This window comes from Dinoponera quadriceps, unplaced genomic scaffold (assembly GCF_001313825.1).
Source record: "Dinoponera quadriceps isolate SergipeBrazil2010 unplaced genomic scaffold, ASM131382v1 scaffold397, whole genome shotgun sequence".
Classification (NCBI taxonomy): Eukaryota; Metazoa; Arthropoda; class Insecta; order Hymenoptera; family Formicidae; genus Dinoponera; species Dinoponera quadriceps.
Genome location: NW_014554705.1, coordinates 518,592 through 737,317, shown reverse-complemented (window position 1 = coordinate 737,317; position 218,726 = coordinate 518,592). Strand labels below are relative to the sequence as shown.

The 218,726-nt window shown below is 44.1% G+C and overlaps 2 protein-coding genes and 1 long non-coding RNA gene across 5 annotated transcripts in view; 2 read left to right on the top strand and 1 right to left on the bottom strand.

Annotated features, from left to right (window-relative positions):
* The first annotated feature begins 70,524 nt into the window (after nucleotides 1-70,524).
* On the top strand, nucleotides 70,525-175,355 carry LOC106740942 (titin-like). Of its 3 annotated transcripts, none has more exons than XM_014612431.1 (7): nucleotides 70,525-70,604; nucleotides 131,379-131,492; nucleotides 145,355-145,491; nucleotides 170,070-170,216; nucleotides 171,507-171,840; nucleotides 172,756-172,937; nucleotides 173,143-175,355. In XM_014612431.1, the coding sequence occupies exons 2-6, from the start codon at nucleotides 131,429-131,431 to the stop codon at nucleotides 172,902-172,904; spliced, it is 831 nt and encodes a 276-aa protein (XP_014467917.1). In that variant the 5' UTR covers nucleotides 70,525-70,604; nucleotides 131,379-131,428; the 3' UTR covers nucleotides 172,905-172,937; nucleotides 173,143-175,355. The 3 variants fall into 3 exon arrangements, with proteins under 3 accessions (XP_014467917.1, XP_014467918.1, XP_014467916.1); XM_014612430.1 differs by lacking the exon at nucleotides 70,525-70,604 and adding an exon at nucleotides 88,356-88,639; XM_014612432.1 differs by lacking the exon at nucleotides 131,379-131,492 and having other exon boundaries at nucleotides 70,530-70,604.
* A 13,759-nt stretch (nucleotides 175,356-189,114) lies between these two features.
* Nucleotides 189,115-192,585, top strand: LOC106740945. Its single transcript, XR_001374143.1, has 3 exons — nucleotides 189,115-189,555; nucleotides 189,645-190,021; nucleotides 191,903-192,585. It is a non-coding gene; the product is annotated as an uncharacterized LOC106740945 (long non-coding RNA).
* A 17,202-nt stretch (nucleotides 192,586-209,787) lies between these two features.
* The window catches only part of LOC106740943, a 20,354-nt gene continuing 11,415 nt past the window's right edge, over nucleotides 209,788-218,726 (bottom strand). The window contains exons 5-6 of the transcript XR_001374141.1: nucleotides 210,501-210,805; nucleotides 209,788-210,383 (exon numbers count right to left, since the gene is read on the bottom strand). The gene's annotated coding sequence lies outside the window, so the exon portion shown is untranslated. The remainder of the gene's footprint in view (nucleotides 210,384-210,500; nucleotides 210,806-218,726) is intronic.

Sequence of the window (218,726 nt, the reverse complement as noted above, 5' to 3'; positions counted from 1 at the left end):
CCCCCCCTCTCTCTCTCTCTCTCTCTCCGCTACTTCATCTATCAAACTTTCTATTTTTTTATTTTTCACGTCTCTCTAAACCCTTTAATTCTCCAATTAAGTGCCCATTCTAGAGTGCACTTTTCCGCTCTTCAAATTCCACGATTTTTCCCTCTCACGCTGTCACTCTCTTCTAACAACGCAATCATTTTATGTCTACTAATATGATGACAAAAAGAGTTTCGAGTGCAAAGGGCTCGTCTGCGTCGTCAAAGAATCCCCGTGCCAGTTGAGAAGAGGAATTACGCCTGTACATTAGCTTTGACGAGTTGAACTCCGCGAGACCGTGGAAGGAACAGGGTCGGGTGTGGCCATCGGGTGCTCGAGGCAAGGAGAGAAGAGGCTGAAAAGAACCGGGGGTGGTGTGAGAATGCGGGGATCATGAAGGGGTGCGCGGCACCGGAGGGGAAACGCCAAGATAAAAGGCGTGCTTTATAACAAGCAGCACTTAGGGAACTCGACGCCTTTACGGCCGCGGGAGGAGCGCGACGGCCAGTACGTTTAATTAAGTGCAGAAATATTCCACATTAAAGAATTAAGAAGACGCCGCCGAGATTCTCCTTCTCACTCTCCCTCTTTCTTTCCTCTCTCTCTCTCTCACTCTTTCTCTCTCTCTCTCTCTCTCTTTCTCTCTTTCCCTCTCACCGTCATACTCGCCTAGATTCTCCCTTGCCGTCGTCAAGATTTTCTCCTGCTGCCGGCAATGAGACAAAGGGACGCTCACACCTTTCTCATTCGGCCGGGAATCCCGTTTCCTCCTGGAAACTGCGCGGAATCTTCCTTGAAAGGACTTAAGGATTTCCGCGAGAGCCCCAAATAATTTTATTTAAGCGCGTTAAATAGCCACGTACGCGAAGCAAGGAATGTAGTGGGCTAATGTTACGAGTTGATACAGCGTGAAAACAAAGTCGCGCAAAAGCCAAGTGCTTCTAATAACTGACTAATGAGGCGTTTCGCTGTACATTTGTCGCACGTGTGAATTAAAAACTAATTTCGTGCAAATTTATAAATAGCCATGTGTATGATGGGTAATTCTGCGTGTCTTAAAATTGTTTATAACAGAGAAGGAATCATCGAAAGAAGTTATCAATTTCTATCCGAATCTATTTGCGCCGCCGTGATCTGCGTGCAACGGCGGCGGTGACGGCGGTGGCGAACTTATGCAACGATAAATCCACGTCCGGACAATAGCCGACTCGGCATCTTTTTAATCACGCCGTCTTCACGGGGAAATCGTGCTTCTCCCTAAAAAGCGCAATTTGCCGACTTTCACTGTTCGTCGGGATGCAGAAGTTTATGGGTACATTTATGCCGTTCCTATCACAGCGATTAAGGCCATAATCCGATAAAATTCGTTGGCTAGGTCGATGAAGGCTAGGCAAGGATGCCCCAGTTTCTGAACCAACGAGCATTTGATAATGAGTTTAGCCTCGTCGTGGAGGCATCGCGGATAAAAAGGGGTTCAAAAGGTTCCAAGACTAGCGCTTCAGTCAGCAAAACACTGATCTATCGGCAGAATACGTTACAACGGTAGGATTACATCGCGAAGCTGGTTATTAGCAGCTTTCACCGGTTATTAGCAGCATTCTTCCTTCTTCCGTTCTTTTCAAGGAAGGAAGAAACAGCTAATATTAGCTCGATCATCATAATTTTAATAAAAGTTTAATTAAGCTTCAGAAAAGTCTTAATTGCTATGCCGCATTTAGTTATTAGGTATTTACTATGTCGAAACTCGTCAGTCTTTCGAACTGTTCCCATCGTGTGTGAATATGCATATATATTATGGTTAATTATGTGGCTAATCTGACATTTTGATAACTCAGTACAGTATATCATATATATATATATCATTATATCGTTTTAGATATGACGGAAACGACTAGGAAGATCAGCGAATTTAGCCTAACAAATGTTAAGGCTTTATCGAGAAGCTTAATGTACTTTGAATTAAAATTACAATGATTAAACTAATATCGTAAGATAATCTGATATTTTATTGTAAAGTAAGTTTAATTTGCAGCAAAGAATTCCTTAAACCTTCTCTTATTAATATTAAATTTATATATATTCGCTTTGAACTGAAGAAACTTCGTGAATTTTCGTTTAATACGATGATGCCGCGGATACGTTTGTATTGTTTGTTGTACACTTATCTCGCGCATCTCAAAAAATCCCCCGCAGCATAGGTGTCACTTTTGAAACGAAATCTTTAGACGCGTAAAAGTACGTTGGATAGCTCTTCCCCGCAAAACAAGAAAGTTCCATCTCTACCGTTTATCTCTCTCTTACCCTTTTGAAGGCGTCGGATTGTTTTTACATATGTAATCTTACACTACACTGGTGTTTTCATTCTCCCACACGGAAGTTCTCAATCTGTTGGCGGAAGAATAAGCAGAGACCTCCGAAACGCAAAAACGCGAATAGTGTTTGAATTGGAGTTATCGCGTGAAAGGCGTAAGCGAGGTGTAAAATTCCAAGTATACATATCTTGTTATTAATGATACGAAGATCTTGGTTTAATACAGAATGTAATCAACACCGTGACGAAAACTCACAATACATGAAGAAATCGAGGCGTCACGCGGAAAGAACCTAATTTGTTCGAACGTGTCTCACGCGCCTAATCAATACCGCTCGTCCTAGTGAGTCTCGCGGTTCGCAAGCTCACGAATTGTTACGGTCTAGCAACAGCTGTATGCGAGCTTTTTCCCTACCACTATTCGAAGTTCTTTTATTAAACGTGAAAAATTCACTTGCCTCCATACTCGAGATCCGTAGTAAACGAACTTCTTTATCCATGGATCCGACAGGATTGAAACAAAATTTTATACAAGCATAATTAATGACTCTACCCTTCTCTCTCCCTCCCTTCTCTCTCTCTCTCTCTCTCTCAAGCATACTTGTGTAGCTGCCATGAAAAACATGACGTCAGCGTGAAGTACATACGCCCAAGTTCCGACGAGTCACGCTTTATACAGGGAAATCTCATTGTGTTACAAGCGCACTCAAGCGTCTGTATAATTGGGGGGGGGGGGGGGTAATGTCATAATTTCCGGGATAGAAGACCTATTTTCCGAATTTCCTAACGTCGGGCTTCTGATATCTATTTTGGCAAATCGGCGATTGAATCGTTAATTTGCAGAGTGTTGCATCTTTCCATTGATGTATACACCTATCATTGTTTCTATATGTTTAACATAAACAACGTTGTCGGGACACAACGCCGGGCTACTTGAACGCATCTAGGATCGCCTTAGTGGGAAGGTTCGCCGTGAAGCTCGCGAACTTCCGCTCCCTAATTATCAATTATTAAGGCGATTATCTAATGAGTTCAAGCATATCTGGAGCTTCTATCGTAACGCACGAGCATTCTCCGGAACTTGAATACCGTCGGAATATCCGCAAAGCAAGCCGGGTCACGAGGTGTGCTCCTCGTTCAAATCGCTTGCGCTTCTCGTGTTTCGTTTGTGTTCTCGTACGAAGGCAAACGAGCAAACCGAAAAAAAGGTTCATCCGAACAGAATATAAAGCAAAAACTCTGTCCATGTAACGATGTATTGACTGCGTACGTTGTATTAATATAAATGGTTTTCTCTCTTTCTCTCTCTCTCTCTCTCTAACTTCCAAACGACGCTTTCTTTCCGCGCGTGGGGAAACGTTATTGGATAGTTTGTAAGAGAAAATTATCCAATGACAAGTCTCATGATAAATTACTATTGTGCAAAGGGATGCGTAACGAGAGCGCGAGGAACTTGATAGACACAAAGGCAGAGACGTAGAGTTGGCCCTCGACGCGGATATGTTTAAGTTTCCACGTCGCTGTGTCAAACTCAAATCATTAAGGAAATTCATATCAAAGTTTCACTACCATTAGTACCAACAGCCTCAAAGTGTACATAACTTTCTCTTCGAATTGTTAACCAAACTCGCAACCTCTCGTTATCATACGTATGAGCAGAAATCAGTCTTTGAAGGCTTTTTAGCGAATTATGAAAACGTTTCCGCCGCCTTGAGGAATTACCGTGTTCCCGCATAACGAGATAATTATTCGCCAAGAATACATAGATATTTAAATCGGTGTGTCAGACGTAGCCACGCGAAAGCTTCGTAAATTTTCTCCCGACGTCTATGTTATATTGTTGCACGTCAAATTGACTAATCTTTTCAGATGCAATTATTAATTTCTCCAAATGTTTCACTCATCGTTACAAAATCGATATCATCGACGAAATAGCACACACACGCGCGCGCGCGCGCGCATGCATTTTCGCGAATATAATCTCGTAGTGAGAATCTTTCTTATCTCAGTTATTTCGTGTATTTAGTCACGTTTATGCAGCGCAAGAGCATACTCGGCGTTTCCACGACTCCCCGACTGTAGAACTTAACTCGTCTCAAAATTCTCGTTGCTTTTATTATCCCGCGATTCGGTCGCCGCTGCGGCAAAACATGAGAAATGCGGCCCCGGCTCCCCGTTGAACTTCCGTCTTTTCGAGCGGATGTGCAGCAGCCCGCGGGGGTTAAGTACGAAGGTCGGTTCAAAAGAGCAGGAATCGTCGGCCGAGCGCTCGGTTACGGTAGCCAAGTTTCTCACTAAATTCACGAAGTTCAACGGTACGATTTACCCACGGCACGCCAGGTAAGTCGCCGCTGCGAACGCATTGCGGGGAGCCTGAGGCAGTTACTACGCACGTGGTAAACACCGGTGCATTCTGATGCGAGGGCTGCGTAATGGTTGGGATAACTTGTCTACTCGCTCTCGAACTTGCATCGCGGCGCTCTGTTGCGAAATATGATTGTGTAAAACGGAAGAAGCGTGAAAATATTTCGCCTGACTTTTCCGTCCGTGGAACCACATAAATTTATTACTCCAGTCAATTTTCATCGCGCGCACTCGTCAGAAATTCGCTGATATTTTTCTTCGAGGGACACTGGTATATTTCAAAGCGTTGCGTCTTATTTCTACTCGATGGATTGCAGAATAACAGGCGTTGACTTATTAAAGGATCTTTCCCCGAGAAGTTTCAGCTTCTCCGTGTCTAATGCTGGTATCCGCGGAACGCTATCAAGCAATGCATTCTGTCGGAAATACATAATAGAAGCGTCAAGAATCTAAAGCGGACGTAGCTTTTAAGAGATATTTATGGATATACTTCGGCGCACTGAAAGAACTTTGGAAGACAAAATATCATTCTTTGTGATCCGAACGATAATGAATTAGTTACTAAGCTCGGTATTTGAGCAATTCTCATCGGTTCGATGGAGAAGTTTTGAATTGACACCCCGATAAATTTATGATGTTTTACTTCCTAAGCTAGATATTTGCGTTCGCGATAAATTTGTTCTTCCCGTTGAAAGGTATTGATGGCTTTGAAGACTTTATCGTGTTTTATTTGCGGCATCGTTCTCTGCGTTGAAACAAAGTGTACTACTGTCAATTTTTATTTATTATCTATTACTTTATCTTGAACATCACCTTTTTCCCTTTCAAATGGAAATTCGTGCAATTAAAATATTCAGTATACGTTTTTTATCCCCTCTGTACACACTTTCATCTCATATGTCACGTTTCACGATCAGAAACGTTCATGCGACCCATATAATTCGCTTATGGTGATTTGTGATTTCAATATTTCCGAACGATAGGCCACATCCATTCGTCTATTCACGGACAATTGCATCTATCTGTCTCCCAGGCTCGCGAATGCATATCACCGTAAACGAGCATTCCTCTCGTGCGTCGATCTGTCCGCCGATTTCGATCGTGAACTTCAGCGACCGAGCGCGATTCTCCGCTTCGCACAATTTAATCAGCGGGCCTGGGTTTATCGAGCAGGACGTTGAACTTAACCCCGTGTTGACCAATTTCGACGGTTTACCCTCACTACCTCGTTACTGGAAGCCCCGGGGTACGTAGACCGGGGGCTTACGAAGGAGTTGGGGGAATAGGGTTGCACCTACCCTTAACTGTGCCACGAGGAGTTTGCCGTACCATCGTTACGCTCGGTGCTGGGCACGGCTAGAGGGGAGGTACGGAGGGTAGATAGCTAGGAAAGACTGTAGGTCACAGGAAAGAGGTGGTACCGATAGTTTCGAAGAAAAGTCGCCTTGCCGATTCTACTGGTTTGAAAAGAAAAAAATGTAATCTCTCGTTTCTCTCTATAATTCTAGACATTAAACAACAAGAGTGAATAATACGGGATTAACTTTGATGTCCGACTCGACATCTTTAAACAACATTTAACGGTAACGATAACGTAACATTAAGCACATCGAACTTGTGTACTAAAAACTTGCAATTAATTCAATAATTATTTTACGGAGAGCAGATCATCGATATTCAACGTTTAACGTTCAGCGTAGTTCGTAGTTTTAAGACGGATACCGAGTTTATTACGAAAGCATTTAGCGATCTCTCGAATTAATATTCATAGAACGTACGGGTTTGCGTGAATTTAATCTCGTTCCGCCCTCCCAATTGCTCGTCCCTTTAAGTCACACCCTTCTTTCACGTCATCGCCCTCGTGACTCTTTCTCATTAGAAGTGTCACTGGCGCGACCCGTTATTCCAATGTAAGGTGTCAAGCCCGTTTTAGTTTCGACCCCTGCTCCGCTGTCTTCTTCTCTGTCTGAAATTCCCCAGCCCATATTACCCATCAACGGCCGCTCGCGCCCCTTTTGCGTGTCGACCGGCCACAGATAACCGGCTTGGCCGACATCCAGAGTTGAACGGAAGCTGCATTCCAATAGGGCCTTTTCCCCTCTTGTAGCGGTTCGTGTAACGTAATGTATGCATACGCGAACGAATGCGGCGCGGGCGCTATATAGCGCGCGGAGTGCGTAAAAGTATGCGGATACAAAGGAGACTCCGGTAGATTTCGCGCGCGCCGCTGGAAAATTTATATTGCCGCGAATTGTCCCGCGGCGACAAGTCCAATTTCTGGAATCGATTTACGATCCATGCGGCAAAACATTGAATATCGTTTCGACGCGCCGCGAAAAACCGATCCGCGACCCCGTTTCTTAGCCGTCAGCGAGATGACGTCGTCGTACCTGCGACGTTTGAATTTAGTGTGTGAAAAAGCGGAATAGATAAGATCGATCTATCATCGTATGGGTCGTATATCTTCATAATGTTTATATTATTGACGAGGCTTCAATATTAAAAAGAAAACTGAAACGTTATAAGATAATATACAACGTTAATATTACGCAATGTAGAAAATGTTAGAGTAAGGAATAAGTTATATAACGGTATTCTTGCGATACAAAGTGTGTTGCTGGCTGAAGGCCGTGTGACTATAAAACTAACAACATACGTATGTACGAAACCGCCGAGCAATCATAAAAGTCCTTGACGCGTCGCTAAACAAGAAGGAAGACGTCGCGCGTGATTCCCGAATTTTCTAAATTGACCGTATCATTTGTAGTGCGTGTTACGTTATTTCGTACGTGTGATCATCGTGTTAAGAGTATTGTGAACAATGGCAGCATTTTGGAATCCTAAAGGTGACTACCATTTTTATCTTCATTTGCCTAAGAGAGAAATGTATAGTTTTAAGCGTTCCTAATTCCGATATGTTCATATCTTTTCATATAACGAATCGAAAAACTGTTTTTCGTTTCAGATCTGAGGGAGATTGCGCTCACATACTAGATGCGGTTTCCGGAAAGTGCAGTTTCAGTGGATAGCGCGCCGGAAGATCCGGTTCGGGCCGAACAGGATTGGCTCGAAGGTATATTTTATAGACTTCGCGTGCTCTGACATTTATTAACTCTTTGCGATCGAAAACCGAAACCTATACTGAGAAAAATTTCCATTGGATAAACCGATGTATCAGATTATTTTTATTGTCCGATCAAGTAGTGGATACGTTTATCCGATAAATTATCCGATGAAGTTATCGATGCAGTTATCGATGAAATTTAATTGGAAAATTAGTCGCCTTTGGTATATCCGTTGTAATTTTCATCGAATAAAAGATACGACTTGATCGGACATCGCACTTGATCGGATATATCCGTTTATTATTTTTTAATTGGATTATCCGATCAGACATTATGATCGGACTTTTTTTTCAGTGTATCGTATTTAGTGTAAGAAAAAATTGTAGAGTTATAACAATCACAAGAGCTTAACACGCTCATGTTCACGCGTACTTCTTTCATTAAGATAATATATCTTGTATCTAATCGGCAAAGGTTTTTTTTTTGTTATAGAAGTGTAGCAGAACGTGGCCGATCTTGAATTTTCGATAATCGGTGAGTCAAAAACAAAGATTTTAGATGGTAGGTGACTCTACTTGTTGCGTGACAAAAATCAATGCGATTTATTTAGCTTGTAGTATTTTTGCATGTGCACTGAGAGAAAAATGATTAGTCCCACTTTTTTAAATAACAATCTTCGGTGAGTAATCTCTCGTCGAACGATACGTCAATTATCGAATATATTTTTTCTAAAGATATTAATTTTTAAGATTTCTTTTCAATTTATTCATAAATGTTTCAAGCGGTGTAAGATATATCAGGATTGTGCCATCGCATATCGAATTCACAATTATTTACTTTGTTCGCGATTAATTTTGTATTCGTCGCGAACGTGTATTTCGTCAGATTTTTCACACGTGACAGATCAATATTGCCTCGGTCAAGACCAGATTTAAAATACAAAGTTGAAAGTAAAGTTTAAAACATTTATACAATGAAACTTCGTTTTTATAAAACGTAAACGTCCGCGAAACGAGCTAACTTTGTCGAAACGTGATCGCGTTTACAATGCAATAAAATAAAATGAAATCAAGTGAAATGATGTGAAATGCAACCAACATGGGACGACAATTGGATGCTACGAAGGGTGAATGCTGAGGACTTGAGTTTGAATGGCTGGACGATACGGGTTAACGCGCAATGGTATGTGAGTGTGCGTGCAAAACGAAAGCGTCGCATTATGTAATGCATGTAGTATTTAGATATAAATCGCATTGATCGCCAGTGAGAAAAATCATCGCACGAAGGATAACAGTGTATGCGAATTTTCGCTTACACTTCTTAAAAATGTAACGAAATTGTAGAATATATAGGAAACGACGATTTCAGGAAACGTAAAAATAACGTTATCCGCGGCTGACGTCGTAATTACATAATTACGTTAGTTTCAAGTAAGAGAACCTGATACTACCGATTCTTACTCTCGGCACATTCATCTAGTTCGAAGTTTATTCATTCGATTAGCACCGAGGAAGATCTTCTAGGGAGAACTGTACTCCGCTTTAAGTAAGGGATCGAACGTGCAATGCTTACGAAAGATGTGAATTTGACCAGCTAACGCCGATCGTGACTTTTTGCACGTAGGTAATCAATTTAAGTTTAGACGGCGATCTAAAAGTGCTACCAGAGAAATAAAAGAGGTGTGAATATACGAAATTTTGTAACGGCGTGGTTCGCAGAACGTACGCGCGAAATATTAAATATTAAATACCAGCGGATGTAATAACGGGAATGTATTATACAAATACAATATAATTATAGAAACTTATCGCGGAATTCAACCATCGATACGATTAGATCGTTACTTATTAAATCTAAAGGCACTCTAATAGTCCTTGCCGCCGACGTTCTTGACGACCCAAGAGCCTCATTAATCGATGCCTGGCGGCGCATCAAAGGTTCTTCTAAAGAGCTCATTACAAATAGAAGTCAATTTCGATTAATGGATTTCGATGGAAAAATATGTGTCTTGAACACGAGAGATCGTTAAAAATTTCACGGATGTTAGCCAAACCGAAGGCGTCTAATGCTCGGTTCTACTATCATTAAATCTAATCGACGATTAACCATGGAATTGTTCAACAATCATATTGGCCGATCAGCTGAGTCGATCAATGCGATTTATCAATTCCATTGAGTCAATCGTCGATTAGATTTAAATCATAATGGTAGAAAAGGGACAAGTGGTGAGAATCGAGCGCCGCCGGAGGCGGTACTCCGACGTTCTCGCGTAGAATATTTGCTCGTTGCCGAACGGCAACGGTTATCGCTAACGACTACGTACAAACCGAATCGAACGCGTCAATGTGTCAGCACTCTCGCCAAAACGAGGTCTTTACGTGGCTTGATAAGTTATCACGCCAGCCACCTCTCGGAGGGTTTTCTCAACGCGCTTTAATCACGGCCGCGCTATCCGTTTTCACGAGCCAATTATCGTAATTCAGCGGCGTAGGATCGCGAGGAAAACGCCGCGCGTCGGGAAATAACGGCGTGTCCGAACAGAAGCTCGTTGTCCGTTTACTGCCGTTCGGAAGCCCGGGTTGCGAGTCAATAATTAAATCCACTTTCTGGCGCGAGGTGGGACTTTGATCCTCATGAATTTTCAAGAAACACTAGGAGCGGGTGAATTATGCGCCGAAGCGGAAAGTGGAAAAAGGAGAGGGTGTGTTTGAGAGCAAACGCGCGGGAAACAGGTCGCTGGCGAAACTCGAGCCGGTAACTTCCGAGATAATGGAGGTCGCGTTCAACGGGCCTGCATTATTTCGCAGCGCGAGTTATTATTATGCGCAAAGCGAATTCGTCATACCTCGCTACTGTGCTAGTTCTGCGCATGGGATTCGGGTTCTATTCATTTTAGGGCGTTGAGCGCACTACTGCCGCTGCCGCTCGTTTCCTGGTTCGACCGGCAAAAGTTGCGCTGACATTTTATCAATGCTTTTCGCGCAATCATCGTGCGCAAGTTTGGGTGAAGTTCAAGCGTAACCGAGATAATCGAAATTCGTTATTTTGACATATAAATTAATGTTATCGGTAGAATTCGGGTGTTTCAATGCTGAGTAATACGTATATGAGTACTCGCATCTTTTGGGTTATTAACCCTGACAGTAACATCCGTAAGTTTGACGTTGAAATAATATCATAGGTCTCTCGGGCCTACATCGCGAAAAAATCATGGCTTTTAATTGGTAAATACCCTCCGAATACCTCCGAGCAGTCGAAATTAACAGCTATAATACAAATTATTCATCTCGGCATGTATGTATTGACAATAACAAATAATGTAATTTCAGTATTATTGTGCGTTAAAAAGTATGTTACGATTAAAATAATAATCGCACACGTACATTTATATATTATTACGTTCTGATCACTGAATTTCACTTTGGAATATTAACTCGGCCAATCACCACGAATTAATCCGTACAATTTCACCTGCGGGCGCGAGCTACGTTACGTGCTCATTGTCACATTACGCATTACAATAACCTCCGTGATACGATCGTCGAATAATTCGTGAGATCGGTAACGCGATCGTAAGCTGCTCCGGATTGTACCGGCGTCTCCGTCCCTTCAATTCTTCCAGCTACCGGCACTTTTCGCCGCGACACTGCGGCGAGAACAAGGGAGACGCGAGAGCGGAAAAAGCGCGAGAGCATCGGAGCGAGCGTAAGAAAAGCGCGCGCCTCCTCTCGTTCTCTCCTTCTCTCGAGCGGCGAAGAAAGCGGAGGAGAAGGAGCATGCACACGCCGGATACGGAAATGGCGCAGTGTCCCACGGGATACGCGCCGCGATTGTTTTGGCCGGGCTCCCATTTCTACGGCTTTATGGGCACCGGCCGGAATTTGTGGCGTCCCGTGTATAGCCGCGCGTAACGAACGCCGGCACTTTTGCCGCTCGTGGGTCGCGGCCGCGTCGCCATTAGTTACGGACCCGTCGGGTTTTCTCTCTTTCTCCCACCTTCCTCCCCCTCTCACGTCTCTTCATCTCTCTTCGATCATTCTTCTTATTTTCCGAAGTTCCAGCGGGGGCCGCTCCGAGCCCGCGACCAACCGCCGCCTGCGTTTCCACGCTCTCCTCCAGCTTTTTCCACCAGCCGCGCCTGGTACAATGGTTACACCATCCTTTGTATCGCGCCGGGATCGACGCGCTTGGTACCGCACCAGTTGCCCGAGTTCAAAGTTGAAGCCTAGTTTTTCTTCCGCTAACCCGCGAGGTCGTAGCCTTTGATGCGGGCCGCGCAAAGGTACGTCAGCAAAAAATATCATCCTCCGAGCGCGTCTCTCTCGTTCGGCACGGGAAGGAGTTATTAAAATAAATTACGAACGAAGGGCTCCGCGACGGAGTGGAAGAATAGCGAGGGGATCCGTCAAGGACCGTCTACAATAGACGTCAAGTATTCAATAAGACGTAAGCAGCGAGCTAATTGACCAATTGGATTCTTACAGTTCGAGAGTAATCGTCTATCGTTGGTCAATTACACGGAAAGGGAGAATTAGCTATTCATATAATACAACTGAAGTTTAATTAGATCTAGTTTTTAGCTGTGGGAGCTAAAAACCCAGCACAGGGACAAAATGAATTAGTTAAATTAATTAAATCTCAGTGTTAAATGGACAGCTAATTTTTACCTGTGAGAGCTAGTTTCCACCTGTGGCAGCTATTTCTTTTTTCCGTGTGGCTTACTGTTTACGTCTTACTGAATACTTTAAGATTATTGCAGACGGTCCTTTAACCGCACTTTGACCGCATTCTTCCGAGAAGTCGCCCGCAAATAGAGTCATATTGGTCCTACGCGATTTTTTAAATTCCACATCTAAGAAACTGTAAAAGGAAAAAGGTTGACAAAATTCTAGAATGAAATGTAATTTTTCTATTGTAATCATGTATTCGTAGAAAAGCAAGTTTTAAGTTACTGAAAAAAATCGAATTTAGCGATCTCGCACATTATAGGTCTGAATAACATTGCGTCAAATTCGGATGGTTCTGAAACACGCATTAATCAGCTTGTCAGATTCGCCCCACGTCTGATGAATCGGCCACCTCTCCGACCATTTTCCGGAAGTGGGCAGAAATTACAGACCACGCACTTCTCTATAGCTCTTCAAACTCGAGCCTGTCTGACTCATGAAACGGTTGAAAGGTTAATGAAATTTGTGCTCGGGATCTTGGCCGCAGGTTGGTTTAGCCGAAAGTTTCGGGACTTCTCTCGTAATAACAACAAAACGGTAGTTCTCCTCATCCCCGAGGATCAAAGGTTTCATCGCGTTATTCCGCTCGGTTCAATTACTACATCCAGCTAAATCGGGAGCCGTAGGAACGCGCCGACATGATCAAACAGGCTGTAAAACTTGAGGCGTAGAGCTCTCGCGGTTTTGTTCCGCGGAAAGGAGATGGCAATAACGATGTGTGCTCGTGGTAAACTGGTCTTAATTTGGTTAAACAATTTCCATCTCGCTCTCGCGCGAACCAGCGCCGCGTACCGCCGTGTTGACGCGAGTAAACATGTAATATGAGAAGCGCCTGTACACGATCTCCTCGCGCAACTCGCGAGGTCGACGAGAACGCCCTGTGCGAGATGCGCTCGGATTAAACCGAAACGTCGGATCTCTACCGCGACCGGCAATATCTCCGGTCATAATATATTATGCACGCGGTCCGACATTCCGCGGATTCCTGGCTGCGCCCCCCGCCGACTCGCGTCGCTCTCTCGAATATTACGCCGCTGTATTAAGGCGGCCGATACTTTGAGTCCGTCGAACATCTAAGGCGGTACCACCGAAATATCTCGATACACAGCAATAGCGAGTTAAACTACGACGGATGCGAGGGATACGAGAAGAGGCTACGGGCGGTTACGAGTTTCGACGCGAAACCGACGCGGAATTGCGCAATATCGCGCGGATGAACGTGCCTCAGATTAAAATTCCAGCTAAATTGAAACGGAGTCGCGTTAGCGCGACCGGCGACACAACGTGGGAATGAGTGCTCGCACGCGCTGAGGAGGGATTATTCCTTCCGCAGGCTTCGTGGAAATGCAAGCAATTTTTCAAATAACGTTCCAAAAAGACACGCTTCTTGTTTAAGTCTACAATTTTTTTCAAAGTCATTCTATCGTCAATTATTTTAATTTTTAATATTTTTCATAAATATGTGTTTTTATATTGTTCATATTTTTCATATTAAAATATTATGTTAATCTATGTAACAAAATTTCACTGTACGCGAGCAACACGGACACGAAGATTCTGGCGTAATAACCATGTGCATCATTGAGTAGAATAGAAGCATCTAAGCAGCCTCGGGAGAGACTTAAAGAGGCTAATAACGCGTGCCATTAATGCTGAGCTGCTTATATCCTAAATGGGCTAATCAATTTCCGATACTAACTCAATCGCCGATACTTCGTCGCTGCTTCCTCTAATTATGATCATTTTGTGGCACTTTCAAGGATATCACGTAATACGATCCTTTGTCTCGTGGCTACGCGCTATATATCGTTACCGCAAAGATATTAGAACGTCTTAGATTTGTATCAATGATTATTGATCTATGAAACTCAGGTGAAATAGTCATAGTTGAATTTAGAGCCAGATGCGAGTTTTTCAGCTGAATTGCGCTTACAAATGTAATGTCGCTTACAGATGTAATAGCTCTTACTAAAAAAAAAAAAAAACTATCATTCGAATGAAATTTTAGTAGGCAAGAAATAGCTTTGTTTGGTACTAAGAATCTTCTAGTATACTCCGCACATGCGGTTATTCCGGGACACTTTTTATTATATGAGATTTCAAGAAAAGCTCAGATCTGACTTTACGATCAGATATCTCACATAAGATAAGTTTCAAGTAATGACTATTAATACGGGCTTAAATATTGTTTGAATCTCCGATGTGACGACTGAACGATGCGTCGCGGTTTGTTACACCGCCGTCGGGATTCTTCACCTCGCAACAAATCGTAATAGTCGGCCGTGCGCGCGGTATTTCGCGAGATTGCTTCGCTGTCCTCCTTTTCTTTCATCTGAAATTCCTCGTTACGAGGCGGAGTGACAGCGAGAGGCCATTTCACGTCGAATTCAGCTTACCCTCGTCAAGACTTCGTCGTCTATATTCAACTGTCTGCCGAATTGGCTCGACTTCATGGTCCGTCGACTCGGCGTGTACTCGAGGTATTTTTCGCGACTCGAAGAAGCAGGAACAAGCGCGATTTCCATAATCGATACCGCGCGGAGAGAAAGCGTGTTACGGTCCCGGAGACTTCTCCTTCTTCTTCGCCGAAGGATCCTGCCTTGTTTCTCTTTCTCGTTTCGATGCCCTCCTCCTCACCCTCCTTCCCTCTCACTCCTCATCCCCTCCCCTGCGCGCTTTCCCGATTTTCTCCAGTTATTTCCCGGGAGAAGAGTCATCATCCCCGGTAGAAATTTCCAGGATCCGCGGCCGTGTGTCCTGTGCCGATTATTCGAGTTCCGAGCAAATTACGATATCCTGTATCGAGCACCGCAGGCGTAGCCGCCTCGCGAAAGCTGGATGATGTATAACAACGACGGCTTGTTAACTGGAAGTGCCGACGAGATAGTGACTATGTATAGTTATTGGTATTTGCGTTTATCGAGCTTCTAGGATTTCTCTTCCACTCGACACGTAACTTATGTATTGCCGGTAGACGTCGTTTTACACAGCGAAATGATACGGCAGGGATATAAAGGAAAATCATTTGAAGAATTGAGTAGGGATCAAAGAAGATACGACAAAAAATAACGTCGCGCTAAAGAACTAAATTAAATTCATTATAAGCATATTATTCTTTTCTTGTAGTATTAGCTTATTGAATATTGCGTGACGTAAATCAGAATTATGATATAAATTGGGGAAATTACGATGTAATATCGATAATTTTACAACATCTAATATAATTTCAAAAATTTATAGAAAATTGGAATTTCAGTTATTCACGTGGATACTAGCAAAATTAATATCTATTTGATATTATTTTATAATATATCTTGGATCAATTCAATTTCTGTTAAATCGTACTATTGGAACGAAATTTAATTAGGAGTGCATACAGAGAGAATGGTAATTATATTTGAACTGTTTTTGTTACCGTTCCTATACTGCAATTAAATAGCCTAATAAATTACAAATTAACAATAAATTAACTATATTAATTATAGCAATGCATCAAATAGCAATTAGTGCAACAATATGGAATATTAAATTAACACAGTAAATTTAGTTTCCATATCCCTAATTATTTACAACTTGCATTTTTTTCATTATACGCATATTTGTTGTTCGTACAACATTGCAATTTTGTGTCCCAGCGGAACAATCGTAATCATTAAATATAGTTATTATTCTTCAATATTATATTTAATTGCGAAAAGAGCATGAAAATTTAATGTTTTATGATCTACATTTAATGCACACAATATCATTGACATATCAGCACGATGATTGGAATTAAATTTTCATATTCAATTACTTGAATATTTAAATCGCTAATTAACGATTAAGTTGTTAGTAACAGTTATACAATAACTATCAAATGAAATGAATGTAAATGATTAATAGGTATCGATCTTCTTTCACGATGCAGCGAGTAAGTTCGAAAAAAAATATATTTTTAACTTAATACTTAATTTTAGAGATGTCGAGAATTGTAAAAAACGTATATATCGAAGAAGTTGCAAATTGCGGAGTAACTTTTTAAAGAAATATAACTTTTTGAAAAGTAACTCGGATTTTTGCACTTTCTTGAAAATTGGATTTATGTCAAAATGCATTATAAAATGTTCCAAAAGGACGATATTCTGGAAGCATTGTCACATGGCGAAAATAAATGAAACGTCGCCAACAGAAGAGAACTACAGTAGTCAGCGTCACGCGTTGTCAGACAACCACCGCGCGTCGTTCCGAAATTCTCTGACCAATTTTTCTCAATCCTTGTCTAAGACTTTTCTTCGGAGATCCACCTAAGCTTTCCAGTCGCGTTTCCAATAACCGAGGAACTGTTTTGTATTTTTTTCCTTTTTTTATCGGTTTCTGGATTTTCTCTGGTGTCTATGAATTTGTATCAGGTTGAAATTCAAGCGCGCAACGAGTTAAAAAAATCTAATTTTCATGCGGTATTCTGCATGCTTTTATGTGCCTAAGTGGCTAAAATAATCACATTATCTTATATTTGAAAGAATTAATAATAATTAATTGGTCGATTCTTTCGGAGAAATTTTGAACAACTGATGGTAAAATTCATTAATTATTTCTCGTTTAGAATAAAATGTCATCTTATGAATGAAAGAAATAGCAGTATTTAAATAAAAAAATTTGTTTCACGAATCACATCTTACATTATATAATTTTCACTTCCATTAGCGGAGTACTCACATACCTACGTTTTCATAAAAATTGTCGTGAAGTGATATTCCAGAGCAGCATTTTCCGCGTAGCTGAGCAGAGTTCGTCGCGGTGCATCAGAAAAAAAGACGAAGCGGAGGGAGGGAGCAAAAGAAACGAGTCGGTAGGTGAGTAAAAAGAAGAAGAGAGTGAGGAGAAAAATATAAGAGAACGTCAGTAACGACTAACGCAAGCCCCATGGAGGAGAGAAGGACGGCATCTTTTAGTAATTACCCGCCTCCGGAGGGCGCATTACTCTTTGTCGGCCGACGTACTTCGGATCTTATCGTCGCTGGTGAGAAAGAGGGAGGAAAAGAGAGAGGGGAATGGCGAAGTAGAGGGTAGAACTGCAGTACCGGGAACTACTTTTGTAGAATTGGGGACGTGGAATCAGTGATCGGTTGCAAACTCGACTGTATTGAACGAAATTGCGTTGAACAACATTTTCATCTTCGTCCTTGTCTGCGCCACGAGTGTTTTTTTTTTTCGTTTCGCAAAAGCATAATTCTGACACGGTCGGAATGTATTATTGTAACTCAAGTGTTCCGCTGAAATGTCGAAATCGCTATTAAATAAATCTCTTTGTCTCAATGTTATCGCTCGGTGATACAATCTTTTTCCAATCTCGATCGTGTAGATCAACGACGCTTATTTTCACTTCACGGACGTACCGATGAAGTCCAATAATCGGGCAGTTGCTTTTAAACAAAACAGCCTCAGTATTGCTCGAAGATAGAGCAACAAGTAGTGTGCCTGAGGAAAGCCGGAAATGACCCTTAAGCTTTAAGTACATCCCGAATACTCCGGAATGGAATCTACGCGCGTAGACTGTAAGATCATAGTCATTAACCGATCGTTACGCCGAGAAACGCGTTCAAAATTATCAGCTTCCAATTATTCTAGTCGGGTTTTCAGCGCCTTTTATGCAACGTTGGATAATGAGGCTGTAGCGGAGGCTCAGATGATTGATTGCATTATATACACGGTGTCATCGATTTTCAATAATGGATACAATAACGGTCTTAATCTTGCGAAGTTGTATGTAGCGCCTCCTATGTAGTAAGAATGCCTGTACACGGTGGATAAAAAAAGGATCTGCGTATTCTATCTTTCTCGGGATAATTTAATACGATGAATTGAGGATATCAAGATCACGGTTGGCGAAAATATCTTTTCTATCTTTAACCAACAGCGACACGTAATATCTCTTGTAGGAACGTTATTATTCGCCGCGCAATCTCTACGCGGGGGAATTATCGTGTTCACGGGGGTGCGAAAGCGGAAGAGCGGTATCCTCGAAGACGCATATCGCGCCTTTAAGATAACGGCCCGCGCCCGTGAAATAAAAGTAAAGTCGTGAGGGACTCTTGACTGCAGACGCAACAAGTAGTACAAGTCAGTATCGGGATAGAAACCGCAAATCTTCGCGCCGGTATACACTTCCAACGCACACTTCGTGTCACAGCGAAATCTCGGGATAAAAGTTCACGGGGGTTGAAGCATTTTTATCGCCGACGTATTCTGTGGCGGGTTCCTCCCTCAAACGGTGCTGTGTAAAAACGCGCGCATATCACACGCTTTCTCGCCCCCGATGACGGCCATTTTCGCGTAAAAACGCCTTTCCCACGTGTTTGTTTATCCGCGCGACAAATCCCGAATAACATGCTTTGACATCAGACGATTCGCCGTCAGACGAAACGGGGGAAGATTGCGTCAAAGGTTAAAAACGCGTGCATCAAAAGAGCACCGCGCCGCAAATTCCCTATCGTCATCCCGCTCTCGGGAGTTACCAACGCGTGTGTGGTTTAAACGCGTCGGAAACATTTTATCGAACGCCGAACACGATGCAGAAAAAAAATTCTATTGACGCAGTGAATTGCATTATAAAGAGATTCGCGTCGGAGCGAGGCGGCGCATCCCCGGGGAAAGGCTTGCACCGGGCACGCGGGATGCGCGTCATGACGCACGTGCGTCCCGTATGCCCCTGCCCGTGTCCGAGAAATTCGTTCAGTTACAGGCGGCTTTATCCCGGCCTCTCGATAATAGCCCACACAGACGAGACTGCTCGTTTAAGCGAACGCACGTGCGCGCTCGCTCGCTCGCTCGCGCGAGCCTGTCTCCTGCATTTCCGTTCGTACTTTCATCCTGTAAATGGAGGCGGCATTGTTTCCACGAAGCGAGGCGCACACTGTGCCACGGTTGAATGGATCTGAAGTCTGAAAGCCCCTGTTTGTCTCACACGTATCACGTGTGCGTATCACGTGGATGCACCGCATCGCAGACGGTGTTTGCGCAATTGCACGTCACCATAACGCGATATCGGAGCGCAGGAACTTCGGTCCAGACACTGTATTTTACGACTGGATATGCGCGCGTAGAACGACACGTGAGCAAGAACGGAACGCTTGTCAATTTCGACGGCGTTTGACGACAAACTCCACCGACAGCCTTGCGATTACTTATCGTCTGTTTTGTCGTGCGTTTGAGTGGGTATCGGGCACACAACAATATATATAATTACGTAGGAAAGATGTTTTTTTGAAAGTTTATAAATGCGAATGTTAGCTCAAGCCGTTACACGTTATAAATATTCCGCGGACGCGCGTGTGTGTTTGTTGTTGTTATAATGTTGGTCGATATGACTTGGATGTAACGTGTCACAGGTGGAAAGAGCATATTTACAATTCCCGTTCGGCGTGTGAAAATAATTTATAGTCGATACGTTGCAAATAAATCTGGGAGAGAGAGAGGGGGGGGGGGTTCGCGCGTGCTCGCACGTGAATGTAAACGTATGCAGTCTATCACAGCTTGTCCCATCAGTTGTTTTATACAGATATGCATATATGCATAAACAATTAACCAAAACATTTATGTTTGGCTACATATGCAAAAAAACGTGATATCTTCGTGCTTTTTTAAGCTTCCATGATCCTAGGCGAATTTGCGTCATTCGCCGCGTCGAATTCGCTCTCTTCGTCAATCGCACCCTGTATTTCCGGGGACGCTCTTCTCACTCGCGAAAATAATACATTTCTCCTTGCAAATAATCTAATCACCTGCCGGAGAGAGTCGGGTTTAATCATGTTTCTGTAGCTGCAAATAGAGGTGCGACAACGACGTGACTTTGCCTGGCCCCGCGTTCGCTTTGACGGTGAACTTTTAATTACGACTTTAGTTATTAACTACCCTACAAATTATAAAATCAGCTGCGCGCGCCCCACGAACCGAGTAGCGAGCTGCAATTTTCTCGCGTTTCTCTTTTCCCCGCCCCCTCGCTCCCTTATGATCGAGCCCCTTATAACCGTGCCATTTTTTCCCCTCTCGGAAGTGGTCTAATTGCGAAGCTACGTGCCTCCGCCGTGTAAGTACCGAAGAGGCGTTCGCGTTTCTCGTGCTTGACCAACGCCGGCGCACTTTATTGTTTCCGCTAATGCGCCTTTATATCGCGGCAATAATAAACCGACGCCGCTCCGGTAATCCTTACCGTAATGATATTACCCGGCGAAACGTGCGCAGCTGGTGGAGTTAACGCTAATTGGATGTGCATTGCTGTTGCTTTCCGCGCAATCAAACTAACTCACCTCTCTCGGTGACGCATCTCGCCTAGTCCAACTTCAGCGAAAAATATCACTGTTTGATAATTACAAGAAGCTGCATTGAAACATTTCTGCTATTGTCTCTCACGCAATAATTGCTACACACTTACATACATAATTATTGTATATTATTATATGTTAAATATTCTACCTGCATATTGCAGACGTCAGACACTCCACATATTAAGTATATCAGATAAATAGCGCGCTGAAGAGGGGAAGAAGAAGTACTTTTTGCGATGGTCATCCAAGCAGCGTTGCTCATTTTACATATTTCTAAACCCGTATGGTAGCGTTTGAAACATCTTTCTGCCCAGCTCGTTTTACGGCTAACGCAAGCAGCTTATTTTTAATTTATCCCGTGTCTCTATTCCGCGAATATCCCGTGCCCGCGGGTAAAGGTCGGAACGCGCGAAACGAGAATAGCAGGTAACGGAGAGATACGACGCGAAAGAGCGGAGAGCGGTATTATCTGCTTTTTCGTTCGTTCTCGCCAATCACGAAGCAAGCTGTCTGCCGTATTCTTAATTTACCTGCTATCTAAATCCTCCGTCTGGTTCAGCATCCGACACGCGCGGATAGCGTGTGTCTCGGCGAAGAACACCGTTAAATTCTCCTCCCCCTCGCAGCCTCATACCCTCTCGGACCGTCGCTCTATCTGCTACCACCACCCTTACATCCTCGTCGCGCTCGTCGCGCTTTCTTTTCCACTCCCTTCTTATTTCGTAACTAAAAGCACCGCATCCCTTATCTTAATTCTCGGCCCGAATCTGCTCGTGAGACGTGACGCTCCGAAAGCTCGTGCCCTTCGTTTCGATCGCAATTTCCGAAGGTGGGTGTTTCTCTTTCTCTCTCTCTCTCTCTCTCTCTGTGTCGGAAATCTGGCTTCACCCCTTCGATAATAGTAAACTCATTTAAGGCGTCGTCCCCGTCGTATTTTTACTACGCTGACACTCGACGAAATTCCAACTTCGTATCTGGCCAAACTTCACCGGCTTCCCTGCCAAAATATTGTAAGGAAAGAGCAAGGACAGAAGGAGCGAGGGAAAGTGACCCTGTAAATCGAATGACGAAAGACATAAAGTGAGAGCAACTCATCGATGCACGTTAACGAATTAAATTGATTCTCAGAGAACCGTTTGATCCTTTTATATTACAATTTTTAATTTGAACACATTTTTTTGTAACAAATGTAACGTTGCATTCGAAAGAATATGGTTTCGCTGAAAACAATCTATTCTTATGTGCATAAATAATAATTATTCCACGTTGCGTTTCCATTAATAACATTTCCATTACAGCGTACTTGTAAAAATATCATTTGTAGCCTAGCCGGTGTGCCAAGGCATATCGAACGCAGATACGATACCGGCACGAAGACTTTAAGAGGTCGGCGATGCCCATGAAAGCGCATTTACGAGTTGCTCTACGACGGTCGACAGTACTTTACGACGCGAGATTCAATCGCAAAGGAAATGACTAGCCTGTTTCTCAAGACGTATGCGATTTATTCAGGCAGTTTAGCAAACGTGTATACTGTTCCCTAAGAAGTAAAATATTTGGGAAAATACATCAATATTCTTCTCACTTTTATTCTTTACAACTTTTAATATGATGCAATACTGTATAACAATTCTTGTGAAATTATAATATTTTATATAGGAAGAGAGGAGCTAAGGCTTTTATATAAATTACTGTAAATAATAATTATTTCAACGTACTCGTGCTAGGAATTACAAAGAAAAAAAATCTTAAAGATAGAATAAAATATTCCAAATTTGTTCATAATATTTATGCCAAAATAATTGTAACTAAAGGTAAACTATCTGTTTACTAACTCTCTTGTCCATGATAATCTTTGATTAAAGCGCAACATGTAGTATACTTTCTGTCACGAGACAACTAATGGGAACACACCCTGTAGAAATTGGTTTCAACCAGCGTTCTATAATTTCGTAGAATAACATTCAAATATCCAAGCACAGCCTTAAGCATCGCTCAGGAGTGGTTACAGCTGTTACAAATAAGCCCACTCACTAATTAAACTTGTCAGCGCCTGACTAGATCTGGCTTTGATGCATTTGTATGTTGAATTATAAATCAGACCATACCCAACACTTGATAGGACACACGCCAAAACGTTGTTCCTGACATTTTCGTGCATTACATTAATTAAGTGTCAAAACTAAGCTTTCGTGTATTGAATTAGATCCCGCTTTAATTAATAACACATACAATATGGACTAATATAATTTATACGAGAAAAATGAATATTATCATGAAAAAGAAATAAAAATTCGAGCCCGTTTGCAGGAAAAATAGAAAAATATAATTTATATATGGAATACTCTGTAAAAAAATAATACATAGAACTTTAGAAAAATTAAAAAGAATAATTTTACTGGTACATTTCAAATACGGGATATAACGTTGTGATTTACAGCGCGGTCATCGTCATCCGATAATAGCAATACGCGCTTGGTTGCGACAACAAGGATAAACTGACAGATTCACATACATCTCTCAGCGACGATAAATCAGAAACTCGCTAAAAGGTTGGCGTCGATATAACTTCGGCCAAAGTGTTTATAAATCATTCGAGTTTTCTGAGACACTTCGCATCGCTACGAGATGTTGGCGGTCAATTTCGCAGGAAATCTGAAAGATTTATGTATTAAGGATGATTCCCTTGTCAATATCCAATGTACGTAAAAAAGGGAAAGCACTATAGTACTTATTCTTACGGTATTGTCACATTTATGTAAGTCCCTCCATATAACAAAAGTTAATCCATAGTTATCGGTTTTATAAATATCAATAAGGCGCGTCGCGGCAATACCGGGAGTTTTTGTACTGATATTCTCTTTCGATATTCGTACCCATATTAGTACTATTTTGTTTCAATATCATGCGATTTCTTGCTTCTGACATCATCAAACAAAAAAATCGTAGCGAGGAAAGTCACAGGAACCTTAATACATTTTTTTTTACTTTTTTTTTTTAGACCACAAACGTCTAAACAGTCTAGCGCAGAAAGTAAAAATATCGTAGTAAGATTATTATACGTAAATGTATGATATTTTTAAAAGTAGTTTGTAAGACAAATATTTCCTCGATTTTTATATTTCCTCTGATTTCAAGTTTTTTAAAGTTTCAATATCGGTATGGATATCGTAACATCCCTGTAGGTGTAAGATTTACCATCACATTTAAATACAAGCAATCAAAAGTAAATCTTATAGGAATGTATTCGAACGGATGTAAGCAAATGCATCTTAACAAAGTAAAATGGAGTTTATAGCTTCGGAAAAAGAAAATTGATCACAGTGCTTAAGAGCTTAGATTCAAGATCGCGCTGTCGGGGAACCGGATTCACAATTCCCGCGAGCGAACAATCGATTCTGGAATTCGAAATGTAAATGCCAAACGCAACTGCGGCTCCCCTCCTATCGCATTACTTGTTTAGATATTAAAGTGCCAATTAGTGATTCTGGCGTGTAATTGGATGCGCGTAATAGTTAAACGTACGATTTACCGCCAGCCATGCTTTACTACACCGATAATTGTACGAAGATACGTTACATCGATGATTATAGATTTGACGCGCTGTACGCTAGCGACGTTAGCGGAACGTAATTACGAAGCGCGCGCAGCAAGCTCGACCCGCTAGCAAATTAGCTTGAGCGGTTTTTGTCGGGATTGCCGCCGATTGCAAATTCCATCAATCCGATATTCGTTATAGGTCTCAAATACACGCAACGCGCGCTCAATCGCGGGCTTTGCTCCAACGTATACACACGGTCGCTCGATTACGATCTCTCATACCTTTCTCGCATTCCATCTCCTCACATTCTACTGCTGAACCGTGAAATTAAACTTAAGCTATAAAATGAATCAGCGTGTTTTTTTCCGGATAATCCGAAAAGATAACATTATCCGCGATTTCGCAGTGTCCCGTTGTGATGTAACGTCTGGTTATATATGAAATATGAAAGTCGGGCGTATGAAAATTAAGAAAATAACAATCTAAATAATGCGGAAAATAAACTTCAAATTGTAAGAGCTTTCAGCTTTAACGAGCAAAATGACAGCGGTGAGGAATTTTTACAGGCTCGCGCGAGTCCTTCTCTGCAGTCCTTCGAGCAGTAACCCCGTTCGGCTTTAAAATCCAGCGAATCTGGCGTAAAAATAGTTAACGTTGTCCCACATTCGAAAATATTGGCAGACGTTACGCTAAAAATAAAAAAAAAACCCCCGAGAGGGCCGAACTCAAATATAGAACGGTTACCGCGCGATGACTTTACGGAATTGTGAAGGCTCACGCTCGCTTCTGTTGGCATTTCGGCCGCCGGCTTTTGTAAATGGAACGGACTCGATGGCGATATTTACGAACAGTTTCAGTTCTGGTCAACAAACCGTGATCGGTAACGCTCTTCTGGTACGATGCGACGGGCGACGGGAGCTCGTTACACATGACGTCGCGTCGTCAACGTGCGCGCGTTTTCACCGTGCGCGATGGTCTCGATTACAGAATTAACCGGCGCGTCGATGCGTATTAATTCGGTTTAGAATTTTGCGCAGACGGCCATTATTATATTCCGCCGCGCGCGATCCGCGATGTCGGCGATCGTGCGCCCACTTGCCAACGGGTGCTAATCGCGACCGGCAACACAAATGGCTGCGTGTGGAGAGCAAGGGGAATATCGTAATCGAGCGGACTGGCCGACGGGTTACCGCATTGCGTAAAACGAACGCACCAATAATACGAACAGCTTCGGCGACGCGGAAAGAGATAGAAGTCTGCGCACAAACTCCTGGGCTACGTCGCGACCAGGGAGGTAATCGCGTAAACGCGCACAATTTCAAGCAATGCGGCAATCCGCAAGCCCACCAACGTTCTGAAACATATCGCGGCGGTATAAGCCTTATTCGATTATTAACGCGTTACCACACCGTTTGATCGCGTAGGCGATCTCTTCGTCGGTGAAAAAGAAAGATATTTTTCGGCCGTAACTTATTTTCTCAAGTTTCGGGAATTATTTTGTATTTGTCTAAAAATAAGCGAGATACATGTTGAATCACTTGCACATAGTTACTTTTCTCTTTTAAAGACGTATTTTCTACGTGTAAAAAAAATCATTTTTACCACGATTCAGAGTTTTGGCCAGAAAGTTTTATTTTTGGACCGTGCTCTGATGACTCGCGCAGGGCACACGGTGTGAAAATCTTGGTGCAAATTCGCTGAAATCTTGATCTCTCCGAGACCGATTAATCGACGGGTAATGACACAGGTTGTCCTTCCCCCCCTCCATGCCGACTAATTACGCATATGTCAACCTGTAAACTGTCAAGCGATTATATAATGTTCAAACTGTAACAATTAATTCCGGCTATCCCGCGTAATTACTTCGAGTAGTAATTGAGTTACCTTTCAATTATCAGCACGACTAAATACGACTTATTATCCATAAATATACGCGAACGATTTTCCGTGCATTTGTGAGGCATTGTATTAATATTAATCACGCATTTCATATCAATCTGGACGCTTGGGGTCCCTTTTAGGTGAAACGTCGCGCTTTTTTATGCTTGCAATTTTCAATCGTCAGAAGTATTTTTATATAACGCGTCGTTACTGAAAAGCGCTTTTAACGATTGCACTTTTCCTTTTCGGAGGGAGAGTCGGAGAGAATTCTAGAAAATACGTAAAAAGCATGCAGTATATTGCGTAATACATGTGCTAACAAATCGCAATTGTATCGATCGTATTCTGCAAATTTGAGCAAATTTTCCGCCTGTAACGCAACCTAATTTGAAATCGGCCAATTGCCAAATTACCGCTGTATGATGCAATTATCCACGCGAAAGACTGGCGCTGCAGTTTTATATTTGCTATGCGCGATTGCTATTATTAATTTTCTCCTCGATATTGTTCAAAATGTATCAACTATTTGCCTGTGTTTTTTACTGGTATTTATTTTGCTCATGTACCACAAAGCTTTTCGGTAGATTTCATTATCCGCCCCGATTGTTTTTGCTTGTTGTCCAATGTTGACCGCGGTCGGCCGCTACGGTCGCGACTTGTGAAAAATAGTTTATCGGCTTAATTATTTGTTAAAACGCATATTAATCCACATTTACGGTTCTTTCGCAACAAGCGACGTTATAATCGCATTATGTCGTTAGCGTCGCGTACACGTGTTCTATAAATGACACGCCTCAACCGCAGCATTCAAAAGCAAGGCGAAAAAGGCGAACGGGCGGAAACGTGAGGCAGTGCCTGAAATGGGATTGGATCATCAGATCTCTCGAAATCCCAATCACGGCGGACGCATCGGAGAATTTAGGGTAGGAAAGAACTTGAGGTAGCACGAGCGGTAGTTAGGTTTGACGTACGAGGAAGACGAAGACGACGCTGAAGACGGCTCCGCAAACGCGGAGATTCGAAGAGGGTGACACTGGTAGTGGTTGGTAGGTAGTGAGGATCGAGAGGCCCCTTCTTTTTGCCGGAGGAGACGCGGCACTCTATCGATCTCTACCATTCACACACGAGATCCCTCATTCCCGGCGGAATCAACGAGAAAGAGGGGGAGCAAGGAGATGAAGTAGAAGAAGGACGATCGCAGTACTGGCAAGTGCCACACGGTCGAACCCAGATCGGGACGCAGGAAAAGGGAAAGAGGGAAGGACGAAAGGGAGAGAGCGAGGATGCGGGGTCGTTCGAGAGGTATGGGGGAGATTCATCGCCGGCAGCCCTCGCTGTAGTCTCCTTCTTTTTTTCCTCTGCGGCGAGAACTTCCTTACTGTCCGGTATCTTTCCGGAGTTCGGCCCAAAAGGTTTTCCGGTATCGATTATGTACCTTAAGATATTGTTAAATTTCTACCCCCCCCCCCCCCCCCCNTTGTTAAATTTCTACCCCCCCCCCCCCTCCACCCCAACCCTTCTCTCTCCCCTTTTCTCTCTATCTGTCCGCTCGACGCTCAATCCCGTCGATGAGAAGGACGTCGTGAAAACTCTCGCAATTTTCCGACGATATCTTTCGACGGTTATATTTAGAACCCGTAAAAAAAAAAAGAAGGAAATACTTACGAGAACATGTTAAGGCGCAAATTTCACACTCTACACGCCGTGCACTTTGTCTCCTGTCGGAACCGTGAAACTTTCGGCTCGCTTCGACATGGAAACTATTTCATACCACCGAAACGATAGAAAGTTCCTGAAATATTTAAGGGACTTGAAAATAAATCGTGGCAAGTATTATTGCGCGGTGAAACTTTCGGCCGAGTTCGGAACTACAGTAACGCTCGTCGAAGTTCGCGGGAGGTCGTCGTTTAACGCAAAAAAAAAGGGACCAACTCTTAATGGCGCGGAAAAAAACGCCCAGCGAAATGAAATTCTACGTAATCTTAACATTCGAGATACCTTCCGTGCGCGTCTCCCGCGAAACGTTTCTGTTTCTTTACTGTCTTCTGAAATGGTATCAAAGTTACCCTTCCCCGATACTCCCGGCGTCGCGCAAAAGTTTATAAACGGTATTTGCGGAAAACTCGATGCGCTATATTTATATAGACGGAAAAGCCCCGTGTTATTTTAGCGTTGGTATTAAAATAAGCCGTCTTTGCAGCGTGCAGTAATTAAAGCAATAGTAACACTTACAGCCTTTCGCGTTAAAGGCCCTCGCGTTCCGTAGAGGCTTCGATCGGAAATTTTTTCGTACTAAAGACTGTTGTTGCTGACTTGGAAAAGCCGATATCGAAGTGAGCAAAGAGCCGTGAGCCGCTCTTTTTTCCACACAGAAAATATATTTATAGCGTACACAACCTGTCCCGGAGTTAAGCCTCATACATATCATCGGGTTACCACGTATCGGTACATCAATATTACAACAGCCAATACGGCGCTGTTGTGGACATCATTTTAGCGGACAGGAATAATTCCTCGAATAGACCGAAATTAATCGCCGCTTGCGGTATGTTTTCATTATAAATTGGAATAAAACTGCGGCGTGTCTCGACGGCTATCTGCGCGATTTCGCGAACGCTTTTAGCTTTTCAGCAGTTTCAGAGTCTTACTCATAACGCTCTAATAAAACTATACACGGCTGACTGGCCGATCAGCGTTGACACACGCTTGAAAATCGTGTCAGTGACATTCGATCGGCAGGCGCGTAAAACTTGTTAATCCGTTCTAATTACGAGTACCGTGCCTTCTAATCGGGCTGATATCGCCGGTGATTTATAAACGAAGCGTGAGGTTATTAATCAGTATTAAAGCAACGTCATCCGGTCAACCGCGACGCTTACATTAAGAACGGCGAGATAGCGAGCCGGCTTGCTGATCCGTAGGGATAGGTAGAGACAATTTCTTCGTCGTCTCTCGGAGTTACTTAGCAACTCCCGAAGATCCTCTGCGTTGAAGAGTCAATTTTAACTTTGTCCGAGATAAGTTTGCGCTTTCCCCGCCTATCCGACACGGAATCCTTCTTTTCATACATGCGAGCATAAAAGCAGCGAGGTGTTCACACGACCGAGATATTATATATTTGGGAGTTTCATAATATAAAACTCTCCCTTTCTATCTTCCTCTCTCTTGAAGGTGATCCGAGGGCGAAATTAACAGTTGACATGCGGTCCGGCAAACGTGAAGGATCATTTATCGGTGATGCTCCGATCGAATTCGCCGAGACGAGGAGAATTCGCGAGTTTAACGAGTAACTCGCATCACCTGCGCTTCAACGGGCAGGCGAGAATTTTTCGAAAACGATTTTACGCAACGGGTTTCACAGCCATTTTCGCGCGTGCAATTGCGTTCTGCAAAGCGACAACGACAGACAATACATGACGCGGTATCATTTGATTTCTCTTTTGTCGCGACTTGTTACCCACGTCTGTTTACTACGGAGACGCGACTCGACGTATCGACATGGCTAACGGTATTACTGAGAATCGCGTTTCGATGAACGCATCTCTCGTTCGTCTGCATTGAACGTCGATCTGCGCCGACTGCGCGCCGTTATATTTTTGCTCATCGGGGCCATCCCGCGGCCGACCATCGCGCGTGAGACAGACAGATGGACACGAATTGATTGATCGAATTCTATTTCACCTAGTTAGACCGAACACTCTGCGATTTTGCGAAGCGATTATGACATTTACAAAAACCCCGTCGAATAGATATAATCATCGAGCCTGATGAAGGAATAAAAGAAATAAAAGAAGAAATCTCTCTCAGTGTGCGAAACAACGCCGTGACATGAGGAATTATATCATAATTCGAAAGCGGACGAATAAAATATTTCTCGCGCATAATCGTGCTTTTTAACGTCGGAAATTGAATTCGTAAACCGTTGGCGAACCGCCGTCTTACAGTCGCACGTTCGCAAAACGACCGGGAGGATACAGATTAAAAGAAACGGATATTTGTGCCCGTATGCGATTTCACGTCGGAAATGGCAGGAGCGGTCGAATTTCGACCGTTCTGTCGTTCGGATGCGACGAAACGGAAACCGCGAGCACGTGAAGCGCGAACCTCCGGCGCTAAATGAAATTTCCGGTACGAAGGGGGAGACGAGAGGCTTTTGGTGAGATACGGGTACGTGGGGCGCGATTACTTTGTTGCGCGAAACCGTATTGCCAAACGAAATTGGCTCGCCGACCATTAATTTAATATAAAGACAGAGCGGCGCGCGCGCGCGCGCGTATACGCGGGCGTACGCACAGCAGGAGGAGGGAACGGTATCGCCGTGCGTATCTGAGCGGAAAGTGATTGATTGGAGAAAATTACTGACAGATTGATGGAAATTAATGGAAAGCGCGGTCGAAATTAATGGGCCGGCGCGTGCGAACGAGTGCATAGTTGATACGCCGGTTGACCGTCGTGCGTAAACGCGAGCTCGTCGGCGAGCTTGCACACGAGTGTCGGGGCTTTCCGCTTGAGAATTTTCTTTGTGGAGGATCGGCTTAATTAATCGGTTAGCATTCCCAACCGGGGACTGTTACCCGTGTATTCACAAAATCAGCGTAAATATTTTTGTATAATCAGTACGAGCGAAATTATAGGAGGAGGATGATTATATTCGGAGATCTTTATGAATTGTAGAATACGAGAGGAGACGGTGCTTATTAAAAGTTTCGCTTCTTCCTTTCGAGCCTCCGGAAAATATTAGTTTTAAATCCCCCAAGCCTTACACAACTCGTTCCTCGTTTACCATTTTTTTCAGTATCTCCATGATTTTTATTTGTAATCATGCAATTAAAGCATTAATTTTCTTTTCTCTGTTTATTACGAGAACAAGTAATGATAAAGTTTGCAAAATAATAACATGATATATGATACTGAGTGAAGTTTTTTGGACTACCATATCGAATTATTATTGAGCTTGTAATATAAACCTTGAATTTGCGCGCGTTATCAAATATTATTCTAAAAATCCCGCGTACTTATGCATCGTGTTTCGTGGCTTCGAATTAATAACCCGTTACGCAAATAAATAAACTATCGGATAACTCGGCTGTTTAGCACAGTATATTAAATGAATCCGCGTGAATATATCATTTAACCGTCTCATTTTCTATCTAAATCTAGATGATATAAAAATATCAATTTCTAAACGCTTTGAGATGCAGTAAATTTTTTACTAATACGAGGTGAACCATCAGTCGCGCTAAAACGTCGCATAAAACAAATTATAGAATAATTGGAACATTCTCGACAGACACGAGTCATTCGCAAGCGTCATTTTAATTCATCGCGAATGAGCTGTGCTTTATTTTAATGAATCAACGAATAATGTTAGCTCCGTTTTTTTATTTTTCTTCTGACCTTTTTTTTATTATACATGACATCAGTCACGTTTCCTTTGACTTTTGAGTTCCTCGCGGCCAATTTCGGATAATGCAATAAATTGGAAACAAGCTGTGCCTCGCTCGACACATCAGCCAATTGAATCGAAATGCACATCACTCGGGCACGGTCGATTCGGTGCTGTACATCCGCACTCCCGTGCGAGAATGCGACGGTGCAAACGGGTGCGGATTCGAGATGACCGAAAAATTTCACGCTTCACTAGCTGCATTAAGCATGAAACTTACACCGATCAGCATTGCGCCACGTCACGTGACAAATAACAGGGGGGAAAAAAAACGCAAAATTTGATACACCGCGAAATTAAACGGCCGCGGCCGCCGATTTTGTCGAGCGCAAAATTTTTGGAAGGCCCGCCGTCCTCGTCGGGCTTACCAACCTCTCTTTCCCTTCCTTCGCTACCCCCTTCGCACCAGCTGTTGCGCAATCGATCGTGTGCGCGCGTAAATTCACCGGTTAAATAACACGCCATTGGCTTGTTAACTCAACGCATCGTCGCCAAATACGTACAAAACTCCAAGAGCAAAAGGGAGAAAACGCCAATCGCATTGCGAATTTTTCGCGCAAACAGCGCTGCGAATTCGGCACGTTTTTTAACACACGACAAACACGGCTTTCCCCGCGCGGACGCTTCCAATGGAAGCCTTCCGCCGGTAATAAAGCTGAGAGGGGGGAGGAAGAGGAGTGGAAAATATATCACAGCTATGATTTCCCTNTTTTTTTTTTTTTTTTTTTTTTTTAACCGAACACGAGCCACGGTAATACGAACAAATCTCCGATATTCGCGGAATGCTGCAGAAAGGCGAAAAGGCCTCAATCGGCTTCCCTCGGGGCGCCGACCAATAATTAGGGTGCTCTATAAACATCGTGCTCCCTCTCCAACTCTGTCTGTAACAAAATTCACTGGCCTTTGTTGATACTCTCATCGTTCGACAAACACAAGCCTTTTCTATTTCTCGAGGGAGGAGTGGAAGAAAACAGAGATGAAGCAGCGTAATGCGCCCTTTCGTGTTCTTCATTATTTTCGTATATTTTTCCAACGGGCTGGTCTAACGGTTAGCCAACGGACCGAATAATAGAATCGATTATCGATTCTTCAGATTCTTCACAGCGTGACACCGAATGTTGAGACGATTAAAAGTGGCCGGAACCGTATCGATAATTGGTCTACAACCGAGAGTCTCAGCGCGGCCGCACAAGGCGGAATAATTCCAAGCGTACTCCGCCTCCATTCTCTTTTACTCTTCGTAAATTACTTCCTCGGATATGCGCAATAAATTAAGTTTTACGTTTAAATTCTACACAACGCGAGCGCGTGGAATAATCCTTGCCCCTCACTTCGCGTGACATTCCGTGAAAAATTTCAACGTCCATTATATCGCGCAGTTATATCGCGCAACAATTTTACAAGCGACCCGATCATCAAGCAGCTTAGCGTATAGATCCAGAGGAATTTGTGGAATTTTATGAAATAATTCAGGATATGCCGTCGATAGATTAAAGAACATACGATAGTTATTAATTCGGCTCATGTGTGCGTGTGTGTGTGCGCGTATATGCACATCAAACAGAGGGAAAACATTTCTTTCTTCCTCTTTTGAAAGCGTATCACTCGTGACAAACGGTCGTGCATAATCGGCGGAAATTCTGAATTCCGGTCGCGTCGCGGGGGTTGTTTGCGTGGCTTTTCGCGCACCCAAAGCAAAAGCCGAACCTTAAGAAGGACGAAGGAAGGAAGTTGCCTCTCTTTTCAACCCGATTCACCGTGTCTCCACGGACAAAGGGCGGCACGAATCTCCGGCTAAGTTACCCTCGTCGACCTTTTTGGATCACGATGAAAGTATGCCGACGTATCAAAAGATCCTCGCTATAACCGCACGGGGTGACGAAACGAGCTATTAGCGAGCGGACCGGCGGCGAGGAACTGTCTTTCTGAAAAGCGAATGTGGACGGACGAGATGTAACGCCGATATTCTTACGTTTAAAGTGCGGTGGTTATAGCAATATTGCGGTTGCAGCCGCTTCGCGCATACTCGCTTTCCGTAATTGCTTCCACGTTTTTAGAATTACGCTTATGAAAGAGAAAAATCAGTGCAAAAGGAGGAAGAAGAGGGGGAGAGAGAGAGAGAGAGAGAGAGCTGCGTGATATTCTGTGTACTCTGATAATTTTACATAACCGGTAGTTGTACATAAAAAAAAAACGGGCAATTATAATTCTAACAACGTAAATATTTCAGTGATTTACGCTTAATCCGTTTTCTCTCCTATGTATATTTTGTAAACTATATTGCAAACGCTGCTCGCATACTGTTCCCTTTGCTTCTGCTTGAATATTTATGGCGGTCGTGAAAAATTGTTTCGTAAATGCGTGAATATGATTTGCCGGAATATAAAAAATCGCTTTGAAAAATATTTGTGCGACACCTTCGTGAGAATCTCTCTCTCTCTCTGCGCGCGCGCGCGAGCGCGCATGCGTGCGTACATGCGTGCGTGCGTGTGTGTGTGTGTGTGTGTGTGTGTAAAATAAATCTGTCAATTGTATCGTACGTTACGCATATACTTGCTTTAAATGTGTCCAATGTTATGAATAATTTGGTTAAAACAATTGCAATACGACACCTCGCAACACCCGAGTTTACTAACCCTTTATGCGCTATCTGGTTAAACATAACGCTATACATTGTTGCGCGTTAATAAAGCTGCAACATGATGAAACCAATTAAAATCCAAAACGGTAACATTAATAGCTCTTTCCCTCTAGCACTTAGTTTTGATCAATGCACCGTTTAAATTGCATGGCTGACTATCTGAAATACTCGTCAGAAATTAACCACCATAAACGGTTAAACAATACTCCATGCGCGTTCAAATGAACCGCGTTTCTACGAAACTATATTCCCAGCGGCGCACAGTGATGCGTTCTACTTGGAGATGCGGAAAATACTTCGTAACTTCGGAATTTCTTAATATGATAATTATTTCTTAATTGATTTAATATTTTATATTAACATTTTGTATCATATAAAAATAACAATCACAACTAAAGTTGCAATTTACATATTTAATTAATTTCCTCTCGGTTTTATACTTAAAGTGCCCGATTACACACATATCCGGATGACACGTGTCTCGGTAATAATTGCCAGAGCATTTCATAATTATATCTCGTTTCGGGAGCAAAATATCAAACTGACCTGAACAGAATTGAGCCGAATCCGGCCTGAGGAAGAAGTCCAGTACGAAATATGCAAGAACGACGTCCTGAGCGCGCGCGCCGAGACGCCTCTCGCGAAAAATCCGTCGCTCGATTTCGTTAGCGAGTCCAACGATGGTCCCGCCGATTCGTCGACGAGCCGGCCGCGTGAAATACGAGCTTTTGAGAAGAACGTAGAACGAAATTAATCTCCGGTCGGTAACGGAAGCGCAGGCTGGTTATAGAATTGGCTGAGCCGGCACGCCGGCTGCGCTCGGCGAGCGCAGGCAGGAGCGCAGGGGGACTGAAAGGGCGGCTGCAACGGGAGAACGTCGAATGTCGCCCGGAATGAAAATTGGTATAGACGTCGCTCACCTGCACAGGCCCATATTGTATGACACCGCGAGATTCGGATGATTTATTACGTAATATCACGGCCCCGGAGCGAGAGCCCCCCGGCTCGCTTTTTCTTCCGCCGTCTCGCCCCCCCTCCCCCCAACCCCCGTCGCGCTGTGTGTGCCTTCCATCCGCTTGTGTTAACCTTTCTCCTCTACCCTATCGCTCGGTACACGTTCGTTGCGCGAGATGTCGATTGAAAGTGTGACGTTAAAGAATCCATTGACGAGATTGAGAGATCGCCGGTATAACTCTGTCACGGTTATTGTCGGCCGCCGGCGTCGATCGATGCACTCCCAGAGCGGCTGGATATCTCGCGTCTTTCGAGTGTCGCGTGTAAATATTGCACATGTTTCGCGTATCGCAGCTTGATATTCTCTTCCGTCGCGGTGCGGCTGCATTCGCCGATCTCGCGCGACGATTACGCGTCGGCTGCCAACGAGCTGCACGTCGCACACCCCGCGTTACTCCCGCGATGATCGCGCGATAATACGAAACGTGCGCAATCAAGCCGCGATAGCGTGCACGCTCGCGGAACACCGGTCCTTGCGAGACGTTGCGCGAGATGCACCGACGAAAATCAAGGGTATTTTCCAATTTTCCTCTGGATATGACGTGAAGCCGCGGCCGGCGGAATCAGGAATGCTGCCCGGTACGTGATGGCGGTACCGATCTCGCCGCGGCTACAGCCGGAATGATAACATCGGCCGGCCATCGCGCTTTGTATTTCTCCAAGTATCCGCCGGGCTCCGAAATTACACAGTGGTTGGGCGCTGTGAAACCGCTCATCGTCTCGTATGAGCCGGCGTCTCCCGTCGTCGCGCTCTCGAATCGATCAGTCCGTCATTTTGTTTCACATTCATCCGCCGAGATGAATTTTACATTTGTTAACGAGTCACGATGTCGGCTTGATTTAATCGTTTTTCGGCCATTCGAAAATCTGCGGTTTATCCCCCCCCCCCTCCCCCTACCCTGTGGAAGCGGATCGAGGTTGCTCGAATAAATGTAACCTCCTCCTCTTCCTCCCCCTTCTTCCCGTGCTCCGTAATTTCAACGAGTATAGAAAAGGGTGGATGTGTTACAATTGCAGAGCAACACGCGCGGAGTTCATCCAGATAAGACTGGATTATAGGGCGGCCTCGTCCGACCGCACCGCCTATCCCGCGAAGCCCGCGAAAGATACTACCAGCGCGAACGTACACTTAGGCCGTAAAAAAGAAAAATACGTCTGATCTCATAAAACGACCTATGAAAATTTTATTCGCCGGTGACGGCATGCAAATGCGCGCGCACGCTGCTGCACGCGTCGAAAGATCCGCTTTGCGCATTTGCACGTAGCAGCGCGACAGACGCGGAAACATCGGCTCGCGATGGGAGGAATCGCGGTATCAAAGATTTCTCCTTCAATTTCGCTGAGTGGTACGAGTAATTTCACCCCGAAAAGCGAGCGCCGCCACTGCGGCTGATACCGTATCCTACGCCGGCGCTCGGTGTCGGGCGAAGTGCTTTTTTTTTCGGGGGTGGCTTTCCCCCCTGAAAAGAGAGAGGGGGAGGTTAAACCGATTCCGCAACGTTTCGGGTGCGCGCAGCACCCTCGCAGCGTTGCGTAACGCGATTTCAGACGTCAACCGGTTCAAAGGACGGTCGGGAATAACGCTCAAAGCCAGTCAGAAATTGAGACCAATGTAATCCCCGCTTGGTGACGAGCGCGCGCACACGGCTGATCGACAGGTTACAGTATCGGCGAGACGAGCGGCGTTAGCATCGATCGGGATAACGTTGTCCCTACTTTGCGCTGATTCCGTATTTATTCCCGTGATATATTCCGTTTGCAAATCCTCTGTTTGACGGGCGCGCACCATCATACACGAATGGCAAGCTCCATTTCCGTTCTCTCGTCAAGAAAGATAAGAATAAAATTACTTGGAGCTGCCCTTTCCGATCGAATAATTATTTTCGGACAATTCTCATCGCGCTGTGCTTCATCGGGATGTGTGTGTGTGTGGGTGAAATCGATACACGAGAGTATGTTAGTCCGTATTTCTCAATAGCGTAAATACGTAGAATTCTGGAATATGGAAAAATGGACGCTTATTTTCAAAGGGAAACACAAGAAACGAGAGTAATTGAGCTTGACGTGGCGCACGTCATTTTCCAAACTTGCTCCTGAATCGTTTGACAACCTTGGCGTTATACATAGGGGAAATCAGGGCTAAAAGTCCGTGGATAACACGGGTTAATTGTCACTAAGCTTATATTTCACTTAATAAATAAAAAAAAAATATTCTTTTCTGTAATATAGGTTGGTATCGTATTAGTTGAGTGTACGAAATAGCTGACATATGTAATATTTACGAACACTTTTTAAAAATTGAATATAGTGAATAATTTTTTTTCTGTCTCTATTTTCATTCTTCCGTTAAGGTTCTAGAATGTGATATCATTAACTTTAATAAAAAAATGAAAAATGAAATAATAAAATTTTAAAATATTAACTTGTTTCTTGTGTATATGAAAGACATGTGACAACCGACCCTGAATATGGAATCACTTGTCCCATTTGCGCAATTTTGTTTAAAGCTAAGTAACTTTTTTGTGCATGAATATATATACAGCTAATTTTTTTTTCTAAAAGCTATGATGTAATTATGTAAAAATGTACATGATATCATGAAATATTGTCTTTTTTTAATTAGTATGTATAAAGATGCTCGATAAGACCCGGTCTCCCTTATACGATGACTGTCAGGTGAAGGTCGGACGCATGCAAGACTATAAGTTGCATTTTTGAAAATGTTCCCGCGACCGTGAAGGATCGTTCTTCTTACGTCAGTAGTTGCGAATTGTCGGTTTACATTTGATATTCCACGCAATATGCCAGAAGCGATCTCCCGGCACGAAATCGGGATAGAAAGGAAAAAAAGTAGAGAAGGAAGAGCGCGGGGCGCGCGGTTGGCGTATGCGAGAAAACCGGGTCGGATCCGTAACCGGATGTGGCCGCTTGTGAGGACAGACGGGAAAGAATTATCCACGTTGATACTGCGAAACGAGCGCCGATTGTTTTCTTTTGCCCGCGGCTTTTCACTGTGTAATTCTAATTCGCAAAGTTTCAGCGCGCGCCGCGGCGCGCCGTCGCACACAAAGCAGTGGACAATATTGTGCGCCTGACGGCTACGCGCGGAGTTACCGAGTTATCCAATACGTTTCATCTGTGACGAGAGTTGCGTGCGCGCGATTACTTTGAATTAATAACGATTTTGCAGCGCCGCAACAGCCACGGCGTCCGACGAAATCTTTCCGCGTCTACATATATATGTACACTAACAATTCACTTCCCGGAGGTTTCCGCCGACAAAGACAGACGCGGCTCATCGAACAAAAAATCGTTCGCCACCAATAGCTTTATCCTTAACGTTTCCATTGAATTTATAACGCCCTGTGACGCGCGCGATTATCGCTCAAAGGGCTCCGCACTTTTTTTTAACTTTCTCTCAACTGTTAAAAATACGAGACGCACTCGGCGAAAACACGATATTTCAATGAAACGCGGGGGGTATCTTTTAACTGACAGAATTAATTATTTCAACGGTATCAAAAGACAATCTATATGTATATGTGGCGCGTTATAATAACTCCGCTTTGATTAAAATGGTATTCCGTTGTAATAGAGCGATATTGCCAGCTCGATTAACCCTTTGCGGTTTTCAACGATTCGGATACTCCGGCGCCTGTCAGCTTCGTTCGGGTATAAATTAGAAATTGTTTTAATTAATCAGTATCGTGCGCAAGAAAATTATTACAGAGGAAAATTATAATCTCGTTTGAAATTTGTATTTACTCTTTGGCGAGAAAATTCAACGTTTTAATCTTTATATGAAGTTACGTGCTTTCAAGACCTTTTCTTTTTTGCGGAAAAATGCAACCATTGCCTGGAATTTATTATACGTATACATGTGGTGCATAAATATTTAACAACAACTTTTGATACCAATTTATGCGAAGGTAAATGTCATAGAAGACTCACTTACATCCGTACACACACACACACACATGTGGAACAAAGTGCTATTCAGCGAAATTCTTGTCACCGGCAAGAATAAGCGTCACCGATATCGAATTCATGTCGAACTCTGTTTTTGTTCGCGCCAAAACCGATCTCCGTCTATTCATTTTCCATAAGCGGATATTAGTTCGTCATTAGCTGACTCATTGATGCGAGAGACGGCGATGAATGGAGGTCGCTCTTTCGCGTCTGGCGGAGCGTCCGACGTATTCATAAGATTTATCGGACTTTAACAAGATTCATCTCGACTGCCCCTTCAATCGCGGTCTAGGTTTTCGCAAAGGACCCGTTTGTCGTGCTCCTAATTTCGCTCGCCTTAGCCGGGATTTCGACGTGCACGGTGACTTTAACCCGAGAATCCTCGAGATGCGCCGCGCCGGCCGCGCGTAGCTCGTGATTTTTCTCGTTTCTACGTCGAGAGCACTTCCCGGACGTTGCTCTGCTCCGCCACCGGAACTTTCCGAGCTTCTTCCGCCGCCTCTTTTTTTCCTCCTCGTGAGAAGGAGGAAAAGGGGGTAAACTTCGCGGCGTGGATTTTCGTCGGGGCAGAAAGCGAAAGCGGCCAAACAAACGCTACTCCGCAAAAGCGCCCGTGATTGATCGCGATAATGCACTCGATCCGACCTATCAAGGATTCGCCCGTCAGAAGTACGAAATTGTTGGGCAAACATTGCCGCGACCGGGAGCTGCATAACGAGCAATAATACCTCGGAACGAAGAATATCTCAATGGTAATAAACCTCCGATTAAAACTTCATCGAACTGAATTACGCTAAGTGTGCCGGTTCTCGCGCAAAGAGAGAAAGAATTCCTTACTTATTTTTGCTCTTGAAACTCTTAACTCGAAAATTCTCTACTTCCTTCAATTACTTACGGCTGCGGAGTTATCAGTAACCCGATATTTTCGTTGAAGAAAATCAACTTCGGCCAACGTAAATTTCCGAATCGAAGGAAGATAAGCGAGAGATAAAGGTAATTCGAAGCATTCCGCCGTGCGACTCGGCAAAATGTTCGAATATCACGTGTGAAATTGTTCCGTGAGCTCAACTTTCGCGCGAGCGAGTAAGACTTGAGTGAAACTTAAGAAGAACACCATTTTCGCCGATGCGTCCGACCGTAATCCGGAAACTTGCATGCATTAATAACAGTTAAAAATCACGTCGGACACGCTTATTCCGGCGGTGGCTGTCCTCATTAGCGGCAGGCACTTAAATCACCCGGCACGTTTCTGAAAGTAAGCGCGCCGCGCGTATAAACCGACTACCCGGTGAGGTGCGGTCTATCCGCAAGGTGAATTATATTTCATTTATGCGCGCGTTAGGATTAGCGACTATTAGTCAATGTTATATCTTAATTAGTACGCGCTTCCGTTATCCCGATTACGTCGAGCTTAATTCGACAGTTCTTGCATCCGGGAAGTGCGCGCGCATGAGAGGATCGTGATAAATAGTTCGCATGCTGCAACGGCGAATCTTCCGCCGCGATATTTTCACAATTTGCTTGTGCGAACGTTCTGTGTGTTTCATTCAGATAATCTTCATAAGTCCGACCACAGCGTGTTACCACCGCCGCTCGAAGTCTAATCCGTTCGATTCCGCTTCATCAAAAATGACACTTCTCGTCCAACTGAGAAAAAGCTCGCCGGCAAACTGACGCACGTATCGCATCAATTTTTATCCCGCTCTTTTTACCTCAATTCTTCTGTCGTTATCTTAAAGCGTCACCTGAATTTTATTTTTGCGTTACGTGTTACTCGCCCGGATCATTTTGTGTGCCTCGCCGTTTGCGCGCGCGATCGCACGGTATATATTCGTGAGGGATATTTCTCTTCGGCGAAAATATGGAGCGTTTCATTTTTTCCGAATTTGCATTTCTGAATATTTTCCAACGCCTCCTCGTATCTTTGTTAAACTTCTCCGTTAGGATAACTGTGTCAGTGTCGAAGTAAATTTCGTTGCCCAGGCAAGATCGCGACTCGTGTTTGTGTTTTTACGGTTCAATTTATCAGAAGCACTTCGTCTCTCCCGGCGCGAAAGAACTTCTATTTTTCCGGAAGAATAAGAATCGTGATAAAAGTCAACTTGGGAAATCTTCGAGTGGGAACACTTCTTCCGAAGTTTAAGTAAAATGACGAAAGGTTGCGAAATTACGAGCGTAATTATTTGAGGATTATGACGGGAGTAGCGCGCGCCATTAATTCTTCCAATTTTCCCTCGTTTTACTACAAGTTTCGAGTTACCTCCCTTTTTACGCGTCGCTTCTACTTCGCCACTGTCGCGGTTTTTATGTCATCCGTAGACCGTTAATTGGTAAGATTAACAGCCGACGATGTGCCGTGTAAAACAACGCCCAAGAAAACTGCTCTGGCACACTTTCGCCTCTCCGCGGATCGATACCCAGAAAATGATCGCCCGCAGAAAACAACTGCAGTTTTTCGCCCCGGCTTTTTCGCGCCCGGCCGGATGACGTCGTTAATTGTTTCACCGTTGCTAGGAGATATTGCTTTCGTGGCTGGAGTTTAACAAGGAACCTATCGGCCGTAACCAAATATATAAGAGATAACGAAATACGAAAGTATTAAAAACGAATTTATTCGAACGGATCGATTAACGAAGCGTGAATGGCAAGCGTCCGTTTCAGTCAGCAATTGCGCGAGAAAGCGACGAATGAAGAAATCAACTTGCGACTAAATCCCATCATTGGCTTTCGAGAGCTAAATTTCTTAGGAGATAATACAATTTTTCACTTTCCTCGGCTTCCTCTCGAGAAATTTGCAGGAAAGAAGTCCTGAGAAGAAATATTCTCGCGAAACATTCTCAAAATTTCAACGGAATCAACGCGAAACCTTCTTCCTGTAGGAGCAGACTTCATGCATTCACTACGACCCACTTGCATCGCTGAATCAAGACATTAATCCGCAAGCCCGTGTAAAGTATGATATTTAATTCGCCGAGATTTCCGGAAGTTTCTTCGCATTCGGCCGCGAGACCATTGTTGCCGTATCTCTTCCTCGGAGAAGAAAATTGAATTCAATTCGAAATCCTCTCCATCGACGAACGAAGGGAATTATCGTGCGAAAATCCTGTATTACGAATAAAATATCGAAAATGCCTCTCGTTGATTCTCGTCGCTGTTTGAGTTACAGAATTCATTTCAATGTTTCTTGAGCGATTTAATTGGACGATTTTGTTGATTTTAAAACAGCGAAAAAGGAAATTTAATACAACATCCGAGTGAAATTAGAAGTAAATTATATTGGAATTGAAATTGAACTTATCTCGCTGTCTTAACTTTTATTGTGTTTTAGAATTAAAGGTTTAACATAGGGCTGAAATTTCGACTTGGCTGTGTATTATTGCTTGACGCAATGGTGGTCATGATTTACTTCTGTGCTGTGTAACGGCACCCTGAAGTTTTCTAATTAAGTATACGTAATGAGTAACCGTGTCGTCTTGCCGGTGTGTCAATGGCGTAGTTCACTGTGAACATGCATTGCTGGCCGAGCGGACCCATCTGCATACAAACTGCTGCAGACGCGATACGAACACGCCTGATTACGTTCCGCTCGCGTATAACGGCGACTATTCTGACCCGAAAACACTAAGCTGGTATCGCGAAATCAGCTGTCGGCGGAACGACAATTGATCCGTCTGTCGCGCGAACAGTCGGGATTGCAATTTCCCATTGAAGCGAAATTCTGATTGGAAAAGCAGCTGACGATAGAAGAGGTATCGCGACTCAGCGTTGTGAAATTGAAGCGAAGAAATAACGATGCACCTTGAAGGAAGCGCAATTCGCGTAGTCGCGTGGTAACGCGTCGCAAATTGTGCAAATGCATTATGACTTGGACGTTTCAAGTCGATTGTCTCATCCGCGTTCCGATCACGTAAAAGGCGGACGGGCGCTGCGAAATTTCGCCTGATGGAGTCTGAAATGTCTTATAAAATATAATTACCGGGGGCTGCTAAGAGAGAGAGGGGTGATAAAATATAAATGCGCAAGCCGTGAAATGTTCGCCGTAAAATGTACTTATTCGCGTGCGAGTAACGGGCAACGGGGAGAGTAGGTCCGAATTGAATTTTGTAATTTGCGAACACGGAGGAGGACACATTTGACAGAAAAACCGGCGTATACCTGCAGCATGCATAATGCCGTTCGCGTGTCAAGACTACCTGTAAAATTTAAATTGCCTCGGCGAGGCTGTTGTCACAGTTTCGTATACGATGTGTCTTAAAGCCGAGCACTCGAGGCACGGTCTATTTCGGGACTCCGCTCGATCAATGCAGGATAATCGAAGGGGAGCTGCTTGGTGGAAACGTCTTTCCAATTATTCCAATGTACTCAAAAGCAAAGCTCATTTGAGAGAAAGCATAAGGTTTTTTTGTCAAAATCTTGCGTGCATATACTTTTATTTTTAAAAAGTGTTATATTTTTAAACATTTCGGAATGTTTTCGCAGTAAATGCGAGTAAATTCGAAGCGTCAAATTGTTTCGCAATATGTGGTTATTATTACAAATCGGTATTGTACGATAAAATCGCAAGTAAATCATAAAGGGGAAAATGCTGGCCTTGAGCTCGCCACTTAAAGAGTAAATCGTCTTGCATTTGCAAGTGGTCAAGACATTATAATGGCTCGACGACACGTGAGCATCGCATTTCGTTTCCTGTCACTGTAATTAGGTCGGAGAATCGTGGAGCCGCACTAGGAGTTAACGAAAGACTGGCATATTATCATTAAGCACGATCGTTACGTGGAAATGCGCAATCTAGAAGGTCGTATTTCTCTCATCGATGCGACACGCGAGCTTATATGAAGTACAGCATCGGGATCGAAAGTTTTCGACAATTCAATATTCAAAGGATGCTTCCAATTCGCGTGACTGCTTGATAAAGGCAGCTAATCTCACAGTAGCTTATAGAACAAAAATCTGCCTTAAAAAAAAAATAGTAGTACATATACTTTATTTCATTTATATAATAAAATAAATATGCATAGAATCGAGAATTTATAATAATAATTTTTGAATTACAATTGTCTTTGAGGTTCTTAATATTTCTTCACAAAACCTTTATGTATAAAAGATAACGCAGGTGCAATTGTTTACGTGCTGAGAAAGCGGAGAAATAGAACGTTCAGTTAAGATAGCTTGGCTTTCATGGCAACCCATAGTTAAGCGATGCCTAAAATGCGTGCCGGTTTATCGTTTATTTCGGTATTTTATCGGTAGTTAAGATAAGAAATTTGTGTACGACGTGCGTGCGCGTTACTCCTCTTATTATTTGGCACAGCACCCCATTCCGCTCTAATTATAGCAGGCAATCTACGACATTTATAGCGAACACCTGGCCATTATCGCATAACAATTACGGCGACGAACACCCCATGCGTCATTTCTCTTTATCTCGTTGTCTTTCTCTTNTTTCCCCCTTCCCCCCCCCCCCCCTCTTTCTCTCTCTTCGCCGCGTTATGATACATCGCGTGCGTGTCTCGCGTTGCCGTCGTTCCCGCTATGCGCGAGTTTAGCGTTAAAAATCGATTTGCTCGCGTGATCGCGAACAGCTAGAGGTAAAACAAATGTATTGTATCCATGTCTGCTATAAAGTTTCTCCACGAATCTTTGGTGTCTTTCAGGTATCATCATTATGGAAGATTAATCGCCGCATAAATTAACGAGGATTTATGCATTATGTAAGAAATGTATTACGTAAAGAAATTCTATGTTATCGGATTGTGGCTCAGGGTTTTTTCGTAATTAAAATTAAATCCATCTTCGGTGCAAACTCTCACCCCTTACTCTGAACGAAAATCTAGAAAATGCCTTTCGTTTACTATAGGAGTATCGTAGACAATTCTATCGGCATTAGCTCTTTGCGTATCAGTTGGAATCTGAAGGAAGGCGCTGTCTCTCGAGCCACTCTCACGGTCGTTGAATTTTATGTTATGGGGATCTATATACTTCTAGCTAAGAGGTTCGAAGTTTCCATTTTAAGTTAACCTTGCTTTGTGTTACGTAACTATACAGACATCTCTAGGGCTATAAAAGCTTCGGAATTATTGCCACGATGTAATATTTTTATCGTCCTCGTGAAGTTCCTTTTATTCTTCTATCGTGACGCATTGCAGACGCATCGTAAATTTCGCTGTGGGACATAAGCCGAGGGAGTTTCTTAAACGCTTATATATCAGCTTACAAATTTTGTCGATTCCTATTTTTGTTTCAGTTATTTGCACCGTGTCATATTTTTCTGGTGCTTCAACTATAATATGGTTTTATTTGTTGCGGGATAAACGCTGTTTCTGTTCGTGCATCACGTTTATACACACACATAATACATACACATTCCATTCCATCGCGTTTTCAATTACTATACATTATACATCACCGTATCCCGAAACGCATCGTACACGAGCACATTAATCGATCATACTTCCTGCCATATTAAACTTGGTTAGAACGATCAGTATTCAAGTGAATCGCGAAGTCGGCATTATAATTAAAGGCAACTCAAAGTTTTACGGGAGCTTCTTAGAATTTGACGAGCTTTAATACCAATTTAAAGGAAGTGCTGAAATAACGACGAAAAATTTCGAAATTGATTCGAGAGATTTTCCGCGAGCGCGCATTTATATACATGATGTATGCGCGCATGAAGAAGCTAGAATATAATTTTACAAAGTAGACGGGCACATGTCGCGCGTTGCGTTAGGAGTATAATGCAATACCCTATTCGATTAGCGTGAATAATAAATATCTAGGTGTTTATACTGCGTATGTTTCACAATAAATTTACACGTAGATAAATATCTATTATCTATATAAATTAATAATACATTAATAACATTAATAATACATACATTTCGCACGATGATTAACTCTTCTCGTCATTATTCAAAGGTAGACTTTAAAATATTATGATAATATTCTACAGTTTGTATTAACAACACATGGAAATTTGGGCGTTAACGCAAACGCGCGCCCGCGTTGCCCCTTGGATTTTGGGCCGTATAAATTATGCCTCGTAATTAAAGAGCCTGATTATAACCTACATGGAAAAGGGGGATAAAATTGAAGAAGAGCCGACGAATGTATAATTAAATTTCCGCGTATTAAGTACTACTTTAATGTGTGACGCAATTACAGCAATGCAGTAATCGTCGTGAATACATTCCTGCGTCGATAGCTCGTTAGTAATTAATACAAATGAGATTATGTGTTATTAAATATTTTAACGGCGCGTTTAATTAATGGCCCAGTACAATTAGTGATAACGCACTGGCATACGTGATGATATCGGTACAAAGCACGCGTAATTGACGAAACGGGAGATGATTCCGGCCGGCAAAATTCATCGTTAATTTGGTATGAACTCCGCGTTTAGAATTATTGCGACAGTAACTCGCAACAACTCGCAACGCTCGACGCTACGCAGAATCAGCCTCGCAAAATACACGGCCGCGAGTTTATAAACGTTCTCCTGCGATTTCGGGATGCAAACAATTAACGTGAACGCCTACCTCAAGCAGGGACCTGTTACTAGCAATTAAACCGCGTATTTTAACGAGGCATTATGCAAAAATTTATACTGAATGTATAATCGCGAAATGTGCGAGGACACACGGCACACCGAAATATCATGTATACTTTTGTAACCCGACGTTATAAATCTCACGTGATTTCTCTCTTAACAGTGAACAAGTTTTGTGTTACTTTATTATCCGGCACTAACGCAGCGGCGTCGTTAATTTTCCCGACCAGATGAGTTGCATGATAAACTGTCGAAGCGAAAATCTCTTATCAAGAGATGACCATCCTTCCGTTCGACGGGATTATTTTTTAGTCGAGACTGTTTTTGACGGGAAACGGGATAAACCCGATCGAAACGTCTTGATGTTGTTCATTTTCGCGCTTTAATAATTGCTTATTAATTTCACAGCCGGATTTGTACGCGCCTTCTTCGTATCCTGAGCGCAACATTCCTAGTAAAATAATTATAAAAAAACATTAAAAAATTCCATCACGATGGGAAGTTTACGTATGTAAAGCAAATGTCTGTTTGGGCGCGCAAAACGTTCCGTTGTAATTCTTCTTGAAAATTTCAAACCAGCATTACCTACGTCGCTACATCGTTCCAATTTAAAAGCCGCAACTCTCATTTACAGTTTTCAATTGCATGCAAAATTTATACGCGTGTACCGCTAATGTCCTCTACATATTTCAACGCTCTCCGCTTGGATTACCGTCGTATTCATCACGGAGCCATCGATCTTTCCGTAATCATTTCTTCGCCGCGAGATCGAGCATGTGCACGACGGGACGAACACGATCTTCCTCGCGGGAGCGCAAGGGTTAATCATAATTTAATATGGACGGTACATGGCGCGGGCGAATTGCTTACGAATTCTTGAAGGCGCCGCGTCATATCCGCGGAATACAAAGCCGGCGTTTGGTCTTCGTGGCAAACGCGATTATTGAGAGGCGGCTCTCGGAAAAACACAAACGTCCCCGACTGGCGACGCGCCCAATGAATACGCGATTGGTTGTCTCGTCTTATGAATTTAATTTTCGGCGAAATATCGCGTAAACGTGCCCGGGCGCTTCAATGCGCCCGCCAACCGTATCGATATGTGCTGTATCCGTGTACTTTTTATCACTGTCTTCTCTCTCCGCGACTTCATCCCCCGGCTTTTTCTCGCTCTCCTCTTCGTAACTCGCCCACGATATCTCTGAACTTCTTTACGTCGATTTTCTCACGTTGCCCGTCATCCCGGTCTCTCCGTTTCGGCACGACGATATCTCTCGTTTCATTTCGAGCCTCGATAACTGAGAATCGAAGAACGTGAATCCAAGAACAACGATAGCATCTATGTGATTGACGATACGGCGCCTGGCACGCGGTTTGCTTCTCCGAGCAGGTTCGTCGACCCGAAAAAAGCACGAACGGTAATTCCGAGTCCGACAGGCCGACAATGTCAGCGTTGTTCCCAGAATCCGGATGTATTAACACGATGTGTCCACCGGCGCAAATCACGGGAGCTTTGCCATTGGTCGCCGAGCGACTCCGCTTCTATTCACCGATCAGATTCATCCTCGCGATTGTTGTGTTGCATCCGCTTTCACTTCGCTGCGTATCATTTAAACGACATAGCGTGCCAGCCTCATTCCGGCTTATTGCTGCCTGCCTAGAACGCCTCAAAAGCGATCTCCGAGCTTAGCTCGCCGCTCGAGAGAGGGTACGTTAAGTGGCATCGATTATTCCTTCTCGTGAGATATGCAAATCGTCCTCGGGTCTGCCTATCTTTGTCTCGCGCACCCTTTACATCACACCCTGCCCGGCTTCGGTCTTTCTCTCTCTCTCTTTCCGCGCGATGCGCGCGCCTTACCCTCTCGTACAAACTGGAACGTCTGTCGCGTGATTTACGTCTCGAGAAAATAAGAGATTCTACCTTATCCTGTGGACAGAGGGAGAGGAGGACCGGGGAGGGGAAAGACGGGGGACCCCCTAAGGAGTCGACGGAGAAGGCGACCATCCTAAATCTCTCGACTCTCGAATGCTAGGCTCGCGGACTCGCCACTTATCAGAATGGAACAATTCTTCCTTGCCATCCGATCCTTTCCGACCGCCGCCATTGTCATCCCTCTCGCGGCCGCGAGTTTCGCGCGAATCTCGCGACGCTAAAGATTTAATAACGCGACGCACCCACCGAGATATCTCGCTCATCGATATCAACGAAACACAGCGGAATTTCGAAAGCGCGGCTAGACGTATTCTCTTTGCTGTTCGCCTTCGGAGAAGCGATTTTTATCGCGCGCGAGTAAAAGGCGTATAGTTCGACATTTTATTATCGGGTAAGAGTATGACGCGAGCGACGACGAGCGGTAACTTTCGATTAAATTTTTTCCGAGGTGAGATCGACTGCAATTACCGTAAATGACCGCACAGCTGAACGGGAAGAAGGTAATTCCGGCGCGCCCTCTCTGTAATCGCGCGATTTATAGTACGGGCGATATAAAAGCTCTCTTAAAATACATCAATGCTAGGATCGTTGTTAAATTATGTCGGGTAATTACGGAAGGAGCAAGGTCATTAGCCTGCCAAGAAAATCTCATCGGACGGTCCGTCTCTCGTCGCGATCTCTATGGTAATTTCATCATCTGCCTCTGGAGACCACCATCGACATTCTTGCCTAGCGTATTTACAACTTACCGTTGCTATTTCATGCGAAATCTCGACGGTGTAGTAAATAAACGCATACGTTGAGTCGGTGAGAGCGGAGTTTCGCGAACGTATTTTCATGCACGCATGTACTTTCACGTACACGTTTCTCGGGCACGTTCAGCGAGATCTCAGAATATTCTCGTAAACATATCTCGCATTGCTACAGTAATAATAACAAAGTTTGATAAATATAATTAAGCGAGTTAATGTGAATAGATGAACGTGAAGGAAAATGTACATTATCGTATGTCATCGTACGTACTGTTACGACCCGCGCTCTTTTTTTTTTTTTTTTTCGGTGAATAATGCAAAAAGTATTCCTGTAGCATTTTATTTTGCACCTAACATTCTGATGGAGTCGTTATTATTGAAAAATTCTTTTCGCAAAAGTCGATGGACTTCGTTAGTAAACATCTGCGTTAGAATCTCGGAAAAAAAAAACATCGGCCCTGATTGGACGATTTAAAAAAAAAGTCGTAAGCCACATGGGCCCGTAAAAGCTTACGTGAATCGACAGGAATTTTAGTACGTCACCCTTTTTGGAGGTAACGAAATTCACCTGGGACCCGTCAAAGCAACCAAAAGCATCGAGGGGTGACGATAAAAAATTGATCGATTTACGTAAACAGAAAATATCGAAATAAATTAAGCATTCAACGAATCCGCCAAATATACATCTATTCAAACGCATCGTTGCCGCTTTTAAGATTTCAACACGATCACATTATGTGTCGGAACAATACATTATCTCGAATTAACACAAACTGCACAGTCTAAAGTGGATTACGTCAGCATTATTGGATGTCATTCGGATTTCGATACTTAGTAATTTCCCTGGAATATTGCGAAAATATTAGATAGCAATCTACAAATCCACAATTTCATAGACTATATAAAAGTTGATTATATTGCAGCAGGCTGCAGGTCATCGATTTGGAAAAGCTTGAAAAATATAAAAATACACGGACAGAGAGAGAGAAAGATAGAGAGAGGGGGGGGGGGAGGAGAGAGAATAGCCAAGAGGAAAAAGGTGGTACGCACAACGGTAAAATAGATCATTGTTAGTTTCGCGGTAAAACCAACGCATTCCGCTTTTTTTCCATTCCATCTGTTCAATCAATTTGTATCAAGGTAGTAACAATTGCGCCGTGATTTCGCAAAAATGTCCCGGATTAAGCATTCTCGACTTTGACGGCTGGGAAACATGCGGCGCTTACTCTTGCACCGGCTGAGCATTCGGAATTGGTCGCACCGCGGCCCCCGCGAAAGAGCCGCGTTAAAAAGCGGACGCGCGTGCAAATTTCACCATGTCGCTCATCTGCGTTCAAAAGGAGACGCAATTCAGCTCACGCTCGACCCAATCTCCGGACCCCCAGCGCCATCGAGACACCCTCCACCCGTCGTCCTCCCCTTGTCCGCGGAGCATCGATAAAAATATCCGATATACGAATCCGCCTTATACCCCGAGTCGACGTTGCCCCGCTCGTAAATCCGCACGGGAACGGAAAAACGCGGCGGCCATAATCGTTATCCGTTAAATCCGCACGGCGCCTCGCGTCTTTCCGCAACCGAATGGATTGCGAATGTCACGACGACGGGGCATGCAACGTGGTAGATTCGTGTCCGTACTTGTGAAACATTCAGAGCTTTCGAGAGCACGGAGCTTTTTAGAATTCGTTACGAAAAGGGTCGACGAATCCGTCTTTACTCGCGACCGCCATTAACAGTCACAAATTAATAATCATTTCTTGACGCGCAGACGGCCATTAAAGCGGGGCTTCTCAATAATTGGACGCTTTCTTGTTAAACTTCGTACAGGTTGACAAAATTAAACGAATTCGAATCTTTGATACGTGTACGGAAACAAAAAGTGCTAGATTTAAGTAAATAATTACTCCAGTACTTCTTAGCAAATTTTATAGTAAATAGTATTAATTGATCCAAGTGAAATTATTTTCCAAGCAAATTATCCGAGCAAAATATTTTCCGAGTAAATTACCTAACCAAACTATTTATTTGATCCAAGTAAAAATTCGCTATACTTTAGAGTAACTATTTACTTGAATCTATCACTTTTTTTCTGTACGGATTGGCGTAGTGGTCATCGATGACAACTGCTACTATCATATTACGCATGAGGTATGATTAATTGCATTAAAAAATTTTTGGCTCGCCTAGTCAATAGTGATCCAATAAAAAGTACATGTATTTCAAAATTACATTTCTTTACCGTATCTTCAGTAATTGAATCGTGAATTATATAATGACGTATGCACAGAACCACATTCGGAAATAAGAGAGAAATGAGACATTTGTATTCGGTCCCTTTGCTACCCAACTCGACTGGCAATTCGCTCGCAATTCAACTTGACTCACTGCTAATTCTAAGTAAGTAGACGTTCAGCAAGTCACTAGACCACTCGGCTTGCCTGCTCGTGTAAACCTACCGTAGCTGCCGAATTGCGGTTCCAAGGATCGAGTGTTGTTTGCAAGAGTGCATCTTGGACTCCGTTCGGATTCGCGTCGGATCCGCGAACCGTGCCTTTGTTTGCCTTCTTATCTGAGAGTGCTCCTTGTCCTCTGGTGGCATCAGTAGTCGGAGCTATTTACTTGCTTTCGTTTCCCAACATAATTCCCGCGCATCAAAACGGCATGTTGAAAACGGATAGGGATGAAATTCACTTGTCTCACGAAGAAATAAGCACGAGCGATGTCCTCTGATCGAATCTGTCTCGGTTTAATTATCAGTCGCCTTCGTTAACTACGGTTCCGCAAACGCCGCTGTAATTCCAGCAAAATCTTGAAGATCCCGTCTGAGGTACTTTAATCATGCATGATAGTTTTGCCGGTTGTCCTCTCCGAGAGTTAACTCGTTCCCTCTGACAATCCGGCGCGAAGAGCGCCAGACATCCTTCCGATCTCGGTCGTGCCGAGAGGCAGCGGCACGAGAGAATTCTTTCAACTTTCAAAGACGCCTTTTGTTTTAGAGAAACTGGCACGGAGGAAGAGAGTGTTCCTTTGAGCGCACTCGACGAAAACGTCGACGAAAGTCGCCGTGGATTTCTCAATATTACCGACCTCGCGTCGTTAGATCCCCGAAGTCGAAGAAATAGAGGGACGGCGCCGTCCCCGGTGTTGGCGCAGCGGGTGGTGGGCGTGTGTCCGCGTATCGGCGATACATCGAGCCAATTTCGAGGTCGAAGCGATCAGTGCAGTTTCACGCGTGTTTCGCTCGGCTTTTCCGAGCAGCTGCAAACGATACCGGATCCGGTATTAACTATTCGCGGTCTGGTGCCGCCGTATGGCATTTCGCGGATTATTCTTTCAGGATGAATTCACTAAGTTAAGCCATTTACGTTGCTCCGATGGACGACCGGATTTCTTGCGTTTTCACCGCGATCCCGCTATTTGCGCGCGACTTTCATTTTTCCCCGCTGGAAATTCAACGTAACGTATATTGCTGGGATTTCTAAAATTACCACTTATCCGGAATAAATGTACGAAGAGATCGATGTTGCTCGGTAAATCGCTGCAGTTCTAATTTCGCCGCTTGTAATTTGTATTAAGTGCAAGTTACGTTAACAAACGGCTTCTCTGTATAAGTAACTAATGAGCGAAACTGAAACGTATATGTTTACTCGATTCACGTCTCTCCAAGCATCCTGTTTTGCCTCACCTCTCTTCGTCCGTTCGATACAAACTTGAAAAGCAAACGGTGAGCGCTTCTCCACACACAATAAGTCAATGAACGCTAACGAATGAAGTGGCGACGAAGCGTATCACGCTGATCAGGAAAGATGTGCAACGGGGACGAAGATTGAAGGAAATTCGAGTCCATGGCCACTATCATCCCGGATGTGTATCCGTGTAAGAGCACCCCCGACGTTCGCGTCGGGCGACTCGATGTTTATTGCGGGACATTGGCCGCATCAACGGAAACCACCGGCCGTTTGGCTCGCGAACCAATGCTCTCGAATCCCGTCTCGATGTGAAAAAAGAAAAAGAAGAAAAAACAACGATCGTAAATGCGGTATCACCAAGGGGCAATCGCATCGCGGAACACACAGCCATTAACGGGAATTCGTACGACACCGGGGGCGGCTGTACATTCGTATTTTTCTCCTTATTGTAATCTCAAGAGACTCAGTAGTATCTTTGTGGTAACACCAAGTTATTATTTTTAATGACACAAAAAATGGAACTCTCTCTCTCTCTCTCTTTATCTTGTTTTCTTTGTCAATACCTAGCAGTTTCATTGGTTGGTTTAACGTTGCAAAATTGTTTACGCTCGTACGTCCTCATCCGCGATTTTGCATAAGTTCATGCTGCGATCAAAGTCTCTCCCGTCTCCCGTTCCCCGGCCGGGAATCAAAATTAGAGATTATATTGCATACACTCATACTTGCACATGCATTATTAGTGCATTTTGCGTTAATGACATAACACTGTTGGAAATCGGTGCGGAATCGGCGCGGTGCGAGTCGCATGCTCGAATTAACTAATTCTCTCGTAGCGGCGGTAAATAATAGTTAATTCGTAGCAATAATTCATAGATACATGAGAGGAGATAAAGGGCATTCGGGACTGAACGCGTGATTGTTGTAGCGAAAGATGAGCAAACGTCGATTACCGAAGGGTTAACTTGTAGGTAGCCGAGCTCTCCGTAAACGAACGAAACCCCTTTTATTAAACAGCGCAGCCCATTAAGCGTACAACAATAGGACGAAATTACTATATGAATAATTAACTCGTGGTCAGCAACGATGAGCGGTACGCTAAACGTTGCGTGGCGCAGCGTTAGACCAACGTCAACACACCGACGTAAGCACATTGACGTCAAGGCCTTTACTTACTGCGCGTGGAAACTTCGTTCGTAAATTCTATGCTCGGAGCATGAAGATGTCGCGTTCGCGTGTCATTTATAATGATACGATCCTGTCTCGTGCGTAGCAACCTGGAATATATAATATGGGTCCGAAATAACGGGTAAATAACATCGCATAATACTACGAAAATGCAATCGTTGTACACGCAACTTTCCGAAACGAGCAAAATATCAAAATTTTTAAATAAAATATAATCTGGGCTCAAAATTATTCAAAACAAACGCTCGGTGTCCTTTTATCGGATTTCCGCTCGATGACTATTACTTCAAAACGTTGCTTTATGAATCAGATCATAAAAATCACACGGAGATTTTTCTACACCCTTTCCTAAATTATTTCTCGAATATATTTGCAAATAATCGCATAAATTTGAATATACATACGAGTGTATTTGCGAGTAATCGTATAATTCGCATCGGGAAATTGTATCACTTTCAGTCGACAACTTGTAAATTATGTCACTTAGTTTCCAGGTAAAAGATAGTACTGANGGGGGGGGGGGGGGAGCTATGAATTAAGAATCCTCGTGGAAGCTCATGAACGCAACAAAATGTGTGATTTATTCAAACAGGCAACTTTTTAAAACGATTCGGAGTTCATGAACCCTACTGTACGCGCTATTATTTCGCCTGCATGCGCAGTGTGCACACGGGAACTATTCGCTTATGTACACGGCGCGTGTAAACACCGAGCTGCAGAGGACAAAGACCCTTTGGGTAATCCGCTTTGACCTAGTGCACGACGGAAGGCTAGTGGGCCACTCGCCCTTCGTGATTTATAGCCGGCTGTTTATGTCTACCTCTAATTGCTCTCTTTCCCAACGGGGATAAGGGCTCGCTTATATCCATAAAACGTGCTAAGTCGCGCTATTTCGCAGTTTATCTCCCTAAACGCTGGATCGGCTTTTTATTTCTTGACAAATGGACTGTCTCCGCGTATATAAACGAGTTAACATAAACGCACAAACATTGCGGTCATATGCAGGATCTTTGCTAGATTTACGACGAGATGCTCGTGAAGCAACGAGCATGTTGTAGTTATCGCACGATCCTTCCTTCCTGTTACAATCATTAATAGATCATTGATAAACAAGACCTGAAACAATAGGAAATTTATGACGAGGTTAATTAATTTGTAGAAAACTCCCGTTAATTTTAAAGATTTAATAATATTGTTTCTTCTCTCAGGAATGATTTACGATATCGGCTTTTTCTTTTTTATTGCACATTTATTATATACGCTGTCAGAACTATATTCTCACAGAATTCTAAATAACTACACCGCGACAGCTTAAAATTGTGATTAGACGCTACTTGGATTTGCGCTTTATCGTTGAATCAAATTAACTACGGAAATGGACTTGAACCCACTCGCGAGAGTTATTCGGGATGTATGTTGCTCACATTTGCATCATAATGCATGTTCTGCTGTGATACGAATATGCGTAGCCGATATGACGTGCGCTACTTTTCAAATGAAATTGTCCGAGCAGAACAAATACGCTAGAACCGGCGAATTTTGATATGTATTGTTACGCTCTCGTGCCCGGTCATATAACATATCTTTAATAAAAAAATAAGACAGATATATTAATACAAAGAACATCTCAAAAGCGATCGGTGTTTGAATTCCATTCCCTTTTTTGCACATATTAGACCAACATAAACGTTCTCCACGCGCGCGCTATTTATTTCATCACTAGTTTCATTACTGTAAAAAAAAGCCTCAGTTCTTCTAACTATGCGCCAAACTAAAATTCACGTTGACCCGTATTCTGAATTCTCTTTTATCAATAAAAGTGTCTTTATATAAAAGTAGCTTAGAAACATGGTCGGCTGAGAAGTCATACTTAAGACACTTTTATCGATAAAAGAGAGTTCAGAATATGGGTCATTGACGAAAAAATAATATCTCTGTTAAAACATTTAATCTACGTGATAACGACCTTGAGTCAAAGCAAACAACAACTCACATCCCGATCGAGATTTCGAAACAACCAATCAGTATCGCAGAAAAGAAGCTCCAACGTTCCAATACATTCGAGATATTTTATAACATGCCTTTTTATTTAGAATTTAATATTTTATATTTTATAACATGCCTTTTTATTTAGAAAGGGATAGCTAACAATACGAATTACACAATAATAGGAATCTCCATACTTTTTTTAAATAAATCTCCTGTAATCTCGCTAGCGTATTACATTTGCATCTCACGATATCGCGACGTCGAATTCGCGAGTCGCGGGAGAAGGCTTTCCTGAAACCGTTAGAAAAGTGCCATCAGCATATATTTAAATTTGATTTTTAAGTCTATCTCCCTTCGCATATCTACGACGGTGGGGGTGGAGGAGGAAGAGAGCGGAACAGGAAAAGGAAGGAGTAAAAGTTAGGTGGCCGTCCGGCGGTCTTGTCGGCGGAGAATAGGGATCAAGACGCCGCGCGGCGTCACTTCCGTTCCGTGAAACCGCCCCGGAAATTGTTCTTATCCCTTGATCCCTTAAGAGTTTATCCCATCGTCGCTTCCCATAAAGCCAGAATGATCGTGCGACCTCGCCCGACCTCGTCCATCTCGCCGCAACCATCTGCCGATTATCCGCGAGGTGCGCACGCGCGTGTCCTCCAGAAATATTTACGACGTTTTTCCCGTGCGCGCGCGCGCGTGTACGGCTTTCCGTCGCGGGAAAATAGGGAAGTGCATGTGCGCTGAGTGAGAAACGTCGGCAGAAGAGAACCGAGAGAACGTAGCGGAAAAAACTTAACTCATAGTCAGCCGGGAGCGGGAAGTGATTTTCGCGGTCGGCCGAAAAACTAATCCGGTTATATTTCAGGCTGTGTTTTCTCTGAGGCTGCGCGCGGCAAAGCATTTCGTAAAAGCACGGTAAGTATCTTTCGATGTGAGGCAACGAACGACGTTCACACACGTGCGCGAAAAAGAAGCCCGAGAGATAAGCTTGCGATGCTCGGCAGACACGTGGACTTTTCAAAATTTGCGAGGCACTATCGCCATGAAGACTATTGATTTTTCTGCTCTCACCGTCAATCAGTTGTTACTATAATACGACAGCTGTCAACATTGTAATTATATAGTTTGCTAATTAACGTTACAGAGAGAGGGAAATACGTATCAAATTTTAGCAATTTAGTTTATCGGAATTTCAATCACTTCCTGCACAATTCGACGTAAAATTACGTAAAATTCGACGTATTAATTTATATAATTCAACATAAAAATATCAAACAGACGTACCACTTTTCGGTCGATTCCGACATCTCTTCGAGCAAACGCTCGAAAAATGCATTTTCCCCTGCCTCTCCTATGCCATGGTAAGTCGCGGGACGTGATTTTTCCGGAGGCGAATGGATAAAAATTCCTCCGGTTTGACATAATACTGATCTACATCACTCGGAGCGGTCGTAAAGTCCAGACTTCGCTCTTCGATATCCGTTTGTCTGCATGTGCATTGATCTCCGGTATGCCTGTTGACTGTGCGGATCAAACGGCGGGATGCGGAACAGCTTCTGTAGAGGGGAGCCGCGAGTTGGTTGGGCGGAGTGAAAGACTATAAAAACATGAAATAAAAATCCCACATCTAAGCCGGACATTTGGTTGGCTCTTGCAGGCGTGCGAAGCGATGTTTGGCCTGAGCATATTTTCGCCGTCGACTTTTATTCGCTTCACGTACGCCCGCGCCGTACCGATTACGGCTCCTCCACGCCGTGGAGGACTTTCGCATCCTCTTCTCGCTATCGCGACAATTTCTTGTTCCTGCCTTACCTTTCTTCCTCGCCTGTCCAGCTCTTTATATCTCTTCTCATTTCCTCCCGCATTGCCTCTTATGGACTACGTGTCTCTGTCCTTATCAATCTACCCTCTTCTCCCATCCTTGTCCGTTTCCCCGCATCGGCCCTCTGTAGCATACAGGGTGCCGCGGAATTAGCGAATACGCCTCTACGAAAGGCCTATAGAGGAAAAGTACCAAAACCGACGTATCGTTTTGTTTTCAGGCCCTAAAATCCTATTGAAAGCGTAGAATGAAAATTTTAGTGCATGAATATAAAATGGCAGTATTTCTCTACCAAAATGCATTATAGTTTTTTGAACACTGTTATACATTGTTCTGCAAATAATTCTTTTTTAAGAAGTTGGAGAAATGACGCTTCGAGAAAATAGACTGCAAAATCGACTTATCTAGTCTACCAGGAAATTGTCAAAAAATAAAATAAAACCACTGGAATTACGTTATTTTGTACATTTATTATTTATTCCGGCAATTTATATATATGCTGAAAACTAAAGGAATTTTACGGATTGTAAAAAAATTATGTTTTCGGATTCATTTAAACTCAGCTTTACCTCAACGTGCCTTACGAATGTTCAACTATCGCAATAGTCAATATTGTAAGATCCCAAGGAAACGTTGCCTCTCAATTTTTCCGTGCTCACGGAAAGGATAGCCGATAGTTTGGAGGGCACACGGTATATTCTCCATTCTTCTCAATCGTTCACTTCCTCCCCTTGTCCTCCTTTCCTTTTTCCAACAGGAGTTACTTGTCTCCATCCTTATCAATCCACCTTCCTTTTTGTCACCGTCAGATCCCAACCGATCTGTCCCTTCCGTTCCCTTTCCCCTTATCCCCGTCCATTTAGGACTCGTGCACCCTACGAGCGCTCATCCCGCCGTCTCTCCGGGCAGCTTTCGGCACTTGGTCGCCGGCATCCGGCCAGTCGAGTTCTACGCGAGCGAGTACATGTCGTAACAATCGTCGATTTCATAAAAGCAAACGACTTCGCGGAAGGCACCGTCGTAAAAGCGACGTCGATCGCTCGCTGCAGCCGAGGGCTCGCCGCACGATTTCGCCGCGTCAGGGAAATACGCTCGCGAGCGACCTCCTCCCTTCCCCCCCCCCCCCCCTGCATTCGTCGCCGTCGTCGGGGAACGCGAGATCACGGATGCGAGATCGACGTTCCCTGCCGATCTTCCGTCAAGCCCGGAATATTCCTGTCGCCTGCTCGCAACACGCGGCATCGCCAAGAGACTCTCGCTCGCGACGTCTACGTGAACGCGCGCAAATACACCTAATCCGCTTGCGAAATTCCGCCGACGACAGGATTGAAATTGCCGAAACGGTTCGCCGCACGAACTTGCTGTTCGGTTAAAGGATAATCGTCGCCTGGTGAGATGCATCGAGTCTGCAGCCTGTGAGCGCTTGCGGTCTGAGGCGCGGATCCATTTGGACTTATTGTAACCGGTAGCGCGCAGTCTACATACGGTCGGATGAGACAGTTAACCCTTCCCGCGCCACCGTGACCATGCGAGTTTTAGATATAACGCAATTATCCGCATTGCAACCGTAACGATAATGCGGCCGTAATTTTGCCCTCAGACCAGAAACGCACGTGCGCGCTTCTCACATCTGGCATCGAGAGACCGGCGTGACAATTATACGGCTATAAAAACGTCATGTGCCGGATACTCGAAACGTGAACCGACTCGGTCTGAAAATCCGAACTTTATCTAAATTTTTCATAATTATCACTTCGGGGATTATTCGGATTGGCAGCTGCTGCAGCAGCGGCGGCGGGGGCCATCGTTATCCGATTATTAATCACCCTCGAACTTCACTTTCCGGCTCCAATATAAAAGTCACGGAATTATAATTCTAACGTGAGTTTGATTGAATCGGAGATTTTAAAAGAGGTGTAAAGTTGCCGGAAAATTTCCAATTAGAGGAACAAAAGCGACTTTTTTTTTTATTTAACTGCAAGGATGAAAGCTTCCACTTTTCACGCAAAACTACTGTAATTTTCAATGCGTGCTTCATTTCTATCATGTTTATCGTCTATCTACATTAATTTCAGTCATACTGTCCAACTATATTAATTGTTCCCGGAAAAAAAATTACTACTGCGAGTACGCGTGATTGCCAACAAATGGCTATTCATTTTTCAACTCCGTCGAATTCTGAAATTAAAATGCAAACGTGAAGAAACCGTGAAACGAATATTCCGAATATTCACTTCACGAATATCGACTCGTCTCGATTTTCAATGAATTTCTATTCAAGGTGATCAGGCATTGTTTTATAGGCGAAACGCGACGCAACTTACAGCCACCAGAGTGGGTGAAATAGTGTCGTAGCGGCGATCTGTTTCGACGATGTTTTATGGTTCGACGGAATATAATTCCTGTTTGATGTAACCCCCGCGTGTTTCCGCGCGCGCCGGTTTCATTTGCGTATCCCCCAGGTACGGTCGTGATGCACCTGACCCTAAATCGTGTCCAAACACTGCTGAGGCCGCATGAGCGCAAGGACGCGTGTGCATTCTGCACGATGCAGTCATATTCGCGCGCGCGCGCTCCCGCTCGCTGGCGTTGCATCTATTAATATGAACGGAGAGTGTCAATACCATAAATTCTGCCGCGCAAAACGACTGGCATATACAAATGTACGATGCGAACGGATGTCGATGCCGAGCGAGAACGAAATAAAAAGAATCCCGCGAAATGCATAACGCAAAAAGAACGAGTTTTGAGCCGCGGGAGCGGTCGGTATAATTTGCGACGTATTGTTGTTGCGCGTATTTTTGGAAAATTTTCCTTTATTTTTACGAGTAACATAGGTGGACGAACACTTTGGCGACGGGCGAATTCGAAACAAGTAGTCCTATTCGTGGCGAATGAATTTGTTTCGGATGAATAAACGCTTGTTTTTATGTTCAGCTCATGGATGAAACGCTGGAAAATCTTTCGCGATATATTAGGAGCGTGTAGCGGTTAAATAAATACTATTTTTCACTTTACATACTCAGAATCTCGACAAATTAATGTATTTGTTTGCTGAGTTCAATATTGAAAATTATGACGCGGACAACTGGAACTGGAACGATAAATTCAGTTATTCGTCAATCTGACAAATTGCTCGAAAAATAATGCAAAAGTTCGACTATTATACATTTATCAATATATGCAGTGATACCTGTTTTCCATACAAACAGCATAAATTTTATATCGTTCGTAAAAACACCTGCCTCGTTGACATACAAAATTGTGTAAACATAATTTATTACAGTGCCGTCGCGAGATATAGGTATATTTCGGCGTCGAAATTAAAATACACGCCGCGATAAATCCTAATTTCTTGGCATCGCGAGTTATCATGAGAGTCGAGTATTTTCTGCTTTATCCGGCTAATGATATTTACATCGTGTCCCGTGTGCGCGAGATTTAAAATAATCAGCTCTCGAATTGGCCCGGGACTTTTTTTCGTGATTATCTCGCGCTGTACAGCGGCGGGGAAAGTCAACCGGCCGTAAAATTTGCAAACGCATCCGCCGGAGCATTCCAGAAGGTGCGCCTACACGCGCTGCTGGAAAAACAAACTGGCCATAACGATCGTGACACGATAATCGCCGGGGGATTGGTTTAATCGCGCCGGGCAGGATAAAATCCTATTCTCAAACCTTGTAGAACCGCGCGCAACAACAGCGTGAAATAACGCGCGGCGGAGACGGACGCGGGCTCGACGAGCGCTGCGAAGTTTTATTAACCTAATTGTCTACCGCTCCGATAAAAGCGTTCCCTTGTTCGGCATGCGATTAAAACGTTAGAGGGAATGCGCGAGCCGGATAAAGAAAGTGAGAAAGAGAGGGAGGGAAGGTGAGAAGAAAAGAGACAAAGTGAAAGTTTTGCGCGCTGGGATAAATTTGGACGAATTAAAAGGACTATCGAAAAATAAGGTGAGCGCAGTCGCGTTATTTCGCAAGGGAACAATAACGCACCGAATGCCGAGCATTTATCCCCAAAAGGACGTCGGACGCGCGCGATGAAGTTAAACCCACTCACCGACGATTAATAAGCCCGCGATCCAATAGGCTGCGCATACGTTATCGTAAATATTTACGCAAATTATCCGGGATGGGTTTAATTTCATTACCGCTCGTCTTGCTCCATTCTTTTATTATTTCGCGTTTCATTTTATTCCGGAAATTAGTTTCGGCTAATTTAGCAACGTACGTGAAATAAACTCTCCATATTGATCTGGCCGGTGTGCGCGATGGAGCTTTCTCCGATGCCGAGAATAAGTAGCTGTCGTGATTGTTGACTCATTGTCGCGCTCGTTATCGAGCGGTATGTGGACAGCCGTCGACGGGTATCTCTGACGAGCGAGAGGGAGATAAGTGCGCTCATCCTACGTCTGATTTGCAAACCACCGGCGCATAACGCGCGGGATCGAATCAGAATTTATGCAGCCAGGCCAGCCGGAAGTGGCCGATGCATATGCATCGGATATAACGCGTTTGCTTAGTTTCCGGAGCATCCGCGGCTCACCGTCGTTTACAGACTCACCGCGGGGTCTCAGGATCCTCGAGACCGAGACGGATCTCCTTCGCCTCCGTCTCTTCTCTCAGAAGATCATCTCGTCTCCTTCCCCTCCTGCTCGTCTTCCGGTCTCTCCGCCGTCATTCCTGCGGCAACCGTTAATTGATTCTCACACTGAGACATCGCTTTCCCGTTCACGGCAGCTCGTAAATTTCACCGGCGTTTCCGCGCCTGCAAGGAACGACAGTAACGACGGAGGAGTCGCTTCGGATTCGGCGGTAAAATCGCTGAACGAAATCGCGCTCCCCGTTACGACGATCGTAATATAAGAAAATAAAATCGTTCGCGCGGCGGGCGCGTCACGGATATCCAACGCGCGCACCGGCCCGATCTAATCTCCCGCGGCTGCGGTTTCGCCAACGTAATACTCGCTCTGAGGGAACAATAGTAAGATAAATAGAAAATGATAAGAATGACGTCTAACTTTGTCACTTTGTGAAATATCTCAAAACGATCGATAGCATTGGAGAGAGACGGCATTGTCTCTGTACTATGAAGAGTTCGGAACTGCAATACTTGAAAAATCTGTCAGAGAGTTTCGTCACTTTTTTGAGGTGTCTCCCCGTTGACGAATCAGTCTGATATTATCTCGCGATAAATTACGTCCATCATTTCACCTCGTTCGTCTTACCTGATTTGCCACAAATCGGTCGAGAACGATGGACTTAGTTAACTTATCGATACTGCGAGAGTCGTCTACCGAAATGGACATTTTCCGATTTACTCGTAATATTTTTTCTTTACAAGAAAGACGCCTTCATTTAGTTGGACTGGGAAAAGATTGCAGACTAATATGTATTATACAGTCACAGGTGAGACGACGAGGGCAAATCGATGCGCTGTTTGAAGCATCGCTCTGAACTTTTATGAGATGTCATAAGTTATTATTGCGGAAGTTTCTCGAGAGTCTTTAACATTCTAAAAGATGTTACAAGAAGGGAATAAAATTTTTAATTGATACAATTACCTAAGAATATCTCTCGTAATAATTTCAACGAATGTTTCATGGTAACAATAATTACTTCTTTAATACTACCGTTCCTGCGAAACGTACGAGGGTTGCTACTTATATTTCTGGTCTAATAATGAAAAAACAAATATTTATGATCGAAATTGGTTTCATTGTTTTTCAAAATATTCTCCATGATGATCAATACACTTTTGCGTGCGTTTGAACCAATTTTCGAAGCACTTTTTCCACTCCGATTGAGGTAACTGCAAAACATGCGTTTTGAATGCATCAACCGCTTCTTCGGGTGTCGAAAATCGTTGACCACGTAATTTATTTTTGATGTGCGGGAACAAAAAAAAGTCATTGGTAAATGACTATAAGTATGTAGTCACAGCTATGAGTAAAACTCCGGACTATCACGCTTACCTACCGTAAAGAAAATATTTTAACCCAAATTCGAATCTGTTCCTTTCAAGAACCTTTAACATTTCCAATCGCGATTACAGAAAAAAAAAACAATCGATAAGATGAAAAAATTTCGGTAATTCTGTATTTCACGAAATTAGAAATCACTAACAAAGTTAGATACCTTGATTTATTATCGACATCAATTTCAGCAAATATTCGTCCAGAAATGTTCGCATTATTTTGTCTGACAAATTTACTCTCACGAACCAGTCGAGCAAATTGAAAATTCGCTGAGATACGTAAACTCGAAATAAACACGCGCGCAATGGCGCATTGTGATATATATTTTCGACGTTATACGAATGCCGATCAATATATGTACTACTTGCTTAGATCACTCAAGCATTTCTCTGAAAATACTTCTATCCGTCTCACTATTATAGCCACGGTGAAAAGCAAAGTACGAAACTGCAAAATAAAGTAAAATGTTTTCAACTGCAATACGCATGAATATTGAGTGCACTCTTATCCCCGTTGTGATACTTTACGAGAGAGATATCTGGCAGAATTGCGGCGGGGCTCGCCTCAGTATTTATGCAATATCGTGAAACTCGAACAATAAACCGCAGTTTTATTTTGCACCTTGTTAGATGAGTTATGATAAATAAGTTATGTATTTTTCTTATGTAGTCTTCCAAATAGTGTCTATTGGATATTTCACATGACATGACGAGTAAGTTGTTGTCAAAACCCTTTGCTGAAAATATAAATTATATTAGTCAATTATATTTTTTTATATATATATATATATATATATAGAGAGAGAGACAGAGAGAGAGAGAGAGAGAGAGAGAGAGAGAGAGAGAGAGAGAGAGAGAGAGAGAGCACGTATCTGTATTTATTATAATAGAAGCATCGGAATAAAAAGGAAATTGTACAAGACATTTGAGAATCGTGTGCCAAAAACAAACTGAACCGTGCAGATTACCCATCGGATGGTGAAACGGACATAGTTTCCATTTGCGCGGAGATTTATCCATCAAGATTTACGTCGTATGTACCTTTGTTCGAAAAAGAACGGCGGGACTTTATGCAGTCGGATAGATACGAAGAAAGATCGATGTTATATGCACAACAGCACTTGCGAATAAGAAATCATAAAGCGAATACTCTCTCGAGAGATCAGTTATATTTTTCTCGAGACATCTCTGAGTGCCTACTCTATAAACGCGGTAAAGTAAGGAGGTCGCAAATGGATTTGCGCGTGTACGAAAGGACAATGTAACTGAAACGTGCAATACCGGAGGACTCGAAGGGCAATATATGAAAAAAGGTCTTGACTTTGGGATTTTCAGCGGAGTTCGCCGCTGGAATCTTATTCTCCGCTGTAAGTAGACTTGACGTAAGTAGATTGCTATAAGAAGTCCCGGGCTCTTTGCACCTGCTACGTAAAATCATATTTTCAAGGGTATTACCTTTTTATTTATCGGAAGCTCGCGGAAAAAATATTGCTGTTTTACAATGGAGGAATTACGATATTGTTTGTCCGCGTTTCTATCTTTATATACATTTTAAATTTGCGTTACAATAATATAGGCGATAACAAAAACCGTTCCCTTCTTTATTCCGCTGCATCTTGCATTCCGTATTCCGTCCTGAAGTCTGCTCTTGGTCGTCACCGTGGCCGGGCGGTCGATAGTCGCACACAAAAATACGACTCGACCAGAAATACATCAATTGACAATCGTGTATTGAACCGACGAAAGTCATTGAATACCACGAGCGATATTTTCGACACGTACCGCGTTTGTAACCGCTCTGATAAATTAATAATTTGATTACTTCGGAGATCCGGAATGTTTGGAAAGTATTGATTATCATGATCTCTCGGCCACCACGTATACTTGTCATTGATTAATGAGCGACGACGTTTCGCGATTGGCCGGAGGTGATTTGGCCCTCTTCGAAGTTACCGATTGTTTGGTAGTCTCGCGCGTCGCGCACTTACTTATTCGTGACCGAGTCATTTCGTCTTGAGCCGACGAGCGATGCACGTACCGCGACGTGCAGCACGTGTATCGATGCATTGTTTGCAATTCCCGTCGGGTAATCGAAATATCTCGTCGGCTACTGAAATATTTAATCAAGCTATCGTCGGCGTCACATTAGTTAACACACTTTTTCCAAATCAAATCGTATCTACGTTGAGAAAAAGTACTTCAAAATTTATTTGTAGAATATAAAGTTTATTTCTGTGAAACAAATTCTGTGAAACAGAAGTAAACCTTATATTTGTAAAATAAATCTTATATTTCGCCTTTACAAATAAATTTTAAAACACTTTTCTCAGTGTACGCGAATATGAATGCCTTGTTAAAGCGATATATGTCTCTAAGTGTAAAAATATTTATTACATTTATTATCTCCGACCTGAACGAAAGTTTGACAAATTTACCAAGGCTAAAGAAACATCCGAGTCGAAATTTAGAATCTAATCCGAGACCGGTGTTTTCGTCTCATCATTATAAATAAATGATAAATAATAATAGCTTCGTGAATCTCTGATTATTTGTTCGCTAGTATTTATTTCATATAGGAAGAGATATTGATCGAAACAAATGATTAATGGTTCATAAATACGAATCTGTAATGAATTGATTACGCTCTCAATCAAAGATCGTAAATAGTTTACAGCTTCGAACACCGGTCTAAGTCTTGCAAATGCTGAGATTTGTTTCTCTAATAATGCTCACCCAAAATTGTCAATATCAATAAAAAGAATAAAAATAGAAATTATGAATAATAAACGTTTATTTTATCTACGCATGTTAATTATTTGCTTATCACTTATAACCGTATTTGCAGTTGAGTAAGTTACATAATTAATGCTTTGCTCATTGAAATTAAGAAGAAAGATTAAATGCGGAAAGAATATTGATCGGATGTTAAATAATTACTTAACAAAAGCTTGCTCCGCAAAAGCCTCAACATGAAGCTGTAAGCGAACGTTAGTAGTATCAAAGTAGAACAATGGTCTGTACAGTATTGTATCCCTAGATCCCCCTTTGATCCTTCAAGTTCGATGGAATTTGCAGGATTAATGTAGAACCAGAATTTCGACTCGGGCTACCCTCGTGTCCCTTCGAATACTCGGCTTAAGGGCAACGGAGACGAAGAAAGCGGCTTCATCGGGCTGCTCGTTAGAATTGGTATCGACGATGGTCACGATGCAGCCTCATTGATCGGCCTGACAGTCACTGCGAATTTAACGCACGCCACCAACCGGCGGCAGGAGCTGTCCGGCAGGATCTATGTCGCCGCTGTCAGACAGGCATACTGACGCGCACAAAAGAGCCTGTGGGAGCAGAATGCACGGAGGCGTTTACGATATCGAAGCCACCTGGGAGCACTGTTCTGAAATGGAACAAAACTTCGATGCTTCCTACCTAGCTAGCCCGGGTACACGTATATCTGCGCACACACACATACGGTATAGATACGGCTTCTTCTTCCTCGCGTAGAGGCAGCTCGATTCTCGCGTGCATCTATGTCTCGCTTCTGCATACGCGTCGTTTCGATAAGGAGCTCGTTTTTCGAAGGAGGAACGCATGCCAGCGGCAAAAAGGGGATATCGAGTCGTACGTGGGCGTGACGCTCCCTAATCGAGGATCGCGACGCGAGTAAGGGAATAAAACAAGGCTATCTCGCTTAATGGAATCATCGATATACGGAGAAAAAAATAGCCCGACGGAGTTGGGAACGGAACGCGACGACGCGGCTCGATTTCTCGCTAAGTGTTCCTTCTCTTCCCTCCGTCCATCGTTTTTGTCTTGTTTCCGTTTCAATGCGCGAACGGGGGTGCGAACGAAGAAAGCCTCGCGCGGCACGTAAGCCGCCGAGGACCATAAATCGGTGAAGAACCAATCGCTCGAGACGCGAGCGAAAGGAGTTTCGACACTTAAAAAATAGAGCGCACCTCTCGCTATAAAGCGACGGAGGCACAGCAACCTCGTGCGAGGCGCATGTTGAATTTACGCGGAAATGTATCGATGCAAAGCACGTGCGCTGGCGAATGCATCGCGAGGAAGGAATCTGTTTTACGCGATGACGCGACAGAGCAGAATTGTGATCGCGCGCTCCGCCACCGCTGGCAGATCCATGCGCGAGTTGTGCGCTCCCTTTCAAAACATGTTAACAAAATCAAATCTGTACAATACAAACACTAACGTATGTTTTTTGTCGTTTGTCATCACTAGCTCTACTTACACGTGTAATTTTGCAGGGGGGTCTTAAGGTCACGTAATCAAGTGCGAAGTATCGATACGTTAACGACGCGAAAAGTAATTCATCATTGGACAAAAAGTGAATTTATCGTTCTTTGATTCGCATTTCTATACTGTAAAAGCATGTAAATTTACTGTTGCTTCCTTCGCGATGCTGATTGTCTATCTCAACATAATCCGTTGCCTACTTTTTGATACCAAGAGCTGTCATTGCAGAAATTGTGCATTTTGACTATTTGAGTGCGAAGGAGGAACTAAATAAGATAACGCAATACCAATATTACAATACGGAGGATGTCAAATTAATGAAAACGTAATGTAATTGTTTTCTAAATCGCGTCGTGCTGGCTGAAGGTCAACGAGAACGATTAACACGCTTCTTAGGTACGCAACTGCTGTGCGGTCATAACAGTCTTTGACGCGAAGGTGAACGTATCGGAAAACGTCGCGCGTGATTCCCGATTTTTTCCCCGATCGACCGCAACATTCGTGATGTTCGTTAAATTACTTCGCGCGCGCAACTATCGTGATATGATTGTCTTGAGCAATGACGGCATTCTGCAATTTTGAAAGTAACTACCACTTTTTAGTTTTGTTAGCTTAAAGAAAAAATACACAGTCTTGAGCCTCCATATTCTTGATTCGATGACGTCTATCGATATAACTAAACAGAAAACTTACTCTTTGTTTCAGATCTGTCGAAGCTTGTGGCTATACGGCGGGTTCCCGGGGGTGCAGTTTCGGCGAATGCGGCACCGGAGGATCCGGTTCAGACCGAGCGGTATCGGTCTCGAAGATAGACTTTCCATACTTTTTTTTATTAAATCCTTAGCGATCAAAAACCGTGATATGTTTGTCCAAGTAAAAATTATTGAATTATAACGATCGCAAAAGGTTAACATGCTTGTATCCACGCGTATATTTTTCTCATCGGGCAATTAAATCTAGTATCTAATCGGCGATGCTATTTTTTTTTGTTCTAGATCTGTGGCAGAACGTGGCCGATGTTTCGGTAAGTCTCACTGCTAGTGAATCTTGCGTTTATAAGCGTAAAAACGTGAAAACAAACAAGCTCACATTCAGATTGAATTCACATTCAGTTTTAGATTGAAAAAAAAAAACGAACCCGATAAGGTGATTTCAAGGTGGTGGGTATTGATATATAAAATCGTAGCTAAATCAATGCGATTTACATAGATTGTAGATTTTTGCATGCACGCTGAGAGAAAGAAATTATCAGTTTTGTCACAGATTACAATAATTTTTTTGACACCAGACACACGCTCTTGTTATTTCAAACAAAAGTAATAATAGCGATATGAGATTGTTAATAAAACTGTAATAATATTTATTACAAGAACGAGTTTCTCATTATAATTAACTCAGTACATATTTTCAGTCACGACGAATACCAAATACTTTTCTCTCAGTGTAGAGTTCTGCACGTGTATGTGTACGTGTCGTCCATTGATACACGCTGCCCGAAACAATCGGAGCGTTGCTTCATTAAATAACCGTCTTGTTTGCTAAATATCTGAGCTTACATTTCATTGAAAATACAGAATTATTTGATGGAATTATTCATTGAACGTGATCCTCCGGTTATTTCAAACAGTGTTAAAAGCGCATCAAAATCGCGCGTCAGAATGGCACATCAGAATTGCAGCTGAGGGTGGCGCATCAAAATTGCGCCGCCGCACGCGGGATTCGCGCCCAATGAATTTTACGATCGTTAGGCGAATCATAGGAATCGTTCCGTTTAAAATTACCAAGAATTTCAACATATATATTTATTGTTTCTTTTGAAAATTCTCACGATACAAGAATTTCGCGCTTTAAAATATAACCGTCCGCGAAACTAAAAATGTTTTTCTTGTCTTTCATCCTTATCGAGGGCGCAGCAATGTTTGCTCCCCCGCGAGTTTTCACACACGATTCGCGATTTGTTATATTTAAGCGAAGCGTTGAAATCACGCACTTTTCTTTAAATCGTTGCCTATGAAGGACCGTTAAAATGACCACGGAGCGCAGTGTAGAGAAGCGAAGTGAGTGAAGAACGATCGACATGGGACGACGAATGGACGTTGGACGGATGCGAGGCGACACAGTTTCGTCGACGGATCTGGAGGACTGGACGTCGTGGGATATCAATGCGCAATGGTGAGCGGTTAATTCAAACGCTCACAGAGCATCAATATTACGTAGTGCATGTAGTTTGTAGACGCAAATCGCATTGATATTTGACGGCGAAAATAACTTAAGAATTAATGACGTGCGGTAACGCGCGTTTGAAGTGCGCCAGTCAGAGAAAAACCTGTATAGAAAAACGTGAGAATAAGTGAATGTGCCTGAAAAAAAGAGGGGACTCGTTAAGAAAAGCTGCGGAAAGAAGGTGTCGGAGAAAATCTCCGCACTCAATGAAGGGAATTAGGAGCGGATATGGTAGGAAATATTACCGGTGACGAGTCATTAGTTCCAGGAAGGAAAGTTTTAAAGTTGACACTGCTTGTATAATTGATCGTTCATTGAACTTTTCGCTCGGACGAATCTTCCAGACCGCGGAGATCGAGCAGAAAATAGTTTCGAAAGAGGGGGATGGAAAGAGAGAAAGAAAGAAAGCGGTCAGAAAAGGGAAATCCAATTAAAAATGTTTCCCGTCCGGCAAATCCACGTCATTAAATCCGCGAGGCGTGATAAACATTCGTATGTGTACGCGGCGAAGTTGTTAAAAATATTAATTAAAAATTTTGTTTTTAATTATCGGATAGTGCACAATGTGTCGCATCATTCGCAGATATCCCGGTGTTCCGTGAGAAAATTTCAATTTTTTCCGCCTGTTCAGCGTTTCTAGTCTCTCTAACAAAATGTAAACGCGACGTGAAATGAAATTTTAATTCGCGAATTTTTTCATTTCCCCTCGGCTTTCTACCGTGCAATCCGCATCATAACAACAACCGTCTCTATCCACGCTGCATTTGCGCTGTAACAACGATATTAATTAATTAATTAATATCGAAAACACGACCATCTGGTTTACGATGTACGTGCGTATTTTTCGTTTTTTTTTCCGCTGAGAACGGGCGTTAAAATTTACTGCAGATGCCGTAAGAGTATCCCGCATTATCTCCGTTTTACTTGATCGCGAGCTTCATTTTACGATCTCTTCGCGTCCTTTTAAAACCGGGATTAACAACATGAGCTCCCGGGGATCAGCGGAGATTCGAGAAATAAGTAAGACGCTCTTGCAAAATTGAATTTCCTGAATCAAGAATTACGAACAATCACGTGTTACACGAATCTTGAAATATCGCGTCACGGTATCCCGANGGGAGGGGGGGGGGGGGGGAATCTGGCCTTTTGCTCGCCTCGCTTCGTGAGATTCACCAACGACGGAACGACAATTTGCGAAACGCATTTGTCGGCCTGTAAAGCCTAAACACGCCGTGAACACGCGGAACCGCGCTGACAGGGATTAAAAATGTCTCGGAATGGCACTCAGCTCGACAGCCCAGCCCGGGAGGTCATTATTCACGGACCATCCCCCTTTTCCGTCTACCTGCCAGCCGGGGCTCCCCGGCCACTCTTCGGCATTTATCGCTCGCGGTCGTTTGTCCTCGTAAAAAGAATCATTAACACGTACAACGCTTTTCTTACGAGCCGCCGTCGCGCTCTACACACCGCTATTTTCCCGCGTCACCCATCCGCCCGAGTTCCTTGCGGAGAGGAACTCGCGGCGGCTACCTTTTTTTTCTTCTCCGGCTCCGTTTCTCTTTGTCTCCCTTCCGCGCTTTACGCCCGCGCGCGTTCCGCGACCCTACCGAACGCATTCATACGAGCTTGCTTATCAGCATTCTCCGTGCGCACGCTTTTTCACCGTGGCCGACGATACGGGTGTTTCCAATCGTCAGCTGGTGTCGGCTAAATATGCGTCCGACGCGTGCGTTGCGCCGGGAGGAAAAAATGTGATGCCGGAAAAATAAGCAGCGTTGTGTAATATGCATAATTTATGCTAACCGGCCGGAGAAAGAACGTTGATTTTATTTTTCAGGACTTGTTTTCACGATAAACAGAAACAGAGGAGAAAACCTGCTTGCCGCCCGTAAAATTGCGAGACCGCGCGCGAGCCCCCCGTTGATCTGACGTTTTACAAGTTACCTTTGTCGTGCGAGGGCGGCATACTCTCGCTGATTTAATAAGACCCGCGATAAAGCGATCGACTTGTGGAAAATTCGCCGTTGTTCGTCCGGTCAATCGTTTCATCGCTGATGAATGTTCACGGGGCAGGCGAGAAACTGCGTTCGACGCTTTCTCAAACATTAACCAGATATTCCCAGCTTTGCGGAAAGTTTGATGAAATGGGCCATTAATCCGTAATAACACGTCGGAGGTTTGTTTGTACGTCGTGTCATGAATATGCGAGATAACGTCTTGCCGCTGTATTTCCGGCCAAGTTGAGCGAAGGTGAACCGCGGGGGTAAACCGCGCGCGCGGTCCCGTCTTCCATAAATTGCGCCGTGAAAAACGCCGTGGCGCTTAGCCGCGACGCAAACGACGGAGAAATATCGAGAGCCAGCTGCACTCCAGCCTCGGCCGCGGATGCGACGAGCTTTTGCCCGCTCTCTCCCCGTCGTTCCCCGTGTTGTTCGTAATATCCAGCGACCGGGCCCGCTCAGCCGCGGCGCGTTGAACTTCGCCCGGAAGTTCGCGGACTCTCTCGTTGTATCTCGTCGCTCCCGCGGTCGGGCACGGTCGTTAAGTTATTTACTGCTCCGCGATTTTATTGAGATCCGTCGCGGCGTTAAGTTCGCCTTACGCTATGTGATAGCTCGAGCGGCGCTAAATCGCTCTGCCCGCTTCCCGTGTTCGCGCTCGCTCGCTCGTCGCACGCTGGTCGATAGCACAGACGCTTTTGCGTGTTGCGACGGTAAAGATGTCGGGAACGGAACGTAGGATTCGCAAAAGCTCGATCCACGAGCGCGCAACAATCGCGTAATAATTTCGAGAAAGAGAGGGAGGAAGGGAGAGAGACGCGAAAATATAGAGGAAAATTGAATAATACAACGCGGTAAAACGAGTTTTTTCAATTAGACGATCACTGTATCTCGACCGCGTATCTCAATTCGGATAGCTCTGCTAATTTTCCCACCGCTCCACAGTTGCCTTGGAGATCGGTGGTCATAATTCGAAGTTTAGATTAGATTATTATTGAAAATAACATTTATCACATTTATACTGAATATTACGTTGATATTACAATTTGGGAAAATGGTGCGAGAGAAGCTGCATATTACAATGAATACTTCTCCACGATATTTTCCGAGTCGAATGTTAACCAGTGTTTTAAGTTCGCCTTTCTGCAGTGCGCTCACCCGATCAATGAAACTGCTGACTCTTTGTACTGAATACGCTGGAAAGAACGCGTAGCGATGAAAAAGATTAATATACGCTCAGTAACTTTGCAACTTTCGTAGCTAAGCATTAATCGGCCGGGCGATACGGGGCACTACCGCGGGCGGGAGAAAAAGAAGAAGCGTGATTACAATGGGTTTATGAAAGTAGCAGTGGTGGTACCGGCTTAACGGTAGGATGCAACCACGACGGGCATCCCTTGACCGTTCTAAACCGCTCCGAAGAAGCAGGGCTTAATAACCAGTTATAAACAGTAGGATACAACGCGACGGCATTTTGCGCGGAACGATGCAGGGCGAAAGAGGCAACGGGAGAGAATAGCGTAAGGATAAAGCCCGGATTTTTATTCATGCAGCCGTTGTGTCGCCATATTTTTATGCACCGACTAACAGCGCCCGAGAGATTAATGGGACTCGACCAGCGTTAAACGTCTCTCAAATCCGCGCGGCTGTTATTCTTAAAACTCAGCGCTGCTGCCGACAATTTTCATCTCGCCGTTCGCTCGGGATCGAGAATGTCGCGAACGATGTCCCGCGATCATCCCGCATCAACCGACCGACCAACCAATCGTCAAGTCTCTTCTGCAGTTCTTGACAAAAATTGCGTGTGAGAGACTGCATTTCGCAAAATTGCGAAAGCACGCGCGATGGAAATCTGAATGTCATTATAGTTACTGCATATCGATGTGGGATAGCATAAGAGAGGAGGGAGGATATTTGATTTTAAATAAAAGCCGAAGTTGTAATAGCGGTAGTTATTAATATTATTTTGTATTTGATTTTAATTTATGATATATTTGTGATAGTTATATGATTTATGATACATGATTTGCCGTAAGTTTGAAAGATACTCGCTTACTGGGGAGATTTACGGTAAATCGCATATCATAGATTAAATAACTCCGGATACGAAATATTTAACTTCCCGTCGCGGAGCGGTTTTTTTATAATATTCTAACAAAAATAAGGTCGGCAATAACGAAAAGTAACGGAAAATATTTTGTTTATTTTTCTTGTTCTAAACACAATTGCAACGATAATTGACGCTTCGAGTGTACGTTATTTCAATCGCATTCCGTATTTTGGAATATGCTTCTTGATTTATATTCCATATTTATGCTAATGGACACATCGCATTAATAATCGATTCGAATTGATATTAAACGTTTACTGTCATGTTATAAAATACGTGTTAAACAACGATTTTGGAACGCATACGGAACGGGTCGCGACCGCATTTTGCATCAAATGATGCTTGATATTGAGTGCAGCGTTCCGTTAAATTTTAATGAATGGCAATATATATGCCCATTTAACGTCGTGCGTAAGTAAATATAAAGTTTCATCGCGTACGCGCGTGCCAGTATTTACTGTCAATTACCGCGGCGCTACGTATATAATTACGTGTGTATCGTTATTATCATTGTATTTACGTAAATCACGCTAACCGCGCGTCGCACCGCAAAATATTTCAGTACTCGTTGTAACGTTATCGTTTTATTTGAACGATAAATGTGTAAGTATTTGGTCCATATTTTCGACGAGCACGTAAAGCATTGCTTGACAAAGTATAGTTCGGACGTTTTATTTCCAGCGGTTCAATGGCTCTTCGCGTATCGAGTTTTCAATTATCGCAGATTGCGAGCAAAGATGAAATTAGATAACGTTACGCCCGGCGATGAATCTAAGTGCAGGCTAATTTACTATACGTTCAATCGAGGAGAAACCTGCACGATGAAAGCGAGCAAGTGAAGATCGAGAGCCTCTTCGGGCCATCCCTCGATTACTCCGCCAAGGGCGATAAACGTCGACCGCGATAAATCAACTGGTCGCGTACGGAGGCATTAATACGGCCCGCGATTTCACGTCGTGACGTCGGGAACGTTATTATGCACGATCGTACGCGAAGAGCGAATTACGACTGTGCGTTTGCCGCGAGAAAGTACTTTCTATCATTCACGATTCTACAAATATGATCACTTCTCTTTTTATTCCATGATTCTTACGGAAAATTTCATTTTTTGCAAGATCTCCGTGAAAATGTGGAACTTCGCAAGTTTCTCGAAGAGTATACTTTAATCTTGTAATTTCTTAAATTACGAGAAATTAGAAAACGATTAAACTCGGGTTATCTTCCCGAGAATTAATCATTTTGGCCCAAGATAGCTCCACGGTGAAAGAGATCCGTTTTACTGTAAATTACACGGATAACGTCACGGGTTTCGTGGTCCGGCGTTAATGTTCATATCGGCCGCCATTTATTTGTTGTACGCACATTCATAAATTACAAGTTACCTATTTTCAGCCGATTCGGTATATTCGGGGCTCCATTTCAGAGATTCCATTTCAAATAAACTCGAAGTTTCATTGGCGTAACGTGCGATAAATTTCTAATCGCGACAGATCCCTAATCGCTACTCTGTAATAAGCTTCTGTTTCGTCACGATACCTCAGTAAATTAAATTAATACGATTATTTCCGGTAATTAATACACTTGTCGCATTCGATGTGAAAATATTATATTCCATCTCAATTATGCGTAATTCTTTTCATCATAATAGTGCGAATGAATGTAATGAATTCCCGATGGAATTAATATGAAATAATGAGGTAAATAATGAAAATTTAAACGCACGCAGGGAGATGCATATTCTACGCGGTAGATCGCGACAAAAGAAAAGAAATATCGATTGTCGACACGAAGGAACAATGTGGAATGTTTATCGCGCAGCATTCGTTATTAGCTACTTTAGCGTGCCGGTTCCCTCTCGCGCGCGCGGACGTATCGCGTATATACCCCAGTTCCAGAATAAATTACATATGCTTAGGACATATGTATCGTGGCGACGAAATCTAGGAGCGTGCTTTATATCGGCCGCTAATGAACCGCCCGGGATCGTAAATTACACACAACGGGAAATATTAAATTGTAAAACGCCTTTAATCACGTCGATAGGAATCATTCGCGAATATAAGCCCAACGATTGCAACGATCAACGCTGAAATGAACGTGCTCACCGGCGTTACGGTGATATTAACGTAACAAACGTGAGCTTGGGCACACACGTACACACGGCACGCATCCTGTGGAATATTTTCCGTCGAATATCACACAAAGGTAGCCCGATAATTGTGTATTACGCGGCGGCGCTGCTCGAAAGAAGGAAATAAAGCGATCGCCCAGCGGATCGCTCACCGTATAATCCCCCTTATAAGCGGACGAGCACACGCCGGTCGACGATAGCCGAAAAGCGGCGGCCCCGCGATGCTATCGCGCTTCCACGATACGCCGCACTCCCGCGAAACGAAATCTGGAGTAAGTTTCTTGTTCGCGGGTCACGCGGGCGCGAAAAGTTCGGGCCACCGAAACTTTATTTTCTCCGTGAGATTGCCGACAGATATTGCCGCTACGTGGGTGGCCGTTCTTCCGTGATTTCGCGGCAGTTGTGCAAACTGAGACTTGTTATTTATCGATCAAACCGAGCACGACAGCAAATCTATATAAAATGAGTGTAATATCCGCGCGAAACGAACCACCGTGGGCCTTTTTATACCGGGATCTCTTCAGTTCTAATTAAGCCCGGGAATATTTATATTGTCAGAATATCGTGCGGTGATATGCATATTCGAGACGTTTCGCAGCAGTGTTGTCGCTCGCAACACGGAGGGGAGTGTCGAGTGGCTATTTTTATTAAAGCGACATCTTAATCGGCGCGCCTTGATCGCGATAACAGCCCGGCGCGATCGCGTTTAGTGAAAATGACGTACTTGGGGATCTGAGAAATAAATCTCGGACAAGCGTGTAACTGTGAGCGAACGAGGAAATATTCTCCGGCCGCACGCTAAATTCTCATGAAGCTCGCGATACGTATCATATGTGAGATAGTTCATACGCGCGATGGGAGAGCTTTTATCAACGAAAGACAGCATCCGGCGGGAAACGGCACGGCAGACGCATTCAGATGACACAGTCTGTCTTCGGATGTACGTGGCCGATGGCCGGGGGGAGGGGGAGGGGGGAACGTCTGCGTGATACGGAAACCACCGAGTCAAGCGACTCAGGGTGAGAAGGCGCATTAGGGTTGGCGCGAGGGTATGAAAGTTCCTATAGCGCGCCGCAACTTATCTCAGTGAGCTGCGGCCCGATGGGGCACGGATAAGTCGCGTACACGGCGAGAATGGCGCGAATGAAATAAATAAGAGTCAACGAGAAGAAGAGAACGAGAGGGGTTGAGGAGGGATGAAGACGAGGGAGCCGGAGGAAAGCGAGAGAGAAGAAGAGCGCGAAATGGCGACGCCATGTCGGATAAGGACGGACGCGGGGCGCGACGAGAAACGCGACGCAAGATGAAATGGAATTTCTGTCGGTTGGGTTAGATAAACAGCCGCAATTTCGCTCGCACGACGGAAACCAACCCCCGAAAGACGAGAACGCGACGCGACGCACGTTTACCCCCCTGCTCCCTTGCGAACCCTCTTGCGAACCACCCGGTTCGTCGCGAGTCTCTTATTTTCGGAGCGTCCCTTGTTTCGCTTAGAGTGCAACTCCTCGTACAATCCTGCGCGTTTTACCTCCCGTTATATCGCCGCTTTTATTGCGATCGACTCGACTGCTTCTTTCTTCCTCTCTCTCTCTCTCTCTCTTTTCTCTTTCCACTTCCTTATTTCCTCCAGCGTTCTTATATCGTTGATCCTGTCGCCGCTGAGAAGTGGCGCAGCTACTCGCACGCAACGTCTCGCAACTGCAGCGCATACATTCACCCTTCGGCGAACGCCAACTCTCGCTCCGCTCTGCCCGTTTGACATTTTCCTCGCCCCATCTTCTTCAATCTCCCGTCCCGCCCCGTTCTCCCTCCACGTTTCTCCCGTAGATCCCCTTTCTTCGCAGTCGTTCATATTTTTCTCTACTATCTTTATTCAATAGGATGTACGTGCGATTGATTCTCAATTTGCTCTGCGCTTTCAACATTCCTTTGTCGTATCCACCGTGTGTTCTCCTCCTCTTGTCAAATTTGCAAGTTTCATCAACCCCACGGTATTCCCCATCTTTCTTTTTTATTCCTCGGAATCTCGGATGTTCTTATTTATAATTACACGATATACAGGATGTATATCGTGTAATTATAAATTTCATAATGTGCGGACATAATTTCAGAAGTGAATTCGCGATACGAAAATAACATACAAGGTTTATACAAACATTTGTCCTATCTGATCTTGTTTCCAAGTTACAGACATTTTCGTGTTTCACTAATTCTCGTTGCAAACTAAGCTAGCGTAGCGTCTCCACACATTTCTGTCTTTAAAGGAAGTGCTCAATATGATCATACTTGGGGTGGTTCTTTACGTGGGATGATGTTTCTAAATGTCTTATTATTGACTTTTTAATACGTTCGAATATTCCGGGTGTTGTATTATAAACCATAGATTTTCAGTATCGGCACATGTAAAAATTCGGTTGAGACTTAACAAAGTTAACAAACAAGAATCAACGAAATACAAAAATATTTGTAACTCGGAAACAAAGACGGATGCTCGGGAGCGCCGTGGGAGCTTTCATACCCTCGCGCCAACTCTAATGCGCCTTTTCAAAGAGGATAAGATAAATGTTTATATGAACTTTTTCTGTTATTTGTGTATCTTAAATTCATTTCTGAAACTTGGCACATATTACGAAACACTTCGTGTATATATTACTTTTATAATATTCGCTCTATCATAGAGGGCGGTTTCCCGCGCAATCTTAATGATTTACTCCCCACTTATCTTTTGACGCTTATCTTCTTTATGACTGATTATTCAGCTCCTTTAGCCTTTTTCACTCTTCTATCTCTGACGTTCTTGCAGCTCTACTATCCCCTTCTCTTTCTCTCCCTCTCTCTCTCTCTCTCTCATGCCTATCTCGCTGCCAATCGTACTTTGTCTTTCGTTTGTCTCTCGTTGTCCTCGTTATCCTTCCACCGCTTGATTTATACCCCCCCATTGATCTTTTTCACTCGCGAAATCTCGTCCTTCATTTCTCGCCGTTTTTACAACCCCTTCGCATCTACACGTTCCTTTGTTCCTCGCGTTTGCGTTCGCTGTTTTCTCTTCGCTGCACTCCCGGGTTATCCTCTATATTCGAGCGACGCGAGTAATTCGATGCGATCGCGTTTACAGTTCCTTTTACACCGATACCTAAACAACGATGCGCCGTCAGCCGGCCCGAGCGCGTTCATTTCCCCAATGTTTGTCCGCATCGCGATGTTCGCTGCGACGGCGTCGGACGTTTATTACAAAGCTCGTAAAACAATCGGTTTCACATTTGTTCCGCCGTCGCGTCGCGAATTCGCTGCAGTTTACGCGGCCCCTTAATATGCCCCACGGCGAGATATCGATATCTTTGGACGAGCATCTACGTGGTTTGTTTGAGAATGGCGATTAAACATCGGTCTCCGGTAGCTATCTCGCTGGCTGCAGCCCATGCACCCTCCGTAACCCCCATTCAAGGACGTTTGAAATATTTCTCTTTCTGCGTGCCGCTCTTGTGCTTTACGTGACACATAATACGCTCTCTCGTTGCCGCCGCCGCAGCCATCGCGTCCCACATACCTCTGTCTGTGCTCGCCTCCTGCCGGCGTCTCCTGCCCCACCCTTCGTCCTCGTACACGAAGAGATCGGAATTTCTTCGCGATTTACATCCCTCCACGAACCGCTCCTGGCGACACCAAGCGCTCCGTGAGCGCATAGCTTTACGTCTTAGCTATGCCGCGACACGTGTGCGCTTTTAGTTTTTGTTTCGGCTGCATGCCCGCAATAGCGATCTCCGCTCGCGCGCACGTGCCAGTATGCACGTTGCATGCGGGCGTATTTGTCGGGAATCGCGACTGACAGCCAACGGATTTCCACGTTTCGAGCGTTCCGTTAGCATCGACGGATGCAGAGCGCTCGTTCGGTCGTCTATCCGTGTTTTGTCCCGAACTGACTCGATCATTAGGGCCGCCGTCGCGTTTTCGTACCTGAACGGAGACCGCCGGACGGAGATTGTTCGATGATTCACGTCGGAGTCGAGACGGACGTTGCGGGTGAACGACCGACCGAAACGGTGTCATCGTCCAATTTTCTTGCCGTAACCATGCAGATCTCGTGCTGGGCATTTGCGCATCCGAACGCCGCGTCCGGTACGCGCTATTACTACGTGTGAGAGCGGGAAAGGCCAGCCGTATATCCGCGGGAAAAACTCGGCGGATAATGCTGGATCTCGGCATGACTTTCGAGCAAACGTCGCGGCCCGTTTACGGGACCGTATTGTTCTTTATGGCGCACTCGCGCACGCTCGTCAAATTTCTTTCGTCTCAAACCTTCCTAAAGAATGAGCCGTTTATCAGACACGTATTCGCCACGGTGGGTAAGCGCTTTACGAAATATTTCAAAGAGCTTTCCTACTCTCTCTCTCTTTCTCTCAGATCGCTGCATTCTCGAGTATTTATTTTGCACCAGTTTCCGTAAATATTAGCGAGATGAAAAATATCGTACGTAGGAGCGAACAGTATTCTCCGGCTACACTCTTTTCCTTCCGTATTTGCCTTCCGTGGAACTACCGACAGCTCTGCGCGAAGTAAAACTCTCCGGTCGTCGTATTATAAAGTTCACAACAGTTGACACTAGCGTAAGAATTGTTCCGCCATTGAAAGCGTCATGAATCCGTGCGCTTGTCGAGAATAATACGCTCACCAAATATTTGACGCGACTCCTGAGTCGAAATTTGGACCCTACGTTAAACTTTCAACTCTGACGCTGAAGTAACATCATAGATCTCTCAAGTCTACATTACGAAAAAAAAATGGTAAAAATCGTTATTTTTTTGTATTCGTATGAGTTACTTTACTTATTAAGTTTATCGCCAATTTTTACTTATCGTCTTGTAGACTTGCCGTCAGGAAATCAGCTATCTCAATCAAGCTGATAATAGCAGTGATCACATGGATCGAATTTTTTCTTATTTGGTTATAACTTATTCTAACGGGGTGGTTAAAACGGATTTCTGACGAACGCAACGTAAACGAATCGTGGATAGAACATTTTACGGGCGACCAGAACTTCGCTCACTGTTTTAAATTTGGAAAAAGTGAAGCCAACTTCGTAGAGGTCAACTCGGGCTACTTCCTGACGACAGTTTGAACATTTTTGACCGTGAATGTCGCGCTGGTCCGCGTCAATGCCCTTCGTCAACGCGTTTCGTTGTGTCTGGCGAAAAAGCACAGCGTTCAACTTCGGAGGGAGGTGATATACTTTCGCTCGGCCGGTTTCCACCTCGCCGCACAACGAAAACTTCGTAGCGTTCACTCGTGAGAACTTCCGAGGTCGTCGTAGCCCTCAGGAACTTCACGTCTAGCTAGTCCGCAGGAACTTTCACGGTCGGTCCACGTACTCGCGGTCGGATCGCCCGTCTATTCGTTAGCCAACTCCGCGCTCTCTCTCCCTCTCTCGCGTCCTATTGCCGCGGACTCCTCCGGTACACCCTTACCGAAAAAGCTTTCCGTATTCTGGGTAAACGTTTTTACGGCGGCCAGATGTGCCGACTGAGGTTGATTAAGTTGAGGTTAATGCACGACCGCGCACTGTAAATCGAAACCGCGAACATATCGCAGTTCCAGCGGGCCGAGTCTCGCTGCTAACAATGTGAGAACTCGGACGAATCGGATAAAAAATCAATCATATTTCAAAACGCTGTGCGAAGCAGATGTCGCGACTTCTACCGTTGTAGGCAAGACATTCCCTTCTCACCTGTACCATCTATTCGCTTTAAAAAAAAAAACAAACAGCGCGTTACGGTATTGTTTGATTTCAAACTCGTAAAAATGTTTAAATTAGTCTTAATTTCACGCCGAAAGCATACAATTACGCTTGTCGTGCTAGGAATGTCGTAAATTATAAATCATGAATAACAAAGAACGTCGTCGTCACCGATGTTTGTGAAACCCGAATTACCATGGTCCGGGCGCTTCTTTATCTAAACTTCTTTAGTCGTTGGTGAAATCTTCGGAATCAGCCGCGCCCGTCGGGTTTCCAATACGGGACGACCTCTCGAGACATCTCATTCCACGCGCAACTTCATTATTCACCCGCATTCCTCGCGTTATCTCTGAACAAATTCGCAGCGAGAGAAAACCCGGGTGGACCAAAGGAGTGCGCACTTAATAGATCGTTTATGGATCAGGGCGTCGTTTCGGCAATCTCTTCCAGACGGCGACGTTGCACTCTCCGACGAAGAAATCCTCTGAATACTTTATTGTCCAGCATTATACCACAATGAGGCGGTCTTTTATCCCGATTAAAAAGGGAACGAGAAACGTCAGTTGTCACGGAGCGGAGCGGATTCGAGAATTATTTATTCCCTCTTCGTCCGTACGCGCGCGCATCCTTCGCGATAAAGCATCGAAATTCATGCTCGTTGAAAAGGCAAATTGAGCCGTCTTTTTTATGAAAATCGACAGATGCGATGTAATGTATGGTTAGCGCGAAATGTCCCTTTTTATTCGTAATCACAAACTTCCTGTGACACGTGATATAGCGGGATAATGACATCATCGCGAATGGAACGAACGCGGGGGNGGGGGGGGGGGGGGGGAAGAGGAGAGCGAAGGAGAAAGCGAGGAAATTGCGGCAAATTCGGCGGACCCAATTCCATTCGTGAATGCAAATATCCGTCTCATTCGTACAGCAACAATGCAGATACAAATAAAATTTTTCCGCCTATCGTGCAACACCGTTCGTCGAACAGCCAACTGACGAAAACAGATGCGCGTTGCAACAGATGCACATATTCGATCCGCGCGCGCGTCGGGACGACAAAAAAAATATCGCGGAAGTTTTGAGGAAAAAGCAAACTACAGTGATCGATTCTCTCTCTCTCTCTCTCTTTCTCTCTGTCGCCAAACAAAATTCCTCATGCATCCGCGCAGCAGCAATGGAGAAGAGAATCGAATTTTTTCGTCAAATTTTCGGGCTGATTAGCGAAAACACGCGCGTTGCGTCGTGTGTGATCTGATTCACGCGATCACCGGATACAGATGCAAGGAACAAACTGATCGCCGGGAAAACCGCCGGTATTCTTAATTGAAGCCGTGAGAGGATGGGGAGGATCGCGAGCGAGACTCGCAAATCTGATGCCGGGCGGACCGCCGATATCCGTCTGGTGATGTTGGCAATTAGCGTAACGCAATTTCGCCGCGAGCGCGCGCGCTCTTCGATCGCGCGCCACTCGCGATCGCGGGTATACTCTCTCCGTGTAAGCTGTAATCGAATCGCGCGTTGCACCCCGTCCAGGGAATCAACGCTATAAACTAATGCCGGCCGCGCCGGAGACGACCAATGCGATTATCCCCGGCTCTGTAACCGGAAGGCGAGAGCCGTCGAGAATCCGATTAAAGTGCTCTAAGCGTGATCTGCCGGGAACAGGTGTCTTCGAGCGCGATGATTTATAAATGACGACGAAAACGGGAGGGCGAATGAGCCGGGGGGAGTGGGGGGGGGGCGTGTGCGGCTATTATTTGGCGATCGAAGCGGCTTACGCGATATCCGATCCCCCGGAGTAATTGATATGATCCCGAAGGAACCGGGTATCGCGAGAACGATTTAAACAGCTTGCGAACACTCCGAATCCGCTTATGGCGGCCGATACAGGCGTAAAACTTTAAACGCAAGAATGCGGTATAGAAAAGCAAGTAAATTTGCGCGCGAAAGCAAGCCCCGGGTAATCCAATTCGCGAACGCGTTCGCTTACCGCGCTTAAATTGAAAGTCCCCCGCTATGTATATACCGCCATAATCCACGCTGTAGCTTCTTACTTCGCTTACATTCAATCCCGTATAGAAATTTTCCAAGATTTCCCCCATATAATTCGGACCAGAACCACCATTGTCCTGGGTAGAGATTTCACAATTTAGAATTCACCGTTATTTCGGGAAATCTGCATCCCGGTTTGATTCCAAGAGATTTTCCGTGCGGAATATTGCGTGTAATGCACTTACGCACGCATAAAACCTATTAAATAGGCAAATCGAACGTTTTACATAACGCGTCGCGCATGTGATATCGGCAACGGACGTGATAAAATATGTCTTATCAGGATGGATATCTCATTTTACGCTACCGGCGAATTTCACGAAGGCGCGTCGCATAACCACATTGTCTCATCATCATCGCAATGATTTCCCGTGAGAGATAAAAATCAAAACAGCATGCAGGATCCGATATTACGTAGCGTGCATATCCGAGGGCACCGGTTCGCAGCTGCCGGAGTCGTTGTAAAGACGATTGCGCGACACGAATAATCTCAAGTGTAGAGAGAGAGAGAGAGAAAGAGAGAGAGAGAGAGAGAGAGAAGAAGAAGAGCAACGCTGAGAACGGACTGTCGTTCCGGCGCGGATATTCGGCTATGATACAAGATTACACGAGCTCCTGCAGGGAGCAGCGCGAGATATCGAAGTCGAATCGTCGACTTCGGCAATGCGCAATGACCCAGATTTTCGCACTTCCAATGCACGAGGAGGGGGAGGGAGGGAGTGTCGCTCAAAGTTGGGGAAAATCGCCAGAGCGACAGGAAGCGACAGAATTCGAGGCATTACGTCGCCGGCTTCGTTTGTGAGCTTCACGATCGAGACGATGTCAAAGCGCGATGCGCACCTGCGATACGTGAGGAGAAAATAGCGACGTGCAGTGTCATCCGTACATTTCTCGAGAGCGTGCACCAGGGTGTTTCCCGAACACACGTCGTCGTGTAGTACTTGCCTCCCTCTCTCTCTCTCTCTCTCTCTCTCTGGCGTAATGGTCGCCCGCGCCCAAGTTTTCGCGTGTGTCCCTCGCTCGTCGCTTTTTCGCAGGATTTACATGTTGTTACGTTCACACTTTCATTGCGCTATCTTTGCCCTCGCAATCCACCTCGTCGCCACCGTCGCACGGAGGTGCGCGCTCTTCCCGGGCGAAATTGAAATTTCCACAGTGCGGATATAAACGCGCGTAGCTTCTGCCGGCGGGCGCCTTCCGTTTGCATATATTTCTAGTATAAAGCTGACGAGCGCTTTCAACTTGGCCGCATTTCCTAACACGGTAATTTTATTAATATCGTCTCCGGCATTCTCCCGCCGCAGTTGTTGCAGACAGAGCGTAAATTCGGCGATGATCGCTCGGTTTTCACAGCCGCAAAGTCGAAGAATCCGGGGGGCGACGGTTAATTAAGAATAAAGCGGAAACGGGGTCGTCGCGTTTCCATCGGATATGGAGAAAAAGGGGCCGTTCGATAAACCACAGCCGAAATCAAATCTTAATTGCGGTGAAATGGTGTGTAATGGCGTGAAATATTGCCCAGAAAAAGATGCTGACTCTTATTACGGCCGAGCGAGCTCCGTACCTTTTAATCTGAAGCCTCCCGCGCACCTGCAGGGAAATGCTGACCCGACAGTTCCACTGCCAATCTGTTACGGTCGCGAGAGAGTATTTTCGTGTGCGCTTTTTTCATCCTCCTTCGCGCGTTTTCCTCACCGCCGCCACCTAACATCGCTGTTTCCTGGCACGGCGACTCGAATGTTCATCCGCGCGAGTTTCCTTTTTTTTTTCCTTTTTATTTCCTTTTTCGTCGTCGTCACCTCCCGCGCGACGCTTGTTCTTATCCTCGTTTCATCTGCGGCCCCGTTCCACTATTTTTATCGTGCGGCGCGCGTTGCTCGCGTGTGTGGAAACTCGTAGATGACTTTTACAGGTCGTGAGTCTTAAGGATTTCGGATTCGAGGAGAAAAAGCTCCTCGAAGAATGGAAGACGCAACTCGTTTCGCACTGTACGTACGCGCCGCTGTTTTCCGTTACGATAAATCTTTCGAGCGCCGTGTCGCCCTGCGACAAAAAACGTGCCCGAGTAAATTAGACATAGAGGGATAAAAACTGAACTCCCAATTCCCGCGCGGCATTGCATTTCCAAGGGGAGGAAAGGAGACGGGAAATCCGCGCGTTGTCTTCGCTCGCGGAATTTTCGCAGAGGCAACGGCGGGACCCGGGCTCGTTGCCAATTAAGCGCGGGCGGACTCGTTAGCGGGAACGAGTCGCGGTTTTATTTTAATCTCAAACAATGGTCAAGATCTTCGACAGGCAACGCGCGCGAAAGCTCGCTGACGCTGTGTTTTATTTCGCGCGACACACCGCACCACCGTCGCCCCGCTTGTCTCGCTTTTACACGGACGTTGGTTAGTATCCTTATTTATTCGCCCGTCATAATTATGACGCCCCCGTCGTGTTTAATGGTACGAATTTCCCCGGGTGAAATGTCGCGTCTGCACGGTGCGTCGCTGCGAAAATTCATCCCCGCAGCGAATATGCGGATGGTAATATCCGCGTGCTCCGCTTCACGCATTAATTCGAAAATCACGGATGACCGATCACGCAACGCGCGAATTCGTGACGTAACGGCTGCGCCGGTTTTATAGCGAAACCACGAGAATGAAATCAGTGTTATTATTCAGCCGCATCGACAGTCTGAATAAAGATTGATATAAACGTGTAGCATTTTTATAAACGCAACACACGCGTGGCCGGATAAAGCGACGCTTGTTCGACTCACGGTTAATCCGAGCGATTGCACTTTTCCCTCTACGATACTGCACTGCCGAGACTTTCGTCATTTTCGTGACAACTCCAAAGTACCCGTCGAGAAGAGCCCGTTCAAACCGCTCTCCGTCCCGAGTCAATTTATTCGTGAAACATTCGGACGCGTTAAAATAGCTGAGTAGAATGTCGGATTTTCAATGATGCTATTTAAGAGTCTCCACATAAGTTTGTTATTTACTAAAAAAATTAATACTTTTCTATAGCTATGACTTTATTTCATTATCCAAGTAATAAGTGTTAATGAGCTAGTAGAGGTGCATACATGATAGAAAGTGATATATAGATATTTTAATATGTATATATATATACATATATCGGTGGGTATTACTATAAATTGTAAATTCCCTGTGTCGTTTTCAAAACGAAATGGTCAATTATTCTAAAATTTCGGTGCAAATCTCTATATTAGTTCTTAACGTCGCTTTTGATTGAAGCCCTAAGTATGGTTTAGAAGAACTTAAAAATAGAAGTTAAAAAAGGAGGTTGACGTAAATTGCGAATATCTCAGCTTCCGAATGGTTAATCGTTTTCTAATTGCGGCATCATATTTAAATATACATTGATTTTCTTTTTTGTAGACGCGTATCCGCGCGAATGCGCGGTGAACGTTAAACGATGAATAAAAAGTCCGATCGTGGCGTTTAACGGTTTCCCTGCCGACCGTCGCGTCGATCTCTCTCGTCGAAAACTCGCCCCGGTGTTCGCTTTCATCCGCGCATCTCTCAATTACTCCGATTGTCCTTACTATAAACATGGCTTCGTGGAGAAGGCGCGCGATGCGCGCGGCAGGGCCGTAGCGTTTCGTGGTGAACGCGGAACGGCGCAGGCGCTGAGTTCAGGAGCGGTCGTCAGTCGTCGGCGGAAGCTGAAACGCGCGGCTTCGGGGTTGCCGCGACACGGTGACGTAGCCTACGGCGTAACAGCACCGACGCAGGTGTATACATTTTGCGCGCGCCAATTACCGGAGGAGGACGGGCTCTCGTGACGACTCCCGGCCGCGCGACCGAAACGATATAACGGGCAGGATAATGCCGAGACGCGGATGAATGTTTTCTAATCGCGCAGTGTCCTACATAAAGACTGAATACCGGAGTTGGAGGATTAAACTCGTAGACCCGCTTGGGCGGATGAGGAGCGCCACGTACTGAGGTGAGCGTCCCCGTTCGTTTCGTTTCGCGCGCGCGTGATTGCATCGTGCAGAGCGTCTCAAAGTGAAACGAAATCTCAATTTAGTGGAAGAATTCGCGGATGGAAAAAGGGAACGGAGGAGCTCCGGGGATATTATCTGTACCGAGAGTCTTTGCACCCGATAGCACGAGGAGCTCGAGATTGCGAAAGCTCGAGACGAATCAGCCAATCGATTTGGCGAGTCGCGTGACTTGACAATATCAATTTATTAACGTCATTCTTCGGTATAAGCGCGCCGCTTGTGTATCGAACTTCTCGATTGAAACTGCAAATATTCGATTGACTTGAACGAATCTGTTATCGAGGAGAAATTAGCTCAGTAACGCATACCTCGCAGTTTTCTCTGTGATAAAAGAGAGAAAAGATGCGGAATTGAAAGTATAAAATTCAATTTTCCCCGACGTTTCTCCCGTTCTTTTTTGAGATATTTTTGCATCGCACAGCCGGCAGCGTCGTATTTAATATTTTTGTCAAATATACCGCCTATAGCCAACGGCGCCTGTTCGCGCGCTCTGCACGTGATAACCTACCGTATTTGTATACGTAACACTGATGTGTACGACCAGATAGAAATGGTGAAACACAACGAGGATCGCGACGATACGGAACGAGAATGTAGAGCATGGTTATCAATATACGATAATCGACGGCTATGACATTTTATTTAATGAACCTGGCAATATTAATTCCCTCCCACCCCAAACACGCATAAATTCGTCGCTTTTCTGACGATAAGCTACGGACCTTCGATGTCACTCGATAAATTCATTAGGATCGATAAACACGATGGAGTAAATTTGTTCGTGCAAAAGTTACGACAGAAACGGTACAGCGAAATAATATTTTTTTATGAGATCCCTCCGTGCGATACGCTCGATAAATATATTAAATCTTATTTATCTATTTCACGTTACACACTTTTAGGACAGAAAATTGACAGAGATTAAAGATTTATTTAACAACGTGACGTTTTTCATCGCAAGCTCCAATTTCGCCGCGAGATCTAGTTCCGTCGTCATAAATTGAAACTTTGTGGCATCGTAGGAAATATTGTCAAAGATCGCCATTTAGATAAAGATCGTAATATTGAGCTTTGCCTGCTGCATTGTGTCGCCGCGAGTGTCGAGCGTATCTGGAATCTAATCAGCTCGGTCGATTTCCTGGTGTATGAATTGCGGTAACGGCGACTACTGCCCGCCGTGAAATACGTCTGACTATAGTCGCGGAGCAACTACTGTACGCGCTTCGGCATCTCTAGATAAATTCTCATTTCTCAAGTTTACTTCTATCAGCGAAATTCGCAAATCCGAGCATTCCTACCGTTCCGCATACAGTTCCACGTGTGAAACGTAACTATAATATATAGTTATAATGAAATGAATGCGAAATTCCGTCAATTTATCGGGCAGAATTTAATTACGGTATCAAGACATCGTTCCCGTATTACGTGTTTACTCAACAATATATAATTTTATATGAAAACAAAACTCGTTTACATGAAGAAGTTCTAGAATATAATATTTTTCCTGTCATTATAACAGAATTTCTTCATATAAACAAGTTTTATTTTCATGTAAAATTATATATATTTTTCATATAAACATATATATATTTGAGAATATGAGTTTTGAAACTAATTTTTTGTATGTATATTTTGTATATTATATGTTCTCAAAAGTTACGTAAATTATATTATACATTTTTGAAAGAGATTATATATACACATAATTCAGATGATATATTTAGGTTATACATTTACAACTAATATCTTCATTAATGTTAATTTCACGTGACACAAAATTTGTGTATTAATGAAATTACAATATCAGTTAGAGTGAAAATTAGGACAATCCGCTGTTGATTGTATTAATAACTAGAGATACAATAACGCAATAAGGTATTTGATGACTGCCTCAATTATCCGTACAGTTGCAATATTAACAATGCAATTATTAGTCATCGATTCTATTAACTGTATGATTAGAATAACTGCAATGCAGATGAGATAATTAATGATCCTCGTCAGTCTCGCTTGTAATATTGTCGAAATATCATAACAATCTCTCTTGATAGATTAACGTCCATCGTGATTACATTAAGAGGTCCGTAAGAAGATTACTTCAAGGCGCAACAAGCTCTTAAAAGGAACAGAAGCTTTTAATGGATTAATTTCCGACTCGTAATTAGTTACAACGCTGCGACTTGCGTATATACTGGTTTTCCACGTATATCTGTTTTATTCGCCGTGCACTTCGCACTCGCTCGTTGTGACACTGTGTGACGCTGTGATTGCATGCTAATGCAAACTTTATAACCGGCCACCGGAAATTACAGAAACACGGCGACATATTCGATCGTTTCATTCGCGATATTTACGCCTGCGAGAGAAATTACACGTCATATAAAATTACAGCAGTTCGCCGGAACTGTGATATAAACAGATCGCATCAATCTTCTTCCAAATCAGCGCGTAACAAACGTCGCGATCTAGCTGCGCTGTCGCGAATTCGGGGGATCAAGTTAGCTTACGCGCAATCTCAAGGACATTAGTCACGGACGAGACATTAAAAAGAACTTACATCGTCGAGAAGCTCGATTTTTATGGGGAGACGAATGCCCGTTTCTTCTTTGCTTTCAAAGGACGCTTAGCATCGTCGCGTCGATATGTGCCAAACCGGTGAAAAATGAAGCGCCGAGTGCGTATCTATCGGAAGAAAAAGAGCTAGAATACTTGTTGTCGAAGACATTGAGATTTTGCAATTCGTTCTATACATAGATATAAATTAAATCTATCCTAATGTAAAGAGGACATCTAAATAACTTGGAAGCGTAAATATGGGGACTTTACAAAAAAATTGAGAAAAAAATAACCGTAGAAAAAATGGAGATGCGTATAGACGTTGGTATTATATTTATATTTAATATTATAAGCAAAAATAATTATGATCGTTAATCGCTTCACGTGCGTTACATTTATTTTAATCACGCCATTAGCAATATCGATAATTGCAGCGTTAATATCGCGACTACTGCAAATAATTCATGCTGCCATCACGTACTTTATGAATTATTATATATATATCTCCACGTGTTATTAGAATTATTATTAGAATTAACTATGACGGATCGGTTCTATTTGTTCGAACCAAAATCGTAATTTCATTAGTCGACCGATTTTGTGTCACGTAAAATTAGTACCAATAGGAGAGAACGTTACTTATAACTATATAATTATAGTCACGAGGAACAAATATATATATGTGTTTTTGGCGTATTGCAAAAATAACATTATACGGTCCGCGATGTATTTTGATAATCAGAAGAGGATATTTAAAGACATACATTTTGTGCCATTTTAACCAGATTTCGTTTGCCAATTTCTGACAACGAATTGACTATTAATGGTACGAATTTAAATAGAGTTTATAAAATTGTAATTGACGTTGAAGTACTCGGAGACGGAGAATTCTAGAAAGGCACTGTGTGCTCCGCGCAGGAGAACCTCACCTTCCTTGCAGAAGGTGTTGGATTTTCTATATTCCGCTGCATAAAGAAGCAGCCGTGACACATTATTCGCCCTAGTCTAGTCGTTCAATTTAATAACGTCCGTCTGACACCCCTATAAGTAGCCGGATTTCTATTCTATAGTTGCAGGAGCTCGAAGAAAGTAAAGTTCACCGGCGAACTTTCGCGGCGAACGCCTCGCTCGTCTTTTCATTAATCCGCTGATACTATATAATGTTCGAAGACTGTAACGTGCCCCCGGGATATATTACCGAACTGTGAACCGTCAACGTGACGGGTTCTTAATTGTACCGTTGATAGCAGAATACTCGGAGAATTCTACAAAAACATAATCCTCGTTCATTAGCACATCGTAGCTCAGGAAAGTGAAATACCTTTTTCTTCGTCGTAACATCCTCTATGCTTTTAATTAAGCTTCTCGCGAAAAGTTTCGCGAAGAGGATTGTAAATTTTTTACGTAGAATGTAAAATGTGGAACACTTTCCGTTCGGTATTATTTGAGACGTATTTTGAAAGAGGAAGCGTAATCCCTGCCTCCTCTAATACTCTCTAATACCATGTGGAACTTTACGTGCGACTAATTCCTCCTCGCGCCATTAATTCATGAATCTGTCAAAACACAATTCCAGTATCTGTAACTGACTGGGGTGCATAATTGTTTGAATATACATATATATATATGTATATATTCGCCAATAACAAATATAATTTATTAACAAAGCAAATCCTTCTGTCGTTCTTCCCGCATTTCTGTCGACGCGTGCAGATTATCTCCCTCTTGCGTAACGCAAGGTCAGCGACCTCGGTCAACCTGGCGGAAAAGCTTTAAACACCCGGGGAAGATGGCCGGACGGCGGCAAAACACGCGGCGTGGTCACGCGATTCCGCAGATCTTCGCACAACTTCTTCTTTTTTCCACTGAATCGGCCGCGCGACGGAGAGCCAAAAGGGATGAGGCGAAAGGGCGCAGCTGGTACCCAGGGGCGAGGAGAATTTGAATAAAACCTGCGGCGAATAGGGCTTTGCCTTATCCCCCCCCCAACCACCTCCATTCCCCCTCCCTTCGATTCACCCCGTCGCGCGCGCCGGAAAGAAATGCAAGTTCCACGGTGGGAACTCGTAAAAAGCCGCTCGCGCGGTCGGACCCCGCCGCAGTCTCTCGACATCCCGACATCTGCGGACCGAATGGTCGATCCTCTCTACCCTCTTTTTCCTCCCGTTTCTCGCTTTTATCCCCCGGCCCAGCGAACTCGGCAGCCCCGGCTATTTGCGAAACGGTCGCGATTTGCGGGCTCCCCTCAACCGTCGTCCTCGACGCGCCACTCGCTCGGCAGCGTTCGTGCGCGCGAAGATACTTTCCTCTCATGGAATATTCTATTTGTCCTCGCATCGCCCGGTATCATCCGTAATCGTTAGAACCGTTTCACCGCCGGCGTTATCCTCCGTCATTACGCGAATACGGAACGCAACACGCCTACCGGAAGGCAGAGGGCGATTATGCGTTTTATCCGAGACGGAAAGGTGGCATCGAGAAGGGACGGAATGCCGCGCGAACGAGGCAAGAGAGAGACGAAATGGGTTTAATGCAGCCGGCGCGCGCTTTCGAAGGAAACGTTTAATAGCTTTCATATGCGCGGTATTGTCGGTGAAGCTTTCCGCGGAGCGTAACAGCGAGCGTCTTTTGTAATTGTCGATACAGCTTCGGCGACGGTGAAGTCTTAACGTTTATGTTACCAGGCCAACATTCACTCCGGACTACTCGACCGAAGTGAGTCTAAGAGATGAATAAACCGTTACATACAAAAATAAGTCGTATTCCTTCTCAGTGATCACGATTCTTAAGTATCCGGGGCGATGATCTAAAGGATAATAAAATAGAGGCGATTTAATAAATAGAAGTGCCGGCAGTCTGGCTAATAGTAACGGCGGACGGTGCATTCGGTAACATCGATTCCACGAACGTCCATTATCCTCGTGTCCGTTGTTATCCGCTGCACAAACTGTTGTAATACCTCGAGCAAATATTTGCCACTAGACTTTCGTTTGCAGTTATTCTTTGCAAAATATACAATATCCGTCCTTAAATAAAACATTTATTTCGAGCGAGGCATCGAGATTTCGTTCCCCCTGCGGAAATCATTTCCCGCCGTGAAAAATCCCACACCCTCGATACGCCGGCCGATCGGTTCATCGAGCGACTGCTGAGAGCAAACCGGGCCGAATTTCGCTCTTCGTTGCCGCAGAATCACACCACGGTGTTGAAATAGCGCGATGAACCCGTTACATCAACGAAGACGCGCGACTCGTCTGAATATTCCGGCGAGGACGCAACGCCCTTTACGTCGCGATGGCGCGGAAAATTGCACGCGGATAATTAGCTAGGTAAATTTGGACCGCAGCGTTCGCCCAAAGACAAAGCGTTGCGGGAGCTGTTTCCTCGTTTAACCCAAAAACTTCATCTTCGCGAAGACCCGCGTCTCATGATGCTGTTCCAGATGAGAATCAGCTCACACCGTTAGCGGTAACCCGCGAGACGGCGGAAACTTTATTCCATTCACGCCGTTTTCAGAAACGCCCCCGTTTTCAAGCAACGCCGCGTAGTAGTTGCGCGCACTGGATATTTCACCCCGTATGGACATCCGTTGCTACGCTGCGTTGCAATGCCAGACATCCCCGAGGTTGCTTCAGATATCGTAGTAGTCACTCACCCGCTCCGCTTATCCAGCGAGCTCCGCGTAGCGCAAAGTATTATAACGGGCCTCATTTTCTCCTCCGCGCCCCGTTTCCCAGCATTTCTTTCCATTACTCAGAGCAACAACCAATTATAATTGTTAACCTCGCGAAAAATCTAGCCACTAAGGTGCAATTGCGACGAAGGCGGGATTACGCAGGCGCGAGCGCGTAAAATAATTAGCGCGAGGCGGAGCGTGTTAACGCGGCGGATTTAATATTTCGCACGGTCTTTTAATCGCGAGCCACGCAAAAACGAGAAAAAGACCCCGAATGGCTGTTGATACGTGCGTGTTGCGCTCGAACTAAAAGAGAGGCTCTTCGGAATTGCCGTGAAATTCATTTTCCACGTTACGTTCCTGCGAAACTCACGCCCGTGGAATCAAGTTTGCGAACTTTCGGCTCAGAACGCGCGCGAACGGAGATCAGAAACGCTTGATATGAATTTCCGCGTGCGGAACTTCCGTTAATACTTGCATCTATTGTGCCGGTATTGCAACGCGGCTCGTCGCGATACCATTGCAGATTTTATACCGGCGCCTCTAACTTTTGTTCATTTTCATAACCGAGTTACACTCGTCGCGGCAGGGTACCGGCGAGTCCTCGCACGAACGCCATTTGTCTGATACCGGCTCGCATTGTCCTTCGCGAAAGACCTCGTTTATCTCGCCGGGCAGAATATCCCATTTCCCCCGTTTCGTAGGACTTGCCGACCCGTGGCCGGCGGCAACTTTTTACCGCTCCGATGTTGCTTAAGATGAATTTTAATCCCGCCACGAGTATTCGTTAACGCGAAGCATCGTCGCGGTATCTCGTCGTAAATTCGATCCGTGGAACGTGGAGCTACGCGAAATTAAGTCGCACACGGAAGGGGTCGATTGAGTTTACTAGACGATGAACAAGCCGGACGCGTTTCGGTTGAAGGAAACAGAATTTCTGTCCGTATGAGCCAAACTCGGGATCATAAGAACCGAAAATTCTCTTCCCTTCAACCGAATCGCGTTTGGTTCGTTCGCTCCGTAGGATGAATTCAACCAAAATTTTTTCCGTGCACAGTCGACGATCTTCGCCTCGCGATCTTCGTCGGCACGATTTAACCGGGAAATCGCGGATGTCAGAACTGGCCCGACAATTCACAATGTTACTCCCATCGCAAAGTGACTGAGTATCTCATCGTCGCTATCGCGCGAAGCTCCCTGTATGTAGAGCATCCATCTGTGTCGTCCAGCCGCGTCGCCGCTCCAATTTGCTCGCAGAACTGTCATCTTCGAGTCAGCTGCCAGCCATCCCGCACGCTCGATAGCAGATCTAAGCTGAGGTCCCAACTTGTCCATCCGCCATGTGCGCGACTCCGCCGCAGCAAAAGCGCGCACCCGAGGTGTGTCCGTCGTCGGTGCGCCGTCGAGTTTCCAACGGACACTCACCCATCATTTTCGCCGAACGGCTCCTCGTTTGTCCAATATCCCGCGAAGTAGAATATTCCATTTCCTTCGGCTCGCTCACACCTCCCCTCCCTCTTCGCCCGCCTTCCCGGCCGGCGTACCCGGAGAATAACCGAGATCATTTCCTGCACGCGGTCCGCATCACCTTCAGCGCACACGCTGCACAGTCATCGGTCGGACACTCGAGGAGCCAAGGATATCAGTGCCTTCGCCGGATTTTGATGGGCGCTCATCTTGTTTTCCGAGTTTCTTGAGTGCCCGCCCCCTCCAGGTCGACGCTTCGACCTGGCCGAATTCAAATGAAACTACGAGCGCCCGCCATGTGCGCCTGGAGTACCTACTCTTCGCGCGGGCTACGCTACTTTCCATTGTTTCGGGAAAATCCATCGTGGAAACTGCGCTCGGCGGGCATCGCGGCTGGAAGTGAATTCCACCCCGTCTTGCTTTTCGAGCGCGAGAATCCCCGTCGTACGAATCTCCGTCAGCGCCGAGTCGACGTTTGAATACATCTACTCGCGGTTGTCACATTCTACTACGTGGAAAAGGATTTATATCAATTCGAGACTCATATTCTCATGTCTAAACGAGAATATACAAGTGTGTAATCTCATATGAAGATAAAACTTGCTTACATAAAGAAATTTTATATATTTCCACTAAAAATATTATATTCTTGCTATTCCAGAATACCACTAGAAATATTCTTGTAACTCAAAAATAACATTCATGAATTGAGAGGGAAAAATATTAAATAAAAAGAACGATACTTTCAAACTAAAAATTACATTAGTTTGAAAATATTGTTTTTTTCTATGCAATATGTTTCCTCTCAGTTCATAAAAATTATTCTTAAGTATAACAAGAATATTTTCAATATTTTTGGTGGAACTATATAAAATTTCTTCATGTAAGTTTTATCTTTATATCAAATTCTGTATTCCTGCTTATACATAAGAATATGAGTCTTGATAATAATTTTTGTTATGTATACAGATATAAATTGACGATATCAGCTAATCGTCAAGTAACGATAATCTGCAGCATATCGTTCTAAAAATCGAAAATAACTCGGTACATTTTTTTTTATTTTACAGTATGACCTCTTTAAATTTGTCGCAATATCCATAAGGTTACATCTGTCGTACGGTGGATCGTACTTTTAAAATTGTATTTTTAAGAACAATTTCTCCTTGGATTACTTATCGATCTCACGGATACACGTCAAAAGGCGCAACTGGCTATCCTAAAGAATGAATTTTCACGATTACACAATCCCTTTTTCTATTTCCAATTAAACACGCAAGTATTTGCTTCACGGCAAATACCGTAAACTGCTTTTGTAAACCGGGATTTGCGATATCTAATCCATCTTTTTCAATAATAGCGACTACCGTTGCGTAAATAATGTTCGTTATAGCAGTTCGTTATAGTAGGAAAGCAATTTGATTTTGAGCGGCTTATCTGTCCTCGTAGTGCTTGCGCGCTCGGTGCTACTTTTTTTTTTATTATATAACATTATATAAAACGAACGTATATTGTTTACCGTGTTACGTACAGAAATTCGACGCGCGATATCGGATTGGCTCCATTGTACGAGCGTTGCAGTAGCACGGGCGAATAACGCGGACTCGATTATTACTGCGGAAATCATCGCGCGCTCGTCCGTTTATCTCGCGCGGCCTACTGAAACTTCGCTTTTATCCCGATAGCGCTAATTATCGCGCCGTCTCCGCGCGCGAATTTACGCTATGGCCGGCGGTATAAATAAAATGGCGTGTGAAAAGCAGCTATCTCGGGACGTCTATTAACGCGATTAGAGTGCGCTACCACACTTCGATAGAATATAATCGGATTAAAGCAGATAAGGAAAATGTGCCTCGCGTTATCGTGCTTATGAACTCACCGATGACACGACATCGGGCATGCATAAATGGACTTATCAATAGGAGCCATCTATCTACATGGGGTACACAAAAGCGAATCGTCCCTAAAGACCGTGCGTGTGCACATGCGTCAAGTCACAACTCCATCCTGCCGGTATGTGATCCGTATCGACTGTTTGGTTATCATAAATAGCATCTGCAGCAGCGAGAATCGCATTCTCCATGGGCGGACGGTTCATGCCACGAGCACGATAACGCGTATGTAATATCGATAAAAGTGTATCTATCTGACTTAAGATTAGATTTAATTTCGAGATAACGTTATTGTCGATTCGTCCCGTTACCGGCGTCCTTGCGACCTTTGCATCTCGGTGAAATTTCTTCTTCGAGACCGATGATTTCGAAACGCTTTAAGTAGTAGAGGAAAAGCATCGAAACTGACACAGGTAAACTGACCGGATTTATCTCTCTCTCTCTCTCACCCTCACACATACATATTTGAAGAGAAGTATTGTTGGTTTACATGTATTCGTGTAAATTTTAATTTTAACTGGACTCTAAAACTCAAAAATAAAATAGTATGTGGGTTTCGGTGCTTTTTCTTGATAAAACATCGCGAGATTCGGTCGATCAATCAATCAATCGTTAAAAAAGAGGACAGTTCCAAAATTCACTCCGAGGATTCCGAACGACTGAAATAAATATCTTCATTAAATAGGAATAAACATTTCTCTAATTTATATATATATATATAAGTATTTTTATATTCACGTTTCTTGTACGCCTCTTCGTCATCGAGTCACGAATCATCGAGTTTTACGAGCTCCGCGATCCCCTTCGTAAGAATGATCCGACTGTCGTCCATGCGGAAATAAACATTGTATATGGCTGCGTTATTCCATCCCATCCTAATCCTGAAGACTGAAACAGCGCGTTACATAGAATCAACCGTTACATAAAACTCGGAAGGAGCCCGGCTGTAACGCTGAATCGGGTCACGGGCTATTTGCCGGCAGGATTTTCGGTGACGACCAGTCGGGCTTACGAAGTAGCCGGTGTTTTCTTTCCAAGTATAGCAACGTTGGGTGAATGGGATTAGACGGAAAATCGGATTAACGTTAAAAAGCGCCATCTCAAGAAGAGTATAGTGTGATCGGACGTAAGAGTATACGGTATCCTGGTAAATGAGAGAGATAATAGAGCGAGTCGAAGCGAAATTCGCCGAAATTAACGCGCACGCGAGTTATCATTTATTTGTAACGATTTTAATCCGATTATGTTCCGAGGCAACATTGATAATTAGGGGAACAATTCACTGCGACTCCATCTTTTCTTGACCGATTATATTTAGATCGGCGGAAAGAACAGCGCGACGCCGTTATTATATCTCCGCGAATTGTCTCCAGCTCGGCGCGGTAAATATTTAATTCAGTTCACCGCGAAAGTGGTGACTGTGATGCTGAAAATAGAGAGGAAGGGAGAGCTGTTTGTGTTATTTTTTCAACGCATGAAAAATTTATCTCCTTGTTTCCCGTCGCCGCGGAGTGCATCGTTTTCCCGCAGTTGGTCATATCCGTAGGATTATATTCGCGCGACACCATACTCGCTGCTTTCCAAGCGGTAGGATCAAGTCCTTTGCGCCTCTCTCTCTCTCTCTCTCGCTCTCTCTTCCTCTTCATCTATCGATATATCGATATATGGACCTATTGATCTATCTATTTATTTATCTATCTATCGATCCACCTATCTATCTATCCATCTATGTCTTTCTCCCCATTTCCAAACATAATGCGAGAATAATCTTCACGCGCAGCGGTTTCCACGTATCGATTGTCCGAACTGTAAACTCTAGAATAGTAAAATATTGGAAATATACTCCGAACAACTCTCTTCCTCCCGGTGCTCTCAGATGCGAGGAGATAAAAGCATATCTCCGAAAATAGAGGCATGGCGCGACGCCCAAGACATGAGTTTTTGCCTCCACTCATGTATTAACGATGACGTCGGCATCCTATTCTTATTCGCAAATCCCACGAAGTGGCTGGCGAACGTGGTCGGGAGCGCGATAAAATACATCGTGACGGTATTTCACCGAACGAGGTGACGTCTTATCCGATCAAGCGAGAGTACCCCGCCGAAAGCAAAGTTCCCGGTCGAAACTCGGTGTCTCGAGGAGCGAGTTAACCAGGAGGGCCATTAGCATAGCCCGGGGATGAGTTTCGGTTAATTTCGTGGTTAGCACCCGAGGTTCCGCCCAAAAGTGCCACCGTATTCCGGGAGCCCTCCTTCCCCTCGGGACTTCGTCGGTCGGGGTCAAAAATTACGGCTGGCGCTTGAAGGCGACTGCGGCTTTATACGCACACGCGCGAACATTGTCATTCGGCGCATAAGCCGAGAAAGACGTCGTCGGGTTAAAAATTTATGCTAATCGCGCACCAAGAGGTAAGCCACTTGGCGACGAGCGGACGATGAGATTCAAGCGTGTGGGGTATTGCAAATTTTGCATTAAGCGGAGTCACGAAATTATATTGAAAGCCAAATTTTCTTTTGCAAGTATCTGATATACATTCTAAATAGGTGTATCTGAACTCTACCGACAAACTTACAGGATTGATTTGATAATTGTATATGTCTACTTATTTATTTGTAAAATATAATATATTTGATGAATACAATTTTTTTTAATTGAGCTTGCGGCAACTATATCCCAGAAATTCAGCGTTTGAGGATATATACTTACTAAGACATTTTTACTCATTTTTTATTATTTTATATATATATATATAGAATCTGTCCTGTGAGTTTGTCGGTGGAGTTCAGATATATAACATTCAATAACTGAGCAATAAAAGGTTTTGAATTGAACGAACACAGAATAAAGAATGAGGCGAGGAGAAAAGTCGTAGAAGGAGAAGAAGAAGCGAGAAAAGTGATTTTAGTGAAAAATTCCTTTCCGATTGAAAATGACTTTTCTTCTCATTTTTTTTGGCCGAATGCAAACTATATTTATCATTTCAGAAAGTAGAGAAAAACAATAATTCCGGCATTATGTCGACGAAGAAAGATGGCCAAACCAAAAGACAGCAACAGCAAGGAGTATCGAAGGCTCCATGTTCACACGATCGATTGTATTTCGCTATTTTATCTTATTCGGCAACTCGCACGCCAGCCAATCGCGATGCATCCCGCGTTACAGCTGCGCTCACACTCACACGCCGATCTCTTTGGTTGTAACTTTCGACACGAGTCACTGAATTCCCCGCGCTTCGTCGCTCCTCATTTCACGCGCGAAACCCGACGCTCGCGGACCCGCGTTCACTGTGCGATGCACGTGCTTCACGTGCGCGTGAGCGCGCTTCATTTCGGACGGCCGCAGTTCTGCAAAGTTATCGAGGTATCTGTGCTTATCGTCGCGTACGGTTATCCGTGCAAGAGCGGAAACGAGGGAGGAAGAGGAGGAGGAGGGGGAGAGAAATAGTGAGAAAGCGAACGAGAGGAAATGGTGAAGTGTGTTGCAGAAGCGATAGTTGGCAGCTTTAAATAAAGCAGTTCAATATACAACCTAGTCGCGCTCGTTCGCCATTTCCCACCGGTTCTAGATATCACGTCGTTCGTCCTTTCGTAGTGTTCGCCTTTTTCTTCGCGTCCCTCGTCATCCTGCATTCGATCGTGTCGCTCGTGTCTGTTGCTTCCGACGTATTCGTATTTCTCTCGCCTCTGGAGAGAGCTTTCGCTCTTCTTCAGAGGATGCCATTTGGATGCGCGTGAAATGGCCATTCATCGATTTCGTAATTCCCGTGGGTTTCCCGTTTGAATAAAAATTCACGATTATATACCAGTTCAGAGATATATGCGTGTGATCTTCGCGACTGGGAGAATTACGATGATGATATTTTCGTGAAGGAAAAATCAATCGCAAATGGCCAGAGAGGAAGAGAGAGAGAGATAATTGCTTTTGTTTTTGCTCTGCGGTTTTGCCTATATAAGAGCACTTATATAAAAATAACATTACCGTGTATCTTATATAAGTTTATTAATCATAATAATTCATGTAGAATAAAAACAAAGTGTCTCGCTGGATCGAATATACATTGACAAATTGACTAGAGAAAGAAAGAGAGAGAGAGAGAGAGAGAGAAGGAGAGGAAGAGGAAGTCTAACATGAAAGTCAAAATTAGGAATTGTGAAGCCGTGTAACAACGAAGAACGAATGGCGAAAATTATCATATTTGATGAAAACTTAACGCAGCTAAATGTAAGATTTCCCCGGCGAACTCTAATTCGAGCTCTTTACTTCTTCTGACGGAAGTTAAACTCCGTGCAACTTTAAATCGGTCACTCCGCGGTCCAACATTGGCAGAAACAATATTTAAAATGTCGTGTCGCGCGCGCGTGCTGAATTGAATCGTCAGAAGCGCGGAAGCGTTTTCTATTTGAGACTCCTCCATTTCCCGGGTTTCTAGAAAACTTTTAATAGGGCAATACGATTTCCCCCGGACCGAGCAATAAATGCGATGTCAAATAAAAGGGACGACGGAGGAGGCGCGACGTTACGCTCCAACTTATTGAGTCGCGTTCGACGGGATGCATAATATCGCGGCACAATGCGTCGCGGGTTGATAAATCGTCTCGTTAAGAAGTTATTCTCCGTGGCCATCGGGAGTCTATTTTCTGCGCCGTGAATGTGCATTAAATCGCTTTAACAACCGGAAGGCGAAAGGCAGCTTAAGTAAAGTGTCTCGAGATACCGTGTCGCGCGGCACCGATTCGCCCCGTTTCTCCACTCTCTCCCTGATTTTCCGTTTCGTTATCCGCCATTGTCTTTGCGCTCCGCTCGTCTTGACTCCGCTATTTCTTCGGCTTTTTTTCTCGCGCTTCCTTCTCCCTATCTGCCGTCGCTCCCGGGGAACGTTCTGAGGGTTGCATTTTCCCGCGCTGCCGATGCAATATGAAAGACTTATGATTGTTTCCTTGATAATAATGTATAGAGAAAACAATGACGAAGTGTCTTGTTATAATATCGTTAATACGGTGCGTCCATAGCATCCGCTTCGCTCGAGGGGAAATCCGTCGAGTCGTTGTGGAAAAATCGCGATAAAGATATCTAGATATCGCGCTACACACACCCCCGTTGGTTCACTCGCACATTCGCTCGGGGCAAATATGCGGAAACAGTTCGCAAGACCGATCGTGAAATTTTAGGCGCGAGCTTTCGCCCGGCGTGTATCGAGTGACAAAGGAAACGATATGCTTGTTTAACTAATTGTCGGTCGAAAGCGCTTTCTTTTATATGCAAGCGTTCTCACGTTGAAACTGCAGACATCAAAGACAGCGAGGCTCCGCTCAGGCTTTGATCAAAATGCACGTGCGGATAAGCAAAGCGCATATATAAGAGGTAAATGTTAGCGATAGAGAGATGCTCGAGAGCTTGAGGAAATAACGAGCATTTATAACTCATAACGTAAATTGCTAATTCGAAAAGTCTCGATTTACGTACCTCGTTGTTTCTCGCAATTTGCAAACTATTCGATCCTTCGCGTAGAGAGAATTGCGATGAAAGAGAGTGAGAGAGAGAGAGAGAGAGATTATATTGTCACATGCGCACAATTACGCGCACCTTTTTGTTAATTTAACATATGCGACGCAAATAGCCGGCGCAAATAAAAATAGAATATTTCGTACGGCGTTTTACGGGCTCGTGAAAACGTTTATTACCGATATCAATCATACGCCGTATAAATTACTTCTAACAATACTTCATTCGTCCGTGAGTGGATACCTTAATGCGAGCAGCCGGACACGCGAATAACGCATGCAACGACGAAAAATATGTTAATTAATATCGCATGATTAAGCGGGACGGCGTGCGCGCGCACAGAGTAGCACAGCCACCCGTTGTTTATGATACTAAGAACAATACTTTCGTGACATACGCGCTGTATAACGCACGTGGGAAGGGATTTTTTTTATCTCATTTTCAGCCACCGAGACGCGGGGAAAAATATATTTTCCGCGGCCGCGCGCGGCTCTGACAGTTCTTTTTCAACCGGCCGTATAAAACATCGTTATTGTCGACAGAGCTAGCCGGGGATATTATTTCCATTCAACGCGCGTTCCTCCGCGTGATATCCCGCGGAAAAAATTAGCGGTATTAATTACAGGCGGCGACGCGACGTCGACCGAGAGGGAGCGAGTAAACACCGCGAACATAATGTCATGTAAACGCCATGTGACGTTGCACCAACCGGTCAGTTGATTTTAATAAAATCCTGTATTTTCTTAATGCAAATTAAATTCGAGCACGTTCGAAGTATGGACGCAGGGTCGCGCGCACCGGGCACGCTTGGTTATCGCGGCCTCGTAAACCTTCCGATTTTACATGGGCTAAAAATATTTTCCTTGTAAATACAAGCTTGCGCGAATGTTCCGCATATTACTATCGAGCGCGCGCTTCTCTCTCTCTCTCTCTCGTCCTCTTCTCTATTTGCAAATTGTTTTTTAACGAGTCCACTGCCTTACACTGAGTAAATATTTCACTATTACGCAAAGTCAATACGCGCGATGCGGCGAGGAAAACCGGGCACTGTTTTCAACCATTTTATTTAAGTTTATCATTGGCTACTTTACGCGCCAGCTCGCCTACCGAATGTTGTTCTTACGTTTTGCGTTGACGATCAAGTTTACGCGTAATATATTATTATGGCACTTGATAAGCGACCATGCAAAGAAACTAATTCCGCGCGGGCCACGGCGTGAAACCTCTCGAAATTTGCATGTGAGAGCATCGAGAGCGCGTCTCATGCTTTGTTGGTAATACGAATTACAATGTATTCTAATTCTCGCCGCAAGTTTGCCAGTTGCATCTACGTCTCTTGTTGGATGTAAATTACAGCGGCATTGAGCATAACAGAATTGCCGAAGAACTCGCTTTCATGGATTGTGCGGTTGTTTCCCGTGTATCATCCAGAGGGAGAAGGAGAGAGAATATCTCGTCCCTCCCCCTTTCCGCGAGGTCGAACTACCATTGCTTAATTTATGCGGTAATAGCAGTTACCGTTGATGGATTTGCCGCTAACTGTACACGTCGAATTAACGGTCGAATAATTGATTATCCTCCACTACGTCAGTTGCGGATCGCGCGGACGAGCCGTGCGGGTGTAAACGCGTGACTTAACGTTTTACGCGCTCGTAAAATCGAAACGACTTTATCGGGAGCGTTCGCGCGCGAGCTTATCGATCCGGCCCGTTGCGCTGAGCTTGACTCGATTCAAAAATTCACTCGACCCTCCTGCGACACCGTGCGAATTGGGAATTCCTGTTGACCCTCCGTCTGCATCGAGTAATTCAGCGTTTCTCTCGCATTCGTTGTTTTGTAATTTATTTCTACTTATCAAGCGCAATTCGTAAAGATTTGTCAAGTATCGAGACTTCTGGCGTTAAGACACAAACGTATATTCAGTATACATCGAGGACTCTCGTCTTTCTGATCCTTTTTAAAATATCTCAACGAGATTTTTCTTATTATCGTGTAAACATTTTCTTTGAATAATTTCCTTTTGACGATGTAAAAATCTGATCTCTTCGAGAGATAATTGGACATCATATCAACGTTGAAGGAATCGTTAAAATAAATATCCTCTATTTCAGACTAATGATCACTCTGACACGTTCAAAACCTCCGTGGCAATCGGGCAGACATATTCCGTGCATATGTTCCATTCTGCTCTTACAGTCGTAACACGTATGTCATCAGACGGATCTGATTAGGATCTCGACAAGCAAGCGCACCGTTGTCCTTTTAGTCGAGATCGTCGCACAACAGGACACTGTATCTGCTTCATATGCATAACATCGCACAAATTGGAGCTTGAAGAAAACATCTCGGTTGTAATAACAACCTCCCGTCCGCCAATCTGTTCGCTTCACATTTAAATTAGAGTGCGCGCATAGGACCCATGTACAGACGTATTGTGCACTTCAAATATTAAAAGCTCAAAGAATAAGGCGGATGTCCCAATTTGTCACATCTGTTCTTCCTAATAAATCAAATAATATAGTTCCATATTTACCTTAAAAATATATTTTTATTCTAAATTTTATACAAGGTGTCCCAAATTAATCTCGGTTTCCGTGGTGTACAAGTAGAACGGGTGAGACAGAGTGGAAGTCATGTACCATGTTGCAAGATTCGCAATAGTCAGTGAAGAATTAAGAACTTTCAAGCAAAATAAATGTTACATATTTAACACATGTATCATTATAATAATTTATAAATTTATTTTCACGATAGGGCTATTTTGCTACTAATTTGAATATTCACCTTATTAACGAATGACATTTGGCAAGCAAAAATAGATCGCAACATTGCTAATGTAAGAGGCTACAGATTAAACTGCCTGTACATCAAATTATGTTCTCGGTGACAATAATTGTGTTTCTAAGGGTTAATCGCGTAATTAATTAATATCGGGCGATCACGGTGACGATAAATTTCCAATTCATTAACAAACGGCTCTCTAAATCAGTATCGAATATTATTAGCAGCGTGCCCACCGAACGACGTAACTACCTAAATCGACTTACCCTCGACCATTTAGCACTTCCAAAGAACCTTTTAAGAGTTTGCAAGTCCACGGGTGTTAATGCGACTACGATCGACAAATTATTATCGCGCGATTTAATACTCGATTCAAGAAACGGCCGTTACTTCAGCGGAGACCCGCTATTAGCCCGGTCAAGCGTGGATGAAGTTTATGGTACGAACGACGATGAATAATAGCGCTACGGAAAATCGTTAACCCGCCATTAACGACGCGCGACCCGCTAGGAAATCCTGCCGGTAAACACTCGTAAACTGTATTCGTTCGTCCATCCCGATAGCGGATATCGGATCGCGCGACACGCACCTCGCGAAAATACCGTCATCATGTGTATCGCGCAGCATGTGAACGACTGCATCTAGCATAAACACTTGTGCAGTTGTACGGTGCTCGCCGACATTACGACACATTATTTTCGCCCGTAGATTTTACGACAAACTCTCTCGCGCCTCGACTCTCGCGTCTGGGACAAATTGTTGAACTCTTCGCGTACCACGAATTTTCACGCGACACGTGGTCGGAGTTTATTCATTAATACTGTCAGATAAAGCGAGAAGAATCCATTTGTCAACAGTTGGTTATAATATGTTAGTTTTGAACAAAATTCAGCAGAATTTTTTATTGCTATTAATTGTTATTTTATTTTATGCTTTGTTGTTGTGTTAAAACTCTCCAAGCCAACTATATTTGGAGTGCAAAGGACTGACATGTTGAATGCCATGACGGTTACTGATAACTTTCATTACAGTATTACTATGTCTCATTAAAATGTTAGAAAAATATTAAAGAGCTTTTTTTATTTTAGCAAAACAATATTTAATATATAATTAAGTAAATTTGTTTTAGCGAAGACCAACTATTATTTCCTTTAAATAACTGTTCTCTTTTTATCAAGCAGCATGATTTATTCCAGTGAAACCACATTTTTTACTCAAACTAAATGATAATTGATATTTGATTTTAAATTATATTGTTTATATTAAACGAGCCGAAGTCAAACCAACACGTATGCTAAATCCAAAGAAAGAAACTTTTCCTTCGTATACAGTCAAAGGAAATCAACGCAGCTGTCGACATGTTAACGTGCGAAGTATCGGCACGCACGTGTGCAGGCTAAACATTCCGACAGAAATGTTCGTTTCTCTGCGAGAGTTCGCAAATTCACAGTCGATACTTCACTCGAGCGCGTATTATAATAATCCCCGCTGAGCGGATGTTTCAAGGATATCCGTAATCGATTCATGCACATATGCGCGCCCATGTACACGGCTTTAATATCAAGTATTTATACGCAAAAAGCTGATTTACGCGAATGTGCCAGGATGGACGATACTCCGGGAGATCAAAGTCGGTGAAGCATAGTGGTATTATACGCTAATGTCTCTCGTTGGAATTGTTCTCCGTGGAGAATAAATGGCGGCTTCGGCCGCCTCAGAGCGAACCACTGACGAGGCATTGAATTAAATATCGTGTTGCTTCGACCTTGTTGCTCGTAACATAACGCGCGGTGTAGCCGTAAGCATTATTTTTAAATTAACCAATCCCGTGATAAGACGATAAGATTCAATTTAACCGAAGAAAAGAGTTCCCGAATTTTTCAACACGTACGTACTTTTCAAAATTTTTAACTTGAAAAATGAAAATCTTTATACAGGATCGGGAGAATAAAAATACCGTTAACTGTCCCTCCTCCCCTCCCTCCATCTTTCTCCGTGCTGAATTCAAATAGGGAATAGGTTAAAAAGGTCATTCGTTGCGATCCCGCGTGACAATCAATGTCGCAAAATTCGGGTCGGTCTCGGACGAGCTAGGACAACGCGAACACAACGCGCGAAAGGCCGCGGCGAAGAAAGCAATCGTTGCGCAATTTAGCGGCAGATTACGCGGGGAAGGAAAACGCCGGAAGAGAACAGGGCGCGGAAACGGTAGCTCGCCCCGAAATTCCGCTCGTTTCCGGTACGCATGGGCGAAGAGAGAAAATCCAGAATGGTGGTTTTGCATTCACCGTGGCAGATCGGAGGAAGCTCGCCGAAGAAAATTGCGAAGAAACCAATTCGGCAGGAGAGAGTCTTCGCTCCTCCTCCCCTCACCCGCCATCTTTTACCGCACGAACGAGCTGAAAGGGATTGAGAATTATCGGACACCCGTTCGAATTCGAGACGGACTAATGTGTGGAGGAAACATGAAGGAAGAAAAAAGGAAGGTCTCACGTGGCAAGCGCGCGCTTATGCGCGTACGAGCGGGCGCGATGCGAATTTCCCGTTTTCCGCTTCGGAATTCAACGGACTAAAAATTGTGCTTTTAATGCGATTACACCGCGACATAACAAGAATTATATAAGGGAATTCAACGAACGCACGGCCTTCTCCCTCCCCGCGAGGATATTCCGTCGAAAATTGCTCTCCGGCGAAGCGCTCCCGCGGATTTCTCTCTTAACCGCACGTTTTTCATCTTGCCTGGTATTTCCTCCCGTAATTTCGCGAAGAGCAGCTTGAATGCAAGCCGCGGCCGTCTTCAGGATGCATCGTCTTCGAGCGATTACGCCATCCGGCTCCGCGGTACAGATTACACCGAAATGTTCGCGAACAGATATGAGATGCAGCGAAAGCAAACGACTTGGTCGCGCGTCTTAGCCGAGGGGAATTTTGCCGCCGTCGGCCGAATGTCGATCGTAAAAGCGCCCAAACGACGTTATGCGTGCGCACCGCTGCTACAGTCGCGGTGCTATTATGACCTATTGTCTTCCTATTGTATATGAAGATATATATGATGATTGAATAAATTGCCCGGATGTCGGTTTTTTAATGACTGTAATAACATAGAGAGAGAGAGAGAGACGATTACGTTAATGTAATTCATGATGACAAGACTGAATCGTTAACACGTTGACGTAGTTGAATAACGTAATGATCACCGGTGACCGGCATTATAATTTTCCCACCTCTCATTAACACGTTGACCATTGCTTCGATTTCCATTGATTGTACAATAGCTTAACCGATAAATAAATGACCGAAGAGACGGTAAATAAATATAACTTTTTTTTATAATGCACATATATCTTTTGATTGACTCTCTGTATCGGCTGTTTTTCTCCGTTTTTCTCGTTTTTCTTAGAACAGTCGAAAAGAAAAGTCGGGGAATCCATTTTCACTTTTTCTCTATAATATAATTAGTTATGTCTAAAAGAGTGCTCGTGTGACCGATGAAACCAAGTAAAAGATCTATGCATTCCGAATTATATCGATCGATTCGACCATCGGTTGAGCTTTCGTGCAATCGCTGTAAATCAGTGCGACGATAAACGGGTTAATGAAATAAAGCCGAAGTTCCACCAAAGAAGGGGCTCGCGCAAACAGCGCGGAGATATTTTTGCAGGCGGTCGGACGAGCGACCGGCGCGCGATGCAGCCTTCATAAACCATCGCCGCCATCGCCGTGGCGATGCACATAACGATAATTTGAGAGGGTTCTGGCGTTTCGTTGCAGGTAGCTCGTTGCACGAGTCGTTGGTGGCCGTTTGCATGAAATTATCGTAGCGGCCGCGAGTTTTACCGCCCGGGATGTAAAAAGCGGCCGGATACTAAGTACGCCACGCTAATTCGGTGGTCGGTGTTTTCTGAGGGTGTCGTCCGAACGACTATCGTTGTTATGCCTCCTGACGGCAAGTTTGCCGTGCAACTTAGAGACGACTTTTTTTTATTCGTTTATCACTACCCCCCCGGTCGGGACAGCATCAGCGACTGCATGCATCTCACGGCTGACGCGCAAGTGCGTACTCTCGAAAACATTCGGTAACGTCGTTCCAGTTCGTGAATGAGAATTTGGTAATTCACGTCGTGTTTGACGCCGTTTATGATTTATCGAACGAAATAATGAGTCGAGAAGGAAGTATTCCTTTCGGATATTAACTTCCAATGTCTCGGCAATTGAGTCTCGGGTTGAACTCTTACGAAAGTCAACTTCGCCTCGCGGCTCTTGGAGCTTTCGACGTTAAATAGCTACGTAATTGGGCCATTCATGAGATCCCTCGCGGAAAAATCGATTCTACGTTCATCAAGTAATTTGTCGGAAACGAGAAAGGCGATAACGACGGGACACCTTGTATGTGCGAGGTACAAAAAGAAACGCGTCCGTGAGGCCAGCGCAGAAAGTTTAGCAATTAATTTTGCATCCGAGTGCACTCCATTCTGTTGCACGATACTTAATTCACGAATGGCAGCGGCGAGATAAGGACCGTTTACGTTTCGAGCGGGTGGAATGTATTACCATGTGCAAACATGCGAAATACTTTCGTATTCACAGTGCACTTGAGAAAACTACCGTCTCCCGCGGTAAAAACAAAAGAAAGGAAAGAAGGAATGAATATGGAAGGCATCGAATCGCAAATATTTTCTTCCAAAGCGCGGAGATAACGAAATATAAAAATATGGAAATCCACGAAATATTCTCTATAATTCAATGCCAACGAGCAAATTCACGTATGTTAAATAAAACGATAACACAGTTGTAAATGAATCGTGTTGAGTTTTCGATTGCGTTAAAATAAGAGCGCGGTAATTCACAGAAGAACGTGTGAGCTAGAAGAAAAACAGATAGATTTTAGTCGCGTACTATGATGTATACAAGTAAAGGGAGGATAATGCCGAAAAATGAAACTTGAGATTTACTTATCTGTTAGTAACAGACGCGTTAAATAGTCTCCGTGCCTTGCGATAGGGCAGTTAATTACAACCGGCGAACACGAAGTTCCTTTGTTCCACAAGCCTCGTTTTCCACAATCGCAACTAAATTTACCAGATTCTCGTTGCCGGCGAGTTTCTACCATCGTCACATCGCGCGACGTACAATTTACAAGTAGAAACTCCACCTCTACATCGGCGATATGGTGACACAATCCAGATAACAGAACGCATTTAACTCGACGATTCAAATTGAATGCCTAATAAATATTTCTAAATAATTCACCCGCTATCCTACTCTTTATTTATCGGCCGTGAAGTACAGTTACGTCTATTCGTTTATCTGCTAAATTTTCGAGTTCCCAAATTCATTAAAAATTCCGGTTTCCAACGGATATTTTTATTATAAAAAATAAACTGTAAATTGATAACAGTGATAAATAATGGAAAATTTGGGATGCACACAGCGCATCCTATATTTCAGTGTGTGTTAACTCCAACGCTGCTGATTCATGCTCGAGTTTGCGGGACACCCACATAGAAACGTGAAAAGCTCTTCTTACGCGGCCGCGTTTTTTTCTTCCGACGATAAGTCAGCCTTTAAGAGGCCGCGATCGCAGATACCTTATCCATGGTCCCCCTTTAAAGGCGCACTTCCGCCCACGGATGTAGATGATGTGCGCAAAACCACCTTGGAATTTATCTTGGTGTACGTTATCGTTCCCGTAATCGTTATCGTTACCGTCGGCGGAGGCGGAGCCGGGAACCACGGGAGACAGAGTTTTCGCTGCACGGGCTATTAACTCGCACAAGATAACTATCGATCATTATATCGACTGTTTCCAACGCAGCGCGTTATCGCGAAGGACACGAAGTATTAATCTCCCAAAGGCTTAAGGCCAGCCACGTTCCGCGATATGTGATATTGCGACTTTGCCGGCGCGAGAACTTGAGAGTTTCTCACGTATGGTTCGCTCGTTAACCGAACGCCCACGTTTTCCTTTAATGCCAACCGCTTTCCGACGAAATTCTATTAACGAGTCGTTAAAATAAATTTTTAAAAATTTATCTTGTAAATTCAACCGGCCGGGGAGTATCTATCGCCTTTTCTTCGTTTTACGTCCTACCATAAATCTGCAATTTCAAGCCCAACAAATTTATATCGCGCACGGGGAATTTCTTTCTTCTTTTTTATCAAACTCGAAGAAATTTATCAAGCCCTCAGATATAAAAATTGTCCCGTAAGAATTAATTCACAATCAGCAGTTCATTATTCGAATAACGAAGTATCAAAAATCCCGACAGCAATAATGAAACTTTAATTAACATTTTGTGCAATTTTAATTATAATTTACAATATTATCCATTTCCCTGTCCGACTCGCGGTCTGTCGCATTTGACTTTTACTTTTTCGTTAATTGCGACTCGTCGTCGCCGTGATTAAAACTTTTTCAACCTTCCCGCGGTTTCCTCTGTTCTCAGGGCGTCCCTGGTAATAACGATTACTTATTTCATTGTCGGATATCGCGCGTGTCCACCGCTGTGGCGGACCACTGATTGCAGTGTATTAAGAGTAAAGTTTCCACGACACAGTGGCGGCGAACAATAGTGACTCCAAGACTTCCAGCTTCGAATCTCGCACCTTCGTATTTTGAAATTAGAAATATCTGAAAATCTGTCTTTCGTGGAGCCGTGTGAATTTCGGCTAACCGTTCGACCGCGTGTAGACTCAATAAGAATATGATTCGACACATCTTTTCATTTCTTGTCATATTAATAATAACAATGATAATAATAAATAATCTTTATTAAAAAAAGAAAATGTTTGATATACGTTACAGGAAAAACAAACTGTAATTGACAGACAATATTTTTAAGATCCATAAATGTAGAAACATTAATTTAATGGAACAGAGAACGCAGCATAAAGTTATAAATATAGTTGCGAAATTAAGTAAGAAATAGTGAAGTAGTTTAAATTAATTGTAAGATTGCGCACTGAATTTTTAAATGCAGATGAAGTATTATATCGTTAAAGTAATGAAAATTAAAGCGTTAAAACAAACGCAGCTCTAAAATGGCGCGAGAAGATTTCGCGATCTCTCGCTGGAAACTTGGAAAAAAGGAGAAACAAGAGATGCATCCTCCGAGAAGTTAAGAATTATAGTCTCGCCGGTGTCGCGACGCGAAATCCACGGCGACGTCGCTCGCATCCCAGGAGCTGTGCGGCGCGGAAAATATTCCGGACGTAATTGCCCGCGATCGGCTTACATTCGGTCCTCCGATCCATGCCGAGGGTGAGCGCCCGGCACTTTCGGGAAGTTCACGATCGCTGCGGGGAAACTTTTTAATGTCGCCATTTGCTACGGCGAATTTCCACGGCCTGCGACGCGGGAAACGCGAGCTAACGCTTTATTCGCAGTACAGTAGTACTGTGTAATTAATTCGACTAATTGCGAGGGGTTAGAGGGAGCGGAATAAGCACGTTTTCCGATAGGAGTCTGGAAAGCGCGGGAACGCTACGCCGGTATAACCGACGTGACGGGAGTTGATGAATTTATCGGATTTGTTCCGGCCAAGATTAATCCCGCTTTCGTTATAATGGTAAACACTGGCATGATAATGCGCATGTCGCATAAACAGTCGCCTCCGTCATCCCGTTTAGTTCCCATTATCGTGATAATATAATGAAATAAATGTATTAAAGTAAATTCGGACGTTGGGACGGTGAGTTAAGCGTAGTGTCGCGGGCCAAAGTGGTGATAAGATAGAATCTCCTTCTCGCCGTGTAACGTTTTCTTCGCCAGTTCTGAGTTAATTTAATTGCCGTGTATTTTAACGAGCCCGTAAAGGGTAAGTGTTCAGGAGTGGAATAAATTCATTGCATCGTGCCATGCCGCGACAATATAAAGAGACACAAAGAACACAGCGGAAAATTCTCAACGCTCGCGCGCGCAACGCTATCCCGTGGGCGGGTGCATTGAAGTTGTAACGCGATTAAATACAAAGTAAACGGTATAAAGTAATTTCACGATTAAAATCAGATAGGATCGCGTAATCGTGGTAATCGTCTCGCGTAATATAAAGCTGTATTTTTATCGCGGGGTGAATTTGTTAATTAAAATGCAAGCGAGCGGGGATATCGTCGCTCCCGCATTTGCATGCAGATCCGACATTATCGTTTCGGATTTATCTGATCTCGTCATTCTAGATGCATCGTAAAATCTTGTTCCGCGGCGTTAAATATTAACGAAATATTAAGAAAGATTGCTCTTTCTTGATTTAACCAAACGAAGAAATTTAACAGATTTTTAGGAACAAATGACGGATATATATATAATCGATGCTTGAGTCTTAGTAATATTATTATAAATTCTAAATTCCCTTAAAATTCCTCTTATCTAAATGCTAAATGAATTTTACCAATTTATTGATTCACTTATCATGTTGCAAAAATACTGCCTCAGCTAGAAGTCGATGGCTTCCCCACTAACCGTACCAATTCGATCATCAAGATCTCGACAGTATTCCTCCCAACAATCAGTATTTATAAACTCGTAAAACTGTATGTACGAGAATGTCTAAGCATATTCTTCCGTCCATGCTTGCACATGTAATTTTAAGAAAGACTGCTAATCGAACAAATATTAACGATATTTAACGGGCCTTTAGGAGCGAAATATAGATAAAATGTTAAAGTGCCATTTAAATATTAATATCGTCAATAGTAATAATGTTGTAGAAGGATTTATAGATATTATGAATATTGATTCTCCGCTTACATACATTTGTCTAGAAAATATTTAGCACTTGCGTCATTACACGTTGAACATATTTATTCTTTCGCAGAATAATATTAATAATGACAATATTAATATTTTAATGACATTGCAACATATCCGTTATTTCCTCCTAAAAGCCCGTTAAATGTCTTTGTTGAAATATTAACGCTCGGGAAAGTCCGACAGCAATTAATAATTGTTTATTTGACGTTTGTTTAGCTCCGTCTCGATTATAGCCTCCGTCTGATCGTCGCAGAAATAATGCACGAAATCCTCACGAACTTCCCTAGCTAGACTTTACTTTCCGCTGGCAAAAAGAGACATTATAACCATCGCGCGTGTGAACGTCGGAAACGTGCTGACAATGTCTCGGCCGTTTACAGAAGCGTTATCCGCGTGGCTGGATCTAACCGATCGATGTAATCTATTCCAACCAGCTATCGGGTTGGTGTAAAATTCGCACGATGTTCCACCCCCTCCCGGCCCCTCCCGCACTCGGTATTTCGCTCACCCCCGACCACCTTTCTCGCGCGCCCTCTCCCTCTCTCTCTCTCTCCCTTTCGTCTTCCTACCCCCAGCGCGACCCACCGCCGCCGATTGAGGTCAGACACTTGGATTTCACACGATCTATAATGCAGCCCTTTCGAATGGGATGGAATACGAAAGAGGGCGGAATGGGCACGAACCGGGAATACGGTTATCGTATATACGGATTCGCCGGCGAATACCTTTGCACCCCTTAAATATCAAAGAACAAACAGAATGGAATGCATTTATCTTATCGAACAGTCTATTGCGGGCCATGTTATAATCAGGTTATCTATCGGGGACTGTGCGAAAGTAACGCTAATAACTGGTGATGTTTCGAGATTCTTGTAAACCGTTGCATATTGCCAATTTGCGCAAACCGAAATTCTCCTCTAATCAACTCCAATCTGAATTTTAGCGTCGAACTATATGAGAAATATTATTATTTTTAAATAACCTAAAGCTACGTTGAAATAGAAATGGAATTTTTCCTTTATTATATTATAGAATGCTTGACTCAGAGCTCTAGATACAAATAAAAAAGGTTTATTGAAAAGATCATTTTAATATCTGTTATATGAATAACGTTATGGGAGTATCTAGGCACCATTTTATTTAACGACTGCGACTGCGACGAAAAGCATATATGACGTTAGTAAATTATAATATTCTCAACTCTCCGTACTCATCTTAGCTCTCCGTGGACTGAAATGCCGCTTTAATCTTGGCTCTCCGAGCCGAGATGTCGTTCTCTTCTCGTGTTTTATTTTCTCTCTTATCTTTCTTACGATAAAGAAAGATTTTCCAGTTCTTCGAGCTTCAATATTGCAACGGTTAAATCCAGGATATTCTCGAACATATTAATAGTTAACAGGTAGTTGTCATGCTACCTTGAATAAATTTATTCTCGCACCCTGTATCGTCATTTCGGCAGACCTGTCGGTAATGACTCTCAATTGTGATAGTTTCTGTTGCGTCCCCAACTTTATTGCGTTTAAAACATTTTGCAACCAGCGTATATGCATGCATCGTACGCATCGTTACAATTTTTTTCCATACTGGAGCTATGGCTGCGAAATAACGGATATTTTAATACGATTACAAGAACGCTCGGCAGATTACGCAAGTTCCAAAATGTCGGTCGAAACGAGAGCGTGTTTACTCCTAACATGCTAACCCCAGCAAACCTCCGGTAATGCGTCGGCCAAAGCCGACCGCAACAGCAGACGTCGAGTTTGCCATTACAGGAACTAAATCCCGTCAAACCAATCACGGGCCGGTTCACGACTATGCGATGTCCTTCAACCACTTTCCCGCTCTTGCTCATTCCCTTCGACGGCGGTATACATTTTCTCTCTAAATCGCTCTTGTTTATATTTGATGCATGCTTTTAATGAAATTTGTTGAACGAAAAGGAACGCCTGTGTGTACGCGTGTGCAAGTAGAGACTCGTAATAAACTTAATATAGAAAATTGACTGATAATATAAAATTACCTTCTCTAATTACGATAAATCTGTCAAAATTTTCTGAAAAATAGAATTAGCATATTTTTAGCCAAAAATTTCAATCTGTTTTAAAATCGTAACTGCTTTATTGGACTATAAACAATGTAATATCTATATGACTAATTTAAATGTGTACTATCTGACATTTTTTTCCAACCCGAATTAATGCTAAATCTAGATGTCTAAGTTCAAAGTTCATATGATAACGTTAAAAAAGGAATCCAAAAAGTTCAATTTTACTTTTATTGTGATGTTATATAGGACGAAAAAATTTTATCTCCCATACTTTAACGTGACGGAATGCTATTGACAGCCACGGTAGGGTGACAAAATTTAAAGTGACATCGTATCACAATAATAAAAGTTTAAATATTCTAAGAGAAAGCTTTTTTAGTCGAAAACAATCTCTGAAAAAGCTATTTTTCCAGTAGTGTGAATTTACTCCTAATTTAAAAAATCTCTATTCTTAAAATGTTAATTTTCCAATAATGCGAGTCTGCTATATTTATCGTAGATTGATAAAACAAGATGAACATCCCAAATGATTTTGATGCAAGTTCCCGATTATAAGAATTGATCAAGCAGGAAGATATAATGCTGTTTCCCGTTATTCCGTGGCGGAACATGGGGCCTTTCCTACGTACGTGGCACGCACGCATATGCGTACGGGACCTGCAGTTTTAAACGCCGGTTCCAAACGGCAAATAGGAAGACATAGACGCAAATATTAAACACGATATCATTTAACGACACATCGAATCGCGACGAAAGCTGTACAAGGCCCGCAGCGTCTATTCGACAATCAGCGTCTTGTTAAGCGCGCGGAAATCGTGCTCCTCCATTCCTCGTTCGTTCTCCCCACTCCTCGTACTTTTCCGACCGCAGTTCGAAGGGGATGCATACCCTATCAATGTCAAACATGGAGAGTAGAATTCCTGAGATTGCGGTTCGACAGATCGTCGGAAGAGTGGAAGCCGTGCTGAGTTCACGGCGATGCGCTCCCCAAATCAGGGGTTCGCAAATCCATCCCCGATTACGTCAACAGCATTCCGTCGCATTAAAGTACGGGAGATAAAATTTTCCCTTTATTTATTTACCGTTGTCAGCGTTGATAAGCGCTGCTGAACGACGACCAAATGCAAATATAATTTACTCGATAATTTGTACAATCTCTAATTTGATTCGTCAATTTATATTCCATCATTTTCCAGTTTATATTCCTCTCTTATTTTCCATCTTATATTAATTGCGGCTTTAATTTTCTGTCATACATGTCGGACGATCGTATGTTCGCACAAAAGATGGATGCGCGTAACCTCTTCTGGCAAACCTCCCACCGAACAAAGCGGAATCATCGAATGCTTTCTAATAAATATAATAAAATACATTTCTTCAAAAGCGTTCGCTCCTTCGGTGAAAATCTCGTGTTCGCATCGCAAATAACTGAGAACCTCCACCGTAAACGAAGGCGAGGCAAAATGAGAGTCAAGCACAATATGTTCCCTCGATTTTACGAGGAAGAGACGAGGGGAGGAAGTGAAGCCGCGAACGAAAAGAAAGAGTGGAGAGTGAATCGCGCGCTCTTCTACATCCTACGCGAAGGACTCATGAATCATGGCATCGACTAGGAGGTAAAACTCCTCATCCGTTATCAGCTTGGCAATAAAACTCTTGCTCTCTTCTAATAGACACGGCACCCCGCGTCGTTCCATCGCCTTCGATCCCTTCGCAACCCAGATTCACTCGATGCTCGCCACGGACATGAAGTAGTCCGATTCACGTCGAACGGTGACATCTTCACAGTCGGAGATGTCTCTATGCCTGTCCGATTCGCGAACTCCTCTCTCTCTCTCTCTCTCTCTTTCTCTCTCTTCGTGTTTGATTTCTCACCGTCAAATCGATGGCAAAATATTACGGATTACGACACTCGTTCTCCCTGCAAGTGAATAAAAATTCATTTCCGGAATGAGATTCTACTCCAGAGTGATTAATACTTCTCTCCGTTCTCACTAATATCTAAACGTTTCACGCTCGAGTTGTGCGCAGTTTCAAGCGCGGACGGATCAGCTCGAAGTCCCCGGCCGTCCTGAGCACAGTTAAAAGCGTCAATCTTTTATGTATACATATAGATATATCTCCCTCGTTAGCGTGGCACATCCAATGGTCCTGATTAAAAGTGGCGGTCGTGTCCTCGGCAAGGCTCAGCGAAGCGAAGTCGTCGTGTCGGTGTCGCGCTCATCGATCGGAGAACTCCTCCGTCATAAATGACATGATTCGATTAAGCGATCCTGGAGCGTATATAACGAGGAGAAACGATATTTCAGAAAACCAGCACGCGCGTTCACTTCCACGACACGTATTAACGTATCGACGATGCACCCCATTAATTTCTCCTCGATCACCGTTCGACTTTTGCATCCCGCACTCGCCGGGAGAAAGGATAATCCGGCGTCAAGGGAACGCCGAATTCGACGCGGGTAAACGGACTCGAGTAGAACCGATTCGATCATCGAGTCTCGCTTTCCATTTATCTTCTTATTCCTCGACTCTTCATTTCATATATTTCATTCTTTCGTCTTTCGTTCGCATCCGCCGGCACACACGGCCAGTGACCCGATAGAATAGGAAGAATTAATAGAAGCGATGGAATTAATCGTGATTTCCGAGAACGCCGATTAATCACTTTCGCCGTAGTACACCCGACAACCTGAGATTTATCCCATGCTCTCCAAGAATCATCCGTCTGCGTGTTCGCCCGCGCTCGCCTATACCTCTGGAAAAAGCGGGTGGAGATCTATCCCGCGGCAGTTACTTATTCCATATCCCGACTTTCCGACCGGTCTCCCTCGCAATCAGTTTCTCGCACGTTGCCGATCGCCGCGTTCATCCCGCGAGAGAGGAAACGCGACGAAACTTGGACGGCGAAAAGTTTCGCCGTTACAATATAAAAGTTTCACGCGGGAGCGCCAACGAACGAGAACAACGATCTCTCTCTCTCTCTCTCTCTCTTCTTTCTGCCCCCTCCCTCATCCCTCAGACGACTTCCCCGACAAACGGAACGCTCGTAACGCGGCGCGAGCGATTGCAATTGCGCCGCCACACCGCGTACGGATGCATTCGATTGCATCTCTCGCCCACTCTCGCCCACCACGACCGCGTCTCGCCCGCGTCGCGACGCGGACGAGACGGGCGCGCGCGACGTGGTAATCGAATTCCACGGATTCGCAATTATTTCGAAAGTTCACCACCGACGGTAGGTTTAACGATCCGTACGTGATAACGACGGGCGTGCCCAGAAAATCCACGACGACCCGACCTCTGGCGCCGCGGCGCCAGATGTATTTTCGGTGCACGTGAGGTCCCCGCCCTGGCTGGACGCAAAATTGGAAAGAGCTCTTCAAATTTTTAAGATCCCCCCCCGAGGCCTTCGGATCAAGGCAGTCCGGTGCACCGATCTTAGACTTAAAAGCTCTCGGGCTCTTTTTTCAGGATCTTGATTATATAATTTATATATCGTTGATGTAGCATTCACCGTCGTACACTTAAAATAAGAGAATCAATGAATTTTCATGTATGAATATATGCAATTCTATAAAGTATTTGTCGTACCGAGTGTTTGTGATGGAGAAACGCGTGTAAAAATATACGTAGTCAGTCTGAATCAAAGTTAGCTAGCTAATACAGGCGAGATTAAATTGTCTAGTTCGTTATTAATTCATTACTGGCTGATTATTGTTGATTACTACCTTGTGGCTGGATACCAACGAGATTAAACTTCTAATAGAGAATACCTATTTCAGTATTAAAGATTCTCACGAGAAAAATCGTTTGAGGCTTCTTTAGGGTTCAATTGTGGATTAGGCTTCGATAGTGAGCGAGGAAGTAGTAAATGATAATATGAGATCGTCGATCATCCCCGGCGATCAGTATTACACGGCCGGCAGTGTCGTGCTCAACAGTAATTGAGAATATATCTCTGTTATCGATCGCAATCAGTCTAACCATTTGTAATTTTTGACAGCCGCGGGTCATATCACGCTGCTATTTCTTTTGTTCGACGCCGTTTCCCCGTCGTTCGTACTTTCGACGAGTGTCAAATCTGCTTCTGTCGATATTTCGCAAGCCCCGCCTACCTCTCACTCACATCCAGAACGTTTGTCCGACGAGATACAGAGTACAAATAAAAGTACGTGTCGTGAGCGATTTGCGGGAAACGGGCGAAATCATTCACCGACGCGAACATCGCTCACTTAACGGAAATACTTGTGGCGATTATCGTAAAACAGAGCGGGTAACAATTTACGCTTCTAAAACTTTATTCATCGAAACTCCTTTAATTCCAACGTCACGTTATTCCCGCGCACATTTATCGACGCCTTCGCGCCGAGGCAATCGCTGTTTTCTCTCCAATTCGTAAAATTAAAAACTGCCGGTCGGCGGTACGTATTTTTCAGTGGGAACCCGTAAATTGGAACGGTGAATGGAGAAAGAAAACGTCTATTTTGCAAATAATTGGAGTTCCTATTATTACAAAGAATACTTGGTTGCAGTCGCTAACTCAACTGACGGTTATCGGAGCTGCAATTGTTTATAAATATTCCACGAGATAGGATCAAAACTTTTATCTCATTTTTCTTAAAACTATGCCGCGGCTCGCGCGTAGTTTTCTCTCGGATATTTAGTTTTAATACACGAATGCAAGCGACGATTTTCTTACCATGATAGTTTGAATTGCTTGCTGAAAACTTTGCGATTATTGTTCTTCCTTTTTTTATCGACAGCCGACTAGGGTAACACAATTTTCAGTTTCTGCCCGATTAGCGATAATACTGCGGGAACGGTAATATGACAAACAAAAGGAGGAATATAATTCATCATTCGAGTTATGGGAAGCTCGGAAATATCACAATTGACAATAAGGCATTCACAGCCGCGAATTCCGTTCTCGTCGTATTACCTCTGTAACCAAATTATGTCGCTTCCGCGAGGATGAGCGCGCGATGACGTTCTATACATAATTCATTCTATGCACGATTGCCATCACGGGCTAATATTTAAGGCCGCAAATGAGGTTCCCTTTAAAGATTCCAAATTTGTCCCCCGGTTGACACGTGAGAAATGAGAAATGCTTTCCACGGCGGAGATTTTAATTTCTCCGGCTTGACACGCGATGTCCACTCTTGTAACTTAGCTCAGAATTTCCCGAGAAATTTGAAATGGTATTCAGAACGAGAAGTGGGAAACGAAGTTTAAAATTGTTGCCTGCTCGCGTCGCACTTCTTTACGCGCATAGTTTCGAATATCATCGCTAATTTGCGAGCAATTTTCTCGCGGGCGAAAATTTCACTTAACCGACGACTGAAACACAATTGGGCGCGTCGCGAGACGAAAGGAATCGTCCGTATATTACCGTGAAGAAATGTTGCAATACCGTGTGTGCATTATCGTACCTTCGTTACAATGGCGATATCGCCTATGGCGCGAACCTATTGCCCTTAATATATCGGCACGAAGGACGATCGATAATTCGACACGGTCGACGTTAAATCACCCGCTCGCTCGCTCGTTTCCACCGCTTTTTCGCGAGGCCATTGCACCGGAGGTTAAATATTGTAGCGTCGGTGCAACTCGCCTAATGCCCGCTAAGCTTAAACGTCGACCTCGCAAATCTCAGTAGACAATAGATATATCTATTTCACCGAGTCACCAGACAGAGAGAAGAAGACGTAACTTTACAATATGTCTGTGTGATGCGCGCGCGCGTGTGTGTGTGTGTGTGAATAATACGCGCGACAAACTTATGTAAAATAATGGAAAACGTCACTGTCACTGAAATTCATCGCGAATGCCGCGAATTAATCTCTCGAATTGTCCTATCAAGCGTATATATGCCGAAGTAAAAATGTCTGAAATGAAGCTTTTTATAAACATCCGCTTCGTCGAGATATATCGGACCTTCAATTTCGAATTCAGGATGCCTGGCTGATCGCGTGCACGTCCAGATTTTATTAATCTCTCGTCTACAACTTAGCGCAGGATAGTCGATGGCGTTAGGATGAGAAGACCACGACGATGCAAAATGATGCAAGTTGCGCCGCTTAAGGACGACCTCCCGAACTCGCTTCCCTATCTCGTATCACGCGTAATCGGATTAACGTAAGTTCCTTCCTACTTTCCTTTAAGTTCCGGTTAACTTTCCATGAGGAGTATCCGTGACGCTTGAGCGATCCGGACGCTTGGGTAACGTTACGCGGTTACATCGGAGTTTGCTCGTGGTTCGTCGCGACATGATTGCTACTTTAGGTTTCTTTCCTCCGATTTTTCGCAATCCTACGCGACACCTCTACCGATTATCTACAATCGCGCAACTTCGTGCTCGGATCTGTCCGCAAAATCCGTTAACATAAATGATTTATAAACAAATATCTATATTATAAATATTTAATTTATAAATAAATAGAAAAAAATGGAAATATTTCAAACAATGTTAATTAGAAATCCAACTTTCTGTTCTGTAACGTCAAATAAAAATTGATGAAAATACATGGTCTTCAAGAGCTAAACGATAAATACTTTATTCAACACTAAATGAAAAGATAAAAGAAATTTTCAGAAAGTGTTCGAAGTGATGAGCATTGGTACACGAGAAAGCAATTCCGTTGGTCTAACTGAACGCTGCCTGGGGACCTGACGAAAACTCGGTTGTAAGAACGGAAAGATTCCTATAGAAGGTTTCCACTCAGTCAATTGCTCTCAGTTATCTCAACCGGGTTGTAATGCAGCTGGGTGTTCACACGAATGTTCTCAGCCGCGGTAACAGAGGTATCACCTCTTGTCACCGAGTATTCATCTGGTTTCTATTCCGTCGCGGGAACTGAAATCTTTTCGTATATCAATACATGGAGACAGATATTTCGTTCGATTTAATAAAATGTCTTTAATTGGAATAAATTTGTTCTTTCAGAATATAGTAAGCAAACGAATATTTGATTCAACAAACAGGACTTTTGGCTCAAACGACAAATATTTTTACGTCAAATATATTTCTCTCGTATTTTCATCCGAACGTAACAATAGTTGTCACAAACAATAAATTATTTGAAAGTAGCAACACCATGTACGAAAAATATTAAAGAGAACTTCTTTTAGTGAAACAATATTTGCAATATAATGACATAAATTTCTTTATAGAAAACTAAACATTATTTCCTCTAATAATATTCCAGTAATACCTTTAAATAATACTGTTTTTTTTCTATCAATGGTTTATTCTAGTAAAACAACATTTTCATTTAAACCAAATGATATTTAAAATTAAATTATGTTGTTTATATTGAGCACACCCAAGTCAAACAAACACGTATACCAAAATCCAAAGAAACGTTTTCCTCTGTGCGCGCAATTTCTGTTAAATAAATTTTTCTCCTGCTCATATTTCGAAGACATTCAAGGTAGTAAAATTATTACCCGGTACAAACTATTACATCTATTACAATCTGTTCTAAATAATTAGTCTATAAATTTTCAAAACATATCAACTACATTTACATCTTATTTTATATGGGGGGGAGGGAGGAGGGAGGCGGAAGCACTGACGATCACTCACGCAGCGCAACGAATTGCATAATCGGTAGATCCGATCGCCTCCGTAACTTTTACATGTCGCGTAGCTACACGGCCGGTGAAGCGAGCGGAATTTACAAGAGCATTGCAAATTCGCGTCGTGCACGAGACATACATGTCGATCTAGGGATTATCATAGATTTCGGCGAATTTGCAAGCCCGCCTGCTGCCGAGGCGCAAATTACGGCGGATTAATTGCGGACCGGGCAGGCATTGAAACGCCCGCTCGAATGATACTTCTCGAATAATTCTCGCGCGTTTCATTATTTCCTTCCTCCTGCGTGCCGCGGAACATAACGGGACAACGCGGGACGACGCGAGCAAGCGCCGGCGGGTAGTAAATAGGTACTCCCCGGCCCGACGGAATAATTTAATTCCCGATTAACAATATTATTTCGTCGACCGGCCCGAATGATTTGCGACGGTATTTCGGCGCGAGAGTTTTTGGTCACGTGCGAACGCCCGCGCGCACGCCCGCCCGCCACCGGCTTCGTCGGTCGAGTTTAACGCCTGTTTCGGTCGTGCGTTTCCGATTTCGATATCGACCCTTTTTTTGTTTTTATTTTAAGCCGGATATAAAAGTACGATGGGATTTTTGTCGCTTTCCACAGGCCGCGCGCGCGCGCGCCGGCGAGAATGGCCGTTCCTCTACCGCGCGATTTGTTTTTAATCCATTTTACGCGAATGTCGGTTGTTATGTCGACGAGGATTTATTTATATCCATCATGTCTGCATTAAGCGCGGACGGTCCGGCTAATTCGAGTAAAAAGAGATGCGCTCGCGCGCCATCGACACCGACGGCGAAGCGGGACGCCTTCCCGGTAAAACAACGACAGCACAGACAGCATCAAAATTCCGTCAATGTCAAACGTCGCAGCCGACGGCGATATTCGCCGTGGTATTCGGCGAATTAAACCATACGTGTTAAACCGTGTAACGGTCGCAAACCACGAGCTCGTGAATTATTCCGCGCGCTCGACGCGCGCAAATACGGCCGGGAGTCGAATATCTCCTCTCGTTGCGAGCAATTCGCGGCCCTGCGAACGCGCCGCGACGTTTATAAGACGCCCGGAATTTTCACCCGTGAAACAATGTCAGCCGCGCGCGACTTCGGGCGCGTTTTATTACACGATTACGCACAGAAATGTTTCCGGCGAATGGACGTAAATCTCGCTGATTTTCGCGAGGCGCGCCGCCGACGACGCACCGCCGTCGCCGGGATTTTTATTGCGAATCGTCGGGAACAGCCCGGGGGAACGCCGATGGCAAATTAGTATCAACGCGAAGCGCGAGGAACGGTAAATATTTGGGGTATGCGTGATTTTTTCATTCTTTTCATTCTTTTTTTTCAAACTTTCCGAGTCGAAATTTTAAATTCCACGTTAAGATTTCAAGCGGAGAAAACAACTTCAAAATAACTTCACCATTTGCAGCATCAAAAGAAGCACAATAGAAGATTTTGGAACACTTAATGTGGAACTGAATTAGACTTAAAATAGGACTAAAACTTTGACCCGGGTTTGGGCTTTATTTTACAAAATATGTGTCAGTTTGGAGACGAAGAAGTCATCGATGAATTTTCGGATTTCGGACACCTCACGAAAGTGTTGTGCAGCCAATACGAATGTTGCATTTACTTGAACAGATGATATCTGGAAGGAGCCAAATCTGGTGAATAAGCTGCTTGAAGGAGAACGTAAAGATGGTCTCCTGAGTCGCAACAGCAACATGTAGCCGAGCGTTGTCATGCAGCAATGTGACTTTATGGCCACCATATCCATAAAATGGCCCTTTTTTCGTCGATTTCTTCACTCAAGCGTTTTAATTGATCGCTGTAACGTTGGGAATTAATCGTTTGAACCGGTTCCAGCAGCTCGTAGTAGAACACCCATCATATCTCACCAGACAGAGAACTTTCTTGGCGCGGATATTCGGTTTTGCCGCCGTCGATATGGAAGGCTCTCCGGGGCTTACTCATGAATGTCGGATGTTCAGGATTATCGTACAGAATCCACCTTTCGTCGCCGGTAACAATCTTCCACAAAAATCCCCTTTTCGTTTGTTTTGCGAGCAGCGAAACACATGTGCTCAGCCGCCGGCCAATGCTGTTTTCGGAGAGATCGTGCGGTATCCAGTTTCCCAACTTCATGATCTTTCCCATTTCTTGCAATCGTCGAGAAATTGTTGCTTGATGAATTCCTGATTGCGTTGCAAGTTCCTCGTGCATTCGCGCCGAGTTTTCACTTAGCAATGCTCGACTTCCAATTTGCGCGACCCACCAGTGTGCGTTCGGTCATTGTCATCAAAATCGACATCTTCGAAGCGTCTAAATCAATACTTGCTAATGTTATGAAACACAGCTTCTTTGCCGAGAACGAAACAAATCGATTCGCACGCTTCAGCGGCGTTTAGTTTTTTCAGCGTCTCGAAGAAACAGACTAAAAATCATTCTAATATAAAGGCGTCTATTCTCGCGAGAAAAGCGAAAATTCCGGTGTGCGCCCGCACGTAAATTCGATCCGACCCATTCATCCCTCGACCCAACTCGCGTATCCGCGCATCCCCCGGTATTCAGTTTCTTAAACAACGTACCTTAGATCGCGGCGCACATGATAGGAACGTGCTTATATTAGCATGTTTACGTTTTCACTCGAAGCGGGATGAAAAGTTGAAAGCAGCTCAGTGAAATTCGACCGTGCGAATTTAACAACGGGAAGCATTACGCATCCGACGGAGCTGATATTATTTTCGGTACAACAGTGAGTGAATTAATTAATTATGAAATTGCACCCTCGCGCGAGATTTAATTCGTTGAATTTTTAGCCGAATTACGAGCGGTAGGGGAAGTGGCGGGATTCCGGTAGAAATTCCGCGAAAAACATTCCAACCACACCGGCCAGTAAACATTTATACGGACTAAGCACGAAGTGTGGGTTCGACCGGTAACGAGTGAAACGTTTAATATTTCACGTTTCACGGTCAGCCGACACGCGTTCGCTTTCGCGTCCGCGTCGCGCGGAATGCGACTCGTTTTCCCGCACGGAGCACGTCGCTTTCAGCTCGGCTCTGTGTACACACAAAAGATACGTATCTTATCTGACGGATTGTAAATCGTGCCGGCGGCGACTCGCGAATATTCATGCGGCGTCTCCGCGCGATTTGCATTCATCGCGTCCCGACTCGCACAGCCCGCTCGCGAATTATTAACGCGAGGCCCCCTCGGCATCCGCCGTCGATCGATAAGCGAATTTTCTTCCCGGCGCTTACGCGTCTTGGGAATTTCCCGGGTGCCACTCGACCCTCCCGGAAGTTTCACAGAAAATCGCGTCCTCTCTCGGAAATAGTTTTATCGTCCTCGCGCAGAGTCGAGCATCGCTAACCCGATTCCGGCTTCCAAAAATTTTACAACCCAGCCTGCCGCTGATCATCGCGTTGCGGAGCTGATTCGACCGTTACCGCGCGCGGTGCATCGGTCGAACGCGACTGTAAACTCAGACGAGTGGAATTCCGCCGGTATCCCCCGCTGTTCCCAGGATTTTCCTCGTCAGAATACATATATATTTTTACGAGCGCGACCAAGAACCTCCGCCGCTCTCGCCCTGGAGAATATTTCTGATATACATCACAACTTTTTTCGCAATTGCATGCTGAAGAAAAATACGTTCAAATAAATATTTACTACGAGCTATTAAAATATATTTAAATTGATAAAAATATTACTTGATTTAAGAGGCTGAAAAATCGGTAATTATGTTCACTTCATTCTAGCATTTTTTTCAGATGATTTCGATTATTACAACTTTATCGCAACTCTCTTCACACGACCTGTGCGAGTAACATAATGTAATATCATTTGCACTCGACATTCGGATTATTCTGATCTATCGGGCACATCAGACTATTGCTGATTTTGTTTGTCATTTACTACTTATCAGCCGCGCCGATTAAAATATGAGATATTAATTAACGGTGATCGCGTGTTTTAGCATGCAGTCACACGGTCCGCATCCAACAGCTAATTAACTCGGCAGACTCGGCGGTAATGATCGTAATACACCGCAAATCAACGCCCCGGTTAATCAATAATAACTTTAACTTATTACCACGTTAATGACTTCAATTAATCTCCCTTCGTAAAAGTTGCACGCGGCGAACGGGGAGGCCGACTCGCGAAAATGCAAATTAACGTCCCGCCGACGGCGGCCGAGTCCGGGGAGTCGAGTGAGGCGAAGAGATACGAAGTTCGGAAAAATGCTGAAGCTAGGAACGGCATCGATCTTCCTGCTCTTTTTGCTCGCGCGAATCTACAGGGCTAATAATTTCTAAACCGTATCTCGAACGAGATTGGGCGAGAGCCGGTCCGTTTATCATCGCGGACATTTGGAGCAGGTACAGAAAGGCGATCCGAAAAGTAGCGAGAGATCGTTCGGGAGGAGTGCAGTCAAGACAGTAGAGCGAAAGCGGAAATAATGCTCGGCGCGGGCGAGCGCCTCTGCCGTGAAATATGAAGCGAAGGGATTTACAACATGCGTCACTTCGCGGTCCGATTTGCCGCATGCCGGAGCGCGCGATGCGCCGCACTTTTTCAGGGGATTATACGCGCCATTTCTATTCCCAGTCCGAAGCGGAGCCTCTCATCTGCGTGGAGCTGCTCTCCACGCCGGAATCAATCTGATCGATATAGGTCTCGTTCGTGGCTCGTGTAATTCGACGGTTTATGACGCTGGTTAGGTAAACGCGATTCTGTAATCTAGACTAACGCGCGTAATATTTGGATAAACATTTGCCCAGCGAGTTTGGGATAACTCGTGGAAAATATTTTTTTTTCCGAACGGACGCGCCGAAAATCGATAAAATATTATTGCTTCCCGATCTGAAAAATTTCGGTCGCTCGCGTGTGTGTGTGTGTGTGTGTGTATGTGTGTCCGATATTTCGCACAATGCGCGTGAATCACGTTGCGTGTGAACGCGATCCAGTAAAAATGATCTCGCAGGCTGAACATCACTCTCGCCAGTGTACACGGAAGCTACGTTAGCCGTGGCCGATGCTGTCGTCGATGTAACACAGTTACGGCCGGCAATGTGGGCGCAGCTCTACGACGAGACAGATTAACATTGTCGATACGTCGTCGACGTCGATCAACGTCCGCGACAGGGGAACACATTTGTCGTGTATCTGTTAACTTCGGCTAGCGTTACGCGACCAACGGCGCGAGCAGTTCCTACAGGTTACAGTCAGTGATAAGGGTGACGTTAGGTTGGATGATGTGGCAGCAAATTATTTTTCTCCGTATACAATTCTTCGCCAATGTTCCAGCAATATTGATGTATCCCTATCATAGAAGATAATCAATTTACTACCGAAAAAGGGATGGGAAATTCTGAATACTCGAGTATTTGTATTGTCCCAATTACAAAAGCTCTTACCGTTTCCTGCTCCGAATGAATTATTTTACACGGTCAAAAAATCGATCGTCCATTTAAATCACTTCAACATCAGCATCCAATTTCAAGACCAAATGCCGCTATATCGATTCTCCCGAATCGATAATTGACAAATGACTTATATTAAAATCAACGACGTATATCGAGCTGACCCGACAACTTAATTGTAGCTGCAATCGATGCCGCAGTGATGCGTATCGGCCATAATCCCGACCTGCAAAGGAGCGACGCGTTGCTTAACGGGCACGATGGGACCAAAAAGAGCCTCCACGAGCGATGCTCGTTAGAAGTCTCTTTGCTTTCATTATTCTTTTTGTTTGCCTTTTATTCTCTCTTGCTCGATGGAGCTCTTACTTCGTTTCCTCTTTGAGTTAATAATGACGAACATGATCTACATTAGAGGTCTGCAACACAGCAGATCGTACACGCAAGATCGTACATGTTAAGCCCTCATCGTTCTCTCCGCACGATTGCCATTATCTATAAATTATTATCTCAAGGATTGCAGTGTTAAGGATCGTTAAATTCACGCGAATCTGTATCGAAAATTCCCGAGACATCCGGGCGAGATTAGCCGTGCGCGCTGAAACCACCTCGGCGAGTGTCGCAGCTGAGGAAAAACCGGCAAATCAAGGAATTAACACACGCGTTTCTCCGCCTCCGAGTTTCCGTCGTGCCGTAAATAAAAGACAGTTGATTCGTAAAATGGCATAGTTGAGAAGGTAACAAGTGCTCCCCGTACAAAGGAAGAAAGAAGAAATAAAGAGGACGGAAAGTAGACACGCTTGCCATTCGCAGAACGGGAGCGAATGGATTCGTCCGTCCGGCTGGGACGATGCTTGATCGATTATCGAAATAATGACTGCCGCGACATGGAGAGCCCGGTGTATTCAACGCCGAGGAGGAGTACGGCCGGGCTGTTAATACGGTTGCATGTGCTTTTTTTTGTTGCAGACCGTCCTCGTGAATGAACGCACGAGATGGACGTCTGAATCAAAGCCGTCATGGCCCCGTTTCTATTGATCCTCCCATTGCTGGCATCGTTGCGCCAGCTGATACAGCCGATCGGTAAGTGAGGCTCTTCTTCAACGTCCGTTCGTGGGAAAATGCAACGACGTCGACGGAAAAAGGGAGCCGCTGATCGTGTCGAGCGATTCGAATTTCTCGCTTTCAGGGGCTCTCTCGGAAAGCGTGAGAGAGAGAGAGAGAGAGAGAGTTTCGCGTTCGGTTGAGTCGAGTCGATAATTAATTGACACGTCAAACAAATCGCTGACGTCGTAATTAACGATCGACCTCGTTCGCGCGGCTCGAGCTGTTAACATAACGTGAACCGTGGTCGAGATATAACAAAAATTACTTGATAAAACACAGTAGTATACACTTGTGTGTACATTTTATATTTAATATATTTTTGGACGCGATCCTGACGTAATATATATTTTATTCCCGATAACATGACAAGCGACAATAGTCACACGAGACGCAGAGGTAGTCACGTAAAACATACAAATACGAAATGCAATCTAATACGTGCACAGAGATAGAAAGAATGCCTACATGGAAGAGAAAGAGGGCCCGCTTCGTATCAAACTTACTACTTATTAAGAACGCGAGAGCTTCTCAGTTTGGAGTCACTACGAATCTTAGAAACGAAAATATCGAGCGTTCGTATCGAGCATCGCGCTCTCGATCGGCTGAACGCCGCCGAGAAAGAGCCCGGTGTCGCCGGCACCTGTTGTGATTAACGCGTGGATGCAAACGTGTCCGCATTCCGCAGTGTAGCCTTTCCGCGTTTCGTTTGTTTCAAATTAACACTTATTATTTAAGAAACGAATGTGTAGGAATTTTTGCCCGATAAACATTAAATTTATGGACGGCCCTTTTGATGCGTCACTGAAAATACGGCAATATATAGGCCAATACATTCTTAACAGCATTCTAAATCGCGTGCGCGACTTTATTCTCACGATTTCGCATCACTACCGTTAAGCGGCCTTGCCCCAACTCCACCTGCATCAGCGATCGCGCGATTCTCCGCTCCTTTCGCACTTCCCGGCTTCCATCAGTGCACTGTGCGCTGACGTGTAGTGTGTGTTTCTCGATGTGAAGTGCATCGGTCCGTGAAGCAGAACGCGATACTGCACGGCGCTTGCCAATGCCGAGCGTGCCGCGACTTGAAAGGGCCGCAGCTCGCGATCGGATCAGATCGCGTACTGTAAATAGCACCGTCTGTAATTATACGAATCGATTTATCGCGGAATTCCGCCCTATCTCTACCGCGCGGCTAAACCCCCGACAGACCGCAAAGCGAAAATTTCGGAAAAGCGGCCGGCGGAATCGCTTTATCAGCGTCCTATTCTATTTTATTATTCTTTGTATAACCCACATTTCGCGCGGGTGGCGCAAGCCAGGACAGAAATTCCGAATAGCGTGCAGTCGCTGCACGCTATTACATTGTCTCGCTTTACGTTAACACAGATTTATCGTCACACGCAAATCCCGAACGAAACTCGGTTCGCCCGCCTTAGCGCATCTACCTTCCCGAAGGAAAGGGGGGGGGAAAGGGGGAATGCGCAAGGTATGAAAACCGCAAGGAAAACAAGCCGAAACACCAGTGGTTAATTTGCGATGCGTAAATTTGCCGGTGCGTGCGCAAAATAGGAAAGTTGTAAATCTTGAAACAAAACAGCACCGCTCATCCGGCGGGATGAAATGTTGCTGATTAAATAACTAGTCTAGACTGTGCAGTCAGTGTTGTGTAAATCGTATCATTTCCTAGACGGATAATCACGCAATTTTCAGCCTTGTACATTACCCATAAAGTTGAAAGTAACCATAAGTAACTTGAATTATAATTGATAAGGTTAGAATGGCTTTAATTAAAACGGGTTTGACCTTATACGTATAAAGCTGAATATCATTTAATTTTCAATCTAGAGAATGTTACAGCATACGTGACGTCGGACGAACCATTCCCTAGATTGAAATTTTTTTTACCGTTACACAATTTTTAGCCTTTCACGTGTATACACAGAAGAGATTGGATCTATTATAATTAGAACCATTGTAATTCTATACATGCGCGCACACGTGCTGTTATAATTAGAATTATTTCAACGTTACCTTGTACCGTTGTGTGTAAGATTGAAAATTGTATAACTCCTCGTCAAAGGGAATGATACAGCATTTATTACACTGACTGTACCCGTGTCTGACATTTCAATGATAAAATATTTAAATATTATATGGAATATTTCGCGGAAGCGATTTCATATATCACCGTAACATATCAATGTTATGGATAATAAAATATAATATTTCACACATAAAATATATTTTACGTATAAAATATATATATATATATATATACAGCGTGTGTATTAAATTTTGAACAGACGATAATTTCTCGAAAATGTCCTTTCGGTGCGTATTGAATTTTGAACAAGAAATCATTCCCGGAAAGTCGTCCTTTCGACAAATCCGGTAATTAGAGAATATCACATTTAACTGTATTTTAAGCTTATAAATGCCCCGCGGCATTGAACTCAATAAGAAGAACGGGTTTCCGGCGCCTTCCACTGACCGATAAGGAATTCTTCCGCGCTACGTATCAGATGTCCAGAACAAATCGATCCCCGATACTACACGAGGAGCTTTAACTCGCGCGCGTCGGGATCGTTCGAGATCCCAACAGGATATAGTCGGACCCGGTCCTTACCATGATAATGCATGGTGCTACGGCAGCGGTAGCTGAGGAGAAATACGAGTGGAGCTAACGCAACTTATTGCATCCACAGATGTGATCCCGCGCGGCAGACGATGCGGTAGAACTGTAAAATTCCGGTGCAACGTGCGCCTCATTTCAAACGTCCACGTCTAAATCGTAACGCTCTCTCCTTCCCCCTCTCGCTCTTTCTGTCTCTCTCTTTCTCTCTCTCTCTCTCTCTCTTTCACAATATATGGTGCTTTTTTGTAGAAAAGTCCATCCTTTACTATCAGACCGCGGCGATAGCGCGCGTATTTCAACGGTCGCGCTGATCGAACACGCGATCCTCTCGCGTAAGCCTATCGCTATTCCAGCTTCTCCGACAATTAGTCGTTGCGATATTTTCCAAAGAAAGGCCGACGAGCGGAGGAAATGCAAATCCCAGTCAAAGTTGGGACAAGTAAAGTCCATTAGATGCGAAATCCGATACGCGTGCGGCGTGTTACTTCGAGCGTCTTTCGCTGAGTATCAACAGCGATGACGAGCTGCTTTACGCTGCATCTAATAAAACCGTCGCGTCATGGAGAAGCAGCGGGAGAGAAGCAGCGACACGCAAAAAGCGTCGTTTCCGTCAAGGAGAGCGGAAGCGGACGCGAGTAAACGAACTGCCGGTGTTGCTTAACAGCGCAGCGCACAGCCAGTGCGGTAATGACGAGTAAACTTAGTTTTGCAGTCAGTCCTACGGGACTGAATATACCCCACTATTGTTACGTTGCCGGCGCTCCTTGCGAAAGGAATAACGCGACATAACGGAGCCGTATCAGAGCGCGAAAAATGGAATCGCCGTGAAAATGTGCGGTAGAAGTTGAGCGAATACGATATGGAAGTTGTATAACGAATTTATTATCGTTAATAGACATTTTCAGAAAGTAATCACGCCCTGCGTGTAATTGGCCAATGAAAAACTCTTTGTATTGAATTTTTGGAACAGCGAGATTGATGTTTTTGCGAAATATTCATTCGGGGAATATGAAAAATTCATCTTAATTATTTCACGACAAAGCGCCGAATTGCCGTCAATTAGATTAGCAAATTAAAGCCTTGCGGCAACTGCCGTTGCGCCAGCAATGTGCTTTTTGTGCCTTACAAACGGGCGGGAGTTAATTATCGCGGAACACGTAGCGGTTTCTTTCGTGGGAATAGTTGTAGCCGATAATAGGGCTAATGTGATTAAAAACAAAAGCGCGACGAACGTTTTAGCGTCGCGACAAAGGAAGCTTTGACCTAACCAACGGATATATCAGTAACAATGAATATTTAATTCGTAGATATGAAATTGAATATTTAATTGGTTAGAACAAAATTTGACCGTGATGAAATATATATTTTTTTGTCAAATATATCTAAGTTTTCTTATTAATTCGTTTACTCGCTAGAAATAAAATCTTATTTCGCCGTATTTAAATAAACGTTTGTTCCTGTGAAATAAGCGTTACATTTCACAAATAAATGTTTAAATCTCTTCTTTTCAGTGTAGAATATATTACACATATGTTGAATATATACGGGTATTTTCTGTCTGTTGAAGATTAAACATTCGTGTTTAAAGACCGAAACAACAAGAATGTCCCCAGTTAGACACGTGTCCGGGCACTTTTACCTCAAGTGGCGCACGTATCTGCGAACTCGTGTTATGCGCCGGATACGTTTCAAATAGCCGAGAACCTTTGAATCTTTCTGAGATAACCGATTTTATCAATGTACCTGTTTTCAGAGCTCACATTTACGCGTGTGTTCGCGCCCCTCCGTTATTTAGATAAGAAGAAACATTAGATTCGGATGTCCATAAATTAAATAGTATCGACCTCGGGCCTCACTCTCGTTCACGAACTGCACACACGCCGCGCACGAGCGGCGCAGGCACGCTATCCGTTCGCAAGCCGTACGTCCGGGAATTTAATATCCCGCTAATTGCGAACATATTGTAAGAGAGCCAGGGAATGGGATGGAACGATATCGAATCCCGCCGTCGTAACTTTTTTAATCGTGGCGCAATTTAAAACAGCATCAGCGGCGTTTTGATTGCACCGATATCGTGCGTCGCGACCTTCTCGACGTATCTATCCGATGCAGGCATATTCATTCCCGATACCGTGCTATCGCTAATAATAGTTCCTGTTTTATGTAATAGAACGTGCTAATGCGTGAGTGCTGTGTACATTCAGGTGAGAAAGCGAGAGATCAGGAGGGGAGCGAGAAAATTATTATAATTGCAAATATGCAAGTTGATTCTTATACAACCATTGTCGTCTCATATCTTTTCATCTTATTTTTTAATTCTACACAGAAACAATGTACTAGATTCAAGTAGATAATTAATGTAATACTCCAGTACTCCTTAGCAAATTTTTACTTGGATAAAATTTGCTTGGCAAATATTTCATTCGTCAATATTTCACGGATCAAGTAAATATTGCTATATACATTTTGATATTTACTTAATCTCCGAGTAAAAATTTGCTAAGGAGTATTGAAGTAATTATTTACTTGAGTCTGGCACTTATTTTCCGTGCATCAATTTAATTTGCATTTTACATGAAAAAATTTAGTTCAGCATTTGCTACGTACCAGTTTCAGTTTGTCATTAAATATGCCACATGCAAATGACCACGCAAAACCGAATTTTGCGTGCAAGCATCATGTGTGTCAAAACCTGCGTCCAGATGAGTGGGTAATGGGTTGAAAAATTTGCTCGATTTGCCTTAGTCACCGAATATTTGGCAAAAGCAAACTATGCGGTAACATATGGGAAATTTTTCGCAAGCAGAGCCTGGCCAATGTTGAGGGTTTGTCGAATGGAGCAAAGGTTACGTAATAGTATCGGTAAGCGGCCATATTTGAGCATCGGTTAAAGTTGCAATTACAAACGCGTGTTCTGACGAGAACTCATTCTGACGAGTTCGTGAAATTCGATGGTCGGTTAAATCGCCTGAACTTTCTAGCGAAATATTTCAGTTTGAAAACGCGCACAGGCATGAGTATTTTATCTGCTGTATAACAATCCGTTATTGAGAATTTATCGCACGAAATTCTGATATTACGTCCGCCTCCCGTTTAAATATCTGCGTACACACATACACGCACAACACGATATATTAATATTTTATATTTTATTATATTACCCGCCGTTGAAATACCTTTCAACGATTTTCGGATATGCTATGGTTATACTAGGGGGAATACATATTTAAACTCTCCACAATTACGTTGATGGATTTCGTACTTTTATTTTTCTCTTTTATTTTCGCGGAGAGAGGAGGGGAAGTAGAGCTCGCTTTAGTTTCCTCAAATAAACACTATACGAGCCGACCGAATGTGAAATATCGAGGCTGGAGCAGCAACGTAAAATAAGTCGCGATTTCGAGACGATTTTAAGACGATGCAGCATGAAAAATTTGCTCCGTCCAAATAGACCTCTAAGGTGAACTGGCGTTTCTGCCGAGCGCACGACGACGGGACCTTTGTGCGATGGTTGGTCAAAGCCCTTTTGGTATCGATCGTGTCCATTCTATCGTGAGTAGTTGGCAACTTTAGCCGCTGAAGTTGATCAATGGAGCGATAGTCACGACGACAGCTGCAGCGCACAGATGTATTAATACTGACGCGTACACATACGCAGCTGCGTATGCGGAATGCTTCGCGATACAACCGGCAATCGGGATGATCCCCATCGGAAAACGCGAGTTCAATTGCGGCTTAATTTCTTCATTTCGACACGTACCATCAATTGTCTACTTATGAAAGGACAAAAATTTCGACTCGGCTATTTACCAAAGCGTATTAGAATATTGGAGTCATTTTACTTGGATAAGGTAGATATAAATATTCGTATCAGATAAATATCACTTGAACGGTGGCGCTTTCTTCAGCGTAGAGAACTTTCGAAGCGATACCGTCCAAGCATAATGAGAGTCGGCTGCGAAACGCAGTATTGTGTGAGGTATACACACAGCATTGTGAGCCGATTCCGCCTGTCTTTCGTATCGTCCGGGAAAACTCGGCAGATTTCCACGATCCGTGAAACTCGCGTTGGGAGGCCCCAGTTGCTCGCGCCCCACGAGAACGTATCTGCTCGGATTCTGCCGTTAGGACGACGCGTAACGAGCTTAGAAAGGTGCGGTGGGAAAATGTTCTCACGCGAACAAAGTCCGCGGAGAACGTAAAGAAGACGTCGCGGGCGGAAGTCGCGCGCTCGCTCGCTCGCAAGCACCGCGGCGCGCAAACGGGGACGCGTCCGTAAGAGGACGATTTATTCGTAATCAAAAGTTCCCCAACTGTTTTGTCCGCGCGCGGTTGTTACGTGTGTGCCGGACATGCCCGGAAAGCGGCGGTACGCAAATAACTCGGCGCGCAATTATTCGCGGACGTGCCGTCCGAGCGCGGCGACGGCGACGTCGGCGGCGCTCGAAAACGATCGTAATTAAAGCGCGGCCGGATGATTAATCCCCCGATACGAAATCGCGGGCGGATCTTGACGCGCGATGTAACCCCTCCGCCCGCGCCTCCTGTTGTACTCGAAATGCAAGCCCCGGCGTCGGTTGCAACCGGGTCGCCGGCAATTACGCTAGTTATTCACTCGGCTATGCGCCGAGATGGGAAGCGGGGGATCGTTGCGGCAGGCTTGGAATTTAAGATTCGCCGTGCATGTGCGAGCCCGAAGGAGAGAGTCGCCACCACCCCACCGTCCAACCCGTGACATCACCCCTATTTCCGCGCATGATGCCGCCGCGTCTTGGTTGACGAGCTCCTTGGCTTCCCCTCTGCAGTCTCTTAAAACCCCCGGGAGAATCTCAATCCCAAGCACGGTTTTTGTCTGACGTTATATTTATGTAAACATCGCGGGACAGACGATACGAATGAATGGAGGATCGATTGATAGGCGCTTTTCTAGCGCGTCGAGCAAGCGTAAAAGAAGAGTACTCCTCCGACCGACCCGTTCCATTTGTCTTGATAATAATTTAATCGCCGGTCAGTTTTGATTACGCGATAAAAACAGAGACCGTTCTTCTCGTCTGTATGGAGATGCATCGCCAGCGATGTTGACCGCACACAGAGTCAAATCATACAGACCTGTTGACAGGCAGCCAAGGGTAACAGCTGTGACATCAGAATCCATGTAATAATCTGTCGCGCTATATCACGGCGCAATCCCATCAACTTGATACATGTGCGAACCATAAAACGCATCTGCACTCACCGAGACCCAAGCCCGGATCCAAAGACGTTACCACGATCGCGTGACGATAATCTTCGCTAACGCGACGGGGAAACGCCGCGATTGCAAATAGCGCAGCTCGCGATATGAAGATAAATCTTCGCGAAATGTCGGAGTTTCCTCGGCTGGTGGTTACATCATCGCGGCGAGAGCGGATTTTCCCGCTACAATATTCTCGCGAGATGCGCGTAACGTCTATAACGCGGTTTACATCGGGTATATGCGCGATCGACAAGAGAAATTTCGATTATGTCCATGTACGGAGAAAGCTGTATGTAATTTAGTAGGAGAGGATAGGAAATACTTCGAGTTTGTCAAATTATCATTTCTGCATATGCATAAGCAACGGTGACGTAATACGACGTGTAAATCTGAAAGTGCTTCATGCTTTCTGCACGCGCGGCGTAACCCAACACGGCAATTTCCGGTAACACTCGCTGTTTCGCGTCTATCGTGCACTTCGGCGAAACAGCTCTGCAAAAACGTTGTTCTATGTATATTTGTTATACGTTATGTTTTACAAGAGAAGACTAAAAAATACAACGTCGGTTTATATTTTTAATAAAAATATTGCAGAGAATACTGTCAGAACACAGATTTCTATTTTCCGACATACTCACCAATTCTCTCGATATGCGTTGAGTCGTGCTATCAATTAAATTAATACATTAATATGTTTTATCTTGAAATTTAAAAAATAAAACGAAATAGTCAATCTTCCCCTCGTTCTCTGGGAAATCTCTTAGAAAGAATAACGGAGACATGAAATAATAATCCTTGCAAATAATTACATTCTTTCAAGGGAGAAACTCAGGAATTAAAATTAAAATGCTCGACGGGTCCAACTTTAGCGACAACACACCGAGGTTTTAAGTGTTATTCAATAATACAGAATATTTTATAAAACTATCGCCACTTCTCTCCGTCGCTCTTCAAATTCGATCATGCAAATAACGCAATTGATGATCCCGTCGTTCGTCTCTTTTTCACTCAAGCCGCTTTCGTTATGTCGAGCCCTTCCGGATGCTGTTTTATGACCGATGAAGTTTCGAAATATTTGATCACACTGCAATACATAGATTGCGCGCATAGCCGTAAGCATTGTCCAATACATTCGGAATGAGCCAACAACTTCCGCAGGAACTGGCCGCTTCCCACGACGTGATGATATTTTCAACACATTCGATCATAAAAATTCCATCTAGCGCCCCGAGACTCGACTCGGCGAATTTCTCGATCCTGCGGAGCCATTCGCGCGCCGAACGTCACCGAGCGAGCCGCGTCGACGGCGTATAATATTCTCGACCCGACGCGTTTCGGTTTACGACGGTGGTTCCCGCGAAGTCGTTACACATACGTTACGCGACAGTAACTACCACGGTATCCCAGCGTGGATAACTGCATGACCTACGGGACAACACGGAAGAACACACGGCATTGTTGTCCTTGGAAAGCGTTGCACGGTGAAAATCGAGACGTACACACATGTACACACGCGTGCACGCAGACCGAACACGATCGCGGAAAAGCGCAAAATAGCGAGCGCCGGAAGACGGAGGTGAATCAATTCCCGGGGGAAAAGTTCCTCCGAGTGAAGTAAACTTTGGCAATACCAAAGCGTGAGGACGAACTTGCGGCAGCTAGCCCGCTGCATATCTACCTGCACCGACCTAGCTATCTATCTACCTACCTAGCTACCTACCTTCTCACCTTGAACCTCCTCCAATTCATTCTCGTGCCGGTTTGACCGTTCGCACTTTCACGGTCGTGTATTACAGTCAACGCGAGTAAACAGGAGAAAGTAACGGTCGGACCTGGCTTCCGTTGAGAGAGCGAGCAAGATAAATATCGATGGAGAAGCAACAGATTATCTCAGCAAGGCCTCAAGGACGGGGTGTTGATGAGGAATTAATCAACGCTTCGTCCGAATGCTAGTTCTTTGAGAAAAATATATCACTATTATATCCTTATATCGACCTTACATTGACTTGGTGATTTAACCATAGATAAATAGGAAGAATCTTTAAAAGCCAAATCATGGTTGTAACAATATTGTTCAATTATTGTGGGAGGATATATTGTTCAGCGTGCAATGACGTATGCACTGGATAATCCTCCGGATTAACGTACGCGGTGAATCATGTCTCATTATTATTATTTTATTAAATAAATAGATAAGTATAATTATTTCTTTTTTCACGGTATAAAATGTAAACGATATACTTAATTTATAGAGACGATATAATCTAAACCAGAGATATAAAACATTTACGATTTAACAAGCATGCCAGTCAGTTTGTTTCTAAGCATATTCTGCGATATATTAAAGGAATCAATACTACTAGGAAAATCATTACCCAACATGCACGATCGATTAATAGATATAAATGTTTCATAAAGCGTTTTATGAAACGCAATTCCATTTGACTCTTTCTATCCTTCGTTCTATTTCTCTGCAATTATAACCGTCAGCGAAAGCAATATTACCATGTCATTTCGTGTCGTAACGATCGACAGTTGCCCCGTAAGCGATAATTTTCGCAAAGACGTAATGAAAAATAGACGATCATTTGCTTCATGGACATTTTAATTCCATTGCGACGCTACATTTGCCATTTGTGATCAATGCTGAGGAATATTTCTCCGATATCTCCGAGAGTTGCTTCAATGGATCCCTTTGTCGTTAAGACCTCCCTGGGCCAATAACCGCGAGTTGGCCGATGGGTACTTTATGCCTATAATTCCGCGATATTATTCTCATAATAACGACGAGATATTGCCCGTTATAAATACCCGATCAATAGCGGCAGCCGCGATACCGCGCCAATGCGGAGATAACCGCTCGCCCGTCGTTTCAGTACCCCATTTCACGATTCCAACGCCGAGATTGCCGCAAACATCACCTGACATAATTTCCCTCTTCATCTCTTTACTCATTATTTGAAATAGACGCGCGGACGTGAATGCGGAGCGCACCGCTGCCGGCAGTACATGTGATACGCGAGAGGTGGTCACTGCCGACTCGGTCAGATCTAATCTGAACTAATCATACACACGTACGGTAACCAGATCTCCAATATCCCTCGGTCTATATTGAATGTGGGTGTAGACGCCAGAGGGAAAGCCGGAACCTCTACGCTTTAGTCCAAACACGTGCACTACTGACTGCTTAGATGACTTCTTGCAGTAACGCGACGTAAACGCACGTGTGACAATGCCAGCGACAATGCTCGCCGTCGGCAAAGCGAAATGAGATCGCGCCTGCTTAGACGGGCAAGATGTTAATCCAATGTTGACCACGAGCATCTTTTAACACGTTCATTGCCAATCACGCGATATCGCGTGATGCGAGTTCTCACCAAACGGCCGATCACGCGTTATCGCGAAATAGATATTTAGAGTACATAAATCCTATGTACATAATCATAAAAGCATATAAATAATATATTAACTTATTTTGAGCACAATAAAAACTAAGTAAAAAAATTAAAAAAAATTTGGCCACCACACGAAATTCCAATTTTCAGCTTGGCAATGAACGTGTTAAGGGGATGCTACAGCCGTTGACGAACTTGATAAGCATCTATAAATAAACGTAGAGGCAATGAAGAATTGAGGAATTCTTCGAAAAGTTACGTTGCATAAAACATTGATACGATCACGTTTGCATTACTTATACATATAGGTCTTACGTAAATGTTAGTGCGATATAAATGTAAATAAGATGAAGGTGCGCTACTTTATTTTATCGTATCTAACAGAGAATCTAACGAGGATATATAAAATATTTTCTGTAAAATTTTCGTATCTCTTCAGGCTTTTGTGTATAATTATAAGGATATAGAAATGTTCTTCGAAATTTTCCTCATTGGAGCAAATAAACAATCGATACGTACAATAAGCAAAATTTTTGTTTTAGGTAAATGTTTATTCTATTTAACAGGTCGAGATTTCAGTTTTGAAGTATTTTTTTAATTTTCGCTTGAAAATCGTTCCAAACTTCAACCACATCCCCCAATTTATTTCCACACGTACTTTCGCTGCGTAGAAGCATTTGTAATTTTGTGCAATCAATAAGATGTAAATCTTATTGATTTTTATTCTGAACAATCTTACTGAATCTTTGCAGAAAAGAATCAGTATTCTGTCGATAAAATTTTCAAGTATGGCATCCCCTTAATGCTAAGTATCTCGATAACTCAGCTTAATTGAGATTCTCATTGAGACAAGAGGGATAACGTTCCACCGGAAATAAAATCGTGTTGCCTCAGGGTATAACCCGCTGAAATTTCATGATGCTAGAACGTTATAGACGCGCGCTACGCGTACGCTATTTAATTAATTATTATATTATACCAAGAATAATCTCAGTCCGTGTAATTATATAGGTATCTGATTAGTATTATCTATCAGACTAATATCGATCTATTTCTTTGTCTTCTTCGACCTCTTCTTTGTCTTGTTTAATATTTTAATTTTTGGTCTTCTTTAACCCGTAAACTGTTGATGATGAATTGTCAGACTTCACGCAATGATTTGGCAAGCCGCGACACGACAGCGCGACGGCCAATCAACAATAGGCCTGTTGGTTTTAATTGAACTACTAATGTTGCACGGGAATTCCAAGAACTTCGTTCCTTTTACCTTTATCGCTGGTTTAAATACCTATTTCATTTTCAGTGCAAAAAATGTAACCTAGTTCTGCTAAAACGAACAAATGTATGATTTCGATAATTTCGAACTTTTTATGCCTCTTTTAGAGAGGAATTAACTGCACGGTACTGGACATTCAAAATATACATCGGAGATTAAAAATATTGGAAAAACTTTGAAATACATTAATACATTATATTATATAATTTCATTAAAAAATAAGTAGCATATTGTGACGGAAAAATCTCCGTGCAATTACAGCTGAGAAAAAGTGCGCGATAAACACGCAATACTTTTTCTCGCGTCGACGATGACATTTGAGTGAAACGTAAAATTATATTTATTTCTTGTATGTTAATACTGTATTTCAGGGTTTATGTTCTCTGATTATATTTGACATCAAATAATATTTCAACGAATAACAAACAACACGGAAAAGTGTCGAATATTACGGTCGTTTTTTAAAATAAGCCGTTATTATTTGTGTATGCGTTGTTAAATGTGATAATTATATTAATAATCCTTTTGCGCAATAACCATTTCGCGTTAAATTCGATGTAAGCGCGCCCAGCGTAGGAAAAATATTTGCCGTATGATGCAGGCGTTATTGAAATCTAAAATTAATTTTCGCACTTAATTCAGTTAAAAGAAATAATATAAAAGCGTCGATTTTTTTATATGCGTTAATATACTACAGGTTTTATAAATATCTGTAATTATTCGCGATCACAATTATATACACACACACACACACACACACACACACACACACACACACACACACACACACATACGTCCGCTCCATTTTGTACTATAGTTTAGCCAGAAAGAAATATACATCCACAAATCCCCTCAAATAATTGGACCCGTATACATACTCGCCAGTTGAAAATCTAATTTCATCTGCAAGCTCTGCGCAAGTCCCTACCATATTCTTGTTAACGAATGCCCAATCGGCCATATCCAATCTTTAACCGTCTCGTTAAAACTAGAAGCGATTTAACCGTCATTTATAGCTTACAAATATAGAACAAGAAAGTAAAGAGATCGTCGGAGATTTAACGAACGATATTCGATTAAAAATTGGATCGGTCCATCTGGTCTAATTTAAGTAACATCGAGTCTCCGAGAGACGGCGAAATATTAACGACGCTCAATGTCGAGTGGATTCACTTTCGTGCATTAATACGCAATTTTTAACTGTCTTAAAGATAGCGCACGTCTTGAAAAAGGTCTACTCGAAATAAATAGATCGTGGAGGACGCAGACGTTTTCAATGATTCGAAATTTCCACAGACTGCGCGATCGACCGAGGCGGACCGACGAAGCAGAGCGACGTTGGCTCTTACCCCAGGCCTAAATCCGTCAAGGATGTTTTAGCGCAGACCGGCGGCAACGCGCTGCTGCCCTGCCGATTCAACGGTCCTGGAATAGTAAGTACACATATACATTGACGCGCAAATATGTGCGTTTAATATGGGCGCACGCGTTGTCGAAGAGCGCGCGTATGTAGCGGCCATCTGATGCAGTACGTGCGCATGCATTATACGCGGCCGATATATACACGGACCGAAATTTCGGCCCGTGTATCGCAGTATCGTTCGCACACAAAACTACGCGTTACGCACGCACCGTTGTCATAATACGCCTGACCACGTTGTACCTCGTGAAACACGTAGCATGAGCCTGTAAGTAGATATGCTCGTTACTGCTGCGCCCGCGGCGAAAGAGTAAAACCGCCAGCGGCTCAGTCAGTTGTCCGACGATCCTTGCCGGGAACAATTTGCATTTATGAAGCGACTATTAGTTATTAATTCTTTGTTTTCCTGTGATATACACTGAGAAAAATTTCCGGATAAACCGATTAAATGATGTATCCGATTGTTATTTTTGTCGTCCGATCAAGTAACGGACACCTTTGTCCGATGAAATATTCGGCGAAGTTACCGATGGAAATTAGTCGCCTTTCATATGTCCGTTATAATTTTCATTCCGTAAAGACACGACTTGATCAGATATATATATATATATATATTCGTTTGTTATTTTTTAATTGGATTATCCGATCAGATATGATCGGGCATTTTTCTCAGTGCATACGCCGTGTTAACCGTCAAGTCACTGGTAAATAAGCATCCCACCGTCGTGCCTTGCAACACAAGAGTTGTTTTCGAAGAGAACATTGAAATCTCGGTCTCGCAAAATACTTCGCAATTCCCCGCATTCCCGCCGAGTTACGAAATATTCAATTATAGATTCTCACGTGCAATTGCCGGCGTCTCGCGCTCGGTTTCTCGCGCTCACTTATCGCTACGGAGATAATTTGCAACTGAAATTTCGTTAGATCCATTTTTTTGAGCTGAGGGAACTATTATACTTCTTGTTTTCTGTGCATGAATGAAAATGTGACAAGTAATTCATCGATCGAATAGAGGACCCAACGGAGCTTTCTGCACATTTATTTATTCATGGTATTAATCATCCGATACTTTATTTCAGAATCTTGAATTTTCGATCATCTCGTTCATTCATTTGTGAAAGACTGGGAATTAAAAAGTAAAATGAAAGGAGGTCTAGAGAAGCGTACGTACGAATGCCATATCTTCGTTACGCGCACCGTTGTAACACATACTCGGGTATGTCCACGGTATGATGTATCTTACGATTCCGTTCGGGACTCCGTATGAGACTTACGGCTTAAAATAGCACATTGTTTGTGGATAGCTTGTAATACAGCAAGCGAGAGAGAGAGAGAGAGAGAGCGTGTCGGCTTCCCACGATTATTATTCCACGAGGAATTTTGACTGCTTTATGCGAAAACGAGTACGAACAGCGAGTTGGAATGAAAATCGCGAGATAATTACTGAGGGATGATCACGACGGAGGCGAAATGAATGGAAATCGCAGTCAAAGCAACTGGAAATACCCTGTTCAAAAAATTAGATGGCAATCCGTATAAAAAACCATATGGAATCCCATGGTTGTCCCTGGACGCGAGAAACCCAGGTTCTAAATAAGAATCCATGTGGATTCCTATACGAATTTTCACAAGCCATGGGCTCCCGTATGGATTTTTATTATCCTATATGGATTCACATGGGTTTCCGCGAGAATTCACGTGGAAATTTTCAACGGGGATGTGTCCCTCAATGGAAACGCATCGCATCACTTCGAATCCATCAGCCGGATCGACTGGCGAGGCGACCCATTAAAATCCGATCTTTCCTTCCAGCATTCGCGACCGCGGACAATTAGAGCGCGCCGAATTTAATGATAATCGTCATCGCGTCAACAGAAATGTCGCCGTGTGTAATTGTCAACGCGACCATTGCCGCTCAATCACAATTAGAGGACTGTAAACCCCGCACGGTAAACTCAACAGCTACGTCGATCCGACGCGGTTACCCGTTTGTCAGAGGACATCAAATTGCCGTGGTTGAGAAAAAAAAAATCGATATTAATTCGCTCGTCTTTTGCCCGTGGATGAGCATTACGCACCCGCAACATTGTTCCGGCGAAATAACGCGGGGCAATTAATGCGATCGGAATTTGTTCGAAAGTTAAAATCCGGCCGATCGTTTACCCGGAGACGGAGGAGGGAGGGGGCGGCAAATGATTGAAGAGAGCACGCGTGCAATCTGTAACCCGCCGTCCATCTGCCGGACAAGGATAGATTGCTGCGGTAATCAATTTTGGCTGAAAAGGACCGATATCATACACACATCGAAACAAAATAATGAGATCGCCACGTATCGAAATTCGCCGGCAGTCGCGCGGAACGGAATAATAACTCTCGATTAAAACGTGTTAAATTGTCAAGAAATGAAGCTCGATTATCTGCCGATTTGATTAAATCGCTCATGCGTCCGCCCTCTAATCGTGCGGAATTATTTCTATTATCCGTTTATCCGTGCGCAAATACACATGTCGTTAATATCATCGCACATTATCAGAATTAAAAATATTTAACCTCTCTCTTTCTCCCTCCTTCTGAAGTGATTCTCGACGATGCGTATTTGCTAATCTTGTTGTGTGTTTCGCGCATAGAGAGCCGAGCTATATAACAGCCGCGCGATCGATAGGGCACGACGGAAAAAGGTAACAAGGACGGAATGAAAAGTAGATACCGCTGGGACGACAATACCACTGGCGTGGTCTTTGAAGTGCCAAATTCCGGCACTTCATTCGGCGCCGGCGCGGGGAAATTGCATGAGAGAATTGCATTTCCTTTGTCCTTCAAACCGGAGAGTATCGCGGGTTACCTTTGACCTGTAGTTGACGATTACCATTCAGGTGGGACACGTCCGATTGAGTACGCTCTCCTATTCGCTGTTGTGACAAGACTCGCGTTCAATCGTGGTCGGCAAATTATGCCCACGCGTGCCGTACTCAACGCGCTAAGAATTCCAATAATCTTTACTCCGAGAGTCTTTAAGGTAAAAAACGGAGGACTGAAAATCGCACCATCCCTCCGTCATTTATATGGAATAATGCCCGGCATTTTCTATAGATCGTTTCAACGTGCCTTTTATATACAGGATATCTGTCGCTATGCGAGATATCCGTTATATACTTGTAGTTTAGATCAATGTGAAGAAAAAGTCCTTTATTTTGCAATCATAATAAAATTTCAAGAATAGAACAAATTTTCCTCGAAAACATCTGGGGACATTGGTAGGCATTAAATAATTAAAAACGGCGAAATATCTAATACCGGCTGTTTTAATGAGAAGCACAGGAATAATATTATTAATTCGATATCTCAAAAGAAAATTGTATTGTTCTAAATTCGAATACCTCGGCTCGTATACCGAATACAAGAAGACAACACGTAGTGTGTAAAATTAGTAGAATTTCATTTAATTGCGCTATATTTTCTGAATGAGTCGCAACAACAGATGGAAAATACGTGCGCCAAGTAAAATATTCTTGCAGCTGAACCGGCTTATAATGCATTGCCGCTAATCTTGACGTGAACTACAATCACAAACGTCTCGATATATATCATTTATATCACATAGAACGTTTCCGAGTCGGATATCACTGCTGTTGTTCGTCGGATATCACTGTGTTGTTCGTCGAACTGCTAAGCCCGAAATGATCCAATTAAGCATGAGAACGTCGAATAAATTGCACATGGACATGGAAGCAGCTTTGCACTCGGCGACGACACTCTCTGATATAATTACTGGTTAAGCTTCGATCCCATCACCTACTATTAGCACACACGTACAGGAAACTGGAACTCCCTTCTAATGCGAACGTTGTATCCGCGACGTGCCGTTCTAAATCGAGTTAAACGTGATTTGTAGCAATTTGTCGACGTTTCAATTCACAGCCATGCTAAAATCGTTGCTTCATTTATCCGATATCTTTTTACATTGTCCGTTATCTATATTCTTTGCTTAAAAAAAGAGAGACGATGCGTGAAAGGCTGATTGTAAGATTGAGATATCTGAAATAGGACAAAATGGTTTTGAATGACATGTCTTTCTGCAATCTTTAAGCTTACTCGTTATTTGAAACTTGTTCCACATCAGATATTCAGATCGGAATTTAGAATCAGATTTCGGCTTTTTATTAATCCTATGCGACATTACATTTGTAAGGGCGATTTAGCCGAAGAACTCACGTCTAACTCTAAATTCATATCTGATGATCTTACCTGAGGCAAGTTTCAAGAAACGACTGTTGATACGGGCCTTAATGTCCCACGCGAATAACAAGCCAATGAGATCAAGAGGAAACAAAATAAATAAATATGTCGGGTTCAATATAGCTCTGAGGGATTTTCTTTCTTTACAAATACCTTCGCGAAACGATCGTCGTTCCGTTATTCTTTATTGAGATCCATTTAAGAGCCGGATTGGATTACCCAGGATTTCCTCCTTTTATTCCGATACCTTATTATGCAGCGTGTTTCACTGGTTCGTATTTTAGCGTTAAATGCGGCCATCTGATCGTCAAGCTGAAATAAATACATACATAATAAAACTACATCCAGAAATAACGCTGGAAATATATTGTGGAATTAAACGATTGATTTTCATTCCCCAATGTACAGCCGGTAAACAATTCCGACGAATCTGTGGTGGGAAAACTATTCCAAGAGCGCGCCGAACGCTACAATCAATATTATCTTGATGCTGGTCCCGCTGCACCTAATCTCGCACTTCGACTTTTTCGGCTTTCGAAAGTTTCCGAAGTTTCGTTAGTCGGACGAGCACGTGAACAAAGAGCGAGGATCAATCTCACGCCCGGGATAGGAAAGTGGGGTAAGTGGGTAGATAAGGGTGTGAGCCCGACGTCGGGCTGGCTGCCTAAGCGAGAATGTGATCACGACGGGGTGAGAGAGGGACCTCCAGCGGTCGGGGGAGGCAAAGGCGTGAGAAGTGGTGGGACTCGAAATTTTCCTCCCCTTCGCGCCCTCCGCGCTCTCGTCGTCGCCTCTCTCTTCCCTACTCGTCCGCCCCCGCACTCGCTCAACGCCGACAACCTCGCCGCGCCGCGCCGCCGCCTCCTCAGACCGCCTCATCCTGCTCGCCAGCCTCGTTTGGAGCACACGTGCCACTGACAGCAGTTAATTACACCGCCGCGGAGTCAAAGAGAGAGCGAGAGCAAGAATGAGAGAGAGAGAGAGAGAGAGAGGATGGAAGAAGGAGAGGTGCGCTAGGATAGGGGATAGGAGAAACGTAGAAACGGTGAGTTAGCGAGGAAGGAATAGTGCCCTGGACAATTGCATGCCGCCATCAAAAGTTGAAGTGACCGGAAGGACTCCCTCGGCGTCCTCTAGTATGCCGGCGTAAGCGGCCACGATTTCGGTGCGCCCACCACAAAGTCACCGGTTGGCCAGGGCCGGAACAAGTGGGCGCTTCGTCGGTGGACGTTTAAACTCGAATTGGTGCTGGGTGGATTCTCGCCGAGTGTTAATCCTAAATCATTAATAAAATTATGGTCAGGACGGGGAAAGGCGGAGAGAGAGAGAGAGAGAGAAGGAAGTAAGGAAGGAAGGAAGAAGAGCAGTGAGAAGTACGTGGAGCGTCATTTTCTTATAGACCTCTCCACGTAAAATATTCATTAATATACGCGAGGAGGGTATAGTTCAACCGGCTTTGTACTATTTATACCGCCTTTCATCTGATAATGATATAATTTCGCCATGACGTTTCAAGAGTGAAACTCACTCAGTAATACGATCGATTTGCACGAGTCCCTTTAGACCCCAGACTTCCACATCGAGAGGATACGGGTGTGTAACGGCGCACGGGGTCACAGTGTTCTCTTTGTGCCGCTTTGTATCGCGATGACAGTTGGTCACGTCAGGACGGGGCGAGAAATTAAACGTTTGCTCGACCCAATTCCTCCCGAGTGTCTGGCGAAGGTAATTGCGCAGCGAGCCGGCCTACGAGGAGAGGTCATGTCAAAACTTGGCGAAAGAGCCCGCAACCGGGAAAACAAGCAACTTTTAATTGGAAACCCGTACGGCGGATACTGCATGCAGCTTGCTTAGCCCGAAGACTCTCCGTTAGTTGAGGCGCGGTAATTAAGTGCGATTTCGCTCCCCGCGGCTCAGAAACGGACGATTAACCCTCGCCGCTGCATGTAATTCCGCTGCGTTGCACCGAAGCGAACATGATAACGCGCTGCGCGGAAGCTCGAGGGGAAAAAGTGCTCGAAACTGCCTTCTCGCAGCGGGGTGCCCGGCGACGCGACGCGATGCACAGCAACACGTTTCCGTTTTTCTTCCTGTGACATGGCTGGAAGAGCGCCCGGGTGTGAAAAGACTGCCTAAGAATAGGAATTCGACGTACGATGTCATCTACTAAAGTCAATATCGCGACTTCTCCACGCGCGATATATGATAATTTGTGCCTGATCTAATTTCATTTTCGATCCTTTGAGCGATTATTACTCAAAAAACCGAACCACACATCGTATGGTGAGTTTTATCGAACAATCATAAAACGAAATATATTTTCCCAGTTCCCTCTCTTAAAAAAAAAAATTGAGAAAATTGGTAGATGACTATTTTAAAATGTTGGAAATTTGAGAATTTGAGAATTTTCTACATTTTAAGAGAAAATGTAAAATGTGAGGAAATTGTGACTATTCAAAAAGATGGCTATTTCAAAGAGTAGATAATTACTTCAGAGAGAAGAGAAACAGTTTGAAACCAAGAGGAAGACGGACGTAAGAGGTACAAAGCGATAGTTATTACCGCATAATTCCGTAATGACGACAATGTTCCCGCATTATTTCATTGGCCGTAACAATCAGTCCTCTACGTTATCCCTTCAAAGGGGGATCACCCATCTATGCAGAACGTCTATCGGAAATCATGTTTGGAATGCACGAGTAGAATGCAGCGACCGTACGTACGTAAGCTCGAGTATGCGGAGAAGGAGCTCGCATACTATCTAGAAAGGGATAAACCGGAAGGTACAATGCGTCAGATCGATTTGTTCTCCTTTGATGTACGTATGAGCACAAGTCGCAGAAAAGATATACCTTACTATATACGTATGCTCTGAAAAAAACATCAGGACCCCAACTATAAAAATATGGTCAAACAGTAACTATTTCATGAGTATAGAAACTGAAATATTATAGTAGAAATATCCAGAATAACTAGAATTGTGTAGTTGTATCTCGATGAGTATCTCTTCGACGGACAATTTTGGAAAAGAACGGTATTTTTATTTTTAAGGCGTCATCTTCCGTGAGTGACTCGACATCGAGGAGAGACGCGTTTTTATTTTATCTTCGTAAAATTTATTCGCTCGAATTTTTCAGGTTCAACTCATAATCGTCAAAAAGTGTCGTTCTAGTATACTATTGTAGAACGTGGGACTTTTCTGTATGACGCGCACGTGTCGTGCAACAATGGCTTTAGATTTATGACTACTTTTTACCGATGTCCGGCTCCATTGTCCGTCGATTGACAGAGCAATTACAGACGAATTCCGAGGCATAGAAGAGTGATACGTATCAGCGACCAACGTGACAAAGCTGAGAGGATCCCTTTTGTTCCGAGTCTCTGCAAGCGCTCCTCGGCAAGTCACGCTTTACGCTTGTCAATCCACCGTTCATAAATTTGTGAACAAGGATTATAGACGAGGTCGGCTTTATCACGAGTTGATACCGAGCTATCCTCAGCAGATCACAGGCGCGTATAACAAAGTTACACCGTGACTTTATTATCCGCCCGACTGATCCGCTTATACGTGACTGTTTTACTTAAAGCGATTAAACTAATTTGTAGTCTTGTAATCGTTATAGGAGATAATCTCCCTGAGAGGAAAAAACCTTTACTCTTCTCGTTTTTCTAACTTATCTCATTACATAGTATTTTTACTAAGCTTCCTGCACTGAAAATCTAATTATATGACTGGAATAATTATAATTCACGGATACACACACACACACACAAACGAAAATTTATGTGTTATAAACTTTGTCGTGTGAAGTATAAGAGTCACACGCGATCGTTGCATTTTCAATCGAGATGCATGTCTACGCGCGATGCATACAACACGGTTCTCCGGTCACTTTTATATCACTCTTTTATATCACGCTCTTTTATATCACTGTGACTGTCTGTCGATATACTCTCCACCGCGAGATAAAGAAATCCGATACTATGGACAGCATTCGCATGCACATCCGCTAATGCGCATCCGTAAAGTATCCGTTGGATCATAACAACGGAGAAAAGAGGCGCTCTTTGTCCGTATAAATTCATGCGCGAGGAATATTGAGATATATTTTACTTCCCTTCCTCGAAGTCGCCCCACAGGCGAGTCACGGTGCAAGCAAATTTTCTAACCGCGTTTCCTTACGACGATCTCGCCGATGCCAGCTGGATCGTTACCCCAATTATACGTATCCCAATTATACGTATATATAATACGCAACAGCGCTGGTAATATTATCCATTTCCGATACTGTTCAGAGAATATCGCTATCCGTGGTTTTAGTGACAATGAACGTGACAGTCCCGAAGATGCCGTGTTTTCGCTGAATACCGATGAATTTTCAAGCACAACGAAATTAATCCGTTATCGTAACTGACCCCTCCGGTTAACGCGTCATGACAATTTGTCGCTTTGTGGGAAATTTGTCAGAGAAGTAACATAAAACTTGTCAGATAAAATAATATAAGTTTACGTACGCGCACTTTGCGCACATTTTACGTAACCGTACCTAGTGTTTAACTGTCCCTCCTTCTCTCTTTTTCTCTCTCTCTCTCTAATAATTTTATTAACACAAAGACGCGATCTCCTACATTCGCAACAAAGCTTTCATTCATTTATCTTTATCTATTTGAATAGTGCTAATTAAAATCAAATGTACATGAACGAAAAATTAGCGTACCTTGGGACAAACAAAGAATCTGTAATTACATATCAAAAAGTAGCTTTACCGTAGGAATGGTGCGCGCTCGAAGTGGTATTACCGCATGGCAAAGTCGTCCGTAGATAATTTCATTTGATTCGTTTAGCTCAAAGTACTTTTTTATACGCCCTCATTTAGTGAACGTTATCAAAGAGAGTCTCGTCGAGATTCCATCGCTCGGAACGAGCTCCATCCTTGCGAGGAGGAGAAGGGGAAAAAGCTGCTTAAAAGAACGACGATGACATAATTGATGGCATGATGGGCTGCGATTCGTTTCATTTAATAAAAAAGGCGAAATCCTTCGCCATTTCGACATCTGTGGGATATGATCGAAGACTCGCTTTCTTTCCTGTGCAAATGAATTGCGATATGTAACGGAATGCAGACATTATGAGTTAATAATTTATTACAGAAGATCTCTGTTGTCGATCAAACGCAATCCAGCATTGGTACTTCACTCATTTATTCAAATGTCGATTTGAGTAGACATTTTACAACCAATAACGGTCGACGTAATTATTTCACTGGTTAAAAGCCAGTCGAGAAAGCTGCCAAATAACGCTCGATGAAAGATGACGTTTAAAGTGCTGTGCTTGAATATAATATGAAAGAGCACGAATTCCATGAATAAATTATACGTTACTAATCGCGCGTGTTTTCTATTTCCGCCCGAACGTTGATTGCGCAGAGCCGTCATACATTTCACAGCGCAAACGGCACGAACGATTCCAAAATGTTTATCCCTCACTGGCAATAATAGCGCGGTGTGTAATAACAACGATGGCCTGAATGGCCCGGTTCGGCGAGTGTCTACTGGAAAATTCATTCAACCATCCGCTGTTCCCCCCCCCCCCCCCCCCCAATCTCTTTTTTCGATTCATTCGTGCTCGGCTAGCGAGAGGACACACGCGGAGTAGCAAATGGGCCTCTCGGAAACAATAGACAGGGCAACGAGCACTCGGAAATGGCCCACTTAATCGCCCCTCTACGACAATATATCGATACTGCTCCAACAGTGTTGCTTTTGTTGCCGGGGACAACGCGGATACCCGATATAATTGAGCCACAAGAGCTAGCCTCCACTTACTGCATCAACGGTGTCTGTAACTGGGGGGCCAGAGTGTATTGCGTCACAAGACACTGTATTTACCGATGCATCGTACGTATCCTATTACCGTGCACCCGACACTTTGTCCTTTGCCTTTGAAGTGCTCGCTCCCGCCGCACGATATTCCACGAGCACCACCGCAGAATCACCGTCAATTTTCCGCGATATCGTTATTACGTAAAATCGCCCCGCGATTCACGACGCCGACCGAGTCGTGATCTCGCTCGTTCGCTGTCTCTCGCGCTATCGTCGTCGCGTCTCCGAAGTTTCGTGAACTTTAAACGAAAGAAAGAGAGAGAGAGAGAGAGAGAGATAGAACTCTCTCGCGGTTTAATTGACCAAAAAGCACGATCGAATTCGCAACGCTGGCGAATTCGCCGTGGTGCAACGAAGCCACCCTCCTTCGATTTTTCTTAGCCCTCGGGGGTTATTTTTCTCTCTTTCTCTCTCACTCGGCGCCGGTCGAAATTGAAATTCCGCTCGAGTATATCGATCGAGCCGCGCCGTTTAGCGCGACCTCGTTGTCCCTTTGAGGGAGCCAGCCCGAGGTCGGCCCGTGCACTTACAGCTGCGGCAGATTGGGCCGCCTCGGTTACACCTGCAACATGGTACCGTCGCGTTGGCAGTCGGGTCAATCGTTTGCCTCATCAGCCGGGAATGCGCCCGGCGACGTTGCTTGTTAGCGGTGCGCCTCCGTAAACGAGCGTCGCGTTGCGCCCGGTGGCGACCCTCCCGCTCCCGGCGTGATAGATATATCATATATTAAACCGCGCGTGTATATACCGTTCCACGTGATACATAATGGTCCGTATGTGCATTTCCGCAGTCGACCGTGCGGGAAGCCGGCTATCGGCAGCGGTGCCGCTTCGTTCCGGACGTTGCTCCTGACGATGCACCTCCGAGCGCATCTGTGTGCATACGTTAGAGGTGTACACACACGTAGCTCTTAATGCATAAACCAACGTACATAAGCGTGCTGCAAGGAGACGTGTAATTCTGACGCTCGAAATAGATATTTCATGAAACGGCTCCCGCGGGAAACCAGCGGGGCGGGAGATATCTTAGGATGACCCGCGGTCGGGACACCCTCCAGCCGTCGTCCGCGTCGATCTGTCGGAACGCCGATTGCAGCCGGCGCTCTCTACGATTCGCTCTTCCTACGATCGACGCGTCGCAAGGGAAGGTGGCAGGACGTGAACGGAAAGGTGAGGTCGTGACCCGAATAAACGAATATGCCTTCTGTCCGATTAAAATGAAGGAAGGACGCGAAAATGATGTGGAACAGTAACGGCTGCGCTTGATCTCGTTCCTATTCTGAGTTTCACGCGAAGGCCCGCGCGTCAAGGAACGTTGTTTCTCGTGACGTTAACTTACGTACGAGCGACAGAATCGCGGGCGTATGCGGAATCCCCGAAGTCGTTCTGTCAATTACACCTGTTGCAACGCCATTTGCATCCGATCGCGAAATCGCAATCTTCGCGCTCGCAAACGGCGAGAAACGTTTAATGTCGCGCCTATCGGACATACCTCCCGCTCGTAACATAGGTAGATAGGTAGGTAGATAGGTAGATGGGTAGGAGGGATAGGTAGGTGCAAAGTGCTTTATGTGCAATTGCGCTTTATTGCGTGTCCCACAGCACCGGGATGACTATCGCTTCCGCGACTAGAATTTCATCCCTCTTTCCTGTCTGTCTTACCTCCGGCAACGGTGCAGTCGACGGATTGTCCCATAGGCGCACTTGACGGAGTACCCGCGTTCGCAGCATGTAACATAGGCAAAGCGATCGTTACGCAAGCCACAATGTCGGAAACGAAGGTGAGGCTTAATGGAACACGCAGTAATGGCGAAATGCGGAGGCTTCACGACTGACGAGCGAACGATTCTCTGTATATCACGTCCTACAAAAGTCGGTTGCACCGGCAAATCAATCAAATCCCGCTCGTTGCCCGTCGGACGTTATTCATTTCGGAAGGTGTGACTCCCCCGAAGAGTCATTCTAAGTAAATCGACCGAGAAATTTCTATCGTGTAGCCGAGTGTACACAATCGTGTCTGTTATTAATCGGTCTTTTAATAAAACTAGAATAATATGAAAATAAAAATTAGCTCCCACAGCTAAAAAATCTAGGCGTGGTAACTAAATTTCAGTTGTAATTACATAAACAGCTAGTTTTTTAGCTGTGGGAACTGATTCTTTTTTTCCGCGAATGATTTCAATAATTTTGAGAATCGACTTGTTTTTTTTTTTTNTTTTTTTTTTTTTTTTTTTTTTTTTTTTAAGAGAAGGATAGTGTAATAATAGTAGGGATTGTGTAATCTGTAATGTATGATCGCAGACGCGATAACTGAATGCCTAACCTTCCGGTGCGGCACAATTTTTTGTCATAATGCATGTGCATGCACATGTACGCGCGCATACGGACGGATTTACAAGTGGGACGGGTAGGCCGAATGAATGGGCTATTGTGATGTCGAGCTTTTAATAGCCCTCTGGGCGCCGGAATGATGTAATGTCGAAGAATAGGCGCGAGGGGGAATCTCTTGAGCAATAATTCTCGCAATCTCGTAATTATTCCTGAAGCCTATTGTATTCCGGTGCGCAGGTCGAACTGAGCCGAGTTAAACGGCAAGGTATAAACGCGCGCGCGCGCGCACGCTCGCATGGCTAGAAATTACAGGGCAAAATGCGCACTTTACGAGCGTTTACCCTGAAGAGCCCTCTGCGGTTTTACATGCGAAGAGCACGGAATTTGCCGCGAGCGTGAATTAATTTTGAACGATTAACCTGCGAACTGTTCAATTTCTTCGCTCCCTCCCCTCTCTCTCTCTCTCTCTCTCTCTCGAATTCGTGTTGAAAAGTCGTCGTTTGGAGAAAATCCGGAGCTGAAACGACGATTGAAAGAAATAAAAGTAAAACTTTTCAATAGTAGCGCTCGATCTCGTCCGACAAGTGGACGTGCACAACTTACCGAAAGACCAGGAAAACGAACAAACTACCTTGTTGTTGAAATTTTGATAAGTAAAAAAAAATGATACCGTTGTTTTACTGCGTACGCCCAAACCAAAACTAAAATAGACCAAATAATAATTAAACATTACATTTCTAACGCGTCCCATCCTTATTATTATTATGATTATTAAATATTAATAATTATAGGGACACTATATGTGTGAAAATTTACATATTTCGTGCGAGGCTGAAAACACTGATGATTAATAATAAACAAGAAGTACTTTTCAACACGAATTCGAGAAAGAGAGAGAGAGAGAGAGAGAGAGCGGAAGGGGGCGAAGTAATAAACAAGAACATCAGTAATATTCTAGCTTAAAACGTTTATTATAAATTTGGAACAATTATTTATACATCTATAATATCATCTTACTACGGCAATTATAATTATTAATTCATCGTCAGTCATGTTATCAGTAATTTAATAATCTCCGCCGTTTCTCAAAACTATTTCTAGCTTTCGCGAGAAATTATCACGGCGAATTTCACTCGCCCGGCATTTCCGATATCGCGCATTTAATGCGACTCACCTAGCCGCGATCGAAAATGTCCACCGATCGTAAATTGGATATCCGGGAAATAATATCTTTTTTTTTCTTCGCTTCTTATCGCCGGGCAATATTGCCGGCACTAATACGTCGGCCAATGTTAACGACTGATATTTTCTCGCGGTGCGGCACGAGATGAAACCCGCTCGAACCGTATCCGGTAAATTTCCCGGTGAAATTTACCGTGCAACGTGTACCGGAAAATGTCGCGGACTGGCGGTGCGCTTTGCGGCGAAAATATTTGCCACTGCTTTTTCAATGTTTTCCACTCGCCCGACCCGTGTGTATGTGTGCGTGCGTCGGCGTGTACGCCAGCGTTCGCACACGTGTGCAAGCACGTGTAGTAGGGACACATACCTGCTATTCCATGACGATGGAGAGAACGCGTTCTCTCGCTGCCGGGTTTATCTCCATTGTTTTTCAGGCGAATAAACGCGAACGTTCTCATTTATTGCCGTCGCCATGTCAAGATAGTAAAAGTCTCTTAAACCACGGCCGGATCTCCCGGGAGTACAGCCAAACCGGGCGACCGGTTTTTCGACTTTGTAAGCGCGTCACGATACGGCTATTTTTCGGACGCTGAGATCCGCCGATTTCATTTGAAGCTCGCCGTAATTCGCTCGAAATTAGTTGCGTTTCGTGAAAAATATNGGGGGGGGGGGGGGGCGGATTACACGGTCTCGAGTGAACGCGACGTGGATCTCTCTAATGATGCGCGCAACAAGCAGCATACGCGGAGAGTCTGCCGTTCCGAGAGAGCGCTAGTTAGAACTAAAATATTCAAAATCGATGAATAAATTGCACCGTGCTGCGCGATACATCCCATAACTTCCGCGACAATTGCAATTTCATTTCGCATTTCCGCAACGCGCCGCTCATATTTTGCCTGTCCGAAATTGCTTTTGACAACAACAGTGCCGCGCCGGCAAATTTTCGCCGATCAGTTCGATCACGTCGGGGAATAAGAATTAATTTGCAATTAGGTCAAGCCAATCGATGAACCTTCATGCAAAGGACTTTTTTTCATGGCTGCGAGCAAATATGCAAACACGCCTGCAACTTGGCCGCATGATCGTCCATCCCCTCCCCCCCTCCCCGTATTCCCCTCCCCCCATTAAACTTTTATAAAGAGATTATAAATATGATCGGTAAAAAATCCTGATATGTTTTGTAAAGCGAGGAGAAAATATCCGTGCGCGGAATTATTTACCTTTCTCCGCTTATTGAAAATTCAACTCTTGCTAATTACAGATGCTTCGTTAAGCGTTAATATTTATTAGCTCGCAATATGTACGGAGATATATTTTTGATGAAAACAACGGCATTTTCATTAAAAACGCGAGCAAATAAAATGAGATTAACATGTTTCACCGCATTAACTATACCTTTAAATAAGCAATATCGCGGAATTACAGGAAATTCACTTCAAAATTTATAATAGCGTACATTTTAACAAGCTCGTTCGAGATAACAGGGCGTAACGGACAATTACGGTAACCTTCCCCCCTTTTTATTTTTTTTTAACTTCGAACGTGCGCAACACCTGCGCAATTTGTTTTCGACGTTACAGAGCTACGGGATCATCCAGCTATATAAAGTTATATGCGCTCGTGTCGAATAAAACAAAATTCAATTACGCAAACTTGGTGTAAAAAGGACAACAATTAGAGTCTCGCGGGAATAATTGTTTTTCCAATTGACGTTGTTTATTTGCAAAGAGCAGGAGACGCTCGTTACATTCTTTATCCCTTTAACATCACGTTACAAATAGCATCCGTTATAACGACCTTTCGGAGAGAGAAACCGATTTTCCGAAATTCACAGTACGCAGACTCTGCCATCGCGACACGAGAGTCTTCGATTAACACGTAATAGGCGAAAAAAAGCTCGCGGGTCGCGCGCATCCGCTATTTCGGCGCAAACTTAGTGCCGCGTTCCGGGAACGATTTGCCATGCCAACCAGAAAATTGGGGAAGTTTCCGCATTCCGCCGGGATTTCCGCACGGATTTCGGGCCGCGCGTGTACTGATTTCCGAAATATTCATATTGGCGCCGACTGCCGCGAAATTTATACGCGGCACATCGGCCGAATATAATGCGCACGAATTTCTCGTATGCATCGTACTCATCGGCGCGCACGCGATCACGCACCGTATTCGCCGGCTGCGCACGTGCGCGCTCACGAGGCGGGAAATGTTCGACGCGGCTCGATTATGCCGAAAACGTAGATAGGATGACCCGGATGCATCGATGTGCCTGCGGGAGGAAAAAAAACAGTAACACGAACGAGGCTCGTTGAAACGTGCGAAATTTTCCTCCGTCGTTTTCCGTTCCACTTGAAAAATCGTCGCGACCCGTCCCAGTTCCCGGAATCGTGCTGTATTCCATTGATTAATGGAGAGAGAAAGAGAGAGAGAGAGAGAGAGAGTACTGTATTTTTGTTTATATTTTATTTATACTTTTTTTTACACGTAGACAAAATGATTTTATTGTGGTAGCGAAACTAACGTTACTACTGCACATTCGTCGCGACAGCAATTAAGTTTAATTGGCATTATTATTACCAAGTTGGCAAATTATTCGTAATTAGAATAAAAACAGTTTCGTTACTAGGATAGAAAATTTTGCTGAGCGAATTTGTCCTCAGGACGTGTTAATTTACGTGTTAAATGTTAGGACAAAATAATATTTTCCTCTCCTACGTTTACTAATTTGTTCTTGTAGCAAAATAATTTATAGATTCAACAAATATATTCACAACAGCATTGCAACAGCGTAAAGTTTGCTGTTCAAGAGAAAATTATTTTTCTCTATGTCTGTATTCTCATTTTCGAAAGGTTCACACACATAAAGATAATTTTTGAAAAACATCACCCTTTCGCAAGAGAAGCTAATTGTGAGCGAAACAACGATGCGAGAAATACGAGGTTGTAATCATAAATTTTATACCATCCCATCATTTCAAAAAAATTAAACTAGCAATTGAGTTACTGAGGGATTAGAATCCTAAATATAAGTAGAGAAGTGCAACTGAATTTGATATATTGAAAGTCTACCATTTGCATGATGACACTTGGAGTAAGCGAGTAAAGAAATGAGAGAAAGAAGATAAGTGAAAGATAAGTGAAAGAAAAAAAGTTAGGTTGCAAGAAATTAATCTCAATAATAAATCTAAGTAAGAATATTCTCTCCATAATTTGCAGCTATTCGTTACAATCCAACACATCAAGAAAGAATTTTATCGAATTATGATATATTAAAAACATATAATAAAAATATAACTTATTGAGATATTATTCTTAGTCGTGGTTAGCAAAAAAAAATGCTTCGATCATGTAATTCAGGTAGCCAATTAAAACTGACTTTTTCTATCGTGCTTCTTTATTTATATCTAAGATTTTATTAAAATTCTCTTAATATTTGGGAAATGTAACCGATGCGTGGAGCAAAAAGAGAAAAGCGAATGGTGAACGTGGAAAACGCGTGGTAATAGAATTGTGAACGGAAAAAGTATTGTTGTTAACATTGCTAAGTCGAAACTGCAGATGCGATGACTTGTATCATTCTTTACAGCATCTGTGTTATTTTTCCGAATGATTTATTTCAGATAAGTGTATTCCGCGATATTTTCGCGCCGTTCAAAATCTATTACGCAAAATCCCTCACGCGCTGTACTGCAAATAGGACGAGAGCAGCGTTCATCTGTCAAATCGGAAGTGCGGATAATGAGCTGGCGGGCCGAACAACAGTGTCGGGCGGCATTCGAAACATCGGTTAATTTGGGGTAGCGAATCAAGTGCACGTCGAATCTGCGGTAACAAGACAAACGAGCGTGCGCGGCGTGGTTTCGATCATCGGTTGAATGTCAGACTCCCGACTGCCGACTGCCGAAACTAAATCCAGACGGACTGCGAGATGAAACCGATCCGGTTTCCGATGCGCCGCGTCATTTCCTTCGAAATAGACAACTGAAACGCGCGCGAGCGCGCGGGGTCCATTAGCCATTAGGGCAAATATGTTCAGGGACGGCTCTCCGTCCGTACCAGGATCTCACGCATAAACGCACGTCAAAGGATCTCGTGGATTATTCTGGATTGTTTAGCGCTAACTTCGATTCAGCTTCACGGTTCGACTTTGATTTATCCGTGACAAAAAATGCGGGTCGTAATATTCGCGCTGTCTAAGCAACGAAAATTTCCAGAATAAGTAGGACGTAATTATCCACACTCTATTTATAAAATTATATATATTAGAAAATATATACAAGATTCTATTTATAAAATTCATTCAATTATAAAAATAGTAGAAAATATATAAACATTTTATTTTTCAATAGAGTCCCCTTGATTTTCAAAGCACTTAGCCGCAACGTGTCAACAAGTTCTTTTATCCCTTCGGGAGAAAAAAATTACTACCAACCTACGCAAATTTACAAGTGTGGATAATTCTTGACTCACCCTCATCGTACAATGCATCTTGGTAAATAAAAGTCGCTCATGACCGTCTTTCAATTTTGCCTTCAGCTTGTCGGGAAGTATTCTCGCGGAGGTTACGACGTTTCACACTACGCGCAAAGAGAGAAAAAGAAAGGGAGAGAGGGAGAGAGAGAGAGAGAAGGGCAGACCCCTATCAGTACCGCGATTTTATTCTTACCTTGTTCGACCAGAAGTAATTCACTCGTGAAGTTTCGCGTGACTCTGGAAACAAAGTTAAAAATGGAGAAGCGGCGGTGCTCGGAAGTCGAACGCGCTCTCGTTCGGATCTTGGAAGTTTTCCACGTCAAGAGAGTACCCTTAGCGCGAGACAGTGGAATAAATAAAATGGGGAGAGAAGTGACTCGTAACCGGAGACTGGACCGGTGGAGGACCAATAAATTTCTCGCGTTTGGAAACCGTTCTTTTGATGGGACATTAATTAAATGACGCGTCGATGTTATCGCTGCGCGACGCGTTCGCATGTACAGGGAGAAAAGCCCACGATCAATGCTCCCTGGCGTGGAAGAGGGATTATTTTCTTTTCGATGTCTCCCGCGGTCGATTTCGTAAATAGGCGCCGATTTCAACACTTGAAGTGGAAAGAAAAGAAGAAAATAGGAAAAACAAATATTTCCGAGTATGTGTGTGTGTGTGCGACCTGAAACGCGAGACCTCTGCCCGAGCGGCGTTCGGAGGAGAGAGCGATTTAACGTTCGCGATTTGGAAAATTAGTGGCGTGACTGCGCGCGCTAGCCAGCTATGAATAAATCATAGGATATTTATAACTCCTATTAGCGCGTTGATCTATGTTACGATTAATCGTGCGGAAAGCTGCGTAATAGCGCTACCCGCTTTTACTCGCCGCCTCATTAATATTGATACCTCGGAAGGTCAATAGTACTCAGGAGAAACTCGGTAATCTGCGCGTACCTATGTATCTGTTCAACAGAGAGATTATTCCTTTGATGCTATTATATATATACGACACGTATTATGCAATATCGGCGTTATTTTGTTATTTCTCGTCGCGCGGCAACATCCCCGACATTAGTTACTTCACCGAGGAGAGCCCGCAAATTCGCGCGGATCTCTTTGTCCGGCATATCGACCGGATAAAGTTCCGCGAATAAAGTCATCCAAATTGCGCCGCTCGGTCTGCTCTCGCGGAACAAATCGGATTAGAATAGAAATGGCCGTTTCTCCGAGGCCGAGCGGAGCGAATCAAAACTTCGTTGGCGTAGGTAATCTTGAGAGAAAAATCTACCGGCCTTTTAACGAGCGGGAGAGTCCAGCGCGAGAGTAACACGCACGGTGCCTCATAATTACATTTTCCCTGGTCGAATGCTGGCGTCCGGTTCTTGTTACAACATACGTTTCGCCCGCGTTATGACCGCGCTGGAAATTTATGACCACTAAAACGCCTCGCCGCCGGCGAACGCCTTTCGTTATTCCGCGAGTCCCTTTAATTAAACGAGCGGCGTCCGCGGCCCTTCGTCGTGCATTTTATGCAACTACACGTGCAACCGGCGGCTCTCCTCTCGTTCATCCGCAGAATCATCATGAACTCATCACTGACACAATCGCTGATGTCGGCACAATTACAGCTTTACGGTCACGGGATGCATTCTGCGACAGACCAATATCCACTCCCCCGAGGCAGCTTAACTCGCTCCTTGAGGGACCGTGGAGAATTATTGACTTGGTGCGACGAAGGTCATCGCGCTGGAACTTCGGGGAAGAGAATTCACGAAGATAAACATTGGGCGCGTAAGGACTAGTATCCATCTGTCCGTTTTCTAACAAGGACATTTGGAATATTGTGCCCTCAGCGACGCAGACTGCATATTGAAATGATCCGCATCCCCTTGATTCGCAGAAACGTTTCTTCCCACGACCGTTCGTAGCTCAGCCGTTTCTTTTTACTCGCGCAAGTTTCGGACAGTTTCGCTCGTGTCGCCTGCGAATACGAGGGAGGGTTAATTACGCTGGCATCGCGATGCGACCCTTCTCGCATGAGCGTAGTGTTACGGAACGCTATTGTTTATTACCGGCATCATTAACCCTTGGCGCTTAATGTTATGCGACGAGGTAACTTATACCCGAGCCCTGCGTGCCTGACAAACAGACTCGGTGCCGGCCGCGGTAAGTGTCGTTAAACGTTAAACGAGAGAATGCGTAACTTGATCGGCGACTGTGTGCTGCAACCGCGCGTGACCCCTCGTATTATCTCGCTCACGTGCTCCGCGAATCGATCCCCCTCCCTCCGCTCGCAAATCAAAATCTAATGGGATCGCAGGCGCGGAACGCATATTATAACGGCACGGAAAAGAACGAGCCTTTGTGCCGCTCCCCCCCGCGAAAATGAGAAAGCTCGGTCGCAGTTCGGTCGATCGAAAGGAGAGAGAGAGAGACGCGAAGAAAGAAATATTTCCCCACAATCTGTATATTCATCGAGTTCGAAGCTCTGGGGGCAAAGATCTAAAAACAATCGGGAGAGGGGACGCTCTCAAAGGGTTAATTACAGCTTTCGTCGGGCGGTTCGACGGACGATATCGAAAAGCGAGTATCAAGAAAGAGACGGTCAATATCGGCGCGCCGAGGAGGCGGCCGCGGAGGAGCACATGCTCGATCTTTTATTCATGTCACGTCGGCCGGAACCTCGCCTCCGTTCTTCCTGTCTTTCCGCGTGTCCAAACTGCATTCGGACGCGACGCGTCCACGACGTGTCATTTCGAGCGATAACACGGGCTTGTTACGACACGCGTGACACGTGGACCGCCGGCGGCGGTGATGCGACCTCGACGCTCCGTCACGTACGCGAGACGCGGATGCACTCCGCGCAAATGCACACACCTCCCTTATAAATACGGCAGTTACGCCGGTAAATCTTCGTTCGCCGCACGTTGAATGAGGGAATAAATCGGGGATCGAGGGTTTCATGAGTGAGAAATGACGCGGATGATGACTCTCCGCAGCGTCAGTCGTTCGTGACACGTTCACTGTCACATTGATTTCCGCCGGTCTAAAAAGAATCAAGGGGATTCCACACACACACACACACACACATATATATACTTGAAAACTTTACCGACAGAATACTGATTTTTTTCTCTACACAGTTTACGCTTTATTGGTCGGATAGAATTGTTAATGTTTTTACACAGCGAAAGTACGCGCGATAATTGGAGTATTGCTCAGTATGTGGCGAAAATGATTGAAAATTTCCACGTGACATTTATAGCGGTAACGCGGAGAAAAATATTTTGCCGTCACAGCAAATCGTTAGTTATTATAGAGACAGAAAAATTGTGTACAGCAAAATGATTTGTTAAGAGTATTAATTGCTATTTTGTATACTTGATATATGGACAGTAAAATAATCGGCTATGCCAATTAAGTTTTATCGTTGTCACAACGACGTTTTGCTACAACAGCAAAATTATTTTCCCATGTAACAAATCCTTTCGCTGTCCCCATAGTAATTATCAATTAGTTGTACCGCACTGAGAAAAAATTAGGAAAATTCCGAAGAACATTTTTGTGCCTTTTTAATAGAATTTAGAGGCCTAAAAAGATACGAAAAGTTTGCGGAAAAACATTTACACATCTTACTTAGATTTTCCGTTAGATGAAACGGATGTACCGGGCACTCGTCGCTTTCATTTATATCGCACTTATATTTATATTAGATCTATATGTACGAGAAATACAAAAAGATTATCGTGTCAGTGTTTAAATGACATAACATTGTGAGGATCGCTTCTATGTTATTGACGCTTATGCAGTTCGTTTTTTGTCAAAGAAAATTGCCTCCGAATGCCGCAAGGCGCGGAGTTATGCAACCTCCTTGCACTTTCTCCAGAAAATATACGCATATTGCGAACGAGCACGTGCGAGCCGACGAAAAATATGGACGGGAGAAGGGAAGATAACGAGCTATTCGTCGGCCATCGCGCTCGCATTCGGACTCGAGATATATCGAGAATTAATTTTACAGCCCGTTCGTTTTCGTTTGTGTCTGGGCTGGCGTATTCCTTGTTTTCTTTTCCCCGTCGGCGCGTGTGGCGCATATCTATGCACAAAATGCTTCCATCGCATCGCTGATTTGCGTTACAAGAGTTTTTAATCAAACTATGCATAAGCAACACGCGGGAGGGGCTCTTTGAGCGCTCGAACTTTTTGGCACAGCAACACCTGCATTTACTTTCTGATATAATTTACAACGCTTTAGATAAGACAAAACCAAAAGACACGGTAGATCGGACGCATCGGGAAATTGCGATGACTTCCGGGACGTCGGGAAAGTTTACGACCGGCGAATCGAATAATGAGAGGGTCGCGACGGGCTCCCTCGAAACTTGGCAATTTCGCATCTGCACGCGGCTTTTTATGCGCCGGGCAATGCGGGCACGGCGCAATGAGGCGTCGCGTCGCAACCGTCACTCGTTACTCGCCGAATTATTTATTCTACGCTCGTCAATATTGAATTTGCCGCTATTATTGAAACATCCCGCTGGTAATTCGCTTCAACGCGCGCGCGCGCACACCGCCCGTAATCGCCGAATCCGCTTAATTTCATCAGAATCGCTGGATCGAACCGACCGGAAACCGCGCATCTCCTAAAAGCATCGTTAATCCCCCGCGATTTGCGCACGCTAGAAACTCGCCGGTAATCGCTCGCAATTGCGATATTATTTCCGCGACTACACAGGGTGTCCGATAATTTACTCGGGAGCGATCGATAGCTGGGCGAAATCAAGCGAAACTTTCAAAGGTTCGGTTTAAAGAAGAAAGAGAAAGTTCTGTCCGCTGCGGTGTTTAGCGGTAATATTTGGCAATCCTGCCGTCGATTAGCGTTAGTAACGTGTCTTGAACGCTGACGCCGGTGTCTAATAAACCACGCGACATTCACGATAATCTAATGTCCAACGTTGGCCGAATAACTCCGAAGTTGCTCGCTCGCCAATTCCCCGTCCCTCAATATCAGCCGAAACTTCGGCCATTACTTCCCGGATCTGCGTCATGAAATACAAACATTAAACGTGAAGTCGCTCGTCGCTCTGCGCGCTACGTCACCCGTCTGACAATGAATACTACAAACGTGGGCACTTCGCATTGAGGTTTATGCAGCGAAAGTAGAAGTGGACGTGCAGACGCGTGGATATAAAATGCAAAACGCGAAACAAATTGACAAAGAAATTGCGTCATGAAAGTGCGACCTGGTTATCCAGGTGCATTTACATCCGCCTAAACTGAAGCGCTCTAGTCCCGTCGTACATAATAAAGTATCTGATATTTATATATGTACACAGCGAGAAAGATTAACGTGACAATGAACAAACTGAATGCGTTCTGCTTGAAAGAGAAACAATTTCTGATCCGAAGAACATATTTTCATAAATATCGCTAAATCATTTTAAGAACATATTTTCGAGACTTGAAATTTGGAATAAGTGGGAAAAAAAAGAGATCGAAAATTTTGAAGTCTTTAAATGGAGAAACCCTCTTGATTCGACTAATCTTTCTTCTCTGTGTACGAAAAGCATTTAACAAACAGCGGGTGAAATACTTAGGATAAACATTCGTCCGCGCGAAGAAATGACTTTTCACTGACGCGTAAGAATTTCTTAAGGTTCAGCGGAAGATCTATTTCTATCTTGGTGACATTTCTCCATAAATAACCGCCGATGTCTATCTTAGAAGTCAGCCGAGCGCGACTCACGCAATATATTTCTAGCGAAGCACCGCCGGATATTTCAGAAGATCTGTCAAGCAGATACTTCTGTTCCCATTGCTCGAAAGCGCGTCGCGAAGTTGAAAATTTAATCGAGTGCCAGCGAAGTAATACATACAGATCTGGGTCTTTTCGTCAAAGGTGGTTGCTTCGCCGGCCGGCTAATAAATAATGCTCGAAGATTCGTAGTATTTTTTGTAGGACTCCAGTTTAAAAACAATTTACGCCCTGTGCTTATTTGTTTCTCTTTAAGTAAAAAAACACCGAAGAAGGCGGAATTATGCATTCGACGTTCCCCGAGAATGCAAAATACTGTCTGTTTCATAAACATGATAATTGACTCACTTAGTAAAATCTGCGATGTCTTGCGTTGCAATTGTACGTAATCTAATATATCAGAATAAGTCACGCGGGATGCGCACAGAAACGCGTACACGTATATGCAAACGCGGAGATGAGCGTTACTAAAAAATGCACATAACGTGCGAACAGAATAGACAGTAATTACTGTAATTTTCATTTTCTCTTTCGCGCATGCGTGAACACTGTCTATGCATTTGCCTATATCTTTAATTAATTTTCCTCACCATTTATCGTAATATTTTTCACGCGCTTGACAAGATCCTCACACTCAAAAAAAGCTCAATAAACGAAATATATATATATATAGAATAGATTCATCTATTTAATTATTATGTATACTGGCAATAATAAAAGTGTGAAATAAAATTCGCGTTTCAGGTAACTTGGATCAGACGAAAAGACAGACTACTACTCACAGTAGGCCGAGGTACTCACGCTTTAGATACGCGTTTCGTCGTCATGCCTGACTGGAGTCTCTTAATCAAAAGTGTCAAGCATGAAGATGCGGGCCTTTATGAGTGTCAGGTAACGCCTATATGTAATGTCGATACACGAAGGCACGCCACCGTCGCAATCAATATCACGGCGGTAAAAAGGAGATTGCAGAGGCTCGCGCTGTATGTTTCTGCGTTGCGACGATAAGCGTAACATCACTCGCGGAAGACATTGGACATGTACGCACGACTACGTCTCTCCCGAGATGAATATAATCAGTTAATGAATTTAATGTCCCGAGTAACGTGCAGTAAAAACTTGACGATTTTATCAGAGCAATGCAGAGAATAATCGCTCACTTCACGTTTAGAATTATGCAACGCAAATTCCACTTAGCGTTCAATCTTCTTCATACAAAATTATCCCTTAATTTATCCGAAACTCTCGCGACACGCTGGAGTTTAATTATCATTTTAAACTTCACGATCGTATCTTCTATTTCGAAATTCTTGGAATCTACAAAAGTTTCAAGCCTCTTTGGTATTTCTCGAGCGTGGCACAATCGTATTTATCCCGAAAGAAAATGATTTTTTTATACCAATGTTTAGATCCCTATACTCCGAAGTAGCGGAAAAAGTGGTAAATTTAATTAATTCTGTTTCTAAAATATCTTGTTTTCGTGGTCAATGTTAATTTTCTCAACCGACAATTATCACTCTGCCGATGACCGATAAATATAATTTATTTTTCGTATTTAACACAATTTTTCTTCTCTCTCCTGTTCTCTTCTGTTCTTAGACGAAATATTATTTCCTCCAAATAATACTGTTTTTTTTTACCAAACAACATGGTTTACTCTAGTGAAACAAAAACATTTTCATTCAAACAAAATGATATTTGACAATAAATTATGTTGTTTATATATTCAACAAACCCAAGTCAAACAAACACGTATATTAAACCCAAAGAAACCTTTTTCTCTTACATTGCGCGCGCCAAACAGAGAGTAGTAACGACCGAACATGGTCAGGCGAGTAGTAATGTATTCGTTATGATCAGCCGATATTAACGCAAAAGACAATTATTTATTGAGTACTCGACGATACATACATCAATATATTAAAAAGATATATTCCATATGGATAAAGTTTGACGAATCTAATCTGTAACAGACAAACCAAAAGCGTTTTGATCGATGGAAATAAAATGTCTGGTTGTTTTGGGTCAAATTCGGTTTCTACAACCTGAAAATTCTGTTTCCTTCGACCAAAATGCATTTGCTTTGCCCGTTTATTTCAGATAAATTCAACCGGGCTGTTTTTCTCCGTAACATACGTTACCGTTTATGCATATCTCGCGATGTTGATGTTGATAAAACAGATACAAACGGAACCAGTGCAGCAACGATTCGTGTGGCTGAACACCACCGAAGCGTACTCGATGATACCGGGCGGACCGGACCTTCATGTGAAACAGGGCTCCAGCTTGCGCCTGGAGTGTCAGCTGATGGCAGCCGCGGAATCGCCCAGCTACATATTCTGGTATCGCGAAGGCCGTATGATAAACTACGACAACGAGCCCGGCGTTAGGGTCGAGCCGACGAGGAACGGCTCGGTACTCGTCGTTGAGAAGGTGAAGCTCTCGCACGGCGCAAACTACACTTGCTCGCCGAGCAACGCCAGGCAGGCATACATCATGATACACGTCATCGAAGGTGAGCGATTAGCCAGCCGCTCATTTACGGTACAGCTTGTTCATTAACTCCCCTCTGATTTCGGGTCCTCGAACAACTTCATTCCGTGCTCGTCCCGCTTATCGGACGGCTCAGTGCGAATAATAGTAACGTAACCGTGTAACTCCTCGAATATTACTCGAAGCTTTCGTTATTGATATTTATTATTTACTATTATTTATATGACAAAAAGTTAGTGTCAATTTGAGACTCATATTCTCACATATAAGTAAAAATATATAAGCTTGTTGTGCACGTGTATGCCCCGTTGCGTCATCACGTAGAGAACTTTCCATCGTCTTTACGGACCACCGATCTCACACCACCGCCGACCCATCGATCCGAACTCTGAAAAAAATCTCCCTCGTCGATCATCGACAGTACCGAGCACTAACTCCCATCTTCCACGAACCATTAAGGAGACGTTTATTTATGCCTCGCATATATGCGTGAAATCTAGATTCAGGCAAGAACAGACGTTATGTCAGAGTGTAGGGCGAGCTTTATGGGCCGTAAAATCCGTGAACCGTCCTCAATCTCGGAGGATGACTGTACATAAGGCAGATCGCCCATCTTTTCATTTTTTTAGTCAGCAAAGAGGGTAAACCAGCCTACTCAGGATTTGAAATATTCAAATCCCCGCTCGGAATCGACGGGTGGCTACTTGCACTCCTTCATAATATCGGAAGATAAATGTATGCACACATTTTTCACGTGAAAATCCAATACACACGACGTCATGGACACGTTGCCGGTGTAATAATCACGCGAAATTCCGGCAAGTCGATATCTCGCATGCAAAGCCTTGCAATATCGCGGGAGAAAATTCACGGGACGCTCAAGAATTGCTTTCCACTCTCGTTCGAACTTATCGGAGAATTTTGCCTATTTTCACAGAGGAAGAAAAACCAGCGGCCATGCACGGAGGTGATCGGCGAAATTCCAAGGCAGCATCGTCGAGTAACGATCTGTTGGCCTTCGCAGTTCTCATGTTTGTCCCGGACGTAAGACGCTGCTTCCTGTATCTCATCCGCCACGTCACGTGACTAACGTAAACCGTTATTGTCGCGAAGCTGAAGGTATTAGCGGAAACACTCAAACGCCTCAAATTTGTTTTCGATCGTTCGAAACGTCCCTGCAAATTGCAAAATTGCACTTAAGTATCGAAAAATATTGTCCTCGATTCGACCTATTTTACTATTCCCCCTCCCCCCCCCCTTCTCTCACTCTCTCTCTCTCTCTCTTTCTCATTGTCTATTTCTCTTTCTTTTTTTCTGCGTAAAGCTGTTTGAGCCTGGCGATGAAATCCAAACGTCACGAAAGAAGATATGACAGGTACCGCGCGGGATCAAAGAAAAATCTATTTGCGAATAAACTTAAAGCGAGAAATTCAACTGCAGACAGTTTTCCGCGAGTCCGTATCCCCCGGGTGGTGAAATCCAAGGAGGACCGCGAAGTTTCACGTAACCATGTAACTTTCGTTTAAAGAAATGTCTTATCCAAGTGACACTACTTGATAGAAACTCCGCTTGAACTCGTAACGAGTGAATAATATCCGTGGAATGAGATTTGGTCGTCTCTCGACGAGGATGAATTTGTTCGCCAACTTCGGGGACCAAGTTGGCAGTCTTGTGTCGTTGGTCATCATAAACTCTCTTTGAAACAGAAGTTTTTCCGCGGAGACTCGTCGTCCTAGTTCACATCAAAGTGTCTTCAGTAAATAAATTAATTAATTAACCTCTCGAGGTGCGAAGTTTATTTACTTTCTAATGAAAAATTATATTATTATTAAGTATTTTATGCGATATTTATTACTTGTGGATGTGTTTTAAAGTGTCTTTCCCAAATATCTCGCTAGAAAGATAATATCGTTTAAGAAACTAATTTTCATGAACATATGATGAGAATAATATGATAATTTGTCGCAAAATAATAATGCATACATCGTTATACGGACAACTCTTTAATTTCTGCGGAATTTGGAACATCCTCGGAGACCATCACGCTCCGAAGTATATTACATTCTCAAAACGTATCATAGACAAATTCAGCGCTGAGATCTCGTCTCGGGGTAGACAAGTCTTCATCGTGAGAATCAGGTATTATTTGCTTCTTATAAGTTTGTGACAAGTTTCTAACAAGTAGTTTAATGTAAATGGGACATCGAGTTCTGTAAATAAAAGTTGCACGTAGTTTCACGTTCTCCTCTGGGTATTACCAACACTGGCAATAATAAACTCAATCTAGAATCGTTGTAAACATTACACGAGAATAAAACGAGAAGCATCGTCTGATCTGTAAAATTTAAGCGTTTCGAACGAGAATGATTTGCAATAATTCGTCGAAGAACGTGCGTGAGCGAAAATCCCAGAAATGTCACGATCGAAATTACGTCCGCAAATCAGCCGGCATCCCTCATTCGGATCGTCGGAGATTAAGAAAATGGAATTTTATTATCAGCAAAATTCCTAAACTGCCAAAACCGGTTGTATATTTCAATGCTTGTACCTATCGCGCGTTAAAAACTGTCGTAAACTCAAGTTATTTTGTCCCTTACGAAAAGAGTCGTTACATTATGATTACATCACAATCGAAATCTTCATCTTTCAATTAAAAATCGAAGTAACGGTCTAAAGGATAAGATAACTCGAGCTTATAGTAATAATAGTGCATCTATACAATATAATATCTCAATGGACGAAGATTGCGAATGGTTATTATTATTTTTACCGACATTCGTATAAAAATAATGCCTCAACGAAATCACGAAGCATGCAGATTTGAATCGGTGTAGCGTTTCTCAAAAAAAATTTGTCATATTAAAAAATACTCGAATACTCACAGCTCAATATTTATTCTAATTAATAAATATCTTAAGGAAACGTTGTTGCGAACAACAGGAGACTAAGTGAATTTCTAAAGTAAATTTTTGAATACACCGATTTCGTCAAAACTTTACAATAAATTAATAAAATCTCAGATTAAAACTCTTTACAACTTGTAAAGGGAATAACATTTTATTAAAAACCTGTCAGACGAATTATTATTCAAGTTAGCAGCTAATCATGTGCACACACAAAGAGAGTTAAATATACGCGTAATTATTATTATAATTCAACTTTAATAGCCGTAAGTGTATTTCTATATCGACGTGCCGATAAGTATAGAATGTTGAAAAAAAGACTAAGGTCAAACTTGAAAGAGATGTAGCGCACTCGCCGACATCGTCCGTGGATTCATGAAAACATCACCCCGATCTTTTTTCAACATTCCACGTACGTGTGTGTACTTTGAAGAATTATTTTCAGCAACTTCGTTGGCTTTATATGTATTGAATTAGAATGTATGTACATTAAATTAAGATGTATAGCCTAATATCAAATGTCGCACATAGATACATAAGAACCTGTAGTGTTAGTACTTTTAATACTTACGATCTGTTCATGCGAATAGCAAACGGAATATTACATATAAATATGTCTTGGAAACGTACGTAATAAAAGTGGATACGAGTCATTATTATTACACGTAATACTTAATTCCTCGGGTCTTTTGCGAAAAATTATCACCAAAATTTTCCTTTTTAGAATTATATTAATCATACAATTTTGCAAAGGTCAATGAAAATCGATCGCTGAAGATAACAGCAGGAAGTACGGAAGGAGAATTTATCGTGAGGCTGCGTTAACGAAGACAAGTGAGTGAAAATATCTCAATTGATAAGAATATTAACTATAGGATCGATCGTTTGGGAAATACGTGCTTTTCGTTGGCATAGCTTTTTTTCCCCCTCCATTGTTTAAAAATAATTAATGTACACAGGCAAAGACAGCAACGGAGTAATTCGAATATATAGATAGCGTGTTGAAAGAACGGCAATCGTTCAATCAATCCGGCGTTCAAACAAAGTAATCCAACTTAAAACGCTTCGGAAAGTTTCGTGTAATTTATCGGGAAATTCCGGCGAGCGCCTACAAGTAAAAGCCGGCTGTAGACTGATGATTGAAAGGAAAACTCCGAGCTTTCCTCCTATTTGTCAAGTCGCGAAGCTCACCGTTTGAACAAAATGTCTCAAGCAGAGACAAAACATGGGCGTCGATGAACAAAACTACGCGTCGTACTCGCGCGTACTAGAAGCGAAATCGGTAAGTTGCACGAAGAACCAGAGAGAATAATCGCCAATTAATGAGGAATTATTTCGAATCCGTTAATATTAAAATACATTACAGTCCACACAGCGTATGTGGTGTGTTTCGGTCGAATTTCATATTCAGGACGGCCGGTAACAAACTTTAATTACACGCCAACTTATAATTGTCATAACACGCAATTGCATCGTTAAAGACTCGTTTGTTACAAATTCAGCGGTGTTCGATTCCGTGCCGGAGTTTCCGGTTAATTTCGCAAATTAAGGTTACATCACGCGTCGATGAAGCGTTAGCCGTAATTACGGTCACACGACAATTACAATTACATATTTCCGGCAGGGCGGGGTTCGTTAACGCGAGAGGCGCTAAATATGTCAAACTGTCAAGGCTGTTTTAATATCGCGAAATATCAACGCCGTATCTCAGAGTGCGCGTTTGACGAGCCCGCTGGCCATTGCATGTCACGGCAATTGCAAACCGGGGGGGGTAAACGTCTCACCCTCTCCGCGAGCGGAATGTAATAACCCTCCTCGTGTCGAGTATAGCGTTTACGTAGCGCCGTACAATGAAGACGCTCGCATGATTAAACGCACTCAATTGCGCGGCGCGGAGCGTTTAATAATTATCGATCGAAGTCAGCGAGACGCGCGATTCGGAATGTGCAACGCCGACAAGATCGGAACGCGTGCTTCGTCATCCCCGACGGCGAGATCGCGCGTGGCAGATTTCGTTTATTATTCCACGATAAACGGGCGTGTGTGTGCGTCGCCGCGGGAACGAGCGAGAACGGTAAAATCGCTCTCGCTCATTGCTCCTCGCGTAATTACTCGGGCGAGGGGCGAACGTAATTCTCAACGGTTCGGCAAAGAGCTATTGTTGCGGAAAGTACTAATCATCGACTTAGTCAACCGATAAGTCTCGGTCGCCCTGTGCTCGAGTCGCGTCGAGAGCTCTCGGAAAATTGAATTCTCGTTTAAACGCTTTGTCCCCGGGCGAGTGACTCAGGCACGGTGTTTGTCTTTCAGACCTCGTTGATAGCGATTCATCTTTCGTCCGTTCTACACGATTCTGTTTTCTTATTTAAACTAACGACTTTAATCGCCGCGACAGCGTCCGATTCACGACGGGTAAAAATCGCGTCCCTCTATCGATCTCTTGTCTTTCTTTCTTTCTCCCTGTCTCTTTCCCTCTCTTTATCACGGCCTACACACAAGAGTGCAAATGCGAGTCGATGTGGAAAAGATATATACCGTTGCTGCAACGTACAATAAAAGTTTATTGAGATTCGATTGCGCTCTGTGACCGCGTCGGTATGCGGATTACTCTCCCGGAAAATTTCCTACATTATTTCACTGGTGAAACTTTTCGCGTACTCACAGAATAATTAGTGCTACGTGAATAATGATCATTTTATCGCGCAATATAATCTCTCTCTCTCTCTCTCTCTCTCTCTTTCTCTCTTGTCTGATAAAAGTGACATTACCACCCTCAAGTAATGCTTTAAATACTGAAGAAGAATCGAAACTCGAGGGAATTAAAGGGAGAAGATGCCCTGATTTCGTCGGGACGTTATCCGTATTTACGGGAGAGCTGCTCCGTCCTNCCCCCGCCATATTGTGGCGGGTTAATGGACAAAGACACTTTTCATACCTCGTGCCCCAATTGTGAAACACACGAGGGAGGCATCTCTATCCTTTTCAATTACCCGACAATAATCCCAGCTGATCCTCCCGGCCATCCTCTCCGTTATTCGGAAGCATGGTAATCGGGCCGGTACCTTTCCACCCATCTTGTTAACGTTTAATCCTGAATAATCCCCAATCTTAAACTCGCGATAAATACACGCAATAATGTTTCCTTTTTATTATTATTGTTGAAGGCGCGTGAAATAAATCGCGCCGCGGTCTCTCGCCGGCGCAGCGTGCGGAAAAATTACGACCGCCGATGAGACTAATGAAGTACATTTCCTTTATAGTATTAAAAAAAAATCTGTATTTTCGCGGAATATCAAATACAAGCGTGCGGAGTTTGCCGGGTAAGAGGGGTGAGAAGGAGGAACGCATGAAAACACGCGTGGTGCGATCAAAAAGGGACGGAAAGCCCTGCAAATGAGACGAGAGATAGACCAGTCGGTTGGTTTGTCGACCGGTGAAAAAGCGGATATAAATAAAAATCGGCTTGACATGCCGGACGGAAAACCGAAAATACTATCGCCGGGCTATTAGCGCGATACATGAGCGTACAGGTTTAATTGAAACAGGCACGCGGCTTTAGTACAATGGCGGCCTCACGCTTGACTTAATTGAAAAGCTGCGCCGCCACGGGGGCGACGGTGGGAGAAGTAGTCTCGTGCAATCGGGGACGAGAGACAGAGAGAGAGAGAGAGAGAGAGGGGAAGTAATGAACGAACGCGAGCAGAATGTTCGAGTCCTCGCGCTCGATATGAATACACTTATGGTGGAAACCGGCTCGCGTGTGTGCCCATAAAACAACCTATCGCCCGCGAGTTTAATCCGCCAGCTATACTCCGCTCGTTCTAATACGCTCGTGCGCGCGAGCACATTCATAACGCGGGATCCAACGCACACCCGTGAGCAAAAAAGGGGAAGTTCGGTTTACTACGGGCTCTCGCCGCCGGATCTTTTATCCTTATCGAGGATTATTCGCCGGATAAATAGTGCTCGGGGGGAACCAAATGAGAGGAAATAAGTTAGACGAGCACACGTGCCGCGGAGATGCTAAAATTGATCGCCGCTCTCGCTCACTCCCACGTCCGCTCGTTCAAATTAAAAAAAAAAGAAACAAATTAAGAAAATTGGAAATGTACGTGGACTTCAATTAAATGAAACCAACTCCTTGATTGGCGAAAATGCGTTTTGATATTGATTTCTGGCAGTTCACCATTTCTAAAACTAGGTATGCAAAGGTTTTCGGGGTCGCCCTGTTCAATGCTGGACTTCGAAATTCAAAATTTAAAAGGGGCGAGTGTAATGTGGCAGTTTCATCATAATTAAAAAAATAACGTTTATGGGCACAATATTGGATCCGCCATTTTTAAATTAGCAGTTTTGATTGTTAATTCGCAACTAACAACTCAATAATATATTAGAAGGGAATACAAGGAATTTACGGATGTCCAGTTTTATTTTGATGAAATAAAATTAGGATTTTAGTCGTAATTACGATTTTCGTCATATTGGGCCCACCATTTTGAATTTGAAAAATCTGCACTTCATATTCGCAAACAGTGACCTCAAAAACTCCTAGACGCAAAATTTTAATGACATTGCTTAACTTTTAAGAATCCATTTTTTGCCAGCTTAAGCCCTTTATGATTCAGCTTGTCAATCAAGGAGTTAAACCGCGTTGATTCGAGTAGCTCAATATTTCAGAACACAATGAGTCATGATTTATTGAAAGAAAGGTAAGAAAAGATACGATTCAGAAAAGAGATTTTCCAGAGGCGGAAGAGCTACTCACGAGATAACGCAAATTAGTCTGAAAGACGTAACTGTTAGAGCGACACGGAACGCGAAAGGCGACGTCGTCGTCGTCGGCGACGGAAGTGGATGTCTGCGGGCGTAGAAGAGTGGTAATGGGCAGACGCGGTGGCGGCGGCGGTAAGAGAGGAGAGAACGGATGGTGCAGGAAGAGGAAGCTTGTTAACGCTCGAACCGAAAACCGCAGCCGGCGTAGCCCCGATATTAACGAGCATTTCAGCTAATTATCGCAAAATTAGTGAGTAAAATGCGGCCGCGTCGAGGGCGGCCCCGAAACGCTTCAATCGATAGTCACCAATCTCGGAAATGGATTTCATCCCCGTTGTTCGAGATGTTATATCCCGCGATGGATATCGACACTTGTACAGTCGCGTTCTCTTTTTCTTCCTCTCTCGCGCTCTCTGTCTTTCTCCTATCCTCTCTCTCTCTCTCTCTCTGTTCTTCCTTCCTCTTTCTCTTCGTCTCTCCTCCCTCCCTCGTTCCAGCCTTTTTATTCTTTTCTATCTGCCCGAAGCCGACGAGCAAGCTACCTCTCGCCTCTCTGAATGTTCGCCGCTCGGCTGATTATTGGTTTTGTATTACGTCGATAATATCTAACTCGCTACTCACCCTCGCCGCTCTCACCAGTCGCTTTATTCCTCGGTCTGGGATACCACGATTTGTTCTTATACTTTCACCCCGGAGCACTAACGAAGATTTCTTTCCGCACGCGTCCCGCGTATGACGCACGGCCGAGGCGTCGATCGCGCGCACACACAGGTGAATAAGTGTCGGTGCCAACAAGTTTCAGCAGACCATTTCCCGGTGTCGAGGCCGAAGTTGAGACCGGCGTGCAGGTAGTACGCCTGCCGGGGGAAATCATCAAAGGGGTAATCTAGTTCGCGCGCGGAAATGCATGGAAAATCCGGGTAGAGCGGGAGGGAAAGGACAAATTACCTTATCCTCGGACACGCCAGCGTTATTTCCGTCCATTTGCCGGCGTGTCAGCTCCTTATCCTTAAATCTCGAATATCCAGCCGGGATTTTTCGCCGGGCAGCGGCGGGCTTTTACCGTGATCAAAATGTGTGAAAGACTTATCTTAGAGATTTACGGCTGTGCCGATCTCACGGCGACGTAACGAGCATAAAACACGACCGTGCTCATTAGTTTTGATGCGCTGCCCGGTACCTGCCACGTCGCCCGTCCTCCGTCCTCTCCCCAGCGTCGTTCGCCGTTTCTCTTCGTTCTGCTCTGTCTCCATCAGCGGCGACACGCCGAAGTGGTTTATTTCCCGTGGGCCGTCCAGGGCGAATGGAAGCCGGCGGAAAGGGCGCGCAACACATCGCCGCTGTCTCCGCAATACGTTTACACGTGTCTGTATGTGTGTGTGTGTGTAGGCGCAAAATGACGAAGTAAGTGCGATTCGAGAAATAGATTTCGTCTCACATTCGGCGGAGCGTCTGAGGGAACGATCAATTATGCGATTATCGATTCAGGTGGAGTTATTCCTCCGTCGATGTATATATCCGGAGAAACATCTTCTTGCACACACACACACACACACATACATGCATATATATACACATAGATACACATATAGATTACATGAATACGCATGATAGAGCAATAAAGGAGAAAAGGTGATTCTTTACATTAGAGGGGAAGGTACGGAACGGTTTGAAACGCTCTCTCCTTCGGCTGTAAATTTCATATCGAGTTGGCGCTCAATAAAGCCGAGCGGAAAAAATAGAGACGACGATTTTATTAATTTTCATGACGAGTCACGCACGCGAGATATTGCGCTGCCGGCAGCTCTGTTCGTGCCTCCCCTCAGAAAATGTCGAATATACAATCAACACCATCAACAATCGCGATATTTATGGGAATATTAAAATTGTTGTATTCCCCGGGATGAAATCGATTCGGACGATGTTATCGTAAACGATTTGGTTAATTATTATCGTCGGAAAAGCCGGGTGTCCTGTGTAGCGATAGCGCGCGCGCGGCACGACGATGTGCCCTGCGAAATTCCCGTCAGGTCACGTTTTCTGTGAAATACAGAATTTCACGCTCGCTTGGAAAAGCGGATGGAAATAAAACGCGCAATCGATGAGGAAAGGAACCAATGACCCCATAACGCGCCGCTCATAGTCAGCCGTACCTGAAAAATACCGTGTCGCTAATATTAAAACTTCGCGTCACTGTGCAGAGAGAAACTCGCGAGTGCACTCAAAAAGTTTGTGAAACTTGACAAATTAAACCGGAACATTTTCTAATTGTACAGATTCAGTCGTGTATTATGCAAATGTAATTATGCAAATGTAATCGTTAAATGTGTGTGTGTGTAAGTGACGACTATAAAAAATACCTCGGTTATCGTGATAAGAAAAATCTAATAACTGAACTCCGTAATAATAATTTTAATACCACATTTTACCGCACAGTTAACAAGCTACGCTCCTGATAAGCATAGAGTGAAAAGTAAAGATTTCTCGATAATTTGCGCCGGTTATAAGTAAAAAGCGTATCGCACCGATCGTAAGAGAGAAGCATATTGCATACGAGATCGTTGGGAACGCGAAGTTGTGGATCGATGAGTTAACGTAAGCGAGGCGAGCGGAAAGCCTTAATACAAATGCACCCTGGTAAGTGGACCATCGATTAGTATTTAATGCGGATCTATCCGCCGAATGATGCACCTACGTAACATGTGTCTATATTCCGATAGCCTATCAATCGACTCGTGCTGCGTAATGACTCGCCGACGGATTGCAAAGGAAATAATCCCGCTTCGTCCTTTCCATCTGCAAAAATTAGGAACGTAGATGGAACGCGGACGAAAAGCCCCTGGAGGGCTAATCGCGGGAACAAATATTAGATATATCTTTCTCGACTTCCTTTCTAATATATAACACTTTAACGAAGCATAATGTTTCTTTTAAATCTGATTCTCAGTTTCGCACGATTTTCTGCTTCTGACGGTTATCAGTTCTCACATTTCACGCTTGGCATATCCATGAGATGACAGTTCGAATCTTTGGAGAGAAAGATAGAGATGATATCCGGCGAAGATATTTCAGAATCAAAACGAAATCCTCGAAAAAGATGGGTCTTCTACGGACTCACTCTTCTGTGATCTCTCTCTCTCTCTCTCTCTCTATCCTTCCCTTTGTCAGGCTCTTTCTCTCCGCAATGGAGATCGCTCTATTCGGGCTGTAAACGCGGCAAAGGAGCATCGTTTGTTGTTACGAGCATAGAAAGCCACCATCGATGGATGCTGCGGCGAAGCGTGGGTTCACGCGCCAAGACGCCTGACCGTGCATCAGTCGCTTAATCGTCCATCAGCTCGACCGTCCGCTCGTGAATCGGTCTGCGGCGATCTGCAAGCGCTGTGTACTCCGACTTCCTAAAACCCTCCGTTGAGAGTCGCTCGATGAACTCAAACGTTGTCGGACGGTATCCCGGCTGTGTACGGAAAGGAAGCGCAACGAGTACGCGCGTATTCGCGGTATCCGACCTCGGCGCAAAAAGGGGGAAGGTGTGGACGCGGGAGGGATGGAGAGAATCATGAATATCGATTTCCAATATAATACGCAGGATATATCCGGGCGCGTTAATTCCAAATATCTTCGATGCTCTGCCTTCCCCTTCCCCAGGAAGATTGGAAATTCCGTCGCGCCCGTGTCCTTAAGAGCGACGAGGGAAAGGGGGACTAGGAGAGAGGAGGAAGACGCGTGTATCGCAATGCGCCGCGGCGTTACAGCGAGCCCCCATTCCGGGCAAATCTGTATAATTCCGGAGGATCGGGGTGATAGGATATCGCGGGCGGTATGTAGACCGGTGAATGGCTTTCGGATTACCATCGACCGGCTCGGTTCTTCCTCGCCGTATCTCGATCTCCGCGGGGAGTTCTTCCGCCAGGAAGTGACACCGCGACTTCTGCTCGCGCTGAGTCAAAGCGCAAGTTCGTTACACTAGCCTCGTTCATTTCGAGCGCATTCTCTGGACGAAAGTGGGTGTCATTCCGTGTAAAAACGGATTATGCTTCCTCGCTTGTACGCTCGCTTAAGACGATATCGTTTTTAAGTACGGGGTTTTACACCGTAATCTGCAAAAGGTCGAGCCACTTTGACTCGCCAAGTCGGTCAGAGCGTACGCATGAAAACGTCACATGATGACTCCGCAAAAAGCCGGCGCTCAAAGGACGAGATAGTTGGGGCGAGTTTTTTTGCGTCTTAAATTCCTGCGGATTTCTCCGCGCTGTAAATTTTATCCTTGGCGTATATGGGAATTTCTCGGCGGAAATATCTGACCGTGAGAGTGAAATTAGACTACCGGTAATGGGCTAGAATGAAAAAGGAGTGAGAAATGAGATACCAGCGCTACGGTATACGGGACGTTAAATGGATAAAAAAATAAATAACCCGACGTGCGTGGTCGTGCTGGTTGAACGTTACGTACATGTAAAGTATGTATACTTCACTCGCGATCAGTTTGCTAAATTTTTCACGCGCGACTGCTCGTACCGCCGCTCGAGTCGTAATTATCGCCAAGCTCGTTACGTATCTTATTGTTTCCCTGAAAAATGAATATCCCCGCGAAACGAGCGGTTCTCCTTCCTCGAGAAAAAATACCGAACAAACGTAGAAAACCGCAGAATTACCTTTTTCTCTCCTCCACCTCCTTCGTCGGGGCCGCGTTGGGCGTAAAAGTTTGATCAGAAAGTTTCATCGGGGAGAATTTAGTCTTCGCGCTTTTACAGCTAACGTCCCTTTATTGATTTTGCGGACACTGTTAATTCTTCGGTGTTACCCTTTCTCGCGTGAAGCCGGTTCCTTGGCGTCTCACGACCGTAGCTTTCAGTCACCCTTGTATCGCAATCGCGCCTAATTGCATCGCGCGCATCCAGTTTATTCGACGAGGGAGATGTTTCTCTTGGAATCCCCGTAACAACTCGGGGCAGACGAAGTAATTAGTTAAAGATGGTAATTCGATGGAGAATATTCAGTTCGCTGAATTGTTTGGACAATTATCGGCTGATTGTAAATGAATTGCGTCTCGAGCCGAGATGTACAACTGACTTGGTGCGCGCGCGACGGTGCAAAGCGGAGTTGAAATATCAGTCGCATTAACCTAATTTGCCGATAGCGCTAAGCAAACGGTAATCAGCGATGTCAGTATACGTTGTGAATTTTCATGATATCGATGAATCGCCGGATTAAGTTACTCCATAAATATGAGATGCGCCGTGTTGTGCACATGCGTTGCGCAAAATGCGATATTCTAAAATTGCTGTTAATCAAATAAAATCTCTCAACGCGATGATTGCGAGCCAGCCAATTTTGTTAATTCGTATAAACGTAAGTAAGCCGGTAAAATTCAAGCTCTCTTCGCACACTTTTCTAACTTTCGACGATAAATATTTTATTTCAACTATTCTCTCTCCGATAAATATTGTCATGACTAGAATCGATAAATATTTTCATGACAGTAAATTCTTAACTAAATTTCTGTTTATAAAATCCGCTTGAAATCAAACGAATAGTACATCTTCCTCGTGTAATTTTCCATGTGCAACCTGGAAGATGTAAATTCCAAAATCTACCTCGGTATCTGGACATTTTTCGTTATCGGAAGGTCAACTTGAAATTAATTGAAATGAATCGAAGAGCTTGCAGACGCCAGTGATCAAGTTCGAGCGCATACGAGGCACATCTGAATGTACGATAAATCTATAAAACGAATATAAAAGATGAACATTAAAGATTATATTATTCAGAAATCAACGAAGCATACCGTGTATATTACTAACATACTATTGATAACACTATCCCTCGCTTGAGTGATACTTAAACAAACCGATAGCTCGCATCGAAATGCAAATAATCTCGAGCGAAGCTCGTCGCGCGCTCTCATAGTCACATAGTTGAAATTAATTTCCCACGAGACTCCGTCCTGATAACGGATTAGCTCGCCGGCTCCGATAAGATGACACCGATCGGATACATACTCGCGCCGCCATAATTTTCGTTAATGATGACTACGTTAACGGATTACGCCTGTACAGTGGGATTCAGCCAGCTATGACCAATGTAACAGCCTGCGAATGTATGTGTTCACGTGCGATCAATTCTACGTGGCGTGGCACATTTCTGGCGCACACCGCACGCGAAACGTACCACCGCAATAAACGCACGGTCGACTTGCGCACGGCAGGAATGGGACAAAAACCCCTGTAGAATTCGCACGGAACATTTCCCCGCGCATTCTTTGTCATGTTTTTTGCTCCCCTTGCTGCAACGATCTTTCACGCTTATTGTTATGTATTCTTGGCGATAATTGTGGCGGATACGCGCGCATTGTGGGTCACCCGTTGCCTGCAAACGTTATCCGCGCGGTGTCAGTGAAAAATAAGAAACGCGTCTTCCTTGAGAAAGAACTGAATTTCTGATTCCGAAAATCACATTTGAAATATAAGAAGCAAACATTCCGTTTCTTTTTTCAATCAGAACGGCTTCAAAAAGCTCGTTTATTTGTCACGTTAATTCAACCAATTTTCTTCCATTTAGTTTCTCAAATATAACATGCGAAATAAATGCATTGAAGCGATAAATTGGAACGTTCATTGGATTCGCGATCACGCTATACATTTCCCAGGGATTCGTGCAGTTAATTGTTTAACATTTGTTATACATATATCAAGGAAAGCAAAGACAGCCTCGTTTCTTACTTTTCTCTCCTCCTGTTTTTCTTCCGCTTATTTTTCGAAGAAGAAACTTCCGTTTTGGCAAACTTTCGCGCTTGTACATTCGCGTTCCAGAAATTTCGAGAGCGGCGTGTCTCAAATCAATTCACGATTTCCGGACGCTAACTTTTAGCGGCGCAAGAAGTGGTATCCGCAGGATAAAGCTGAAGGATAAGGCGGTTGAAGGAAGTAAAGAGGTCGAGCGCAGAACGCGGGATTGCGTCGGAGTAGTGCGATACACAGCGTGGCCTGAAAATCGGAGTTAAGATATGCAAAAGGGAAGTTTTGAAGATGTGCATACGGAAGCAGTCGATAAATAATCTGATGAAGAAGGTAAATCTGCGAGCCATCTAGCACTCGCTGAGAGTCCAAGCGATGGAAAAACTTTCAACTTTCCGAACGCAACGATGGTTTTTCGTATTCCGCGGTATAAGAAGAAATTTACACGCGCGATAGGCAGAAATGTGGTAGAAACATTGTTACCGCAAGTTGTGGATGTGTGAGAGTTTGGATCGCTTCAAAATTCCATCATGACGTACACATGTACTTTTATGTTGTTCAAAGTTACAGATTTGCATTCCTTAATTACACAGGGGACGCAAAATGTGTAAAGAGTTCCTTATGCGTGTGAAGATGGCTTTGTGTGTTAAACGGATTTAAAATAACTTACGAGAATGAAAGCTTATATATTTAAAAAAAAAATAAGAAAAATTGGAAAACTATCCTTGAGGGAATTTACAAGTTTCTGCGCAGAAATGAGCTGTCCCACTCTCTCTCTCTCTCTCTCTCTTCCAAGACGCAAACGTGTAATAATTTTCTCTTACAAGCATTTTAGAAAGAACGGTGGCGTTTAATCTTCTTTCAAAGTTCTGCGGACGACCCCGAGAACTACGTAGCTAATTGCTGTGGAGCATTGTGCTAAAGAATTTTCTTCAAGGAGACCGGTGATTATGGAAGAGGGGATTATACCGGATCGATTTGTTTCCTGATAAAAAAGATTTTTCTGAAAATTCCACCTTCCACCATCTACAGACGCTCAACTAATTGGCACTTAGATCGTAATATCATCGGAAAAAGTGAGAAATAATTAAAATGTTGCCACGTGCTGAATTTAATTACGATAACGTCGTTCAATTAAGAATCATGACCCTATTTTTCCTAACAGAGGGAAACTGCAGCGATTTGTTACAGAATTTTATCAAGCATGTGATTTATGTATATATGTTCTGTTTTAATTTCCTTAAGATCTATCATACTCGGATTTTCACTTTTCACTAATGTAAATCACCGTCCAATCAGAAGGATTTTTTAAATTTAATACATTATTGTACAAATTTAAATACATTGATAATTAGAGACAAAAGTTTCTTGGTCGCGCCGTTGAGAAATAGAAAAAATCGGCCTAATCCGTCGCCGAGTCGTACTGTTTGATGATAGAAAAGAAAAGAAAGAGCTCTTTAAGAGAGCTCAGGTTTTTGCTGAAGATGGTGGCGGCTCATAGCGGAGACTTCAGAACTAAAAAATCAACGGAACATCCAGTCGAGACTCAAACCGCGCTAAGCCGAAATTCGAACTCGTAACGCATCTTTTTACGTAACACTGACGAACGTTCAATCCACATCTCACATTTCCAAAGATTTGTATGATAATAAAATAATATAATCAGCTGTCGGTACAGCGAAAAATTCAAGAGTATCTCCAGTATTACCAATTAAGAAACGCAACCTGCACCGCAAGCAGATCTCCAGTCGGTAAAGCAAGTACCATCCTGACTCTTATCTTTCCGTACTTTTACCGACCGTTTACATGTCGCAGTCGCCAGTTGACGCTAGCTGTCGGGCCTCTCGCGAATCGGCAACGATGAGTTCTTCCGTGTCCGGAAGGACGAGGAAAATGGCGACTGCGAGCCGAGCAGCCAAGTCATCATCGAGACGGCAACGGTATTTCAGCGGTGGGTATCATCGAGTCGCACATATCATTATATAGCGGTATCAGGACCGCGGTGACGGACGGAATTAAGGGACGGCACGATAAGACGCTAATGATAATCCATTTGGATGGTGCTGTACACACGCACGCTCTTTACATCGTTACGTAAAAGCCGAAGGACGGCGCCGGTCTAAAAATAGGCGTACAAGAGTCGCGCTATCTCACGCTGTTTCTGTCGCCGTCCGTCATTTTCCCCGCTCTCCATCCTGGGCCGCCGTAGCGACCGAAAAAGAAAGTCGCAGGACAGTGCCACACGTCCATTGCATTCCATTGATTTTCCCCTCAAGGTCGGGCAGCCCACCGTTCGGATTCAATTCGAGCCGCCGCACGTCTTTAATACCTTCTCGGATACCGAGGCTCCCGCATACCTGCCAGTGGTTCTCAAGACTTCACATGACTCGCCGGCGAATCGTCGCGCATATTTCGGCGATTTTCTACAACCTTGAACGGTGTCTCTCGCGTGCGATCATCGCTGGATCACGATTTCCGGGCCACGTGACGCAATTATCTGGAAAACGGGGCGGAAACGCTGCAACGCCCGAAACATCCATCCATATTCATCAGCGACATGACCTCATGCTAATACGCTCGCGACACGTCGCGGCGGTAACAACCGTAAGTCTCTTCGACGACTGCATTTCACCGAGGATCCTGAAACCGCGTCGTACTCGACGAGAAGGTAATAATAACGAGCGACTTCGAGGCGACTGTTCTTTCTTCGTCGGCGGAAGAAGAAGATCGGCACGGCGAAGAGAAATCAATAACGAGCGACGCAATCGAAGCAACGCACGGCAGCGCACGGCCTCTGGCTGGAATTTCCGAGCGGACATCTGCGCGTTCCAGAACGTTCCGCGTGAATCCCCCCGTCGGCCAATGAGGTGACGCCCAATGAGATCACGCAGCCGGATCGATGGATCGATCGTCGAGCCAGACGTGCACGTAGCTTCAATTGTGAGAGACTCTCTCCGAGCCAGCGGAGAGTTTTGCCAACCGCTGGCGCAAAAAGATCGTCACCTCGAAGAGACACACAGCCTTTACATCGGCCGGCAGACGTTAGGGCGCAGCCATACGCACACGAGCGAGCCGGAAAGTGTGTGTGGATCGCGGTTACCGTGGGTCTTGGGGTAGGGCAGTGGAAATTTCCACTGTGCCCGCTGGGACGGTCAATACTCTCTCCGTGCCGTAACGTGCGCCGCACGGTTATCCGGATTACAGGGAGTTTCATCGGCGACAGACCGCGCGCGCACCATTACGGCTTCGCGCCGCCGGGCGGTCTATGAATTTTCGATCAAATGTGATCTTGCATCGGACCTCTCTCTCTCTCTCTGCACCGAGGTAACGAAACTGTCGTTGTACTCGTCGATCCTAAATGAGATTAGCCGGGAAACCGTACTGCGTCTCATCGTGAGATTGTGTTCTTTCAGCACGAGTATCTCTTAAGATCCGGATCGCTTGTACTCGAGTCGTTCTCTCTCTCGTGTAGCAAAATGAATCAGCTCTCCTCCGAACCTATTCTGGCTCCGGGGTTGTCGCAACTGGCACGTTCCACCAGTTGGCCAATCGTTGACGGACACGCTCGTACGAGGTGGACCGACACCATGCGACACTAAAATTATATTTCGCCGGGAAGCCAGTCTGTTTCACCGAATACAACAAGCAGGTAACGCCTGCCCGAGACTCGAGTGCGCGAGAGGGAGTGCGTTGCATGAGGCTAGCGACGGTCTCGACGCTGCTCGAATATCGTATCGAACTCAGCACCATCTCGACGTAGCCGGCAGGAATCGGTCTCGAGCCAAGATCGGTAAATTTGACGAGCCACCCGCGGCTTTTTCACGCCAGGGCGCAGGAGACAGGTCGAACACTCGTACGAAGCGTGACCGACGAGCGCGTTATTTCGGCGGTGTTGCAACGTTACCCTACACCACCGGGATCGGCGGTGTATTTTTTGGCAGCCGATACGTTGAACCGTCGATCGATGTGCCAAATACTCGCTTTATCGTCCCCGCCCGAGTAGATCGGCTAGGTACGTGGAAATAGCCCGTGCCTTTTGCGTCTAGCGTCGCGAAGAAGGCTGCAATCTCGGACGAATTTCCCCTCACGAGGCTGCGTCGCGTGGACTCTCGCCGGCACCGAACGGATATTCAATTAGGTCCCCGGCTGTGGAAAAGCGGGAATTTATGACCGGCCGATGCCGGTTTCCGCGCGCGACCCGATGAAAGACGAACGACCGTACCCGGCCGAGCTATTCGCGAGGACAATAACGGATGGAAGGGAAGAAACGAAAGAGAGGTCAAAAATTAGATTCTCAGAAGAAGGCAACCAAGCCAAGCCTCGAGAGACCTTCGGCCTAACGAAGACCATCTCTCATATCCCGACATTCTCGGTCGGGGAAGCGTCGAATTAATTTTAGAATCCGCCTCGTCGTATTCCCCAAAGGAACTCGGTCTCTCGAGTTGCCCGACACGGATGGTATATCCGCGCGTATCGCATCCGCCTATCGATCGTGAAGAGACTGCGTGAACTTTTCGAAACGGATGTCTCGTTAATTGCGGCGCAAAGGGGTCGGGGGGTTAACAAATCGCCTGGCGGGCGCCAACGCCGTGCCGTTGATGATTTACGCTAATCAACGGCCGTGGATACGTGTCGCGCGCGTTTCCACTGGCATCAAGTGGGTGCCGTCGTTCCCGCGGGCATCTACGTGAATGGAATGCACAAAGAGCGCCGGTGAGAAATTAGGCCCCCGCGATCGTTTTCAATCCAGCCGAGCGCTTGGCAGCCGCGGCTGTTTTAGACGGCGAGCGCGCCGACGCGGTGGAAACGGAAGATGACGGTGTCGTGTCGCAAATCCGCGGACATTCGAAAGGGGAACAGCTGATTCGTTATTTCGCCGAGCCGACGGAGGAACCAACGGGACCCGGCGCGAGTATTGGCCGACGGAAAGAGAAAAACGATAATCGCTTCGCGTGTCTATTTCTCTCTATCTCTCACGAGAGACCTTTACGAGCGCATAAAATATTTCATAAATTTTGGAAGCTCGCCAATGCCATTATTTGACGGCGCGAATTTCAACTTATTTCTGGCGAACTAAGTATCCGTTCTAAAAATATCGGCCGGCTCCAAAATTCGGAGAGCATGAGGCGGCGCGCTTCTTGAAGGATCGCAAAATCCGACACCCAAGTTTCCAATTGCAATCGAATAGAGAATCGAGAAAGCAGGATTATCCCGGAAATGGCATAACGATTCACGCGGCCGTTGTGAGAACATGACGGCGTGAACACGTGTCACGAGAAGTGTCAAATGTTCTGTTCACATGACGCAAGCTTCTAGATGCGAGATTTCTCCGTTGCTGCGACATGCTGCGCAGGAATATTCGCAGCAAAGCAATTAACTGGCAGCGCGCGGTCATGTGAGTCGAACCAAAAGCAGTGAGAATCTTTAAATAGCTGTCTCTGCAAGCGTGCAGCTCTTCTTCACTTTTATCCGATTGCTCGCGGATCCCTCCGGAATGCGACGAGGAGGATATGATCCTTTCCAGCGACGAGTTAATGAACATTCTCTCACACAGACCGCGCGAACCGATTCGTCGCGTCGTCGGCGAATAATTACTCCTTTTTTTTTTTTTGCAGAATTCCTTTCTGGCGAGATGTGACATTTATCAGTGCGCTCGTTTACATTTTTTCAGAGAGAATGACGTTCGTGGAGAAAAAATGTCCTGCAAATTACTTGCAAAGGGAGAAAGCGTTCATATGACGAGTTATGCGCGATATTATGCTGCCTGTCGGCCTTCAATTATACAAATGCAGGATAATTTAGTCACAAACATGCGAGTGCCTCCGCAAAGACGTCATTCCAGCATTGCCCTCGTTACTCTCACGATTACATATGAAGCACTAAATTCAAGACGCCAGCTAATTCCCGTATAGCCGCACACACCACGCCGATTAACGCTCGGCACATCACCACGCATAAATATACAAGATTTACGCATATAAAAAAGCATATAAAAGAAATTACACACTGTGGAACTTTGTGTTTTCCTGAATATCAAATGAACTTCCGCAAACTATGCGCGATATCATGGATGATAGCATAACATAATACGAATGATATAACGTCTGTATAATTCGAGACGTATATTTCGAGACGAATGATATAACGTCTGTATAATTCGAGACGTAATGCGGTAATTATTAGGCTTTGCCTGTTACCTAACAAAACTGCAACGCCACTCATCTCGTAAATTACTCGCTTATATAGTGACGAACAAGATTCTCGTACGTATTAGTATGAGTGATCTTTTAGAAAAAGTCGACTTTTTAATCTTGAATCGGAATAGCTAGAATCAATTTATTTAAAAAATCGGACTAAAAGGCTCGATTTCGTAAAAATCGATCAAAAAAAAAACACATGCAAGGAGCATTTAAACATCTTTTTTTAAATCGCACAAAATTATCGCCATCGGACTCTCAGAGTGCGCAAACGTTTCCTTTCAAAAGTAGATATCGAAGGAAGCGCGATAATTGCACGACGAACTCTTGAAAGCAACTGATACGATTATGCGCAAAGAGCCGGTCTCGCTATATAATTAACACGATCAGGAGATGATAAAATATAAAGAGATACAAGAAAGGTTTCTCGATAGAAGTCCGAGATAAAACACCGCGGAAAAAACTTGAGTGCGCTGCGGAAAGAAATATTACGAAGTGTGCAGCAGTGTGGCGCCAATATTCCTGCAGCCGTCTCACATCGACGCAAGCGACTGCATACGTGCACGCGCCGAGCGTGGATTGGTGACTGCTTATCGACGTTTCCGTGTAAAGACATGTGATACCGTCGATCGTGTACGTACAACTTTACACGGCGATAGAGTCCAACTCGTGGAAACGAAAAATTCGTTCGGAGCGCACGGCCGCGCGCGGAGCGATTAAAGTCCCGCTATTTTTAAGCGGCGAGCATATCGTGCAAATTCCTGCGTCGCGCAGGAATTACGAGTTTGCACGCTTTTCACGCAAATGTCGACGGGGAAAAGAATATATCGGGAGAAGGAACGGAGATCGAGCGTGTATTTTTGCGGCACGCGTGTCGCGGACACAAAAGACGGTGATTCATTCTGGAGGTGCGATTCTTGCATTAAGCGAGTCTTTATGGCCTTAATGGAGTAAACCGCACGATCATTAATTAAAACACGCGCTCCTCAAAGTCGCAGCGAATCGTATTTGCTGTTTTCACGCGCAAATAACCTCGTTGTCGGACCGCTCGTCGAAGTTTTTGCGGAGTTCCCGGACTTCTTTACGTGTCCTGCGGGCAGAAGAAAAAAAGAGCAATAAAATACTGATGAATGCGAAGACTCGGATTTTGATGCGTTCCGTCACGGTGAATAATTCGTGATGTATAAGATCTCGCAATTATGTAACTTTATCTTGCGCACTTTGGGGTGTCTCGATAACTTCAGAATCATCGGTGCGAAAATGGCTTTACAAGGTTTCCCACCTGACGTGTTCTCATATTTGCTCGACTTATCCGGAAAGTCATCCATGGTTTTAAATTCTCGCGGACCTCTGAAGAAGTTAGCAGATACGTTCCCTCGGCTTCTCGGTTGTTGCGCGCGAATTTTCCTCCGCCGAAGCGCCGATAGTACGAGCGGCAAGGTGAATTTTTCTTTTCATCACCGTCTCCCGACACCGTCACGTGGTATTTGTTTACACACGTTCAGGCCCACGTGGGCATAGGCGACTACGTCTCTCGTCTACGAGCGCGGCCAGAACTCGAAAGCGCGGGTCTGCACGATAAAACGCGGAAGGGCGTCTTTCCAGAGAGCGAAAGGCCGCGCGTGGGTTTTATCGTACGAGCCGGCGGCACGCTCGCTCGTCGGCGTGTGTCGGTAACGCAGGCCGCCTGAAATTGTATGGAAGAGCTCGAAATCATTCACAGATGTCATCAAGCTAATTGGTGTGCTCCGGCTGTCATCGTCGGTCGACCATGTGGCTGATCGGCACCCACGTGGATCTGCACGAATCAGCTGGAGTTGCCGGTGTTGTGCAAACAATCGGCTCGGGACGCGTCGCGTTGCATTGCGCGAGCACGCTGCCGGTGTTGAATGCCCCGGTTCGTACGCGAATTTCTTCAAGTCAGGATTGGAGGAAACGAATATCTGGAATTCTAAAATGATTTTATCTTCACCGATAAATGTGCTAGAATCGATGTAATCATCTGGTTTTAAGCCCCTGATCAATCAAGTAATATTTCTGTCAATTTAAGTATATCTTAATAACTTTTGTAAAATGTCATAAATACTTAAACGCAGTGATAATTTAATTTGTAAATTATTGAATGTAAGTATAAGTGATTCTAAATTTAAAAGAATATTTGCTAGAATTATGTTACACTTGTTTTCCATTGAAGAAACTTAGTGGTCGTAAATTTAGATCTTTCCGTTCAGCAAATATTTTTCAAAAATAAATTTTGATATTCTCGATATTATGAATCGAATATCTGTCGCGATTGTTTTAACACATATAAGTAAATATCTATTTATGTAAAGGACAAATTATATCTTATATTATATATAGTTAATTATATTTCTTCTAGTAAATATTTGCCAAAGAATATTGGAATAACATTTTACTTGGATCTTTTTTATTTGGATGAAATAAATATTACGTGAAATATGGTAGCATTTTTTTCCAATATTTCTATGATAATTTCCTCGGTATAAATATAAAATCAAGAAGAAGAGGAAAAAATACTCAACGTCCATCAGTTAAAAATAAATTATGAGCAAGATGTTTGCTTTGTAAGATGAAATGTTTTCTTTTAACTTTGAACGGAACAGGTGTGTGTAATTAAAACAGACATTTAAATATCTTCGGAAGAATAATTATTGCCTCTTGGTCTTCTGAACGAAAAACGCCTCTTACAGATTTGCGAAAATTGATCGATCTAAGAATAGCTCTTCGATTATTTGAACAAGGTTTAATCCGACGTTATACAATTAGTAGAACTTATAATATTGTGATTATCGAAATTTAATATCACCCTCAATAATGCCTTGTAGATTCGATTAAATTGAATGGCGTTAGAAATCACGATGTAAAAAATTCCATCGTTCCGTGCTGGAAGTTTCGCATCGAATTCCACGGACTCGCGCGAGAAGTAGCACCACAATGCGAGTATATTAAACTTGCGTCGTTAATTGCACAAGATAATTGACCGTTAACGAGCCGCAAAAAAATATAGTAAGGATTGCGCGTAGCCTTCTCTCACTAACGTGGCTAGCTCGAACGGCTTTGAAAACGTTGACGTCACGGAATTAAACTGAATATGTTTTTCGGAATCCCCCTCCCTTCTCTTCCCCCCTCTCCTTCTTCAAGACTAACTTTTTTACATTGTGACAACTATTGACCGCTAGGCGAGCAGCGCGCGGTGCAATCGATTACGGAGTTAAGTGGCGCCGCATAAAATGCATCTTTCTGCCAAACCTGCACGAAAATATCGCGCCGTTCGACCTAGTTCTCTGCGAAACACACAGGCTTCATAAGTACAAGTCTACGATGGAGGACGGAATAGAGGTGTGACTTATCCTCACTTGACTCGCGCACGGGGAAACGAAAATAACACACAGTCCGCTGACTGAGCAATGTTGCAACGGAATACGTTGTTCGCGCGGGCACAGCTCTACTCCTCTTGAGCTTGAATTTCATCACGTTTCTTATCTCGTGTTTCAATTAGATATTGAACAAGTAAGATTCGTGCTAATCGAAGAATAGCTTCACGCAGCGTTATAATCTATCGCACGAGATTAGATTTTTCATCGAATTTCTTACTCACGATTCATAAAGTGGACTCTGCACATTGTCACTCGTTTGTGATCGAAAATCAATCCAACTGTCTCGAGCATAGAGTCGTAAAGTGACGAAAAGAGAAAGAAACACTTTGTCTCATCGTGAAGGAACCCGAGTCGAAATCTTGGACCTGCGTTGAACTTTTCATTCTAATTCTGCAATAAATAACTTTTCATTCAAATTCTGCACTTAGTAACAGCTAAGATAACAAATTAAGTTGAATTTTAATTCTATATAATATAATTAATATAATTGACTTCTACTTTGATTCTGATGACGATTCTTAAATTTCCGTTTTCGCTGTCTTAGCATCAAAATATGTTGTTCAAAGTGGTATAAAAATTAAATCTGTAGAATTCCAGGTTCAAGAGAGAAGTTAATAAATGTCAGTATCGCGAAAGTAAGTTTTTATTAATCTGTCAAGTCATCTAAGTAAGTGCAAACTGTTCTTAAGAGCGTCAAGGTAGCATCCAAATTTCAACTCGGGAGGTACTATTTTCGGAAAGACTCCTGCACGCGACATTTGAGCAGCCCAGGCAGGTAAAATCGAAACTCAGGCCGCGACAAAAGGGATATCTGGCACGAGGTATAGCGCAAAACCGTCGACGTTAATCTGGGAAGTATAAAGGAGGACGGCGCTATCGTGCCACGGGCGCCGAGATGTCGCGTCGACGCTACTGCAATTGCGTCGCGCGGAGCCAACTCTTTGAGCGAGATCGATAGTGCGGAAAAGGATAATAACCGCCGCTATATGCATATGGAGTTCTGAAAGATATGTTCATCCTCCTCCGCTACCAGAGAGGAAAAATACCGAGAAGGAAATATCCTTTACCGAGAAGGCGAGGTAGCGACCTACTCCTTGCACACGGCTGCGAGTTCTCTCACCTGCGGCTTCTTCGGCGAATTCCCAGGATCGATTTTTCATCGATCACAGCGGCAAGACGTCGCTCGTGAGCTTCAGATGCGTCGATGTAAGCCAAATTTGAATAGAGATGTAACGTCTCATGACGATTAACTTCGAATCGCTCTTAACTAATTGACGGCGGTGAAAATTTCGCCGAAATTTCGTCAAAATCTCACACACGCTCTTTGAAAAGCAAAGAATCCGATTTTCCATCGCCAACGTGTTCCACGTGTTCGCATAAAAACGAGACTTCTCGTTTTCCCTTACCAACGTGTGAAGTCGAGAACGTTTGGTACCGCCACACTCTCGCTAAAGGAAAATTGTCTTCGATCCGATCGAAGGATGGCCCCTTAATATCACCGTTGAATTATACCCGGCGCTCCAACTACCTGAAGACGCCATCAAGGTCAAAGTAAATTATACCGTTAAAATTAAAATTCAACCTATTTTGCTATGTTAGTAACTCTTACTATATTGTAGAACTAAACATTTCACATAGGGCCGAAATGTAGCCCCCGTTCACTCAAGGTACAACAGGTAATCGCGCGATTTTAGTATCAAGTTGCATTTTACTCGTCTCAAGTTCTCTCCTTATCACCTGCGATTCTCTATTGTCTCGCCCTTTTGGCATTTACATATTCGCTCGATACCAATGAAATCGCTTGCGCGATGTGCATCTCAGACACACGACGGCGGCGGCGGCGAATGGATTTAGCTGAAAAGAAGGCCACGGCGTAGTAGACCGGCGTGGTATTGATTTCGGTTCGTCGGAGAGCTCTCTGCATCCGCGCTTTCAGTGTCACTCGAGTACGACGTAGACGCGGCAAGAAGGGGTGGACCTGGGGGGTTGCGGGGCGCGGAGAGGCGACCTGTGTGTTCGCTCTCATTCAATGGACTCATATTCAATCGCCGGCAAGTGCGACGCGTTCGCGACGAAAATGCGACGTGATCAGCGTTGAAAGAACGGCTCCGATGAGGGACGTCTCTCGCGCGCGCGCGCGCCGCCGCCGCACATCGCCGCTTCTCCCGACTTCCGGCGATTCACCGGTGACCGTTCTTCCGCGTGCTCGCGTCGTTCGCGATACAGCGGGAGAACGAGCCGACAAAATATCGCGGTTCACCACCGTTCGTCGGCTTTTCATCGTCGCCATCACCGGGAAGCGCCTCTAATTGCCGGCTTCTTTGCCGTTTTCAAAACCGGATTTCGGATGCGCTCGATGAAACTTTGTTAACGCGCGACGTCGGAGAGAGAAGGCCTCGGCAGAATGACTGATAATCGATAACAAACCACTATGATAGAAAAAAAGTAAAGAATAATTTAGACAGACATTTAAAGCGTAAAATGTTATCTTAAAATTACTAATCAGACGTTTTGCCAAGGCTCAAGTCTTCCTTGCTTGATCCTAGAACGATACGCGAGTCGCTTCCGCGAAGATTACATGCACCAATTGGAATGTTCAATCGTCATTCAATTGCATCCGAGAAATACAATCGCATTTTTATCTTATCGTGAAGTTAAGACAATTAAAGGCGATGCTTCTTGCAGATGATTAAGTTACCTATAGAAACACAAACAAAAGAACAATCGGTCTACTCTCTTTTTCTGATGAGTCATGTGTTCGAAATATTCCACGATACCTCGAAATCTCTCTATTACGTTCAATTTTTGTATCTCGAGTGTCTCGCTTGAAACTTGAACATTGCCTTTTCAATCTTATCTCTGGAATAATATTATCGTATTCTATACCAGTAATGATACGCCTGTATTAATGCACACTCCTTATCGACAAGGAAATGGTAGGTGATCTATTACGTCCTTGTGACGTTCCGACACAGAATATCGACCGCATTTGCCTTTTCTGTCCCAGTCACAGAAGAGAACCGGACTTGCCTGAATGTCCAATTATACGACATCGGAACCGACTCTCTTGTCTTAATCGTTGACATTGCATTTGCCAATAACATCGGTACTTACAATGCCGTAAACAATTTCACAGAGACGACAAATTATTATCAACCCGATTCTAATATTAATTGAAATCAACTCAAAGTACATAACTAAATACTGGCATATGAAAGATACGCGGGAGCCACCCGTAAGAAAAAGGACAAAAAAGAACGTCGCTTTTCTCACACGATTCAATCGGCGTTGAAATTTCCTTGCTTCGAGCGAAAGACTAGACTCACCAGGCCTATTGTAGATCCTGGCTTATCGGGCAGTCAGAAAGTGTTCGCTGAACGACGAATTGAATCACGGGCCGTCTTCCCAGGACAGCTCGCGATCGACGACGGAACTCGCGGGATGATCCCGGGCTCGCGCGGCAACGCAAAGCTCGCCGATAACCGGTTATCGCCGAGCATCGACGCGAATACCGCGCGAGGAACGGTGCGGCGAACCGATGCAGAGAGGTCGCAGCTTAGACTGGTTTCCCTTGAGCACGCGAAATCGGCCGCGAATAGGCGCATCGAATGAGAACGGAGAGGAGAGCAAAGCGAGAACGAGCTTGTGCTCGTCCTTGCTGAGAATCTCGCAGCAAGGTCGATTACGCGCATCTCTCCTGGTCGTCGCTTCGCTGGGCCGCCTCATCTAATTACTGCAAAGCGAAGCTTCCTCGATGCCACAAGGCAGAGACGCGGGGCTCCATAACTCCAGGTCTCCAGCCGCCCGCATTCCCTAATCACCTGATTAATATGGAGATATGAATTTAATCTGCGTAAAGATGCTGCCCGAATCGATGCTTATCCAGGTGGATCGTAATGTCGGTCGACGTGGTGGAGAAATTTGCGACGCTGCGTCTTGGGCTACCCGCGATTAGTAATTCGTGACATTTAACCCTCCACTGATCAGGTCTCTGACGTTGGCTCGTAAAACTCCGCCGCAGAACGTCCAGCGGGAATCGCTCTGGCTGCTCCTGTGATGCGGCCCCCGACGAGTAAACTGTTTGAAGCTGCGAACTGTTACGTCTCGCAGGACCTTTATCTTTTATTAACCTAGGATACTTTCTGATCGTTCGATTCCGGTCTTAGATTGCATCTGTGTAAATTCCTAATCAGCATAGTCATTTGAACGTTTTTTTTTTTTCCTTCGAAGACAGACAAACCCTTTGGCTGTATCCTGATAATTCCGATCCTGGGCTCTAGACTCGTAAATCTCAAATATGAACTGCACAGAAAAGGAAACTAGATTCAAAGAAAGAATTACTTCAACAGGAAATTTTTACTTGGACCAAGTGATATTTACTTGATTCGGTAAGTAAAACACTTTCACACCCATTGGAACTTGCGCTCGTGACAAAGCACGACAGGCGTTCGCTGGCTCATCCGGGTGGAGCGTAATGTTGGCCGACGTGGTGGAGAAATTTGCGACGCCGCGTCGTAGGCTGTACACTATTAGTAATTTAACTCTCCATTGCTCGCGGATCAAGTCTTTAACGTTGGCACGAGCTCGTAAAATTCTGCCGCAGGACATCCAGCGGGAATCGCCGGCCACCCTGTGATGTGGTTCCCGACGAGTAAGCTGCTTGAAGCTGCGAACATGTGCTTTGAATCACGATCGGTACCATGTATCGTGAGCTTTATTGCGACGTTAAATTATTATCGCGCGATATTACACGGCGTTATAAAATGACGCTTTCCCCCGCACCGTACGATACTTTCCGTCGTATAATTCGTAAAATCACGACGGTTCGCGAACGGATCACGCCTTCGCCGTTTTCCTCTGTCTGTTGCGCTGGTGAATATAACTGTTCCTCGCGTATAACATGGCAGGAAGCAAAGGTAAGTGAATCTTGCATTTTGAAGCGGGGCACTTCAGTTCTTCACCATCGTAGAATATGTTAACCGTTCACGAGGCAGGTAGTGGAACAGTTTCTCTTGCGTGTTATTACTATGCTGAGTAACGTACCGTGACTTGGAAATGAATGACTGCAAATAGGTAATCCGATACTTGACGTTATGGCGCATTATGGGTCCCGTGGAATGACAGTCACGATTGCGAACTCTCATTTTAACTTAGTTTCCTATTTCCCCAAAGACATGCAGCCTTAAATTCGCGATTATGCCAAGGACGAGGGAAAACGCTCTTGCATATATCAAATTTGGAGATATGAAATTACCGTCAGATTTAAAGTGACGATTACTTGCGATAAGTTTACAGGATAATTTATTATAATTTACTGTCAGACTGGGTTATATTTATTTCTAATTAAATTTCATTAAATTCCCATTAGACAGGTGTGAAATAGAAAAAGAAGAATGTAAAATCTCTCTCTCTCTCTCGGTCTAAAAGTAGTTGGTTACAAAGTTCAAGTGTGAAACGACCGTAATCCAAGGAACGTTCATTACGCATTCATACTATACATCTGCGGAATGCGACGACGGCAAACTTCGCGACGGGCAGGTGTGTGCGATTTTCAATAGCGCAGCGACATGCGAAATCCTATTTCGGGATGATTTAGATATCATATATAAATGAGTTACGCGGACACACCGCTCGTGATACCTTCTGGGACGATGGAAACTGTCAATATCGCGCCGCACGCAGACGCGTCGGCGGTACAATCAAGAGAGAGAGAGAGAGAGAGAGAGAAACTACGCGCGGCGCGGTATTTGCGCACGCAAATACACGCGTGCACATTATCCACTTGCGTGTGACGTCAATCCGACGCGTTCGCGGTGATACGCGATCCGTCATTGGTCAATATCACCGCCGGGAATAATAAAGTTGATGGTTAGACTCACTTAATTCACAGGTAATAAACGAAACAAAATAACGATCCCGTTCAGGATCGGCACGCCGATCGGAAGGACCGAGACTCTCGATTCTGCGAGGTCTCGAGGGGGCGTATTATTTTCAGTGGGATTTTCAGAGGGACCGGGGGCTGGATGAAAACACGAAGGCGGATAGCAGATGCTGCAGTTAATGATTTCAGTTTATACGCGCCGGCTGCTCGGCGCTAAACGAAGACGAATGGATTTTCTCGGTAGGCACGTCACGTCAACCGAACGAACCTAACGACGTTAACAGTTTCTACGCGCGGCTCTTCGCACATGTGCGAAGAGCCCAGCCGAGAGCGTCGTTGCACGCAATACAAATTGCACGATCGGATCTTCAAAATCTTACGCGCCGGGATGAGTAACTGTGCGTCGATAGCACGCATGCACGGATCCGCATGACAATCAGACGGGGGTTCTTTCCAGCGCGATCACCGCTGGTATGGACGCAGCCGCCGGCGTGTCAGAAATACGCAGAAATTACGCGATGAGGAGCTTAAGCACTCGACGTACCGAGAAGCGTTAACGCCAAGTCTCTCCCCGGCGTAAAACGCGCATACGATCGTCGCGAAACGGTGGTGGTGATTCACCGGTGGTGCACCGGGCGTCCTGTCCGTTGGACTTGGACCAGATATGGGACAAGGCGACAGGGTCAATGTTAACCATCGTGATATATGGAGTGGATTTCGGACTCGCTCAGCGGGTCCAAAAGAAACTGCGACTCTTATTTGAGGGCCGTTCGTTCACCAACGCAACGACCGCTGCACACCGGATGCCACTGGCAGTGATCCACGACGCGGCAAAGGTGATTCCCGGCTTATTGTTAGTGTTGCCGTAGCAGGCTCGGAATCGCATCGGCGGAATCCACTGACGCACGTGGCTGGTTACGCGCGAAGAAAGGGGGCGGGAGACCGGTCCAGATTTATCACCTTCTCTTTTAGGCTCTTTGATGGGTTTCAGGGCAAATCACGGAGTTTAGCTCGGGCGAATCTAATCCCGGTCGTCCAGACCGCTCGGTCTTCGCTATCAAACGCTCGCCCCGATATCGACGCGCTAATTAATCTGGGAAACCTTATATTTATTCTTTTACGTGAACGATCATCTGGGGTCGTTTTGCACACCAGTGTATTTTTATAAACTTATATTATGAATAAGACGGGCCTATTCTTGTTGCACCGGTTAGGACTCTAAATGTCCGAATGAAAGGTACATATTGGTTCCCGATCAATAAAAAAAATCCGACGCGAGTTTCATTTTCTGAGCATTGGGGTATGAAATGACCCCAGGTGACTATTTCCGGATTAATATCCACGATAGGGTTTTATGAGAAGAGAGGTGATTTTCCGCCTTGATAGAACCATAGTCCGTCTTTTTATTACGTATATCTTCGTTGCACGATGTTATAACGCCGTATTCGTAACCCAGCGCCGATGAGCATACGAAAATAGACACGTCACCTTCGTACAAATGCGAATAAAAAGGATTTTATATAGCGTGGCGGTCATTACACACGGCGTGGTTAGACATATCGCGCGCTTAATATAACGTTCCGTCCGATGTTTCGTTAATTCGTCGTGTGCATAATCTAATCAGTACGTGACACTGGATACGAATACACCCCAGCCGATACGGCTTCCACGTCAAGCAACAAAGACAATATGCGTCCTTGAGAGATCGCGTCCAGCGCATCTCTCTCTCTCTCCCTCTCCGTCATTTAAATCCACCGATTTCGGCCGATAAAACATTACACGTCCGAGATATTTTTCATCATTATATCTCTCCGACGTATCGATAATTGACATAAAATACGAAGCGCGATATTAAATTTCGCGGAATCCAGGTGCGAGCAGAATTTTTCGTATCATATAACTTTTATTTCGGGAAAATATTTTATACAACTCGCTCCCTCGCTCTCTCGCAGTAAGGCAAGTGTATCAAATTAGCTCCGAGCGGTTGTGATTATTGGACCATTTCCATCGAGATTCACAAGTAACCCTTTTATCTTATTTATTTGAAATAAAAACGCATCTATTTAAAATATATGTTTGACAAATATCTGAAAATATTTATTTGTGAAACAATTATATCCTTTGCTTGTATTCGGAATAAATATATGCAAAAAATATCATGTAACTGACGGCTTACTGAAATTTTTGTGTTATTTTAACATGAAAACATGTTAAAAGGTACACACATATATATGTTAAATTAACATACTCACCTCGGTAATATATTATTTTTCAACATATAGATCACACTACACGATACAACGCGCGACGAAGGGGCGACGCGCCAAATTACCGGCCCGTGTCACATCGTGTCGCAAAATAACCCCGTCCGGACGGCGTCGCTTATTCCCGGTTATTCTACGGTTACATGTAAAGGTTATCAAAGTACGAGAAGGGAGAAACAATCGCGGCTGGATATGCTGTAAGTATCGTATCGGGCACAAAAGAGCGTATCTCTGTATCGGACAGCGCGTCCAAGTCCATCCACCGACGCTCGCCCTTGCAGCGCAACACAATTGCGCCACCCACGCGAGCGCATCCGTTATTCTCCGCGAGCGAGAATCGGCACGTCGCTCCCTCACTCGCATGTAATACATTTACAATATATATTTACAATTTGGCAGCGGCACGTCCGCCGGCAAAAATGTTCACGAGGCTGTCGCCGGCACCGAGACGCGGCGTCACGTTAGGCGCCGTTCGTCGTCGTTATACGCCAAAAATAACGAAGTAGATCCGCGACTCGTGACTCCGCTCAGGTATGTTGGCATACGTCGGTCGAGCTTCGAGTTCGCTTGCACCGAAACTTCGTTGAATTATTTTTCTTCCCCTCTTCCTTTCTGCCGTGCGCTCTTTGCGACTCTATTAGAATAATTAGAGAAAAAAGAGGAAAAGAGAGAGAGAGAGAAAAAAAATATTGCCAAGCGACGACGCGGCGCGTAGAGTCAGTCGGGGTAACTGTACGCTGCGGGTAAGTGTATATGTATTACTTATAACTCTGTGTGGGAAGTGCGGGGGTGTTGATGTCTATGAAATGTTTAGTCGCCATCTCGAGGCGGAAGAAAGTTAGCGTACGTAGTACGGCAGATAAGCGCAAAAGATAAAAATACAAAAGTGAAAACAGGTAGTTTTCTCCAATGTTCCGTCGTACTTCGTGATCTTGCTACGCTTTAATTGCTCGACGAAAGAAGTTAATATTTATTTGTGTAAAAATTACATCGTTTATCAATGTTTTACAAGAAAGAAAGCACAAGGTTATTTTATAATTAGGAAGTTAGAATCTTTCCCGGAAAAAGATGGGGCTCCGGGCAAGTATATGTAGATAAGCTGGAAGAAAGATAAAGAAGACAGAAACGAAGAAAAAAGTTCCTATGAGAGAATTAATCCCTAATAATCCAAGAGCCTCTGACGTTAGTTTTAAGAAGCGCTCACAGAATAAAGAGAAAAAAAAAATTGAAGATGAGTGTTTTCATCTATTCTGCCACGAAAAATTGGAGAAACTACTTTTAGAAGAGTGAGTAGAAATTAATTGTACAGGCCATTAATTTCTAACTTAACATCAAAAAAGAAGTTAGCCAACTCTGTGTTTTTGTACGCTTTGTACAAATTGTACAATTAAAACCGTGAACTCATTTGCCCAACATCCATACACGTACCTGCGGAGCGAGAGTGCGCATTTTGAATTACGTTCCTTTTTGTCGGATTATAAAAGAAGACTTTATGCTTGCTTCGTTTTTTAATTTATTTTAATAAAGAGATTAGCTACATAAATACATTATCGTTTCAAACGAAAGCTTTTTCATTTGTCTGTAGTAGAACGAATAAAGAATTCCAAAGTGCGCACACTTATGCCCTATTGACTCTAATAGCCAGGCGCTCGAGCGTGCCGCTCAGATTTATAGTTTGTCCTCTGTCGGACGTGATTAGAGAAGCTCGCCGGCGCTCCGCGCACTATTTTCGCATCCATTCGCAGATTCACGTCGCGCGCGAGTTCGCGCCGAGTACGCTCTGTGTTTACACCGAATCCTCTCGCACCCTTGGCACACCGTGCGCGATGTCTCGGCCGGCTTCAAAGCCGGCGCACACATATTGTTAGATCGAGCCTATTCGCCGACGCGCTTCTAAATGGAGCGCTTCCCGAAATAACAATATATATTTTCACGCGGGAAGTAACCCTGGACATTTTTCCGAGGTTTCGCGAGGCGATCCATATCGGAGCGAATTTTCCGGAAGCACGCACGCGTTTTCGCACGCACACGATGACGAACTACCGGCATCATCGTCCTCTTCACCGACGGAATTTATCGAACGAATTTATCGAGTGCCATCAGTATCGCGAAGCGCAAAAATAGCGGCGCATGGAACGCCCGTGGTAATAAGATCGGGGTGTCATTACGATCCGGACGCGCGGTGCAATATTCTGTTGCATAATGCCAATATCGCCGGCCAACAACGAGCGAGTCGGGAAACGTAAACAGATCGACGCGACGTGACGAGAAGCGTGCAGCTCGAGGAAAAACGTGACGCCTGGCATGGACAACAGGAAAAGCTCTTATTTTCGTAGCGTGGAGAGAGAAGGTTGCCGCTATAAATAGTCGGCGATAAGAGCGCACGCGCGTCCACTTAGGTACCGTCTTTTATTCTCAATCGTTAATTGCTCGAAAACCGCGGACACCACTTTAGTTACGGAAAAGTCAAAGCTAAATTGCTCGAATAATCGACGAGGAAGTAGGCGATCCGACGGATGCAATTTCCGCCCTTCCTATGTACATTATGTCGCTCGACGTAACTTCAAATGGAGCAAAACAAAGGTAACTTTGTGCTTGCATATTTATTAAACCATTTTATATTTTTATATTTGGGAAAAAAAACCTTGTCTGCGTTATTCGAGACTGAAGAGAGTTTTATGCCTGTTTGAGCTTGATTAGAAGACATACACACCAACGCTGAGCTCGTCATCTGTATGTGTGCGTGATCACGCCTCGCTTGTTTGTGAACGAAAAGTAGAGAGTCGCGTAATAGCAGAACCGAGAGATCGTGATATGAGGGAATTCAATTTCAGAAGTATCATGCATCCCTGATGATCCTTGTTTCTTCAACCGTATTATTGTTCCGTCGATGAGAAGGGTAGCGCAATAAAAGAGGCTCGTACAGAATCCATCGTCCCATTCATCGCGCAACGTATATTATATCTCGAGCGCAATTAATTTCAGAGAAAATTCGAGTGGTGCTAGGCAGAACAGAGAAGTTTATTATATTCCGCGAAGAAAGAGAGGTTTTTTGAACAGAAAGTAATATGCTATTATCGCTGACGAAATATCGATCAATATAATAAAATTGCGTAAAATATATAATAAATGAACAGAGCACAAAAATTTAATTATATCCAGACACGGATCTAATCAGGTAATATTAATTTATCGTGAAATATACTTAATTATATCGAGATGAGAATGTAATGAAGTATTAAACTACATTAAACGCTTAAAATTAAATTAAACTAAATACGTCTTTAATTGAACTAATTGTGGTGCTCGTCTGCGCGCGCGCGCGCAGATAAAACGATGAATACTCGAGGAAATTTAAAACGCACTCACTATTTGACCTCTCCCTTTCATAATCCATCAATTAGACTGCTATATCTTGCAGATAATGCATTATTAATGAAATGCTGAGCGTATAAATGTATATCTAAGTCGGAAAAAAAATTGAATCGATTGCAGTCACGTCATGCGGAAAGACGTCCATCGATCCCGAAATAATTCGCCTGTTTGTATCCGCACTGACCTTCCTCAGGGGGTTTCTGATGCCCCGTTACAGCCATCTTGAAATATATGTCCATATATTCAGCGCTTGCGAGCCGCTTGAACAACGTAATATCATATGATAATATTTGATATTACAAAATACAAGCAGAACATCGCCTTTATTGCGTAGGAGCAAAACGAAGCAGTGAACTCTAACACAACATTTCGCAAAAAACTTGCGACTAAGGGACGCGTTGAGACCCTCGTTTTCTTATTTGGATGTCCTAACGAGGGTCCGATGAGATCCCAAATAAAAACTCGAAGGGATACACAAGCCGAGGGGCAAACATGTTGTTGCCAATTGTGCAGATTATACCGAAGCCGGTAAGTTCGTCGACTCGAGCTCTAATAAAAACATCTGAAATTACTAACGATCTCTTTCGATAGATATGCGCAAAAATTCCGAGTAATTCCAAGAATCTCCGAATTTACAGCGAAATTTCTGGCGGGCGTATTTATTACATTTATACACTTATCGTGTAAACCGTGGTCTAGCGAACAACGTCACTAACCAAGCAATGAATACATCGCGTATCAACGCATGTATCAACGGCAGTTGTTCAGGCAAATGAAGAAGATAATAATGATAATGAATGAAAATGGGTTAAGCGGGCATGGCGTGTAAAAAAAAATGATCCGTACGTTCTCTCGTGATAATGAGTCATTAATAATAATTCCCTACTTATAGAACGACGCGTGTAAGTCCGTCGACAACCCAACCCACCGCATTATCTTCCTCCCCTCACGGGCGAGTGCATATGGCGCGTGATAAACCCTCGACGATAACCCGGGTGGGAAATAACCGTGCATAATGCTCCGCACAATGTTATGCATTACAATGAGATAATTGACGTCGGCTCGAAAGAAAAACCGGAAAAACGCGCTATCAGCGCGAATTCTCGGCCGTCGCCGGCGGCGCCGGCAGTGGAAAATTTCGCGAAGGATACACAACGGCGAGTTTTCCTCGCGGGGTGCGAGGCAATCGATTCGCCCCGCCAGTCGCCAGCCTCCCCGAGAGCCCCGTAAATCACCGTCTATCAGTTAATTCCGCAAAACTTTCTCGGTAAACACATATGTCATTATGTAATCAGTGTTTACGCTCGCGCTTACTGATAAGCGCGCTCTCTGGGATTCGCAAGGAAAGTTCGCCAACCCGCGAATCCCAGAAAATTCGATACTTCGCGCGAGTTCAGAAAGGACGAGACGTTGTAAAAGTGTGAGCACTTTCGTCGTTGAAGTTTCGAACGGTCTGCGAGCGAAAATTAAAAATAATTCTCTCTCGAAGGAGACCTCGACGCGAAAGCAAATATACAAGCGAGAAGCGATAGAATTGTGTTAAAAGTTTCAATTGACAATTGTAAGAATAATGTCGTTTACGGCGGAAGAAAATGGGTTCTCGAGAAGGAAACACTCGTTGGGCGATGAAACGCTCTCTCGGGATTTCGCAAGGGAAATAGAATTTTCGCGAGGGATCTCCCGCCGAGTCGCGGAAAATCGAAATCGTACGGGTACGCGTATGAGTATTAATTGGCAGCTGCAGAAAGCGCGAGACTCGCACGGCAAAACTCGTTTATTAACCTCGGACGCGCGCAGAATGAAGCTCCGCGCGAACATTGCTCGCGCTCGATCCCCAATTTACGTGCGTAGATATTATCGTTCCTCTCGGGAGAGTTAATCCAATTAATGCGGGTAAAATGCTATTAATAACTCGCAACGAATCAGAAATAGTAACTACACGGCACGGGCGTTATTGATCGGCGTTCCTATTCCGCGCCGACCGGAGAAGGTCCACCGACCTGAATCTCTTTTTAAATACTGCGCACCTTGTGTGTCCGTTATATCTCACCGATACATCCGATCGCACGTCCCATTGACACCGACTGCGCCGGTAAATTGAGAATAAAGCACGCGCGTTAGAGCCCGTTCGGCACGAACGACACGGCACATTAGCGCGAAACGCAAATAAAAAGTGCTATTTCTGAACAATACCGGCGAGTTCGCGGTATTATCTGCGAATTTGCAACGTACTTAGTTACACGTTAAGTCCCTCGACGATAAGCGTTTTTCGCTTAAAAAAGCGAGCGGATCGACTATGTTTAAAACAACAACGCGTACGTTAAGCAGTTCAGTTAGCGGCTCTGCATAAAGAAAGACGCACACAGCATACAAATGAATGTTACCTATTTCAAGTATTACATCAGTTAATAAGGTAAACGTAATTGAACGCGTCCCAGCGATTGAAACGTTAATATATATATTTATTAAGATACTTATATATCACAATGAAGGAAACGAAATCACAAACTAACTAAACATTTCTTTTCATTTATTATATTGTTCCGTATATCGAAAAGGAACTCGTTTTACAACGGGAAAGAAAGCTCTGTGACTTTTGCCGTATTACGCACAGAGGAAGGACACAAGGAAGGATCCGCGCGTGCCAGAGGGTGCGAATTAGGAGCGAACGGGACGAAAAGGACGCCCCACGCACGCACTGGGGAGTGCAATGAAACGCATTAGCCGCGTGTAGGCTTGTCGGCGATGCGATATATGCCAGATGTGGGAGCACTGAATGGGCGCGCTCGAGAATGAGATTTGATAAACAGACGTGGGCGTCGGGACGTCCGTGCACCTTGATGAACTTCCTGCCGGCGGATGTAGCCTCGAGCGATGAGCTTACTCGACTTGGAGATTACCGCAAAATCGGCGCGGTTAGTACCGATGGATCCTGCAGTCGCTATCAATCCTCTCGAAATCGAGGAAGAAGCAAAGTCGTTGACCTTCTTTTTCTGACTCTTCTTTCATATTTGTTTCAAATCTTTTTTCAACCGGACTGGTGCAGAAAGTTTGTCATTTTATCGAAACGTTTTTAAATGAAATAAGTGGTGTGCTTTTATTTTTTTTAGGAGCTGGAAGGCACGAGGGAGATGATTGGAGGAAGATACTTTACCTGGAAAGGTATCACTGTCGCACGATCTCTGCATAACCGGTTGCCTGATTTAGAAACGTGTTGGTCCGCGCGTCATCCTTCTGCCTTTTCCTCCCGCACGTATATGTGTGTCTATTTTTGCCGACGCAGATTTCCCGCTAATAACTCAGACAATGACACACCATTGTGGGCGCCAGTTTTCTCGCGGCGGAAATCTCCATTCGCGAAACCATTGGCGTAAGCAATTCCGCGCGTTCCTCGCGACAGTGCAGCGCGCGCATTGATGCGACCTACGTGCTCCCTCCGTCAGTTTTACGAGGCGAGATCTACGCAGAAAGAATCAAATACTTAAGAAATATTACAATAACAACAAGATAACTGAATCTTTCTCTAATAAAACACATAAATAACGTAAGAAAGGAAAGATATATTGTAATATCAAACCGAAAATCCACGAATAAAATATATTCCAATTCTATAACAAGATTATCAATTTTCATTACCAATTGTTAATCCTCAATGTCTTCATTGTTCAATGTCAAATATCTTACGATTACTTCGAATTAAACTTTTGCTGAAATATGCTCGTACACTCTTCCACTGTTTCACTTGATTTCAAGCAACAACATATATTAATTATTCAATATTTTTCATCAAAGCCGGTCTTCTCTCGCATTTATTATTGAATATAAGACGCAACATATCGTTTCGCAATCCGCGGTACGCATGAGCGTATCGTATTCGCGCGTATCGGTATCGCGATACCCGCTCGACATCTTACGGCGCGTCGCATATTAACGTTAAACGGCGCCGACACTTCTGCACACCAGAGATTGCTCCGAAACTACTACGCATTGCATCATCATCGTCGTCGTCGTCGACGACGATCGGAGCGATGTCGAGCCGATCGGATGTCGAGACGATTCGATCGCGTCGCTCCGCGCCGCCGGCCAAGCTCGTCGCCAACAAGCGGGAAGTTACGAGCGACGATAACAAAGCAATTCGCATGAACGTCGCACTTTGTGTCGCGAGTGGAAAAAAAAGGTAGTGTGTACTATTTGCGCCGATAAGGGATTATCGTTACTTGTTTCACAATGTCAAAGCGTCTGAAGTTACTTGACACTCCGCGCACAATGACTCACGTGCGCGCGACTTGCGCGCTTGCATTTGTTGCGTCGCACGCGTGACGTTAGCAGTATTATGCGTTTTTCTTTTTTTTTTTTACTTGTGCAATCCGCTTGCGCAATATTCTTTCCGATATCTCGTGCTCGACGGGACGCACGAGCGATCCGAATCACAACGAACGATCCTCGATTTCAATTCCGCGTCGTTCGCGCTGAGAGTGTCGCGGAAAACCGCCGAATAAATCGCACCGTACTTCCCCGATTTTTCTCGCGATGTTAAGGCTCCTGGATAGTCGCTGCAACTGTCCCTGTTTGATGACGTCAGAAGCGAGAAAACGCATGTCAAGAATAAAAAAGATATATATATCCAACAAAATGACATTTATGATTCTTCGCGTCTCGCGTGTATTGTCAGTCACAGAAAGGTTGCAACACTATTTTTTTGCCTTTCAAGTTTTCGAAATGCATCCTGCTCCTTATAGGAGAATTCGTTTTTGTTATTTCAGGAGATACATTTTCCTATTGGACGCGAGATGAGAGACTCATTGGAAAAAAGGTCGCGTCGCGACCCTTTTCGTGACTGATCACACACACGCGTCGCGAAGGGAGACGCGGAACGTTTATTACATCACCATCTTCGAGTCGGAGGTCTCAGCCAAGATGAAAACTTATAACCGCACGTGCAGCGTGAATGACGTCGCGCGTGTGTGCGGATATTGTTTAAAAGACATATTTTAAGCCACTCGTGGCGAATGCCGGAGTAGTTTCGCGCGGCAATAAATTTGTCGGTAGCTCTCAACGCGCGATCTCGCGTATCGCGATGTTGAAATTCGAGCGCGAGCGCGAATTTGTCGCGAGAAAATCGTACGCGCGGACGGAACTATTATGATGAAACGCCGCGATGCGCGACGAGCGAGTTCGGATTTTAATCATTTCCTAAAGAATAGATCGTAATTATTATACCTGTTTGAGACAAATGACACGCGCGCCATACCTCGATCCCTGATTGAACATCATTGTCATCACTTCCGGATCCATTGTAAAAAAAAAGACATATCAGAGGTTTAATTGTTGCCACTTTTCCGCTGATTGTCTCGAAATTTCGATCTCGGGGCGAACTATTTGATTACTTCGATACGGCTGTCATCCCCGTATTTTGACAGTAATAGTTCCTCTTTGACGAATCATAGCCTGACTTTTCTTTAGTTACGCGAACTGACATTTTTTCCGTATGACAGTATAATAGTAATTATCTAAATGACGCACGCGTTTGAAATGGCCTAGTTATAAAAAAAAGAAAAGAACGATAGCATCGGTGATTCATTGCGTTTCAACGAGTGAACCAGTCGGTCATCGATATCGGGAAACGTTAGTCGTCGCTATTGCTTCGTTATCTGATCGCATAACGAGTACCTAAAACGAGTCCCGCATCATCCGTACTCCTCGGCAATATGAAAAAAGGAGGAAACGAAAACCCCGAAGTCATTAAAACGAGTCATCTGTCACATTCCGTGAAAAGTCGCGAAGAGATCGTATCGCGTCATGCTCGCGCACGCAAATTGGCTATTTAGCGTCCTCCGTTTCCGGTTTCACGACGATTACAATGTCGTACCTGTACAGAGTCGCACGAGCGCGACAAACAATGACCGCTCGTAATACCGGTTTCCTTCCTTCCTGCAACGCTCACTCGTGTCGTTAACTCGCAGAGAATCAACTCGGCACTCTTGTCAAAAATTCCCCGATTTCTCGCGAGAAGTATCTCAATTTCCGCTCGCATCAGAGCGCATCACAGGCGTTTCTTTATGCACGCCGACCGTATAAAGCCTCGACGCATTTCGGTCTTGGTATATAATTACTGCGTCGTAATTAGCTTCTGCTCGCCTGACAAAAAAGGATCGGAAAGAGTAAGCGGCGGGGGACGGGAAGGAGGCAAACAAACGTGGCTGTGGTTTAAAACTCATTTATTGAACATGACATAAAAATCACGATACATAATAATGATAAACCGAGGTCTATTGTAAGCGCGCACGCGCGCATCGAAAACTTTAGATATATTATCCATCTGTAATCTTTTCATGTGTAATATCTCGCGCGAGTGGGTACATGTGTGTGTGTGTGTGTATCTGTGGGTGGGTGGGTGCACATGTGGTATGCGCGCGCGTGTTTGTGTTTTCGTATACGTGGATCTGTGTATGTGTGAGAACTCCTTATCAAACCCTAACAGATGATTACTTTATACATGTATGTATAATCATTACGCATGGAATGTGCACCCGTCGTCTCGCTTTTCCTCGCATCTGTTTTCTACTACCAAGTTTCTCCACTACCAAACTTCTTCCGAAAATGCGCGATCCCGACGACTCGTCTCGACGACCCCCGTTCTCTTCGTATCGATGTTCTACCATCTTTCACCTCAGCACCCGCACTCGTTCTCTGTTATCATTATCAAGCGATGAACAATACACCCCGTGAGCTTTTCACGATTCGTTCACGCGTTTCGTAATTCCCACTCGCCGAATCGGCACCCTTTGCTCGAAATCCTCTCATCTTATTTCAGGATTAAACGTTACCAAAGAGCCGCATTAAATACGGATGGAAACACGTAAGCTGAACATTTTCACGGCCAATCGAGTGTATCGGCGAGTCGAGACGTGCCGTCGACGCGAGAACAAGCGAGCGGCACGGGTTCTCTCAACAACGAAAGCCGCTATCCGTCGAAAAATAAATATGTCAATGTAAACGCGAAAGATAGTGTGTACGTGGAGGGGAGAACAGATGAGGCGGCGGCGGCCGCGATCTGGGCACGCCGTCACGTGAAATGCGGGGCCCGATCGGGCCCCACCGCTGCTACCTCTACCTTTTTTTTTTGTCGCTTTATCATAATCGTGGGCTTTTGGCAGTGATATTCAATCGTCGTGAATGAGGAGAAAGTACTTGAGCAATCGGCGACGACGTTGGCACGGCGTTGGTACCGCGTCGAGGTAATGGCAAGTACTGGCTTTTGCAAGGACGAATCTCACGCTTCCGGAGTGCAAGTTGATACCACCGTTCGATTAAACGTTCCGGCCAAGAACGAACGGAAACCACGAGACAAACGAAAATTTGCCGGACGTTTTAACCGTTGCGCTATAAAAGAAATCAGGACAGACGAGCCGATAACTTTCCCCGTCATTGCCGTATCGCGGAAACATAAATTTCGATACGTGCCATTACGGCATTACCTTGATAGTTTCATTTGTTTTTTGCTGAAGCGCACGTACATACGCGCCGCAAGAAGGAGAAAAGAACGAAGCGGGGAGAACTCGTATCCCGCTTCGCGTAACTCTCGCAAAAGTCTCGGTGCTTCTCCTCAAACACATACGCTAAAAATCCGCTCAAAATGTCCCGAATGAGGTATAACAAATAACCATAAAACAGTAGTAGTAATACAAAAAATAGTCAAATCGTCGCGTAATAAATAATATATACATATACATATACGCTCGCACACGTATATACATATATATTATTTACCATATATGTATACATATACATATAATATGTATATATCTGCATGTGTACAGCTTTTTGCAATCGCGTTGCGACCGTAGAATGAAAGTGGATCGAGAGATCGCAGAGGGTTATATCGGGATTATTTAATCTTTTTCTTTTTTTCGATTACACGCGATATATATATTCTCTCAAGAGACGATCGAGGATCAAGTATGACGCAATAGACATTTAACAGAGAGACTCGACAATTTTATTCCGCGCTTGCGCGCTCATCAAGACGGAGCAGGAGAAAAAAGTCCCAATCCACGTTTACTCCGCGGTCCGAGGCCGCCGTAATAAATAGATCGTATTATCTCGTCATCTCTAAACTCTAATAACACTTTTTTTCTTTCTAATCAGTACGAATCAACTGGCGAAACATCGGGACGCGCACGAAGAAGTGAAATCGGGACAGCGGTACACCCGAGAAATCACCGAGAGAAGCGCTCGATGATCGAGGAAGGAAATGGGGGGGAAAAAAATAGAAAAGAAAGAATAAACACGAGGCGCCAAGAGGAAAATCCGTATACCAAAAAGCTTTCAACCTATTCGTTAACGAGAACTCACGCGACAAATTCAAAGCTTTCTGGGGGGAACGTAACATTGCGCAACCTACGAACTGATTTCGAAACGACTTCTCGCCTCGTGTCCCAATGTCTCGCCTAGCAGCACCACGGCGCATCTCGCCCTATATCAATATTTTAAACTTTTGTCTCCCTACCTGTTTCTTTTGTTTCTTTAAAGCAGTCTTACGTAAAGCGGCAACTTTTGGAAATTATTCGGTACGCGTCTCCAAAACGATTCCCTCCGAGTCAGCTTTTATCCATGCTAATCGCCGTTCGCAAGCAATCCTCTCTCTCTCTCTCTCTCTCTCTCTTCTCATTCCCTTGCCATCTGCACCCGAAGAAATGCAGGTTGAGCTATACAAATTTTCAAAATTTTCCGCGTGATGTCTACCGACTAAGCTTTTTCTCTTAGATCCGATGTAGAAGTCCGAAAGCGCAAGTCGACCGGTACTGATCAGAAGCTTTTTTTCTCGAGTTGCAATGAGTCCGACGGAAAGATGGATTCTCTCTCTCATGAACGAATATAGATCGAATTGTATATCAATTGCGGATTCGTGCGTTCTTCAGTCGCATTTGCCAAAAATTTATTTATCTTCGTTTTTAACAGAAATTAAAGTTCCGTTGTATTGTTTTGCTCTCTCGAGGTTCAGACACAGTCGATGAACACTTTCGGAGGTTCAGCCTCTTAATATTATGTACACGTTAAAACGGACGTAACGGCTTCAAAATGCTCGCGCGCCGGAATTCCTTCGTTTTTCTTTTTTGTATGTTTTATTTTCCGGAAAGACCCGAAGGCAAACGCTTCGTCTCCTTCCAGAGGGAAAAGAAACGATCGAGGTTCTGCTTGGTTTCGCTGTTGTTCGATGCGATCCAGAAGTAATTTGTAGATTGAGTTTTTTTTTTTTCAAAGAAAAATCGCGAGTCTGCGATCGACGGAGAATCGAAGCGTTCACATGAACGAATTCTCGTCCTAACTATAACATCTCTTAAACGCTTCTCCCCTAATCCGTTAATCGTTGCAGACATAATTCTATCTTATAGCTTACGGTATCACAGAGTTACACGCGGTATCGCTTAATTGCTCCCAGTTCGTAATCTCCGATACGTATAGGGATAGAAAGAAAGCGCGCAAACTATATCCTCCGCAAAAAAGCAGGACCGCTGCAAGCGAACGTGAAGGACGTCGAACGAGAGATCTGTCACGAACGACCGGAATCGACTTGATCCTTTCTGAGACATATTGTCAAATATAAAATTCTAAAAAACACTTATTTTCGTGTAAGAGTAATTTTTTTAATTTAAAAAAGATTAAAAGGGATAAAACAATATCTTGAAACTAATTCAATATATTTGATACTGGATGAACATCGTTGAAATATTATCGGTTTAGCTTTAAGGGTTTATTTCACCCTTAAGATATCAAAAGTGGCGTGTATAAAAAGATGAGTCTTTTCAAATTTTGCATTTTTTAATATCGTATTTCAAGAAGAATCAAATCGATCACTTGTGACAGGTCCCTCGAAGGTGTTACGCTCTCAATGTTACAACGAATGTAAACATTTTCAGATGCATAATTTACAACTGGAATTTGTTCCACCGATGGATTTATCAAATGATCGATTTATATATTTTGTGATAATAAATTGGCAAATGAAAAAAGATACGTACGTCGACGCGTACGTTGGTGACGACTGAACACCCACTTTTTTATATTACAGTGTGTACTATAATATAGAAAGATCGTTTGAATCTAAGGTTTAAATATCTCCAGGTCGCTTTGATTAATGAAAAGTGATCAATATCCGTATCGATCACTCCGATCAACCAATGCGGAAGAGACGCCCCTCTCTTTCTCTTTCTCTCTCATTTGTCAAGATCGTGCAACTCTTCGGATCAGCGGATTTCAGAGAAGAGGGGGCAGATACCTCTCACAAGAGAAATCTCTCTCATGGCGGAAGTATCGCTCCTTCTTCTTAGACTAATAACATTCGACGTCCTTTACACGTGCGGATCCACAAGGACACACATCTCTCCTTCTCGCACCTCCTTCTCTCTCTCTCTCTCTCTCTCTCTCTCTCTCTTTCTCCGAACGACTCGACTTACAACGGAACAATACACTATATGTATAGATTAAACAGAAAAAAAAGTTAACAAGCCTTTAAACTCGTAGCGACAACGCGAAGCAACAGATACGGATACTTCGGGCGCGGGTTACAATCGGGAAATACGTTGTTACATCTTCGATGACGAGTACGACAAGTGAATGACGTTTCGTTTAAGAAAATATCTTCATCCGGCTGGCGCGGTGGCCGTGATGTAGGAAAGGCGGAAATCTCCGGAATGATAGCGAGCTTCGCGTCTTTCGCGCCCAACGTTATGCGCGAGCGCACAGCTGACTGCGAGATTTATTTAATAGCACCGGATAATACATGTGTTCATTGAGCTCCCCTATAGGCCGCGCGCATCAATGTGTTATCATCGACAATGGGAAAGAAAAACAGCAATATCTCCCGATAAAACGGCTGTAAACATCAATAACTACGAACTGTTTGAAAGGTTCTTTCTTATTTGCTTAAGAAATCGTGAATTTACAATTAATGGTAACGATTTACAATTAATAGTCACATAATATAATAGTCACGCACAACAGCAAATAGCCAAGAGCTCTGGAGACACGTATGTGGTGAATTTATTCTTACAAAATCGAAACATCAACCGGTCAATAGGCGACGCCTTACGTCACTCTTCGTTCCCGTATTCGGCAGGCCGAAAACTCGACTCGAAAGTCTACCGATGAAACGGTCTCGCATTATACCGGCTTGTTTTCCTAACCATCGTACAAAGTTCACTCACGTTTAGATGTTAATCTGCGCGCTGCCGACGCAACGTCGGTTCTACGCGAAAGACGCTGTTTGTCGCGGCCGTTCATGCTGGTCCAGTCGCGATTTTCGGCGGAGATGTTCCGGTACACAGGATAGAATCGGGAACGGGTGAAGAGGGGTGGGGGGAGGGGGGAGAGGACACAA

What these genes read in the sequence shown, in the direction of transcription:
- LOC106740942 (XM_014612431.1), top strand. Translation starts at nt 131,429, where the DNA reads ATGGCCCCGTTTCTATTGATCCTCCCATTGCTGGCATCGTTGCGCCAG. An exon ending in CCAGCTGATACAGCCGATCG is followed by an intron (nt 131,493 to 145,354) that starts GTAAGTGAGGCT and finishes AAATTTCCACAG; the next exon opens with ACTGCGCGATCGACCGAGGC. An exon ending in GATTCAACGGTCCTGGAATA is followed by an intron (nt 145,492 to 170,069) that starts GTAAGTACACAT and finishes TTCGCGTTTCAG; the next exon opens with GTAACTTGGATCAGACGAAA.